Here is a 288,358-nt window from a genome sequence, read left to right on the forward strand (position 1 = left end):
GCTTTTGAAGCACAGGGAACAGATGAGACATGGTTTAATGGTTCTTACAGTGTCACACCTCTGGCAAAGGATGATAGTGGAATAACTCAAACCTATGCCACTCACACCACACCTGCCAGATTTTTGGTCAAATAATGTGCCAAATATTTGACAGAACAGTGATGAATGAACAAGAATGTTTAAAAAAACATTAAAAATGGTTTTACTGAGATTTGCTCAGCACAAAGGCAAACCATAACTCAGTAGATTTTTGCCACAGTTTACAAAATAGAAAATAACATAACTACTGTTTCTCAGGCAAATAGCAGTAGTGGAATGAATAGAAGTACAGGTACATTCAAAAAAAGAATGCATCTGTTCCATGCCTCCATGCTTCATGTCTTATTTTGTTGGTAATTCATTTTGTTCATTAGATTCAACAAAAAAAGTGAGATCATGGAACAGACTGATATACTTTGATGTGGGGTTGGGGGAATGAGAAGAGATAAACCAAAGAACTTATCTATAACAATGAAAGGGTGATATGCTAATTAGACCGAACGTCTTCCAGATGTCATTCTGGACGTCCATCCTGATGAAACCGGGGCCGAGGGAAGCCAGCCCGGGCCTGCCTGTGGGCGGCCCAAGTGAAGCCAGTCTGGGCCCCGAGTGCCTGCCGGCAGCCCGAGGAGGGAAGCAGCCCGAGTCCCAGGTGCTGAAGGGAGATCCGTGCTGGCAGCCAGGGGAAGGAAGGCCTACTCTTGCACGAATTTTCATGCACTGGGCCTCTAGTATACTTATATGCATAGCCCATGGACAAGGGTAATAGGGTAGTAAAGACCTGGGTGGAGGGGTAGGTACTGGAAGAAAGGGGCAACGGGGGGGGGGGGGAGGGAGGATATATCTGTAATACTTTCAACAATTATTTATATATATACTAGGGGCCTGGTGAATGAAATTCGTGCCTGCACCCTCTCCAATCTGGGACCCTTTGGGGAATATGTGACTGCCTCTCACAATCCAGGACTGCTGGCTCCTAACCGTTCGCCTGCCTGCTTGCCTGCCTGATCACCTCTAACCCCTCTGCCTGCTGGCCTGATTGCCCCTAACCACCTCTGCCTGCCTGATCACCCCTAACCACCTCTGCCTTCCTGCCTGATTGCCCCTAACTGCTCCCCTTCAGGCCTGATCACCCCTAACTGCTCTCCTGCTGGCCTGATCTCCCCTAACCACCTCTACCTCGCCCCGCAACCAGGACCCAGGATTCCTTCCTCTGGCCGGCCACTGGCACCCAGGCCCTGGTCTGGCTTCGCCCAGGCTGGCTGCAGCCACAGGGAACCGTGGTGGGCGGCTTTGTCTGGGCCACAGCCGCAGGTGCCCAGGACTGCAGGGCAGGCAGCTTGTCCCTCTCCTGGGCTGTAGGTGCAGCCACTGGCACCCGGGACCACAGGGACCATGGGGTGTGTGGATTGTCCCTCTCCCAGGCCGCAGGCACAGCCACTGGCACCCAGGACCCCAGGGCGGGCAGCTTGTCCCTCTCCCAGGCTGCAGACCTAACCGCTGGTGCACAGAGCCATGGGGTGGGAAGCTTGTCCCTCTCCCAGGCCGCAGCCGGGCTGGTCCCCATTCCTCTCTCGCAAGTTCATTTGTGCGTGGCTGGTCCCCATTCCCCATTCCTCTCTCCCCAGTGTTGAGTGTCTGAGCTATAACAGTGTGATGGTGTGATGACCATTTGCATATTACATCTTTATTATATAGGATATATATATGTATATATATATTATGTACCTATAAGATCTGGCTGGGCCTAGGCTGCACTTCTGGTCTGGCATGATGCTCAATTCTAGGTCTCTGGTCAGAACTGCAAGGAAACAATTGCTTCAAGGGACTGGATCCATATGAGTGCTCTTTGGAGCTAGCTCCATGGGAACTGGCCAAAATAAATTCTGTATTTCCTTCTTGCAACAAACATGTTTCTCAGGTTGCAATGGAATTAAAATGGACTTCTAGAAGGAATAGGAACCAGGAGCAGAGACAGTCAGTCATCTTAAGGACTTAAAATCAAATCCCAGATTTCCCCAAGGGCAAAACCAACATCTAAGGCTGGTGGGCAGAGCTGGGTAGAAGTGAAGCCTATCTTTCAACCTATGCCAAAGCAAGAGAAAAATATCGTTAATCAAAAATCCTTTCTACAAAATAGTTACAAATTTACTTTTCTATGCTGCATGGCTATTAAGCCCCAGGATGGCTGAACACTTATTAGCTGAATTCATTTATTTTGCCTTTCATTGTCATCATGTGGACAGTAACAGATAAGAGGGCATAGCACACCCTCTACCTGAAATCTAACATTCTTTCCACTCTATGTACCTCATCAATATGGAAAGGACCATGGTGTCAGGGAGAGGATAATGATCTGAAGGGGAGGAAAATATAAAGCTGCCCTCACTGCCCTAAAGCTTTAAAGTGCGTATAAATAATTCAAAACGTAGATTATTAACTTGTTCATAAAGTTAACTTTTGCTGGAAATCCAACATGCCAGTATAAATGAAAGAACTTTTTCTCAAAGAGAATGAGAAAACATGGAAAACACAGAGTTCTATTTTCAGATTGATTTTTTTCCAGCAAAGAATTTCTCTTTGTTGTTGTTTTTAATGCATATTCTCAATATATATGTAATAAAAAAAGAGACAATACAGAAGGAGATAGTGTAAAATATAGGACGCCCATCTCTCCCTGCTCTGCTCTCTTTCTCTGAATCTAATTCTCTAGGGATAAGAACGGTTAACAATCTGAAGTATAGGCTTATGCAAATGTCTCTGAATTTACAAAGATACATCTCATATCCAATTGAGTTACAGTAGATTATACAATAGAGAACATCTTATTACATTTTCATTTAGCAATCTACCATGAACCTCTTCCAAAACAGAATATGTAGATTTTGTTACTCTTAACCACTGTGTAATATTCTAATACTAGAGGCCCGATGCATGAAATTTGTGCAAGGGGCTTGGCCCTCGAAGCCCCGGCTTTGTCCGGAAGGTTGACCAGAAGGTCATTCAACTGTCCAGTCTAATTAGCATGTTATACTTTTATTATTATAGATAGGCATTATTAGAATATTATACAGATGAAAATGTATTTTTTACTAAATTTCTTCATGCATTTATAAACTTTGCTTTTATAGCACTTATTCCTAAAATTGGAATTTATAGTTAAAAGGTTATTAGCCATTAAATATTGACATATGCCAACAAATACTGAACTTATTTGCAATCCAAGTAGTACTGTATAAAACTGTCCAATTCCTTCACTCTCATTCAAGCGGCACTGTACCAGTCATTTTGTCTTTTGCTAAATGGATAGGTAAAGAGTTACATTTCTTGGCTGTTTTCATTTTTAATTTTTCAGTATAATTGAACACATTTTATTTGATGTTGGGTATTTGTAGCTCCTGTTTCATAAGTTGTCTGTGGATAGCTTTTGTCCACTTAATAAATGTTTTCTTCTTCTTCATCATATTAATATGTAAAAGCTCCTTTTATTTAAAGGATGCTAGTTTACTGTACATGCTATATGCTGTGAATATATTTTTATTAATATTTGGGAAGTTTGTTTATGTAGAAGTTTTAAATTAGTATGGAGTAAAAATGAATTAGTATGGAGTAAAAATGAATTAGTTCCTTTCTTTATGACTTCTAAATTGTGTCAGGCTTGAGAAATCCTTTCCTAATCCAAGAGTATCATTCAGTTATATCTCATTTCAATATTTCTATGTTGCATTAAAAAACAACAACATTTAAACTTTTAGGTCATCTGGAATTCATTCTGGTGTTGAATTTGAATTTAAAAAACTTCATTTTTTTAAAATGGCTATGTCACTGTTCAAAACATCAGTGATTGAATAATCATTATTTCCTCAGTGATCTGCAATGCCATCTCATATAGTGAATTCCAATAAAGGTTTTAATCTATTTATTGATTATTCTGCACCATTGATTATCTATTCTCTTATTGGTACCACTGTATTTAAATTATTATAACTTTATAAAAACAATTTAAAATCTAATATAAATATTTTCTTCTAATTATTTCCCCAGAATTTCCTATCCAAATCACAGATTTTATCTTTTGGATGAAATTCATGAAGTTTTAAAAAAGCTATGTTTTAATATACAGCAGTTCACTTATTTGATAGATTATTTTAAGAAAAATTTATATAATTACAGTATGTCTTCCTAATCAAGAATAAGCATTGTCTCCCTTTTAAAAGATATTACTTCTCACACTTGTCATCATTTCCTTTAAAGAAGTGTTATGTATTGTTTTCTTATATGCCTACCTATTTAATTTTATTTAACTGGAATATTTTTATTCAATTATCTTTGCTAACTTCTTATTGATGTTTGTATGTTAGTGTCCACTCCAGGCTTGCAGTCAAAATATAATCTGCAAATAATTTACCCCATTTGAATGCAAACTACAAGAGTGTAGCCAGTCAATGTTTATATGGCAGTATATCCTGAGAGCCTTATTATATGGCTGACATTTAATAGGCTGTCAATCAATATTTGTGTAATAAATGGATGAAATAATATTTCCCCTTTGGTACCAACATTTCACATTTGTTAGTCTTAAACACTACCAATAATATTGGGCATCACTTTTCTTTATGACTTAAATTGTAATATTTTAGTTGGCTAAAATATTTTTTTATGAGAAGGAAATTTTTCTCTATTTCTATTCCTCTAAGAGTTTTTCTTCTTGAAACAGGAATGGGTATTGAAATATTTCAAATGTCATATCAGCATATGTGAAAGCCACCACTTGTTTTTTTCTCCTTTGACTTATTAATACGCTGAATATTATTAATATAATATTATTAATGCATTTTAAAACACTGAATCAGTTTAGACTTGTGGACTGAATCCCAATTGGCCATGGTGACTTATTCTTTTAATGTATTGCTGGATTCTATTTGCTAATATTTTATTTAGGAATAGCGCCAGTATTTCTAAGTGAGATTTGTCTTTTGTTTTCTTTTTGTTGTTGTTGTTCATTTTTAAAATATCTGCATTATGGGCTTCAAATAGAAAAGTAAAAAGTTTACTTTCTTTGTGTTATAGAACATTTTAAGTAGTATACAATCATTTCTGACTTGCTGTCCTTCTCCAAATTCTGCTAGCCTAAAGTTAACCTTGATTCTTTTAGATCCTTTCAGGGGAAATCCTTCCTTTCCTAGTTTTGAGCTGTTGCTTTGGTATCTGGCCCTTTCAAGTCTGGCAGTGTTTTGAAGCTTTGCGCCCACCACCCCGCTACCCCCAAGAAAGCTGTTAGAATTACTATGTGTGTGTCTTAGCTACATATGTACTTGAGTACTTGAGAACCAATTCTGTCTTTGTTCACAGAAAATTTGAATTTCTTCATGTGATTGAAGAGTTTCTGTGGACTACATGTTTGTTTTTATAATCCTTGTTGGTATAAGCATGTGTTCCATACAATTAAAGAGTTTTATGGAACACTATGCTTTTGCTAAAATTAAGCATTTAAAGAAGAGATATCCGCTGGAGAAGATCGCTTATCATTCAACTTCAAAACATTTTTTGTGACAATTTTGAAACATTATTGGTTATCATTTGAGAGAGAGGTGAAAGGTAAAATCTGAGTGGGGTGACCAAAAAGTGCTGGCACCGTGATACTCAAAATTCTGACATTGTGCCAATTCTTAGAGATACTGTTAAATAGACCAGACCATTTAAATCTATGTTTTGGAACAAACTCTCCCAAAAGAGTTATAGGTGGGGCAATCCTGGCTTCTGCTACTTTATTATGCCAGAATACTAAGGTGTTACTAAGTATCAAAGTAACAGTATTTTGTTGCTATAATATTATTTACAAATCTGAAATTTAGATTACTTCTGCCTTAAAATGTCTCCATATAATTATTTGCTACATTAAACTTTCAACTGGAACAAAAGTATATTCCTTCAAAAACATATTTCAATGTTTAAAATCCTTCTAATGTATCTTACTATTTTTATTCCAAGTACTTGTGTTACAAATGAGGTTGAATAAATTATATTTACCTACTACTTCTTCTTCTTCTTCTTTTTTGCCAAACCAGTTGGAATTCCTCTATATTTGGAGGATCCCAAGAATGATGGAAGAAGCCCATGGAAAGAGAACTGAGTTGAATAGTGTAAATAGGGGATGATAGGGACTACCCAGGCCCCAGTTCAACCCTTTCTCTGTTGTTTGACCATCCATCACTCTCTCCCCCAGTCCCCCCCTCCCCCCCCCCCCCCCCCACAACTGGATGTTTTTCTGCAGCTCTCTTTTTATTTTCTTTGCCAGTGGTCTGTTGACTAATGAGTTTGCCGACCACTGTTCTTTACAACTGGGTTTAACATCTTGAGTTTCCCTTTACTATGGTAATTTTTTAATCAGGGACTTCTCTTTAGTCATCTGACTGAGTGAGACTCAGCCATGCAAGGCAGAGGAAATTCAGCCCTGGGCCTTGAGTTTTTCTTAGTGGGATTTGCTTCTGAGAACATATTGAAATCACTAAATACTTTGATGGACAAAGTATAATATTATCTTTGAATTTCTCTTTCTTGTATTCTCTAAACAGTATATATTAATAGGTAAAATCTTACAGTGTTACAGTGAGTCTGAGAGCACTTTAGGAGAATCTAAGATGTGCAGGCAAATGTAAGCACACACTAAAAAGCAAGCGCCCCCTCTAGTTATACCAGTCACATGAATTTAGCAAAAGTAACACAACTCTCCTGAAATTTTATGCATAAATGATGTGATATAAACGGATGATGTAACTGTTATGTGACTTCAATAAATTCTCAAATGTCAATAAAGAAAGTAAACCAGAAGAATAGGACATTTAAAATATAAGAAAGAGTGTTATCAGAACCAGGGACCATAATAAAAAAAGAGAGAAGTGAAGAAGGAGCGATTAAAATGATTGAATGAGAGACAGAGGGGTTGTTAATGGACTGGAAAGTTCACTAGTTTGATGACCAGTCCTGGTGGCATGTTGCAACCTCACAGGATTCTAGCTGAATTTTATTTGGAGAAGAATGTAATTGGTTGCCCATGTGGTCAAGGAATGAGGATGAGCTGACCTGAGTACAAAAGGTAAAAGTTAGTAGAAGAAAGAGCTCTATATAAATGTTAAATAGAGGGGTAACAGTTTGGAAGTGGCAGAGAGGAGCAGTAAGAAATGAAACCTTACCACTTGTAATCAAAGTATATGAAAATAAAGTGCTACCACTTGTGATACAACCTGTAGATGCAAGGTTCTTGGGGTTACGGTGGGTTTATTACCAAGGCATAAGGAGGAAGAAGCACATGGAGAAATGTTTCAGATTTGAAGAAAGGCTGGTACCTATGAAAGGATAGTTCCAGGGGGCACAGAAGAGGCCTTTGAGAGCTGGAGAGAATTGGATACATGAAAAATAAAGCCTTATGGGGAACAGAGGGTCGCATCACATGTGCCAACTGACAAAATCACACTTAGAAAACATGGTCAGCTTAGTCTCATTTTGAGGAGGGTAGAAACTGGGCCCAATGCCCAGAGACCTCAGTATTTAAAAATAGTCAAGTGTCTGCCATATACAAAACTCAGTATTCAATATTAGTGACTTAAAACTGGAAATCATATAGAAAGCTAAATGTAATTTTAATGAACTCCCTTTCACTTATAATTTACCTATTTGGTTTATAATAGGTACTGTGGCATCATAGAAAGATATGTGGTCTTTGTCCTCAGTTCCTTTGTTCCCAGCTCCTAAAATGTTTGGAATTTCCTGAGTGACAGGGCGATAGAATTGTCTTATGCCCTAATGAGGTACCCTTGGCAGGCTCTTAGATAGCTTCAGGATGGGGCTAGTTATCAGAAAGACCAATCCTTCTTTAGAATTTAGAACCTGATGCCAGACCCCCAACCTCTGGTAGGGGAGAGAAAGGGGAATGAGATTGATTTAATCAGCAATGGCCAATGATTTGATCACTCATGTCCACCTAATTAAACCTCCATAAAAATCCCTCCATGACAGGTTTTGTAGGGCTTTTGGGTTGGTGAACGAATCCATGTGCTGGAAGGGGGGTACACCCCAGTTTCATAGACCCTGTGCTCAAGACCTAGATGTTGTCCTCTGTAATTCTTCATCTGGTTCATTTGTATGCTTTATAATAAACTAGTGAATGTAAATGAAATTTCTTCCCAAGTTCTGTGAGTTTTTTGGCAAAGTATTGAACCTGAGGAGGGGCTCATGGGAACCCCTGATTTAGAGCCAATTGGTCAGAAGATCAGAAGTGCAGGTAGCCTAAGACTCCTGACTGACATCTGAAGTGGGGGCTGTCTCCTGGCATTGAGTCCTTCAGCTGTGAGGTCTGCACTGATTCCAGGTAGTCAGTGCCAGGACGGAACTGAATCGTTGGACATCTAGTTGGTGGCAGTGAACTAGAAAAGAGGTAGTGAGAAAATACATATATTTGGTGGCAGGAGGAAACAGCATCTCTCAGATACATTTATTATGATTAGTCTAAACTATAGAGAATTAAGTAAAACCAAATAGAACATGAATTGTACTGAGATAAACTCTGTAATTCCCAAGTCAAATGGCAATAATGGTGAGCAGACCTGAAACTTGATTGCATATGTACCGGGTATTTAATAAGAAGCTGCAACCTTCCTTTCTCTGCATCATCTATAGAGTTTGGTCCTATTCCCAAGATTGGAATTTAATTGTTGTATTTAGCTTATAAATTTCAGGATCATTCTGAGGTCAAGCTTGTTAGGATGTTTCTATTGAAATGGATAACATTCCTAGACTGAGCTGTAATACTCCAAAATATTATGTGAGGAAGGTGGTTCAGGGTGTGTGCCCAACATACAAGCCCCATATGAAATAAATGTGTTACTGATTTTTATAGCAATTATGGCGTGAACTTCAACCAATCAATGAGGATAGCTGAGATGAAATTTAAAGCAATGATTCATTCCCTCTGAGTCAAAATGTATGATGACAATACAGAAGTTGAAGTACTTTCTCCTACAAATTTCCTCTTTGTAAATTATACCAGAGGTTTTATTGAAGTAAAAAAAAATCTGAATATCTGCTCTTTCTCAAGTTAAATAAATATTCTGAAGCAAATATCATCCTCAGGTACTCTGTAGTAAAGAGTTCCTGAAATATTTATCAGATCTATCTTCTTTGAAAGTAAAGAGCATGTCAAGTTTAGTCTACACTGTTGGTGTGAGATAACATTTTCTTCAACAACTTCCCTATGGAGTAGGTATGGAATAAAGAGGACAATTTTTAACTTGGTATCTTCCAGTTGATAATAAATTATTAAGTATAACACATAAATGTCAAAGTGAATCTCTTACGTGTAACGGATGATTTTAGAGGACTCTTTAAAAATTAAAATTAAGTCTATTGCAGTCCTATTCAGTCAACATGCTAAGAAAAGGTTTCCATACAGCATGTTAATTATATATTTAAAGACTGAAACCTTTAGCATGCGTATCTTTAAATTACTAAGAATATTTCTACTCAAGTTATAAGCTAATAACATGTACTGAAATGTCTAAATTTTATTCAGATTTAGTGAATGTAAAGAAAAAAAAAGTATGCTCATTAGTTGTGGTTTTACTTTGAGGAAAAAAGAGGTGAGGTACTCATATAACTTTCGCCCTCCCTATTCAATACTGAATTTCAATCTGTAACATATGCACTTTAAATGGGTACCACCAGAGATATGTGAATATGTGAACAGGTGTTGCTGTTAAAATTAAAACAACAGACACCAGGGGGGGGTGAGGGCCTGAGTGAGGGTGGGGGGGGGGGCAGTGGGGGGATAAGGGCACATATGTAATACCTGAATCAATAAAAAAAACATTTTTTAAAAAGTGTTTAAAAGGGAAGGGTTTATCACTTGTCAATTCAAAGTAGCATAACAACACAATGAAATGTGTTTTTTGTTTGAAGTGGAAGGCATATGTAGATTTACCTATGACTACTCATGCCTATGTGCATTAGTAGAATTAAAAATTGTATGCATATCAGTGAACACATGTCACTTCCACTATTAAAAAAAAGACAAGGTACTGGTCTTTTGAAAGGCACATACAAAACAACAACAAAGCTAACACTGCAGCACTCTTTAAAACAGTGACTATCTCTCATTAGCAATTTGTATTGTACTATATCAAGAAGTGAATTACACTCTAAATAAGCTCTCAAAAAATTAACTTACCAAATTCAAGTTAGTCCACAAACCATTTGAATGTATACACATATGTGCTTTTGCATGGCAGTAGAATTCTGAATGTAAGAAATAACAATATAATCATGAAAATAGGACACTACAGGTGATAAAAATTTCAAATCAAATACAAATTTAAAATCAGCCCTGACCAGTGTGGCTCAGGTTGTTGAGTGTCACCTCATGTACCCAGAAGTCGCTGGTTTGATTCTGGTTGGGGCAACTGCCCAGGCTATAGATTCCATCCCCAGTAGGGGGCTTGCAGGAGGCAGCCATTGCCATTGATGTTTCTCTCCCTCTCCCTTCCTCTATCTCTAAAAACATTTTTTTTTAAAAAAATCAAGCTAGACCTTTCTTTACTTTTTTAGATCTTTAAAATGATTTTTAGACAGAGAGGAAGGGAGAAGGAGAGGGAGAGTGAGAAAGAGAAACATTGGTGTTAGAGAGAAACATCAATGGACTGTGTCCTGGACTCCCCCTACCAGGGGATGAAGCACACAACACAGGCATGTGCCCTGACTAGGGATCAAACCAGCAACCTTTCCTGCATGAGATGATGCCTAAACCAACTGAGCGACACTGGCCAGGGCAGGCTAAACTTTTCTTTAAAATTCTTTTAAAAACTTTCCATTAAAATTGTTGTTATCTCTATGTAGTATGTATGCTACTCTAAGCAAATAAGGAGAATCTCATTTAAAAAATACCCTACGCAAACCCTAGAAAAATTCTATACTTTAACTAGTTTTCACGAAGAAAATTAGTATGTTAATTTCAATACACAAAAATAAACTATTTTATTTTTCTCAGAGCATCCAATGCAATTATACAAAAATATCAAGGTAATAGGAATGGCCCAATCTCAACGAAAGATAGCTGGTTATGTTTTCTTTTAATATACAGTATTTCTACTGACAACCAGATCTGGCAGCTTTTCAGAAAGGTATGGAAAACTCAACAAATGTGAGTCAGGTTTTCATGAAGCTCTCCATCAAGTTTGGGCCATCTCCAGAATTCAGTCAAATGTTAATGAAAGAACTATACTGTATCTGATAGCAGGCACTCTTTCTTGGTCAAGCTTGCTCAAGTTTTTGCCTTTTTCAAAATGCAAAAAGCGCCCATTCCATTAAATGACTAGTTCAGGAGCATTCTCTCCTCTTACCCATTCCAATCACTCAATAACCAAGTCTTAGGACTTGATCAATCATGTTGAAATGTGTGTGTTCAGGACTATTTCAAAACTTTCCCAAAGAGTCCTTTGTTTTCTTTCTTGTGGGGAGAGAAAAACTGGGCTGACTACAGCATGGTGAAGAATATGTTAAAAAATTGTATTACCATATTCTTTTTCATCAAATTTTATGAATCTCTCCATGACAAGACACTGAATAATAGATACTTTTTAAAAGTGGCATTTCCCACCAGATAACCCCAATTTAAAACAGGATATCCTGGTCTCTCAATTGCCTGACAGGAACTCTTTTTGGATGAAATAGACCATATGTTTTCCAGGATGGGAAACAAAGATATGAAGGATTTGGTGGGAACTTATCAGACATTCCCTACCAGGATGAAGGAAAGCACCCGACGCATGGCTGAGCTGCACTCTCCAGGAGCATAACAGATTTAGGAAGTGATAATCTAAGCCACAGAGAAATATTTAGCTAGTGAACGGGAGAATTCATTTTCTAACCATGAAGCTATTTAACATTTAGTTCTGTGGAGTGAAAAGTTTATAGGGGAAATTCTTTGGCTTTCCTGCTAAGATAATTCCCCGAGGATGCCTCTTCAACTCTTATCTTAAAATACACCACTGAATCTTGGAATGGTAATGATTTCCATTGCTTTTATGGGGATTTGTCTTTTTTTCCCGCCAACTATGAGTATGTGAATTATTTATTTCCCCAAAATAACTAGGAAAATATTCACGGACATTATTTAACAAGTATTCCTTCATTCTGAGTTCACTTAGAAATAATATTTGCTTGGTACCACTGCATTTGTAATTATGAAAAGAATGACATTAATAAAATAAAATTGACTTATATACCCTGAGTACAAATATGATACCAGTGATGCACTTTCATCTAGTGTGGTAACATGCAGTGTGCTTGTTATTACTAATCAGTATCATAAGAATTTTATTTCTGAAGTTAACCACCATTTATCAAGTGCTTTCCACACGCTAAGCACTATACTAGACATGAAGAATCAGAGATGATCAAGAAAAATATCTATAAAATATGGTATGTTGTAACTACTAAGTTTTTTTTAAAGATCTAAAGGTAATAAATAATCTTCTTATAATTAGGCATTTATTAAGTACCTAGTATGCTCCAGAAACCATGGCTAATTGCTGAACATTGTAAAGTGAATACAAAAGACATGATTGCTGCCCCCACAGATCGTATGTGTAGCATAAGAGGAAGATTGTTAAAAACACTTGCAATGAAATACAATAAATTCTACAAGGAAGTTGAGATTACTGATAGGAGTACAGAACTAGCCAACCAAAGCATTCGAGGTAATCAAGGAGTAAAGCTGTAGAGGAGGAAATGTCTAAGTTGGGACCTAAAGAGTTATTAGCAGTTTTAAGGTCAAGGAGTGAGTGGAAAGGAGTATTCCAGGCAGAGAAAATATATGTGAAGATCCAGGAGAAGAGGAAGGACCGGAAAGAAACTTAGTATGCTGAGTAAGAGTAGAAGTGACAAGAATTGAGGATAGGTAGAAGCAGGGCCAGATCATAAAGGACTTTGATCACTGCCTTAATGGGATTGGTCTTCATTTTAAGATGAATGAGGAATCATTTCAAGTTCTAAGTACAGGAACAATTTATCAAACTTACCCTTGGAAATATTACAGTGGCTGCACTGTGGAGAATAGACTGAGTAGAAAGCAAGGAGATCAATTAGGTTTTTGTAACATTAATTCAGGTAAGAATAATGATGGTCTGCACTAGGGCAGTATGGGTGGAGAACAAAGATGAATTTAAAAGCTATTTAGAAGACACAATGGCAGTTCTAAGTGACTGGTAAATGTGAAAAAGAGAGAATGAAATATACAAGGTTAGAATAACCCTGCTAGTTTTTTGTTTGTTTGGCAACTAGTATGAAGTTGCCAATCTTATAAACAGGGAACTCCAAAGGAAGAACCATTTTAGAATGTGGGAGTTGAGTTTTGGATATGCTGAACTTAGATGCATGTGAGCTCTCCATATAATCCTATCTAATAAAAGAGTAATATGCAAATTAACCATCACTCTGCTACACCCACAAGCCACGCTAATCAGCCAATCAGGAGCGAGTATGCAAATTAAGCCAACCAAGATGGCTGCGGCCATGGAGCAAGCAGGAGGCTTGGGTTTCTCCTGCAATGGAGGAAGCCAAGCTTTCCGCACACCCTGGCAGGTCCAGGCCTCCACTTAAGACTACAAAGTTTCAATTATAGAAGATAAATAAATTCCAACAAAAATGGTGGCAGCCATGGAGCAGGAGAGAGCAGGAGGCTTGAATTGTCCCTGGCGATGGAGGAAGCCAAGTTTCTCCAGCCCTGGCCTGCCTTGGCCTCTGCTTAAGGCTATAAAGTTTCAATTATAGATGATAAATAAATCCCAACAAAAATGGCTGCAGCCACGGAGCAAGCAGGAGGTTTGGCTCCACTCAAGGCTACAAAGTTTCAATTATAGAAGATAAATAAATCCCAGATCCCAGGGCCTCCACTTGGGTCACCAGGGGGCGTGAACGGCCTGCAAACCACCACAGGCCCCTTGCCCAGGACACCCTATGCCCCAAGGGAACCCCCACCCTGATCCAGGACATCCTTCAGGGCAAAACAGCTGGCCCCCACCCATGCACCAGGCCTCTATCCTATCTAATAAAAGAGTAATATGCAAATTGACCATCACTCCAAGACACAAGATGGCTGCCTCCATGTGGTCAAAGAGCCTGCCCCCATGTAGACACAAGATGGCCACCACAAGATGGCCAGCAGGGGAGGGCATTTGGGAGGAACCAGGTCTGCAAGGGAGGGCAGTTGGGGGCAATCAAGCCTGCAGGGGAGGGCAGTTAGGGGTGACCAGGCTTGTAGTGGAGGGAAGTTGGGGGCAACTGGGCCTGCAAGGAAAGGCAGTTGGGGGGTACCCAGGCCTGCAGGAGAGAGCAGTTGGGGGGAGACCAGGCCTGCAGGGGAGGGCAGTTGGCGGGGACCAGGCCTGCAGAGGAGGGCAGTTAGGGGTGACCAGGCCTGCAGGGGAGGGCAGTTAGGGGCAATCAGGCTGGCAGGAGAGCAGTTAGGCATGAATCAGGCTGGCAGGGGAGTGGTTAGGGGGTGATCAGGCTGGCAGGCAGAAGTGGTTAGGGGCAATCAGGAAGGCAGGCAGGCAAGCAGTTGGGAGCCAGCAGTCCTGGATTGTGAGAGGGATGTCCGACTGCCCGTTTAGGCCCGATCCCAGTAGGATCGGGCCTAAACGGGCAGTCGGACATTCCTCAAGGGGTCCCATATTGGAGAGAGTGCAGGCTGGGCTGAGGGACACACACCCTCATGCATGAATTTCATGCACCGAGCCTCTAGTAATATATAACAGGCAGAAATTGTGTAAGGAGCATGAGAGAAGACTAAATTAGAAGAACAAAAGTTGGGAGTCAGTAGTCTCTCAAATCAGCAGTGTGTGCTATCATAGAAGAATTATTAGAGACCTGCAACTCACTACCTGAGAGTTTTATTTTTTTCCCTGGCTATGAGTTTGTACTGGGCCTATATTAAGGGCAATTCTAAAGTGTCAAAGAAGCAATGTCCACCCCCTAAAAGAATCCATCATCCAATGATATATGGCAAGCTAGTGGATAATTGCCTCAACTTGCTTGCACTTTTTTTGCAGGTGTTTTGCACAGTATCCTGGAGTTCCCAAGTTGAATGAAGACCCAGCTGTTGATGGTGTACATAAACTTGCCAACTTAACCTTTATTCCTGCCTTCTCTGCCTCACTTTATCACACTTACACTTCTGTTTTCTGAAGTCACCTTCAAAATTAACTACTTGCATGCAAAACCATATTTCAGGATATGCTTCTGAAGAAACTAAAACTAAGATAACTGGTATAAGAATTTGCTTTAGGAAAAAGTCTCTCAATACAGTATTCTGGAACTCAATCATTCATCAATCAGATGGCAGTTAAGGACACTATTGCTGGTCATGTGGTGGTTATAACTCCTGATATTGCTATAGAACCACAATTACTGAGGCTTTTGTGTGTGGTGAATTGGGATGGATACAGATAGAAGAGAATTCATTGTCTTGTGCAATAACTCTAATCTTAATGGCTATGGCGTCTATGGTAATTATAAGAATTGTGAAGTAGGTTGACAGTTGCAAACTGTGATAGGTTGAAACCCCAGCCCCAACAAGTTTCTACATTAAAGTAAGAATTGGAGTAGTTTTTTGAATGAGTTCTTGAAATCAGAACATTTGGGTGAATATGTTTGAGAAACAAAAACCAGTAGATTCTCGGGAAATCATTAGATTGGAAGAATGTCATCCTGACCCATTAGGTGATTAGGAAGCCTGGTAATATAAATATCAGGTAAAAGAAGGTTCTGCAGCAGATACAGACTTTAATACAAACTATCTTTCTGCTCAGTCACATGACCTGGAAGATTCCATGTTATTAGTGGGGGTATCCATAGTGGATAAGGATACCATATGGATTTGCTAGCAAACTCTGATACCAAAGTCACAATGTACTCCCCTAGATTTCTAGAGCAAAGCCATATTGCTTTTGAAAAACACTTTTCGAGCCTGGCCAATGTGTCTCAGCAGTTGAGTGTCGACCCAGGAACCAAAAGATCACCAGTTTGATTCCCAGGCTAGGTGCGTGCAGGAGGCAGCCAATCAATGATGTTCCTCTCTCATTGATATTTCTATCTCTCTATCCCTCTTGCTTCCTCTCTCTGAAAAAATCAATAAAAACATATATATTTAAAAAAAAACTATTCAATGTTCAAAAAGTAATCTTGGCCAGCTACTATGCCTACGTAGAGTAACCATATAATTGAAGCTTCTGATCATGAGCTGTATCCTGTCAGGTTGATGGGCATAGCATCAATTTAGCAAACAAAGCAAATGGCATATTTAAAATTGGATTAAAACATGGCAAGAAGGCCAAAGTCAGTTACATGAACAGGTGGCTGACACTGCCATGTCACCAACTTCTGTTGCACCTAGATTACTCACTCTCTCTTTGCTCACATATATGACTTTGGGGAGGACTCTCTATGAACAATTTATGGAAAGAAACAAAAGAAAATGTTTGGTTTTTTTTCCACAAGTGAGTTGGCTTAATCTGCCTGTGTTACTTCCTAAGAAAAAACCTGGATTAGCAGGAAAAAAGTTGGCCATGAACAAGATAATAAAATGGGTAGCAAAATAGACTAATGATAAATACTAATAACAGTCTCAGGACCAACTGTAGTGGGACAGAATGTAGCTTGTTCCACTAATCCTCCTGCTAGAAGCCCCTTTATTGGAAACTGTGACCAGCCAAAATTACTTACATTGCAGAATAATTTTATATTTTGAGAAAATTACTGACTATATTCATGATTTATCAGACTTAAATTTTCTCTTCCTAAAGATTTTTGGAGGCAATTTATAAGTAGGGTTACATTTATAGTCAAGGATATGGGCAAGTTGGCATTTTCAGTTGTCTTACAGCTTTCTAATGCAGATATGTGAGCACAGATTCTAATATATAAATACTTATCCCATATATGTAAAATTTTTAAGTTATTTGTTTTATAAAATTATATAAATATAAAAATCATTTCAATTTCCACATTGGTGAAAAATCATATTATATGTTCAGTTATTATTATAAAAGACACATTTTTAAAACTTTATATGGAACAGTTGAAAGATTATCTTGGCATGTAGATTCAAATCAGCTTTTATAGATAAACATAAGCTGATGAGATATTTTTATTATTTAGTGTAGTGACGCATACAATAAATAAAAAATTTAACCTGTTACTGTTAATACTGTAACAATTTGAAGACTTGAAAACTTTCTTTGAAATAAAATATCAAATCACTACACTATATATTTTTTTTAAATACATTTTATTGATTTTTTTACAGAGAGGAAGGGAGAGGGATAGAGAGTTAGAAACATCGATGAGAGAGAAACATCGATCAGCTGCCTCTTGCACACCCCACACTGGGTACGTGCCCGCAACCAAGGTACAACCTGGGACCCTTAGAGTCCACAGGCCGACGCTCTATCCACTGAGCCAAACCAGTTAGGGAACACTATATTTTTTATTTCATATGAAAATTTGAAATATCAGAAAGGTTTTCCTAAGCAATCATATATAATAAAAGGCTAATATGCAAATCGACCAAATGGTGGAATGACCAGTCGCTATGATGCACACTGACCACCAGGGGGCAGATGCTCAATGCAGGAACTTCCCCCTGGTGGTCAGTGCACTCCCACAGAGGGAGCGCTGCTCAGCCAGAAGCCCTGAGTCAGGCTCACGGCTGACGAGTGCAGCGCTGGTGTCAGGGAGCGAGCCTAAGCTGTCAGTCGGACATCCCCCGAGGGTTCCCGGATGGTGAGAGGGTGCAGGCTGGGTTGAGGGACCCCCTGAGTGCACAAATTTTGTGTGCCAGGCCTCTAGTATGACATATATTGTGCTAAATAGATACATATGCATAGACATACACATAAAAACACAACATATTTATATATATGCTCTTCAGTATAATAACTAATTTTAAGTTTTTCATGGTTTGAGGTATCTAAAACTCTTTGAAGTGATGTTGGGTCTCTAAGAATGTGGCTAGGACACACTCTATTAAATAACTGGTTAGGCTAAACATTTTTCATTGTGTGTCCAGTTGCAGGATCTCTAGAAATAAAGAGTCTGCAAATAGTCCCTCCATGATTCTGCCTCCATCTCCCAGCACAAATACCTCTGATCACATCACCTACCATTTGTTCCCTCACTCTGGGCCTGCAGGCCTCCTTCCCATATCCACCTATGCTAGCATGCTTCTGCTTCAGGCCTTTGAACTAGCTGTTCCCTCTATGTCTTCACTATGATGCCTTCTGATAATTAAGTTCTTCCATCAGGGAAAATAGTACATTAGAAGATATTTACTGAGTAAAAGCATGGCTTATGAAGCCTACAAATAGCTTTATGTCCTCCTAGAAAGAGTTAATTATAAAATATTTTCAAACATTTTCCTTTTTACAAAGAGAAAATTTGCTAATTGAAGCAGAGAATCTATTGAGCTTTTGCTATCTCCAGTGGAGAAGCTGAAAATGCACAAATTAATATACTGTGACTATGGAGCTTAGATACTATTAACAAGGGGTAAAATGAATATGATTCTAGGCCACCATCCATTTTTAGTAACTGTATTTCTAGCTATTGTTTGCCCTTTATAAAGGTACATTAGGATTTGATGTGCTTGGCATGGTGTACAGAATGCTAATACTTTCTCATTAGAAACTGTTTTCTGGAAATCAGGTAGATGTTGCAAACAGTGTCCAGTACACCTGCCCCTGCAGTGTGGCACTGTTAACATTGCAGGGAAGGCAAGTGGTCAGTGGAAATATCGCTCATCATGGCGATTTTATCGTAGTTATGATTTCCTTTTGTATATATTCCTCTGACTGAATCTTTTCAACTATTTTTCTCTCAGATTTCTTCAGATTCACATTTAAAGACCATTTGAAAATTTGAAGTATTATGATCTTAGACTATCTCTCCTTGAATATAAGAACCTCAATGGATACTCACAATAGCAAGAGGTAGGAAGTAAAATCAGATTAAATGAAGCTGTGGAAAGCAAATTATTATGGTGGGAGGCAATGAGCACTGTGGAAAAAAAAGCAGAGAGGCTTTTTGGAGCCAGCTCAACCTCAACCCAAATACTGCTTTGGGTACTTTAAGTTAAGCTACAATTGCCTCCTTTCTTGTAATGTGATAATAATAGCCTAACCCATGGGAATTTTGTGAGGAATACTAAGATATTGTAAAGCTTCCAGCACAATCTTTGCCCTGGGTGAGTTCTCATAAATAATATGAGAAGAATTATATGAATTATTTTCATTAAGCTTACTTACGTTTTTATTTTACTTATTATCCTAAAACTAATAATCCAGTGGGATAAAAACTTTAAAATTACACAAAGTAAACTTGTCATGATATTGATAAAAGTTTTTCCTGGTTAAATAAAACAAAACACTAAGGTTCCTGTTAAAATTTTCACTAAACAAAAAATTCAAGTGAGGTTTTTTGTTGTTGTTGTTTTGTTTTGTTTTTGCAACATATTGCAAGGACCTTACAGTTACAGTAGAAAAATAATTCTGAAATTTTAGCTTTCAGGTAAAGTTTGACTGGTATTGCCAAAGGAAAAGAGAGGTCCATTGTCTTACAAGAGGCTTCATGAGAGACATTCAATACCCCTGATTTCTCCATGATGCTCAGATGACCATTTAACTTTCATGCTCACATATATGCTTGTTAGGACTAAGGTACTTGAGAGTCACAATTACTGAGATGTAATTATGATGTCTATTTTGTTTTTTCTTTAAAACTTGTGTTTACACTACTAAGGTTTAACACAGTTCTGATAGAACTCTGTAAAATTAGACATACCTTTCTATTTGTCCCCAAATTGCTATGCGCATGGAAGAAACATGATTTTATCCATGTTTTAAGACAGAATCATATTAACTAGTTCATGTATAAAATTGGAATGCCAATTTCTTAATTTGTAGTGAATAATCTCCAATGAAAACAAAACATTAAAAATTCTTGCATGTAGACCTACACGCAAGCCAACTACATGTCAGAAGTTTTCTTGGAGAGCAGAAATCGCACCAAGAGCGGTTAGATGGGTGGCAATAGACTATATCAACCCAATCTTCCACAACATGCGTCCTTGACTACATATCTCCCTCTACCTATGGCCTCATAGCTCTGCTCTCTGTTCCTCACAAGCTCTTCTAAAGACTTTTCTATAATTGCTGTCTGCTGGGTCTCCCCCATCCTCCCATTCTTTCTTAAACACACTCCAATGAGACCTTCATGTTGCCAAATCCAATGGGGAATTCTGAGGCTACACTAACTAGATTTTTCAGCAGTATAAAACCTGGTTGATAACATCCTCCTCCTTCAAATATTTCTTCACTTGTTTTCCAGCCATAACACTCCTGGTATTTGAACGCCAAGCTGATTCTCAGAGACTTCTGAAACTTTTATTTTGAAGTAGTTTTATACTTATAGAAAAGTTGTAGGAATAATATAAAGAACTTTCATAGAACCTCCACCCAGGTTCACCAACTGCTAACATTTTGCCACACATTATCATTTCCTTTCTCATTCATTCTTATTCCCTTCCCTGAGTCATTTGAGAATAGATCCCTTGATTTTGTTTCTTCTTTGTGTAATTCCTCAGAATCAGCACATTATTTAACATAATCAAAATCAGGAAGTGCAACATTGGTACAGTATTATTATGTATAGTATTCTGCATTATTAAAATTAATCAAATTTCACCAATTGACCCAATATATTTTTCCTGGTCTGGAATCCAATCCAGGGTCATGACTATGTTTTCTTGTTATGCAGGTAAATATGCCTCCTTTAATCTGGAAAAGTCATTAAGACTATATTTGTCTTTCATGACATTGACATTTTAAAGAATACAGACCAGTTATTTTGCAGAAGGAGTTTTCCCGTGATTATAGTTAGGTTTGCATGTTTGATAGGAATACCACATATATGGCACTGTGTCCTCTTCAGTGCATGTCATCAGAAGGCACACAACATTGGCTTATGTCTTCATCAGTAACATGATTTCTGATCATGTAAAGTTACTACTTTTCCCTTTGCAGTTAATAAATAATTAATAAAGAGATTTGAGACTCTATATATTCTGCTTCTCATTAACTTTCAACTTCTAGCCTTACCATTGATTGATGATTCTTGCCTAAATCAATTATACTATTGTGGTTGCAAAATGCTGACTTTCTAGCTTCAACAATGTTAATTAGTTGGCATAAACTACTCTCCAAACCTAAACACAAGCCCTTTTCAATATATCTCATTCTCAATTCTTTGGAACCAGTGTTCAAGGCAAAATTCTTGGAGTCCTTCTTCCTTCTTTCCCTTATAATCCACATCTAATCTCTCAGTAAGTACTATAGCCTCCAACTTCAGAAAGCACCCACTATGTGACTGCTCTGAATCACTTTCATTGCTACCACACAAATCCAAGTGGCCATTCATCACCAGGATTATTGCAATAGGCTCCTGAATGTTCTCCACACTTCCACTTTTACTTCATTCACCTATCTATTCTCCTTTACCAGCCAGAGTGCTCTTTCAAAGCATATATTACAGCATTCCTACTCAAAACCTTCTAATGAATTCCCATTCACTCAAAATAAAATTCAAAACCTAATCATGGCCTGGAAAGTTCTGCATAATTTAGGGGGGGGGATTATCTGTCTGACTTCATCTCTACCACTCTCCTCTCTGCTCAGTATATTTCATCTGTTCTTGTCTCCTTGCTCTTCCTGTAGCCTTCCAAGTCTGCTCCTGCCTCAAGACCTTTGAGTATCTTTTTTTAAATCTTCTTTTGGCTATTTGCATGGTTTACTTTTTCCCATCCTTTGGGCCTCCTTTCAAAACTCACCTCCTCAAAAAGGCTATTGTTGAAAACTCATAAAAAAAAAATAGCACTTCTGCATCTATTCCTTTGCCTTGCTTTTTATAGCACATTTTGCCACATGATATACTTATTTGCTCATTTTTAATGTCTATGTTCTACACTAGAATGTAAATTATGAAAGCAAAGGTGTGTCTGTATTACTTAATCTTATATTTGCCTGTGTATTGAAGGTGAGTGTCTGATACATATTAGCAACCCAATAAGTATTCGTTAAATAAAAAAGAATACGTTGATGTAATTATACTAAGATGGTCTAGACAACACTCTCTAGAGATAGTCTTGCTAATACATACAAATTTCCTGATGTTTGCTGGTGACCAGTTTTCTTGCCTCCAGGACAGATGTGGGTGGCACTACCAAGACATTTTTCCTTCTTCTGTGCTTTTTGTGGCCTACACATTCCCACTCTGCTTCCTGAATGTGTGGCACATTGTTTCTCTAGACTTGGAGGTATATTTATTTAGTCAGGTTGTGTTTTATTTAGTCATGTTGCTCTGGGAGTTATTTGTCCATAAAATGATTTTTCCCAACTATGTTCTGATTTATTGTGATTTTACACGTCAACTCTCAAAAGCCAATCTTGATGCCTGGTTCCCAAGTTCTTGGTGACACCACATCATTGCTTCTTATTCTCAGTCACAGTGGTTTCTTGTGACCTTCACTTACTGAATCATTTGTCCCCTAGAAAAACTTGTCCATTTTTCCTTGTAACACAATAGTAACCTTGTTTTTTATTTTATTAGTTAGGTTTTTTTACTATCTGATGAGAATATCAGTCTTCATCTTTGGGGTTATGATATGCAGAAGCAGGCTTATATATGCTCTTGGTTATAAGTCAGTTTCTTTTAACATGGATGGAACAATTATTTACATATTATTTTTGTATAACTATGTCAATTGTTTTAATTTACTATACTCTATCATATACATACATGCTCCATAGAAACCTCTAAAAATGTTAAGAAAAGTAAAAATTTCCACTCTTATAAATGAAGAAATGGAAGCTTGGCAGGTATAGTTTTCCTCAAGACCATTAATATAACAAATAGAATTTCATATAAATAAAATACCTTCCTATATTCAAACTTAAGTTCATGAAACTACAAAGCCTGTTCTTTTTCTACTACATCATATTATTTTTCCAGTATAGAGCTCTGACTTTTTGTGACTGTGACCTATCTAACCATCCTAGAGGATATGCTTTGTCCAAAATTGCTTTCTTATGAGGTCCTATAGCTGGTGCTTGTGGATTCTCGTTAGGTATGATTGAAGCACTTTACATCCTAAGCCAAGAAAATAGTATAATTTATACATGCTTCAAACATGCCCATAATTCTTTGCAGGCTCATTTTTTCCCTACTACCAGTCTTTTTTTTTTGTAATGTATTCATATGGGACAGTGATTCTAATTGGGGCAGTTTAGCTCCCCAATGGATATTTGGCAATGTTTGGAGACATATTTGGTTGTCATAACTGTTGTAAGCACTACTGTCATCTATTAGGTAGAAAACAAAGATACTGCTAAACATCCTACTATGCACAGAACAACCTTCCATAACAAAGAATGATCTAGCCCAAAATGTCAGTAGTACTGAGGCAGAGAAACCTTAATCTAGGAGCATGAAATGCAAAAAGCTTGAATGTGAATGACAGGATTTAAAGTCCAGGCTCGTTCACTTCCTAGCGTTCCTAAACAACAAGTATATAAACCCACAAAATGGGAATGATAATATGTACCTGACATAGAATATTGTGATGTTTCAAGGTTGTAAAGTTATATAAACAGCTAGAGCACTGCTTAAGATATGGTGATCACTCATACATATTCACTATTGCTGTTACTAGTGTTATATTCCTTTTACCTCTATGCCAGACAACTGAGCGTTTCTGTTTTTCCTTAAAGAATACAACCTAGCCTTGCCTCCCCAAAAGCACTGCTTTGTTGGTTTAGGGAAAAACAAATTTTTAGGGTTAATATGAGTCCTTTTTCTTTTATACCACACCATGTCTGCTCTGAAAATTGAGCATCTGTGATCACTTTACACTTTTTCTGATCCTTTCTGTGAACTAGCAGATTGATTTTTAAGCTTATCCTGTTGACATTTTCAGTTCCTAGGAAGTAAGACATTTGTTTTGCTCGAAGCTTTGTCCCTGTGGATAACTCTATCCTGATGGCACCCATCTTTTAGGGATTTCAGCAATCCCCCAAATAAACCCAAGTCCATCTGCTAAAGAACCTAAAAAGAGTCAGAAGTGTGATTGAAGGAAATTGAGCCTTTTGGTCTCCATTCCCTCTGGATTTTCTTTTTGTTTGGTTTTCACAAAACTCTAAATTTGCCAAAGAACAAATACTGCTTCCCACAAGTTAATGCCCAAGTTCCCAGTAATATGAGAAATGGGGTGGGGGGGAGGTGTTGGATAGAGAAAGTTATGACTGGAGAATGTAGGTAGATTAGCTGCAATGAAGAGAGAAGATATTTCAGTCTAATGGATTTTAAAAACTTTCTCCCACTATTACATTTTAATGTGTGGAATTCACATTTTGCATAAAGGGAAGTGACTTGATAAAAATTTAGGCACAGATTAGGCTTGGATTTAGGCACTCCTAAATTTCTCCACTAATTCAGCCTGGACTCACTGCATGTTGTGAGCCTCAGTAAGTGTCTTCATCCATATCATGAAGTAAAAACATATTCTCGGGGTAATTTTGAGAATTAAGACTACTTGCCTATCTACAAGGACCAGGTGCATAGTACATATTCAACATTACTACTATTGAGTTTTCCGATACCTCGCATGTTCATTGTCTCTAACCCTCTTGGGGAAGAGGAAAACCTGGCATGCTCCAACACAGATTTTATCAAGAAGTTCTAATCACTTAAAATCTGATTTATCATATTCTTTTTTTTTTATTTGCTGGTTTTCTTTCTTTTTGTATTGTTCTCGGATACAGAGCTAGATAAAAAGATTTCTGTTATTTTTCAAACTAATGCTTCTTATATGCAAATATTTTAAAAAGGAAATTCACTACTTTTTGATCTATTCTAGAAACAAATCTTAAGCATGCATTAAGCATATTCATTTGTAATTTGGAGTCCAGCTAGCACCATCAATTCATACTGTAAACTACACTCTCTAGTTGGAACAAATAGAAATGGTAGAATGTGTGTGTGTACGTAATAATTAACAATACTAGTTATTCTTAGAAAAAAATGTTTCCATGACCAGACTGAACAGAAAATTCAGGGACTGAAGCTACACGTCTGCTGGGTTCCAAGTAGAGGTGACGAAGAGTTTGCTCTTGACGGGTAGCAGGCTGGACTGGAACTTCAAGCCTATACAGGTAGACTGAAAACCTTCAGGGGCCCTGAGGCTGTTGGTTATACAGAGCCGCACACTATATGAGGGTCAGGGTGGTACATAATCCAATAACTTGGACTACAGCCAAGCCTCCCTTTAGGTAAATGGCTGGGTCTATGATAAATCCAAGATCAGTTATTTTTGGCCACCACTATTATTCCAGATTCTACATGGATGAAATGTTAAGTCAGAGTAGGCAACCACAAAAGCACCAGTATGTATGCTAACATTTGCAAAGGTAATAAATCATTAGAGGAGAAAAGAGTAAACAAAACAAATCTATCAATCCAACAGGAGGGCAATAAGGAAAAAATAAGCAAAGGGAAAGCATAATAAACAGAAAACACACAATGTTAAAGATAGCTCTGAATTCAATAGTCTAAAATGTGAAGTGAGAAATTTTAAAAATTAAACCACTAATTATAACTAAAATGACCTAAAATGCATGAATTAAAGAGTAGGTAGAAATTATAAAATATTTACAATGAGTAATATTGTATTACATATTAAAATTAATAGGATGCCAGTAAAGCATTGGTTATATAGAACACCTATTTATGATGTAAAAGTTTCAAGAAAGTTTGCATAGATATAACATAATAAAGACCATATATGACAAACTCACAGCTTGTATCATGCTCAATATTGAAAGCTGAAAACTTTTTCTCTAAGATCAAGAATAAGACAATAATGCCAATTCTCACTACTTTTATTCAATATAGTTCTGGAACTCCTAGCCACAGCAATCATATAAGAAATAGAATAAAAGACATCCAAATTGGTAGGAAGTAAGTCACTATTTTCAGGCAACGTATACTATATGTAGAAAACCCAACAGATTCCACCAAAAACTATTGAAACTAATAATTAAATTCAGTAAAGTTGCAGTATACAAAATTAATATTCAAATATGTTTCATTTCTGTAAAATGGAGTTTCCTCAAAAAATTAAAAATAGAACTGGTATTTGACCCAGTAATCCCACTTTCTAGGACTATACCCTAAGAAAGCCAAAACACTAATCAGAAAGAATATATGCACCCCTATATTCATAGCAGCACAATTTACAATACTATGATCTGGAAACAGCCCAAGTGCCCATCAAATCTGTGGTACATTTACACCATGGAATACTATGCAGCTATAAAAAGAAAGGATCTCTTACCCTTTGAGACAGCAGAGAGGGACCTGGAGAGTATTATGCTATAAGCCAGTTAGAGAAAGATAAGTATTATATGATCCTACTCATATGTAGAATCTAATGAACAAAATAAACTGATGAACAAAATGGATCCAGAGACATAGAACCATAGAACAAACTGAAGAATCTCAGAGGGAAGGTGAGGGTGGGTAGGGAGAGATTAACCGATTAACCAGGGAATTTATATGCATATATTCAAGCCCATGGACACAGACAATAGTGTGGTGAAGGCCTGGGAGGGTTGGGTGTGGGGCAGAGAGGATCAATGGAGAAGAAAAAAAGAGACATTTGTAATACTTTCACAATAAAGATAAATTAAAATAAAGTTTAAAAAAAGAAGTCTATAATAAAAGTAATAAGATCCTGGACTAGCAGAATGAACGTGAGAGTAAACAAGAAAGGGACAAATAGAAGTATTTTAAAGAAGTGGGGATTGATAAACTCTCTCACATAAGAAACATAAGTTCAAAAAAATGTAATTCTTTGGTTGTTTAACTCAGACTTCGCATTGGCTAGCCTGGCAGTCAGGGTTTTAAACCACGCCTTTCACTATATCAAACCTGAAATAATATATACAAAATTTCTAGAAAGGGATGTCTTTGTGTTCCTGAGAAATTAGTGGTCAGGGGTGACCTGAATGTTACTGGGATGCTCTGAAACTGGTGTGCATACTGTCTAAAGCTTCTGGCAGAAAGTCACTCACGAAGACCTGACAGGCCTTGTTTAAATGCAAAGTAATGCAAGAACCCATCAGGATCCGTTAACACCTGGAACCAATTTAATTGATCAAATTAGTTAACCTATTCTAAAGCTTGTGGAAAGGTGGGGGCGGGGGGGGGGAGGGGAGCGTGCAAGCAAGGACTGCAGGGAAACTTTTCCTGTGTGAAGAGAGATTATGGGAGAAGTTATACGGGGTGTCTAGTTCCTTTGTGATGTGGTCCAGTTTGGGCCTACATTGTGGATCCTTCTTCTTTCTAGGTGTTCAATATCCACTCACTTTGTCTCCTGGGAGGTAATATAGAACAAGATAAAGAAGACTGGGGTGGGAATCAGAAGATCCTATGCCAATCCCAGTTCAGGCACTAAATTGTTGTAGGACCTCACTTAACTCTCCATTTCAGCTTTTATTTTTGTAAAACGAGGGCCTTAGATTATACAAGAAACACTGGCTCCAGCTACTCCATTTTATTAAAAAGTTACTCACATTTTTATTTTCATATGTTTTTTTGTTGTTGGTATTTTTCTCTTAGTATAAAGAAGTTTTATGAATAAACTCACACTTTTATCAAGAAAATCACCAATTTGAGATTCTGAAGCACCGATGATGTTTCAAAGATATATTTTCAGACTCTTTCACACATTAGGCAGGTATCTTGGTTTATGATGAAAAGCTATAGGACTTATATTTGCATAAGGCACTATCAGTTTTTCTTATAAGCATATTTCACGTATTATAAAATCTCAATATGTGTTCCATTAGTCATCTAACTACATGAGAGATTTTACTTCCAGACTAACCAATACATCATCATTGAAACTATACTAATTGTATACTTTAATCTTTAATATATATGTTGTCAAAATGCATAAAGATTAACTTGATAAATCTTTTCCTATTGCATCTTTTTCATTTTTGGGGATTATAAGCAACTGTCAAACCTCTGGGATTTCATCAAGTTATCATCCTATCAAAAATAAAGTTATTTTTCTGATATACTTGGCTTTTCTTCTATAGAGAATTACTTATAGGAATACTATTTAGGATATCAAATATGCTTTCAACTAAGATGAGGCTGCAGTGATATGAGGGAGAGAGTGGAACTGGGATTGCTTGGGACAGTGTGACATACCCAGAGATCTGACATCTGGCATGTACATGTACGGAGTGCATCAAAAGTCTTCAATTTGAAAAATGCATCTTAACTTTTAAATACCTTTATATTCCTTTACATTGGTAGAGACTTTGCTGACTAGCATTATTTAGCAAAAAGGGAAGGAAGGACAAAGACGGAAGGAGGGAAGGAAGGAAGGAAGGAAGGAAGGAAGGAAGGAAGGAAGGAAGGAAGGAAGGAAGGAAGGAAGGAAGGAAGGGAGGGAGGGAAGTAGAGTTAATATATGAGTCAGGATTCTGCCAAACACAACAGGGTACTAAACTGATGAACAAAAATAGATCTAGAGACAGAGAAACATCAATCAGAACGTCAAACTTCAGGGAAGGTAGGAGAGGGTGAGGGTAAGGGGGAGAGATCAACCAAAGGACTTATATGCATGCATGTAAGCCTAATCAATGGACACAGACAACAGGGGGGTGGGGGCATGAATGGGAGGTGGGGGGTAATGGGGGAATAAGGACACATATTTAATACCTTAATCAATAAAGAAATTAAAAAAAGAGAAGTCCAATATGGATATGTTTAATAACTCCAAAACATGAAAGTTTGAGCATTTATTCCAGATAGAGATAGCAGTCTTATAGAAAGCAGACTTAAACCAGCCTATTTGCTCAAAACATTCAACAAAATTATTTAGAATTTTGGTTAAGTTTTCTCTTTCTCTTACCCCTTAGTTATTTAAAAATACTTTTTAAATATGAGAAATTTTAATTCCTCAATATTCTGCCCATTGGAATAAAATGCAAAATTCTTCTGAGATGGCAATCCACTCTTGCCTAACACCGTTTTATCATACTTTCTTTTCTTGATTGCTTATATAGAAAAATTTGGAGGTGGTTCATTTCTAGTCTCCCAACATTGCTCTGTAAGTAATAATTTTTCATAGCCTACTTCCCCAAACTGGAAATAGGTGGTTTTTATAAAAAAAAGAATGGCTCTTATCAACATATTACTGAAATTATTTAATTGATGTGTTTTTTATTTGAATAACAAAACCAAAACAGAAATAGAAGCCGGGTTCTTTAATCTCAAAAAAGGAAAGCACGTATCTATGAAATAAAAGATAAAAAGTATTTCCCTTTAAATTGATGAAGGATTCTTGAATTAATTGTATAAGGGATTTAACATCAAAATATTAGAGAACTTAAAAAAGACTGAATTATTTGGATACTTTTGTGATTAAATTTTAAACTAGAATTATGACAATCCAAGTGAAGTTATCTGAAGTTTTTCTTGCTTCCTAAAATAATGAGTGATGAAATTTACCTCCTACAGCAGAAAGTAGAATATTCTCTTCTTTGATGTAAAATGAGACCCATATTTTCTAGTCCCCATGAATTTAGATGGAAGCAGGTGACAAGTTCTCCCCAATAGATTGTTAGTAGAAGAGATATGTCCCAAGTTCTGATTGAAGTAAAGAAGTGGGTATGCTTTTCTCTACATCCTCTTTTTTGTCTACAGCCTACATGTGAAGACTGGCCCTAAAGAATGGCAAAGCTATTAAGATGAATCTCTGAAAGACTGCATGGAGCAGAGTCCCTGCTGACTCACTCTGGATTTTGAAGTAAGCAAAAAAGAAACTGTTATCTTTGTAAGCCATAGGAATTTGGGGGATAATTTTTCAAAGTGGTTAACCTACCCTGACTAATGTACTTCTTTAAATATAGTGTGCTAAAGGAGCAGTTAAAAATTTGGTCTACCTATTATTATTATTTTTAAATATATTTTTATTGATTTCAGAGAGTGGAAGGGAGAGGGAGAGAGAGAGATAGAAACATCAATGATGAGATAGAATCACTGATTGGCTGCCTCCTGCATCCCCCACTCTGGGGACTGAGCTCACAACCCAGGCATGTGCCCTGACTGGAAATCGAACCGTAATCTCCTGGTTCATACATAGGTCGATGCTCAACAACTGAGCCATGCCAGCTGGGCTGGTCTACCTATTATGGATATAAATCTCTGGACTCAAGATGGAGTTGCTCTTTCCTCAGGTGCCATGTCAACAAACCAAAACTTACATAATTTTCACATCCCTGTAAATGCTGCACTGGATGAGAAACTCCATATATTCAGTCAGCCAATTCCTAAACACCAAGCCAATTCTGTGCTTTAAACTTACCTTTTTCTTCCTCCTCACCCCAAACAAGGTTGACTATGTGACCCCAGCCAATTACATATTTTCTATTTTTCTCTTCCTTATTCATTGTCCTATAAAAGCTTCCTGCCTTCCACCTCATTTTGCTTTCTCCAAATGAAAGTGTCCACTTCATGAAGTGTCAAATACCAAGTTTGTTTGTGTCACCTGAATTGTCTTTGTTAGTCATTTTTAACACTATTAAAGTTTCCCTAATTCATATTATGTGTAAGTACACTGCAAATTCTAAAGCATTTTGCAAAGTTAATGTTATTATTATTAACAACATTAATAAAATATTAATGGTTACACAGAATTCAATATGTCAATTGTATTTTGAAATGGAAGTCGGGAAAAGGAATGAATACAAGGAAAAATCCCCTTATATCTGAATTTTCTGAGAAATAATCTGTTGTAGGGTCATGAAAGTTTTAACTTTCCACCAATCTAACAGCTACATTTATTAAGAAAAATGTATATTTATAAGAAAATGGAAAACATTACTTTGAAAGATGTACCAGACCTAAGTCTTCATCTTTTATTGTTTTATTTTTTTCTTAATGCACTTTTATTTAATTTGGCTGAGCTATTTTGAAGATTGTATGACTAGTCAGAAGCAGTGTTTTAGAACTCAGCTGGGTCACAGGAACTTTCTCACCACTCCATTCTAATTTGCAGTTTTGCTATAATAAAAGCCCTAAATATATTGCTACTGTCTAGACGTTTTATCTGAAACAAGTGTCCTTTGTAGCCTCAGAGGACTTTTTTATTTCCAGTAAATCAAAGTCTGTGAAGAGCTGTGGTTCTTATTAAGACATACCCTTCACAGTCCAGTGATTGCCAACAGTGGCAAGCCAATGACAGTTCATTTACATATAAGTGATGACTTCCATCAGGTAGTTGGCTCAAAACCACAATGGACATTTAGAGCACATCCAATATTTCTTCTTCTTTGATGAGCACCAAGTGCCAATTTTTATATGGAAACTAACTATTGAAAAGTGAAGGCTTCTTTTCTCTGACCTTACACTGTCTTCTCCAGCTTGGGAGTGACTTATTGTCACTGAACTTAATGTAAAATCACACCTCTAAAAGACATTCAGTGGTCCTCCTAATTCAGTCAGCTAAAAATCAAGAATTATAGTCAAATGTAGGAAACATGAGACAAGAACAATTACATTTTATCAAAAGAAAAATAAACTTCTGCATTCTGCTCCTAGTTGTCACAACCATAACTTAATATTTTTTTCCTTGAAAAATATTACATTTTATTCAAATCATTTTTACAAGGAACAGAATTAGTGGGATGTAGAAACCTTTTACCCATGCATTCACAAGAAATATTTTTGAATATATAATAGAGGATACATATTGTTGAATGAATAAATAACTGAATGAGTGTTTTCTATAACTCCTTGTAACTTAATTTTTGTTTTATTTTTATAAGATAATTTTTATATTCTTTTCTCATAAGTATATTTGCCACTTGAAATAGTGGTAAGTGCTATCTAATGCTTATTAGGAAATTCTGTGTTGTAGTTTGTGTCTTTCATTATAACTCTATCCTTTTGCTCCCCCCCCTTTTTTTTTGAATAGCGGTGGCAGAAATCTAGCCAATTTTTATCTTAATAATGCTGTAAAAAGGAGCAGACTGATGGATCTGTTACCATTCTGTGACTCAATGCATGTTTGATATTTTTTATTCTTTTATTGTGCATTTTCCAGCTTTTTTTCAGTATTGAAATAAAGAAAAACTTCTTTTTAAAACGAAACTCTCTCGATTACTAATAGAAAGAATATGAATAATTGAATTTCATATAAGCTAACCTCTCCATTTTAGCTAGTATTTACTTGTTTTCTCCCTTTCAAATGTTTCACTGCTAACATTTTCTGGTTAGAGTATCAGCATGATGTTGAGTCCAGCTTGGTTTTGGTTTTGGTGAGGCCCCGACTAAACATGATTCTTGTAATTGGCTTTTCTAAAGATTTCATCCTAACGACTTCCATATGTATTCTACAGTAAACTCCACTGCATGAAGGAGCTTGAGAGAGATTTTTATTTTTAGAAACCAGTCATTTATAAAGTAATAGATTGGGGGTAAGAACTGTAAAAATGGAGCACCTGTCATGTAGTTGCTGCCTCTATTCATATCTAATTTCTATGCTATATTTACAGTCTGGTTCTTCAACTAGTGCCCCTTCACTTGTTTTCCAATCCATTCATAGAGGGAAGGAGAGGAAAAGGGAGGGAGGGAGGGAGGGAGAGAAGCAAAGAAGGAGGGAGGGAAGGAGGTACAGACGGTGGATGAATAATGATTAAATAAATAAAATTAAATTCAAGACTCTTAAGGAACTTGTGAACTTGTGCTTCAACCCTTTCTGAACAAGGCAAGTAATCAGGAATACTGTATATTAACAGTCAGTTTTTTTCACTTTAGAGTGATCATTGAGAATAAGGAAAATTACTACTATGACTACACTCATAAAACCGTATAGTTTAAAGCACATTTGGAGAAACCATTTCCAAAAAAGTTTGAGTTTTTAAAAATAAGAGTCTTGAAGTTTGTTTTTGTTGTTGTTAATCCTCATCCAAGGATATTTTTCCATTGATTTTTAGATAGTGGAAGGGAGAGGGAGAGACAGAGAGAAACATCCACGTGAGAGACACATTGATTGGTTGCCTCCTGCATGCACCCCGACCAGGGCCGGGGAACCTGCAACCAAGGTACATGCCCTTGACTGGAATCAAACCTGGGACCCTTCAGTCCACGGGCTGATGCTCTCTCTATCCACTGAGCCAAATTGGCTAGGGTTTGAAGTTTCTTTATGGAATTTATTGGTAATAGAACAAAACAACTCTAAGTCCAGTGAAAGGAGTATTTCACAGTGGTTTCAACAGATTTTTTTAATGAAGAATATCTAATGAATGGTTCATCCAAAGATATTTAGAAGTTATTGACTGACTTGTTGAAAACCTTTAAATATGCAAAGATGCTTGCCTTTTTGCCTGTTGATACTGAATTAATTCACGGCCAATGTTAACTTATTTCTTTGGGTAGATATGTTCAACTCTTAAGAGAACAAAATTGTATTGAAAACATTATTATACTTCTAAGATAAATACTGTTGTCTCATTTTCCTTTCTCTCATAGATGCGCACACTAACTTCCCAACAATCCGGATGTCAGCTCTTTTGAGTATTGGATGTCCACTCACTGTAAGATAAAATATTTGATTATATTAATAAGTGTTTAATTAATATGCCAGAATGTATTATCACCATAATTAACTAGTTATTATTAATATTAATAATAGAAGGAGAGCAAAGGAGAGACTGGACATTATAAGCATGGTTATCTGGGCAGCTTCTCCAAGAAGCTACTTCATGGTCCACAGGGAACCACCAGTCCATTCCCTGAAGATCACTGGGGGAAGGGATCGAACAAAGGGGGAGATAGACATATGCGCAGTGAAGTTGGGTGAGGTAGGGAAGGTGCTTCTTGTCAGTCTAGCCTAGGAAACAATGGATTGGCTAGGGGGGTGGACCCCAAAGCAAGCACTTGAAATGTTGGAAGGTTAAGATCCCCAAGGCAAAGAGTGCCCCTTCTCTTGTGCTCTTGCCTCATGCTTTGCTCTTGCCCACAGATGATAGCTATAACAGAAGATTACTCCAAATAGGTAAACTAGAAGGAAAAGTATAACATTCCAAGATCTTGTTCTTACACATTCTTGAGGAAATCCAGATTTAATATTCAATGTTACCTTATTTTCAATATGGGGATTGTATATATCTTGTCTCATTGTTGAAAGGATCCAAAAACACCTATCAGAGTATAGGTGTGTAAAATAATGTGTTAATATGGATTCATCAATTAAAACAAATATACCACACTAATGCAAATTGTTAATAATGGGGAACAGAAGGAGGGGGGTGCAAATAAGGGGTAGATGGTAACACTTTGTACTTTTCAGCGCAATATTTTTGTAAACCTAAAATGTCTCAAAAAAGTCTGTTAGTTAATAAAAAAAAGTATGTGTCTGACCCTCCATAAGTATTCAAAATATTGTTGCTATATTATTATATGTATCATGATGCTATAATATATATAGGCTTTATAAAGAAATCTTACTAACAATTGTGTGAAATAATTTTACATATATATATATGTATATATATATATATATACACACACACACACACACACACACACACACACACACACACACACATATATGTTGGTCTGCCTCCAGTTCCTGTCACAGAGCTTAGAAACCCTTGTAATTTCCTAAGAGACAAGAGCACTGGGAGCATCTTCCATTCAAATGAGATTGAGGCAACTGGTCCAAAGGTCAGGAGAAGGGCTTCTCCCTCTAGCAGAGTGGTTCTCAACCTTTCTAATGCCGCGACCCTTTAATACAGGTCCTCATGTTGTGGTGACCCCCAACCATAAAATTATTTTCGTTGCTACATCATAACTGTAATTTTGCTACTGTTATGAATCGTAAATATCTGTGTTTTTCGATGGTCTTAGGTGACCCTGCTAGTGGTTCTCAACCTGTGGGTCACGACCCACAGGTTGAGAACCACTGCTGTAGAGCCCAAGACCATCAGGAAACACAGATATTTACGATTCATTAACAGTAGCAAAATTACAGTTATGAAGTAGCAACGAAAATAATTTTATGGTTGGGGGTCACCACAACACCAGGAACTGTATTAAAGGGTCACGGCATTAGAAAGGTTGAGAACCACTGCACTAAATGCAAAGAGTGGGAACATAAAGTACAGCTGGGTCTCATAAGAACTAGAAACTGAGGCTGCCCTCTCAGTCTTTTGAGGACCACTTGTCTCTCATCCTGCTTCTCAGGGTGGCTCTGCTTTCCTCCCAGATAGGTGTCTTCTCCTCATCGTACACACAGACCAACATGGTCACCTCACCTTCTAAGTCATATTTCTGGCAGAGGAATATGATGTGCCTAGTAAAGTTTTGCTTCCCACTGCTCACTATTCCTAGCTCCTGCCTCTGCCATTCAGGCAATAGTAATGGCTTCCTTGAGGGTGACTAAAAATAAATCACCTAATTTCTGGTATTTGTCAATTTTGACACAAGAAAAAATTATAAATAGCTAATAAATATTCTATGCTCAAGTTTTTAAGTAATCAGCTCCCATTTGTAATCTGTGAAAAAAATGTAAAACATATAGCTATTTAATAAACATAACTACTTAAAATGAGGTGAATGATTGTGTGACATTCCATGAAGAAAAACCCTAGAATAAAGAAGACAGCTGCATTTCAAGAAGGAAGTTTTAAAATGCAAAGCAACAACAGTATTTTCTAAAGGAGGGCTTCCACTTGGGAGAGAGTATGACTTTCCCCACAATGCATAGCATGTTGCGGACCCAAGAAATCAGAATCTGAAGAACTTAGCCCATGGAGCCAGATGGTAGAAAGACTGTGTGATGACATGGGAATCCTTTCTAACTTACAGGGAATCAGAATTGGATGAGCAGATTGGTGGAAGAAGGAAAGAGGAGAGGCTGACGGGCTCTTGAGAAAGGGTCCATCACCGTATCTCCTTGTACCTTGCCCTGGGGGGAATTTTGTAAGAGAGAGCACGAAAAGTTTATGGAAAAAATCCAAAGTAAATGGGTTTTGTTGAATGGGGCTGCAAAGCCCTTAAAAAAGCCATGTGGCCAATATGGAACTGCAGCAATAGGTGTGGACAGTGTCTGGATGATGGCTCTGCAGCCTTACATCACAAAGTGCAGCCCAAGGTGGTGTGAGGAGACCAAGATGGTGTAGCTTCCAAGGGAGCATGGGGATTCTGAGAAAACTGGCTGACTAGAAGAGGCCCACGGTCTGTAAAGGGAGAGGACAGTGTATATGGACTTCACTACTGGGCTCTGGCAGATATGAAGACTGGATGGCGCCCTCGCTGGTTTTGCTCAGTGGATAGAGTGTCAGCCTGCAGACCGAAGGGTCCCAGGTTTGATTACGGTCAAGGGCACATTCCAGGGTTGTGGGCTCAGTACCCAGTGTGGGGCGTGCAGGAGGCAGGCGATCAATGATTCTCTCTCATCATTGATGTTTCTATCTCTCTCTCCCTCTCCCTTCCTGTCTGAAATCAATAAAAATTAAAAAAAAAAAAGACTGGATGGCAATGAATGGTTCACAAGGTTTAGGTGGCGTGATTAACACACAGGTGGCCATAAGGGAGATCACATTGAGGATGTATCTCACGAGATAAAAGGAAATGAGAGAGTAGGCCTGTTATGAGAGAGTAAGTAAGAATAAAGGACAAATTTAGATCGCATATGTACAATAACAGCAGCATAAAAATACAAAAGTTAGAAATATAGCTTATAGAATATTGAGATAAAAGAAGTCAATCCAATTATTCATAGGAAAATATTTTCTATATGAAAGACTCAACTTATCATACCATGCAACTTAGAAATACAAGTTTCGTAGAAAGTGATATCAACTCACTAAAAGGGGTGGGAAAATGGAGGTGACCTAAGTAACTGAGGAAAACAGTGTTTTGACTGGAAACTGGAGGCTAAAGACAAAATGCAGATGGATAGACACAGATGGATAGATACAGAAATAATTATAAATATGTGTACAAAGAGCTTAGTATTCATATATGTATTTTCCAGATCTGTCCACTGAGAGAGCCTGGAAACAGTGATACCTCAGTAGCATCGAGAACATCCAGTGCCCAGACTTTGGTTTCTAAAGACTATTCTCCAATAAAAGGAACCAAGACTCCTTAGAGAAATGGCTGGTGTTGGGGTGGGGATAATAATGCTAGACGAGTCTGCAGAATCTTGTAGTGCCAAAGTAGGGAAGCACTTCAACTCTGTAATATTCTTTAAAAAAGCATAACCTCAGCATTTTTAAAACAACAATAATAACAATAAGAATATTTGCTTTTAATGCAGATTTATTCTGTGCCAGGCACTGTACTGAGTGCTCTGCTTATATATTATCTCAATTTCTGATAGCCTGATGCTACCAAAATTATTATTATAAGAAATACAGATTCATATCAGTGGCATGTTTCTTTGGGCTATCGCAATTCTTGATTCATGTATGGATTGCAGAAACCATAGCATTATTTAAATCACTCATGTTTAAACCAGGTCTATGTTACATTACATTATTATTTGCCTTTTTATATTTTTGTCCTGTATCTTCAAAATGTCAGGAATCCACTTATTTGTGTCACTGCATTGATTTCTCAGAGAGCATCTTGTAGATGAACAAGTGTTCAATAAATAATTTTGATAATGCTTATTTTTGCTTTACAAAATTGATATCATATTATGCATATTTTGCTTTCTTCACTCAAGATTTCATGAAAATCCTTCCAAGCCAACTAGTATAACTCTAATTCATTATTTTAAGTAGTACATAGTATTCTGTGATATAAATAGATCATAATATTTTCTATTGGTTAATATTTACTATGTGTCTTATCCCCCCACCCACAAAATGATAAAATAAGCATTCTTGTTTATTTATAAACTAGAGGCCTGGTGCACGAAATTTGTGCACGAGGGGTGGGTCCCTCAGCCTGGCCTGCACCCTCTTGCAATCTGGGACCCCTTAGGGGATGTCCAACTGCCAGTTTAGGCCCAATCCCAATCCCTGCAGGATCAAGCCTAAACCAGCAGTCGGACATCCCTCTCGCAATCTGGGATCACTGGCTCCTAACTGCTCACCTGCCTGCATAATCGCCCCTAACTGTTCGCCTGTCTGCCTGCCTGATCGCCCCTAACCACCTCTGCCTGCCTGCCTGATTTCCCCTAACTGCTCTCCTGCCTGCCTGATCACCCCTAACCACTTCTGCCTCGGCCCCCGCCGTGGCAGCTTTGTCTGAAAGGACGTCCAGAATGACATCCGGAAGTTCGTTTGGCTGTCTGGTCTAATTAGCATATTACGCTTTTATTATAATAGATGCTTTTGTTTTCATATGATAGATTGCTAAGATGGAGTGCAGATTCAAAGAATACACATGTTTAATTTTAACTGATATTGCTGAACTATTTTTTAACACACTATGAAATCCATATATCTGCCAGCAATGTGTGACAGTGCTTTTGTGCTCATATTCCAACCAGCAATAGCAGATATTGTTTTGTTTTAATTGTGGCCAGTCTAAAAGCTGCTAATGCAACGAGTTTCCTTACCTACTACTGACTATAAGAATCTTTGCATATTTTTTATTAGCTGTTGGATTTCTGTTTTGTGATTTATTTCTCTGAATCTTTTGTCTATTTTTTTATACTGTCCTCTCATTCTCAATTTAAAATAGCTCATGGGATTAAACCTCTGTGTTCTACAGTGCAATTCCACTCCACATCAATTTTTAAAATAGATTTGTTTATGGTATCTTTTCATAGAAAAGTCTAAATATTTTTATAAAACAAAAGTCATGATTTTTCTCTTTTATATTCTTTATTTACTATCATTCCTGCTCCTAGTTAAATATGCAGTTATCTAGATTCTTTCAGAATTATAAATTAGAGGCCCGGTGCATGAATATTCATGCACTGGAGTGGGGGTCCCTCAGCCTGGCCTGCCCCCTCTCACAGTCCAGGAGCCCTCAGGGGCAGGAGGTGACCCAGTGATCAGGGGAAGGTGATGCTCCCATCACACCTCTGCTGCTGCCATTGCCAGCAGCGCAAGCCTCAGCTGGCCCTGGTTACCTGAGCCTCAGGAAGCCCTGGGCAGCTGGGGGGCTGAGGGCAGGTCCAGCCACACTGTGCACTTGCTGCCCCCACCCCCCTCTCTGGCTGGGCTGAAAAGACTGTGGGACTCCTGTGCCAGGTACAAGGAGTGCCCGGACCCGCCGCACAGCGCACCTGCCACCCCTCCCCACCATGGGGCTGAAAGGACTGGGGGACTCCAGTGGGGCTGAGAAGACTGGGTGCTGCCATCTTGTGGCTATGGGCGCCGCCATCTTTGTGATGGTGTGATGGTCAATTTGCATATTCCTTCTTTATTAGATAGGATTAGTTAATTGATTTATTTACTTACTTTATTTAAACTGGTTGTTGAATTTTCTCAATATATTCTTTTAATATCTGTTATTATCAATGATTTTTCTCCCTAAAAGTGTTGATGTAATAAATAATGAAAATAGAATTCTTAATTCATGAAGATGATATGGTATTACTAATGATTACTAAGAAATACTCACACAGTGTTTCATTATTCATTTTAGCCTACAGCGAACACAGTGAAGATACAAATTGCCAAATTGCCTCTGAGAAGAAACAATCACAAGACATTTAAAGTGCTCTGGTCCATGCACACAGTGGAAATAAGCAAAGAAGGTCCAAACCTTTTGTGTTATAACCTACTGAGCACTAACAAAAATGTAATTGATCTTAATGAGATTTAGATAAGGACACTTAATGAACATACTTTTCAAAGAATGGTCAATATCTCATCAGGAAGTAATAATAATTCTTGTGAAATTTTTATCTCAGAGCTAGGAGTATGAACTTTGGGATCAGAAAGACCAGAATTCAAATATTGACACTTCTAACTTAGCACCTTTGTGATCTTAGAAAAAATGAGCTGGCATTTCTTCATCTTTAAAATGAAGATAATAAAAGTTCCTACCTCAAATGAATACTAAAGGAATTTAATGAGAAAATACTAATAAAGCACTTAACTTAGATTTGAATGCATCATAATTTGTTAATAAATTTTAGCTGTTCTTATTCTCTTCTTTTGTTCCCCTTCACTGCAGTAGATATTAATTTATCACCATCTGCACTTGTATGTATATATTTATTTATTGTATATATTGTTTTCTTTAATAGTGTGTTTGCTATGTGAATGCAACTTCCAGACAAGCAAACAATGTTCTTCCAATGTTCCACCAGATTGTTTCCTCTAACCCTTTTCTACATAAATGTTATATATCTCCCACTGATATGCCACATTCTGATGTGAAGACTACTGACATATCATTTTCCCTCCATTCTGATTGGTTTTTAACTCACAATACTACCTCCCCCAACCACATACATATTCCATAAATTCTGAGAAATATAAATTCTTTATTTTGTTCATTCTCCTTAGAAAAATCAGATTGATAAATCCATCTCGTGTATCCAAGTACTCTATCAACACATAGTCCAACCTTCCTCTGCCCTCTCATCTATCCCTTCTTATATGAGCATAACTCTGGAAATATGTAAGACTCAGTTTGGAGGGCTCCCTCATATTTTTGTAAGCATATTTATTAAGGTGAGTATATAATCCATACACAGTCCACATCTGTTGAAAAGCTTAACACAGGTATGTTCATAGGGTAAATATGCTCACCATTACACTTCACCACTAGATGTCACTCTTTGTCACATCTAAGCAAAGGCGGGGCCCCTTTCTACCACCAAAATGCTCTGCTGACTAGGCACTTGTCCCATGCCTGAGAAACATCTAACAGTAACGCTGACTTTGCCACACTGTAAACAAATAATAAAGATTAATCTCCAATGTAAGCCCAAGGCTATCTCTGAGTATCCTTTGATCAGGATAGGAGAACCCACTTACCTCCACTAACCAGGACCTCATTTCATAGATACCCACCTCCAAAGGAACATCTGCAGTGTTACTGCCTAGAGAGTATCCACCTTTACAAGCTTTTGTGTACCAGAGGCAAATGGAATCACTTTCTTTATACCCTCAGGTTGTGTTAGTGTCACTAGCAAGAACTCAGATCTCTGGTTTTGTGATGAGAACCAAGGTTGTCAATATATCTTTACTATAAAAAGTTCATATGCAAATATGATCTCATTGTTCAGATTCTCCCAGATTCAATCTACTATTGCTGATAGATCATGGAAGTTAATTTTCAGGCTGAAAATCCAGCATTTTTCTCTTTTTCAAATATTCACTTTAATAAAATCAATCTATGATCATACTCTCAAATGCATCTGTTTTGTGTGTGTGTGTGTGTGTGTGTGTGTGTGTGTGTGTGTGTGTGTGTGTGATTTATTCTACTGTCATAGTTTCCTGATTTTGAGAGAGAAAATTAGTGGTGTTACATCTTTAGAATTCTTATCATTTGGCATCAACTGTATTGGTAGTGAAGATTTACATATGGTGTGGGCAAAAGTTGGTTTACAGTTGTGAGCATGTCAAACACAGACTTTATTCTTGTATTATTATTTATTAACTAATTATTGTATTATTTGTCTTCTTCAACTGTAAACCTACTTTTGTCAACCCCTGTATATTATTCAACTGGTCATATCTGGATATTACATGAATATTGTGTACCAGTCTAGACAGTTTCATGACTGAGACAATTTATAATGCAATCTGTGTCTGTAAGACATAATAAACAAGATAGGTTTATTCTGTTTCTTATCAACAAGACTGCAAAAACAAAGACCTTGTTTTAAATCTTCAGAAAGAAGATATTAAGTAGACTGATATTGTTAAAGCAAATTCAGTAACTAAATGTCAGGTGTTTTTAAAACTCGCTGGATCTTATTTTGTGTCAGACACTGCTCTAAGCACTGCATATATATCATTTCAATTATTTCTTATCACAACCTTATGTGATACAAACCAAGAAGTGTGGGTGAGATGCCTGACTCCAACACAACAACAGCAACCAATCAGACACCATATAAGCACTTTGCACATATTTTCTCATTTACTCTTGATCCCAACTCAATTAGATATTATTGTAAGTCTCATTTTACAGATGAGAAAAATCATGGTTCACAGAAGTTAAATAACTTCTAGAAGATCAAATATTTAATGAAAGACAACAGCAGGATTTGAACAAAGCCAGCCAATGGACTCCATACTTTCACCTTTTGTCTGAATATTAATTATCTACATATATTTAATTGAGAGGTATTTATATGTCATACAAATATTTTAATGCACATTATGATCTCAGCTACAGGCATTTAAATATAAATAGCTTTGCAAGCATCTATAAATGTTTTCTGTTCTTGGATATTGACTTTCCAGTCAATACTCTAAGACTCTGGATGTTAATTAGTTACACTTACATAGGGTTTGGGAGGCAAAAGTGATGTGAACATCTTTTTTCTACCCTTCACCCTCCCCTCCCCCCCCCCCTTTTTAAAAAAATTTTCTGTTAGCAGATAGAGTCGAGGAAAGATGAGTTTGTTCTACTGCTGTTCCAAAGATTGTTATCTAGGTTGTTGGGTGACTAGAAGCATTTGCAGTGGCAGCAGCAACAATAACATCTTGCTGATTTCACATTCTGATTTCTGGATCAGCTATTGAGGCATGCTCTTGAATTCACAGCTCCAAAGGCAGCCACCAAAATGCAAGCTCCCTGGTGGGACAGGCCTTCACGGCTCCGAGAGTCATTCTGGGAAGCTTAAACTAGAAACCACCCCTTAACCCCCAACAAGTTTTTAAGTACTTCATTTACTGTATTAAATCCATGTCTTGTTAGCATTCCTAGTGTGCTTTTCATTTCTTGCTCTGAGAGTTGACTGATATAGCTTGACTTGTATTAGTGCTATCTGGAGCTGATCCCTTTTACAGACTGCAGTGCAACGTTGTCTCTTCATGCATTCACCTCCATCCCCCTCATCCCATCCTCCTTTCCTTAGCAACCCTGTCAATTCACTACCTCAAAGCCATTTATGAAAACCATTTTGACAGTCAAGTCTAATGCACTTCCTTTGGTTTCCAATTTAGGAATGTTAATATCATTTTGAAATAAAAATAAAATTCAGGAAATAGAATGTTCCGATTTTGATTTAAGGCAATCAAAACAACGGTGTTCCTAATGGAAGGAAGTTGTAATTATTTATTTTTCTCTTCTCTAGTGTATTACACTGGGAATTATATCCTGGTACCTCGCTCACCCCTCCTGCCACTTTTCACCACCTTTGCTGCTGCTAATGTTACTGCTTCATCCTTGCCTTGAAAATTGTTTCAAAAAGGAACGTAGGTACTTTACTTGATACTTAGCAGCACTTGCCACAAAATATAAATAACTTTGAGATATGTGTATACAAATTAGAATTCAGGATCATGCCAAGCAAATCCTTTGCCTCTGCCACAGTTTTGCACAGTCCTTTGTGCAAAACCTAAGTTTTGAGACTCCCATAATTTTTTAATTTTTAGAATATTCTTTATTAGCAAAATTTAGCCTAAAAATAGCCATTAAGGACGTCCCAAATCCATTTAGTTAAAAAGCTCAATAACTTCATATCAAAGAATAAATATTGGTGCCAGAGCACCTTGCTGAATTTGTACTCAGATGCACACTGAAATAAATACCACACATATTTATATGTGATGGTTGTTCGGAAGACTATCAGAAAGGTAAACAACATTTGGAAAAACCAACAGCCATTTGTTTCTTTGTACCTGACCAAAAATATATTCAGCTGGTATTTGTGCTACTACATACATGGCGCCTACAACCCATCTGATACTTCTGCTCTCATCTTCTTTCCCAGTAGAAGAGAGGGGGGAGGCGGAGAGATAAAATACTATGCCCATGTCCCTAAATGCCACAGCCAAACCAGAGAAGTGGCCTAACAAAGGAGAGAGCCCATGTCACCAGGAGCTGGGTTCACTTCTACTTTGTAGTGCCTGGGTGGCAATTAAGAAGAGTTTTGTAGGGGAAAGAACAACAACATACAAAATAAAATTAAGTAAAATACAATTTCCACTCTCAAATCGTTTTAAACATTAGTTTGAAAGTTAATCAGTTTAATGCACTTCTGTAGAAATAACTAGGACTTTTTGCACTCTTCATTTCTTTCCGGGCCTTTTACAAAAATATCATTCCCATTGCTATTTCTTGTTGTTCCACTGTGTTTTTCCTACATGTTGTAATTTATTGATTCTCCTTCCCAGTTTATGTTTTCTTCATGTTTCAATTGGAAGTATGGAATTTCTTTAGCAAATAGTATTTGATGCTGCAAGATTCTTTAAATTTATTATAAATAATCATTTGATGAAACAAATGTCTATTCCATTTTCACTGAGAGGACCAACAGGGGAATGAATATTGGGGTATTTTGCTTTCAATGAATCATTATGAACATTTACCAACATACTAGAGCATTTACAAACATACTAAAAAGTGTGATAAAAATATACAATAAAAGCCACTTAAATTCTACAATGAATATTTTACTGGACTTTCTTTATCATGTATCTATCCCTCCATCTATCTGTCCTATTTTTCAGGACTCTGTAATAAGATAGTAAGAGGAATCAGCTGAAAAACATTAAAAAGGGCATGACTGAATAAAACTTCCCCAAAATGTTTTCAACACTTTGACTTTGCTTTTGCCTATGTAAAAATCAAGATAAACGTTTGCAGGGTGTTTGAAGTATATACTGGGATTATGACTCACATCTTAATGCTTTCTGCAGGTTTTCCCATGATTTTCAACAAAGTAGGTTTGTTGAGCAGTAGAGGAGAAAGGGTTATCACCGACTATCAAATTAATATATACAGCTCCTTACATGCCATCACTCTGCCCTCAATTTTTAAATAATGGATTTTATAAAAAGATTGAATAAAGGACTCAAAAGCCATAAACTACAGAGAGATACAAGATGCTATTGCCAAAAAACAGATAGCACTCAATTAGTTTTTTTAAAGGCATTCTTATCACATCTCCTCCTAATATTAGCTTTCTCAATAAACAATAGCCTGCTGCAATATTGCCAGGGTCGCCCAGCTGAGATGACAATGAGCAATGACAGATGATCGGGACCATCTGAAATTATTCACACATGGCACTCACTAGGCCGTTGGTTTTAAGACTTTTCTGTCTGTGACTGTAACATGAAACCAGATTAATATGTATATGGCAAGAGAGATAAGATACGCATTTTTAAAAATATAAATGGAACTAAGAATATTTTGGGATCCATTTTCAGCTACTAACATCTAATTGAGCCTGATGTGTACATAAAAAGTAACAAACAAATATTTCTGCTTTTTAAAAAGACTTTAAATCTTGTAATTCTATTCAAGAACTTAGGTAAGGTTTTCAGAACTAAAGTAATACATATCAAAATCTGACATTACCATATTCCCATTATCGGTGAGGCCTTAAAAGGTCTGACCCCTTCCTATTTTTATTTTTCTTTCTTTCTTTTTTGGTTAATCCTCACCCAAAGATGATATTATTATTATTATTATTATTATTATTATTATTATTATTAGAGAGAGAGAGTGGAAGACAAGGAGGAAGGGGGAGGGAGAGATAAACACTGATGTGATAGAGACACATTGATTGGTTGCCTCTTGCATGCATGGATAGAACCTGCAACCCAGATACATGCCCGTGATGGAATCAAACTCGTAACCCTTTGGTGCTCAGGCTGACACCAGCCAGGGCCCCTTCCTATTTTTCCAGTCTCATCTGGAATAATGTTCACAGGATTTCCAGATGAGTCAACTTTCTAGTTTTCTCCTATCTTAATGAGCTGCTATTTCCCAGTCTTTTAAAGATTTTTCTTCCTTCTCTCTGACTTGGTATCATAGTCTGTGCCTTGAACACTCCTCTGCTTCCCTCCCCCACCCTCTGTCCTAATCCAATCCCATGTCTTTAAACATTATAAATGTCTTAATGGCTATCAGATTTATATCTCCAACTTTGATAGCTCACCGAGCTCAAGATTTGGTGTGAAAAGGGGCCCTAAGATCCACTGCATACTATGGGGGAGGAGGGTGGCATGCCAATGAACACTTTCATTGATGTGCTAGATGTCCAAGAGCAGAGTTCACACATCTCTGCCAAATTCTACTTCAGTGGCACCATATTGGTAACTTGAAATGGCCATATTGGAAATATTTTGCCCATGAAAATCATCAAATGCTACAAATCTTCGCCCCTCTCCAGAGCTAGCTTAAGAGTACACATTGCCTGTAATATCCTGTAGAGTCCCAAGAAAAGCAGGCCAAAGGGATCCTAAGTAATTAAAATGTTCTTTGTGTGTGTGTGGGGGAGGGGGGATATTGTTATTTTAGCTATCCTTTGAAGATAATTTTCAAAATCTATTGCTTTCGTTCATTTAAAGTACCTCTATAGGCACAAAGTTCCAAATCCTGATCAGCAGTTAGATTTGGTGGCTTTGGGATATTTAACCTCTTCGTTCAGATGGAATAACAAGCTTAGGGAAAAATGTGAAGTCATGGGAATCAAATTTTATTACTTTAAGAAAAATTTTACTAAAAATTGCTAGTATGATTTAGATTAGGATCTTATGATAATGGTATATCTAACCCCTTCCCCATCCAGATATTGAGATCTGCGAGTAAATACTTAACACAAACTGACCAATCACATTTTTCCTTCTGGAATTTGTTCAGTTAGCTGTTGATAGCCAAGTTGGAAAGTCATATTTTTATATTCTGTCTGATATTGCTGCTCTGAAGAGCCATGTGTTATAGAGGAGAGGGAATCAGACAGCAATTGGAGAATGAAGGAAATATGCAAAGAGAAACAGTGCTAAGAGATTTTGTGGCCCAGGAAAGAGAGGGAGAGGGTGAGTTGTCATTCCATTACCACAATCTCTGGGGCTGGGCTGCCTGCAATTGGTTTCACATGCTTCCATTGTGTTCTGTAAATACATACTCCTTTTGTGCCTAAAACTAAACTCCTGAATTTCACCCAAAGCTGCTCCATTCATATTTTACCTTCTTCAGATCAGTAAATTTCTACATCATTTTTTTAGGTGTTTGGCAGACTCCCTTTCTCTCACATAACTACATCCAATTCCATAGCATGTCCTACTGGCTGTATCTTCTGAATATATCTAGAATCTGAATACTTCTAATCATTTCCACTGTCACCAACCTCTTCCAAGCCACCATTCAATCCTGCCTGGATCATTGCAATAGCTTTTTGTAGTCCCTGCTTCTGCCCCTGTCCATCTCCCTGGAAGCCTCCCCAAGTCTTTTCTATGCAGTGTAAATCCTGTCACCATTCAGATCAACACTCCAGGAAGCTTCCCATTTCTCTCAGGCTAAAAACCAAAAACCTTATAATGATTCTCTTCTTCAGCTATGAAACTTCATCTCCAACTGTTCATCTCCTTGTTTACTTTCTTATCTAATCCCATGTCTTTAAATATTATAAATGTATTAATGGCTATTAAATTTATATCTCCAGCTTCAATCACTCACTGAGCTCCACATTTGGTGTGAAAAAGGGCCCTGCTGTCTTGAAACACTCCAGACACTCCTTCCTTAGACTCTGCCTCTGCTGTTCCTATTACTTCTTAGAACTTCTCCTCCATTAGCCACTTGGCACAATGCCCCACCATCTTCAGGTGTTCAGATGTCTCCTTCTGAATCCAGACTTTTCCTGGCTGTTTGATTGAAAGCACCACCTCCCTCTAGGGAATCCTAGCTCCTTTCTGCCATATAATTTTACATGCATATAACACAGTATGTATTTTGTTTGTTGTTTTTCACTCCACTATAATAAAATTTTACTAGAAGAGATGTTGACGATTTAGATCTCAGCTGCACCCTCATGTGCCTAGAAGGGTGCCTATCATGTAATAAATGCTCAAAAAGCCCTGGAATAAAGGAAGGATTCAATCCGGATAATAAATAAAAATACTTGTGGGGATGAAGTTGCAGAAATGCCTGAATTGCACAAACTCTTAGCCTCCACTGTCCTAATTCAATGGAATATTGCCAACTCCTTGTTTTGTTCTATTTAGATTCTGCATCTGTGTAGATTTCATTTCCAAAATTTGGGGATGTATAGTAATTTAGTCAGGAAAAACGTTTCCATGGATGCCTGGTAAACTGATTACAATGAAGTTGGCACTGTGTCCTAGTTTTAATATGACACCATGGCATATTATCATTCTAATTTCCACTATAAAGTTTTTCCAGTGGCAGAATGGGTACTTTCCCAGTTGTTGTTGTTGTTGTTTTTTAATAGAACTTAGATAAAAAGCTCATGTTGTACTTGGCATCTGATCACTCAGAGCAATCTTCTCAGATAAAAACACCATGTCAGTAAAAGGAAAGAAAAAATATCCACTATAGGATGGAAGGGAATAATCCCTTACAAAACTGTCTCTGGATGCTAATGAACCAACAAAAATATAAAGGCCCGATTATGGAATTGTTTGAGTGATATGGCTCACATTAAATTTTAGTGAGGCCAAAGGCAGGATCACCCTGAGGCTTGGATACCTTAGTTAGGACAATGACACATACTAGTATTTAAGCTCATCACATTAAATAATGGTTGGTGCATCTAGTTTAAATCAGAATGTAAAAATGAAAACGTGAGCTTTATTTTAAGTCTTATTTTGACATTATTGAACATGATCTTGAGGAAAAAAAAAGATAATTATAGTGAGGTATCAATACCCTGAAATACACACAAAGATATAGCCTACTTAGTGTGGCGTTCCCTCGCTTTTCCCAGGGTATAATAGTAATGCATTGTGTTTGTCTTTAATTTCTTGTGTCCTCATATAAGTTTGAAATCTGGTTAATTGGTAATTGCTTCCAGTGCCATATGTAGACACTTTAAATAATGATGTAGGAGATATGAACTGGAGACAAAATGCATAGTCAATATATTTTGACTTGCTCATAAATCTAGGAAATTTAGATAATCTCTAGTCATTAAGTAATGCTTGAAATCATATGTGGATAATGAATACCTCTATGGTCCTCCAAGGATAATACAGATTCCAAATTAGACACTAGATCAGATGGTCAGCATTTGACATATTCAATAAACCACATTTGACATAATTCTGGTTTTTAATTGTATAATTAAAGTTATGTCACAAACTGAGTAGCTGATTCCATAAATTTTCTAATATTCAGCTATAAAATTGAGTGTTAAATTTGAACATCTGGATCTTCTTGGCCAACTGTCTACTGAATGGTAAGCTCCTCCAGGATTAATACTCACATTCTCTATAGAACATTCGGGAGCATTCCTATATTAGAAATTCTTACAATGTTACCATTTCTATGAATGTGAAGATCATGTCTGTCCTCTAGTGAATTTTGAGACCTCAGAGGAGCACTAGATAACACCTTAACTCATTTTTTTTTTCATTTTATAGATAATAAGTTGAGATCCAGTAAAGCAGAGTAATACGGATCCATATTAGTAGTTATAATTGCATTTAAGTGCAATTATATGCTGAAGGGGATCCAAATCTGCTATCCCAAAATATGTTACTTTGGCTAAAGGCTTATTTTGAGTTGAAGGCAATTGAGAAGCAGCAGATGCAGGAAGAACTCTGCTCTCCCACTTTCTGCCTGAAAGCAGGGGATAAATTTTCCTTTGTGAAGTTTTATCCTCCCCTCTCCTGTATCTGGTAGAGGAGGACTTTTTTCTCACTGAAGACGGAAGGTGACACTGACTTGAGTCTGTCTGCATAACAAACCTTACCAAACAACACTTATGCCCCATTAATTGTCCATATATTTTATTTACTGTCTCATAATTTACTACCCCTAGAAGTCCAAACTCCTTTTCCCTTGTCTAGTCACTTTTCCACAATCCATTGCCCTTTGTGTAAATAGAATATAAGCCCTGGGTTTTAACTGCCTCTTTAGGGTTTTTACTTCTGTCCTGTGAATCCCCCACAGATTGCAAGTAAATATATAAATATCAATAAATTACATGTGCCACCCTGGCTGGTGAGGCTCATTTGGTTGGAGCATCATCCCATACACCAAAAGGTGGCGGTCCAATTCCCTGTCAGAGCACATACTTAGGCTGCGGGTTTGATCCCTGGTCAGGGCTCATGAAGGAGGTGATCAAGTCATGTTTCTGTCTCACATCTCTTTCCTTCTCTTCCTCCTCTTCCTCCCCCCCCTCCCCCTCCCCTGTCCCTCCCCTTCCCCCTCCTCCTCTCTCTCCCTCTCTCCTCTTCTCTCTAAAAACCAATAAAAATAAAAATAAATAAATAAATTTTCTCCTGTTAGTCTGTCTTTTCTCTGTCTTTTGTCAGTTTAATTTGGCCTCATTCATAACCTAAGAGAGTAGAAGAAAAGTTTTCCCTCCTTTACATAATATACTTGATTATTTGCCACTTGGTTAAATAGCTAGCATTAAGCCTTTCCTCAGAAACAGCTATTTCCATTGTGTGTTTATAATTCAGATGTTGGTGATTCAACTTAATTATTTTGGAAAAAATATGTTATACATCCTTAACATTTTCTATACTATCCACTTCAGAACTCCATTCCTCAACCCTATGTGTGTTAGGGTGGTGGGGCAGGGTGTGAGGAAATAAGGTGTGAGGTTGCTATTGCCATTCATCCTAAAAGGCAGTTTTAGAAAGATATGAGAGGGAGAAGGACCTTGCTATTTTAATGTTGTGGCACTAGTTATATTGTTAAATGGTCTTAATCTGTCTCCTTATTAATACTTTTAACATAACATATGCCTACCAAGTCAGACACTTGTTAACAAAGGGCAAGTCATGATGCCTATCCTTAAAGTCTTATAATCAAACTAGGGCACAGACTCATGCACATTGAAGGGAAATTAATTAAAAGAAATATTTTAATATCACTATTTGCCCTTTATAATAGAAGTGTCAGAGATGAAAGAACATTAGTAAAATGTATATGAAAATAATATATAATTTGATTAATAAACAGTAACATGATATAACAACAAAGACATGATATAAAAACAACAAAAGCATGATATAAAAACATTGATAAAAACAATGACCGATAAATTGATTAAACTTATTCTAATATCTCCCTGTATACCACATTAAGAGTAAAAACACTTTCAGAGTGCTTGACTAATTTCCCTTGTGATGAAGTATTTACAACTTTAACATTACATGCTCTTTGAACTCGAGAGAAAGCAACATATAATTGACCATGTCCGAAAATGGGTTCAGGTAGAAATATTCCTACTCTGTCTAGAGTTTGTCCTTGTGATTTATTAATAGTCATTCCAAATGCGGGCATCACGGGAAAATGTCTTAGAATTAATTGAAGTGGAAGGCCAGTGTCAGACGGGGACAAATCAATTATTGGAATCAGAACAACCTCTCCTTCCCCAGATCCTGTTAATACTTCAGCTTCCAGAAACACATGCTTGCGATTGGCACCAGCGAGAGCTTTATATGTATCGTGCATGTGCTGGTCAACATTTATTTTTAAATTGTCAGTGCGCATCATATGTGCTGGCAGGTCAGTTGGTCGGACAGTCGTCGGACAGATATATGGTCGGCCACTTAGCCTTTTATATATATAGATATGAGGAAACAGCTGAAAAACAGCTGTGTACAATGAAGACTATAAGCATAATGATAGCAGCCTGTGCCAGAATAACAAAAGGACAAAGGCAAGAACAGAAAATTGTAATGCTATATGAGTTGACAAAAATTATTAGGGATGATGGTCCTTGAAATCATGAAAAGTTGCTTGTTAAGAGGAAGTTTTAAAAAAGGAAGGTGATAAGTAAGAGATACCACTTTTATATGAACGGATCAATCACAAATTTATCTCCAAGACTCCTAAAAGCCAAGACTTTTCACAGACCCAAATATTCTAGTGACTTGACAATTCCATCAATTTCAACATGTTCAACATACAATTTATGATCTTTCCTTATAAACCTGGTTTTCTTCACTGTACATATTCCATACTGTTTCTCAAGTGAGAAATCTGTCACACTTGACTCATTCTATTACCAAATTATTGTGGAGTTTTTTTTCCTGCTAATTTCACTCCCAAAATATCTTTTTTTAAAATAAATCTTTATTGTTCAGATTATTACAATTGTTCCTCTTTTGTCCCCCCATAGCTCCCCTCCACCCGGTTCCCACCCAACCCTCTGGCCTTACCCCCCCACACACACACTGTCCTCATCCATAGGTGTACGATTTTTGTCCAGTCTCTTCCCACATCCCCCACACCCCTTTCCCCCAGAGAATTGTCAGTCCACTCCCTTTCTATGCCCCTGATTCTATTATATACACCAGTTTATTCTGTTCATCAGATTTTTTATTCACTTGATTTTTAGATTCACTTGTTGATAGATATCTATTTGTTGTTCATAATTTTTATCTTTACCTTTTTCTTCTTCTTCCTCTTCTTAAAGAATACCTTTCAGCATTTCAAGGCCACTCATTTTTTTTTTTTTCTTTTAACTCCTTTAGCTTTTTCTTATCTGTGAAGCTCTTTATCTGTCCTTTAATTCTGAATGATAGCTTTGCTGGGTAGAGTAATCTTGGTTGTAGGTTCTTGCTATTCATCACTTGGAATATTTCTTGCCACTCCCATCTGGACTGCATAGTATCTGTTGAGAAATCAGCTGACAATCATATGGGTGCTCCCTTGTAGGTAACTGTTTTTCTCTTGCTGCTTTTAATATTCTCTCTTTGTCTCTTGCTCTTGGCATTTTAATTATGACGTGTCTTGGTGCGGTCCTCTTTGGATTCCTTTTGTTTGGGGTTCTCTCCACTTCCTGTACTTGTAAGTCTATTTCTTTCACCAGGTGGGCGAAGTTTTCTCTCATTATTTCTTCAAATAGGTTTTCAGAATCTTGCTCTCTCTCTTCTTCTGGCACCGCCATAATTCAGATGTTGGTATGCTTGAAGTTGTCCCAGAGGCTCCTTACACTATCTTCATATTTTTGGATTCTTTTTTTTTTTTCCAGTTGGGTGTTTTTTTGCTTCTTTATATTTCAAATCTTTGACTTGATTCTTGCAATCCCCTAGTCTGCTGTTGGATCTCTGTTATTAATATTATTTTTTATTTCAGTCAGTGTATGTTTAATTTTTAGTTGGTCCTTTTTCAAATCCTCAAGGGTCTCACTAAATTTATTGGCCTTTTCTAGAAAGTTCTTGAAAAACCTTATAACCATGGTTTTGAGCTCTATATCCAGTCATTTGCTTTCCTCCATTTCTTTCATTTGTGACCTGTTTCTTTGCCTCCTCATTTTGGCTGCTTCCCTGAGTTGATAGAGTGGCTTTGTGTGCTAGGTGTCCTATAGGGCCCAGTGGCTCGGCCTCCCCAGTTACCTGAGGTGAACACTCTTGGTGCACCCCTTTGTGGGCTGTGTGCACAGTCTTGTTGTATTTGAGCCTTGATTGTTGTTGGTATCACTGGGAGGATTTGAACTCCAGGCCATTTGGCTGTGAATATCAGCTGTGTCTACGATGGGAGAACTTCTGTGCTGGAGACACCCTTATGAGACAAGACTTGCTTCAGTGGGGCTTTGGTGCTGAGTCTGCCCCCTGAGTGTGTCCCTTATGGATCTGAGGAGTTGTAATCTGGATGGTCCCACTCTGACCCCTGGGTACACTGGCTCTTGGATCTCCAAGGAGGTGCTAATTTAGCCTCTGCCTGAAGCCACCCAGCAGGAGCTATGGAGAGATCTGCAGATTCCTTTTCTTTGTTTGGGTTTTGGAGGTGCCCAGATGAGGCCCAGCTGTGAAGCAAAGCAAGCTGCTGCGGGGCCTTGGGCAGTCTTTTGGATGTTCTGGGTCTCACTGACTCAGCTGCAGTTTGTTAGGTAAGTTTAGAATTCAAAAGACCAGGCCATTCATATGCAAAAGCCTCTGTGCTCAGCTTGGATGGGGCAGAGTCTCAGGGAGGAGCAATCAGCAATAGCTTCGTGAGGCGGGATCTCAGGGCGGAGCAGACAGCAATGGCTTCCCGTCAGCCCTGCCCTAAGAGGTCCCTGGTTCTCAGTGTCCCATGGTAATCGCTGCAAGCACCTCTGAGAGAACACCGTCCTCGAGTTTCATCCACTGCCAGACAGTCCAGTTTCTCCCCATATGAGTCTGGGTCCCCAGAGTCTCCCATGGAACTGGAGTTCAGAACAGTTGGGAGCTTTGTCTCCCTCTTGCTTGAAAAAGACAGCCACGTACTCAGTTGCCAGCCCTTTCCACTCATGCCTCCATACCTCTGCCTTCCGCAGCTCCTGTGAGTCTCAGTATGCTTTTCTCTTTCCTTCTAGTTGTAGAATTTCCACTCAGCCAGCTTTCCTGTGGTTCTGTATGATGTCTGTTTTGTCTTTTAGTTGTCGTTTTGAAATTGTTGTGCGAGGCAGCAGTTTAGGTGTTTACCTATGCCATCATCTTGGTTTCTCACCCCCAAAATATCTTTAAAATTAGTCTAAATCTTTGTTTTCCATGACTACTATAATTAAAACTACAATAAACCACTGCAATTATTGTCTAGCATATACTAAATGCCTAATAAATATATTTGAATGAATAAGAAATTCAAGAACTGAATTTCTTGAACTCTGTTTGCTTACCCTCAAATTCATTTTCCAAGGGACAGGGTAATCTTTTCAGTTATTTAATATTATCATGTCATTCACCTATTTAAGATCCACATTGGCTTTCTACCACTTTTAAAGAAAAAAATTAATAAGCCTTAAAAGGCCCTGCATGAAAGGACTGGTTAATGCTCTATCTTATACAAAACAAGATGTGAAATGTAAGTCTGCACTTGTAATTTATTACCACTGTATAGGATTTGCACTGTGACGTCAACCTCCACATTGAATAATTAGGAATTCTGAACATGTTATACTTCAGTAGATACAAGAGAAGACACAAAATTAGGGGAAAGGTGGTGATCCTAGATGGCACACATTTTTAAATTAAGTATTTTTTTCATTATAAGTATTTTCAAACACAAAGTAGATAGAATATATAACAAATTCCATATACTCTCCACATAGATTTAGCAAGTATAAATATTTTGCATTCTTTTTTGTAGTTGAAGTATGTTAAGGGAAATCCTAAACTTCATGTAACTTCATTTCAGCATGTTTTAATGACATCTTTAACAAGTTACACACTTTCTTGCAAAATATAAGATCATTATCAGACCTAACAAAAACAGTAAGAATTCCTTGTATTCAAAAGGCATATTCTAAATTTCTGATTTCTTTTAAAGAATTTCATTTTCACACATGAATCATTAGACTCAAGATTCAAACAAAGTCCTACATTGTTTAGTTATACCTCCTAAATCTCTTAATTTGAAGCAGTCCTCTTCCCTATCTTTTTAAAATTTCATCCAGTTTACTAGAAGTTGGGTTAGTTTCCTATAGAATGTCCTTGTTTCCAGTTGATTCCCTTGTGGTCTCTTATTTTACCAGGAAATTTCCTGTAAATTGGAAGTTAATTCAAAAGACTTGAATCAATTTAGGTTTAATGTCCTCCCATATCTCCTCCAACCAAGAACACGTAGGTGATGCTGGGTAGATACATAGCATCACAGAGAAGGCATCCTAATATATAAAAAGCCAGAGTCCATCACAACTGAAACAACTGGACAGGACGACCGAACAACAGGCTGTGTGGGGCAACCAGGCCGGCAGGGGGGTTAGTGAGGGACAACCAAACCACTGAACAGCAGGCTGCATGGGGCAACCAGGCCGGCGAGGGGTTAGTGAGGAATGACCAAATGACTGAACAGCGGGCTGTGTGGGGCGACCAGGCCAGCAGGGGAGGAAGTAAGGGATGACCAGGCCAGTTGGAGGGGAAGTTAGGGGCAACCAGGCCAGCAGAGGAGGGCAGTAAGGGGCAACCAGGCCAGTGGGGGGGCAGTTAGGGGCAACCAGGCTGGCAGAGGGTGGCAGTTGGGGGCAACTAGGCCAGCAGAAGGTGACCAGGCAGGCAGCGGGGGGAGTTAGGGGTGACCAGGCCAGCAGGGGGTGAAGTTGGGGGAAACCAGGCCAGTGGGGGGACAGTTAGGGGCAACCAGGCCAGCAGAGGGGGGCAGTTGGGGGCCACCAGGCTGGCAGTGGGGGCAGTAAGGGGTGACCAGGCAGGTGGGGGGAGTTAGCGGTGAACAGGTTGGCAGGGGGGCACTTAGGGGTGATCATGTCAGTAGGCAGAGGTGGTTAGGGGTGATCAGGCTGGCAGGTGGGGCAGTTAGGGGCAATCAGGCAGGCAGGCAGGTGAATTTCGTGCACCGGGCCTCTAGTAGAATATATAATTGTCTCCTTGGTGAAACTAAAATAGATGTGGTTTCAGTGGTGACAGACTGACCTACTCTATTATAGAATTACCAATCAGAGTTTTACTCAACAGCTTCATTATTTGATGATCTTTGAATTAGTTTGTTTAAGAATTACAAAATGTCTAGCTCTATCAATTCTTCCATATTTATTTGCTGGAATTTTTCTGTCAACCAAGGCTCTTTGTTTACTCTAATATATAGTTCATATAGTTAAATCAGAATTATTCCAAGTTGTTTTTCTTTAATGGACAATAGATTCCGGTCCAGGACCTAGTTGGTTTATGTGTATTGTTTTTGGTTTTTTTTACACTTTCATTAAGTTATTGCACATATCATAAATTTACCCATTTTTAGTATACAGTTCAGTGATTTTGGTATATTTACAGAGTTGTGCAATAATCATCACAATTAACTTTTAGAAAATTTGTAACACCCTCCAAAAAACTCATGTCCATTATCAGTGATTGCCCATTATCTGTACTCTTCAGTTTTAAATAATTACTAATCCAATTTCTGTATCTATAGATTTGCCTATTCTAGATATTTCATATAAATGGAATCATGCAATGTGTTAACTTTTGTGAATGGTTTTCTTCACTTAGTGTAACATTTCAAGGTATCAATACTGGAACATGTATCAGCAGTCCATTCATTTTAATTGCTAAATAATATTCCATTGTATCAATATATAATATTTGGTTTATCCATTCATCAGTTGAGGACATTTAGGTTACATTTTGGTGCTATCATAAATAATACTGCTATGAACTTTTGTATATGAGCTCTCATATAGATTTACGTTTCCTTTTCTCTTAGGCAGAAATCTGAGAGTGAAATTGCTGAGTCATATGGTAACTTTATGTTTAGCCTTTTTAATAACAATCAGATTGTTTTTCCAAAATGGCTGTATCAATTTACATTCCTATCAGTGATATGAGTGTTAAAATTTCTCTACCTTTTCAAACTTCTTATTGTCTGTCTTTTTTATTCTAGTCCCCCTAGTGAGTATGATGTAAATTTTAATTTTGATTTTCATTCCCCTAATGACTAAAATTGCTGAACATCTTTTCATATGCGTATTGACTATCCTATATAATAAAAGGCTAATATGCTAATTGTCCCCTTGGGAGTTCGACCAACTGGGAGTTCGACTGCTTGCTATGACGTGCGCTGACCACCAGGAGGCGGTGCGGAATGAAGAAAGGCCCCGGCCACCAGCTGGCAGCTGGGGGAAGGCAGGCCCCAATAGGCCCTGGTCACCGGGCAGGCCTAGGGACCCTACCCATGCACCAATTTCATGCACCGGGCTTCTAGTTTGTATATATTCTTTGAAGACTGGTTATTCCAATTCTCTGCCTATTTTTTTTTTTTTTTCATTTTACCACAGTCCCATGGGACTATGGCCCATGTTTTTACTTTATTTAACCTTAATTACTAACAAAGATCTATTTCCAGGTATAGTCAAATTGGGGGTTAGAGATTCAATATATGAATTTGGGAGAAGCACAATTTGATCCATAGCAATCATGCTGTCTGAATTACTGTTGCTTTGTAGCTATTTTAAAATCATTAATCCTCCAACACAAGTGAGATCTATACTGATTTTCTATTCTTTAGTTTATAATTTCCTCTTAAATCTTTTTTTCTCCATGGCCCTTCTATTTCTAGATTCTTAGGGTAGAAAGGCTGTTGATTTGAAGTTTTTAAAAAATATATAAGCATTTTCAGCTATAAATTTCCCTCTAACCACTGCTTTTGTTGTATTCCATAAATTTCAGTATATTGTGTTTTCATTATTATTCATATCAAAGCATTTTCTAAAATTTTAATTGTGGTTTTATTCTTTGATCCATTGGTTACTTGGAAGGGTGTTGTTTTTCTACACATTATGAATTTCCCAAATTTTTTATGTTGATTTATCATTTAAATACCTTGCAGTCAAAGAACATACTTTGTATGATTTTAAAACTTGTACATTTATTAAGTCTTGTTTTATGGCCTAGCAATAATCTCCATCCTGGGGAATGTTCTAAAAGCTCTTGAGAAGAATGTGGATTCTGTTGTGGTTGTGTTTTCTATGGAAGTCTATAAGTCTAACTGGTTTTTAATCTTGTTTAAGCTTTCTATTTCTTAGTTGAATTTCTGCCTGGTTGTTCTATCTATTATGCAATGCTATTTACAATAGCCAAAATCTGGAAATAGCCCAAGGGCCCATCAGCAGATGAGTGGATAGAAACACAGTGGTACATTTACACAATGGAATACTACTCAGGTGTAAAAAAGTAAAAACAATTTAAAAAGGAAATCTTATGTTTTATGACAACATAGATGGATCTAGAGATTATTATGCTAAGTGAAATAAGCCAGGCAGAGAAAGACAAACACCATATCATCTCACTTATATGTGGAATCTAATGAACAAAATAAATAGATGAACAAAATAGAAACAGAGGCATGGACACAGGGAATGAATTGACAGCTGTCAGAGGGAGAGGGTTAGGGCTAGGTAGAGATGGGCAAATGGACAAAATGGGGAAATAAAGAGACTTTGCTTGGGTTGATGAGCACACAACAGTGTGAAGATGATGTTTTATTGAGTTGCATACTTGAAGCAATGTCACCCCAATAAATTCAATTTTAAAAAGTGGGGAAGTGAAAGTTTCAACTACTATTATTGAACTTTCTCTTGCTGCCTTAAATTCTGTCAGTTTTCACTCTTGTACTTTGGGGCTCTGTTAGTAGCTGAATGTGTTTTGGAGATGTTGGGCAGTTTTTCTTGGCAATATCTTATTAGCTATTAGCATGTTTTACTACTTTAAAAGCAATGACTCTGAAATACCTATAGGAGATTTTATTATTTCTGTTGACCCTGACCACTTTCTTCCCCATTAATAAAAATTAATGAAGTTTTATTATACATTTAACATTTCTATACCCCAATAAAACAGTTTTCATTAGGTAATCTGTGAAGTAAGCTAATTCATGACAAATATAATACTATAGTTCAATTTAATCTTTCTCTTTCAAAACAGTTTCTAGATTTTTTAAAGGAAAGAAATGGGGAAAAAATAGATACAGAGGCAAAGAAGCATTGAATGGACTGTCAAACTACAGAGGGAAGGCAGAGGAGGTGTGGGGAGCTGTAAGAGATCAACCGAAGCACTTGTACGCATGCATATAAGCATAACCAATGGATAAAAGACACTGTGCGGGGGGCAGGTAAAGGCATGTACTGGGGGAAAGGGAAGGCCGGGGGGAGGTCAATGGGAAAAAAAAAGGAGACATATGTACTACTATTTGTAATACTTCAAACAATAAAAAAATAAAAAAATAAAAAAAATTAAGTTGACATGTAAATACAAAACACAACCATGATATACATATTTTCAAGATGAGGCAGTGGAATTAATAGTTAAAGCTAATCAAATATAAACATTAATCTGGGAAAAAATGTGCAAAAATTAAATGTAGTCAAGAAGTGATCATAAAATCACTACACATTATGAATTTAAAGTTTGGACTACCTTTAAAAGAAGTATACACCTCATAACTGATGTAAGCATAAGCTCTATGAATACAAGTTATGTTATTCAGGCTGGTACATTGATGTGTTATTTAATTTGCTCCTATCTTAAATATTTGGAAATTTTTCTTTATTTTATTTCTTTCATAATATTCTTCCTTCATCTTTTTCTTTACTTTTTTGAAATTCTTGTATTTCAGTTATACCTTATAGATTAATCCTGTAATGCTTTTACATTTTCCCCATTTTTTATTTTTATTTATTTATTCTTTATGACTAAGGTATTACATATGTATCCTTATCTCCCCATTGCCCCTCCACCCCCCTCACACATGCCCTCACACCCCTGTTGTCTGTGTCCATTTTTTATTTATTTATTTTTGTATTTGTTGTATACTTCATCATTTTCTATTGAGAGATTCCTTTATTTTTTCAAAGATTTTTTTAAAAGTTTTATTATATTATTGGTTTCTAAGCAATGTTTGGTTCTTTGTTTGTGGTTCTAGGCTTATTTTATGTACCTCCTCGAGTTTGTCCAGTCACATCTTCTGGGGCCTCATGACTTTATGGAAAGGTCTGGCCTTCATCTCACTTCCTTTCTTAGCCCCAGATGTCCTGGCCTCCCTTGGAGTGAGGTCAGTTTCTGTGCCCTTCAGAGTGCCTGCCAAGGTGGGAGTCCTGAAGGTTGGATGCCCAGGTCCCACTCAACTAAATCCAGTCCCACTACCTACTTCAAACTAACCTGATGATTATAGGATCCGGCTTCCACAGCAGCAAAAACTTACTGAAACGTTCATCTGAAAGATCTACTCTTAATAGTTTTGTATATCGAATCTCTTCATCTTGAGAAAAATCTAATTCGAATATTTTATGTGATTATTCATTCATGTATGTCAGAGAAAGGGACTTAAATCAAATACCTGTAAAGAATTTGATTGATTAAGCAATTACACTGCCTTGAGGTCTACATCACTGCCTTCACACAGACTTATTTTGTTGTTCTTTATTGCCCTATACTTTAACTGATACAGAAAACATCTTAAATGGAAAACCCACCAAAATAAAACCTCGCTAAGAGAATAAGGAGGACATATGTCCACAGATAGATATTTAAAGCTGCCCCAGTGAAATATAATAATTTAAAAGAGGCCAATTCAAATGGGAAAAATATCACAAAGCAAAACATATAAACAGCTATAGCTAACATTTGTTTTGATTACACATTCCTCTAGGAAACACATGGCAACTAGGAAGAAAATCGTATTTTCATTGCCAGCAGTTAAAGGGCTAACCTGCCTTGGAAAGTTATTAGGGGTGTTGAACGTGTTTTGAAACTCAGCATGTGCCATTTTACACAAATGGTAGAGATTCACTCTTATAGTAATAATAGCTCTCTATTATAGAAATATCTTTTGCTGAATATACCTTTCAGGCCAAAACCAGTATGTGAATTAATAGACTTCAGGTCTAATTAAGTGCTGCTCTTTGGAGAATGGTTTACATATGGATTCTTTGGAATTAATGTTTTATTTAAGCATAGTTTGTTTTGTACAACAAAGGATGGAAAATATAAAAGCATTAACTGATAGGGATCCCAAGGGGTTATATATTGCTTCTCTTTAATCACTGGAGATTTGTACCTGTCATGGAATTGTCTGTTTTTTTTGTGTGTGTGTGTGTGTTTTTTGGGTTTTTTTTTTTTTTTTTTTTTTTTTGTGTGTGTGTGTGTGTGTGTGTGTGTTTTGCCAAAAAAATGAGGGTGAATCTTAAATTATTGTAAGTAGCTCACTTCGATTTCCTAAAACCATTTCTATCAGGAGACAGAAGAGTATTTTGGAACAATAAAGTGCTTTGCAATGCAAGTTTTTATAATTAGTAGGAAAACTGACTAGGCATTTTGCATCTTATAAATATCCTTGCAACCCTGAAAACACTAATATATTATTCTTCAGCTTTCTCTAAACAAATAAAATTCACATTTTACTTTTTCCTAATTAGCCTTACTTCTCAGTCTCATTCCATTTTCTGTATTGGACATTTGCCAAATTTACCATTAGATGAATTTAAAACTAGCAAATTAGCAAAAACTGGGGTGACTATTATTAAATTTTTGACAGTTTTAACAGATAAGGGTCAACATCTAACTCAAGTCAACCAACTCTAATATTTACATTTTAATTTTTTATAATGCATAAGTAGAAATATTTTAAGTTATGAAAATTAAAAGAATACAATAAGGAATACATTCATCACCAGTTGATCAATTTGATTCAATAATTATTAGCTTGTTATAATAGTTGATTATCTATTACATATCTACATACACACATACACAATTTACCAAATTATTTGGAAGTTGCAGATGCTACATAGTAACACCATTGTCTCACACACAAAAGAATAACAATTTCCTAACCTCATGCAGTGTGCAGTTCATGATCAAATCTCCATAGTTGTCTCCCAAATATCTTACCCACATTATATAGGTCATTATTTTAGTAAGTTTCTGGGTTTGCTGTCCAATTTTGTATTGAAAAAAATGTGTGTGTGTATTCTTATGTAAAAGGAAGCATGTTGTTTGTAGGTCTATACTTCATTTTGTTCACTTAAAATTGTATCCTAGTTACCTCTGAATATCAATCAGTGTGTATTGGTCATCTTCATTTCTCTTCCCTCATATAGAGAGTGCTTAGCACAATGCCTATAAAATAGCAAACTCTCCCATAAATGATAATTGTTGTCCTTTAAGAGATAATATGTAAGAAGCTTGTTATTAATGGAGAAAAACACCCTATTGTTTTAAGGGAAAGGTATATATAAATATACACACATTTATATAAATTTACTCTAAGATATTTACTAATTTAATAGAATCTGAATGCTGACTCTGGATTGGTTATTGAAAAGTAGTAGCAACACTTTTGTTGCTTATCATCTTTAACTTTAGATCTAAAAATCTCTACTACTAACCAATGTTCTAAAATGCAGGCAGTATACATATAAGCCTTACCAATGGACACAGACACCAGGGGGGTGAGGGCATGAGTGTGGGGGGGGGGGTTGAATGGGAGGATAAGGACACATATGTAATACCTTAATCAATAAAGAAAAAAATTAAAATGCAGGCATCAAACATTATATTTTAATGGTTAGATAAGCATTGCTTGCAAAACAGGTTAATAGAGTATGATAATTTTATTGATGAAAATATTCCTAAATGATTACTTGCACTGCTGATGAAAATGACAACTTTTTAAAGTTGTTTTTTTTCATGAAAATTTACTATGATTTAAAGGACACTTTTACAAGGGTGGGTAGTTTCCAGGATACTCAGGGCATTTCATACATGTAATTTTAATTAAACATTAATTATATTTTAATGTAGAAGTATAAATGTTCAATTGGATCATGTGGAAATGGACTTAACAAAACACTTCCAGGGCAGGGGAAGGTTGCTGCATTGACATAATTTGTTGTTTTTAATGATGACTATATAGACAATTTAATGATAATCTGTTTTTGTTGTTTTGCTATTGCTGTTGACAGATACATACACCCATGTGCAGAAAGAAGATATCTTTGAAATTCAGGATTTACTTGATGAATGGTATTAATGCATACACCTACATTTAAGTTCTCTTCTGCCAACAACTTTCATTTTTCTATATTTCCTACCAGAAAAACATTCGTTCCTATTGTGGATTTCTAGGAAAAGTTATTCCTCATAATCTACTCATATCTTTGTAGAAGTTCAAGTTCAGAAGAAGCAGAGAAGGAGGTCTAAGGGTGCAGAATACGTGAGGAACTTATGCTCAGGTGTGTTCAACTTGAAATAAGTGCATCTGAGAAATTAGTACTTGCAGGTTTATAAATCATTTTGGTGGGCATCTATTGGTTCTAATTTTAAAAAATATATATATCCAGTATTAAACTCTAGACCATCACTAATTCCTTTGTTCCATTAAGGCAGAGTGAGGAGAGATTAGGTTTAAAGAAAATTGAAAGAGATCAACCGAAGGACTTGTATACATAGATATAAGCACAATCAATGGACAAAAGACACTGAGGGGGTAGGATGAGGGCATGTGACAGGGGGTAGGGGAGGCTGGGGGAAGGTCAATGGGGAAAAAAAGGAGATATATGTACTACTATGTGTAATACTTTAAACAATAAAAAAATAATAATAAAGAAGCCAAAAAAATAAAAAAAAAGAAAAGAAAACCACAGACAACCAAATGTTGGCAGAAACAGACACATGCAGGAAATTGTGGATTCTATAATTCTAGAGAGGCTGTAATTCTACAAATTCTGCTGCTGTTTCAAAACCCTCCCCCCCCCAAAAAAAATAAATAAATAAAGAGGATTGAAGCAGAGTAAGAGAGGAGAGAACCATGGACTCAATGGTGTTCAATAAGAAATGGTCCCTTTTCCATAAAATAACAGTACAGGGATCAAAATATCATAAATGAAAATTAGAAATTGGCTAACAATTCTTTAATCACATGTAAAACTATAGGGTTAAAATATTTATTATATACTTATTTGAATCTTTCTCTATTCAGAGTATCACATGTCCTACACTTTTTTTAGACATATATTTTTATTGATTTCAGAAAGAGGAAGGGAGAGGGAGAGAGAGATATATAAACATCAATGATGAGAGAGAATCATCAACCAGCTGCTTCCTGCACACCCACTACTGGCGATTGAGCCCATAACCCAGGGCATGTCCCCTGACCGGGAATCAAACCATGAGCTCCTGGTTCATGGATCGATGCTCAACCACTGAGCCACACTGGATGGGCCCAGACTTCTTTTAAATGTCCTACAATTCTTTTTCATGCCTTTATTTGTATGGTGTTTTCACAATTTACCAAGCATTTTGAAAACATGGTTTTATTTAAACCTCTTAACTTCTGAATAGTTCCCTCCATTTTAGAAATAAGGCAACCTAGGTTTTTCAATGATATATACATAATGAATGGCCAAACCAGGATATTAATGAAAGTCTTTCAACTCTATTTCATGTTATTTCTATTTTAGCACACTTACTAGTATTTTGTGATACATAAAATGTATTGGTTTTTACATTTTTCATTATTATATACTTTATCATAATCCTCAAGTGCCATTTTATTTGAAAATTCATTAAACAATATATCCAGTATAAGCATTTTTAAATGAATGGAATCATTTGATTATCTTAAGCATTTTATTTCTTGAGACTGAATTTAGTTGGTGTTCAATTCTCCTTAAGAGAGATATTTATAGATCAAAACTACCTTTCCAGACTGCTAGTTTCTTTCCAAACAAAATTTCTTTTTACTTTTTTCCCCTGGCACAAGTTTCTGCATGTAACAGCAGGAATACAAATTATGTCCAAAGCACTTACGTAGTTGGCAGAAGTATTTTCTCTTCTGCTATAAATTTATCAAACATTTTTCAAAACAGTAAATCCCTGAAAACAAGGGCTGAATTCCAAATGGGATCATCATAGTTATGCCATTTACAATGTTTTAGTTAAGAGAATCTTCAATTATCTATTGTAAAGATCTTAAGTTTGAGAGCAATAACAATTTGCTATGGGTCTGAATTGGCAGACTAATTTTCAGCTTCAGCAACTCTATTTTTTTCTTGAAACTTCAGGCCAATTTTTCACTATGGAAAATGCATTACTAATTAGTGATCAGTTCCTGCATGGGTCTTTTCACTCAGCCTAGAATATGCATGCCATTACAGACAGTAGCATCATCAAATCAGGAACATAATGGGACAGATGGAGGAGAAATAAAGAGCTTTTAGGAGTCAGAAGACAAAATTGAGTGCATCCGACATCATTTATAATGTCCTTATGTGTGCAAATTCAATTAGAAGTAAAATATTGATTAGGTAGTTGATGTCACAGATAATACATGGTGGAAAAGTAATTAAAAATTTTCAATTTTTCATTTTTAAATATTCACAACATTAGAGCAGAATTAAAGATGAGTAAGTTAGGAAGTAAATGGTGCTGATGAAGGAGAGAAATGAGTTGAGTAGGGACAAACAACCAAATGAGAATTTTTTAATCATCAAGTATTCAGAAAGCATTTATTAAGTGCCTAATATTTGTTAAGCATCTGACAAGCAAAATTGATACAAGGATGGACACAGAGTAAGACATCATTCCTTCCCTCAAAGCGTTCTCAACTCTTGAGAGCAGTGAACAGACACTCATCCTTTGAGACATCTTGAACCACTGTTCAAATTCACTCAGGTATGTATCTGGTATTATGGGCTTGTAACTGAGTATATTGAGACAACTCCATTTGCTACATCTCTAATTGACCAATGAACCAAAATAATTATCAGGATAATAATGGCCACCATCAAAGCATGAATTTATTAAGACCTTTCCAGACTTGGAATATTTGACCTTTGCCCTCTCAACTGTGCTAGGAAATAGTGATCATATGGAACCTCAGCAAAGAGTTTCTTAGCTCTTGACTGTTCCTCAAATAAAAGGTATTCTGAGAGCTCAAACACGTATTTAAATAATCATTACTTAAAACACTGAAATACACAGGAAGTGGAGATGTTATGAAAAGTTCCAATTTAAAATGTAGAGGTATAAGAGAATATAAGAAACGAACATGAAGAAGGTGGTGTTTAGCCCTAGCCAGTTTGGCTCAGTGGATAGAGTGTCAGCCTGCAGACCAAAGGGTCCTCGGTTCCGGCCAAGGGCACATACCTTGGTTGCAGGCTCCTCCCCAGCCTGGGCCCTGGGCCGGGCTCCTGCAGGAGGCAACCAATGTGTTTCTCTCACATGGACGTTTCTCTCTGTCTCTCCCTCTCTCTTTCACTCTCCCTAAAAATCAATGGAAAAGTACCCTCAGATGAGGATTAAAAACAACCCAAAAAAAAGGTGGTGTTTATTTCTTTGGGTACAAAATGAAGTCTAGCAGCTGGTGAGAGCTCAAGAAAATAAATCCAATTTGATATGGAATAAAAAGTCGATACAGTTAGCAACCATAATTGGGAAAATGTTTGGAGTATATAAAAGAAATTTTAAAAATACAGTCTGAAAGGAGAAAGAACAGCATAGAAAATATGTACACAAATATAGGGCTTTTCATAGATGCTTATGGAAACAATCAAATTTACCAGTTAACAGCAACATGTCCTTCTGTGGAGAAAGCTGAAAAATGTATTTAAGAGAGATACAGACATCACTCTATATTTTATGTAGAAGACAAACTTAAATGATCTAACAAATTGAAATGTTCTGCTAAAGCTGTCCATTGTGAAGAAGCAATAATTCAAGAAATACCTAAGTATAATCTATCTTGAGACAGAAAATGATGGTTTGACATAAAATGATACACCATTCATTTAGGGATCCCTATCTGGCATATCTGCATGTTCAGAAGACAGAGAACATTAGGTCATAAAGAAAAGGAGGAGGAGTCGGGTGGAGGAGATGGCTTCTAAGCAGCCAAAGGAGATTGCACAATTTCACAAAGTCATCACACACTCAACGCACAGCTTTTAGTACAGTGCTGAGACATCTGTCGGTCAGTGTATGAGTCCGCAAGGAACTTCCTGGGCCCTCATTCTGCAGCCATGTAGCCTTTATTTTAAACACTTTTCTGACTCTGCCATCTGTTGTCTTAGCCCACAAGAGCTTAGAGATGAAAATAAGTAACTTATTCTTATAAGTAAGAGCTGACCTCTGGACACAGAAGAAGGGGATAGAAAATAAATTTGAAAAAGCCTAGAGAAAATCTGATTCAGTCTCTTCAGATATTGGAATATACCCTTAAAACAACTCTGGAGAAATGGTGTGTAGGACAGAAATTATTACTTACAATCATGAATTTGTTTTAGTCATGCCTTCTTTCAATAAATATTTATTAGTACCTACTTTCAGTGTTTCTCAACACTTTTTTTAAATTTTTATCCCTTAAGGAGACTTTCTGGATGTTTATTTTTTTTCTGAAACAGCTCCTCTCCCCACATGTAACACCACAAATATACTATTTATTTTTTGTCTGTACTTGGGCCCTTTGGAGTGTCTTAAGTCATTGTAATATCTAAGATTTTTTTTCATCTTCCAAGAACCAAGTTTTGTTCCCTTGAAGGCAATATCACCCCCATTCATATACCAGGCACTGAAATATTTAATGGTGAGCAAAACAGACAAGGTCTTTGCCTCTGCGGAACTCACTATCTATAGAGGGAAATAATTAATATGGGCTCTATGTAGTGACAAAAGCTAGGGTATAGTTTTTGAGCCCATATTTTGACAGGGTGAAGAGATTAAAGAAAAAAGATTGTAGACACAGACAACAGTATGTGATTACCACAGGGAAAGGGGGTGAGGGAGGTAAAAGAAGTTATAGGGGGGATAAATGGTGATAGAAGGAGACTTGACTGGGTGTGGTGTACAGACAGTACAATATACAGGGGATGTAGTATATAACTTTATACTTGAAATCTATATAGTTGTATTAATTAATGTCACCCCAATAAACTCAATAACAAAAATAATAATAAAAGAAATTTCTTCTTTGAGAAAGTGACACTTGAATTGAGACTTGAAGGATGGGTAGTATTATCTAGTAAAGAATTAAGGAAAGGCATTCAAGGTAGAAAGAATAGCATGTACCAAGGTCCTGTGGTAGGAAGAAGTATGGTAAGAGCAAGAAATTTAAGACCACTAAGATGAATAAAGCAATGAGAACATCAGAGAACACAATGTACATTGAGGCTGGAGAAAGAGGCAAGGGGGTTAGTGTCCACAGTAACAATTTTGGTCTGTATTCTAAGAGCCATGTGAAAAAAAAAAAAAAGAATGACTTTAAGCCGACATAGAATCTGTGTTATGATTAAATTCACAATAATTGCACATACACAAACAAAATTATGTTCAAAGTATTCTGTTTATAAATGCCTGGAATTATGGAAGTTATGACTATGTTTTAAAAATTAATACTTCTGTGGCAGGATTTAGTTATCTAGAAAATTAGATTGCATGACATACTTAATTCTCAACAGAGCCTAGAAAAGTAGGCATTTTTCTATTTAAAATTGGACCAACTCATTGTGACATATGGAGTAAGAAGGAAAATGAATAATGTATGCATGCAACAGATGATTATTATGTTTAAAGTAGTCTGGATACAAAATAATTTATGAAGAATAAATGCAGATAAGAGGTATAAGATTTGCCATCCCCAAAGCTCTGGGAGGTATCTCCTAAATGGATATGCTAAGTCATCCATATTTAAATAAACAACAGAAATGGTTCTTTTACCTTTGAATGCATTTATTTCCTATCATATAAGAAATTCCTATTAGAAACCAGGAAACTATAAGAAATTATTTTAGTAGTCACTCAATTCCTATTCTTTGATACTTTTACAAAAATAAAATTTTATTGATTCCAGAGAGGAAGGGAGTGTGAGAGAGAGATAGAAACATCAATAATGAGAGAGAATCATTGATTGGCTGCCTCTTGCATGCTCCCTACTGGGGTTTGAGCCCTCAACCTGGACATGTGCCCTGACCAGGAACTGAACCATGACCTCGTGGTTCATAGGTTGAGGCTCAACCAATGAGCCACATCAATCAGGCCTATTCTTTGATACTTTAGCATAATAAGGTGAGTCTTAAAGAACTCAGAAATGTGTTTATGTTTAATGTCCCATTAACTTCCAAGTACATCTTCGATTATTATCCTCAGTATGTTTGTGTTTGTGCATGTCTACATGCATATAACATTGAATATTAGTTTACAAAAAGTTTTTAAGATCCTTTGAGGCTTTTCTATATTATAATTTTAGTTTTTCAGATAACTCTGCTCCCAATCGATGCGCTCAGGCTAACCAGGAAGAATATGAAAGAAAGGCAAGAACATCTGGAAGGTTATTTCCACACCATTCACGAAAAACCTCAACTTGCTCCAGCCTCGCTGTTTAACACTGTGGTCAGGTATGTGCACACAACACAACCTTTGACAAAATTACTTCTGCAGCTACTTTTATTTTCCAAATGAGGCAAAGTTATTTAAGTGATCAATAAACTTTCCTCAACCCTCCTGAAGATGGCCGAAATACTGTTCTCTGCAATTCTGGACTACAGGATGGGCTCCCATACCAACAGAGGCGCTGAGCCATTTCCAGGGCCCTCGGGAACTATCTAGTGGGTAAGAAGCCAGATCAGAAAATATTCACTGAGAGATTCACAAAAGGTCAGTGAAAGATGGGGCCTCTGAGGACATTACAAATGACTCTAGGATGAGTCCAAGGAGGCGCGTGTGATTGAAATATTGAAAGCCCTGGTAGGGGTCAGACTGTCAGCCCTGCCAGTCACTCCAAAGCCCAGAAATCCATGGCCCACACCAAAATGGTCTCCACTCAGACATTCTGGCATTCCCCACGGTGCACGCTGAGTCATAGGATGTGGCAAATAGTCCGGCAATTATCATTCTGGCATTGCACAAAGTAAAAATCATGGGGCTGCTTTTGTTCCATTTTGTGAGGGCCAAAGGGAAATAATAGAACAAAAGATGGCATAAAACTTTTTTTATATTTATTCACCAAATCCCTTTTTGAAGTCAATTAGAAATTTGTGTGGTGGCAGAGTGTAGCTGTTCTTTATAAAAAAAGAAAGAAAAAGAAAAAAGAATAATGTGTTAAAGGGCTTCTGAATAGCTCTGAATAGCTCTGAATGTTGCTTATTGATCTGGGAACCTGAAAATGTTCATGTTCTTCCCTCCTCCTGTTTATAAAAACCCTCCACCCTTTTTCTAAAAGAAGAACACACCTCCTTAGTAGAGAAGCAACACGCAGAGGGTAAGGAGGCAGTGCAATAGCGTTTCATGGGGCTGTGCCTCCCCTGCGAGCTGGCCCTACTCACACTGCACATCACAGTCCTCCAAAGGGCCCAGTTCTGCAGAGCTACAAGGCATGAAAATGCTTTTTTCACCCTAGCACTCCTTGAAATCATGGTATTAACTACCACCGTTTATAGTGCTACATTTATACAGCATGAAATATGGCCTTAAATTATTAAATAGGCTTTCCCTTTTGTAGGGAAGTTCTAAAGGTATATGATAGATAAATGGATGGATGGATAGATAGATACTAAGAATATTTTCAGATAGAATATTTCTATATTATATATCATAGTATATTATATACAGCATAATATTTAAAAGTCAAATTTACATACATACATACATATATATACATATATATACATATATATATATATATATATATATATATATAATTTTGTAATATAAACAACTAGTTGGTCATGGAAAGTTTGCGTTTTTATATCAAAACCAAGGATATTAACAGTAGCATTCACATTGTGATATATTTTTTAAGCAGTCAAATCGCTCCTATATCTTCACTGTAAAAGAGCTATTTTCAATGACATGTACCCTAAAATTAGAGAAGTCTGACTTCTATCTTTATCTAGGAAAATTTGATGAAGGGGAAACTTTTGGGCTTTAATTGACCATCTTAGGAAGCTATCTTACTGCTGGACAATAGTTCCTGTAGACTAAGGACCTAGCCTCAACCCTGCAACAGAGTGGACTTTATTGATTTAGTCACCCGTTTTAATTTTTTTTGTTGGAATTATGTAAAATATCCTGGTGAACAAATGAGCAAAACTCTTTTTTATTGGTGTTTTAAATTATGGGGAAAATGGGAAAAAAATAATTACTTAGTATGTTTTGAAAAGCTAAGTGGTATCCTCCCTGTTGCCATGGATATGGGTGTCTTGTTTATAATAATGATCTTTTCAAAGAAATTGAAGCTCATTAAAATTTGCAAAGTAGCACTTTTACTGCAATAGCCAATTAAATTTATAAAATTCATGTCTCCTCAATATTTCACTTTCAATGGAGCATTTAGTAGCAGTTTTTCCCCTACAATATGTTTTTCAAATGTCATTTTAAAATGATTAATATTTTCCTGTGTTTTTAAACAAAATACAGATTCTGTTCAGTACAGTTGTTTTGAAGAAAACATAATTGTTTAACAGTTCAAAATATGTTTGTATTTTAATACATATTGTGGTCATGGAAAATAGGTTAAAATCTGTCAGTAGAAAAGTCAATTATAGCTAACACTTTTTTGAGTGCTCACTATGTGTCAAGCCTTCTTTTAGGTGATTTGTATTTATGAACACTTGTATTTTGGGATGGAAATTTATGTGGCAGCTTCAACAGAGGCTGAAACAAGTAAAACATGTCTTAACCATAGAGAAAAATAAAATTTATTGAAAAAAGTAAAGGAATTTGTGAGATTATTTTCATTAGGTTAATATATTTTTAGATCACCTTAAGATCTGTTTTATTAGGTTAAAATAGTAGTTATGTTTATTAGTTAGTAGAATAAGAAGAGTAGCTAACAATTTGGTATTTTTATGAGCCTCTATGTAATGTTACTTAAATATCTTACATTTCAATTCACAAAATACTCTTTTCCAAATTTTTATTTTAGAGATAATAAAACTGATACAGAGGAAAGTAAATAAATTGTTCCAAGAAAACACAATTTATTTTAGTAGTGATGTAGGTGAGATTGAACCCAGATTGTCCTATTGTTCTCTACTTTAGATCCCAAGGACTCAACTAATTAAATCATATTTATTATTACTATTATATAATTAAACTATACAAACTTCTTTTATAGATAACTTCATATATTTTATATTTCTTCTTATATATCATATATACCTTAATAAATATAAAATTTACCTCATATATATAAATGTATACACAGATATACATTATTTCGCTAGTCAGTCTGCAACGCATCTTGGTGAATAGAATAGTAACGCAATGCAGGTGGCCACAGTAGATATTACAGTCTAAAAATTGTGTCTTTTAGTTCTATGACAAAAACAAAATGCAGGTGCAGGTCACCCTAGGCCTAAGACATTCCTCAAGACTTAAAAATAACAAGACTAGTGAGGTTTCCTCCTTCAGATTATTTAATTTACAATATGTATTTATTTTTTGACCATTAAAAGTTCAACTGTGGATACCTAGAGCCCTCCCAAATGGCACCTTCCTCTTACATTGCTTTCTAAATCTCCATTGAGTCATTGTACACTGACTAAATTTAAAGCCATATATTGATTTGCCTTAGTGTTGGTTTTAAGCAGCGGTAATCCAGGCCCACATTTCTATTCACTTATTCAGAAGTATTTATTGAATACCTTGATGTACCAAACAGTGAGTAGGTACTCGGATATTAAAATGAATAAGAAATGAATCCCCCTCATGTATTTCAAAATAGAATATGGAGAACAGCTATATGTACATCTAAATTATAATGTATTGTGCCACATGTTTTCAGAATGTCTTAACAAAGGGCTGTGGGAACTCAGGGATGAAGTGATTGAAGAAATAGTAATGTTTCATACCATGTGCCATTGGACTTATTTGATATATGTGAAGGGGTTTCCAATCAAGAGAATAGGGCTTTTCTGTAAGAGGGAACCTATGCTGAAGCAGGTCCAGAAAAATTAAAAAGTTCGGAGTTATTAGGAGTTAGGCAAACAGCAGCTTATGAGATGGAGAGAAAAGTGTTGGGGTCAGACTATGAAGGAGCTTGAATTTGTTCTCTAAGCCAGTGGTCTCTATAATCTCTCAGTGTGTATCTCTATTAGCAAGAATCCCCAGTATATGCATATGTATCTATGTATAGAGAAATGTATATGCACATTATAAAACACACATTAAAAGCACTGATTTCAAAAGTACAATATAAAAAAATAACATCTAGCTCCTGGGATTTATTCTCCCACCCCAATGTATCTTTCTTGGTCTATGTACCCGAGTTTAGAAATTACTTCCTTAGGCAATGAAAATTCAAGAGAGACTCATAAACAAGGGAATGAGGCTATCAGCTTTTTTTTTTTTTTTTTCAAGAGACTAACTCAGGGCTCCAGCTGGAGTGGCTCAGTTCGTTGAGCATCATCCCAGGTCACCATTTGATTTCTGGTCAGGGCACCTGCCAGGGTTGGGGGCTCGATTCCCAGTAGGGTGTGTGCAGGAGGCAGCCAATCAGTGTTTCTCTCTCTCTCTCCCTCTCCCTTCCTCTCTCTCTCAAATCAATGAAAACATACTTTAAAAAACAAACAAACAAACAAAAACGAGAGACTATCTCAGGGAGTAGTGAGGAGAATCTATTGAAAAAGGAAACCGTTGGTCAAGAAGATGAGATGAAGCCTCCATCGCTGGAGCTGAAGAGCTAAGAACCTGGGTTAAACCTGTAGCAAAGACCAAAGGCCATGCTGGACTAGATCCCCTGTGGGTGGGGAGTGGAAGTGCCAGGACAACGCTGAGGTTCTGTCTATCCACCTGCCAGGGCTACTCAGAACTGTGTACCATATATACACAGTTCCTCAGGGAACTCTACCTCCACAGGCTTTAAATTGAGACCTTGTTAAGGAAAGACAAAGACATGGAATAGGGAGAAAAAACAACAACAACAACAAACGAGAAGAAATAAAAATTTTAGTGAATAAGTGGCTCTTTATATCAGCCTCTGTATTTCTCTCTGTTTTTAAAATATTTTAAAATAGGAATATAGATTATTTACATGCTAACATTTTTAAATCAGCGTCATTAACAAAGAATTTCAATGCCTGTGACTACCAAACACTAAATTATCCTTATAGAAACTAAGCAGTTTTGTTAAATTCAGTGAAATGTTGACAAGTGAGATTTTCATACCTTAAAATGACTAAATAGTTCATACATCTGCAGATAGGTGCAAAATTGCTATCAACCCCCCTCTTCTGTTACAAAATTAATGAGTGTTCAGTGAAGCCATAACAAAGAATTTTCCTCCAGGCACATTATAAAAACATTTTCTAGCTCTAGTATGAATGCAAAGTCTTGCCTACAATCCAATGATTGAAAATATGCACATTTTTAAATGATGATGAATACCACACATAGTAATTCTTTTTATTTTTCTCATATTCAAAACTCCTGTCCTACCTTATCAACTTCTATCGTATAATGAATGTTTTCCTAAGGGAGGACTGAGGAGCAATTAATGATTAAATTCAAAACATTCTCATTTCATCCAACTACTTAAGGATATAGAGCTCCAATCAATTCTGAATATCACTAAAGTACTCAACCAATACTACTGTGTCTTCGTCACAAAAGATGATTTTGTCCAAAACTGATACCTCAAATTATCTCCAGAAAAAGGGATTTGTTTTCACTGTAATAGTTTTTCTGTGTTATATAATAATGCTGGGGTCTGAATTTCAGTCTCTAATTCATGGTCCATTCATTATAGTCTCAATATAAGGGAAACATAGTGCTGGCAAGGAAATACACAAGCTTGTGAAAATGCATACACAAAACCATAGATTCATGAAATAAATAATCATTCATTGAGGTACTCGAAGTGTGTCCACTATTCTTCTTATATACAAATTAATAATTTCATTTTATTTTTCCCCTTTCCCTTTTAAAATCCCCATTAGAATTTATTTTATAGGTACTTCTAAAATGTGTAATTAATATTTGCCATTAATCTTTATAAATAAAAAATAATCCAAAACTGGACTTCTCCCTCTAACATCAATAGTGCATTTTAAGAAATTTTTCTTATATTTATAGAATAATCAGAGGTTTCAATTATAAATTTTAATAAAATAGATAAAAATGTTCATGGACTCATAGGACAAGAAGCCACAGGGGAAAAATACAAATATCAGAATTATTGAAGCAAGGAAAAAAATGTTCTGTAGATTCTGTAGAAATAATTTGTATCAAATATCATAAGGTTATATTTTATATTGTGGACTTTATATATCTGCTTTTTTAATAATTCTATTTTTTTCCACTTAAATTTTGAAGTAATATTTGTAACTGGTTGAAAATTAATTCATTTCACATGACTTGTAAAAACGTCAATTATATTGGAAAAAGCAATGGATACTTCAAATTAAAATGCCATCATGCTACATTTTCATCAGACTTAAAAATGCATGCAGGGAATAGCCTTGAATGCTTGAAGTTTTGAGGTTACCTAGAAAAATTACATTGCAGTCATTGGATTGTAAAGAAAGCTCAATCACCATTTCTTGCTCATCATTCTTTATAATTGATGACACCACAATATGAAAGGGAATCTACCATAAACTGGAATCTTGGGTGGGACACGATTTCCTTAACCTCGGGTTTTCTATACAGCAGTATGAAAAATGTCTACTGATAGCTGTCTATCTATCTGTCTTTCAATATATCTCTTACTTACCTCAGTGTTATTGAAATAATCACAGTGGTCAGTGTGTTTTTCATGCTTTGTTTGCATCACATAATAAATGCAAATGATCACAAGGAGGACAGCAGGAGCAGGAGACCTGTCCTTGCTAGAAAAAGGGATGATGTTACTCTGCTTCCTGGCTTCTGATTTCTTAAAACAGCAAACGTGCTTTTCTAAATTTCCCAACTTAACAGCAATGTTAATCCTGTATCTATTCATATATTGCAACCACACCAGAGAAAAAGGTCAGGAAAGGGGCTAACATATTCCATTCCGAGTTGTGTAAGATTGTAGGCAAAACTGTAGGAAATTCTGCAAAGTTGTTCACAAACTCATGTGTTCAATGAATTAGAGAGTTGGGCAGTAAGATTACTGGACTGGGCAAAAGTCTGCTGATAAATTTAGTTTAGAAGCTTCCTAATCAGATAATTGAGTGAGCATAAAGATTCAGAGGAATAACAGATTCCTGACAAATTATCTATTGCTGCATTCAAAGTATATTTTTTAGAAAATTTGGCACATGGCATCTATAAAGTAGGAGCCAAGTCCTCCTTCATTTGTTCAAATAAAAAGGTCACTGAGTTCCTGAGTACCTTACAAGTGCCAGGCATTTTCATAAGGCAGTGATTCTCAATCCCTAGTATGCCTTAGAAGCGATTGGGAGGTCTGAAAAAAAATGAATGATGCCCATACCCCACGACAGACTGCATTCAGTACCACCCAGGTGTGCAAGCAGGGCTGAGAACCACTCAGCTAGAGGTGGAGGATGCAGCTGTGAACACATGGACATGATTTCAACTGTCACGGAGCCATAGTTCTTTTCTTTTTTTTTTATTGACTTTAGAGAGAGAAACATCCATTGGCTGCCTCCCACAAGTGCCTCAATAGGGGATCAAACCCATAACCTGGGCATGTGCCCTGACCAGGAATGGAACGTGCCATCTTTTGGTGTACTGGAGGATGCTCCAACCAACTGAGCTACACCAGCCAGGTCAAGAGCCATAGTTCTTGAAGTAAGAGTTGGATCATAAACAGAGAAATAATTTAGATGGCGATAGGATCCATGATGAAAGCAAAACAGCTGGTTATGCTTGGAGAAGGACTGGAAGGGTTGGGGCGAGCATTTTTGATTGGGGGGTTAGGAAAACTTTCTTAAAAAGGTGACATTTGAACTGAGACCTAGATATCAAGAAAAACAAGGCTTGCTATGACCTTGGAGCAGAGCTTCATATGAGGAGAAAACAGGTAGTGTAAAGGCTTGAGGTGATATAATCTTTATGGAGTTGAACAAACGAAAGGAGTCCAGTGAGCATGGGGTGAATGGTGTGTTGTGAAGAGAGAGGCAGGTCAATGGCAGATCAGAAAGGCCTGTTAGACCATGATAAGCATCTTGAATTTTTAAATTTAATAAGAAAGTATGGAGATTTTTGTATAGGAATGGCACGATCTGATTTACATGGTTATAGACCATTTTGACTCTGTGGAAAGCAGAACGTTAGGTAGGCAAGAGAAAGTCATTAAGAGACTTTAAATGGACCATGCTAGAAATAATGTGACTTGAATACGAATGGAGAAAATGGAGAGAGCAAGGAATGTTCTAAACACTGAAAAAAAATGCTGATAACAATGAAGCTGGGTAATGAGGCTCATTAGGCTATTCTGTTTTTGTGTATGTTGAAAATTTCTCAAATAAAAGTTGTCTAAATACAGGGTGGGCAAAAGTAGGTTTACAGTTGTGAGTACACAAAAGACAGAGTTTATTCTTGTATTATTATTCATTAATTATTATATCATTTTCCATATGAACTGTAAACCTACTTTTGTAAGATGACTTAGGAATTGTTACAGGCTTTTGAGGGAAAAGATTTTGACCCAAGAATCTCATATGCTTTCTAGTTTTATGAAGGGAACAGAAACACTTTTACAGGTATGTGAGGACTTCAGTAATTTTTGAATTATTTTATTTATTTACATTTAAAATATATTTTTATTAATTTCAGAGAAGAAGGGAGAGAGATAGAAACATCAATGATGAGAGAGAATCATTGATCATCTGTCTCCTGCTTGCCCTCTTCTGGGGATCCAGCCTGTAAGCCCAGCATGTGCCCTTGACGGGCATTGAACTTGGGACCCTTCAGTCTGCTCTATCCACTGAGAAAAACTAGTTAGAGCTTTTTTGAATTATTTTAGACAGACTTTAGCAGATAGAAAGAGTAATAAAAACTCAAGCATGGAAGAGTTGTGGTATAGTAGTTTTTTCCTTATTCAGTTTGGAACCCAAACTCAAGGATAATCAAGTTGGATTATGTGTTAGAACATTTATACAGCTTGATCTTTGTCTTTAGATTTTGATGCTTCCCCTCTATCAGGAAATGTCACATCCTTTAATCTACAATTTATTTTTAAATTAAATCTTTATTGTTGAAAGTATTATACACTGAGTGGCCAGATTATTATGATCTCTGAATGCATAATAATCTGGCCAATCAGTGTATATGTCCCTTTCTCTCCTCCCCCCCTCTCCCCCATTGATTTCTTCTAGCCAACCCCCATCTCTGCCCCAGGCCTTCATCACCCTATTGTCTGTATCCATAGTTATGCATATCTATACTAATAAAAGGGTAATAAGCTAATTAGACCGGGAGACCTTCTGGGAAACCTTCTGGACGTCCTTCCGGACAAAGCCATGGTGGTGGGGCCAAGGCAGAGGCAGTTAGTGGCGATCAGGCCAGCAAGGGAGGGCAGTTGGGGGTGAGCTGGCTGACGGGGGGGGGGGGGGGGGAGGGGAGGGGCAGTTGGGGGTGAGCAAGCCGGCAGTGTGGGCAGTTGGGGGCAAGCTGGCCAGCGGAGGATGGCAGTTGGGGGCAAGCAGGCCAGCAGGGGGGAGCAGTTAGGGGTGAGCAGGCCAGTGGAGGGGGCAATTGGGGGTGAGCAGGTTGGCAGTGGGGGGCAGTTGGGGGAGAGCAGGTTGGCGAGGGGGGCAGTTGGGGATGAGCTGGCCAGCCGGGGGGGGGGGCAGTTGGGGGCAAGCAGGCTGGCTGGGGGCAGTTGGGGTTGATAAGGCTGGCAGGCAGAGTGGTTAGGGGCGATCAGGCAAGCAGGCAGGTGAGCGGTTAGGAGCCTGCAGTCCATCCCGGATTGCGAGAGGGATGTCCGACTGCCGGTTTAAGCCCAATCCCACAGGAATCGGGTCTAAACTGGCAGGTGGACATCCCCCGAGGGGTCCCAGATTGGAGAGGGTGCAGGCTGGGCGGAGGGACACAACCAATGCCTGAATTTCGTGCACCAAGCCACTAGTATTCATATAAGTTCTTTGGTTGATCTTTTCCCTCCCAACCTCCCACCCCCGCCTTTCCTCTGAGATTCTACACTCTGTTCAATGCTTCTATGTCTCTGGATCTATTTTGTTTTAGATACAATTTCTTGCCAGATTAATAACTGCTAAGATCATTTAGTACTCTCCCTAAAACTTGGAGGATAGATTCCCAGGAAATCCATACCCTCAGTGCTCCTCTCCTTGCACATGGGTTTTTATCTCCTCATGTCATATCAGAACTGCAGTGAATTTACATTCCAGTGGGACAGGACACTGTGCAGCCTAGTTATTAGTATTCTGGGGCACTTCAGTTCTAAGGGAACTGGTCCTACCTGAAGGTATTTCTGGGTGTTGATTCACTCTGTTAGCTTAACTCCACTGACATTTAATTAGCAGCATAATTTATTGTACATCACAGTGAATACTTTTGATGGATGTGTTGCAGTTTGGCACATAAAACCTGTTAGAGCCAAAGTCTAAAGTTGTACAAGTGAGTCATCCCTTCTCTGCTTTGCATAAGAGAGATGCCTTACCTTCTCCTCTCTGGTGATTCGCCCTTTAGGTGAGCCAGTTCAAAGCTACTGGGTATATGTCCAGATGCCAAATGCTAAGAAAACATTGCCTATTTCCTTTCTACCCTTTTTTTATTATCATTATTGAAGGCACTTTGAAGTTACCCAGAATAGAAACTTGAGGATTGTGGAAGTACATGAATAGTAATTTGTGTTTGTGGGATAAGTGAGGGTCATTCCCCATATACACGAGAGCCTGCCAAAGCCAATAAAAAGTTTTGTTATCTTCCAGAATGTCATTAAATGTCTAAACTATGCACACAGTTGGATACGGTACTGGGAGTTTCATTATTTTTTTTCCCTTTAACATAAGCAGAAAAGCATAGAGAAACAAATTAGTCATATTCTTTATAGAGAATTGTTATTGATACTCATCTGCATCTGTTAGATTCATATTGAATGACCCAAATCACAGTTATTTAATCAAGAAATATTACTAAATTGTCCCATTGTTAATAGTATATTTCGGTCGTTTTTTAAAGTATCTTTTATTCAGACATGTAACTGTTCCTGGATTAACTATGATAAATATCAATATACACAGTTGTGTTTAACTTTACTAGCATATAGTTAGTAAAATGTCTTATAATTCATCATATAATTGATAAAATATACACAAAAATTAACATTATTTGTAGGAAGTGGATATTCTAAGGATTTTATAAAATTTACTTGCATTTTCTAAATTTTCCACAATGACATGCATTATTTTTATGATCAGAAAAACTGATTTTAAAATCTTGTGTGTATACTTTTAAAATACCCTAATATTATAATTATGTTAAAAATCAAAACATAAAAAATAGAGCAATGTGTTAATGGTAAGTTATATCTTAGTGGCATACTTTATAGTGATCTTACGAACTCTATTTATTGAACATATAAATAAATTTTCTTCTTTTCTAATTTTAAGTAGTTTTTGTTAATGAGCAAATATTGCATTCTTCTTAGGAAAAAAATCAATAAATTATAACATTGATATTAGCCCATAAAAACTAATAATGTCCCTCCCCAAAAAAAACACATTTTATTGATTACCACCATCTAAGTTGTCAATAAAAATATTGTATCTGTATACAATATACAAGCATTAATATCCAAATAATTGTGTATAAGTATTGTCCTTACTTTTCAAATATTGTTTGAATCCTTTATTCTGATCTACCTTTTATTTTTGTTGTTTTTAATCCTCACCTGAGGATATTTTTTCATTGATTTTCAGAGAGTGTGGAAGGGAGGGCAGGGGAGAGGGGGAGAGAGAGAGAGAAAGAAACATTAATAACATTGATGTGAGAGGAACACAGTGATCGGTTGGCTCCTGCATGTTCCAGGACTGGGCCTTGGATTGAACCTGCAGCCCAGGTATGTGCCTTTGACTGGGAATGGAATCTGTGACCCTTTGTTCGTGAGCTGACAACACTCTAGCCACTGGGCAATGCCAGCCAGTGCATGATCTACTATTTCTTTACAGGTTAATATGTTTAGTATCTTACATTACTTTAAATGTTTTGAAACATGGGCTGAAAAGTCAGAATGCCCCGGTTTCATGTCACAATTATACCATTTTCTAGCAATGCAATTTTAGGTATATTACCTCTCTATAATTCAGTGTTAAAGCCAGAAATTGAAATGACAAATACCAGGTAATTCTTAAACAGTGAGTATACATTGAAGAATGCATTCAGGTATTCTAGAGTGAAAAAAAGAACACAAAAACCAAAAAACTGTTTCTCTACTAATACACATAGGCTGTACATTATAAAAGCAATTTAAAAAAAAGGTAAAAATAGCTATCTTGACCTATGCCCATACCTATAACCATGTGTAGTAGTGTTTTGCAAATAATTAGGCCCAGCATCTTATCTAATAAAAGGGTAATATGCAAATTAACCATCACTCCATCACAAATATGGCAGTGCACATAGCCACAAGATGGTGGCACCCCGTCCCCTCAGCCTTGCCAGAGTCCCCCAGTCCTGGGGGGTGCTGCTGCTGAGAGTGGGAAGTGTGAGCAGCCTGGCAAATGCTTGCTTCGTCACCATGGCGACACCCCACAGCCTCCGCGGCCGAGTGCAGACCCGGAGAGGCGACAGTGGGCCTGCCTCCCATGGAAGTGGCACAGCTTCCTCCCAGTGCCCACGCTCGATTCTGCCTCCTGCAGAAGCTGCACAGCTCCCGTGGAAGCAGCATGGCTCCTGTGGAAGCGGCAGGCAGCCTAATGCATGCGATATCACACAATGGGCTACTAGTCTACGATAAAATTCTTCTCCCACCCATCTCTTCCATATTTTTCCCTCTTCTGCCTTTAAATTTTACTCTTATAATATCGAATATGTGCCCATTAGACAGATTTTCAGATGGAGGTTAACTTGCATAATCTTAAAAAGCACAAGTAATTGATATTGCCAAAACATATGCTTTGCATAGTTTTTTACTTTACCTATATATTGGCTAGAAAGAAATCAACTCAATGCTCAGCCTGCTCTATGCTTCTCTTATGTCTTTACATTGCTACAGGTTCTTGGTACATAGCACCTTAATATGCATTACAGAATATTCATTGAGTGAATGAATATATAAATAAATGAAGTTTTGAAAGTTTTCTTTAAATAAGGTGAGGTGGGATAATTAATTTTTGCACAGACATCTATCAAACTTACTCTGAAAAAGAAAGCAGACCATACCACCAAAAATGGAGAGTATGTAATTGTAATATGTGTGTTTAAAAACTTGTATGTGGGAGTCATGATCGCAGAGCCTTTCTTATGCATGAATTAGGGAAATACAGTTAATATTGTTGGAGGAGTTCTATTATTTGCAACATGCCACAAAGATCAATTTTTAAAATAAAAGTATAACTGTTTTTGGACAAGCAGCTCTCAATGTATTTATTAAATAAGTCCAATATCTAAGTATTTGCATACCAAATGAAACCTGGGAGCCTTTACAATTTTTTAAAATTCATCAGCCACTATTTTCTCATACTATACAAACAGTTAAAAGCTAATTAATCTTATTCATTAGTTGAATTTAAGTCTACAATATCTGTATTTATATGAAATTACATTTGTATTTATATGAAATTACCTATGTTCCATATTTTAAAGGCTTTAAGGAGAAAAGACAATTCCTGTTTCAGTAGTACATGATTTACATACTTGTAAGGCATTTAAAATGTTCTATGCCCTCTAGGGTGAGCTTACTTAACTGGTTAATTTATTCTAATATTATATAATCAAAACAGAATTCGGGCAAACTATATTTGAACTGAGATTAACATAATGAATACCTTTAATAGAAAGTCCTATCAGCTCCCTACAATTATCAAATGTTCTGACTTAAGTGACAGTCAAACAAAACAGAGGACAATTATAAAAATTCTAAAGTATTGTGAAAACATTATACTTCCATCTTGAGGGGGAAAAATCATCATTCCCCCCAGGGGTATGAAATGATTTTCAGCTTAAACACAATGTACATCTAATAAGGATCAGTTTTGGTTTTATGTGGTTTTATGATGAAGTATAATTTCCTACTATTTAATATGTGTCATTGGAAAAGAAAAGAAATTGAACTTAAAATAGTCCTGCAAAGCAGGGTTTGAGTGGTGAGCTTCCCAAAAAGGTTGGAAGCCACTGTGTCCACAGGCAGTGAGAACTTGTGCAGGACCAGGCAGCCCGAGCCTCAGGCCTTTGCCTCACCTCTACTCCCAGGGTAGAGCTAAAGGGGGAAGCAGTAGTGTTTCTTTAAGGTTTTTCTTCAGAAAATATTCAAAGGATATTTATAGCTTAAGGAAAACAAAAAGAAAAATAAAGCCTAGTAAAAGACAGGTGTAGTAGTACTTACTTTGCCAGGAAAATTTACATTTCATAAAAAAACTGGGATGATTTGGGAAGCATGTGTGTATGTATGGTGGTAGGAGTGTGTGTGTGTGGGGGGGGGTGGGAGCGGGAGAGAGGATTTGCCTGATAATACTCTGAACTTGAATCATCACCACAGTTATAATTAAGGCTGCAACCCTGAGCTAGGTAAGTGTGGCCTTGGTGCCTTCTGATCTTCATTTCAAATGGTCAGTTTCTAATACATCATAGCTGGCTCCCTGTACAAATAAAAAGGGGATTGAGCAAAATGATATATAAAGTTGCTTTCAGGGCTTAACTATTCTAGTTACATGTAGTTTTACAAAATACTAGAAAAAAATATGCCAAGATGGTAACTGACTGTCTTAAAGAAAGTAAACTCTCAGTAGTATTTTCCTTTTTTATAATTGTACAACTTTTCTGTAATACACCTTTACATTAAGTTTATTCATAAAATATCAATGTATAAGATACTGTCATTGATTACTATATAACAAAGTTGTGTTTACTATTTAGTAAACAAGTCACTATTTTTAATTATTATATTAGAAGGGCTAGTTGTGGTTGTGCATACTGCGAACGCTTTAGTTGAGGGGACTCTTTTCCTGCGAGCATGAAATAATTCAGAGGTGGCCTCCCAGTTCTGTGAAGACATCTAGAGTCTGCACCAGGGGTCATGATCTTTTCTCTGCAAAGCCCTTTCTATGCCCTGGCTCTCAAGACTGCTTAGCAGAGCAACTGAGAACTCAGTATGCACTGGTTTTACATCACTCATCACTTTATGTCTACTATTGTAGTTAATTATGCATATGCTTCATTTCCCCAGCCCAAATCATACACACAAGAGAGGAAAGCTGTTTTATTCACTTTTGAATCCTCCTCATGTCTACCACAGTGCACTGAACATAGGCACTCAATAATAAAAATTTGTACAGTGATTGAAAAAATGCTCTTATCCTGCTTCGAACTTTTGCCTCCATTATGGCTAAATTATATTTTATTTATTAAATTAAAAAATGTAAATATTAAAGAACTGTGCCATACTATATTATGGTCATATCGTATTTTAGAAATCTTTGAAGAAATCCAGAGAGAATAAACAAAAATAACGTTAATACATTAAAGATGAAATATTTATTTTTAATATAAAAAATGGCTTAAGGGCTATTGTAATACTTCATATATACATTCATGAAACAAATAGTTAGGAATAAGGATAATTAAATAGAATATGTTCTCAAAAGCTTATAGAACTACCAGAGAAAGAGATATTTTAAAAATATTATATTTTCACGTCTGAAATGTAGTTTTAAATGTAAAATCATTTTAGATAGTTTTGAAAAATAAAATTAAAAAATAGCGCATTGATTTCTATTTTGAAAAGCTATATTTTGATATGACAAATATTTTTTCACTCTAATTTATCACAGCAAAATTAAAGTAAATAATATAAAGGTAAACTTATATAAAGAACAATGTAAAATTAGATACAACTTTTTATTTTTAAATTAAAGAATATGGTAGACACATGGAATTCCAACATAATCAAGTCTCTTATCTTTTTATTATTATTAAACAAGAAATGTATAGTAAAATGTGTACAATGTATAGAAAATTAGAAAAATCAGCCACACTAAAATAGTTAAAGAAACTAGAGGCCCGGTGCACAGGATATGTGCACTGGTGGGGGCGTGGCCTGTGGGGATCAGCCCGCTGTGGAAGCGCAATGGTCAGCCAAGCAGCTGTGGACCCACCCTCTGAGCGCCTGCTTCCACTGTGGGAGCACTGCTTATCCCGGTCAGCTGAGTGGCACTCCCGCTGTGGGAGTGCACAGACCACCTGGGGAAGCTCCTGCATTGAGTGTCTGCCCCATGGTAGTCAGTGCGGATCATAGCGACTGGTCAACCTATCATTCTGGTCATTCCACCGTTTTATCGCTAGGTTTTTATTATATAGGATTACACAGATTCCCAAAATGTAGAGATTAAAATTTGTATATTCTTAGATTCATTTTTTGCAACTATGTGAATATAGTATACACATCATGATATTTATAACCTTTTTTCATTAAAATGTATTGTCCATATTTCTCTAAAAGTAAATACCCAAAATATAATTTTAATAGTCATATAGAACTCCATATTATTCATGAATCATAATTAATTAACCAGCCTCCTATTACTGGGAATTTACATTGTTTCGACATTTGAAGTAATTACAATGCTGTAATTGTACATAAATCTATAAGTGTTATTTCATTAAGATAAATTGTTATACACACTTCACTGAATTCTGAATGTTTATTATAATTTAATATTTTCTTGATGATTCTAAATAAATTACCATATTTATTGTAGTATAGAATAAGATGGTAAGTACTTGCTCTAATTGTAGAATATCTGAGCTGAAATCCTGGTAGCACCACTTCAATAGCTTGATGACCTCAAACAAGTTATTTAGCCTTTCCCAGACATATTGATTCCTTTCCAAAATGAGTTCTATAACAGCATATATCATATAGATTATGAAGATGAAACGAGAAAATCACATAAAATGTATAGCCTTTAGTCTTATAACAATGTCTTAACTTTATGTTAACTATGCCATTTTACCACCATAACAATAATAGTAGATACTAAGAACTGTTATATAATATGTAAAACTATATATATGAATTTTATAAAATTAGAAATTATATATCCTTTTATCCTATATCAGTGGTCGGCAAACTTATTAGTCAACAGAGCGGCAAACCGCGGCTCCTGAGCCACATGTGGCTTGCAAGCCGCAGTTTGTCCACCACTGTCCTATATAATAAAGAGGTGATATGCAAATTGACCATCACACCCTCGCACAAGATAGCTGTCCCCATGTGGTCACAAGATGGCCACCACAAGATGGCTGGCAGGTGAGAGCAGTTATGGGGGATCAGGCCAGGAGGGGAGAGCAGTGAGGGGTGGCCAGGCAGGCTGGGCAGGGCAGTTGGGGGCAATCGGGTAGGCAGGGGAGCAGTTAGGTTTTGATCAGGCTGGCAGGAGAGTGGTTAGGGATTGATCAGGCTAGCAGGCAGAAGTGGTTAGAGGCAATCATGCAGACAGGCAGTCAAGCGGTTGGGAGCCAGCAGTCCTGGATTGTGAGGGGGACATCCCCAGAGGGGTCCCAGATTGGAGAGGGTGCAGGCTGGGCTGAGGGACACCCCCATCCAGTGCACGAATTTCATGCACTGGGCCTCTAGTATATATATAAATGAGTGATGAAAATAACATGTTAAAATTATTTTATGTACTCATTCTATATACATATACAAGTGTATAATATTTTGTTATTCTTGTCATTGTATACTCTTTCACCAATTTATCACACTTTATAAAGCCATTGTCTTAAAAGGAGTCCCCCACATAAGACCCCATATAACCAAAGCAATATTGTGGAAAAACAAAGCTAAAGGCATCACACATCCTGATTTCAAACTATATTATAAAGCTATATAATCAAAACAGTATGATATTTCATAAAAACAGACTCATAGTTCAATGGAACAAAATAGATAAACTAGAAAATAACCTACACATGTATGATCAATTAATTTATAACAAAGGAGACAGGAATATTGCAATGGGAAATTATGTTGGGGAAGATGGAGAGACATATGCAAAATAATAAAACTGGACCACTCACAATACACAAATATTAACTCAAAATGAATTAAAGACTTGAATATAAGACTTGAAACACTAAAACTCCTAGAAGAAAACATAGGGAATAAACTCCTTGCCATAGATCTCAGCAATTATTTTTTTAATTTGACACCAAAAGCAATGGCAACAAAAGAAAAAGTAAACAAATGGGAGTACATCAGACTAAATAGCTTCTGCACAGCAAAGGAAACCATCAACAAAAGGAAAAGGAAACCTACCAAATAAGATAAAATAATTGCAAAACATATATTTGTTAAGGGTTAATATCTAAAGTTTATAAAGAATACATACAACTCAATAACAATTCAACTTAAAAATGGGTAGGTGGGTATAAATAGACATTTTTCCAAAGAAGATATATAGTTGGCCAACAGGTAGATGGAAGGTGCTCAAAATCACTAATCATCAGGGAGTTCAAATCAGAACCACAATAAGATATCAACTCATAACTGTCAAAATGCCAAGCATCAAAAAGTCAAGAAAAAAACAAGTGTTGGAATAAATGTTGAGCAAAGCAAAGCCTATGTACTATGTAAATTGGTTCATCTACTATGGAAAACAGTATGGAAGTTCCTCAAGAACATAAAAACAGAATTACAATATGTTCCAGCAATTCCACTTCTGGGTATTTATCCAAAGAAAATGAAAACGCTAACTCGGAAATATATATATGTACCCCCCATATTCATTGCAGCATTATTTACAATAGCTAAGAAATGGAAGTAACCTAAGTGTTCATCAACAAATGATTGGATAAAGATGTGTTATATATATCTATAATAATAAAAGCGTAATATGCAAATTAAAATGGATGTCCTTCTGGACAACCTTCCAGAGAAAGCCGGGGCTGCAAGGGAAGCCTGGGTCCCGGGTGCTAGAGGGAAGCTGGTGTAGGCAGCTGGGGGAAGGAAGGCCTACTCTTTTTTTTTTTTTTTTTTTTTTTAATATATTTTATTGATTTTTTACAGAGAGGAAGGAAGAGGGATAGAGAGTTAGAAACATCGATGGGAGAGAAACATTGATCAGCTGCCTCTTGCACACCTCTTATTGGGGATGTGCCCGCAACCAAGTTACGTGCCCTTGACCGGAATCGAACCTGGGACCTTTCAGTCCGCAGGCTGATGCTCTATCCACTGAGCCAAACCGGTTTTGGCAGGAAGGCCTACTCTTGCAAGAATTTCGTGCATCAGGCCTCTAGTCCTGTCTAATAAAAGAGTAATATGCAAACTGACAATCACTCTAACACACAAGATGGCCACCCCCATGTGGACACAAGATGGCCGCCACAAGATGGCTGGCAGGAGAGGGCAGTTGTGGGTGATCAGGCCAGCAGGGGAGGGCAGTTGGGAGGGACCAGGCCTTCAAGGGAGGGCAGTTAGGGGTGTAGGGGTGACCGAGCTGGCAGAGGAGGGTAGTTGGGGGCAACCAGGCCTGCAGGGGAAGACAGTTTTTTGGGGGGGGATGAGGCCTGCAGGGGAGGGCAGTTGGGGAGGACCAGGCCTTCATGGAAGGGCAGTTGGGGGAACCAAGCCTGCAGGGGAGGGCAGTTGGGGGGGACCAGGCCTTCATAGAAGGGCAGTAGAGGGGAACCAGGCCAGCAGGGGAGGGCAATTAGGGGTGACCAGGCCTGCAGGGGAGGGCAGTTGGGGGTGACCAGGCCTGCAGGGGAGGACAGTCAGGGGCTACCAGGCTTGGAGGGGATGGCAGTTGGGGGCAATCGGGCCAGCAGGGGAGCAGTTAGGCATCAATCAGGCTGGCAGGGGAGTGGTTAGGGGGTAATCAGGCTGGCAGACAGAAGTGGTTAGGGGCAATCAGGCAGGATTGGGCCTAAACGAGCAGTCGGACATCCCTTGAGGGGTCCCAGATTGCAGAGGGTGCAGGCTGGGCTGAGGGACACCTCCTCCCCTGTGCACGAATTTCATGCACCTGGCCTCTAGAGTGTATATAATAGGATATTATTCAGTATAAAAATAAAGAAATCTTGCCATTGTGACAACATGGATGGATCTTGAAGTCATTATGCTGAGTGAAATAAATCAGACAGAGACAGACAAATACCATAAGATCTCACATATGTGTGGACACTAAAAAGCAAACAAGCAAGCAAACAAACAAAAAGTACCCCAAAAGCTAAACTCATAGATGAAGAGAACAAATTGCTGGTTGCCAGAGACAAGGAATGAGGAATAGGTGAAATGGGTGAAGGTGATTAAAAGGTACAAACTTCCAGTTATAAACTAAAACATGGGAATGTATTGTATAGCATAGTGACTACAGTATATGTGTAAGTTGCTAGGAGATTATATCTTAATAGTTCTCATCACAAGAAAAAAAAAATGTAACTACAAACAGTGATGAATATTAATTAGACTTATTGTGGTGATCATTTTGCAATATATACAAATATGGAATCACTATGTAGTACACCTGAAATTAATATATTGCTATCTTTCAATTATACTATCTCATAAAGAGGGGATATGCAAATTGACCATCACGGCATAACAAGATGGCTGCACCCACAGCAGAGGCAAGAATCCCGTAACACAAGATGGCTGCACCCACAGCAGAGGCCGAGTTCCCATAACAAGCCTTAACAAGCAATCAGCAGGGACCTGAGGCTGCATGGTGCTGGGCCGGGGCAAGGGACCTGAGGCAGCGCCTCCCGCCCCAGCGCCAGGCCGGGGGACCTCAGGCCGTTCCCCCCCACCTGTGGGGATTGACGGGGGACCTCAAGGTGTGCCTCCTGCCCTGGCCCGAGGGACCTGAGGCTGCACCCCCCGCCCTGGTGCCAGGCAACCTGAGGGTCTGGATCTAGCCCAATGGGGGTGGAGCCGGCTGGGTCTGGGTCTTGCGTGATTTCGAGGTATACACGGGTGGGCGATTTTGAGGTACATGTGGGTAGTTCCCATGGCGCACCCCAGACTCTGACAGGAGGAAGATTTCATATACATTTTACTAATTTTCTTTCATCTCTGACACTTCTATTATAGAGAAAGGGCAAATAGCAACATTAAAATATTTCCTCTAATTAATTCCCTTTTAATGTGCACGAATTTCATGCACTGGGTCACTAGTATATTAATAAAAACCATTCTAGGTTATGCAGGAATATTAAAAAAATTCTTACAGCAAAGTTATTCCTCACATCTGGACTTTCCCCTGCTCTTCCCTTTGCTTACAACACTGTCTTCTATTCTTTGCTTAGCAACTTTTACCTATTCTGCAAGAACATACTCATATATCATTATCTTTATAAAACCATTTCTAATACTGCTAGATGTAATCATTCTCTTTTATACTTAACTAGAGGCCCAGTGCACAAAATTCGTGCATGGAAGGGGGAGTCCTTCAGCCCGGCCTGCACCCTCTTACAATCTGGGACCCCTCAGGAGATGTCCGACTACTGGCAGTTGGACAACCCTCTTGCAATCTGGAATCGCTGGCTTCTAACCACTCGCCTCCCTTCCTGCCTGCCTCATTACCCCTAACCACTCTGCCTGCCTGCCTTATCACCCCTTACCACTCGCCTGCCTGCCTGATCGCACCTAACCTCTCACCTGCCTGCCTGATCGCCCCTAACCACTCTGCCTAACTGCCTGATCACTCCTAACCACTCTGCCTGCGTGCCTGATCACCCCTAACCACTCGCTTGACTGCCTGATCACCCCTAACTGCTTCTACCTTGGTCTCTGCTGCTGTGGCTTCGTCCAGAATCACGTCTGGAAAGTCGTTCGGCTGTCTGGTCTAATTAGCATATTATGCTTTTATTATTATAGATTGCTTTTATTATATCAATGACCTTGTAATCACTGAATTTTTTCTATGACTATTCATTGAGAATAATATTACCCTTACATGCTTAAGAGAAACATAGTGGTTCTACAGCTACAGTAACAAGTTGGTACTAAAACTTGTTTTTAATCCTCTTTAATCAAACCATTATACTTTTATAGCCACAGTGACAAGGAACCCCTAGAACAAGTAGTAAAGCTGTTTTATCAACCAGTGACACATCACCTCATTAAGCACACTTCTGAAAGCCAACCAATCAGTAAGAGATCTGACTTCTGAAGTTAAACAATGAACAAAGCTTCATTCTAGTAACAGTTTTTAAGGCAGGTCCATCGGCAACTCAGTCTTTCCTGAGTCACTACACTCTGAATCTTGTCATTTCATTCTCACTGCTAAAAGCCACTAATCGTCCAGCCAGCATGGCTCAGTGGTTGAGGGTCGACCTGTGAACCAGGAGATCATGGTTTGATTCCTGGTCAGGTCACATGACTGGGCTGTGGGCTGGATCCCCAGTGTGGGGCATGCAGGAGGCAGCCAATCAGTGATTCTCTCTCATCACTGATGTTTCTATTATCTCTCCCCTTCCTTCCCCTCTGAAATCAATAAAAAATATATTGAAAAAAATAAAATAAAAGCCACTAATCAGTTACTTACATGCTTCATAACAAAGGACACCCAAACTAGAAGCCTAAACAAACAAACAAATAATTGTCTCATTGAGTTTCTGAGAGATAGGAATCTGGAGTGAATTTTCTGGGTTGGTCACATCAGGGTCTCTCATGGAGTTGCAATCAAGCTGTCACTGGAGCTATAGCGATAGGAAGGACTGATGGGATAGAGGCTCCACTTCCATGTTTCATTGTTCACATAGACCTCAGTTCCTCACTGGCTGTAGGCACATGCCCTCAGTTCATCAGCACATAGACCTCTAAGCACAGCTACCCAAGTATCTTCATGCCATGACAGCTAGCTTGCTGAGTAGCTTATCCAACAGAGAGCAAGGCAAAAGCCACACAATCTTTTACGTCCTACCCTCAGAACTGACATACTATTGTTACCACTGTGCTTTTTTTGGAAACGAAGACCAACCCTGATACAATGTGCATGATTTCTACAAAAGCATGAGTACCAAGATGCATAGAACATTGGGGCCATACTGTAGGCTGGCTATGTCTCTTCCCCAAAACCCTATATAATATCAACAGCTTACTTGGCTCACATAAACTGTTTAACCAGCATAAATCTTGCTAAATTCAGCTTTGAGTTTTTATTTTCACAAATTGAGTGTTGCTATCATCCCTTGTCATTTAGAGATGCTCTTCCTTTTAAAGATCCTCATTTGGGAGAATTCTATTTGACCCAGAGACCACTAGGAGTGTCCATTGGGATTGATTGAACCAAAACCATGATAGTGCTTTAGACCTGACAAAATATGAACATTTCTAAGGCAGAAATTAAGCTTTAGTTATTTCTCAAAAATTTTTTGACAAGCATATAGTAGACACTCAATGCTTGTTGAATAAACAGATGCAGAGGTTAAATAATAAAACATTATTTTTACACTTTTCATTTTACGAAGTTCAGCAGAAACATACTGAGTGGTAGATTATTGAAAATGTGCTACTCACATTTCCTGTAACTTATAGACTGGATGCTGCATCTTCTTCCTTAATGCTTCCGACCTGCTTGGTGAAACTGGGGCTGGTGAAATGGGAGACACACTGATTCTATCATTGAAGTCCAAGAAAACATGGACCTCTCATAGAACACATTCTCTTCATTAAGTGTGAAAGACTTACTTGATTAGAATTTTCAATAACTTGACCATAGTTGAAAACTTTATCCAGATACAATATACCATTCAATTTTATCTTTCTGATGATTCCTGTGAGTATACCGAATAGTAAAAAATTTAAACAACTAAACCATCTAAAAATCAAATGACCTTTTCCCACCAGCAATTGCACTTATAGGAACACAATCACATCATTTGGCCTTAACAAAGAAAATCACAGGGACATTACAGAACATGTAAGTGGAGGCTGCTGGCAGTTTATAGTTGCTAAAAAGGGAGAGCAACAGGTATATAGCCAAGCAACTTTACAAGTCCAGTTGAATTTAAAATATAGTTTTCAGTGACTACGTTATTTTCCTTAAGCAAGCAGATACTTCATCGGCAGAGCAAGGCATCGCATATTTCAATTTATACAAATTATAATAGACCATAAATAAATAAAAAGTAAAATACATGGAGCTTCTTTCAGATTAGGATAATCCTAAAAGAACGAATTCAAAACAACTTAGCTCTGACAAGAGTAAAAATGTTGATATTCTACGGAAAAATCAGGACAAGTCAGGATAAAATGATGAATAGAAATCTAAGTAACTGCTGAGATGAAAAGTTTTTAAAAGTACAAAACATAAGCAGAACATGTCGCAGCTGGGTTATATCCACAATAAATCCAACATATTTGATTATCATATCTTATTTTGAGTTCCATAGCTTAAAAGAAATGATAAATTTTCAGAAATACTTAGAGAGAAATTCCAAATACTTTAAGGATTAGAAAGAGGGCTTCTGAGGAATAATATTTTAAGTGATCAATTTTAGAGAAAAGACAGATTCTTACTAATCAATGCATACCCTTTATTTTGTGGATTGTAAAAAACTTACAACTATAATGAATGCTATATAAGAAAAGAAAGTCTTATATTGCAAAGTAGAAAATTCTAAGAGAGGAGATCATCAAATATCAGTCTTGACTGTCAAGGAGAATTGCACAATTGCCAATTTTTAAAGATGGGATTATCATTTGGCTAATGCACATCAGCTCTGGCCGAAAGCAGCAGAATAAAGCTAATGCCATAAAAAGACACCTTGTAGTTTTTTTAACGGGCAACAAAACAGTGATAGGCCAGGAAAGCAGGTCCAGTATTAATTACATAAATTAAATAACCATATGTTATAAAGGTAAATAAAATTTACTATATCAAGTAAATGATATATAAAAAATAAGTGCTAGAAAATTAGAGGTCTATGCTCATTATTCAGGATCTGGACAAATTAGAAAACCTTACAATAACATGGTTTCAGTTAAGAATGGACCATTAGTTTAAATAATTTAATGATTCATGTGTATTCCCTAAATTATTCCACTGAAAGATAATGGCTGACCTACCCCTTTCAAGGTATTCCCATTACAATTCCAGGAGTTCTTTAATATAATCTAAAGCTTCCAGGTTGAAAATCCACCAAAGTCACAAAAACTTTATGGAGGAGAGAAACAAGTTCAGTGTATTTTGGACAAGACAGAAAACCAGGGGAACTCAAGGAGAGACAACTGATAAGCAAGGATAACCAAAGACAAGTTAAAAGATGAGCTTCCCATGATAGCCTTTCCAAAAATAAGTTTGACAAGACCTATGTTCCTGGAAAAAATATTTAAAATATTTTTTTATATTGTGGGTGTTTAAGATGATATAATAACATTATGATTCAGAAGAAAAAAACTGTGCCTATTAACCAATTTTAAATGATGATTGCGACATTCCAGTTATATTCAAGCTACTGTTCTAGGGATTATGGAATTTACTGAATATTTTTACAGTATGCCTGGCCCTAAAACTATATAAGTTGTTAGTAAGTCATGCCATTTATAGAGCATTCAGTAACTCTATTAACTACTCCTCAGTTCTTGCTGATGATACATCTCTAAATCTACAGAGTGAAATCAATAAATAGGAGGCCCTACATTGTGGAGTACTAATGATGGAACACATAATAAATTCCCAGAGCTATCTTCACTAAAACGCTATAGTCAAGGAGTTATTGAGTTTCAGAAAGCACTCTGTGTAATAGACTGATGTTTCTCAAGGCAAATGCTGCAAACTCTCTTGTCAATCAATTTAATAACAACTGTAATTCAAAAAGGTGGTCACTTGCTAAAAAGGGAAAAGATAAGTTTAAACCCTCCAAAGATGGAGTCCTCAAGTCACAATGTAATGCCACTTGCATAGAGGCTTTATATTTATTTTATTCAAACCAAATGTTCACAAATAGGCTCTAAACAGTGAACACAATTTTTAAAAAATGATATGGTTTATGTTCTGGTAATTTTCAGGTAGAAAATTGCAAAGAGAAAATAATTGCAACCAGAGTATTGATTCATTTTACAGAACCTAAGGACTTTGACATTCATTTTCACAATTTTCTTGCTTTCTTTCCCCTCTCTTCTAGGCTATCTATTAGAACTGAGCACTTAAATATACTTTTATATTTACTGGCCCAATAAGAGTGCATTAAATTTGTGACTCTGTAGTAAGTTCTAAAATGCTAGTTTTAAAACTTAAGGAGAAATCACCTTGCAAAAATATTATCACAGTACAGATTTCCCAGAAGGGAGGACAGGGGTAGGAAGAGATCAACCAAAGAAGTTGTATGGACCCATGGACCAGGAGGTGGGAAGAGATCAACCAAAGAAGTTGTATGGACCCATGGACCCAGACAACAGTGTGGTGAAGGCCAGGGCAGGTGGTGGAGGCAGGCTAGAAAGCTAGAAGGAATCAGTGTGTGTGTGTGTGTGTGTGTGTGTGTGTGTGTGTGTGTGTGTGTGTGTGTGTGTGTGTGTGTGTGTGTGTGTGCGCGCGCGCGCGCGCGCTGGCGCGCGCGCGCGCGCGAGGGGGAGGGGGAGGGGGAGGGGGGGAGGAAGGAGACATACGTAATACTTTCAACAATAAAGATTTAATAAACAATAAATAAATACATAAAATGCTAGTTTTAAAACTCAAAGAGAGATCATCTTGAAAAAATATTTGCAGAGAGAGAAAGACATCGATGTGAGAGAAAAACATTGATCAGTTGTCTTCAGTACATACCCCGACCAAGAACTGAATCCACAATCTAGGTATGTGCCCTGATCAGATTTCAAAATACAGATTTCACTATCTTAGACCTTGGCTCAGTGGATAGAGCGTCGGCCTGCGGACTGAGGGGTCCCGGGTTCGAGTCCGGTCAAGGGCATGTACTTTGGTTGTGGGCACATCCCCAGTGGGAGGTGTGCAGGAGGCAGCTGATCGATGTTTCTCTCTCATCGATGTTTCTAGCTCTCTATCTCTCTCCCTTCCTCTCTGAAGAAAAAAATAAAAAATAAATTTATGTTTTCAGCTTTATTTTTATTATTATACTTAAGAACACATGGGAAGCATCGACCAGACTGTCAAACCTCAGAGGGAAGGTAGGGGAGGGTGGGGGTAAGGGGAGAGATCAACTAAAGGACTTGTATGCATGCATATAAGCCTAACCAGTGGTCACGGACAACAGGGGGGTGGGGGCATGTGTGGGGTGGGGTTTGGTATGGGAATGGGGGGATGCAAACAAGAAAAAAAACAAGGTCAGAGAGTCTGGGTGAGCCTGGATGTCTGGCTGCAGCACAAAGAAGCCATAATATTCATCTCTGATCAGGGGAAAAGTCACCATCACCATCACATCACCATTTTCACCAACCTTTATTAAATACCTACTGTGTGCTAAGGGGAAAAAAAAGTACACATGAAAACTGCACATATTTAAAGTAGATAATTTAATGAATTTTGACATATGTGTACATCCATGAAACCATCACCACAATCAAAATAATAAATATTTGTTACCTCCACATTTTAGAATTCATCATGTCTCACTTCTACTCCCAAACCCCATTCCCAGATATCTACAGATGTGTTTCTGTCAAATGGTTTAGTTTGTTTGCATTTTCTAGACTTTTATGTAAATAGAATCATACACTTGCACTTTTTTTTTTAAAAGCAAATTTGGCCTCTTTCACTCAGCATAATTCTTTTGAGATTCTGCCATGTTATACCTGCATCAATAGTGTCAATAGTTTGTTCTTTTATATTGCTGAGTAGTATTTTACATGGATATGTCACAATTTGTTTATCCTTTTACCTGTAGATGGGCATTTGAGTTGTTTTTACTTTGGGATTTTTACCAAAAATGTATCTACAAATACTCATGCATAAGTATTTGTATGGACACATACTTTCTTTTCTCTTGGGCAAATTTCTAGGAGTGCTAGGGCTGGGTCATATAAAAGGTATATGTTTAACTTCTTAAGAAAGTGTCAAACTAGTTTGCAAAGTGTTTTTTACCATTTTGCATTTGCAATGGCAAACATTAGAATTCTAATTGCTGCACATCCCTGTCAACACTTGGTGTGTTGTTGTTTTCTTCTTCATTTCAGCCATTACTATAGGTGTGTAGTGGTATCCCACTGTTTTAATTTACATTTCCCTATGACTAGTAAATAATGACTAATAAATAACAGGACAACTTTTTTTTTTACTTGTTTGCTATTCATATATATTCTTTTCTCTTTTTATTTTGTATTGATTTTTTAAATGTTATTCACAGTAATAGTCACTCTTTTTGGTACATAGTTTGTTTTGACTAATTTTTAGTCAAGAGTCATGTAATGCTGCCATGATCAAGATACAAAACAGTTCCACTAACCTAAGAACCCTCTCTGCTGTCTCTTTATAGTCAAACCCTCCCACTAGCCTAAGTCCTGGTAATCACAGGGTTGATCACTGTATATATATCCTCACCCAAGGATATGTTTACTGATTTCTGAGAGAGAGAGAGAGAGGGGAGATGAGAGGAAAACATTGATCAGTTGTCTCCCGTACATACCCTGACCAGGGATTAAATCCACAACCTAGGTATGTGCCTTGACCAGGAATTGAACCTGCCACCTTTTAGGTACACAAAACCAAGTTCCAATCAACTGAGCAACCCGGCCAGGGCCTTATATTTGTTTGTTTGTTTGTTTGTTTGTTTTTTATTGTTGATACGATTACAGATGTCCTCCATTTTCTCCACCTAGCCTTATAGTTTTACTTCTTCCAAAGTGTCACTGAAATGGAATCAATATGTAGCTTTTGAGCTAGGCTCCTTTCACATGATGTGATATATTTAAAATGCATCCATGTTTTTGTGTATATCAATAGTTCATTCCTTTTCATTGCTGAGAAGTATTTCATTGTATAGATGTAACAGCTTTGATTATCCATTCACTAGTTGAAGAATATCTGTGCTGTTTTCAGCCTTTGGCAATTATGATTAAAGGACTCTCAACACTTGATAAAAATTTGAACAGTCACTTCACTAAAGAAGATATATAAATGACAAATACATGGAGGGATGCTTAATATCAATGAGAGAAATGCAAATTAAATCACAATGGAACACCAATTCATAACTATTACAAGGACTAAATTAGAAAGACTGATTTATCCAAGTATTGATGGAGCTGAGGAGTTAATGCAACTCTCACAATTCTGCTGAGGAAGAATATTAAATGGTATAACCACTTTAGAAAACAGTTTAATGAAGAGGAAGGCAAAGGTATTTCTATACAAAGTTCAATATGTGAATGTTAATGGCAACTTTCCTTATAGAATCACTTTAAAACAACAATTCAAGTGTTCATCATCAGGTGAATACATGAACACAGTATGGTTCCATTATTCTATTGGAGGCATCAAAGTATAAAGCAACCACTTTTTAAAATGCAGGTATAATATTTAAGAACTAAAGAGAATATGTTATACAGAGTATGTATCACCTCACATTATCTAAGTGACAAATTAGAGTTGTATAGAGTGAAGAATCATTTTTTTTTCACTATAAAAGGAAATAATATGGTTCAGTATCTTACCTATATATTTGTAGCCTTCTTCCCCATCTACTGTGGGTCTTAGCCAAGTTGACTTAAGTCTCCTATTATCTTTCACATGGGCACCTTGGGGAGGATAAAGTGTAAATAACATTTCAACTGCATTGGACTTCTTGACGATTTCAGAATATTTTTCACGGTCATCTGTAAAAAAAAAGAGAGGTAATATTAATTTTTTAGACATTCCTACAAAATGCCTAAAGTGATTCTTTTAAGGGATACAAATTAAAACTATTTAATAATTTGAGTGCGAATGATTATGTTAACAACATGGGTTTTCCACAGTCAAAGATACTTCACCAAAAACCTTACCGTTCAGATCATTCCTAGCAAAAATTAAGAAGTAAGGGGTTTACTAAAAGGATCTTCAAACACTATCAGTTAAAGCAGTTTTATTAGTAGCTATAGAAAAAAGTAAGATACCAATGAACAGCATTTATATTCTGTGTACTATAGCATAACCATATATATTTTGTAATTGCCATTAAACAATGAAATCCAATTAACTATGAAAAAATATTGAGTGAATGTAGAGTTCTATAAACTGAAATTGCTAAAAGAATTAATATCCCTAGCCTGTGATCCAGTAATACATATACAAATATTTATATAGCACTTACTATATTCTAAGGAGTTTTCCAAATGCTTTAAAACATTATCACATTTAATTTTCAAAGTACATCTATAAGGTAGATCCTATTATAATTTCCATTTCACATGAAGAATTTGAGGCCCAGATAAATTAAATAACTTGCCTAAGTATTTTAGTCTGTAAATGATGCAATTAGGATTTGAATTATCAAAGGAAGCTCTTATTTGTAAACAAAAGCTTGTCAACCAAACATGACCTGAATTAACAAGTAGATGAGGAAACTAGAATTAAAAAATAATTTGAATAGACTGAAAAAAATCTTTGGTGTATGGCCCTTGGGCCTCCAGTTTATAATTTCAGTGTGTAGTTGATAAGCCACTGTCCTAAAATTCAACAAGGCAGGCTCATGAACAGTTCATTCAATGTGATTAACCTAGAAACATTTAAAGGAAAAGAAGGTGCTCTGCCTCTGTCCTTGAGATAGTGGCCACTCCCTATGTCAGCTCTTTTCAATTCATAGGATTCTTTTTATCCTTAGTAGCCAATCATAGTTACTCTAATCGCTATTATAATTAACAATTCTTAATATTAAACTTTACCTGCTCAAATTACTGTGTAGTTTTTCTATTTCCTATTTTGACTCTGACTAATACAGACAGATTCAGAGTCTATATTTTGAACCCCTATTAACATCCTGTGAAATATTAAACAAATCAATTTATTTCCAGGTGACAATACTGACCTCATATGGTAATTGTTAGAATTAAGTGATATAAGATATATAAAACATTTATACCACCATGTCCACAAATAGTAGAGAAATATGTTGCTAGTTTTCATCCAGTAAATTATCTATCCTATCTAATAAAAGAGTAATATTCAAATTGACCATCACTCCAACACACAAGATGGCTGCCCCCATGTGGTCAAAGATGGCTGCCCCCATGTGGACACAAGATGGCTGCCACAAGATGGCCAGCAGGGGAGGGAATCTGGGAGGGATCAGGCAAGCAGGGGAGAGCAGTTGTGAGCAATCAGGCCTGCAAGGGAGGGCAGTTGGGGGTGATCAAGCCTGCAGGGGAGGGCAGTTAGGGGTGACCAGGCTGGCAGAGGAGGGAAGTTGAGGGCAACCGGGCCTGCAGGGAAGGGCAGTTGGGGGGGACCCAGGCCTGCAGGAGAGAGCAATTGCGGAGGGGGGAGAGGACCAGGCCTGCAGGGAAGGGCAGTTAGGGGTGACCAGACCTGCAGGGGAGCAGTTAGGCATCAATCAGGCCGGCAGGGGAGTGGTTAGGGGGTGATCAGGCTGGCAGGCAGAAGCGGTTAGGGGCAATCAGGAAGGCAGGCAGGCAAGCAGTTGGGAGCCAACAGTCCTGGATTGTGAGAGGGATGTCCGACTGCCCGTTTAGGCCCGATCCTACTGGGACATCCCTGGAGGGGTCCCAGATTGGAGAGGGTACAAGCTGGGCTGAGGGACACACATCCCCATGCATGAATTTCATGCACCGGGCCTCTAGTATATACATAAAAGTCTAAGCGACAGGCTGACTGGCCAACCGGCCAACCAGTCAGTAGCTATGACATGCACTGACCACCAAAGGGCAGATGCTCAATGCAGGAGCAGAAACCATAGGCATGGAAACATGGAACAGACTGATGAATCTCAGAGGGAAGGTGAGAGGGGTGGGGAGGGCGGGAAGAGATTAACCAAAGATCTTATATGCATACTAGAGGCCTGGTGTACGTATTCGTGCACCGGTGTGGTCCCTTGGTCTGGCCCAGTGGTCAGCAAACTCATTAGTCAACAGAGCCAAATATCAACAGTACAACAATTGAAATTTCTTTTGAGCTCTAACTGATTTGGCTCAGTGGATAGAGCATTGGCCTGCAGACTGAAGGGTCCCAGGTTCGATTCCGGTCAAGGGCATGTACCTTGGTTGCAGGCACATTCCCAGTAGAGGGTGTTCAGGAGGCAGCTGATCGATGTTTCTCTCTCATCGATGTTTCTAGCTCTCTATCCCTCTCCCTTCCTCTCTGTAAAAAATCAATAAAATATATTTTTTAAAAAAAGAAGAAATTTCTTTTGAGAGCCAAATTTTTTAAACTTAAACTTCTTCTAACGCCACTTCTTCAAATTAGACTCGCCCAAGGCCATGGTATTTTGTGGAAGAGCCACACTCAAGGGGCCAAAGAGCCGCATGTGGCTCGCGAGCCACAGTTTGCCGACCATGGGTGTGGCCTGTGGGGATTGGGCTGAAACCAGCTCTCCAACATCCCCTGATGGGTCCTGGATTGCGAGAGGCCTCTAGTTTTAATAATAAAAAACAACAACTATGAGAGTTAGGAAATAAACTAGATTTATGTTCATTAGTTTTAAAGCACTGTATTTTCCATAAAGGCAAATATTCCCATTTCAGGCAAACTAAAATGACTACACTAAAATTTACGTAGTTGTAAATGTGGAACAGTCACTTTCTCTTAATGGCTAATCCTGACTGAAGACTAGACACACATGAAGTTGGTGGAGTGTTGAACTTCCTAGGATAACATAATATAGTGATAATGCTGGCATCAAACACACATGGAAGATTTCTAGGTCAGAGTTCTGCTAATGCTACCATCTGCCTTCAGGTAACACAAGCAGAGCCTTGGAACGTATATAAACAAGGCATTATGGCATTTTTGAATGATTGTACTTTTCATATAAGATCAAAGTTGATTACAAGTAAGCATTTTTCACTTTAGAAAACACAGCTTGCAAAACATGTTCTCTTCTTTTTATTTTATTGCATATGTCTTCCCAGGATAAAAACAGGAATTTAATTTTTGTTGCTCCTATTGATCATTTTTGTTATTTATGGAGTACATTCCTTTTAAGACACTGCTAAGTCAATATTGCCACACTGAATTTAGTTGTAATAATTCTGTTCTAAGAACTCAAAAAATTAAGAGCTCTTCCTTATCTCTTCTTCCCCAAGCCACATATGTAGTAAAAATCTGCAGATCTTAGATGTATGTGTGTGTCTAAGTGGTTCTGTGGCAAAAACTCACATGAAATATCCATTACTCTCTATCAGTCCCTGGTGGCCAAGTGGTTCATTCTCTTTACTGAGAGGTAGCAGCCGTGGTTGAGAGCAGAGGTCTTGGAGTTTCACTGCTTGGGTGTGAATCTGGATCTCCCCTTTACAAGCTGTGTGCCCTGAAACAAGTTAGCTAACCTTTCTTCAGCCCAGTATCACACACAACGCCCCCCGCCCCCACTCACAAACACACAAAATATCTCCACAATACAGTGTCATGAGGACTAAATGGGTTAATAGAAGTGAAGTTATTGGTTTGGAAGAACACGTCTATGGTCAGCATTACTTAAGTTAGTTATTACTATCATGATGATGCCCTTCACTTAACAGATGCTGCTATATACAGTCTCTATTCTACTTAGATAATAATAGCAGCTTCCTATCTCCTACCCCATTTTGCTTTTGCTTTAGACAGACAAGTGGAAAAGTGGGTGGGTGGTCGTCCTGAAGTCATTGCCCTTTCTATTCACTCCTACACTATTTTGGATGTTCTAAGGGTCAGTGGTTCCTGATGGATATTCATCAACATCCTTGGGAATTCTACCACTTTTGAAAGATTTTTGGTTAATCAGTTACTTATAGGCTCCTAGTGGGCATTCTGGTGGTCTTTCTTGTTATTATTATTAGCAATAAAAATAAAGAGAACATTTTGTTTCATCTAAGACATCACAGACGTTGATGGCCCCATCAGTTTACAGACCACTAAGAAATATAAAGGACTGCCAATTTAGCTATAGCATGCCATTAACGATAGAATGAAGCTCAATTTCAGACATTAAAACATGAAAATATATACCACAGGGTTAATAAAATAGGGTGAAATCTCAAGGGTTATTGCTCTCTTTACTTTTTCTCAATTATATTTATTGAAATTTGTGATTGTATTATGTATATTTTTTTATTTACTTAAGATCTGTTTCCCTCATAAACCTATTAGTTCCAGGCAGGTAATGTCCCTGGCTGTTTGCTAACCATTTGTATCTTCTAGCACCTAGCCCTATGTCTGATATTTAGAAATGGTCAATGAACGGCTTTTTAATAAACAACTAAACATAACCATAATTGGTAGTATTTATTGGGAGCTTAGTACATGACAGGCAGTGGGCTAAGCAGATTATATACATTAGCTAATTGAATCCTAAAATTTGTTGACAAATCCTATGAGTTAAATATTATCATAGTCATATGATAGCTCAAAATACTGAGGCGCAGAGAAGTTACAGAGGGTTTTTTTAGCTGATAACACCAGGATCAAATCTCAGTTCTTTCTAACTTCAGAGCCCGTTCTCTTAATGAGGGTGCCGCACTGCTTTACCAAGCATTTCCTGGTATCATGGGACTGCTAGCGGCTTCGTGGGCATGCTAGCCACCTGGCAGCTCTCCCTTGGAAGTCTTCTTCCCGTGTTCCTAAATCCTCCAGCTGCCCCTGTACCGTCTGCCAGGCAGCACTGTGTTTCCTCTCACAAAAGCAGCAGCTCAAACCTCTTCCCAGGCCGTTTTCTGATGCTTGTCTTCTCCACAAGAATTTACTTTGCAGAGGCTATTGAAGAGCCATCAGGTCAAAACTACTATTCATCAACTGATTATAACCTCTCAGTTTGCTAAGGACATAATCTAGTATAAAATCCAACAGCGTGACCTCTTTAGCCACCTCTAGTTTTCCTCTTCTTCTCAGATAAAGGAAGCTCATTATGTTTACTATTCAGAGAACCCAAAGATGGCCTTCCCTTCCACTCCCACACAGGGAGCCATACTGTTGTGTGAACCCATTGCTTTCCTCCTGCACAGCCTGAATTTGAATATTTGAGGCAGTGGTTCTCCTACTTGTACTTCAAAATTCAAAGTGATTTTTGAAAAAAATTATAAGTGGGGTCTTACTAATTGAGTTTATTTGTGTTTGGCAAGTGTTCAAGTTCCATGATTATTTTAACATTATTTAATGGTGTGTCTTTGACAGAAAATTTTGGAAGTACCAAAATAGCATAAGAAATCATTATTACTCTTAATATTTGTCAATCTTATATGCATGGTTTTTATTCAACTACATTCCCCAAGAAATCAATTAGAACGTGAGTACTTAAAAGGAAATTGGTAGCAGGTCATTCTAAGATAGGTAAAATATTTTCTATTAAAAATAATAGACTAGTACCTACTTTTTAAAAATGAAAAGATTATTAATAATCCTCTCCTATGTAATAAAAGCCTAATATGCAAATTGACCAAATAGCAGAACGACCGGTGGAACAACCAGTCACTATGATGTGCACTGACCACCCAGGGGCAGATGCTCAACGCAGGAGCTGCCCCCAGCCTGCAGGCCCCAGGCCAGCCAAGGCAGGTGTCAGCAGGGGGCCCCCTGATTGCCCAGCAGAGGGAGGCAACCTGTGGCAGTGAGGGGCAGGGCCAGTGAGCAGGTGGCACCAGGCTAGCCAAGGTGGGTGCCAGCAGGGACTCCCCGATCGCCCTGCTGGTCGCCCCACAGATGGGCCCTGATCTCTGGCCAGGCCTAGGAACCCTACCTGTGCACGAATTTCATGCACTAGGCCTCTAGTTAGGAAATAAACAAAATTGTCAATTTTCCATTCTAACATGATAAAAAGAAAGACCATCTGTTATTACAATTGTTTCTTTCTAAAATTATTTTTAAAGGATATTTTAACACTAAAAATGCATGAGTAACGCAATCTCAGATGGAAGGACAGTACTTTACAGTGAATGATGAGAACCTTGAGCTTACAGGATTTTTGAGTGTTAGTTTCTTCCTAATGGGCCTTCCCTCCACCACACAAACTCTAGCACAGACACAATAGTTCCAAAGGGCATGTTTAAAATTGTTGAGTTCAGCCAAAACCGGTTTGGCTCAGTGGATGGAGCGTCGGCCTGCGGACTGAGGGGTCCCGGGTTCGATTCCGGTCAGGGGCATGTAACTTGGTTGCGGGCACATCCCCAGTGGGAGGTGTGCAAGAGGCAGCTGGTCGATGTTTCTCTCTCATCGATGTTTCTAACTCTCTATCCCTCTTCCTTCCTCTCTGTAAAAGATCAATAAAATATATTTAAAAAAAAAAAAAATTGTTGAGTTCAGGGCCAGGCCTAAGTGTATCAGGAAGAGTTAGGTGGCTAACAAAGCTTTACTAGTGACCTTGAGTTAATTAAACAGAATGGCAGACCTTGTTATTGAAGTAAATTATTAACAAGTATTTACAAGTACAGGCAGAAATACCCTAATCCTTTACCTTAGCCTAATAACTTATTGTATTATTATGTAACTAAATTTATCACCAAGGAGAAAATATATTTTATAGTCTTCATACAAACACAAAGTTTAAAGCCTAAAAACAATGGTGACAGACAATGGAGGTTTTCTGCCATTGTGAATATTATGCATTCATTAAAATGCTCATTTCTCCCTCATGGGCCAAAGACCAGTCACATGAGGATTTCAGTATGGGGTTATAAAATGTGAGTTTGAACTGGTGGTCAAATAATCTATAACCTACTATAAAAACTAATTTCTAAACATTCTACTGTTAATATTTTTCCCTGTTTAGCTATAGTTTACACTGTATCCTTTTCTTTGATTTGAAAAAAAGTGAATGTCATACTTTTTTGTCATTCCATTTTTATCTGAGCTTTTTCTATTTATTAGTAAATTTCAAAGGATACCAATTTATCAGTATGAAAAATCATATATGTCTTGAACAAAGGAAAGTGAATCTAGAGCATTTCCATATCTACAAAATTTTCTTTTTAAAACATCATTGAAGAAGGAGGGAAACATTGAGATTCAAAACCAAAGGGCAAAATGATTAAGAAGTCAGTTAAACAATATGCCACTGGATGATATAACCAGTAAAAATAAATGCATGGGCCATTACTCCTTTATATTACAATTAAATGCTGACATTACTTAATACAAAGAGGAGCAAAAATGTTCATTAACATTTGAATGAGAGTAAATATTACATACTAAGGAAATGAATTTATTTAAAAATGTGTTAAAGTATAGCAAACTTTCCTACTTTTAAATCCTCTCAGGTCATGAAAACAGGTATACTGGTATATTGCTATTTTTTCTAGAATGTTCTTCACTATATAATTCAAAGGTTAAATGTGTGAAAATTGTGTCCTTCATACGTATCCTTATAAATCCAATCAACATTCTATTATAAAATAGAAAGTTAGGGGATTGTAGTCATTTGATTGTTCAATAATATAAGCACAATTATTTCTTTTTTTTAAATTTCAAATAAATCTTTATTCAGATTATTACAGGTGTTCCTTTTTTTTCCCCCATAGCTCCCCTCCACCTGATTCCCCACCCCACCCCATGCCCTTATCCCCCGCCACTGTCTTCATCCATAGGTGTAAGATTTTTGTCCAATCTCTTTCCACACCCCTCATACCCCCTTCCCCCTGAGAATTGTCAGTCCACTCCCTTTCTATGTCCCTGATTCTATTATATTCACCAGTCCATTCTGTTCTTCAGATTTTTTATTCACTTGATTTTTAGATTCACTTGTTGGTAGGCATGTATTTGATGTCATTTTGTTGTTCATAATTTTTATCTTTACTTTTTTCTTCTTCCTCTTCTTAAAGAATACCCTTCAGCATTTTATATAATCCTGGTTTGGTGGTGATGAACTCCTTTAGCTTTTTCTTGTCTGTGAAGCTCTTTATCTGACCTTCAACTCTTAAAGATAGCTTTGCTGGGTAGAGTAATCTTGGTTGTAGGTTCTTGCTGTTCATCACTTTGAATATTTCTTGCCACTCCCTTCTGGCCTGCATAGTTTCTGCCGAGAAATCAGCTGACAGTCGTATGGGTGCTCCCTTGTAGGTAACTAACCGTTTTTCTCTTGCTGCTTTCAAGATTCTCTCTTTGTCTTTTGCCCTTGGCATTTTAATTATGATGTGTCTTGGTGTGGTCCTCTTTGGATTCCTCTTGTACGGGGTTCTGTGCGCTTCCTGAACTTGTAAGTCTATTTCTTTCACCAGGTAGGAAAAGTTTTCTGTCATTATTTCTTCTAATAGGTTTTCAATATTTTGCTCTCTGTCTTCTTCTGGCACCCCAAAAATTCGGATGTTGGTACGCTTAAAGTTGTCCCAGAGGCTCCTTACACTATCTTCATATTTTTGGATTCTTTTTTCTTTTTGTTTTTCTGGTTGGGTGTTTTTTGTTTCCTCATATTTCAGATCTTTGGTTTGATTCTTGGGGTACGTTGATCTACAGTTGAGATTCTGTATATTCTTTATTTCAGACAGTGTATGCTTAATTTTTGACTGGTCCTTTTCCATATTTTTGGCATTCTCATTAAGATCCTTAAAGGTCTCACTAAGTTCCTCAGCAGTTTTTAGAAGATTCTTGAGTAACCTTATAAATGTGGTTCTGAACTCTATGTCATCCAGTAGTTTGCTTTCCTCCATTTCTTTCATTCGGGACATGTTTCTTTGTCTCCACATTTTGCTGCTTCCCTGTGTTGATGGAGTGGCTTTGTGTGGTAGGTGACCTATAGGGGCCAGTAGCTCAGCCTCCCCAATCACCTGAGGTGGACACTCTTGATACACCCCTTTGTCCGCTGAGTGCAAAGTCTTGGTGTAGTTAAGTCTTGATTGCTGTTGGTACACTGGGAGGAATTGACCTCCAGGCCAATTGGCTGTGAGGACCCGCTGTGTCTATAATGGAAGAACTGCTGCGCTGGAGACATGCTTATGGTGCAGGACTTGTTTCAGTGGGGCTTTGGTGCTCACTGAGTCTGCCTCTTGACTGTGTCACTTATGGATGTGAGGAGTTGAAATCTGGTGTCTCACACTGACCACTAGGTACACTGGCTTCTGGATCTCTAATGGGGTGCAGGTCAGCTACTGTCTGAGGCCACCCAGCAGGCGCTACAGCGAGAGCTACAGTTTTCTCCTCTTTGCTTGGGGTTTGGAGGTTTTGGAGCTGTCTGTCCTGGGCTGCAAGTTTGTTAGGTTAAGCTGCAATAGGGCAGACCATTCATATGCAAAAGCCGCTGCTTGGAGCTTGGGTGGGTTTGTAGATTGTGCGGGGTGGGGTCTCAGGGCGTGACTAGGCTAGGGCGTGGCAAACAGCGATGGCTGCCAGTTAGCCAGCTCTGCATCTCCGACTGTGTCCCTGCGTCCCGTGCCCCAGCACAGTAAACAATTATTCCTGCACGCAGCCCTGCAAGCAAGCCACCCTCACTTTCCAACCCCATGGCAGACAGTCCAGCTTCTCCCCGTAGGAGTTTGAGTCCCCCGCGTCTCCCAGAAACTGGAGTTTGGAGTAATTGGGAGCTTGTCTCCCTTAGGGTTGAAAAAAGCAGCACTCCCAGAAGCCCGTCGCCAGCCCGATTTGCGCGCCTCCGTACCTCAGGTTTTCAGCGCTTGTGCACCTCTCAATGCTGTTTGCTCTTTCCTTCTAGTTGTAGAACTTCCACTCAGCCAGCTTTCCCGTGGTTCTGGGTGATAGACGTTTTGTCTTTTAGTTGTAGTTTTGAAATTGTTGTGCGAGGCAGCAATTTAGGTGTTTACCTACGCTGCCATCTTGGATCCTCAAGCACAATTATTTCAAAAGGTTTACTTTCTCAGTGGAATAAACATGGAACATCAATAAAAAATATACAAATGTTTAATTTTATTTCCATGTTGTTTTTTTTTGCTTTTCAGCTTATTAGCAAATAAATATATTTTCAAGTGTTTGATAATGAAAGCTAAAAGACTTATTTTTTCTGTCTTCATGTAAGTTAAATAAATACAGATCATATTACTATTCATAAATCATATAACTACATAAAACACTAAAATAATTTTGGATAATAATTCAAATAAATTATTAGTATTCCTTGTGAGGAGCATTTTCTTTCTTTTGAAAGCCTATGCTTATTTTTGTGTGAGTGTGTCTGTGTACTGGAAGTAATGCAAACATTGTCTCATAAATTATTGGAGTATTATGATTAATAATAAGTATTCTAATTTAAAATATATGCCCTTCATGTTTCTCTGAAGGTCTGAGTCTTAGGATGGCCAGATTAAATCCATTAACATGATTTTACTCTGACAGATTCAAGATAAATGGTCCTTTCACCTTAGTTTAAATGGTCTCACTTTGAGAGAAATACAGTAGCACAGAAAATTCATAAAACGTAAGAGCACAGTGGCAGTTTTTATTGGGCTCACCATACATAATTCACAAGATATTTCTTTTCACTTTGTTTGAAAGAGTATTTTAATAAAAAATTTACCTCTTAGGTTGGATTATTAAATTAAATTTGAATTACCCAACCCTCTAGGTTTCTTTTGCTACAGATTGCCATTCTTTTAGCCATTTTCCTATATGTATACATATCCTTTAGGGGCCAGGGGGAATTAAACCAATCTTTAGGCTATTCATTAGTGATATAAGTTTTATAAAGTATATTGGGGATAAAGTTGGAATTACTAGTTCATTATTTTAAGTTCTATTGTCTCATGTTATCTCAATCCCTTAGCAAAATAATAAATAATAACAATAATAACAGGCAGTTGACTATAACAGGTCTAGCTACATAACTTTACTCAACAATTCTTTCAGCCTGCCATGCAAAAAAATTATTAAGAAAACTCCCCTAAGATTTATCTTTCATTTCCTATACTTAGTACTCTCTCTAGATTCAAGAGATAAAAATAATACCATGCTATTTCATAGAGTAAAAAATTAACTCCAAATAAGTGAGAATCTTTCTTTATAGATTTTCCAAGTGAATACCAAGTAAATGTTTTTAAGAATTATTTTATGTATTCATTTTTTAAACAATAAAGGCTGTGTTTTAGAACTTCTCTAGCTTTTGGGAGTTTGTCAGGCTAATGTAGATTTCCTAGTAACAGTAAAAAGGTCCATAATTCGAGGCCTGTATATTGACTATAGTAAAGCTAAGATTATCTAAATTCTTTCTAAAACAAAGTTGGGTACAAGCTAATTAATAAGATGAGTACAAGCTAATTAACAAGTGAAAAAATTCACTTATTTAACAATTGTCCAATTTCATGGCTTGATTTATTTATAGATAGCAACAAGTAATAATATCTCTGGTTAAAGATGGTATAGTAAAAGCAAGTTTTTTTCTCTTCTCTCCAGTGATATCTCCCACCAAATCACATTTTAATCTGTCAACAAAATACATATCTATATATATATAAAGCCAGCAATGGGAATGCCGGAACAACCTGAATGACCTGAATGACCAGTCGCTATGATGCCCACTGCAGTGGGCCAACCAGCCTGATTGGTGGTGGGGCTGGCCAGCCAACTGCCAAGGCCTCTCCCCCTGCACCCATCCTGGCCGGCCCAGGCCTGATAGGTCCCCCAAATCCGATCAGGGGCGGGGCCAGCCAGCCAACTTCCTGCATCCCCTCTGCCTGGCTGGACCCACCCCAATCGGCACCCTCTACCCCCATCGGGGGCAGGGCCAGCTGGCCAACCTTTTGCAGCCCCCTTCCCGGCCGGCCAGATGCCGATCGGGGCAGGGCCAGTAGCCAACCTCCCTTGGTCCCTCCCCCTGCCAGCCTGGCCCTGATCAGCCCCATTGGAGCGGGCCAGCCGGACCCCACCCATGCACAAATTCATGCACCAGGCCTCTAGTCCTATATAAAAGGCTAATATGCAAATTGTTTCCTCTGGAGTTCAACCGACCAGGAGTTTGACTGCTCACTATGATGTGTGCTGACCACCAGGGGGTGCCATGGGATGAAGGAAGGCCCCGGCTAGCAGCTTGAAGCCGGGAAGGAAGGCCCCAGCCAGCAGCTGGCAGCTGGGGGAAGGACGGCCCCAATCGGCCCTGATCTCTGGCGAGGCCTAGAGACCCTACCCGTGCACCAATTTGGTGCAGCAGGCCTCTAGTATTTACGTCTTAGTGAAACATGGAAATTCCCACAAACCCCAATAACCTTGAAGAATATTTGATAGAAACAATAAATTCAGTCCTAAATGAAAAGGAATGCCTAAAACTGATTCAAATTTCTTCAGATTTCAGACAAGATACAGATATGTCCAAAAGGAAGAATCACAGTTTTGAAAGACCCCTTCAGGGACCTTTTGGGGGAATAACAAGACCCTTGTGTGATAGAATATAGGAGAAACAAAAAATGTCACTGAGAAACCTAATCCATGCCACACCTCAGAATGACAGTTAAGTTGGAGCCAAAGGAGAAAAAAATTAATGTCTGTCCCACATGAAAAATACTCTCACCCCACCCAATGTCCCCTAAAGTTTCAAGCACTTACAGTGTCACCTCAAAATTCAAAAATCTCATCAGCTCCAAAGTCCTAAATGTAATCATTTAAATATTCCAAATTTGGTATGAGTGAAACTCCGAGTATAATCCACCTTGGATCCAATTCCTCTCTATGGACCTCTGAAACTTAGGAACCAATTGTCTGCCCCAAGAATACAACAATGAAACAAGCATATGATAAAAAGCTGAAACAGTTCCATTCAAAATAGAAAAGTAGAAAGAAAAAAAAAAAGGAATGTTTTTGAAATTCTAGCTGTGTAAGTTCCATTAGATTTCAAAGGTTGGAAATAAATTCTCTGTGGTTTTCAGCTCTGCCTTCTAAATCTCCTTCCTTCCTTCCTTCCTTCCTTCCTTCCTTCCTTCCTTCCTTCTTCCTTCCTTCCTTCAAAGGGTCTTTGTGAGCGCAGAGAGGAAGGGCGGCTGAGAGCCTGGCTGACTTTCTCTGGCAGAAGGGGGGAAGGAAGCCCCCGACCACACTGAACCCCAGTTCTGACTGCACTGAACCCCAGTCTCGGGCGAAACCCCGTGGACCCAGGCTCATACAGGGGGAGTCTGGACTGTAGAGAGAAAGGCACCCAGAGACTCGGAGACCCAGGGGAGACCCGGGGGAGCCTTGGCGCGTGACAGTGTGCACAAAGACTGCGGAGGTTGCCACAGGCTTTCCCTAGCAGAAGGGAGTGGGAAGCTCCTGACTGCACTGAACCCCAGTTCTGACCGCACTGAACCCCAGTTCCAGGCGAGCCCATGGGGACCCACGCTCTTGTGGGGGGAATCTGGACTCTTGGGCAGAGACTCGGGAGCCGGGGAAGGCAGAGGTCTGGAGGTGCCCACGTGCCAGTGTGCACAAAGGCTGCGGAGGTTGCCACAGGCTTTTCCTAGTGGAAGGGAGTCAGAAGCTCGTGACTGCACAGAGCCCCAGTTCTGACTACACTGAATCCCAGTTCCAGGCGAGCCCCTGGGGACCCACGCTCTTGTTGGGGGAATCTGGACTCTCGGGCAGAGACTCGGGAGCCGGGGAAGGCAGAGGTCTGAAAGCGCGCACGCAAGGTCAAGGCTGACTGGAAGCCAAGGCTGTCTGCTCCTCCCTCAGACTCCACCCCATCCAAGCTGAGCATAGAGGCTATTGCAATTTGGCAAGTCTAATCCTATAAGGCTGTCTCCAGCACCGAACTTCTCCCAGCATAGACACAGCTGATCCTTACAGCCAACTGGCCTGGAGGTCAATTCTTCCCAGTGATACCAACAACAATCAAGACTTAACTACAACAAGGCTGTACACACAGTCCACAAAGGGGTGCACCAAGAGTGTCCACCTCAGGTTAACTGGGGAGGCTGACCCACTGGGCCATATAGGAAACCTAGCACACAAATCTACCCTACCAACTCAGGGAATCAATGAAAATGCGGCGTCAAAGAAACAGATCACAAACGAAAGAAATGGAAGAAAACAAAGGACTGGATATAGAATTCAAAACCACGGTTATAAGGCTTTTCAAGAATATCCTAGAAAAGGCCGATAAATATAACGAGACCCTCGAAGATATGAAAAAGGACCAACTAGAAATTAAACATACACTGACTGAAATAAAAAATATTATACAGAGACCCAAAAACAGACTAGAGGAACACAAGAATCAAGTCAAAGAATTGAAATACAAAGAAGCAAAAAACACTCAACCGAAAAAGCAAAAAGAAAAAAAAAAATCCAAAAAGTAGAAGATAGTGTAAGAAGCCTCTGGGACAACTTCAAGTGTACCAACATCAGAATTATGGGGGTGCCAGAAGAAGAGAGAGAGCAAGATACTGAAAACCTATCTGAAGAAATGATGACTGAAAACTTCCCCACCTGGTGAAAGAAATAGACTTACAAGTCCAGGAAGCACACAGAACCCCAAACAAAAGGAATCCAAAGAGGACCACACCAAGACACATCCTAATTAAAATGCCAAGAGCAAAAGACAAAGAGAGAATATTAAAAGCAGCAAGAGAAAAACAGTTAATTACCTACAAGGAAGCACCCATACGACTGTCAGCTGATTTCTCAACAGAAACTATGCAGGCCAGACTGGAGTGGCAAGAAATTTTCAAAGTGATGAATAGCAAGAACCTACAACCAAGATTACTCTACCCAGCAAAGCTATCATTCAGAATTGAAGGTCAGATAAAGAGCTTCACAGATAAGAAAAAGCTAAGGGAGTTCATCACCACCAAACCAGTATTATATGAAATGCTGGAAGGTATTCTTAAAGAAGAGGAAGAAGAAAAAAGTAAAGATAAAAATTATGAACAACAAATACATATCTATCAACAAGTGAACCTAAAAATCAAGTGAATTAAAAACCTGAGGGACAGAATAATCTGGTGAATATAATAGAATCAGGGGCATAGAAAGGGAGTGGACTGATAATTCTCAGGGGGAAAGGGGTATGGGGGGGTTCAGGAAGAGACTGGACAAAAATCATACACCTATGGATGAAGACAGTGGGGGGGAGGTAAGGGCAGAAGGTGGGGTGGGAACTGGGTGGAAGGGAGCTATGGGGGGAAAAAGGAGAAACAATTGTAATAATCTGAATAAAGATTTATTAAAAAATAAATAAATAAATAAATAAATAAATAAATATATAGCACCACAAGGCCAAACAATTGTAGAACTTATAGAAAAAGTACATATGTAGAAACCTTGAAAATATATTTTTTAAATTATCAGATATATTTTTTAAATTGAGAAAAAAATTGCGAGAAGTTTAAATATAATTTTATCTTTTTTTGGTAGATTGTCGGTAAAGAATTTTGATAAATTAGGAAATAATTTAAGTTTTAAATTTCATAAAGTATTCTTTAAATTTTTTTCAGAATGATTCCTGATCAAGTTAAACTCCCAATGGGTAACATACACATTATTTTAGCTAGACATAATGCTACCTCTACTAATTTAGAAATCTGGTTACCAATGAAAAGAGGAAAGATTAAACATGCATATATTTATATTGATTCCCTCGTTCTCCATATGAATTAAAGGCATTTGGCAAGAAATTCTTATGGGATAATTTTTTTATAAATATATAAATAACATACTTTTCTATAATTACAAGTACTTTATTTTATGCTGTTTTCTAGATCTAAGCAAACATTTATCAATCAGGTAATCTAGTAATTGTCTTTAGAAGCAAAGTGATGTTTAGATTATATATTTCTGACATTTGAGATAGGCTAAACAGCAAAATTCCAATGTTTTGTGCATGTTGTTTCTTGAAATATAACTCAGGTTATTTCCCCTTGGGTTTTTCCCAAAAGAGCAAGATTAATTGCTTGACTAAAGACAGGCTTACATAATTTATAGATGCATATGTGGTCTATTGTGCTGTATTTAATATCTCTCATAGGATAGCAAGCTTAAAGGATAAAATAAATTAGAGACCTGCTATCTCTCTGTTTTAATTGGGCTTTAAAAAAGATTTTATTAAAAATTATATGGAAACTAAAGAAAAACAGATTAGCAAGCACTAAGATCAAATGGATTGGCAGAAATAATAAGCAGATTGTTTTTAGTGGTCCATGGCACATTGACAGAAGTTATTAAATTGATAACAAATACCAGTCTAACATACTGTATTGTATTGAGGAAAAGGAGGAAAGATTAATATAATGTAGTTCAGAAAATGCATTGAGATAATCTTCAGGAATAATACAAAGTAAAGAAGAAAAGACAGATGAATTTAACAATAGTACATTAAAATTAAGAGTTTTGGCTTATCAAGACCAAGTTTCCCCTTTCTTTTGGGTTGGAAATACCATTTACAAGCATTGAATGCTAATATGATATCTAATACACTGTGATTTGATCATAGCCACAATGTTCATTTTTTATCTTTAACCCAGAAGCAGTCAAGAGACACTGTGGTGACAACAGCTCCTCCTTGTGAACAATGTCACCTGTAGACAGGCCTGCAGCAGCACATTTTTTCTGCACTTTAATGCAATCTTCTTGATGGCTCAAAACTTAGCATTAGTTATGAGTGACTGAGAGAGGGGTAGCTAAAAGATCAGCATGACTGTCAAGGTAAGGTAAGTCCATATTCCTGCAAAAGCCCTGTGTTTAGATATGTGTATTTATATGAATGTCTGAGTTTCAAACTATTTAACAGAGAACAGAGGATATGTATAGTTATTTCTAATGTAAATTATCAAGCTTTTTAGTTTGTACACACTTGACACTCCAGAAATCTCATTTCAAAGTTAGGATTGAGTCCTGGCCAGTGTGGCTCAGTTGGTTGAGTGTTGCCCCATGCACCTAAAGATCCCAGGTCCAATTACTGGTCAGGGCACATACCAGGTTGTTTGGTCCCCAGTCTGAGTGCATGCAGGAGGCAACCAATCCATGTTTATTTATCTCTCTCTCTCTCTCCATCTTTCTTTCTCTCTCTCTAAAACAATAAAAAATATTTTTTAAAAAATTAGTATTGAAATCAGTATATTAAACCTAGTGATTACAAATATGGATCCTAATGAAAGCAAATGATGAGATAAAATATAGAGCCTCAGTTTGGGGTCAAAATGATAAGTTATAGGGACCAAATTTAATAACTAAATGGTGTCTGTGCCTAGAGTAATTGTTAATTGTTACAGTCGACTAACAACTCAAAAAGTTTCATGAGTTCAGCATTTTTATCTATATTGTTACTCTCTGCATCCCTTTCCTAAAATGGATTTTAGCAGTTTCTCTGATGGTTTATCCTAAAATCTCAGATTTCAATTCAGATTTTTTTAAAGGAAGCTTCATGTTTCAAACAACACATTTTACTTTACTTGGGATAGCAGTTAGGAATAGAAAGAATATATCCTTTTTTCTACCCATTTGTTTAGGTTTTCATATGATCTGCTAGTGATCTGGTTAAAAAAAAGTTTTGCCCCATGTACCCATGAGATTCATATCCTTGTTGCAAATTAAAGAACATTTCCTATTTATTCCTCATTAGTGTTGGCATATAAGCATTTTCAAAAAAGAACTTGTCACATTATTTTATTTAACTTTCTGAGAAATCACCAGACTTAAAAAATGTGAGAATTATTCTTACATATAATATTTTAAATAAAATTATCATGTTGCTGCCTAAATATGCTAAAAATATAGTTTAAAGTCTTTTCTCTTATAAGTTGTCATGAGGAATTTGGAATTCATGCTCTCTTACTGGATGACTCTTATGATCCTGAGATGTGTATATAAGAAAGCTATCTTCAAAAAGGAATTCATTCTTGTGTAGTGATACAGAATGGATGTGTTGTGTCAAGATAATTAGCCCATAAAATAAATTAATCCATGATGCTAGGTCTTTCTAATATGCTCCATTCAAAAGAGCTAACTGGCTCAGATATAAACTTATTATATTGAATAATAACATAAATATGTGTCAATGATACACTTTTAAAAATTAAGATGCAAAGTATCATTTTTCTGGACAGTAAATTGTACTGGTCTGGGGGAAAACTTGAGTAATTGTTAAAACAAACTCAAATGTAGAATTTTTTACATGACACTAAGACCTTAATTTTAATCATCACTGGAACTAGTTTAAGGAAATAATGGGTCTTACCTTTAGTATTATCAGCCTTGATTAGGAAGTACTGAAGAAAAAACAGGAATAAAATATATCAACTTTGATTTTATTTTCAATTTTGAAATTGGGGGAAAAAAAGGGAAAACATATTCTAGTGTGGTGAGTTTCTTGTCAATGGCAACATGAAGCCAATAAAATGGAAGGAATAACATATCTATCCTGAGGTAATACCTGGCATTGAGGATCACTTTCAAAAGAAAACATTTCCATTAGAAAAGCCTGAATTTTATCAACATTTGGATTAGTCCCAATAGGAATATCTTGTCTTGCATCATTTTATGAGGTTGCTTATTACACTGTCAAGGAAAAGAAGTGATAAATGACTAAAGATTAAAAAGAGATTTTGGAAAAGCCATATGCCCAGAATATAAATGGTCAAATGGCTGTGGAATGGATAGAAGATAAATGTGAATTCCCTTGGAACTACTTTAAAAGCCCAGATCTAAGCTAGTGGGAAGGTATGGAAGCCTGAGAACTGTTAAGAAGCAAACTTTTATTTGTCAAGAGACTTCTTTTTAAATAAAGTGTTAGAAAATGAAAAAGTAAAGATACTATACCATAAAAACATTTGCTTTGATAGACTTTATCTACTATTTAGATATTACTCACCTCTCTAGATATATTGTACCTAAAATGGCTCATACATAATATCACTGTCATCTATGAATTCTTTGGAGATCTTGTTAAGATTAAAATTCTATATCTGTGCTGCCCAGGACATCATGACTTGGTAGTTTTGGGCAAAGCTTGACATTCTGCATTGCTGACATAAGCTACGTGGACATCAATATTGCTGATACCAATGAACACTGAGTGGAAAGGTTCTCATGGCTGACTTGCAGATACAGAGGAAGGTCAGTGTCGGGGACAGACCAAATCAGAATGACACTTATTCAAAAAGAAAATGACTCAGTCAAAATAATGGCAGGTAACAGTACAGAATGGCATGGAAGCCTTGTTGCTTCATGGTCCACATGTTTTCTTGACTATTCTAAAGGCATGGGAAGGAGAAGAAGCCGTGTCAGAGAAAAAGAAAATTACTCATTTTTTCCCATTGCCACAACAGTACCTACCGTCTACATACAGTCCAGTGAAGTTACTTTCAATAAAGCAACAGAACTATTTCAAATTTCTGTCCTTGTTTATCTTCCATGCATTTTTTTTTTCTCCATTTCCACTCAGAGCCCATTAGTTATCATGGAAATAATGTCTGGTGTGCATGAAAAACAGACACTGAGGCAAAGTGCCGAACATTACATTCAATCCTCTGAGCTGGGTTTCTACCACAGTTGGACAGCAGCAAAATTAAATCAGAAATTAACTCCTGCATTATTCTGGGTTCAGCTCCAGAAGGCAGACTGCTGGTCTCTGCAGGAGAACATATGAATCTGAGCTGCAGAGGATGGTTAGGCAATGAACACCACACTGGGAGAAACGGATTTGTAGGAGGAAGGGATAAATAAAAGTTCTCTATCTCCTTTCTATGAGTTTCAAAATGCCCCTTTGGGGTGAGGTGATGGGATTACTGCATTAAAAAACTGTTAGTAAGAACTTAGGAAAATAGCATGGTTTTCATCCTTTAGGGAACAGTCTCTGGTTAGAAAACATAAAAGAGACATTCACATTATGTAAGATTTCTGTTTACATATATGCAGGCCAGATAAAGACTACTAAACTGGAGGTGTCCAGTGAAAATCTGAACCTGATTTGCTAAGGCATGAAGACAAATGATGATCAAACAGAGCACTTTACAATGAACTGCCATGAACACAGGAGTACAGTTTACTGCTGCTATTAGCAATAATTGGGTTTTGGAAGGAGACAGAAGCCGAATGCAATATAGGTAATTAAAGAACAAGCTTTTGTTAACACTAGCAATCAAGGGGTTGTGATTTTACAGACTTGGAACCTATTATGGTGCCCTGAAAGTAGTCTATTTTTAAACAGGTAGTGTATTTCTCTCCCTTACAACACTAAAGTGTAACCATGGCTAACAGACAGGTCATTTTCTATTCAAACTATTTACTATCAATTTAAGGCAAATATGAGCATGTTTAGAATCCAGAATTACCATGGAAACCATATTCTTAATCCCGGAGGACTGGGGAGCAATTGCTTATGAAATTGTGATGGCTAAATTACAAGTCCCTCAACACTGCATTTTTGTAACTACTATCTCAAAACTAAGCATATGGGTTTTTATTTTGTTTCCCTTTAAAATGAACTCATTGTTTTTTTTATAAGATGCCTATAACATTTTGATTAGGTAACTTAAAGCAAACATGGTATTTCAAAATACGATGGCTGAGAATCAAAATTAAAGTCATAATGAATATAAACAACAATTACAATTGTCATACCAGATGTTCAACATTTCTGGAGAAATAACATAGACTTAACATTTTAAAAAAGCTCAAAAATAAAACATGGAAATAATACCAGTACACTTGATAAGTAGGAACCTTTTGAGAAAGTTCCTAATATATGCTATTTGGAAAGAAAACTTTAATCTCAAGGAAAGCCAAAATAAGTAAGGTTTAAGGCTGGAGGCAGAATAGGTAGACTTAAGCAATTCCCAAGAAGAGAAAAGGCAATAGCAGACACTTTTTCTCAAAAGGTGTCATCAGTTGTTAATGAATGTGGAAACTTGAAATCTTGGGTGGCCTTTTCCTATAGGACAGTGAAAAGGTGGACCTTTAGATGGCATGAAGGGCTATGTAAAAACAGATCATTAATTGAAATATTCCTACTAAAACTAACAGATCAAAGTCTTAGCTCAAGATCTCATCCAGCTAAAATACTTCCATGATCTGGCCCCCTCCAGATACATTCGGAATGAAGATTTAATTGGATGTTCTATTTAGAGTATATGCCATTGAAGTAGGCTTTACCAAATGGGCATAGTAACGTAATTCAACAAGGAAGCAAATAATGAAATGGAATTAAACAAAGAAATACATACACCCACACAGGTGAATTTAGCATTGGGAGGGCTTCAGCTGCATTTTTTAAAAATTCTGAATTGAATACAAAATGTCCACAGCATAGTCTTCCCAGCAAGTACATTATTTGTTAGAAGCCAGAAAGCTGCTTCAATGAATTCTGATTCCTTATTTTGTTACATAATAATATGCTTAAAAAGCAACACATTGTGAGCTTGGGAGCTGTTAGGCATTTATTTACCATGGTGGGTTAATCTCATTCAGTGAGGTATAGAAACTCAATAATGAGTGCTACAGTATATAAGCTAATTGCTAGGATAAAACCAAATGAATAATTACTTAACTCTGGAATGAGGCCTGCGGGAATTTTTCTTTAATAAAGGTTTAATTCACCAGTGATAATGAATGCAATCTCACATACTACTGAATAACACCATTAACATAATGACTATGATACAAAAACTATAATTAGAACTAAACAGAAACGTTAATTACAACCACCAAGGTACTGAATGAAATACTGTTGTTTAAGAAATTGACCCGCTTTGCTGTCATGCTTTATGGGCTCAAGAATATCTCTGTAATTAAATATACATGTTTATAAATATATATAGAATATAGTTTATATCATCCTACTGGCATCCTCTGAAATGTAATAAATATCTTAATGAAAAATTGTGCAGAATTTAAAAGACAACTTAAACATTAAAATAATTATTTTTATCTTGGTTAAAAGCAAATATCAATAGTTGTGTTAAAAATGTTCAATAGCAGGTATCTTCAATTTTGCATTTTACTGGTGTTAACTCTATGAGCACTAGAAAAGTAGTTACGAAAAATGAGCAAATCAATGAAGTTTGAAACATTATTATAATAATTTGGAAAAATAAGTTGCATAATCAACAAAGAAAAGTCTAAGTACTAAACTAATGCTTCTAAAAAGACATAGCTGTGATTCTTAAAATTCTTTGAATTTCAGTTACCCAATATATAAATATGGATATATTTAACTGCACATATAATAGATTTATGTATCTAGATATATGTTGATAAGCATTTTGAAACCAAGTGTCACACTCTATCAAGCATCAAAAACAATGACAACAACTCTCTATTATACAAACACTTTCAATGCTTAGATATAAATATTAACTAAAAGATAAAGCCATTTGCCTCAAATATGTTTTATTGAGAACTTTATTGGCATTGAGCTTTTACAATAAAGGAATATTTATTTTTTTATTAAATTTATTGGGGTGACATTGGTTAATAAAATTATATATGTTTCAAGTGTACATTTTATAATACATTATCTGTATACTAGAGGCCCAGTGCACGAATTCATGCAGGGGTGTGGTCTACTTGGCCCACCATGATGGGGGCTCATCAGGCAGGGCCAGCTATGGGGTCTAATGCTGAAAGCTATAGCTTTCCCCCAGCTGGATCTAATTATACTTTAAGGATGGCCAAAAGAAAACCCACAACAGAACTGTTTTGCATTTCACGTGCCATGAGATGAAGTTGTTTATGTGTTGTTTGCAAACATATATCAAGATGTATATCAAGATGGATGATGGCCATTTAATGATTTTTGCATTCTTCCCAGGGCTCTGCCATCAGTTTCCCAATGTAATCCTCATGTCTGTTTGTTTAAAAGTTTTTCTGCTTTTGAATGCGCCTACCCTTCGCTGTTGGTTCTGGCAACCTGGGGCTCCTCTTCACTGCCCCTTTTAAAGAGAGATTGAAAGCTCACCTAATCTGCAAGGCACCACAATTTCACAAATTCCTACCCTCTACATTCCTCTCTACATTCCTCAGCAAAGGGATGCCATCCGTTAATGCTTAGGTCACCTTTTTGGCTAACTTGGAAGGTCTCCTGGGCTGCAGGACCGTAGAGGGAGAATTCCACACCTTGGCTGCAGCATTAGCAGAGACCTCTGGAGACTCTGGTTGGGGACAGGAGGGAGTGATAATTATTTTCTTGTGCTTTCACTAAATGTACATGTACCAGGGAGCCAGGCAGTGATTTTATGGGTGTTGGGGGCAGATCGGGGGCAGGGCTGGCCAGGGGAAGAGGCCGCTGACAGTTGGATCAGGCTGGTTGGCTGCCGCAGTGTGTGTCATAGCCACCATTCATTCTGGTCATTCCACCAAAACAGCCGCTGGGCTTCTATAAATGCAGATTACATTATGTGTCTACCACCCATTTTATGAGCCAAATCAGTAAGACGAAAAATATATCCCTAGCTACTCATTATCCTTTTACTTCATTATTCTGTTTTAATGAAATATATACACTGAGTGGCCAGATTATTATGATCTCTGAACATATAATAATCTGGCCACTTAGTGTATATCCTATCTACACTAATAAAAAAATATGCAAATTGACCGTACCTCTGTGACACCCACCAGCCATTCAGGAATGAGTATGCAAATTAACCCAACAAATTGACTGGTCTTAACAGTCGCTTAGGCTTTTATATATATAGATTGGAGAGTAACCTTTAAATACTTTTTTTTAATTTTTCTTGTCATTCTAAATAATTCTTTCATTTTTCTCATTGAGAAGGCAAGTGTATAGAATATAAAATTATTTTCTACAACAGAAACTTGAATGAGCTTTAATTTACCTTGAATTAAAAGAACTATTTTTATACCCATTAAAAGCTAACACTAGGATTTAAAAATAATGCATTAACCTGGACAGCATAATGTTAAGCATTTTTTGAAAATGTGTCACTAACTAACCATCATAAATGTGGATTAAATACTATTAGTCCACCAAGCAGGTATAGAAATCCCTGTTGTCATACATTAACTCCCCACAACACATATGATGAAATTACCTCTAACCATATGATTAGAGAGAGATCCCATATTTCTCACATTAAGCAACCCTATGACTTGCCTGACTTTGAAAGGAGAAGAAGGAGGGGTTTCCTAATGGCTCCCAGCAATCGGTACTTTTACCCTTGGGTGACCTCTGTAGTTAGAGAATGCATGCATAGTCTGAGAAAGATTCACCTTGCTATGGACCTTGAACCATTCTGCAAATACACGGAAAAATAAATTAAGTTAATTCAAGTGCTGTTGCTATTGCTGCTGCTAACACTGTCCTTCACTGAGGAGAAAAAGGTGGGTTCAAGCAGTGGGGAGGACTGTGGAGAAGGAAAACTTGGAAATGGCACAAAAATTTACATTCTTTGTATGCTTATTGGCATATAAAATATCTGAAGAGGAGAAAGAAGTAAAACATGTATTTTGTTGTATAAAATTAGTTACCATGATTTAAGCATGTGGCTCTATCCAGATACTAGGCTTTTCTTCTTCTTTTTTATTTTTTACAGTTTCTAGTTCATAATATATCAAAACTCCTGTCCAAACAGAGCCTGATACTACACCCACAGTAAAATTCTGCCTTCTCTGTATTTTTAATTAACTTGATCCCAGCAGTGGTTTTTAACAGCTAACATTTTGTGTGAGTTGCAGTATGCACACTGCTGAGACATAAATGCAAAGTAATCACCCTAATAAGTAGATATAAACATTTACAACAATTGCAACAAATCCCTGAAACAAATAAGGGGAGATAAAGAAAAATAACAAGCAGCAAGCCAGGAACTAAGTCTCAATACAGTTGCATGAGTATGAATGTCATTCAGAACTCTGGTCTTTTGTTGCCTTTAGTAATTTCAACACCCAAAGTCACTAAAGAACTTGTACTTTCAATGGAGAGGGAGAGGGGAAGGGAGAGGGAGAGGGAGAGGGAGAGGGAGAGGGAGAGGGAGGGGGAGGGAGAGAGGGAGAGTTGAGTGAGGGAGGGAGGGAGGGAAGGAGGGAGGGAGGGAGAGAGTGAAAGAGAGAGAGAGAGAGAGAGAGAGAGAGAGAGAGAGAGAGAGAGAGAGAGAACCCTGATTAAAAAACAAAAACCAATACTTCAATTGTCACATTTGTGCCAAAAACACTAGCAGAGAATTCTAAGCACTTGTGTGACTGTCATTTCCATAACAGAAAGAAATGATAATACCTCAGCCCAGAACCAAACAGGGCAAGCCTTTTGGCATTCTACCCTCAAAAAAACAACAGGCCCTAAGGTGGGAAGAAGCTGGATGAATGTGAAGAGCAGAGAGGATGAGAATGGAGCTGGAGCCCAGCGAGGCAGAACAAGATGAGGTTGGAGAAACAGGCAGCGACCAGGGATCAGGGCGTGAAAAGCTTGGTAGGTCAAGATAAGGGGAACAGACATTATTTTAGGCACAATGATGACATGAGAGGATTTTAAGCATGATAGTACTATAATCTTACTTATGTGTCTTAAAGGTTACTTTGGCTGTAGATTAGAGTGTGGGTTGTATGGGGCAAGAGTGAAACCAAGGAAAGCACCTATGGGCTATTATAGTAGGTGGTTTGGTATTCAGAGATGAGGCTATATATAGATAGAGGCAGAAAAAATAGATGAAGAACATGAATTATAGGAGAGGGTAAGGAAAAGGAAGAAAGAATGAATCCCAGATTGAAATGTGGGCCTATGGGAGAATAATGAAGAACGAAAGCTCATACAGAATTTAAGTCAATAATTTTCAGGTTTATGAGCTACACCAAGCACTCTCTCTTATATACCATGGATAATGTCACTGCCATTTAACAATGTATTATCTACTATGACACAGAGATGGATACATAAATAATGATTGGGGGAAAATAACACAGAATGTGTAAGTGTGAGCTGAACTCTGGTCTAGGAGCTTTCACCCATTTAAACCTCACAGAAACACATGTCACAGGCAAGAAAATTCAGGTCCACAGAAGTGACAAGTCGCAACATAACCCATAAGATGAATATTAGAGCCAGGATTCAAAACTAAGGCAGTGTGCGCCTCCAAGTCTTTTCCTTTAACCTTTTATATGATACAACTTTCAAAACATACGCATGTGCACATGTGAACGCACACAGGCACATACATTGAAAGTTCTATGGAAAAAGTTCAATAGAACAGAGATTGATGCCAACTCTAAGAATCTGGAAATGTGTGAGAAATAAACAAAAATTGATGTTCCCAACAAAGTTCAACATGTTCAATAACTGGTGTTTCCTGCATAGTTGGGTATTTAGAGAACAAATTTTTAAAGTGATTTCTGGCTAGAAATAAAGCTTGAGACATGATTTAGCTCCTTCAAATGAACAAAGAAAAACACACATCCAATTGTCCTAAATTCCTTAAAACACAGTTTCTGGATCCTGAGAAGCAGAATGAAGAGAGAGAGGATGTTATGCAGAGAATTGGAAATTTTAGGTGCCAATGCTTATATGATTAGCATATATTTGTCTGTAGGTTAAAAATATACACATGTGCATATACCTGCTAGTTTTTTAAGAAACAAAATAGAGCGTCAGCCTGCGGACTGAAGGGTCCCGGGTTTGATTCTGGTCAAGGACAAGTACCTTGGTTGCGGGCACATCCCCTGTAGGGGGTGTGCAAGAGGCAGCTGATCAATGTTTCTCTCTCATTTGATGTTTCTAACTCCCTATCCCTCTCCCTTCCTCTCTGTAAAATATCAATAAAATATTTTTTTTAAAAAAAATCTCAAAATATAATAAAGGATTTTTATGACACAGTTCAGGCAACTAGCCCTGAGCACTCATCAAACCACTTATGGGCAATTACTAACCCTGTATAGACTTCTCCTCGTCAATGCATGATTTTTAAGTATTTAAGTATGTGAATATGTTTAAAGATATACTTTTCCCAAAATAACTTACCATTGAAAACAAAAGTCAAATTTGTAAACATCAACTTTGTGCTCACACTAAAAGTCAAGAAAAATAATATATTCTGACATCTGTGATGAAAAACAAAATGATAAAACAATGGGCTTCGAAGAATTACAAAGAGCACAATGAGGTGAAGTAAATAAAAGAAATGCAATTGCAGAATTGATATATGCACCCAAAGCAAAGGATAGTAAAATTGGTGCTATAGAAAATTTGAATTCATTTTGGAAGGACAAAAGGGAGAAAATATCCAGCAAGCAGAAAAGCTAGAAAATCAGTATCTAGTAGACATCTATGTGTTCCTACAGAAGGTAGGACTAAAAATAAAAATCAATACCAGAAAAATTTCAATAACTATACCAATAAATAATCCAATTAAACTAAATTTCCTGATCTATAGGATTGTCTGAATTTGTATATCTAAAGGACTTACTAAAAAACAGGAAAATTAATATAGAAAAAAATACAAAGCTATATGGTAATAAAATTTTTAAATCTTAAATAAAGACTCTCCCAATTATCCAGGTTGAAGCAGTTTGAGGAGAAACTGGAATCAAGGAGGTTTCAGAATTCCACCCCCCTCCAATTATTAAATACTAAAATGAAATGATACCTACAGAGTTTGTGAAGAAAATAACTGTAACCCAAGATTTTGATGTGCAGCCAATTGTAGGTCATATGTAAATACAAAAGAAAGATTCTCTAAATGCTGGAGCTCAGAATCTAGAATATTAGGTATTTTTTCTATAAACATTATTTGAAGGTGTATACCAGCCAACCAAAAGGTGAACCACAAGAAAAAGTAAATAAAAAAACTGAAATGACCAACAAAACACCAAAATATTTTTAAAAATCTGTATCAGTAAGAAACATTGAAAAACTGCAAAATATATACACTGCAGGATACCAAGGACATACTCAATACAAATCATCTACACTTAAAAAAAATACTATCTAAATTTTAAAATAACCATCAAATTGGGAAGAAAATACATCAGGAATTTTGCCAGAAAATAAGCTGTTATTCTTAGTATATAAAGAACATTTCTAAATTATTAAAAAAGAAAACCTAACCAATTAAACAAATCAACAACCCAAATGGGCAATTAACAAATGAGAAATTTCAAGTGGCAAGAAAGCTATGAGAAAAAATTAGCTTTTTACTAGTGACCAAATAAGAAAATTTAAAACAATACTGTGAAATCATGTTTCATCGAATTAGAAATAATGAAAAAGTATGATACCACTCAAACATGGCCAGGGTGAAAAGAAATGGGTATTTCCATACATAACTTATGATAACATATAAATTGTTATAGTCTTTCTGGACAGACATTTGACAACATGAATCAATATCTTAAAAATTATTTACTCTGACTCAACAATTCCACATTAAAATTACTGAACAAAAAGCTTCTACACAGCAAAAGAAACCATCAAAAAAACAGCAAGACAGTCAGAGAAAGATAAATATCACATGATCTCACTCATTTATGGAATATAATGAACAACATAAACTGAGGAACAAAAACAGATCCAGAGACAGAGAAGCATCGATCAGACCATCAAACCTTAGAGGGAAGGTAGGGGAGGGTGGGAGTAAGGGGGAGAAATCAACCAAAGGACTTGTATGCATGTATATAAGTCTAATCAATGGGCACAGACACCAGGTGGGTGAGGGCATGAGCGGGGGGGGGGGGGGGGGGCTGTTAGGGGACAATGGGGGATAAGGACACATATGTAATACCTTAATCCAGTGGTTCTCAACCTTTCTAATGCCGTGACCCTTTAATATATTTCCTCATATTGTGGTGACCTTCAACCATAAAATTATTTTTGTTGCTACTTCATAACTGTAATTTTGCTACTGTTAATGAATCGTAATGTAAATATCTGTGTTTTCCAATGGTCTTAGGCTCTACAGCAGCCGTTTTCAACCTGTGGGTCACTTAATCAATAAAGAAAAACAAGTAAAATAATAAAATTACTGAAAATATATGCACAACAGAATGTAAGAATGATATAGAAAAATCACCCATTTATTGATTCAACAAACATTTGTTGATTACCTATATGTGCCAGATAATCTTCTAAAAGAGGACTTGTAGTAATAAACATGACAGCTAACATCCCTAATCTCATGGAGTTTACATTGTAATGGGGGAAAATAGGAGAATAGGCACATCATTGAAATTCCTGAATACATAGGAAAGCACATAGGGGAAAAACAACAACACAGAAATACCTGAAGTCATAGAATACCAATGACTTACATACAATTTTAAAATAATATTTATTTAACACACCTATTGAGGAAGTATTTCTTAAAGATGTGCCATAATAAGAAAGTAGAATTCTATAGTTACCTTGTAATGGCAAATACTTTTGGTGAATCCCAATATATGTTTACCAAACAGAAGGTTCTGAAATGTTCTGAAAGTAAGATATCTGTCTTATTTTTCTTTAACTTTTCTGAAACTATTATTTTTCAAATGTAGCTCTGTAGTTTTTACCAGATCTTATAAAAATGCATTTGAAATACTAACAGAAAGAAAAGTATAAAGGAGCAAATATAAATCATCTGAATCACACCATCCTGAGATAATCACCACAAACATTTATCTGCTGACCTTCCGTTCTTTCCTCTCAGTGTCTCTATGAACACACAGAAAAATGTATATTTGGAGATTGTTCTAAAATACTGTCACTATAGTAGTTGTACTTGTTTTCTTTTTTTTTCCCTTTTATCTCAGCTCTCCATCTTCCATCCTGAAAAATCAATATTAAGGATCTGGTTGTTACTTTTATGTGAATTTGTATAATCATATACCATTTCTTAAGGATGTGATGACATGGGATTGTCCCTGTAGTCAGAGTGGCCTGAAACCTTAAACAGAATATGCTCAGTGATAGGTATCAAAACATTCTACAGATTTTAAAGAGAGGTCCTGGACACATTTTACTAAGAGGGGAACAAAGCTGGGTCTGTGAATCTTAGTTACCTTCCAACTTGAGCCTACATATAAATATTTATTTATATGAAGAGGAGGTGTCCTAACAAAGAGTAAGCCAGCATTTTTCTTCCTAATAGAGGTGAGGGTGCTATCTTCCCACTTACCGAGCCAAGGCAAAGAGAGGGGGGTGAGGAGGGCAGCAACAAAAATCCTTGGAAAGATTAAAGGAGGCTTGCATAAGAAGACTCTATCTACCATGTTACTTTCTGATTGGACACTTGCTCACCTAAGGCAGTGGTCGGCAAACTCATTAGTCAATAGAGCCAAATATCAAGAGTACAACAATTTAAATTTCTTTTGAGAGCTGAAAACCGACTTCTGCGCATGGGCCACGAAGTTTCAATCACACTATACGTGCGCACCCACACATGGTATTTTGTGGAAGAGCCACACTCAAGGGGCCAAAGAGCCGCATGTGGTTTGCGAGCCGCAGTTTGCCGCCACAGACCTAAGGAAACTCATCAGCCCAATTAATACTACATCTACTTCTATTATAAAAGAATTATTGGAGAATATGATACAACCCTACAAGAGTTAAGGGATATACATCATAAAAACAGAGGCTGCTGGGATTTCCCTGACATCAGAATAAGGAGAGAAGACTACAATAATGTAAAGTACATTTCTATGGATGTGGGGCAACAAAGTCAGTTTTCTGTAGATTAAGTGATACCATAAATACCAAAGCTACTTTGAAAGGATCGCCTTTCAGGGTGCCTGACACAAGGAGAGGACCTACAATTTATATCTTTTGGAAAGGAGTTAAGAGAAAGTATAAAAATGATAGAACAGCAGCACATCACTTGAATTAGGAAAAGGTGGAAGATAAAAGGCCACAGCACCAGGGTACTTGGTGTAGGGCAGTGGTCGGCAAACTCATTAGTCAACAGAGCCAAATATCAATAGTACAATGACTGAAATTTCTTTTGAGAGCCAAAAACCTACTTCTGTGCTTGGGCCACGAAGTTTCAATCGCACTGTATGGGCGTGCCCGCACATGGTATTTTGTGGAAGAGCCACACTCAAGGGGCCAAAGAGCCGCATATGCCTCGCGAGCTGCAGTTTGCCAACCACTGGTGTAGGGTGTCACTGAAGAACCTACAAATACAGTCCTAATAAGAAGGAGCTAGCAGCAGTTAGACATCTGTCATAATAGACAGCTTATAGCAGCCAAGACGGAACAATCAGCATCAGTCTTTGCCTGGTTATCTCTCATCTCTCCTCTCTGCTCTGACTCTGGAAGAATCAGAAGCAGCAAGAAAGTGATGAAGGAAGGTGAGGCAACAAGATAGAAAAGCATTGAAGGAATAGATGATACTGTATCACCATTACCACTCACCCCCTCCTTCTGATCTTCCTCACTGCTGCTTTGCAGAAGCAAGAATCCAGCCTGAGCTAGAGGTGAGGTAGAAGGTTTGAATTGGTTGAGCAATTGAAGTTTGATATTAGGTTAGATTTTTTATTAACTGAAAAAATGACTGGAACAGCCAAGAGATTTGAGATCAAGATTATAATCCAGGGACAAAGAAGGGATATCTGAGAATCTGCTTGATTATCAATAGAGCAAAGTAAACGTTATTTTCTTGTTGCATTCCCCTGAGACTATCACTTTTAATAAATAAGAGATGGTAGATAGATAGATAGATATACACATATATACATGCATCCACATATATGTAATACCATATATATATATATATTAGTATATATATCTTTGTACACATATATCATGTATGCAATTATTAAATTTACAAAATGCAATCATATTTATAAATTTCTTCATATCTTTCTCTTCTTGTTCAATAATACACTCTGTAATGCTTCACAAACTATTTTCTAATTCATCCATAATGATTTCTTTTCAGTTCTTGGTATTGATACAACTTTCTTTCATCATTTTCATATTATAGACTTTCATTTCATTTCAATTCCTTTTTGCTATTAAAAATAATCCTGCAATATACATTCTTATTTTATGCTGACTTTTATTTTTATGGGATTATTTTCCAGGAGTCTGTTTGCAAGGAAAATGTATGCATATTATAGTCTAATATATTGCCAAAATGAATTCCACAAAGAATAAAAAAAAAATTCTACCAGCAATATATAAGCATGCTATGTTCTTGGAATCCCCACTAGCACCAGATATTACTACTCTTTTTAATTTTTAACAACCTAATAGGAGAAGAGATATCACGTTGTTATTTTAATTTGCAATTCCCTGACTACCAGTGAGATTAAGCATCTTTATTGGTCATGTGAATTTGCTTTCCTAGAAAATGTCTTATAATGTAATTTTCCTATTTTTCTACTCTTTGTCTTTTTCTTATCAATTTAAAGAACTTTGTATGGTATAGAATCTAAATATTTATGTCACTAATATTACAAGTATTATTTGCAAATCAATCACATCTTAGCCATAAATTATTTTTTACTCTTTTAAAATAAATCTTTTAAAAATGTTTTTGGAACAACTTTAGATTTATAGAAAAGTTACAAAGAAAGTACAGAGTTTCTGAATGCCCCTCACCCAGTTTCACTTTCTTTTGGTATTACTATTTTTCATCATCATAGTATATTTGTCAAATCTAAGAAACCAATATTAGTATATTACCAATAGATAAATTTTATTTTTTTCTTTAATATTTTTTTATTGGTTTCAGAGAGGAAGGGTGAGGGAGATAGAAACATCAATAATTAAAGAGAATCACTGATTGGCTGCCTCCTGCATGCTTCTGATTGGTTATCGAGCCCACAACCTGGGCATGTGCCCTGACCAGAATTGAACCGTGACCTTCTGGTTCATAGGTTGACGCTCAACCACTGAACCACACAGGAAGGGATCCAATAACTAAATTTTAGACTTCATTCTAATTTTATCAGTTTTTCCATTAATGCCCTCTTTCTGTTCCAGGATCCAATTCAGGATACTACATTGCATTTATTTGTTATGTCTCTTTTTCACAGCCTCTGATTTGTGGTAATTTCATATTCTTTTCTCATTTTTCATGATCTTGAAAGTTTGGAGAACTACTGGTCATGTAGTTTATAAAATGTTCCTCAATTTGTGTCTGTCTGATATTTTCCTCATGATTAGAATGGTTGATAGATCATAACCTTCATCACATGGGTACCACAATGTTTGCCAGGTTTCCTCCATAAATTCCAATTTTCCCTTTCCATTCCCTGTTCTTTGCAAGCAAGTTCTTAAAGCCATACATTTTTGATAAGCAAAAACATAATTTCATTTCCACTTCTGTGTTTCCTACCTAGAACATTTCCTCATGGATCATGGAATAAAGCCCAGTCTCCTCAACATGACCCATGAATCCATGGAGAATTTGACCCTCACTATCTTCCTTAACCTCATTTAGAGATTCCTGTTCTATTCTTCCTTTCTTCACAGAGTTAAACCCCATCCTTTCTTCAGTTATCAACTTAAATATCACTTTTTTCATGAATGCATTTCATAAGCTCTGCAGTTTGGGTGTGGTGACGCCTCTTGGAGACGCCATGGCACATTGTCCTCTCCTGTTATGGACCTTATTGTTGTGTTGCTATATCCTCTGCATCATCCTGCGTGGGTTACACATTACAGTAAGGCAGTGATAGTGTCTTTCCTTTTTCTTTAGTGTCTCCACAGGCTAGCATCGTGCCTGATACACAATGTCTACTCAATAAATATTTTATTAGTAAACGCTGTTTCAGAATGTTCCTTATTATAATAGTTCTCAAAGATATTTGTGTATTGCTCTTAATTGTCATTCATTCCTCCACACATTCATTCAACCAGCATTTATTACACACCTTTGTGCCAGCTACTTGCTAGGTGCTAGATGCCTAGTGAGTAAGACAGACACAGCGTCTGCTCATATTACTGTATGAACATGTGCTGCATGAAATCGTAAAACTTATTTTACATGTTAAGACCATTCCCAAAAGTCACTCATTCACATTCTGGTTGTCAACACTGACTGATCAACCCATTGGTCTTTGGGAACATGAGCTGAATTTAACAAAAAATGTAAATCAAAACCTCTGATTCCACTTGATTAACTTCCCTTACAAAGTACTACTAATAGTTTATAGGAATTGAGGTGGTGGGGTGGGACTGGGGTAAAAATGTGGATGAAAGGAGGGAAAATGATTTTAAAATTGAAGATTTCCTGTGTTTTGCAGCAATATAATGCAAAACCCAGATCTGCAAATTTTATTTCATAATGCTAAGCTAAGAAATGTGGCAATGGAAATGGCAATGGCACTTTTAAACACTTTATTATAGATATTTATTTAGTTTAACTTGAGAAAATTCGCAAATATAAATTTTAATGAAGAGCATTTGACCTTTCCTATTAGATTTAATTTATTTCTCTTTTAAATTGTTTTAATATTTTCATTTGATTCTGTGTTGTCAGTTGAATTATTCTACTAAGTCAGAGGTAGAGCTTACAATTATGAAATCCAAGCATACTTGTGACTTATGACCTACCCACCTCATATTATTACTGACTGGATGAACTCAGACCTCTTAAAATATTAATTGTGTAATTTCTGCTGTGGCCCTTGCTCTTTTTCATAAATATGAGTTTCAAAAAAAATGAAGTCACTACAGTCATACAGTGTTCTGAATAACTTTATCTCATAAAGCTGAACTAAAGTGTTTCCTTTAAGTATTTTATTGAATTTCACGGGGTGACACTGGATAACAAAATTATACAGGTTTCAGGTGCACAATTCCACAACACATCATCTGTACACTGTATTTGCATGCTCACCACCCAAGTCAGTACTCTTTCCATCATAATTTATCCCCCCCACCACACACTTCTCCATCTTCCCTCCCCCCTCCTTCCCCCTACTCCACCCCCCAAGCAATCACCACACTGTTGTTTGTGTCTATGAGTATTTCTCTTTTTTTCTTTTTTCTCCATCCCTCTATCCTGCCCACCCAGCCCACAACCGCCCCACCCTGAAAGCTTTCAGCTTCCTCTCTATAAGTCTGTCTTTATCTTGTTTGTTAGTCATTTTGTTCAACAGATTACACATAAGAGTGAAATCATATAGTACTTCTCTTTCTCATAATGGCTTATTTCACTTAGCATAATGCTCTCTAGGTCCATCCAAGCTGTTGCAAATGGTAAGATTTCCTTTTTTTATGGCGGAGTAGTATTCCACTGTATAAATGTTCCATATATTTTTAATCCACTCATATACTGACGGATACTTGGGCTGCTTCCAAAGATTGGCTATTCTAAATAATGCTGCAATGAATATATATTCTTTCGAATTAGTGGTTTGGATTTCTTTGAATAAATTCCCAGAGGTGACATTTCTGGGTCATAAGGTAGTTCCTTTTATAATTTTTGGAGGTAACTCCATACTGCTTTTCACTGTGGCTGCACCAATCTGCATTCCCACCAACAGTGCACAAGGTTTCCCTTTTCTCCATTTCCTCAGCAGCACTTGATTGTTGATGTATTAATGATAGCCATTCTGACAGGTGTGAGGTGAAGTGTTTTTACTAAAGATAGCCTGAGCTTCTTACAGCATGACTGCTTGGATTTCTATGTGAATATAATGTAAGTTTAATATACCTTAGGTTTCTATTTCCTAAACTATAAAATGTCTCCAGTTTTCTGTTATATAAATAATCCAGCCATGTCCCAATGCCACGTTCAACTACAGAGATAATTCAGACTAATTAACTCACTGCATCCCAAACCCATTCTAGCTAACCAGTGGACTATAAGTCTAACGTTAGTAGAGAAAGTATATCTGGTCTCTTTAAGAGATTCTCTTGCCCTAACTGTTTTGGCTCAGTGGATAGAGCGTCGGCCTGCGGACTCAAGGGTCCCAGGTTCGATTCCGGTCAAGGGCATGTACCTTGGTTGCGGGCACATCCCCAGTAGGGAGTGTGCAGGAGGCAGCTGATCGATGTTTCTCTCCCATCGATGTTTCTAGCTCTCTATTCCTCTCCCTTCCTCTCTGTAAAAAATCAATAAAATATATTAAAAAAAAAGAGATTCTCTTAAAGAATTACACTTTGCCATCTTATACTTTGCTTCTAAGGATATAGAATAACCTAAAACTTGGCCAACATACTCAGTGAGGGGAGGGAGTTCCATATTTCTTAGTAGAATGAGCCAGTCCCTGAAGGTGAATAAGGCTTCTGCAGTTAGTGTACTCATCCTATTTATAGTGCCCAAGTCATCCTTGTGTTCTTGTCAACACAGCTTTAAGAGCTATTATTCATTCTCTTAAAATGTAAATACACAACAAATGTCCTCTCCTAAAGAATAAGTGTGGAAAAAAAAAAGAAGGGCCACATTGATCTTTTAGTTGAAACAAATAATGCAAGCTTTCCAAATGGAAGTACTGGAATATTTAAACTAATTTTCCAAAATTATTCTAGTGTATTCAATTATGGCTTTTAATTATTTTAGAGAAGTAACTCTCAGTGCTAATGAAAGGAACAGTAGTAAAAATCATGGTGGAGTTAGGATTCATGCTTCTACATTCCATAAGCTCTATTAGACAGTGTTAATCAAATATTTGATGAATACTAAGAGCCTTTTGGGATAGTAAAATTAATATTACCATCATGACTCTGAGAACTAGGTTGAAGTGTAATCACAGTCAGTTAAGGTAAATGTATTTCGCTGCCAAAGGGAACATTGATTGTTGAAAAGAGGCCTCTGGAGAACTCTTGGATATTAGATAGAAAAAATACTAAAATAAAAATTAAAGCATATTGAATTTATAATGTAAACTACAGAAAACTAAAAATAATAGGTTAATGTTGTTTTTTAATCTTCAACTCATAATTAATAAAAATATTCAATAGTGTGTAAGATAATAGATTAGAATAGATCCCATATCATTTCTTTCTCTATATTATATTTGGTTTATGTGTCACCCAAATACATCTTACACTTTTCTCTCTATGGCATCTTTAAAAAGTAAAAGATAAAAAATGAATGAAAGAAAACAAAATAAATGAAACCAATGTGTCTTGGACTACCTGCATAACACCCACCTGGAGGTGATAGTTAAAAATACAGATTCCTGGTAGTCACCCCAAATCTAATGAGGGACTTGTCCTTTAAATAATTTACCCAAGTGAATCTTTATCACATTAAGATTTAAGATCCACTGAATTAGATGACTGAGTGAAAGGACTTGTTGAATATCTTACTAATAGTATTCCTCTCTTGCCTCCAACATTATCACAATAATCTTTATAAAGTATATGAATTCATTTACTTTTCTAAGTAAGTATCACATACTGGAATACTTTGCTTATTTGAAGTTTAATAGATCGTCTAGAAACTGTATTAGGGTACCATGGATATGAAACAAACAGCATAGAATATTAGGGGTATATGAGAATAAGCATTTATTTAGATCATATCTTTATCATTAGCAATGATGGTTAGCTCATGTGAGTTAGCTGGGAGTCAAATGAACTAGCCTAGACTTATCCAGGGAACTATAAGCTGCAGGTTGTTTTCCTTTTACTCCCTCTCATCCTCCTTGGACCAGAGGGATAGTTGATGCATGCCATTCTCCTGGAAATGACACAGGCACAAGAAGACTAGCCCAACCACACAAGCACATATCTAGTTTTTGCTGGTGTCACATCAACTAATTTCCAATTGGCCAAAGCAAGTCACATGGCTGTGCCCAAAGCCATGAAGCTAAAGCTAGTTAAGCAGCCCAGTCCAATACCATGAGTGTAGGGAAATATACTTCTAGCATGCAAGTAGTAGGGAGAAAATAAGTATTTAATAAGCCTGAAAATCATAATTTACTCTAATAAAATTAGAGTAGGTCTAACCTCGGGATAACTGGATATATGAGAGAGACATGGGAAGTGGTCTTCCACACACCACCAATTGCCTCAAATGTTACTATTAAGTCTATTCCTTTCAATTAAGTCTCTGTGATATGTAGGAATCCTCTGGTGTAACTCAAGCTTCCCAGAAAAGAGGCAATGGATTTTGAACAAAGCAATAAGTGTTCATCTTTCTTTTTCAAATAAGAAAGCATAATAGGAGACGTCTTAGTAGCACAATCCTAAGTTATATGGGTCAAATATAAAGCAGCAACCAAGAAAACAGAAAGGGAGGAAAGGAAGTCAGAGATACCATGAAAAAAGAATCCAGAGAACTTGACTACTGATTGATGATGTGAAACAAATCAAGTGGAAAGAAGTTTAGGTTCTAGAGGATATTGAAATGAAAATGACTCACAGAATATTGGAAGTGTGAGAAGAGAGCTCAGCCCAAAAGTAGTGTGTGTGTGTGTGTGTGTGTGTGTGTGTGTGTGTGTGTGTGTGTGTGTATGAGAGAGAGAGAGAGAGAGAGAGAGAGAGAGAGAGAGAGAGAGAGAGAGAGAGAGAGAGAGAGAGAGGTGGAAGTCTTGGATATAGAAATGATGATGCAAGTTGAGAAAGGAGATGAGGTCACCTAAGGAAAGTACTGAGGAAAAGTAAAGAAAGCAATTAAAGACAAGCTCTTGGAGAGTTCCTGCATTTAAGGAAGAGCTAGGAAGGGAAACAAAGAGAGAGAAAACCTGAATTAAGTTTCCTTGTCCAAGTTAACTAGACAATAAATAATAGATAACAGGTCCCCCATTTGATCTAGAGAAGGTAGCAGAGAGATGACACTATATCCCTATATTATGATTTTTTTTTGTCAAATCATTTACCAGTCCTTACTGTTCTTTTTCTACATAGAAAAGCACCTTCTTAAATCCAGTAAAAATAAATAACAGCAAATTGATGCCATATAAATATCAAAAAGTAAAATACTAGTACATACTGAGTGAAAGATTAATATATACAGTAGAATAAAAAGCAGATTAAAATAAAAAAGACAAAGAGAAATAACTTAAAATGGGCAAACATTATAAATAAAAAAATCATAGAAGAGCACACAAATATGAAGAGCAGTTATATGTCACATATAGAGAAATGTAAATTAAAGTAATTCTCAACCATTTCTCATTTACCAAATTGGCAAATACACCTGCCACTGGGAAATCAGATAAAAAGTATATACTCAAACTTTGCTGGTGAAAATTTGAATTGTTACAGTCTTTCTAGAACATTATTCTGTAAATATCAATCAAAATTTAAAATTTTTATGTCTTTTGATCCAACAATCTCATAGAAATAAAAAGGTATTTGTAATAGCCTCAAACTAGAAACTAAGTAAATTCTGAGAAACAGGGGAATGACTGGATAAACTGGAGTGTATCCATGTCATAGAATATGATGAAGACATTAAAAAGAGTTAAGAGGGTTTTCATAAGTGAAAAAAGATTTAGAAAAATGCATACAATATGATTTTGGTCAGTAAAATAAACTATAGCCTTAAATATGTACTTTCATATGCACAGATAAGCAAGAAGAAGGGCATAGAAGAATTTTAAAGGTTTTACAAGAATATAATATTTATATAATCAAAAATGGTTTTTTTCACTGTGAAAAGGTTTAATGTGGTATACAAATTTGAAAAATGCCTCTCCTCAGATACTTAAGAGTCTTCTTACATTACACAAGTGAAAATAGACGCTCCACAAATGAAAGCCACTTCTCTGTGAAATCAGGACAGACTAATCCAGCTTTCCTTTATAAATAATGAAATAATATTATAATGGCCAAATGGTCTAAATAAAACTTTAACCATTTGACATTGTTTTTGATGATAAAACACATTTGTAAACATTGGAACTAGGTAATTATATAAAAAGTATTTTATGACAATATTTTAAATATAGAAACTGTGACCATGAAGAATTAACATCCAGAACAAAAAAATAATCATCCTGGCATACTTTTTATTTTATTCCTTTTTGTTATTTTGTAACCATTTTGTTTATTGCTGAGTGTTATATTCCAATTTTAGGAAATCATTTATAAAAATTTGCAAGTAATCAGTTCTATTCTTTACTTTTATAACCTCTCAGAAAAAGGAATTACAAAGAAATGAGGTTATAGCAAGGAGAATTCTAGCACCTGCTAACGTACTTTCCTATCTGACTCCTGAAATGAGGCAGCCAGCAAGAACTGCATTATAATAGTGATACCAAACTGAGAAGGGAATCACCAGAACCAGTACTCTAAAAAGATCATTATTGTCACAACCATCAAACCAGAAGCACCAAACTAAGCATGGCTTCGCCATAACAACCAAAGCAGGTTTAATGGTTGAATTCTTTTTCCACAATTGGGAGAAAGGACGTAAAACGACTAACATTTAAAACCCGTAGATGTGTTGCTTTATACATAATACATATTTTCCTGTTATTATAAACTGAATGTATAACCCCAAAATTCTTATGTTGAAATTTTAATCCTCAGTGTTCTAATGTTAGGAAGTAGGGCCTTTTGGAAGTAACTATGTTTAGGTAAGGTCATGAGGTGGAACTACCATGATGAACTTAGTGCCCTTATAAAAAGTGAAAGGGCCCAGCTGGCATGGCTTAGTGGTTGAGCATCAACCTGTGAACCAGGAGGTCACAGTTTCATTCTCCGTCAGGGCACATGCCTGAGTTGTGGGTTCAATCCCCAGTGTGGGGCATGCAGGAGGCAGATGATCAATGATTTTCTCTCATCATTAATGTTTCTATATCTCTCTCCCTCTCCCTTCCTCTCTGAAAACAATAAAAATATTTAAAAAAAACAGAGAGAAAGGGATGCCAGAGATTCCTCTCACCAACCTGTGATGATACAAGGATAAGATGACCCCTTTCAAGCCAGAAAGGAAGCCCTCACTAAGAATGGAATCTGCCAGCACTTTGATCTTGAGTTTCCCAGCCCCTAGAATTGTGAGAAATACATGTCTGTTGTTTAAGCAAGCCACAGACATGTTATGGCAGTCCAAGCTGACTAAAACGCTAGAAGCATTGGTGAAATAAATCTGTATTTTTAATTTCAATGTGTTTTTCTTCAGAAACTGTTACCAATAAGTTCTTGGATGTAATCTGACAGCTACCAGTTTTTAAAATTCATTCTATGCAGCACTAACAGACCGGGCCCCACAAAGGAGCCTGCATACTCTGGTTATCATTCTATTTTATCTTTATTTCAACAATAAGAATAGTGCCCCTTTTTTAATATTTAAACATTTGCTCTGATTAAACAGTCTACTTCTGCTGACTCATAACAGACACTGGCCTGGTGTTATTTATTAACTTTTCCTATGAACATACTGTTTACAGCAGGTGTCTTATTAACATAACTGGTCACTGAAGGCTCACTGTTGACCACATAAGAGAGTTGCATTGCCTGGCAGAAGTTCCAGATTCTTTACAACCTCATGTATTTGAATCCTAATGAGGTTGAATCTCCTCCTAACTTTCCCTCTTGTTGGATGACTCATACTTGGCTGGCTACACAAGTGTGTCCTAAGTTCACCAGTTCCTTGTAGAAAACTATTTTAATATGCCTGAATATATATGGCCTCAGCTCTTTTCACCTTAAAAACCGTAGAAACAAAATGCAAATGAAATAAATATAAGAGCCACAAGATGTCCTTTGTGCAGCGTGGTAAAGATGATGCTGGTATGACACCAGGGGCCTGGCTATCCTCAATACCTGTAAAGTGACACATCTGCAATAAGTTCATAAGAAATGCCTCATGCTTGTAATCACATTCCCCCACAAACTGAACACAATACACATGAATAAGAAATCATTATCTGGGCAATACTAGAGAATCTCCACAGGCTCTCCTGGAGAAAAGCTTTTGGAAAGTTCTGAAAGGTAACTTTCTTGGCCCCAAGAGACAAGACAACTGAATAACCTGTTTTTTAATCATCTCTAGGATGACTATATGAGAATATGCTACCTTTTTCATTTTTCCATCCTCCATTAATTTTTTATTGAATTTTTGCATTTCTTTTTTTATTGTTTAAAGTATGACATATATTAGTACATATATCTATTTTCCCCCACTGACCTTCCCCCAGCCTCCCCTAACTCCTGCCGCATGCCCTCATCCCACCCCCTCAGTGTCTTGTATCCATTGGTGTGCTTATATGCATGTATACAAGTCCTTTGGTTGATCTCTTTTCCTCCCTCCCCAACACTCCCCAGCCTTCCCGCTGTAATTTGACAGTCTGTTCCGTGCTTTACTGCCTCTGTGTCTATCTTTTTGTTCACCAGGTTATAATGTTCTTTATTTTCCATAAATCAGTGAGATCATGTGGTATTTTTCTTTCATTGCCTTGCTTATTTCACTTAGCATAATGCTATCCAGGTCCATCCATGCTGCTGCAAATGGTAAGAATTCCTTCTTTTTTATAGCAGCATAGTATTCCATTGTGTAGATGTACCATAGTTTTCTAATCCACTCATCTGCTGATGGGCATTTAGGCTGTTTCCAAATCTTAGCTATGATGCATTGTACTGCTATGAACATAGGGGTGCATATATCCTTTCTGATTGGTGTTAGTTTCTTGGGATATATTCCTAGAAGTGGGATTACTGGGTCAAATGGGAGTTCCATTTTTAGTTTTTTGAGGAAACTCCATACTGATCTCTACAGTGACTGCACCAGGCTGCATTCCCACCAGCAGTGCACAAGGGTTCCTTTTTCTCCACATCCTCACCAGCACTTGTCGTTTGTTGATTTGTTGATGATTGCCATTCTGACAGGTGTGAGATGGTACTGCATTGCTGTTTTGTTTTGCATCTCTCGGATAATTAGTGACTTTGAGCATGTTTTCATATGTCTCTAGGCCTTCCTTCTGTCTTCTTTAAGAAGATTCTATTTAGGTCCGTTGCCCATTTTTTTATTGGTCATTTATCTTCCTTTTATTAAGTTGTGTAAGTTCCCTGTAGATGTTGGAGATTAAACCTTTATCAGTGATAACATTTGCAAAAATTTCCTCCCATACAGTGGGCTTTCTTGTTGTTTTATTGATGGTCTCCTTTGCTGTGCAAAAGCTTTTTATTTTGATGTAGTCCCATTTGTTTATTTTCTCTTTAGTTTCCATTGCCCTAGGAGCGGTATCGGTGAAGAAATTGCTTCGGCATATGTCTGAGATTTCTCTGCCTGTGGATTCCTCTAGTATTTTTATGGTTTCCTGTCTTATGTTTAAGTCCTTTATCCATTTTGAGTTTAGTTTTGTGTATGGTGTAAGTTGGTGGTCTAGTTTCATTTTTTTGCATGTATCTATCCAATTTTCCCACCACCATTTATTGAAGAGACTGTCTTGACTCCATTGCATGTTCATGCCTCCTTTGTCAAATATTAATTGAGCATAGTGGTTTGGGTTGATATCTGGGTTCTCTATTCTAGTCCATTGGTCTATATGTCTGTTCTTGTGCCAGTACCAGGCTGTTTTGAGAACAGTGGCCTTGTAATACAGCTTGAAATCTGGTATTGAGATCCCACCTACTTTGTTCTTCTTTCTCAGGATTGCTGTGGCTATCCGGGGTCTTTTTTTATTCCAGATGAATTTTTGGAGAGTTCTTTCTAGGTCTGTGAAATATGCTATTGGTATTTTAATGGGGAGTGCATTGAATCTATAGATTGCTTTGGGTAGTAGGGACATTTTAATGATGTTGATTCTCCCAATCCATAAACATGGTATGTTCTTCCATCTGTTTATGTCTTCCTCTATCTCTTTTTTCAGTGTTCTGTAGTTTTCCACATATAGGTCTTTTACCTCCTTAGTTAAGTTTATTCCTAGGTATCTTAATTTTTTTTAGTGCGATGGTAAATGGGATTGCTTTTTTAGTCTCTCTTTCTGTAAGTTCACTATTGGTGTATAGAAATGCCATAGATTTCGCCGAAACCGGTTTGGCTCAATGGATAGAGCGTCAGCCTGCAGACTGAAAGGTCCCAGGTTCGATTCCGGTCAAGGGCATGTACCTTGGTTGCGGGCACATCCCCAGTAGGGGGTGTGCAGGAGGCAGCTGATCGATGTTTCTCTCTCATCGATGTTTCTAACTCTCTATCTCTCTCCCTTCCTCTCTGTAAAAAATCAATAAAATATATTTTAAAAAAAAAGAAATGCCATAGATTTCTTGGCATTAATTTTGTATCCTGCTACATTGACGAATTCATTATTAAGTCTAATAGTTTTTTGATGGAGTCTTTCGGGTGTTTTATGTACAATATCATGTCATCTGCAAATAAGGACAGCTTTACTTCTTCTTTTCCAATTTGGATGCCTTTTATTTCTTCTTCTTGTCTAATTGCAATGGCTAATACTTCCAGTACTATGTTGAACAGGAGTGGTGAGAGTGGGCATCCTTGTCTTGTTCCTGTTCTTAGGGGAAATGGTTTTAGTTTTTGCCCATTGAGTATGAGGTTGGCTGTGGGTTTATCATAATATGGCTTTTATTATGTTGAGGTATGATCCTTCTATTCCCACCTTGCTGAGAGTTTTTATCAAGAAAGGGTGTTGGATTTTGTCAAATGCTTTTTCTGCATCAATTGATATGACTATGTGATTTTTATCTCTCAATTTGTTTATGTGATGTATCACGTTTATTGATTTGCGGATATTGTACCATCCTTGCATCCCTGGGATAAATCTTACTTGGTCATGGTGTATGATCTTTCTTATGTACTGCTGGATCTGATTTGCTAGAATTTTGTTGAGGATTCTGGCATCTATGTTCATGAGGGATATTGGCCTATAATTCTCTTTCATTGTGTTGTCTTTATCTGGTTTTGGTATTAGGGTGATGCTGGCTTCATAGAATGAGATTGGAAGTGTTCCTTCCTCTTGAATTTTTTGGAATAGTCTGAGGAGGATAGGTTTTAGTTCTTCCTTGAATGTTTGGTAAAACTCCCCTGTGAAGCCATCTGGCACTGGCCTTTTGTTTGCTGGAAGCTTTTTGATAACTGCTTCAATTTCATCCATAGTTACTGGCCTATTGAGATGTTTAGATTCTTCCTGATTGAGCTTTGGAAGGTTGTATTTTTCTAGGAATATGTCCATTTCCTCCAGGTTGTCCAGTTTGTTGGAATAGAGTTATTCATAGTATTTTTTAACAATCCTATGTATTTCAGTGGGGTCTGTTGTTATTTCTCCTCTTTCATTTCTGATTTTGTTTATTTGGGTCCTCTCTCTTTGCTTCTTGGTGAGCCTGGTTAGAGGTTCATCAATCTTGTTTATCCTTTCAAAGAACCAGCTCTTGGTTTTGTTGATCTTTTGTATTGTTTCTTTGGTCTCTATGTCGTTTATCTCTGCTCTGATCTTTATTATTTTCTTCCTTCTGCTTACACTGGGCTTTTCTTGTTGCTCTCTTTCTAACTCTTTGAGTTGTAGGGTTAGGTAATTTATTACCATTGTTTCTTGTTTTTTTGCAGTGCGCTTGTAGAGCTATGAACTTCCCTCTCAAGACTGCTTTTGCTGTGTCCCATAGATTTTGGATTGTTGTGTTTTTATTGTTGTTTGTTGCCATGATGTTTTTTATTTCTTGCCTGATCTCTCTGGTAACCCAGTCATTGTTTAATAGCATGCTGTTTAGTCTCCATGTGTTTGATTTTTTTTGGGATTGTTTTTATTGTAATTGATTTCCAGTTTTATGCCATTGTGATCTGAGAAGATGCTTGATATGATTTCTATCTTCTTGAATTTGAAGAGACTTTGCCTGTGTCCTAATATGTGGTCTATCTTTGATAATGTTCCATGTGCACTGGAGAAGAATGTATATTCTGTAGCTTTGGGGTGAAATGTTGTAAAGATATCAATTAAGTCCATCTGATCTAGTGTGTCATTTAGGATTGCTGTTTCTTTGCTGTTTTTTTGTTTAGTTGATTTGTCCAGTGGTGTCAGTGGGATATTAAAGTCCCCTACTATGACTGTATTGCTATCAATCTCTCCCTTCATATCTTTCAGAAGTTGTTTTATGTATGTGGGTGCTCCTGTATTGGGTGCATATATGTTTACCAGAGTTACATCTTGTTGAATTGCTCCCTTTAGTATTATGTACTGGCCTTCTTTATCTCTTGTTATGGCCTTTACTTTGAGGTCTATTTTATCAGATATAAGTATCACAACCCCAGCTTTTTTCTCATTTCCATTTGCCTGAAAAATGTTTTTCCATCCTCCATTAATTTTAGAGGAAAGTAGGGAAGATTTTCCTTTCATATCTCTGACGTGTGTTACAGTCACATGGCTGGTGACACCATCTTTCCTTGATCCTATACAAGATTATATTCTATGAACTGGATCATAGCAGTGAACAAGTAAGATGAGATCCCTGACCTATTGGAAATGAGCAGGGAAGGTAAGGAGATAGACAATAAGCATACAAATACATGTGTAATATAAAATCAGACAGACATGTGGAATGAAGGAAAATAAATATGGAAGACAGAGGAGTATAAAGGGCAGAGGACAGTGGGAGAGAGTGAGGTCTTTCAGAGAGAATGTCAGGAAAGGCCTTTCTGAGAAAATAGTATTTGATGTCGGTCGAACTCTTACAAAATGATCCATGAAAAAAAGAATACTCTAAATAGAAGAAATAGCAAATTCAAGGAATTTTATGGATTCAAAAAGTAAAGTCATTAGCCTAACTGAAGTAGCAGAAGCAAGGGGGAGAGGGGTCTAAAGTGAGGCAGGAAGGTAGAAATGTATCATTGTCAGTATTAAAGGTTACTCTGCATGTGATAGGAAGAAAGTGGAGATTTTTTAGATTTCATTTTTAAGCATTTCAGATATATATAAAAACGAAACAAGAAGAAAAATGAACATCTGTGTACCCAGTGCCCAAGTTAAGAAGCATTACAAGAGAATTAAATCTTCTTCACACCCCAATAGCAACAAAAGAAATAGACCCTTAGAAATATGTCTATTAAGCAAGATGAGTAAGTTCTAGTGATCCACTATACAACACTGTACCTACAGTAGACAACACTGTGCTGTACATGTAAACATTTGTTAATAGGTAGATTGCATGGTAAGTGTTCTAACCATAATGACATAAAATAAAATAAAGAAGAAATATGTTTAAGAAAAATGCATAAGATCTTTAGGGGGAAATTAAGAAAACATTAAAAATATAAAAGATATAAACATAAAGTGTATAATATAAAATATATAAAAACTTAGATAAGCCATGGATAAGTAGAAAGATTTAATATAAAAAGTCAATTCTCTACAAATTATTTTTATGTTAACTGCATTTTTAATGGAACTAGAACAACTAATACAGACATTTTTACAGAAATGAAAAAGTCCAAGAACATCCAGGGGGAAAAAAAAAGTGGTGGACCTTTACATGACAGGTGTAACCCATTGCAAAGATTTATACAAACTGGAGTATTGGTGAAGGGATATACTAAGATATTAAAAAATAGAAATGAGCCCAGCTGGTGTGGCTCAGTGATTGAGCATAGAGCTATGAATCAGGAGGTCACGGTTCTATTCCCAGTCAGGGCACATGCCCAGGTTGTGGGATCAATCTTCAGTATGAGGTGTGCAGTGGGGAGCCAATCAATGATTCTCTCTCATCATTGATGTTTCTCTCTCTCTTCCTCGTTGAAATCAAGAAAAATATATTTTAAAAATATATAAGCGAATATTCAGAAACAGAACCAGATTTAGAAGGAAATTTTATTCCTAAAAATACAGCATTTCAAATTCTGCATCTACTATTATTATCTCCTTTACCTTTTTCTCTACTTCCACTCCAGACCTAAAACCCTGTATGAAGCTCAGATTCAGCTATGATGGAGAGTTCTTCCTTTACACACACACACACACACACACACACACACACACAACCCTCATCATTTCACCAGGAGTTCCCACAAGTTTCACCTGGGCTACACACAGCAGCATTCCTGATGGTTAGGATGCTAACAATCTTTGAAGGTTTTAGTTTTGTACTTGTTTTTTAGAAATGCTAGCTTCTTCCCCTGCACCAATTTTAGCCTTTCCTCTGAGACTAACTGGGATTCCCTAAATGCATAAACTCCTAAAACAGCTGATTCTCCCTAGGTGGGGAAAATGATAATCATTATTCTGAATTGGCTGTTTTCTTTTACCACTATATGCCTTAATGCTTTTACTGCATATATATATGTATTCTTAAACAATATAAAGTATCATGGTCAATACCTAAAATTTTTACATAAATTATGTGTCCTTTTCAATCTTTTTTTTAGTGATTATTTTAAAAACAGTATGTATCCATGTTGATACACGTAGCATTAGCTCACAACCTGAGTAATCTTTATAATATAACTAGAGGCCCGGTGTACAAAATTCATGCACGAGAGGGGGGGTGTGTACCTCAGCCCAGCCTGCACCCTCTCCAATCTGGAACCCCTTGAGGGATGCCGGGATCGGGCCTAAACGGGCAGTTGGACATCCCTCTCACAATCCAGGACTGCTGGCTCCCAACTGCTCGCCTGCCTGCCTGCCTGCCTGCCTGATTGCCCCTAAATGCTTCTGCCTGCCAGCCTGATTACCCTCTAACCACTCCCCTGCCAGCCTGATCGATGCCTAACTGCTCCCCTGCTGGCCCAATTGCCCCTAACTGTCCTCCCCTGCTGGCCTGGTCACCCCTAACTGTCCTCACCTGCAGACCTGGTCACCCCTAACTTCCCTCCCTTACCAGCCTGGTCCCCCCCAACTGTCCTCCCCTGCAGGCCTAGTTCCCCCCAACTGCCCTCCCCTGCTAGCCTGGTCACCACCAACTGCCCTCTCCTGCAGTCCTGGTCACCCCTAACTGCCCTCCCCTGCTGGCCTGATTGCCCCCAACTGCCCTCCCCTGCTGGCCATCTTGTGGCAGCCATCTTGTGTCCACATGGGGGCGGCCATCTTGTGTGTTGGAGTGATGGTCAATTTGCATATTACCTCTTTATTATATAGGATTCCCTGATACTTTTTATAAGCCTGAAGTAATGCTTAATGTGTCTTTTAAAAGGATAAACATATGGGAGGTAAGGAAGTAGACATGGCAAATAACATTTTGAGGAGTTGCTTATAAAGGAAAACAAATAAATAAAATGTTAATGAAAGAAGGAAAAACTAAAAGATTACATAACATCTAGGGAGGTGTCTATAAGAAGGAAAATTTCACAGCATACTCATATGCTTTTAGGAAACAGACCAGTTAAGAAGAAATAAACAATAAAGGAGAGACAGGAAATAATCAAGAGTAAAGAAAATAAAGACAAGAGTAAAATTCTTATTGAGGTCAGAGAGAATGGGATACTGTGGTCAAGAAGGGATCACAGGGAAAGTTGACCCATTGCAAGAGGAAGGAAAGCAGGTTCTGAGTGTGTAGATGCTGGGAGGGTGATAGACTGAGAGATAGGAAGATAATGGAGTCTTTTCTAATTGTATCTGCTGCATCAATTTCATTAGAGATACAGTCATTAGAGAGAGGAGAAAGACAGGTGTTTAAAGTTTGAGGAAGGCCAAGACCGTGAGGAATATAATCTGAGAGAGGAGGGGTTTCAATTAACTCAAAAACTGGAATAAAATTGCCTGGCAGTTCTGAGGGTCCTGCTGATATTTGTGAGCAGAAAATGAAAGTAAAATAAGTGAGCGTGGTGTGTTTTTCTTCAGCCATGCCATGTTCCTGTGCTTGAACGAAACAGAAAGTTGGCTCTATCAGGTTCAGCCTCTTAGAAAATAAGTCTGAGGAGGCTAAGGAAGCTTAAAAAATGTATGCAGGAGTCCATGGAGTGACGGGTTATGAACACTGTGTAAAGTTAATGGATTGAATGTCCCCATGTGGTACAGATTTATCAAAGAAGGGGAACTAGAAAAAAATGAGCCAGGAAGAGATGATGAGGTGGTCAGAGATTAAGAGGCTTCAAAGAAAGCTGTTAGAAGCTTGCAGTTATCAGCAATGACAAAATCTAGTTACAACCAAGAAAGTCAGTAGCTATAAGAATATGATCATTAGAAATGAGGGCTGAAAATGACTTTAAGTCCTTTGGAAGTTTTCACTTCACTGTTGGAATTAACAGGACTCCAGATCAAGTGAAATGCCAGAAAACACACACACACACACACACACACACACACACACACACACACACACACACAGCTCTTTAATGCTATGTTTATGAGGTTGGAATAAATGTACTATAACCTAAAAGTTTGCATTTCCTAAGAATTTCTGATGAAATATTTTGTTTCTTTTATTTATTATAGACTTGAAAACCAAATTGTTCTTACCAGAGAGTTTATATTCCTGATATTATAATAATTTAATCATATAAAACAAAGATTTGCTGGTGGGGCTCTGAATATTAGGTATACTGGGTGTGTAAATTCAAGAAATAGCGATCTAACAAAAGGAGCCTAAAGCCTCGCTCTCTAACAAACTTATGAAAGTAATTATACCTTTATTGAAGTTACACCATTCTCAAACCCCTGCTGCTTCTTAAAGATGGTTATTTTCTACTTAAAGAAAACAGACAGGCTTTAGAAGAATAGCTGGTGTTAAGTAATATTACAAGATTTAATCAGGTTCTCTGTGCAGCTTATACAACAATGGTATAAATATTTTAACCCAAATAGTAAAAGACTCAAAGGTTTGAAGAACATCAACAATCCAGAATGGCTGTTTAGAGTAGCTCACTAATTGGAGTAACAACTCACAAGATTTTAGGAGGACAGGATAGAGGGGAAAAGGGAAAGTCTTTCACTGGCCACGATTATTCCCAGAACATATCATTAGCACAGGCCTTCCCAGGCTTTGCACAGCCATGGCTCGGGTGCAAGATAGCATTAATAGAGTTGCATAATGTAAGACGAGACAAAATGTCAAGAACCATCTTTTAAAAAGTGTTAGGGCAGAAAGCAGGCAGAATTGTAGGAGCAGCTGCTTGGATTAGGTGGCGGAAGCAAGTTGATGACAGACATATCTTTCAGGATTGCTCTTTGCCCTCGGGTTTGATCTCTAGTTTATTCAGGGGTATGAATGCTCTAGGGAAAGTGTTTAAATAGCTCCTCCTGACACAAACTGACTTATATCCAAAATCTAATTTGCATTGTGCATTTGGAAACATCCATTTCCAATAGGCAGATGACAGGCGATAAGGGACTCAAAACAAGAAGAGTCCCATAGGGAAAAACAACCACAGATCTCAATGAATGATCTGGCATCTTTTAGTCTGCAGTTTTAGTAACATCTTGCCCTCTCCAGTTACCCACAGAAGACACAGATTTTCCACTATACACTGTTAACAACAGGCCTGAACACTAATTTGCATTGCCCACAGTCTTTTCTGTATAAAACCATTGTCTTTCTTTTATTAGCTAGTTAACTCATCCTACAATGATTAATTCAAATCTTAGCCCTAACTTGTTTGGCTCAGTGGATAGAGCGTTGGCCTGCGGACTCAAGGCTCCCAGGTTCGATTCCGGTCAAGGGCATGTACCTTGGTTGCGGGCACATACCCGGTGGGGAGTGTGCAGGAGGCAGCTGATCGATGTTTCTTTTTCATCGATGTTTCTAACTATCTCTCTCCCTTCCTCTCTGTAAAAAATCAATAAAATATATTTAAAAAAATAAATAAATAAACAAATCTTAAACATTCTATATTACCTTTTCTAATTTCTAAACTTAAGACATAATTAATATTTGTATCATCTTAGCACTAGATACATGTGTGAATGTGTAAGCATTTACAACATTGTATGTTTCTAGTTATACATGTGTATGTCCCGCCAATTAAGGACTCTGAGGCTTTGAATCACCTTATACATCACAGCACGTGTTAAGTGCTCCAAAGATGTTGGTTGAATATATTTGCCACCACTATTTTATTAAAAAATATTCTGGATTGCCACAATCAAGAAAGGCATTCACTTAGTATGGCTAATGCATTTCCATTTGCTTTATAACTTATTCCTGAAATTATCAATTAGAGAAGAGAATATGCTTTTAAATCTCAAGTGGCTGAAAGCATTACAGAATATCTACTAAAATACTAGAAAAAAAGTGGCATTCTACTAAACAAGGGTTATAGATACAACTACCAAATTTTTTACATATTTGTAATGCCTAGAAAGAGTCTGTGGACTCATGGGACCTTAACAGTAGACCCATCAGAGCAGGTGGGCCAAACCTCAAAAGATTTCTAAAATGATCTAGTGGTATATAAAACAAATATCCTAAAGACTGCCAAAGACTTTATGGCAGTACAACTCAGAGACTCATTTCACTAGTGAGGTGGAGGTGATAGTAGGAAAAAAACCCACACTATTGGAATTGACAGTATTCATAACATATTTGATATGAAATAAATGGAAAAAGTTACAGCTCTGTTAGCTGGAGGTTCAGTCTGAGTTGGCACAACAACCAGCCAGCCAAAAATTTAATTGGCAGCTTTTGGAAGTGAGAAGGTCATAGAAGAGCTTATAACCTTTATGCACATCCCAAGTACACTGGGGAACAACGGGGAATGAACAGGAAAGACCCAAGAGTGCTGGTGGAACGTAAAATATGAGGCAGGCATAAAATTGAAGATTGAATGCGCTTCCCGACCCACACACATGTACATATGCAGAGGGGAGAAACCTTAAGGGCTCAAGGTGTTTTCCTAAATGCTATGTTTAGTCATAGGCTGACAACTATGTTATACAGATCAGAGATGACCTTTTGAGAAGCCATTGTCTAAAATGCCTAGTATTCAACAATTTAAAAAATGAATCATTCAAATAAACAGAAAAGTATGACTGATTCTCAGGGAAAAATAGCAGTCAATAAAAACTGACTCTGAAATGACTCAGATGTTAGATTTAGCAGGCAAAGACCTCAAAGATGCTATTATAAATAGGTTTAAATAATTTAAATAAAAATTAAAGAAAAACATGACAACTACTCAAAAATAGAATTATCAAGAGAAATATAACCTATTAAAATGTAACTAAATGGATTCTATAATTGAAAAATACAACAACAAAATGAAAAATTTACAAGATGGGCTCAGCAATCGATTTGAGAAGGCTGAAGGAAGAAACAGTGAAACCTGAAGACAGATCAAAAAGAGAGAACTCATGGACATGGACAACAGTGTGGTAATTGTGGGGGTGAGGGCATAGTGGAAGAAGGCATAGAGGAGATAAGTGGTGATGAAAAAAATAAAATTAAAAATAAAGCATAAAAATTATACAAGTAATGAAAAAAAATAGCCTGCTTTAAAAAAAGAAGAGAAAACATAGTAAACAGCCACTGAGACCTCTAGGATAACATTAACTGTATTAAAATAAGTTTAGCCCTAGCTGGGTTTTCTCAGTGGATAGAGCATCAGCCTGTGGACTGAAGGGTCCTTGGTTTAATTCTGGTCAAGGGCATGTACCTGGGTTGCAGGCTCCCGGCCCTGATCAGGGGCATGCGGGAGGCAACCAATCAATGTGTCTCTCTCTCACATTGGTGTTTCTCTCTGTCTCTCCCTCTCCCTTCTACTCTCTCTAAAAATCAATGGAAAAAATACCCTAGGGTGAGGATTAAAAATAAATAAATATAAGTTTAATAGGAATTCTAGAAGGAAAGAAGATAGAAAAAATGTGCAAAAATAACTGAAAATTTGCCAAATTTTATGAAAAACATTAATCTACAGATCCAAAATCTTCAATGACCCCAAAGTATGATAAATACGAAGTGACCCATGACCCACACCCACTTGTGTAAGCCAACCAGTCTGTGGTATTTGTTATGGCAGCCCAAGCAAGCATATACTAGGAAATAACTATGTTAACAGGTGATATTGCAGATGAAGTAGACACTTCACATGCTATGTCATTATATAAATTCCCCCATCCTTACTTAGCCACAATCATAAAAACAAGAGAATGAAAGCCAAATGGACTGAAATTAAATGTTGGAAGATGAAAGCTAGAAAAAAAAAAAAAAAGCTCCAGTGAATTTATGGACTGAGATTTGTAGCATCATCATAAATATAGAGGGTGACCACATTTTATTACATTTGCATAATTAAAAAAGTAAACAGATAGTCAGAGACTTCCTCCCAAATGTTAATGGTGGCACTAAGAGATCCTTAGAAGACCTGGCTACCTGTTCTGGTTGGCCCCTAATCAGTTGCCTCATGTCATTCTGGAACATCAAATTGCCAGTGTTTTTCATTTCTTCTTTTGTTTTTAGTGTGTATTTTCAAAATTTTTACAGTAAAAAGGTGTTAATTTTTTATTAGAAGTTATTTAAAATAAGGCTTTTGTAATAGGTTACCTCTAATACTTTATTCTTTACCATTAGAATTTGCCAGTGTCTCATATTTCTTATACCTTGGAATACTATCTTTTTAAAATCCTCTTTAATCCCTTACCTGCATAATTAAAATTTTATTGTTAAAGTACCTGTTCATATTTTTAAAATTAAGGGAAAATCATGATATGCTTCCCATTTAATAACATAAAGCTACATCATGAGAAAGCAGCAGAAAATGCAGTGTTGTCTGTGGTAAAAAAAGGTGTGCTCCCAAGAGCATAAGGCCCAAATACAGTAGGTCTGCCACTAACTAGTCAGGGAGTCTAAAATAATTCACATTCCATCTCAGGCCAGTTTCTTCATCCTATATAATAAAAGCCTAATATGCTACGTGTCCGGTCATCTGGTCATCTGTTCAACCAATCAAAGCATAATATGATAATGATATGCTAAGGCCGTTCAACCGCTCGCTATGATGTGCACTGACCACCAGGGGGCAGACAGTCAACCGGTGACCAGTTGCTATGATGTGCACTGACCACCAGGGGGCAGATGCTCTGACTGGTAGGTTAGCTTGCTGCTGGGGTTCAGCTGATCAGGACTGAGCAAGATAGGCTGGACATGCCCTGGAGTCCTCCTGCGGTCCCTCCCTAGCTGGCCAACTAACTATCCCTCCCTGGCCCCAATCATGCACCGGTGGGGTCCCTCGGCCTGGCCTGAGCCCTCTCACAATCTGGGACCCCTAGGGGGATGTAGGAGAAGCCAGTTCTAGCCCGATCTGCAGGCCAGGCCGAGGGATCCCACTGGTGCAGAAATTCATGCACCGGGCCTCTACTATATACACTGAGTGGCCAGATTATTATGATCTCTGAATGCATAATAATCTGGCTACTCAGTGTATATCCTATATAATAAAAGGCTAATATGCAAATTGTCCCCTTGACCAGGAGTTCAACCAGCAGGCAGGCCTGCCAACTGCCCATGTCCCCACCCCCTGGCCAGGCTGGCCGGACCCCACCCATGCAGGAATTCATGCACTGGGCCTCTAATATATATATGTTCATATATATGTATTTATACACACACACACACACACACACACACATATGTACTGAGTGGCCAGATTATTATATGTTCAGAGATCATAATAATCTGGTCACTCAGTGTATATAATATATCAGGTACTTTATGTGTTTTTTACGTTTTGTGGGGGTTTTCTGTTTGTTTTTGTCTAGGGTTGCATAGTCAAAACAGACTTCTCTTCATGATTGTTTTCTGTTCACTGTAACTCAGAAAATAAACTAGAAGTTCCATTTACATGTTGCAAAATTAGAACAACAATGTGTTATTTTCCATACTTTCAGATATGCTATTCTATTGTTATCAGTTTGATTCAATGAGTATCAAGTAAAAATGCTCACGTTTGCATAACCTCCAACTTTTAAGATCAGCCTTTACATGCAGCCTAAAGTTTCATTCTTCCACAAGAAGATTTTTCAGATGAAAATCATGTCCACAGTCACAAATTCTTTTTTGTTTACCATAGTGATAAGAATAAAGAATTTTAAAAAGGCTAAAAATGCCTGAACACATACATGCAGTTTTAGAAATTTAACCTACTTGGTGTCATACACTGAAGAAGTTAATCAATTGAATTAACTACATATGCATTAGATGAAATATTCTACTGAATGAAAAAATGTGTAGGTTGCACATCCGGAATTATTATCATAATCAAAGAAGTCATTCTGAATGAAGATGACTGACAACCTAAAATGCATAAAATCAGATTCTCTTAAAAATGGAATATATTCCAGAAGCAAGTAAAAAAAACACCATTAATTTAACTCCATTTTCCATAATTTTTTTCTTTCCATTATTTAGAATATTATCATTTTAAATGAAGTTTCCTATGCACCAAAATAATTTTTCTAACTGGTTGGAGCAACAAAATTGGACATATATTTAAAATTATGTTAGAATGGCTCCTTTCTATAAAGCAAAGCTTCCCAAATTTAGGCATTATAATAAAACAATATGATTTTAAACCAAGTTTTCTTTTGAAAATTTTAGTTTTTATGAGCTATTTAATTGACTCAATCATTCACAGAAAACCTACTATAGTTCAAAGCTTTAAGCTAGCTACAAAATATCTGGAGTACTTGCTGTCAAAAATGCTATAATCATTCATTTTTCATAACATTGACTTTTAAAGTATCTCCCATAGTGAAATGGAAAGAGCACTGAACTTCACTTGAAGAGACCAGGAAAAAGTTCCAGCTCTATTAATGAGCTTATAAAAGTCTCTTTCTAAGTCTCAGTTCTCTCATTTGTAAAAATGAGCATAAAAGAATGAGTGTATCTACTCCTCTAGAAGACAGGTCATTATGATAGTAAAAAGAGATGATATGGGTGTAAATCAATAAATGACATTTAATAAATAACCTCTATAAAAAGGAGTCATTATAGTCCAGCCTATGTGACTTAGTGGTTGAGCATCGACCCATGAACCAGAAAATTGTGGTTCGATTCCCGGTCAAGATACATGCCTGGGTGCAGGCTTTATACCCAGTAGGGGGTGTGCAGGAGGCAGCTGATCCATAATCTCTCTCATCACTGATGTTTCTATCTCTTTCTCCCTCTCCCTTCCTCTCTATGTAATCAATAAAAACATTTTTTTAAAAATGAGTCTTTATATAATTAGGTTCAATATTTTTAACACCTTCAAAATAATTACTAAAATTTATTTTTATAATTAAGTATAGTTAAAATTATTTAAGAATAACAGTAGCAAAGATTTACTGAGCACTTATAATAGAAAACACATTTCCCATGAATTATTTCATTTAAACCGCTCAACAGTCCAATGACTTAAATAGTATTACCTTCCTTTTATAGTTGAGCAAAATAAGGCTTATCAAAGATAAATTATCCAAAGACATACAACTAGTAAATGGTGGAGCCAGGAATTAAACCCAGGAAAGCTAATTCCAGAGCCATGCTCCAGATCTAAGCCTTTATGATATACTCCAAAATAACCAGTAGAGAAAATATCTCTATAAAACTTAATTTTTTTAAAAAAAGAAAAAGAAAAGCTTATATTTCAATTACTAACAATAATCAGTATGTTTCTGAAATGCCTAATTAATTCAATTTTGCTATATTTAATTTTTTCATTTTATTATTATTTATTATAAAATAGAAATAGTTTAAATATACAACAGTAAATACATTATAGATGATCCATATGACAGATTATTATAAGGCATTTATGGCTTGGAAACTTATGAGTATTTCTAAGCAAAAAGAACAGATTTTCAAACACATAGAAAATAATCTCAATTTTCATAAAACAATGTCTTATGCACAGAAAAAAAATGGATAGACTTCAAATGTCGCTATTTCTTAGCAATTTTATGTATTTCCGTATCACAAATTTTCTAACATAAACATGCAATGTCTTTATCACCAGGAAGAAAAAGTTACTTGAACAAACCACCTAATCATGACCACTGCAGCACGAAGTGATTTGGATGCTTCTGCTCGTCTGTGAACAAATGTTCATTAAGAGTCTAGAAAAGCATTCTACATACGAGAGATACAGCACTGCAAAGCCAAGTCCGTAGGTAAAGCATTAGGTAAATTTACACTGAGAACCAATGAAAGACGAGAACTTCAACCCCATAATGAGTCTTCAACCTTGTCACTCTGACCTGAATCACACCTTTCTAGGAGCATGTGAGCTCTATTCTTCCATTTAAAAAGATCCTGATACGTTTGTTTACCTTTTTTTCCCCCTCAATTAAATTGTGGATACATCCATGCATCCTCTCTAACTGTGGTAGCAAGCCATACCATTAGTATGAACATAGAAAGAAAAGTTGAGAAGTATCTCAAGGAGTTAAGGAAAATCCATAGATTTTTTCACATCTCAATGACAATTTTATACCCCATTACTAGTGTTTACTAGTAGAGAAGGGAGAAATGTCACTCCACTTAAATAGTCTCATACAACACTATCTGTTCATTTATTTATTTTCTAACTATAAAATTCTATTACATTGAACTATTATATTACTGTAAAAACTACTATATTGAAATAGTTTACAATGTTTAAACATTTATGTTCATTGGTACCAAATGTAACTATCTATGAGAAAGCTTATTAGCATCAGTATTTAAAATATGGTGGTTTAAAATACACTCAGATGTAGCTTATAGCAAAAAATACATTAAAAGCTTAAAGAGCGAAAATCACCTCCTCCATCCACCCAAGAAAGTTCATTGTATGAACTTATTTTAAACTTTAAATCTGTTTCTTCATATATATTAAAATCAGACAAAAAATAAGTTTGGGAAAAAGGACTTATAAGTTTAATAGAAGAGAGGAAAGGAAGGAAAGAACAAGGGAGGAAATAGACAAGAAGGAAAAAGAGAAAAGAAAAGGAAAAGAGGGGGCGGGGGGCGGGGGTGGAGAATGGAGAAACTACTTGCCTCTATGGACCAGGTCCCAAACCTGATCAATTTGCTGCAGTGTTGGGTAATGACCACAGTCATTGAAGTACTTAAGGAGCTCACTTCTTTCTAATCCTTGCCAATCTTGTCTCTTAGCAAACATTGTTTCGTAGACTAAAAAAGAGGTGGGGGGGAGACCAAAGAAAATACTTTCTTTAAAAATAATATATCAAGTACAAACCACCTAAAAGTTTCATCTGGATTTGAAGGAAATTTAACCCCAGTTTTATTTTTATGTTTAGTGTTCAGCCTCCATACTTAGAGTAGCACTGTGTCAACCTCCTACAGACGGTTAGAAGGAAGATAAATTTGGATTTGCTTCCCCAAAGAGAACACTGTTGTCCTTTGGCCTGCTTTACATGACAGTTGTCTACAGACCCTACATACATGAATCCTTAAACTATATCTTAAGACATAGCTTCTAGGTCAGGATTTCTGGGGGGCCTGACTTCTGCTGACTCACTTCAGTATTCATTGCTTATTAGTTGCCCTGATTTTTTTCACCTCTTTTTGACTTCTACACATTCTAACTACTTGAATTTCTGATTCTACTTTGAACTGATATTCTACTTCTGATTTGGCCCCTAAATGGAATGATGTACACTTTTTTGCTGACTTCCTGTATTCTTACTTCCTAGTTTAAGGTACTTGGCTATTGCTGGTTCAAGCCTACCACAGAAAACCACCCAGTTGGGCCTTCCCTCACCTATTTCCCATACATGGCATGATTCAGTGGTTAGAAAATGACCAAGAGAAATGACACATACATTTTGTAAGTGTAGTTTGCCATAAACATTTTATTTTTTCTTTTCGAAATGGTGATATTGAGACTCTATTCTTAGGTTTATGGATTAGCCCAAGAAGCTAATTGTTAACTAGCATTTACAGGATGGTGGGTTTCGACTCAGTGTAGGTTTAGCTCTGAAATATTCACTCTGGATGTCTGGATGACAAAGGTACCAGAGAGGTTTCTAACAAAAGTTAATGTGTCATCTTGGCACTCAACATATGGACTTCAACTTTCTGTTCATTCATTCATTCATTTGAGGTGGACAGTCATGAGACATTGACAAATTCAAGCAGTATTTAGTGATTGCCTAAATATGAGTAGCTATTGCAGATCTTGAAGCTCAGCAGCAAGTTCATATTCAGTATATCGATGACTTTTTCTCTCATTTCAAATAAGCAAACTAGACTAGTTGCTATTGGTGCCTCCATCCATATAGCCTTGTGCCTTACATTTCTGTGCATGCAGACCTGACTTTTCATTGCCAGCATCTGTACTTCATTGCCTAAGGGCTCCCTCTGGCTGCTGGACTCCACTCTGCCCACCTGAGGAGACGCCAGAAGTTCCAGGAAATTGAGGCCCGAACTGGAGCAGCCCTCAACCACTGACTGGGGGAGTTGATGGACAAAGACCCAGCAGGTGAGGCAAGTTGGCTGCACTGTTCTCTAGAGGAATTAAGCTCCAGTTGCCCACATGATAATCTGCTTGATAAAAGTCTTTTTTTTTTTTACTTCCATCCCTTCCCTGTCTCACTTCCCCATTCTACTAACAGTATTTCCTGGGATCAACTCACAAATAAGTTTGTTGTACTTGAATTATTGTCTCAGGGTCTGATTCTAGAGAAAACCAAACTAACACAAAGAACATTTTTATTTCTATGTTAAAGTAAATATATTTCTCCTTGAGGTACATATGCCTTTATTAGTTTTTCTTTGAATTAATCTATTTTATATGTCTCACACTAGATCAGACTGATGCACATATTAACATTATGGTTTTTAACTCTATTAATAGAGAATGATGTCTTTAACCTGGAATTAGGCCCCCAAAACAAACATTTGGCAACATACTAGCAGAATTAATATTCTACATAGGTGAAATTAGGGTCCATATAAAACTTAAATCATGACAATTAATGAAATTTTCTGGTCATTAAAAGATAAGGTGCATGGCCATCTGTCAGAGATCAAATATCAACCTAATTAGCAATCAAAATATAGAAAGAATGGAGAATTTTCTAAAGAACATGAAGACAAATAACAACTTGAAAATTCTATGGACTCTTGAGTTACTTTAGACCTCAATGCAAATAGATGCCTTAGTTGGTAATTCTTGAAATCATTCCTTCAGCTAACTTTCTTGTATTGTTCAAATCCTACGCTGGACAGAGCACCCTTGATCTCAACTTGACTAATTGACATCCTTGCCTCATGTCAACCTATCCTCAAAAAATCCTCCAGGGTGATGTGTTCAGATATAAATTGCACCACTGTCCTTGGTTCACAACTCTCTACAGGCTTCCCAACTCAGTCAAGGTAAAATCCAGTGGTCTATAAAGCCTGATGCAACCTGTGTCCCCACTCCCATCTCAATTTGCTCTGCTCTGGCTCACAAACTCTATCCAGTATATTAGTCTCCTGGCTTCCTCCCACAGTAACTGCATCCAACTTCCAGTCTTTATCCTTCTTCTCCCTCTGCCTGGAGCATTTTTTTCTCCCTCACTTTCTTTTAGACTTTTACCCAAATTCTCGGCTAGAAACTACCAGAGTCCAGACTGGAAAACATAACCACATTTGTTTTTTATGTGTAGTCTTTTTTTTTTTTCTCAAACTGAAAAGGTTATATTTAGATGCAAAAATAGTGTAATCTGCAGTTATAAGCCAAAGAGGAGAAATCATGGAAAGAAAGTAAAACGAAGAAAAATGAGCGAAACTATAAAATTAAAAATTAATTTAGTGACAAAGTTTGGGGGAATAAAGGTAAGACAGTAAAAATAGTGGGGGCATTTAGATAAGGAATATGTGATTCTGAAGTCAGTAGCTAAACATAAAGTGAGTGGAAAAGAAGTCAGTGTAATAACTGTAAAGTCCTAGTACATATTTTAATAAAGATTAATATATCTGTACATTCATACTAGACTATGGGATATAAAATTATTATCCATAAAAGAGTATTATTCAAAACATCTTCATTACTTACATTTTTTTCTATCCATCCATTCTTCTAGCTCTGAATAGTTTATAATTTGTCTTGTCCTCCAAAGACCAAGTCGATGTTTAACACGATGGATTAGTCTGTGATACATGTTTATAACTGCTCTCAAACTTGGCCCATGATTCAAAGCCTATAAAATAACAACAAAAACAGTAAAGATCCTTATATATTTTGCTACTTATATTTAACTAGTGACCTGGTGCATGAATTCGTGCACATTGAAAGGAAATTAATTAGAAGAAATATTTTAATATCGCTATTCGCCCTTTCTCTATAATAGAAGTGTCAACCAAATTCACAATCGACAATGACAGATGGAAACACACACATGCAATTGGCGCCAGCAAGAGCATTATATAGAGAGATAAACTTGCTTAATTAGACCTGCTTTCTGATTTAACTAAACTTTTTCCAGCCCAGTGAAGCACTCCATCTTCTCTTTCATGTAATTGTCAGCAACACAGCAATAAATATCAACACAGAGCAGATTATTATTGTAGATCACGTAGGGAGAACAAAGGGTAAAATATTTAACTGCAGCAGTGTTTGACTATATTCTGCACAGTGAGAAAACCTGAAGTCATTTTCAAGGTCCATCAGTTCTTACTTCTTTTCAGTCGGGTCAAGTTTCAAAGGTTTCTAAATATCTGTTTTCCAGCTAATGAAAAGAAAATAGGATTCCACTGAGTCTCCTGTCTACCTACTCCAGGACTTCTGTGAGGATCAAATGAGATGAGGCATGGGAAAACACTTCACAGACATTTGGTGAAATGTTTGCACCTGGCTATAAAGCAAGTCGTGTTCCTGGGCTGAAGAAACTGCAAGGAGGCTAGTCGTCGCTAGGGAGAGGAAGCTGGGCATTGCTACGTGACATCATTACCCAGCATCCACAGTGACCATTTCTGGGCTGGGCTGGGCTGTGGGCCTCATTTTGCACCAGGGGGTCTCGGCAGTGTCAGCTGCAATTTGGTGGGCTGTCGCTCTGGGGTGGTGGCGGGGCCTGCCTCCCACTTGAGGGAAGCTGAATGTTGCTTTGTGAGCGCCAGGTCCACTGTGCCATTTCTCTGTAAATGGCCAGTGCGCGTCACAGTAGCTCCTGCATTGAGCATTTGCCCACAGGTGGTCAGTGCGCATTATAGCGACCGGTCTGACAGACACTTAACATATTAGCATTTTATATATAGAGATTTGAGATTGTCCCTTTCATTTCACTCAATTTCTTAGCTTATGTACACATTTATTGTTTCTTGCCTATGTTGGTTAAATACATGTATTATACAGTGAGGTAATCTCTGAAGGTCAGAGAATTTCATTGAGTTTATTATCATATTCTTGTACTTCCCACAGAATAGAGATTTCAGTGATGGATACTTTCATAGTAGCTTCGTAGGTTGATGTCCAGGATTCTATATGTAGCCTACCGAGCCAGAAAAAGAAAACAAAGTTTTATTAAAGCATTATTCTGTAATGAACAATTTTTACCGAAGCTATACACTCTGGATTCTCAAATTCTTGTATTTTCTTCCTTTTGAAAATTGTATATTCATGTCTTTTACCTAGTTTTCACTGGACTTTTTTCAGGTTATTCATGCTGATTTCTAAAAACTCCATTTTAAAAAGTAACTCTTTTTAGCATATGTGCAAATTATCTTTAGTTTATCTTTCATCTGTGACTATATTTTTCTGCATATTAATTTTCTACACTAATACTTTAAAAAATAAAATATTCATCTATTTTAGGAATTTTTTCTTTCTAAGTAGCCAGTTCCATTTTTATTTATCAATGCAATTATTTTCACATTTTACACTTTCTAGCTCATTCATTTTTCTATGTATCTTGATTAATTCCCCTTTTAGCCTATTTTCTCTGTTCTCAACTTCAATTTTCACTATTTTGTAAGAATGTATTTAAAGGTCATGAATTTGCCTGAGTCAGCTTTCCTTTGATGTGCTTTGCATACCATTTTACAAGTGAATAAAACTGAAGTATAAAATCTTTAAATAACTTTCCTAAGGTCCCATAGCTGGTAAGTTGCAGAATTAGTTTTGAAATGAAACTAATTAAAAGAGCCCACACTTTTAATTATACACTATATTCCTCTTAATTTACTTACACTTAGTATGCCTTACCCATTCTGTGAACTTTTGTTCTGACTTCTTTCCTAGTATATTTCTTTTTATAACACTTATGATTGTTCTCGCTTTTGTCATTTATTTTGTTTCATGTGATTAAGTTTATTTTTATAATTTTATTTTTTTACCTTCACTTAATTTTGTGATTCTTCTCGGAAATTTTTAAATGTTATGCTCAACCGATATTTCTTAAGTTAGCAATAGTATCAATGAAATATGCTTAATTTGCTTGAATTAAAAAAATAATTAACACAATGTCACCACTTTCCTCTTCTCCTTTTCCCTTCTATCTGAATGTCATCAGAATCCAGGCAGATCCTTAATGTTTGCTTATGTCTTTCAACACTTAATAACATTTTCTATGTTTATTTTAATCTGCCTTTTGTTCAATAGGTTCATTAAAAAAATAATAATAATTTGTCAGACTTTTTTGGACTATTCCCCACCCTATGAATCTTAGTGGAAGGCAAAAACCTCCTACAGTTTGAAGCTACAAATCAAATGGTCATGACCCAAGCTCTCTCTGTTGCTAGGATGCAGACACATGATGAAACTTCATCCATTATCTACACCAAATCCACCTTTTGAATCAAAACGAATAATGCTTTTAAAAGTAAAATAGTGGGAAGTCTATTTGTATAGTAGAGCAACCATGGCAGCAATATCCATTTTCCAAGGGCAGTATTTGTGGAGGCCAGAATACCTCAGATTCAGTATCTATATCAGGCTCTTTCTATGCAGGATTTGGCTGGAGCCCTGGGAGCTACATGCATTATATCTTCTTATTTCTGAAATTAGTTCTCAGTCCTCTGCCCAATATTCTCCTCAGTATCTTCCTGCATAAAGCTGTCAGTAGGTTTCTTTTGCTTATAATTGAGAATCAAGCAATGTTTTAAATTAGAACAGGAGCCAAAAGGTCTCAGCTTGGCTTGTGCTGCTTAGACAGATGATGCCATTTACAGAGAGAGCAGGAGTTTTGGGCAAACACCAAAGCCAATTTTAGCATCTTTCCCTCTGAATTTAATAAATATTCTTTCGGGTACATAACTTATTTTATGAGGAAGACCTTCTCAGGTTTGGGGCATTCGGAAGATTAGTCAGGAGGTGTTTATGGTTCAGAAGCTGTGGTTCTTATTCCAGCATGCCTCTCTGTCAGGCTTCTGCATGGAAATATGCCTCAGCTATGATGTTGTGGACACCTCAGGATGTAAATATTTACATTTCCATGCATTTCCCAAGTCACAAATTATCTAAAAACTTGATATCTATAACAGCAATATTGAAATAGAAAAGTCTCATTGGAAATTACTGATTATAATTTTCCAATCCCTGTTAGTCTTAAAGGGTAAATGTATCATACTCATCACACCACAACATGAAAAATAAAAAAGAAAATGTTTTTCAGTGGGTATTTTCAGTCTGCCTTTTGTCTGTTTAAAAATATGTAAAGAATTACTTGCTCATTTGGAGGATTCCATTACCATATAATACTCAGTGGGATTTCATTTATTTGATTTTCTAGCAACAGTAGCCCCTTTTTATGTTTATTAGCCACTTATGTTTCTCCTGCTGTAAAGTACTGGGTCATGTGTTCTGCCTATTGTTTTCTATTATTATGATGGTTTTTATCAGTGTGTAAAAGATACATTTGCATATAACCCTTGTGCAATATTTCAGCAAATATTTCCCCACAGTTTAACTTTTTTTAAAATGTTATCCTATCTAATAAGAGTAATATGCAAATTAACCATCACTCCAACACACAAGATGGCTGCCCCCATGTGGTCAAAGATGGCTGCCCCCATGTGGACACAAGATGGCCACCACAAGATGGCCAGCAGAGAAGGGCAGTTAGGGGGGACCCAGGCCTGCAGGAAGGGCAGTTGGGAGGGACCAGGCCTGCAGGGGAGAGCAGTTGGGGGGGACCAGGCCAGCAGGGAAGGGCAGTTAGGGGCAAACAGGCTGGCAGGGGGGCCATTAGGCATCAATCAGACTGGCAGGGGGGTGGTTAGGGGGTGATCAGGCTGGCAGGCAGAAGCAGTTAGGGGCAATCAGGAAGGCAGGCAGGTGAGCAGTTGGGAGCCAGCAGTCCTGGATCGTGAGAGGGATGTCCGACTGCCCATTTAGGCTCGATCCTACCGGGATCGGGCCTAAACGGGCAGTCGGACATCCCTTGAGGGGTCCCAGATTGGAGAGGGTGCAGGCTGGGCTGAGGGACACACACCCCCTTGCACGAATTTTGTGCACCGGGCCTCTAGTTGACCTATAAGCAGATATCTTGACCATACTCATTGATTGAAGTCTACACTTATCTAAACAAACATGTAAGACAATATCCCAAAGGATCTTTATTCAAAACCTTATAAAAACAAAAAGGAAAAGGTTTTAAAGTGACTAAACCTGTATACAATGAAATAAAAATAAAATATTCTGAAAAGTAATCTTAAGTACATACACATAAACACACATTTAATACATATACAAAACACAAATAACATTACAGATTATTTTTTTATTTACTTCCCCACCCACAGAAGAATTAGTGAAGCCCTTAGCCACAATGTAGCTACAGGACATGTCTCTCTCCCAGGTTTTTTTTTCTTTTTTTCAGGCCTCTTCTCTGTGTCCCCTAACCGTGGTCAGACTGATGACTTTTATTACTTTCTGAAGCACATACTCAAACATTCCTTATCTAATTGATTAGTATAAAGACTAAGTACACATTTTTGATCACCTGTATCACTGAATCTTATTTTCTTCCAATGCACGCTGTAAAACCTTAGCAGTCACTCCTGATGGCCATAGAATTGGTGCCTCTACATGAATGCACCTGTGGATCTCCATGTCGGCTCCCTGATGTGAGCATACCCCAGTTAGATCTATAGGGTCAGAAGGGAGTTTAATCTAGCCTCAGCTTTTTTTAAAAAAATACATGTTTTTATTGTTTTTAGAGAGAAAGGAGGAGGGGTTGAGAGATAGAAACATCGATCGGCTGCCTCCTGCACAGCCCCTACTGGGGATGGAGCCTGAAACCCAGACATGTGTTCTGAATGAGATTCGATTGGTGACCTCTCAGTGCATGGGGCTACTCTGAACCAACTGAGCCACACTAGCCAGGACTTGCCTCAGCTTTTGACAGGACAATTCAATGCCCATGTTGAGCTTGATTTGAAAAAAGAATCCACCATTTTGCAATGATTATTGGCTACTATTGGTATGTCTAATATTTTTAAATTTCTGGAGCCATATAGACTTAGGTTTGTTTGATTCTCAAAATTTGAGTTTGCCACTAGCTAGATGTGTAACTTTAGACAAGACATACTCTCTGTGTCTTACTTTTCATAATTACTAAAGATAATTATACAAGCAGGAGGAATAGTACCACTTCAACTTCGGTCTGGGTTCTTAAAGTGGCCTGGAAATTCATCTGTGTTTTACTAGTCATCTCTCTGCCACTTTCCAAAGAAACTTAATCTCAACAAACACTCACACTCACCATCCATATGCTCACAGAGAATAAATAGATAGCAAGGGAGAAACAAAATTAGTGCAAATTGGTGGCTTTAAAGTAAAAGTAGTCCCAGAACTGCTTTTTGGTTAAGGATAAGCCAGGCCTTTTGTTCAGAGTCTCCAGCTTGACACAATCAGCAAAGTAGATTATTCATAACATTTTCTTAATCCAAAGAATGCAGATAGAACATTACTGAGAAAAATCATGGATTTATTGACCAGATGATGACTCAAATTTTTACTTACTTGAATCTACATTAGATATATTATAAACACCTCATAATATTTAACATATGGCCCTAACCGGTTTGGCTCAGTGGATAGAGCGTCGGCCTGTGGACTAAAGGGTCCCAGGTTCGATTCCGGTCAAGGGCATGTACCTTGGTTGCAGGCACATCTCCAGTAGAGGGTGTGCAGGAGGCAGCTGATCGATGTTTCTCTCTCATCGATGTTTCTCTCTATCCCTCTCCCTTCCTCTCTGTAAAAAAAATCAATAAAATATATTTAAAAATATATATATTTAACATATGCTTTACCTTGGTCAATATTCTGTGGTATCTTCTGCGTTCTAGCCACCCTCTGACATAAGCCTGCATGATAGTGATCATTCTAATTGTTTTTTTGGTGATTATAGATCTCGTCCTTTCCCGGAATACTTGGAAAATTTCTATGTGTGGCCCAATTCTTTTAACTTTGCTGTCAAGTTTACTGGTTTTACTTTGACTAGAAGGTAACCTAAAAATAAAATACAAAATGTTTTATTAGAGTTAATTAAAAAAACACTTTTAAAAAGTCTTAAATTCATTTCACTGATGAGTATATTGAAATAAGAAACATGTCATAATGTGTACACAGAATTTATATACATTGCTTAAACTTGTCAATGGGGTTCTTCAAAGAAGATTGAATGTACCACAATCAATATAGCCTGTATAAAATTAACCTTCTGGAAAAAGAAAACTCAAAATAAAGTGAGCTTCTCAAAGCTTATTCACAACTATACAAAAGAGAGAAATAGAATCCAAGGAAAATAGTATTTTCATACGACGAGACAAGTTAGTCAAAAAAATTATACTGTCCCAGAAGCTATTAAGAAAGACTACTTCATACTGATATGGTGGTGCTATTCTACTTAGCAACCTTCTGAAAATTAATTTCATTTTCCAAATACTATCAACTGAGTGGTATTGGTGGGGTCACGGACTACAGGATCGCAGAAGTGAGGGATCATACTGGAAACGAGGACAAGCCCTGCAATACTGATATTGACAGCCCCTGCAGTGACAAGAACATATGAAAAAAACTGCAGACTTTCTATCATGCACAGATGCTCGCTCTGTAACTTTAGTATTCTTGCACCTGCATTTTTCCTTTGTATATCTGTTGAATTTTTTTACATAGCAGTCAGTTTTTCAATGTCTTCCAAAGTCCAGTTTCATTGTAATGTAAATACAAAAGGTTTTTTATTCTTTTTAATTGCTTTTGATTCTGCAACTTGTCACAACTGATGTTCCAATGAGACGCCCAGGTGAACTTCACCAGGCTGAGGCTTGCCCTAAAGTGCACTGCCTAGAGACCTCTGAATCCCAGGCCCAACTTTCATAATCCCCACAGTGAAAGGCACTGACTCTGTTTCTGCTTTTTTCTCCCCCCTGAGTCTGTTTTGATGTCTTCATTAAGCTGGTTCTTAATGCGTCTTGTTGTGTTTTATACAAAGCCATTATTTTTCTTTACTTAGTGACAGAAATGTTGGGGGTCTGATTTTCATTGTTCGACCCATCTAGTCTCTTTTGGGCAATATATGACAGAGAATCCCACATCAGTCTTTTTCATTATCTTTTTACCTCTTTGCCTTGCAGCTTGTGGCATGTTGTGAAATACCCTGTATCATGTTGTCTGAATATCAGTATAGCTAAAATCATTCAAGAGATAATTTTGGGCTCACTATAACGGATGTCAGCTGCAAATCATGAGATGTTCATAATAAGCATTTCTTGGAGATCCTTTTTGTCTGCTTGACCTTCCTACTCCCAAGTAGCCACAACTGACCAGTGACATTGCTCAGGAACTAAAAATTATATTCCACATTATATTCGACCTATTGCTAAAGATGTAGTATTTAGACTGTTGGTTTCTTTGTGCTTGTATATATAAATGAAAAATGTCCTTGTTCTCGCCTTGTACAGTTTCTAGTAAATGTAACTCTTTTGTGCCTGTGGCTTCTTTGCATCATTCTCTCTCTTGAAAAAGCTTCTGTAGATTAATGAGTAAAAAATATATTTTGGCCCTAACTGGTTTGGCTCAGTGGATAGAGCGTCGGCCTGTGAACTAAAGAGTCCCAGGTTTGATTCCAGTCAAGGGCACGTACCTTGGTTGCAAGCACATACCCAGTAGGGAGTGTGCAGGAAGCAGCTGATTGATGTTTCTCTCTCATCGATGTTTCTAACTCTCTATTCCTCTCCCTTTCTCTCTGTAAAAAATCAATAAAAAATATATTATATTAAAATACATATAATTGTTCTCTGGAGACATATCTTATTTAAATAGACAAAACTATCAGAAAAAGGGGAAAATGAAGAAGAGTTTTCTGTCTATATTAAGACTAGAGGCCCAGTGCATGAAAATTCATGCACTGGGCAGGGGGGAGAAATCAGCCCAGCCTGTGCCCTCTTGCAGTATGGGAGCCCTTGGGTGATGTCCAACTGATGGCTTAGGCCCACTCCCCAGGGAGAGTCGGCCTAAGCTATCAGTCAGACAACCTTAGCACTACAGTGGAGGTGGGAGAGGCTCCCACCACTGCCGCTGCGCTTGCCAGCCATGAGCCTGGCTTCTGGCTGAGCAGCACTCCCCCTGTGGGAGCACACTGACCACCAGGGGACAATTCCTGCATTGAGCATCTGCCCCCTGGTGGTCAGTGCACATCATAGCGACCAGTTGTTCCGCCATTCAGTCAATTTGCATATTACCTTTTTATTATATAGGATTGATATTGAATAGCTTAGAAAAGAAGATGTTCTGATTTCTAAGAGGATTTTTGCTTGGTTAATATACCAATTTTTATGAGTGGACTTCGATGTATGAGATAAACAGAATGGAGATGAAGTGGAAATGATTATTTCTGGCTTGTCCAGAGTTTCAAGACCTGCTATAAAATCTAAAGTATTCTGAGTTCATGGCTTTTTCTTTTTTTCTCAGAGAATAAATAAGAGAAATGTTATTATAGAAATGCCCAAATGAGCCAAGTTAATACCCAAAGTTACATTCTCTAACAATGAAGTGTAAATAAATCTTAAAGTGATATGTGTGATTGATTCTAAGTTGATGTGTAATGTGTATTGTTGAATCTTCAGCAGTGGTCACAAGAGTTCTGGTCTACTAAGTGACTATGAATGGCACACAATTCTTAGTCATCTACGGAGAAGAGCGTGTGTGTGCGTAAAAGGGGGATGGGGGGGAGAGAGAATTGAAATTAGTTGTTTTGGTTAAAAGCTTTACTTAATATAAAAGAGTGAAACTATATTAAGTAAAAATGCTATAAATAAGTACAAACACATTTACTAAATGATGGATGTATTTTGTTTGTTTTTTTATCAATGAAAAAGAAAATAATTTTATCTTAGTCCTTAGACATATGGATTTTGATCAGTGGTACATTTCTAAATAATTTAAAGCTAAAAATAAAGAAAAGGGAAATTTGGGGTTGAAGAATCTATACTAATAAAAGGGTAATATGATAATTAGACCAGGTGGACCAGACATCCGACTTCCTTCTGGACAGTTAGGGGGCAGTTGGGTCGACCAGGTCGGCAGGGGACCAGTTAGGGGGAGACCAGGCTGGCAAGCAGAGGCCGTTAGGGGGCGACCAGGCAGGCAGGCAGGTGAGCGGTTAGGAGCCAGCAGTCCCAGATTGCGAGAGGGATGTCCCAGTTGGGTCCCGGATTGGAGAGGGTGCAGGCCGGGCTGAGGAACCCTCCCTCCCCCACCATGAACAAATTTCATGCACCAGGCCTCTAGTAATTTATAGAAGGCTTGATGGAAAGTGAACTATATTAACAAACAATGGGTTGAAAGAAGCTATAAAATATACCAAATTTTGACAGATCAGGTGTAATGAGCTTAGTCATAAAATAGAGAAGTGCTTATTAATCATTGTTTATACAATGTGACATAGGTGATATATAAAAAAATAAAATTAAAATTTGATTTACTTTCTCTTATATTGATAAACTGATTTTTGAATACACAGTCTGCTCTTAATTTGACAAAGAAAATATCAGCACCTTCAATATAGTTTTCTAGAATATAAAAGTTCCTTATATCACAAAATATTCCTTTTATCATGCTCATGAATCTTTTTTCTTCTTTGTGATCTACTTTTTACAAAAACTGGTATTACAAATATTTAGTTACTTGTGGCTGTTACTTTTTTATTTTTATTTACTCAAAAGGTACCTATGACTTTTGCTCATATTTTGCCTACTCTTACAATTCTTTCCTATATTGTTTTCTCTAAATTCAAGCCCCAGATTAAAAAACAAACTGTTATGTCTTTTTAACCTATCTTTTGGGTGTGCCATGTGGTTGCAGGACTGTACCATCTTCTTCACTATTAAAAGAAGGGATGCTAGAAATGGCAAGGCATATTTCTCACAGTTGTTATATAAATTAACCAAAGATAGCCCTTGTGTATTGGCCCCTTTGTTGTTTACTTCTTAAGTCAGGCTAGCACCATGAGCTCAGAAGCCTGCTGGCTCTAAACTCAAAATTGTTAGACATCCAATTATTTTAAACATGGCCCAAACAAGCATATTTAGAGACTGCCTGCTTTGCATATCCCACCAAACTACAAGTAACATCTGTTGTCATAGGTAAAGGTAACACAAATGCTGGGATTAAAAAGACTGCACACTATGGGTGTCCTTTGGGATTCTCTTAACCAGAGACTCCCCATCATGCTGCTGAATGACATCACCTAAATATGCAAGCCCATCTCTGACCCCACTCTCTCCTAATCTCTTCTCATTCTGGGTGGTGGCTCTATGCCATCATCTCTAGATCATTTGCTGTGAGGGACTTCCCATCTCATGAAAAGTTATCTATGTGATGCACAAATAAAGCTTGTTATGTGCTAGAGATACCTCCTAGCCATATCATTTCCTTGATTAGCCCAAAATCCTTGAACTTATTACAATGCCCCATGGTTTTATTTCATTCAGCATGATATTTATTAGCTGTCTTATTTATCAAAGTCCAAAATATGAAAGGAGGTGAGTGATCAAAGAAAAGTTCTGCATCCTTAACTTCAATATATAACAACTAAAACATCCTATATAATAAAAGGCGAATATGCAAATTGTCCCCTCAGGAGTTCAACCAGGAGTTTGATTGCTTGCTATGATGTGCGCTGACCACCAGGGGGCGGCGCGGAACATGGCGGGTGACCAGTGGTGGTGGCAGGGTGCTGAGGGAGCGAGAGAAGGAGGAGGTGGGGAGGCCAGGAGGTGGGGAACCTGATCAGCCCTGATTGCTGGCCAGGCCTAGGGACCCTACCCATGCACAGATTTCATGCACCAGGCCTCTAGTTATTAATATAAATGTACTGGAAGCATACTGGGGAAATTGTTGCAATGATGGCCAATTAATGACTCCTTATATCCCCATCTTTGCAATTTGATTTTATAGCTCCACCCATCAAGAGGTAGAGTCTATTTACCCACCTATATATCTGGGCTGGCTTTGTGAATTGGTTTGGCCAATAGAATCCTGTGGAAGTGACACTGTGACAATCCTTAGCATGTGCCAAGAGGCCTTACACAACACAGTTCCATCTCTTAGACCCCTACATCTACATGAGAACAAGCCAGCAACTTTCAAATGATAGGAGACCACATGGAAAAGAGACAAGTTGTTTGCAATTTAAGTGGGTTGTACCCAGTGAATGATATTAGCTGAGTCTGAACCAGATCATTAAAATTGTCACATGAGAATAATAATGGTTATTTTAAGCCACCAAATTTAGTAATGTTATTGGAGCAATGCATAACTGATACATGTACTTATGTTTATACCCAAAGACTAATAAACTGTCAAATTAATTTTTAGATTTTTTTATTTTAAAGGTAAATTATCTCTGTCAAGTAGTAACATTCATGACAAGTAGTTTATGAGATAAGTTTTTTTTGTTTTTTTAACTTGAGGTTTGTGAGTGTCCGCACTGTGGGTAATATGCTCTTATTTCAAGGTGCTCAATGACTAATACCTTGTGGATGGCTATGCATGTTCCCAGTAGAGGGCCCCATTCCTCTCTACTCTGATATTATTGGTTATAATATTAAATACACACTAAATGTATATTACACTATTCAGTCTTATCTTTAACAGGAAGTTTCTGCCTTTCTTACACTTGCTCAAAGCTCCTGATACAGGTTACAGTTCATAAATTATGTCTTCTATAATAGACAAAAACAATGGTAGCCTTTTTAAGAATGAACTTTTTTAACACCTTATAGTAGACGTAAAAGACATATGACCACAGGCTTCTTAATTTAAACTGATATTATAACCATGAACCTGCTGTAATTCTTTTTTTACAGAAATAGAAAACTTTATGTTTGCTTAATTCAAGGTCCAAGAAAAACATAATTAATTATCTAGAATTGCATAAACAGATTAAATTATGCTTAACATTAATTTTTAATTAATATGTGAGAAATATCTCCTTTTGTGAGAAACTATAAAGTTCATTTTTTTTTATTTTACTTGTATAAACTAAACTGAAACATCCTTTAAAGGGTATGAAAATGGTTTCAACTAACCACTCAGAACTTTAGGAAATAAATCCTAATAAAATTTTAATATCGATCAGAAGTTAATAAATTATCAAAAATAATTTTATAGAAATTAAAAGCATGTATTAATTTATGTTATCTACAAAACAATGTATCACAATAGTTAAGTGTATACAAAACACCTTATTGAATTTATTATATAAGTGTTTATTTACAAAGTTTTGATAAAAATTGATACTTTTTTTTCTAGCATATTATAATTGAAAAATCTAACCTATATTCATATTCCATACTAAAGATACTTTATTTAAAGACAAGTCATTTTACTAGATATGGTGGCTCCTATTAAGAAACAAAGACTCACTTATGTGAAAATGATGGCCACTAAGTTAACCAGCCTGGTTTCTCTTTTATTGATTAAGGGATTCTCACCTGATAGAATGTCAAACAAATAAGGAATATTAGAAAAGTTGAGGATGTTAAAAAGAGACAGAAGATGCTTACACTATAGGTAAAACTTGGAAGAGGAAAATAGAATGACTCCTAACTCCTAACCTCAATAGAAGAACTGACAAGGATAATAAAAATATTTCTGCTACATAAAATAATTTTAAATAAATATAACACTACAGAATTTGTCAATCTTCTAGACAGACGTTACTGATGCCTTCCCATCACATGATTCTCATTTTACTAGCCCTACAATGTGGACATTTTTATGTTTTAATCAATACCTCTTATTCCATTTTTGTTAACAAAACTGGTCCAATAAAACACCAAGTTAATGATATTGAGTCAAAAGTTGCTGAACCAACTTATTTAGTCAATATTGTGCCTTAGATTGTAACCTAGCCACAAGGTAGGGCTCAGAAAGCAAGCTCACAATCCATCTTCCCTCCCTCAAGAGTAAGTATGCACATACTACCTCAGAGTCAGGGGAAGAAAGGCATTTTTATTATGTGATAAACAAACACAGGAAACTAATTTTCAAAAGAATTAAACTTTCCAAAAAACCTGCATGTATAAAGAAATACTTTATAGTTTCATTTATAATGGGAGGAATATCTAAGTAAATAGTATTATATCCAATGAATAAATTAGTATGTGGTCATAAAAGTGACACTTACGTAGATTATGTAATAACTTGAGAAGTGCTTATGATTTTTAAATGATATTGAAAATGAAGATATCAAATTATATTCATTATGTGACTGCAGCATTATTTTTTAATGATACATATAAATAAGGCCAGAAAGAAACATGCCAAATATCATTAGTGACTATATTAATGCAGAACTTCTGAATCAAGGGTGGCATCAAAACCATCTGAGAAGATTTCCAAGGAACTCTTCCTCGGGACCTGCCCTCATAATATTCAAATTCTTTAAACCCACCAATGAAATAAATGCAAATCCCTAATTAAATACTAGGTCATAAAGAAAACTTCAGATGTTAAGAAAAAAATGATTATTTGTTTCTTATTTTCTAATTTGTTCAGATGTTCTGAAACAGACCAATATGCCACATCCTATGTAATAAAAGCCTAATATGCTGTATCCAACCATTTGTTTGACCGTTCAACCAGTCGCTATGACGTGCACTGACCACCAGGGGGCAGATGCTCTGACCAGTAGGTTATCTGGCTGCTGGGGTCCGGCTGATTGGGACTGGGTGAGACGGGCCAGACATGCCCTGGAGCCCTCCCACGGTCCCTCCCCAGCCCCGATTGTGCACCGGTGGGGTCCCTCAGCCTGGCCTGCGCCCTCTCGCAATCTGGGAACCCTTGGGGGATGTCGGAGAGCCAGTTTTGGCCCAATCCCTGCAGGCCAGGCCAAGGGACCCCACTGGTGCACAAATTCAAGTGCCCAGCCTCTAGTATAATGTAAAAGAAAAATGTAATAACTACATCCATTAGGAGCATGGATTAGTAGCAGTAGTTATAGCAATCTTTTATTAAGCCCTTCTGACACACTTTCTCCTTTAATTCTCAAAATAATATTTTGGATAAATGTTACTATGTGAATTTTTATAAACTGATGCTGCAATAAATTGTTCAAGACTTTGAAGGTATAATTAGCATACTAAGAATTCAGAGCCCTCCTTGTAATGTGTTATGTGAAAAAATCTAAAGGGGACAAAATTATGCCATGACTTCAGCAAGGCTGGCATGGTCAGTCCTCAATGGTCAGAATGAGTTAGCTGACTGGCTTTTTGTCCTTTTGTTGGCTTCATTGGTACTGAAAAGATACAGCCAGACTATATATCCTGATGATTACAGAAATGCTCAGCTTTATGCAGGCTACAAAAACAAGCTGTAAGTAGGTGAGATTTGGAAAACATATTGTGACTCTCAAAGACCAATGAGTAGAAATTATCTTCCAAATGTACTTTTTAAATTTATCTTTCTTCACAATGTCTTAAGATAATTCTGATATGGAGATAATTATTATTTTTACAGATTCTTAGTCACTAAAGAGTCTCTATAAAACTATTAGAAAATCTTTATGAAGATAAAAATGTGAGCCTAGCCAATTTTGCTCAATGGATAGAGCACTGGCCTGCAGACTGAACGGTCCCAGGTTTGATTCCGGTCAAGGGCACATGCCCGGGTTGCAGACTCAATCCCCAATGGGGGCCATGCAGGAGTCAACCGATCAATGGTTCTCTCTCATCACTGATGCTTCTCTCTCTCTCTCTCTCTCCTCTCTCTCTCTCTCTCTCTCTCTCTCTCTCTCTCTCTCTCTCTCTCTCTCCCTTCCCCTTTCTCTTTGAAACCAATAAAAACATGCATATAAAAAAAGGTAAACATGTGAGTCATTAGAGGTTAGATATAAAACCAGTTTTCACCATGGACAAGCCCACCCCCTGTGTCCTCAAGCAAAAGTCACCTCCTAGGAAAGTCACTCTAAGAAAGAATGAGAGAAAGGCCAGGGCTAAATAGCTGAATTTGACTTTTTCACTTGAAGTTTGACAAATCTAGGATCAAGGCATCAAATCAGATAGTTTTTAGTGAGAAAATAAATCATTAAGAAGGAAGATATAGGAGAGATGATGCAATAATTCGTAAGTAATCATGTCTGAACATCAGGCACCGAGCTTGGCAAACATTTGAACAGGGAATTTCCTTTTAACTGCTAATGCTTATATGATAATATATATTAAACACTAAATCAGTTTTAGAATTTGGTTCAGATATTTCTACTAATTAGTTTTGGCTGATATTGAAGTATTTTGTATGCTCCATTTATAAAAGCACTGTTTGCCCATCTGTTCATAGGTTGAAAGTGATTAAAGGATACTTATTTTGGCTGTTGTAAAAGCCAAATACTTTTTAAGCTGCAAATATGTGACAAAGCCAGTTTGGGTTGCCAAATTCAGAAATATATTAAAAGTGGTTTGTGATACCGCCTTCCCCCAAGTCCTCTTCCAACCTGCATTATCAAAAGCTTTCCTGATTAGACTAGCATGCCCTCTTTGTCCAAATGCTTTGCAATTTAGTTATAATTTACTCTGCTGTTGATCCTCTGCTACCAAGCTGGGTGGAGGCTTGGGTCTCCTGTTCGTGCAGCCTTGAAGTAGAATCATGTGATGCCCTCCTGCTCTGAATGCTGGATTAGAAAGTAACTTGGGTGGCGAGTGAAACAAGTTCGTGGCCTCCTTTAACCCCTGTATGAAGTCTGTTCAGTTTGAAAACAACGTATAATTCAGCATGTGTGACATAGATTTTTAAGAACAGGGACGTAATACATTTCCATGAGTAATATTGTCTCAATGTTGCTTAGTACTCTATTTCCAGATCTTGCCAAGGGTTTAAATTGTTATTTGTGCCAGCAAGACCTGTTCCCTTCAAAAACCAGAGCAGGATTCCTGGGACTTTTAAAAATAAGATACAGTCTTCCTGAGTGGAAGATAACCCTTAAATTCAGGCAAGAATTTTAAATCATTTACATATCTGAATGAGTTGTGTTCTCTTCTGTGCTTTCTGCTCCCCTTTGATATCCTGCTCATTCCTCACAAGGCTAGCCTGCCACAGCCCCCAGGAAACCCAGCTGGCCTCGATGTGGCTGCTCCCAGTTCCTCAGCCATCTCTTTAGCTTGCGATTTTGAAAGGGTGGAGGCTGATATGCTATTTAAAGCATCTAAGAGTATTAGTCTTAAACAGTTTACTGCCTGAAGTGCTCTACCTAGTACTTCTTGGGGCACCCTCTGCTCCCAACCCAAACTTTAGTCAGTCATAGAGGACAATGGGCTCTCCCCAACACCAACATTTCTCTCATCTTTGCTCAGACAGGCAGACAATGAAGATTGGTGCCTGTTCAGAGATGCCTTGTCCTTAGAACAGAGCTTCAGATAATGAAATAAATTCCCACAACAATTCAGGCAATTCTAAAAGCAATTTCTGCTATTATGCTGAATATTTTATTCCCAGTCACATATGTGTGTTAGGAACTGTCATTTCCAGGAACCAGGGAGACCATCAAGCAGGCACACACAGAGCGATGGTCAACAACCGCATGCAGGTTAAAGTCTACTAGTATTAGAAAAGCAGGAGATGTGGGCAGTCTTCAGAGCAATAAATGTACTCCATTCCATTATATCAAAAAAGAGAACATTTAGAATTGATAGTGCCATTTTGTCTTCTATTAACATATTAGTGATATGCTGTTACTACTATTTTTTTTTTTTTAGTTCACGGATACTACAAAATGGAAAATAGAAAATAATTATTATTCACCTACATGTTTACTAGTACATGAATATCAGGAGGCTTGGCATTCTAAATAATTTTTCAAAAATAAAAAATAAGGAACTTATGGGTTCCAAAAGGCTACAATTCATAGATGGTATATTTAAATGACAATATCTTTATCACCCAGAATTGAAACAAATTAGATATTTAAAAGGTTGAAGGCTGATGACCAGCCTCTGAATTTATTACCGTCACAAATTTAATATTATGAATCAACAATAGAATGTTTTTCCTCTATGAAGCCAAGATCCATCAATTGTTCTATTCTATACTTGGAAATCAGTCAGTCATTTAAAAAAATTATGTGCTCTAGAAATTCAACAGAAGAAAAATGTATCACTGAAGTCACATTAATCTGCAAAGGAATTAACAGCTACTGCAGAAACACATCTAAAAAGAATAAATGTTTTATTAAAAGAATGCAATAGATTATCTGAAAGAAAAAAGAGAGGTACCAAACAAATTCAAGGGGATCTCAGGAAGATGTTTATATATAAAAGGATATGTTTCTAGCCTGGCCAGTGTTGTTCAGTGGTTAAGCATTGACCTTTGAACCAGATCATAATTTGATTCCTGGTCAGGGCACATGCCTGGGTTGCAGGCTTGATCACCAGTAGGGAATGTGCAGGAGGCAGCCAATCAATGATTCTCTCTCATCATTGATGTTTCTATCTCTCTCTCCCTTTTCCTTCCTCTCCCTCTCAAAAACAAAAAACAACAAAAAACACACACAAAAAACAATATTTCTAACAGGAAGTAAAAGTGCAATGTCATCATAATAGTACAGTGGATCACAGTGAATACAGCTCCCAGCTCACAATTTTCCTTTAGATATTGAGAGTGAACTCTGTGTGCACTAATGCATTACTTCCCTTTACCTGATAATATAAACTGCTTTGGATTCTTTATATTGAACATACCAAATCAGAATAAGAGAAAAAATGGGTTAGACAAGTGGTTGGCAAACTCATTAGTCAACAGAGCGGCAAATCGCAGTTTGCTGACCACTGGATTAGACATAAAGAAGTTAATGAGATGATACTAGGAAAAGACAATATCTCACTTTACTGCAAAATATCATTCAATCTTTACCTTTATCAAGGTAAAAACATAAACATACATAATTTATGCACACATTACATTTAAAAAACTAAAATTTAAGAGTTATATTGTTTGGTTTTCATTCTTTCTGGTTTAGAAATTTTACATTACATATTTTATTTTAAAATGCATAAAACTCGGAAAAATGTTCCTTTGACAATTCTAATTGAACTGAGATTGCTTGGCTTTCTTTGAGATGCTTAACATAACCTTCCTTTTCCTACAAAAGGTTTTAGGTTTCCTCAACCGTATTTTAATCTTATAGATTTCTAACAATCTTCTGAAACTTATGGAGATCTTATAATTTTAAAAAAATTATCATTTAAGTTGAAATATTGAGGATGTAGAAACCTTCATTCAGAAATTAAATAATGTATAAATGTTCATCTATGAAAATTATATCCTATAAAATTTGGGCAAAGGTGTGCATGAAATGTTTATAGCAGAATTTAAAAAAATCAAGGCAATAAGATTATCTCTCTAATAAAAAACACAAATATACATATAAGAGCCCAAAAAATAAAATCAAGTAGGCACTGTGTGGAATTTATAACATAGCAAATTCATCGTAATTGTGCTAGAAGGCAGAAAAAAATCTAAAGATTTGAACATTTTAACTCGTTAATAATGCTGCTAATGGAAAGTCTTATGCACATCTGTACTCAGATTTGTGAAAACAAATGTACCTATGCAGTACTATATCAGCTTTTCTTCTAAATTTTGAGATCTTTACAGTTAAAAAACAAAACAAACAAACCAAAAAACAAAAAACAAAACAGGAAGATGAACCAAAAAAAAAAAAAAAAAAGAAAGAAAGAAAGAAATGTGGGAACTTGCCTCTTAGGCTTATGATCATTAAAGATTAGGTCAGAAATAATCATGACTGCCTTACCCACCACTATTGATCCATATAAAGTAACAGGTTCCACTCCCTACAAACAGTAGGACTGGGTGCTCAAATTTGCAGTAATTAATTACAAATCAAGTACAAGAGTAGCATTTTTTAGTTGGCTCAACCTAGCATCCCCACCTCTTAACAGCCAGTGGCTGCCTCCTTAAATAATACTGCTGAGTGGGTGCATAAACCAGTCCTATTTGCCAACTGTGTAGCGTTCCAGCCAAGCTTGTGGGTATGTGTAAATGAATTCCATCATCTTTTTTTTTTTCTGTAACTAATAACAGAGGGGAAAAAATAAAAACTCTCTTGTATTACTGTAGCCTGGCAATGGTAATCTATGTGAGACATATTTTTTTTCTTTAAAATGCAAAAGTACAAAAGTTACTTTAGAAATTGGCCAGTACCTTATTGAAGTTGACGGACAACTGATGGAAAATTATTCTCTGCCTCATGCAGACTTTAAGGAAACCTCTAGCTAAAAATACACGGTGTTCCCCAAAAATGTACACACACTTTGAATAATTATAAAGGAGTGTTTATTAAAATAGATTTCATGTTCAAAATGTAATAAAATCAGCTGTCAAAGTGTGTGTACATTTTTGGGCACACCCTGTATATGAGAAATTCCTCTCTAACAAAGAAAAATCCTTCAGGCCAAACTTTAAAGAGTCCCAACATTTGGATTCTAAAGTATCATGGAATTTCTATGATAGAAATGGTAAAGGATTTCAAATAAACAAGAAAAATCTTAATATTGTTTCATTTAAATGTTTTTCAGTTAAATGGGTCTGTCTTTGATACATATAGTTTTATATTACTTACTACACTTTGCTTTATTTTCACACTGCTTGGCCTTTTTTTAAACTCTCTCCAGGATTCTATTCTAGTAACACTTCTTTAATTATTTGAGCCACTCTAAGATATACTAATTCATTAAGTAACGTTTCAGTCAACTTCGCTTAAGTAATCATCAGAAAGGCTCTTAAAATTTAAGATATAAAGAGAATAAAAGCAGCATGGCTGAGTAAGAACTCAGTGAATTGAGGACCGGATTCCAGTAAAGTTGGCTTTTTACTTTTGTGAATTTGAAGAAGTCATCTTTCAAATCTCTATTTTGTCAAGGGGAATTTAAAAGGATTGTTTCAAGTGATGTCTAGACTTCCCTTCAGCCATAATTCTCTAAAATATTTAAGATCTCCCTGCAAAAATTAGCTAGATATCCCTGCAAACCTTGCCACAGCTCTTTATGCCTACAACAGATGGTAGACTCTATACAAAAATGTTTAGCATTCAGACTAGCTTGCTGGCTCTAGGAAAATAACTGTAATAAACATTCATTTTTCAAACTATACAATTTTTTATCATTAAAAGAACAGCACTGAATTTTAACTTAGTAACACCTACGAGGAAATAAATACTTCCTAATCAAATTAATCAAGTAAAGAATATTTACAGAAAAAGTATTAATAAGGTTATTAATATAATCAAATACTTTGGAAAATTACTTACATGTGACAGTTACTATTTTTTACTTTAAAGCAAGTCTTTTTGTGGGAAGGCTTTTGAAAACAAATTCAATTTCTTTAATAGACATGGGTTATTTTAGATTTTTCTGTATTAATTTTGGTATGTTGTCTGTTTTCCAAAGAATTTGTCCACTTCATCTTAGCTGTTGAATATAGTTGGCTTAAAGTTATTCATATAGAGTGATGGTACCTCTTTCATTTTCAATATTGGTAATTTGTGTTTTATCTCTTTTTTCTTATTTGGTTTTTGTTACGTTCTTAAAAATTTTATTAAATCTGTTCAAATAATTAGCTTTTGGCTTTGTTAATTTGCTTTATAATGAATGTCACAGGAACACTTAAAAAACATATTCTCCAGTTGTTGGATATAATCTATAAACGCCAATTTGGTCAAATTAGTTGATGGTTTGTTCAAATCTGCTGTATCGTTATTTATTCTTTTTACTAATTTTCCTATTAAGTACTAAAAGAGGCATGGAAAAAATTTCCAGCAACAATTATGGAGCTGTCCATTTTATTTAGTCATGTCACTTTTTGCTTTATTTAGGTCGAAGCTCTATTACTAAAGCATATTCTATACACATTCTATATATTTAATATGAAGTTGATGCAGTTCAGTTTAGTCTACCATTTTCATTTTTGTTTTTTATTCACTTCATATGATCCTCTTTCCCTGTCCTCTTTGGGTTAGCCAAATAGTTCCCGTTACCTTTTTATATTAATGATTGATCTAGGAATAACAATATACATTCTTAACTTATCATACACTGCTTAAAATTAACACCTCTACACATAAAATAAACTTGCAATAGTATAACTCAATTTCTTTTGATATTATTGTCATATGTATTTGCATCTCTCTAACGTAAAGGTACCATAAAAATGTTATAAATTTGCCTTAAATTGTCAATTTTAAAGAAATTTTTAAGTATATTATTTTATACTAGGAGCCCAGTGCGCAATTCGAAATCACGCGGCGCCGCCCACCCTCGAGTTGCTAGTCAGCCCTGCCTCCCTCCCCGGGCCCCGCAGCAGCCTTGGCTGCTGCCAGTCTGGCCCTGCCTCCCCCTCCAGCCCTTGAAGCAGCCGCAGCCGCTGCTGATCAGGCCTCCCCCAGCGCAGGCGCACAGAGGCCCTTGATGCCCCGCCCCTGATGCTGCCCGCACAACCTCCCCGTCAGGTCGACTGGTTATGGTGTCCTGGTTAATTAGCCTATTTCTCTATTATATATATAGATGGATTAACATATATTTTTTATTTTAAATGTTATTTCTTCTGTAGAGTCAACTTTCCATAAGATGTCATTTCTTTCCAGCATGAAGAGCTTCCTTTTACACTGTTAAGTAAAGATTAGCTGTCAATAAATTCTCTTTTCTTTTATTTAGCTGAAAATGTCTCTTTTCAATCTTAATGTTATAAGATAGTTTCATTAGATAAAGAATTATCATTTGGTATTTTTTTTTCTTTCAGCCCTTTAAAACATAATTTCATTGCCTCCTGGTTTTTCTCATCATTTCTGATTGGAAGACATCCATCATTCCTAGAAATGTAACCCTCTGTACAATGTATATTTTTCCCCTCTAGTTATTCCCAACTTTTTTTATTTGACTTCAGTTTTCAACTGTTTGACTGTGGTGTACTTAACTGTGGGTTTTTTGTTTTGTTTTGCTTTGCTTTTGTACTTATCTTGTTTAGAATGTGATGATCTTCTTGGGTATGCAAAGATGTTTTTCATTAAATTTGGAGAAAATTTAGCCACTATTTCTTCAACTACTTTTTCTGCCTCATTCTATTTTTCTCCTTCTAAGATGCCAGTTCACATGGTAGACCACTTGATATTAAAATCCTAGAGGCCCAGCGTGCGCGCCCCGCCTCCCGCCGTGCAAGGAGGCACCCTGCTGGGGGCCGGGACTCATGCCTGACCCGTGCAGCGCCAGCCGCACGTTGTGTTCGCTGGGGTGGGGGCAGGCGCTCCTGTGTGTTGTCTCTCTGCTCTGGCCCACCCCAGCACCAGCCTCTCCGTGTGTTGTGTCTCCACTCTGGCCACCCCTCCCCAAGCCTTCCCATGGCCGCTGGGGCAGGGGGCGCAGCACGCAGTCCCCTCCCGCCCATCTGCATGTGCATCTCCTCCTGAGTGGTCGTGACACCCAGCTAATTAGCATATTCCCTGTTTATATATATAGATATAGATAGGTCAATCAGGCTCTGTTCAATATTTTCTTAATTACTGCTTTCTTTTCTTCTGATTGGTCCTATTGATCTATTTAATTATTTTTTCTATTGTCTTCTCTAACATGCTGTTGATTGACCCATCCAATGAAATTTTCATATCAGATATTACAGTTCTCAGTTCTAGAATTTTCATTTGACTTTTTAAAATAGGTTCTATTTCTAGAATGGGATACTCAGCTATTATGAACATCATGTTTTTTTTAAGTTCTTGAACATTTATAATAGCTGCTTTAAAGACCTTGTCTGCTAATTCCAATAACTAGAGTATCTTTTTAAAAATATATATTTTTGCATTGATTTCAGAGGGGAAGGGAGAAGGAGAGAGAGACAGAAACATCAATGATGAGAGAGAATCATTGATCTGTTGCTTCCTGAACACCTGCTACTGGGGATTGAGCCTGTAAGTTGGGCATGTGCCCTTGACTGGAATTGAACCTGGTACCCTTCCATACACAGGCCCATGCTCTATCCACTGAGCCAAACCAGCTAGGGCATGACCTCCTGTTTTATAGATCCATGCTCAATGGCTGAGCAACACTGGTCAGGCAGGATATCTTTTTTGATATTAGATTTCCCTATTTCTTGACATGGCTAGCATTTTACTTATTATGTACTTAACATGGTACATTGTAGAGACTCTGCATTCTGTTATTGTCCTTGAAGGAATGTTGGCTTTTTCCTTTTATTCTAGGTGGTGGCTAAATTACTACTTTATCATCTTAGACTTGTTGAAGCTTGGTTTTATGCTTTTGTTAGAGTGAATCAGGTGGGGTTTCTTTTTGTCCTTAGTACTAAGGTGAATCCCTTAGACCTGGGACAGTTTCCACTCCTTGGTCTTCTAAGATTTCCATGGACAGACTGACATGTTTACTGAGTCCTGATTATAAAAACTGAACATTTGTTTATAGGATATTTAAATAACTGTATTGTACTATTTCATCATCATCTTCAGCCTAGATTCACCATGGAATGCAATACCACAGTACTTGAACCTTAGAGTTGAATAGATTTTGGAAATCATCTTTTTTCAAATATTAGGATATTAATATAGCGTATATACCATCTACACTAATAAAAGAGAAACATGCAAATTGACCGTACCTCTGCTATGCCCACAAGCCACGCCCACCAGCCAATCAGGAGCGAATATGCAAATTAACCCAACCAAGATGGTTGCAGCCACAGAGAGAGCAGGAGGCTTGGGTTTCCCCGGCGTGGAGGAAGCCAAGCTTCCCGCCCACTCTGGCCAGCCCTGGCCTCCGCTCAAGGCTACAAAGTTTCAATTATAGAAGATAAATAAATCCCAACAAAAATGGCGGCAGCCACGAAGCTGGAGAGAGCAGGAGGCTTGAGTTGCCCCGGCAATGGAGGAAGTCAAGCTTCCTGCAGCCCTGGCCTGCCCTGGCCTCCGCTCAAGGCTACAAAGTTTCAATTATAGAAGATAAATAAATCCCAGATACCAGGGCCTCCGCTTGGGTCGCCAGGTGGCGTGGCCGGCCTGCAAACCACCACAGGCCCCTTGCCCATGCCGCCCCATGCCCCAAGGGAACCCCCACCCTGATCTGGGACACCCTTCAGGGAAAACTAGCTGGCCCCCACCCATGCACTAGGCCTCTATCCTATCTAATAAGAGAGTAATATGCAGATTGACCATCACTCCAACACACAAGATGGCTGCCCCCATGTGGTCAAAGATGGCTGCCCCCATGTGGACACAAGATGGCAACCACAAGATGGCCAGCAGGGGAGGGCAGCTGGGGGGGACCCAGGCCTGCAAGGGAGGGCAGTTGTGGCTGATCAGGCCAGCAGGGGAGGGAAGTTGGGAGGGCAGTTGTGGCTAATCAGGCCAGCAGGGGAGGGCAGTTGGGAGGGACCAGGCCTGCAAGGGAGGGCAGTTGAGGGCGATCAAGCCTGCAGGGGAAGGCAGTTGGGGGGGACTCTGGCCTGCAGGGGAGGGCAGTTATGGGTGATCAGGCCTGCAGGGGAGGGCAGTTAGGGGAAATCAGGCTGGCAGGGAAGCAGTTAGGCATCCATCAGGCTGGCAGGGAAGTGGTTAGGGGTTGATCAGGCTGGCAGGCAGAAGCAGTTAGGGGCAATCAGAAAGGCAGGCAGGCGAGCAGTTGGGAGCAGCTGTTCTGGATTGTGAGAGGGATCCCAGATTGGAGAGGGTGCAGGCTGCTCTGAGGGACACCCCCCCATGCACGAATTTTGTGCACCAGGCCTCTAGTATATTATATAACACTCAAGCAGGGTGTGAAGCAGTGTTGTCCATTCAAACACATTAAGTTAATGTTATAATAGGCTATTATAATTAACATTAATATGTATGCAAAACATGAATACTCACATGAAGTGAGAAAAGTAAAAACTATGAGTAATCATAATTATGATGATTTTGACACTAGAGTTTTGGCACAACCTTCGTTGGCATCAGTTTTAGTTTTTGGAGCTTTCTGGATTTTAGAATTGTGGACCAGGAACTGGTATGGACCTTATATAGCCACACATTTTGAGTAATTGAAAGGGGGCATAAAAAAAAGATGTCAGGTAAGAAAAAGTAGCCTAAACAATATATTTAAATAAACCTATACTTACTGAAGAGTTAGAACTCCAAACAGGTTGTTTTTTGACAAACTTCAGTCTCCAAGGTTTACCTTTTTTCTATTTTCATCTATATGGCCTGGCACCTCATCAGTACTAAAATATGCTTTGCACCTCATCAGTACTAAAATATTTTTTAATGAATTAATGAATTATATTACCAGGGAACACAAAAATGTGTCCTCTTTAGAAACTTCACTGTTAACTTTCTACAATCCCTTCTTTTCATCTCACTCTCCAATCTGTCTCTCAAAGTCAGTAATTTTCACAAAAGTTAGTTGACAAATTTCCCACATAAAGTAGCAAAGCAATCTTAAGAATCCCTCATAGCCACTGAAAGATGCTCTACCACAGTGAATTGTAGTACACAGTTTCTAATAAACAAAACATCATGCAGTATTGTTCACACTGCTCTTCCTACCTGCCCATATAGTAACCTTCAGCCTGATCTATTGAGAGATCATTAATACAATTGAAAAAAATTGTTTTTTTTTCTCCTTGTCTTAGTTAAATGGAAGGGGAACATTGGAAAAGATATACTATAAATGTGTATTTCTTTAAAATTGGAGACTTAAGATAAAACCAAAAGCAAGCACATTCATTTATACTTGTCTGCTATGAAAATAAAAGGTATACCTGGGTGGTGACGCTGGTTCTGGCTTTAAAAATATGGGTTCTTTTTTCAAAAAGGATTTCTAGAATAGGAGCAAGAAGAACTGACATAAGTAGGAAAACAATGTCATAGTTGGCAAATTTTAATTTTATTGATATGCTGTTGTATTATCAAAGGAAGAAGAAACCATTCCATTACAGTATCTATTATACACCTAAACAATGATATGAATTTGTAAGTAAACACAGAGGACTATGATCATTGAGCTGCCTCCAGCATCTTTTCACATCCAACAAAACAGTTCCTACTGATCATTTCAGTGAGCAATATCCATACAAATCTAATACAGAAGAGAATTTATTTATTTATTTATTTACTTACTTATTTGTCTTATGTCTTATAAAAAAAAAAGATTTAAGATAGCTTATAAAATATACAGCAGGATGTAAGGTTGATCTGGCTGCAACATCTGTCATGCCATTGATCACCAGGGTTGATCCAGCTGATCTGGCCAGCTAGGCCGTGTCCCCCTCCTCCCTCAGCAATCTATGTGCGCCCTTTGGAAGCTGCGCACTTGGTCCAAGAGGATGAACGTTCCCCCATGAGGAGAGGACCTTCAGTCAAGGGTATACAAGTAGCTGCGCTCCCCTGCTAGAACCTCCAAACAAGCTCTCAAAACATACAGTACATATGGAAAAGAAAATAACAAAATCAAGGTAAGGGGATAATATGTATAAAACAACAATGGCAAATATTTTCTGATATTTCTTGATGTGTCACGCAGATTTGGCTCTCAAAATCCTATCTGTCCAAGTATTACAAACTGAATTGTGTTCCTCCAAAATCCGTATGTTGAAGCCCCAATCACTGTCATGGCTATGTTTAGAGACACAGTTTTACAGGAGGAAATTAAGGATAAATGAAGTCATAAGAGTGAGGCCCTGTCAAATAAGACTGGTGGCCTTGTGAAAAGAGGAAGAGATGCCAGGGGCACATAGGCACAGAGAAAAGGCCACAGAAAGAAGCAGCTACCCATCTAAGCCAAGGAGAGAGGTTTCAGGAGAAACCAACTTTGCCAGCATCTGATCTTGGAATTTCAGCCTCCAAAATTATGAGGAAATTAATTTTTGTTGTATATACCACACAGTCTGTGGTATTTCATTATGGCAAGCCTGGAAAATTGATACACAAAGCAATGAAGAAAACATACTAGTTCTAACATTTACAATGTCTATAACAGAAGCAAACAAGTTTTTCAAAAGAAGCCTGGTATAGGTAATGGTTAGCCTCAAGAGCATCTCTTCAACAATCACACCAGAGTGTTGAATGTGGATTTTTTTATACAACCCTTCAATATCAGCCAACAGCAGAAACAATTAAGGTCTCTAAAACCTCAGATTAACTGGGCCATTGTGTCTTTGGTCACTTGGTGTGATCCAAGGGTTAAACTGATGCCTAGAGGCATTGATGGATTGCATATCCACTTTGTAATCTGTCATGACAACTATTTTGTACAGAACAGCTTTTGAAAACATGGTCTCAAATGAGAGGAATTTTAGGTTATCTTGATAAATTAGTAAAAAGTTAATGGATTTTGGATTGTTGGTGCTGTCTTCTTCCTCAGAATCTATAAGAAATCAGTAACAGAACATGTCTTGCCTGTTGATATGTGGTGTGCTCATATGCCTCAAGAAAAATGCTTAGTTTTGCTTTTAAATTTTCAAATATATTTTTAATTGCTATTTGCAATTGGAGCCAAAGAAGTCTCTTATGTAAAAACCTAGGATATGTATCTAAAGGATTGATGTAAAGATGAAATGTGAAAGATTGTGTTTGTGTTGCAAACATACTCAGTATTGGGACACTGAGTGATTGTTTCAAATACTTTAAACAAATCATAAATCCTTCATTCTGTCTTAATACTGCTCTCTCAGATGCAATCTAACTTATTTATGTTCATTTGTACTTCATGCCATTTATTTTTTAAGATCAAAGAGTCACTCTTCTTCTATTGTTAAGTTAGAATGCAACAATAACCTTGAGAATTAGTTTACATCATCTCTCAAGTATTTGTTACTTTTAGAATTCTCTGATCATGTATTTTTAAGTAAATAATTATTCTAAGGAATAATGTGCTTTTTAAAAAATTTATTTGCAACATGTAGGTAATGAAAAAACATGGAGCAGGACCTATATTTTAAATATGGCTCTCAAGATGTTTCTGACACATGCTCATGGCTACAAAAATACTAATGGCTATGACAATTAATTTGTAACCTATATATCCCATCCTTTTGCACACAGCAATGTGCTTGGCTTAGAACATACTGTCCTTATGTGATACTACTATTTACATTTGCCAACTTAATTTTTTAACTGCTTCTTCTTGGCCAGACTAACTGCACTGGCATGCTGTCCATGAGGAAGGGTGTCAAGTGAAGTCTGCTAAGTAAAACAGACTCAGACAAACATTCTTGAGGATTTTTCTTACCAACACGTTCTCTGATTTTTCCCCCCAGTTACTCTCTTACAACTATTGCCTTCACAACCACCACTGTGTTTCTTCCTACCTGGTTTTAGAAACTTTTTTCTCTCAATTTTGCAAAGTCAATAGCAGTCATTTATTTAGGATTCCTGGGTGTGTTTTTTTTCCTCATTCTTTGCTTTCTATATACCTACTAGAGGCCTGGTGCACAAAATTCGTTTACTGGGGGTGGGGGGATGTCCCTCAGCCCAGCCTGCACCCTCTCCAATCTAGGACCCCTCTGGGGAACCCTCTCACAATCTGGGACTGCTGGCTCCCAACTGTTCGCCTGCCTGCCTGCCTGCCAGCCTGATCACCCCCTCACGACTCCCCTGCCAGCCTGATCGATGCCTAACTGCTCCCCAGACAGCTCAATTGCCAGCCCCCCCCCCCCCGCAACTGCCCTCTCCTGCCGGCCAGGTTGCCCCTAAATGCCCTCCCCTGCCTACTTGGTCGCCACCAACTACCCTCCCTTGCAGGCCTGGTCCTCCCCCAACTGCCCTCCCCTGCCGGCCTGGTCCCCCCCAACTGCTCTCCCCTGCAAACCTGGTCGTCCCCAACTGCCCTCCCCTGCAGGCCTGGTCGCCCCCAACTACCCTCCCTCTCCTGCAGGCCTGGTCACCCCAACTGCTCTCCCCTGCTGGCCTGATCCCCCCAACTGCCCTCCCCTACAGGCCCAGTCACCCCTAACTGCCCTCCCCTGCTGGCCTGATCACCCACAACTGCCCTCCCCTGCTGGCCATCTTGTGGTGGCCATCTTGTGACCACATGGGGGCAGCCATCTTTGACTACATGGGGCGGCCATCTTGTGTGAGGGCATGATGGTCAATTTGCATATTACCTCTTTATTATATAGGATATAGTCAAATCTCAAGTCCATTCTGCCTTAATGTTTTAATTCCATTCTCTCTCAAAAATCTTTCCTGTCAACTGCTACCTGCTTCTTCAATATCCCCGTCTTACCAGGACAATGCATTTGAAGTGACACATTCTAAATACTGGCTGAAGATGTAAGTCATTTATTAAACCCTGGTTTCAAAACCATCAAATTTTTAACAACACCCATTAAAACCGATTTTCAGACTCCTTTCCTCCACATCTTTTCTCAAATTCCACAATTTAACTGGCCCTAAACTTACTTCTGATCATCCATATAATATTGTTAAACCTCAAGTTTTGTTTTAGAAGCAGCTGTCTAATCCATCAATTCCACACTTCTTTCCAAATCTCATAGAATTACTTTGTCCCTTTTGATAATTCTGCTAATTTCCTTCATTGTCTAATGATTAATTTCTTACACTGATTAGCTATAGATGAACTATCCAAGGAAACCTTTGATTTTCTTCTTAATGCTAGGTATATTTCTATATTACTATTACTGTGAAATTCTGGGATATCCTATATAAAAGCCTAATATGCTAAGTGTCCAGTTGTCTGGTCTTCCATTCAACGAATCAAAGCGTAATATGCTAATGATATGCTAAGGCCGCTCAACCGCTCGCTACGATGTGCACTGACCACCGGGGGACAGTCAACTGGTTGACCAGTCACTAAATCATGCACTGACCACCAGGGGGCAGACACTCCAACCAGTAGATTAGCTTGCTGTTGGGTTCCAGCCAATCGGGACTGAGTGAGATGGGCCAGACATGCTCTGGAGCCCTCCCTCGGTCCGTCCCCAGCTGGCCAACTTCCCACATCCCTCCCTGGCTCTGATCGTGCACCAGTGGTCCCTAGGCTTGGCCTGTGCCCTCTCACAATCCAGGATCCCTCGGGGGAAGTTGGAGAGCTGATTTTGGCCCAATCCCGCAGGCCAGGCCGAGGGACCCCACTGGTGCATGAATTCGTGCACTGAGCCTCTAGTGTTTGTTATAAAAAAGTAATATATAATCGGCATATTACATCTCTTAGTTAAAGAGTATTTTCTAAGCAGCAAAGAATGTTCATAGTTTTTAACAGTGTTGTGACCCTACTGGAAGCATATATAAACATACCACTAAAGGTAAAATGAAAAGTTTATTTAAAAATAGGTAACTGTGAAGAAAAAACTACTAACATATACATATAAAACTACAAATTACACCTTAAAACATGTGCAATAAACTGAAATGCTCTTTCAGCCAATCTTGAATATTAACAATTGTGTTTCCCCAGTGGAAGTAAGTCTTGTCACTAGCACCTTCTATAAAACACCTGTGATCTGCATCCTTTGCACTGCTACTGTTTCTTCTATAATAAATGGTTTAAACAGAAAAATACCAATAACGGGCATACATGCAAAACCAGAAGGCACCAAACACACCATTCTGGGACTTCACAAGTCAGTATCTTTGCATTACCGAATTGTAGAACTTCCAAAAGCAAACACAAACTACAGGACAGTTTGCATGCAAGACATAAAACCACCTCTAGGGAGTTCTAGTAGACTCAGGAAACCAATAGTTTCCAAGGATCTCCTCATGGAGCCAGAGAAGCCTCCAATTTGAAAGTGTTGTCTATGTGATATTTCCTTTACATTTCTTAAGACATATGGAGGGATCCCAAAGCTAATGTTGGTCACCCTATAATGGCCATGGCCTCAAAAAGCCATTCAACCTTCAGATTAGGGGAGACTGAAGAAGGGGACCCAACAAAGCATAGGCTGTTCATTTACCAGTACTATACAAAGTTTCTTTAACCTCCAAGGGAAATCAAAATTGTAAGAATTTTACTCTTTTATATGTAGGGATTTAAGCATAGCATAGGAGACAATACAAAGACTGATGAGGAGAAGGGAGCTGGATAGGGGAGTTTACATCCCAATGTAAGTCCCTCAGAGGGTTCAAACCTATTTGTAAATTATATAAGAAGGCTGCTGTTTCCAGAAATATGTTCATAGTAACAAATCACTGCATAATCCCATAATAAATGCTAAAAACAAAAGGGAAGGATATCTTAAATGCATGGCTGAGCTGATGAGAAAGTAATAGAATTCATTTCAGGGCAAAAACAATAAGTTTTGAATTGACTATTGTATGAGTTTTAGATGCTATCTTTGCCTCAGGGATTTCATGGTAATTTCTGACAACCTAGAGCCTGAATTTTAATGAATTACTTATGCTGAAGTATAAAGACCAACACTGGAACCCAAAATATGGAATGTCAGAGCTGAGAGCACTCCCATAAAATGTACTTATTGGAAGTACATTATCCTTAGAGTATAAATCAGGATTTTAAATTTTTCCTGGAAAGAGAAAAAAAATAAATGAGGAGAATGAGAAAGAGACACCATGAAACCATATCTACCATGACATTGGCTTTGGGTGGAGAAGGAATAAAGAATCCCACCATCACCAGTAATTTATGGTGAAAATACCTCATTCACATGGATTTGGGGGCCTCAATTCATACTACCAGCAATGCTCCACAACCTTCTCTCCAAAAGAAAGGCAGAATTTAAAATAAAGTGGTTCCATAGAGAATCTGGTAAAAGCAACTATCAATCATTTTTAGAAGACGAATTCATAATAAAATATCAAGAAAAGTGAGATCACAATCAGAAAGGTCATTAAACATGAAAAATGTGCAGTGAAGGAGTCAAAAGAAATAACAAACTAAACAATCAGTACCTCAAAGGTGTAATCATTCAATGGGATGTTATGCATCAATGAAAATGAATGAACCACAGGAGGCCCACATAGATATTTATGAAGAGTGATGGATCTCAAAAATACATTGTTGAGGCAAAGAGAAAGAAGACATTATGATTCCATATACATAAAGTTAAAAACGAACAAAAGTAAACAAAATACTAATTAAGGATATGTGTCCTAAAATTAGAGAAAAGCAAAGAAACCAAATTAGGAAGATTGGTTTCCTCAGGAAAAGACACAACAGAATTCCACTTCTTAAGCTTTGTAAGTATTTGTTTCATTATTATTCTTTAAGATATAGGTATATTGATAGATGTGTATATGTATCATGTACTGTCTTGTGTAATCAATATATAAAAATAGAAATTTAAAAAATAATATGGTACAGATGCTGGAAGTATGATGTTTTAAAGTGTATGAACCTGTAAATACATGTGGCTCACCTTTTTTAATCAGCTAGAATTAAAAGCTCCAGAGACATAGAAGCATGGAACAGAATGACAAATCTCAGAGGAAAAGGGAGGAGGGATATGAAGAGATTAACCAAAGAATTTATATGCATATATGCAGAACCCATGGACACAGACAATAATGTGGCGAAGGCCTGGGGGTGTTTTGGGGGGGCTGTGGAGGGGACCAATGGGAACATCTACAATACTTACAACACTAAAGATAGCTTTTTTAAAAGTTCAAATTGAGAAGAGGAGTTTCTGTTTTAAAATTTGGGGGCATTTTAATATGCTTGTGTTCATTCTGATGTTGAAGTTGATGCTTAAACAGACAGGGGTATTTGATTTTGAAAAGGTTTCCCCCTTTGGATTTAACGTAGCCTCCCATGTACTAAATTTATGACTAAAAGATATATTTACATTTCTGTGTGTTAGTTTGGGATTCTTTTCTATGTAAATCCATTGTAAATAGTGAGTTTGATTATCATCATGAGATTTGTAGATCGAGAACTACATCACAGACCTAATTGTTATAACTAATTATTAGAACCTAGTTTGTGCTTTACGTACATTTTTTCTATCTTCATCAAGATTCTGCAAAACAGGTATTTAAATTACCACCTTTTCTAAGGAAGTTGAGAATTTTAGTAACTTTACCTTGATTTCACAAGTAGGAGATAGCTGGGATTCAGTCTCAATCTATAATTTTATCTAGAAGGTGAAATTGATGATATAGGCAGATTTTTAATCCATAAAAATAATCAGAATACAGTGAACAAAACAATATTGGAATCTATGTTAGATATTTAATTGATTGGCACTCAGCAATTTTGTTTCCCACTTGTATTTCTTTAGAAAAGATCCAATGATTTTGTAGAAAGCCAGTAGGACTTAAATCAAAATGGGATTTAGAACCTTCAATCAATGCACTGGCATGAAAGAGTGCCCCACCCCCTAACTTGACTGTCATTCCTTGTTTGGAGGACTATTATAAGGAATTAGATAAAACAGTGCATCTCAAACTTTAATGTGCTTGTCAATCTCTAAAATGTGATTTCTAGAGACTCAGGATATACCTGGATGGATATATGAGCTTATTGAAATTGTCCAGATTAATCTGTTTGGGTGGAGGTTTATCAAAATGTATGACATATTTTCCCAGGCCAATTTTAACATGCACTGTAGCTTTATTGCATTACTTGGAACTGTGTTTCTAATATCTTTGATAGGTTATTCTTTTACGCTTCAACTTTCACAAGAAAACATATTCCTATCTTACCACTTGACTCTAAACTCAACATGGAGTATCTGCACTTATCTAAAACAGTGTTCCTCTAACTTTAATATGTTTATAAATTATTATTGATATTGATCAAAAACAGATACTAATTCAGTAGATTTGGGGTGGGCCCTGAAATTCTACATTTCCCAGATGATAATAATGCTGTTGACTGATGGAGAGGGTGTTCCCTGATGCCTCAAGATGTCCTAAAATCTGCCTCTGATTAAAACTAAACCTGCAGAGAACTGAATAGGGGACCATATTGTTTCCACGTCACCTCCACCACAACTCACACTCTCCAAGTCCTCCATCCCCTGTAAAAGCACTTTCATCAAATTTTTCTTTGGTCTTATGCTTAACATGGGGTGTACAGCTGACCCTTTAACAATGCAGGTTAGAACTGCATGATCCACTTATAGGTAGATTTTTTTTAATAGCACTACAAATGTATTTTCTCTTCTTTATGGTTTTCTTAATGTTTTCTTTTCTCCATCTTCCTTTATTATAAGAATCCTATCTAATAAAAGAGTAATATGCAAATTAACCATCACTCCCCTACACCCACAAGCCACGCCCACAAGCCATGCCCACTAGCCAATCAGGAGCGAATATGCAAATAAACCCAACCAAGATGGCTACAGCCACAGAGAGCAGGAGGGAGGCTTGGGTTGCCCCTGGTGATGGAGGAAGCCAAGCTTTCCACCTGCCCTTGCTGGCCTAGGCCTCCACTCAAGGCTACAAAGTTTCAATGATAGAAGTTACATAAATCCAAATAGAAATGACTGCAGCCATGGAGCAAGCAGAAGGCTTGGCTCCACTCCAGGCTACAAAGTTTCAATTGTAGAAGATAAATAAACCCCAGATACAAGGGCCTCCGCTTGGGTCGCCAGGGGGTGTGGCCGGCCTGCAAACCACCATAGGCCCCTCACCCAGGCCGCCCCAATCCCCAAGGGAACCCCCACTCTGATCCGGGACACCCTTCAGGGCAAACCAGCTGGCCCCCACCCGTGCACCAGGCCTCTATCCTATCTAGTAAAAGAGTAATATGCAGATTGACCATCACTCCAACACACAAGATAGCTGCCCCCATGTGGTAAAACATCCTGCCCCCATGTGGATACAAGATGGCTACCACAAGATGGTCAGCAAGGGAGGGCAGTTGGGAGGGACCAGGCCTGCGAGGGAGGGCAGTTGTGGGCGATCAGGCCAGCAGGGGAGGGCAGTTGGGAGGGACCAGGCCAGCAGGGAAAGGCAGTTGGGAGGGACCCAGGCCTGCAGGGGAGAGCAGTTGGGGGGTACCAGGCCTGCAGGGGAGGGCAGTTGGGGGGATCAGGCCTGCAGGGGAGGGCAGTTAGGGGTGACCAGGCCTGCAGGGGAGGGCAGTTAGGGGGTGACCAGGCCTGAATGGGAGGGCAGTTAGGGGCAAAAAAGTTAGGTATCAATCAGGCTGGCAGGGGAGTGGTTAGGGGGTGATCAGGCTGGCAGGCAGAAGTGGTTAGGGGCAATCAGGAAGGCAGGCAGGCGAGCAGTTTCGAGCCAGCAGTCCTGGATTGTGAGAGGATGTCCGACTGCCCGTTTAAGCCCGATCCCACCAATTGGGTTTAAACGGGCAGTCAGACATCCCTCGAGGCATCCCAAATTGTAGAGGGTGCAGGCTGGGCTGAGGTACAACCCCCCCCTCCATGCACGAATTTCATGCACCGGGCCTCTAGTACAGTATATAATACATGTAACATACAGAATATGTGTTATCAATTGTTTATGATATCAGTAAAGCTTCTGGTCAACTGTAGGCTATTAGTAGTTAAGTTTTTGGGGAATCAAAACTTATACACAGATTTTCAACTGTGCAGGGGTTGGTGCATCTAATCAAAACATTGTTCAAGAGTCAACTATATTATATTACTGCATTTTCTGAAAGTATATTTTTGAGTACATAATATACAACATTTATTTTACAGTACCATCTTTTTTTTTTAATCCTCAAACCAGTATATTTTTCCATTAAATTTTAGAGAGAGTGGAAGCAGGGGCCAGGGGAGACAGAGAGAGAGAGAGAGAAACGTCCATGTGAGAGAGACTCATCAATTGGTTGACCAGGGCTGGTAATCGAGCCTGCAACTAAGGTACGTGCCCCTGATGGGGAGTCTAACCTGAGGCCCTTCAATCCATGGGCCAATATTTTATCCACTGAGCCAAACAGGCTAGGGCTATTTTATAGTACATCGTCAAAAGCGTCTGCTTGGTACATATTTCTGGTTTGCTTTTATTTTATTGAAATACCCTGAATCAAGTTACTATGAATTATATATTTTTTAATAACTGCTAAAACACACATAGCTGTTTGTGGCTTCCTTATTAATAACACAATATACAAAATTATATGTATGTAATTACAATAAAGTACCAAATTATGAATTTTGTATACCTACCTAAATCTTTTTAAAATATATATATATTTTATTGGTATCAGAGAGGAAGGGAGAGAGGGAGAGAAATAGAAACATCAATGATGGGAGAGTATCATTGATAGGCTGCCTCCTGCACGTCCCACACTAGGGATAGAGCCTACAACCCAAGCATGTGCCCTGACTAGGAATAGAACAGTGACTTCCTGGTTCTTAGGTCCACGCTCAACCACTGGGCAACAATGGGCAGGTACCTAAATCTTAACTTTATCTTTCCTATTCTCTTTTTCACAAACCCTATTTCTTTACATGTATAATATTTCATGTTGTAAATATTTTATAAGCTATCATAAATTCTTAATGAAAGGATTTTAATGAATTCTTTAACAATTTGATAAAGGTATTAATTATAGCTATAATTAATTATATGTATATAATTACAATAAAGCATTATTATCAGCTCTTACTGTAATCCAGTCATATTATGCTAAGCCCTTTTCATATATGATTATCTAATTTTAGTTGGTAATTTCTTTGTTTTTTCTTTGTGTACTTTTGGTTTTGAGTTAGAAGAAGCAGTGAAAATCTATGTAAAGCCAAAACCAGCAATTCTTTGGAGGACAATTTAACAGTATATAATAAAAGACAAAGCAAAAAAAGAGGGGAAGCACACTAAAAAGTCCACTGGAAGGAACTTATACTAAGGAAATTAAGAATATGCATAAACATTTAACTACAAACATAGTGCACCATATTCCATTAAAGCTTTGTTCAAAGGCCAAAATAACCAAAAATGAATTATATCCCCAAATAAAATATCACTGCCATCAATTTAATGGTAAAAATATATATATTAATAAGAAAAATGTTCAGAATATATTTTGTAAAGAAAAACTAAGGTTATAAAGCATTCATTGTTATAAGTATGGTTGATTTTCTCCTTATTTTTGGCTCATCCAAGCTTTTTTCAAAATATATGTATTGCAAGCATAATTTATTCTTTTTATTTTCTTTTTATTTTATCTTTATTGTTGAAAGTATTACAGATGCCCCCTTTGTTTCTTTTTTCCCATTGACCCCATCCACCCCCTACCTACCCCTCCCAGGCCTTCACATACTATTGTCTGTGTCCATGGGTTATGCACATGCATATAAGTTCCCCCAGTTAATCTCACTCCACCTACACTCTGAAATTTGTCAGTCTGTTCCATGTTCTATATCTCTAGATCTATTTTGTTCATCAGTTTATTTTGATCATTAGATTCCTCATATGAGTGAGATCATGTGATACTTATCTTTCTCTGACTGGCTTATTTCATTTAGCATAATACTCTTCAGGTCCATCCATGCTGTTGCAAATGGTATGAGTTCCTTTTTTTTATAGCCAGGTTGTATTCCATTGTATAAAAGAATCATAAATTTTTTATCCACTCATCTGCTAATGGGCACTTGAGCTGTTTCCAAATCTTAGCTATTGTAAATTGCATTGCTAAGAACATAGGGGTGTGTATATTCTTTCTGATTGCTGTTTTGGGTTTCTTAGGATATATTCCTAGAAGTGGAATCACTGGGTCAAATGGGAGTTCCATTTTTTAATTTTTTGAGGAAATTCCATACTGTTTTCCACAGTGGCTGCACCAGTCTGCACTCCCATCTCTCTCAAAGCAATATGTTTACCGATACATATTCTAGGGCAAAGTAAAATAAGGAGAAAATAAATAAATGGGACTATATCAAAATAAAAAGCTTCTGCACAGCAAAAGAAACCATCAACAAAATGAAAAGAGAGCCCACTGCATGGGAGAACATATTTCCCAATGAAACAACTGATAAGGGGTTACTATAAAAAAATATACAAGGAACTCATACAATTTAACAAAAGGAAGACAAGCAATCCAATTTAAAAATGGGCAAAGAACCTAAATAAACATTTCTCCAAAGTAGATAAACAGAAGGCCAAAAGACATATGAAAAAATACTCAAAGTAACTAATCATCAGAGAAATGCAAATTAAAAGAACAATGAGGTAGCACCTCACACCTGTCAGAATGGCTATCATCAACAAATGACAAGTGTTGGTGAGGATATAGAGAAAAGGGAACCCAAGTACACTGCTCATAGGAATATAAAAAAAATATTTTAACAAATGACAAATGCTAGTGGTAAAAGGCTTAACAGAATGGTCATAAACATGTGGTAACAGATATGGAAAGAAAGAAGAGAAGAAGAATACAAATAATTTGAGATGAAAAGTTTTCCTATGTGTTTGATTCAAGGATAAAACTAGAATCAGATTAGGAATCAATCACTGAAGACAGCATCCTGAAACGAACTTTTTTTTTTTTAATATATTTTATTGATTTTTTACAGAGAGGAAGGGAGAGGGACAGAGAGTTAGAAACATCGATGAGAGAGAAACATCGATCAGCTGCCTCCTGCACACCCCCCACTGGGGATGTGCCTGCAACCAAGGTACATGCCCTTGACCGGAATCAAACCTGGGACCCTTCAGTCCACAGGCTGAGGCTCTATCCACTGAGCCAAACCGGTTAGGGCCTGAAACGGACTTTTATCACTAATAGGATCTCTATTGCTTGATAACTTCTTAACACAATAACTGAATGGAAATGTGTGAAGCCTCCTGATTACTACCAACTAGGTTTCAGTATCTATGACCTAGTTGTCAATACCAGGATCTCTGATAACTCAAAGTTTTGGGTTTGTGTCCCTGGGACTGATTTGTTCCTTTCCAATCAGCTGATGAAAGAAAGCTACCTTGCCTGCAGCCTCTAAGGGGACTTCTAATGAGAGTTTTGGAAGAAGTTTAAAAACAGAAAAAGAAACCAATAAGATAACTGCCTGACTAAATGAGAGTGGCCACTGACTCCTCCAGAGAAGAGGAATGGGGGGAAAGCTCATTTCAGAATAAATAATTAAGAATTATGCAGCTCTTTTTGGCTAACATAGAAAAAAATTAATTACAGCAATATTTATGTAACAGCATTATTTTTTCCCCTTTTTCCTTTCCTAATAATATCATGGCTATGCTTATCACTGCTTTGGGAGCTTGGGTCTCTTTTGGATTCCTTTTATCCACTTATTCAGCAAATATTTTCTGAACCTTTGCTGTATGACAGAAACTATTCTAGGCACTGGGGCTGCATCAGGGCTCTAAACATCCTCAGCCTGGTGAAGCCAACACTTCAGTGAGGAAGGCCAACACTAACCCAATGAAGACATACATAATGTACTGTCAGGTTGGAATACATTGAAATAAAGGCAGTGGTTCTCTTTCAGGTGGGGGTCAGGGAAGAACTCCATAGAAGGTAGCATCTATCAGCGATATATTATCACATCAGCCTGGTTTTGCCACCGGGAATCACATATATACACACCTTCGCAATTAATTCCAGGATATCTTACACCAAAAATCAAGAACAATCATTGTATGATCATGATTTTTTTCTTACGCAACTAACAATATGTGTGTTCTTACCTCTTTCTCTTCCCCATCTATCTTAACCTACTACCACCACCATTGTTACTATTGTTATTACTACTACTATTACTATTATTGTTTTACTATTCAGGTCTATGATTCCTTATTTGAGACTTAGAAATCCAAAAAACTTTGAAAACCAATAATTTTTTCATAAGACACATGGAGGCAAAATTTAATTTACCTGATCTTTAGTGGCAAAATCTGACTTGAACCAACCAACAAAAGGTCAATAGAGTGACCTCTATCTCCTATTTAATGATAATATTCTTATGCTTGACTGAAAAATAATAACATATTTTGATTACAGTTTTAACTGAAGATCCACTTAGCATCTTACCTTTCTACAGTTTGAAATTTTCTGAATTCCGAAATACATCACACTACGAGGATTTCTAATAAAGGGTTATGGATCTATACAACCACTGCAAGCTACAACTATTACTACAGTTGTTGCTTGTACTACAAAATATTGCTTTGAGTAGCTGTAGATTTGTTATTCTGAATCATTCTAACATCTCATTAGCCTAAAGGTGTATAACTTAAGAGAAAACTTTGCATCTAATGCATCTGTCATTTAATGAATACACTAGACTTGTTAAACACTTTTTTTCTGATCATTTAAAATATCAAATTACAGCAAATCTACGTCAATATAATATTAACAGCGACAGCAATACCCAAAGCCTGTGACCAACATTCTCTATGTCCACTGGCACTTACTATGTCTACTTATTATTGCTACTAAAGTTTTCATTCATATTCAATATCCATGTCTGGTGCATTTTGTTTGATGAAAATAAGCTAATTAGTGCTGAACCTTTCCTACTTCATAAATTTATTCCTAAGAATATTAAAAGGAAGTCAAGTGAGACATGTTCAGCAACAGATGCTGGCCTCTTTCGCCTGCCATTTTACAGTTTGTTCTCTTTCATTACTTTTTAAGAAATTCAGTTACATGTTCCCTTTACTAGAGAACAAGCATACCTAGCTTCCCAGGAGGGTGAGGGAGGGGGAGTTCCCAGGGCAGGCACAGTCTGTTCACTCTCTTAAGCCAATATCTGCTCTAATGCTCTCCACATTCGAGTTTTCATTCTTTCATCCAGGTTTTGGAAACAATCACACGCCAGCTTATCTCAAAAAAAAAAATGCACATGTTGATGGTAACTGTAGAACTAGAACTATGGTGGGCTCTATTACTAATGCAGATGGGTCTAGTTACCCTCAAATATCTTACAATCTCAGAAAGAAGACTCAATATACTGAGAAAATTTGGTTGACTCTTTTGGCTTGCACAGTAAAGACAGACAGTGAAGTAACTCCCAAAAGCAAAATTTCAATTATCTTTTATAATAAAAGAAATGAGAAATGTAGATTAAGATTGTAAATTGATCCAAAAATATAAATTTAAAAATATCCTATTTATATACATAACCCTCCACTTTTGTATATGATTTAGTGTGGGTGGGATTGTGATGTGGTCAAGTGGTGGTACACTGGTAAATCTAAGTAACATTACATCCAAATACTTCATTCGTCAGAAGTGCTTTCTTTAAAACATCATGAGGATGTTGAATATGAGTCTTGACCAGTTTCTTCTGACTATACATCTTACCATATTTATTGCTAAAATTTTGCATGGAGTACCTCCTTAATTTTTCCCAATAAGTATCTTAACTAGGACAAGAGTAAAGAATTTTTATCTAGAATTCAAAATTTATAAAATACACTTTAGACCCAGAAAATACTGATGCAGGACAATATAAATATCGAGATATCGGCTTTTAACAGCAAATATGTACATTTTATAGATATATTAAATGTATATGTCAAAGTAAATACATCATTTTTCACAAAAATGCAAATTTAATATTTCATTGGAAAAAATAATATTGCTTCCCAATATTAGCTAGAAATTATTTTCCCAAACTTCTGTCAATATTTATTTTACCTTATTTTAAAAGCATATTTTAATGCATTGATAAATACATTAATTTTTGCATCTCTGATTTTGATAAATACTAAAGTTGTTTTTCATAACTACAGTCCTCCAGCTCATGGGCTTCAAGGTAGCTTCACACATTATCATGAAGTTAGCAAACCTTTTTAAAGAAGAGTTATAAAATGAAATTGCAAAAAAAAACAACTTGGAAATGGTGGTCTTTCCTACAGCATTGCAATGTAATGTTACATTTTTATGTTACATAAAGGATTATATTCACAGATGCTCACTTATCTTAGATAAATATTACCTTTCAAGATAATTAAGACTATAAATATCTCAGTACTTCAGAAACTATAAAAAGTAGCATTAGTAACTTTTTCTTCAGCATGCAGTTTCTTTAGCTTCATACAAAGAAGTTTTAGTGGTTATATGCCATTTCTTAAAATAACTGGAAATTCTAATACAATTCTAATACAATAAGCCTGCAGTGGCAGAAATAAAAAATTAAAACTAAAGACATATAACATTATTAAATTATTATTTAATTAGGACTAAAAATATATAAGCATAAAAATATATTAAAAAGAAAACAAAAACTTAGGGCTTAAAAGGGATAGTGTCTTTTTAGCCTACAGAAAGCATATCCACAGTAGCTTTCTTATTTCAGCAAATTAAAATGTTGATAAAAGCAGCTAAGCTGTAGAGAGGGGACTACATCAAAATAAAAAGCTTCTGCACAGCAAAAGAAATCACCAACAAAATGAAAAGGGAGTCCACTGTAAGGGAGATCATATTTGCCAATGATAAATCAAATAAGGAGTTAATTTCCAAAACATATAAGGAACTCATACAACTTAACAAAAGAAAGACAACAATCCAATTTAAAAAGAGCAAAGAATTTAAATAGACACTTCTTCAAAGTGGACATACAGATGGCCAAGAGTCATATGGAAAAATGCTCAAAGTCACTAATCTTCAAAATATTAAACATAGGAAATCAATAATGGTTCAGGTTTTTCACTTCTGGATATATATCCAAAAGAAACGAAAGCAGGGACTCGAATAATACTTGCACACCCATGTTCATAGTGACATTATTCTCAATATCCAAAAGGTAGAAGCAATTCAGGTGTCCATCGACAGGTGAACGGATAAGAGATGGTATATACATACATAGAATATTATTCAGCATTTTTAAAAAGAAGGGGAATTCTGACATATGCTACAACATGGATGAACCTTGAGAACATTATACTAAGTGAGATAAGTCAGTCACAAAAGGACAAATAAAAAGGATAGAGACAGAAAGTATAACGTTTGTTGCCCAAGAATGGGGGGAGGGAAGAACAGAAAATTAGTATTTAATAGGTACAGAGTCTCAGTTTGGAAAGATGACAAAGTTGTGGAGATGGATGGTGGTGACTGTTACACCACAGTGTGGGCGAACTTAATGCCACCACACTGTACATTTTTCAATGGTAAACTTTGTTATGTATATTTTACCACAATAAAATTATAAAAAAAGAATTTACTTGGAATTTGGTGTTTGATTCCTTCTAGGACTGTTCTTATTTTAAAGGATAAGCAAAAGGGGAATCCTTAGTAAAAAAGCCAGTTAGATAGCCAATGATGAAAATGAAAATGCAGAACCTATAGGAAAAACATTTAAAGGTTGGAATCTCATAATTCATTTCCCACCACTTCTATATAGTTGGTTTGCAAGGATAAGATATAAGCATCTAACTGCACTGATGCAAAATTCCTATTAATGCCCACCCAGTCTCCATTTCAGTTCACCCCAAAACCTCTAGACAGGTGCACATACCCAAAGCACCATCTATTGTGCCAAAGCCATGGTGAGTAGTATTTTGTTCTCCTAGCATTCCACTCAGCAGTGAATCAAGTCCCCAGTGTTGCATCCAGAACTCTCCACAATCAAGTCTATTCTGCCAGATGTATTCCCAAAAGAAGTATGTTTAATGTACTTATTTGTATAGCTAAAGGCAGTCTCTAAATTGTTAGCATAAAACGGGGTAGAGCTGGAAGGCTTAGAAGTAGCAGTTCATTATTTCACCTTTACTAGAAGCTAAGAAAACAACCTTCCATGAGTATTGCTTTTGTTAAGTACATATATACATTAGAAATACATATCCTGTTAACTGGAGGTGATGTGATTAACTGATCTGTTCTAAAAGTAGTAGAGTACAAAGACTGTTAGAATTTCAGGAAGCATAATATTCATATATTTTCCTTGTCAAAATTCTCATAATATTTCTTAATGATATTCATATAATGTCCTTGCCTAAAACAAGGTTACAATGATTTAGTTTTAGCAAATTTACTCACAAAGAATTTAGCAACATAAATTAAATGACGTAATTCAAAAGGTTTACTTTATAGGAAAAACATAAAACAGTATTTGTTTTTTAAAAAAGGTAGATGAACTATTCAATAGAGAGAAAAAAGCATTGTCAAATATATTTCAGTTATCTAATGGTATTGTGTACTGAGTTATGTCTCCCCAAAATTCATATTTTGAAGCCCTAAGCTCCAGTGTGACTGTATTTGGAGACAGAGACTTTAAAGGGTTAATTAGGCTCAATGAGGTCATAAGGGTAGGGTACTCACCCAATATGACTAGTGTCCTCATAAAAAGATAGATACAAAAACACACACAAGAAAACCCACATGAAGATACAGCAAGAAGGCAACTGTTTGCAAGCCAAGGAGAAAGAAGCCTCAGGAGAAATCAGGCATGCTAAGCTTTGGACTGACAGACTTTGGAACTTCAAGAAATAAATCTCTGACCTTTAAGCCAACCTTTCTGCGGTAATTTTTTTGTTGTTGCTAATCCTCACTCGAGGATATTTTCCCATTGATTTTAGAGAGAGTGGAAGGGAGAGGGAGAGACACAAGAGAGAAACATCAGTGTTAGAGTGACACATCCATTGGTTGCCTCCAGCATGTGCCCCGACCAGGGCCAGGATCGACCCTGCAACCGAGATACGTGCCCTTGACCAGAATCAAACCCAGGACCCTTCAGTCCGTATGCCCTATCCACTGAGCCAAATCAGCTAGGGCTGTCTGTGGTAATTTCTACAGCAGCCTATGCATACCAATGCAAATGACAAGTCAAAAAGAAAAAAATAATATAGTTATATGAAAAGAGAGAAAAAGACAGAAAGGATGAGATAGACACATTCATACCCACAAGAGAACACATAGGAGATGCAATAAACCCAGACATATATGCAGACACTGTGAGACACAATGTTATAAAATAGCATTTTGCAATCTTTTAAGAAATTGTTGCTAAAGATGTCAGAATCACAAGTTTCTTCTACTGTTTACATAGAGACATCTTAGAACTTGCCCTGATGAACAGATTAACTTAAAGTGAAGCCCTGATTCCATTTTCAAGACACAGATTCCCATGTCCCTGTTTAGCGGGTCCTCTTTCAGTAAACCGTCAATGTGTGGTCATGAAATTGCCCTTGGATTTTTTAGTCCTCAAATTCTCACACTCCTAATAAATGTCTTTATTCTCCATTGGCCAACATGATAGTATTTTCTTGATAGTCCATATACCATTACAAAAATAGTTTCTATTATATTTGGGCAAACCATTGTGATTATTGCTTTGGCTATTAGTGTTCTTCAACTAAAAATTAAGACACATATTTTTGAGTTAAGGTGATCAACAAGATGTACATAAGATATGATAACAGAAATAAAGCAGTGGTTCAAAAAAGATGAATTTTAATAAAGAGTCATTTTAGAAATGAAATAGGTCCATAGTAAAAATTTCACATGTTATATCAAAATTAAACCAATAATTTGTCAGGAAAATGGTAATTCAACTCTATGTCCAGTTTAACAAATACTTACAGTACTGTACTCGGAGTCACTGTGCAAACTGGAATCTGGAATCAGGCGGGAAGACTTTATCGACACAATTCCTCTCCAATCGCACAATGCTTTTTCTGTTAGAAATATCATTGCAGGTTAAAACAATATTTATCCAGGAAAAGTACACACTGATCATACTGCTTAATATTACTAAGAGGAAAGTAAATCATCTTTATGGCCCCATTATTCTGTATTAAAATCACATCTTGTCATCTAATCAAAGAAATGGAGTGATAGCATTGCAGAGAGAAAGACTTCAATTAATTGGCTTGCTCACACAGGAAAGCCCTCGTGTTTTTACTGCATACAGTGTGCCCATCAGAAAATTAATAGGCTCCTTCTTCTAACTCCCTTCTCTTCAAAAAAACATTGACTTCTGTTTTAAAATGAGGCTTAGAGCAAAAGCATATTTGTGAACAGCACTTAAAAAATAAAAGGAAAACTCTCCTGTTAATGTAAGTACTTAAAAAGAAAATTCAAAATTATTATGAAGGCACAAGTTTTGAAATTGCAAAATAAATGCCAGTATTAAAAGTATTTAAGGTAAATAGGTTGAGAGATCAAAAGGTATACCATGTATTTCTTCTCTCTTGTGTCAGTTGTTACGTGGGATTTATACGGAAAATGTGCCCATTTTTTTTAATGAGGAGTAGGTGACTTAAGATTTATTTCTCAGAAAAATAAATCATTTTAAAAAGAAAAAAATTCAATTCAATTCTGCCCTTCAAACGAGTCAAATTATTTTCATATTTCCACTTTTCTTTCTAATACATATTTATATACATACTAGAGGCCCAGTGCATGACATCCATGCACTGTGGGGGGTGGGGGATCCTTCAGCCTGGGCTGTGCCCTCTCACAGTCCGGGACCCTTCAGGGGATGTCTGACTGCCGGCTAAGACCCGCTCCCCACTGCTCAGAGGCGGAAGAGGCTCCAGACACCACCACTGCGTTCACCAGCCGTGAGCCCAGCTTGTGGATGAGCAGCACTCCCCCTGTGGGAGTGCACTGAGCACCAGGGGCAGCTCCTGCGTTGAGTGTCTGCCCCCTAGTGGTCAGTGCGCATCATAGCAACCAGTTGTTCCCCCATGTGGTCAATTTGCATATTAGCCTTTTATTATATAGGCTATTCTTTGCTGAACTTTCAGTTTACTACAGTCATCCATAGACTAGCTAATCTATATATATGAAAGGCTAAGCAACCGTCTGACCATCCGATGGTTTGACTGGCCAGTAGGTATGACACACAATGACCACCAGGGGGCAGACGCTCAACATAGGAGTAGCCAAGCTGTGGTGACTTGGCAGTGGCAGTTCTCAGGTGACGCACCCCGTAACCAGAGAGGAGGGAGCCCAATTCCTCCCGGGGCTGCATGATTCCACATTTGGCCGTGGGTTATGTTGTTGCTGGGGCCGACTGGTTTACTGCACACTTGTGTTTGCATTTCACACCCTGTATGACAGCAACTTTGCAGAGTGCCCTCTCACACTCCGGGACCCCTCGGGGGATGTCAGAGAGGCAGTTTTGGCCTGATCCCCATAGGCCAGGCCGAGGGACCCCACCTGCTTGAGGGACCCTGCTCACTCCACAGAGGCCTTTGAGCTGCGGCACCACCCCAGGTGCGGCTGGATGGGGAGGGACCACAGAAGGTTGGCTCCAGGCTGTGTACGGCCCGTCTCGCCCAGTCCCGCCCCGCTGGCCACCTTCTAATTAATTTCCTTTCAATGTGCATCAATCCGTGCACCAGGTCACTAGTTTTTATATAAATTTAGAGAAAACTCAAAATTAATAAATTCTTTCATTACATTGCTTTAATTTACTTACAAGATCATAAGTTAAGTGTCTCATATGGAGGCAGAGTAGTAACATAAAATAATATGTGATGTTATCTCAGAGACATCCTAAACAAATGATATATGCACAGCCTAGACCAGTGGTTGGCAAACTCATTAGTCAACAGAGCAGCAAACCGCGGCTTGCGAGCCGCATGTGGCTCGCGAGCCACAGTTTGCCAACCACTGGCCTAGACCATTTTAATTTTATAGGTATTTCTTTCATTTCAGTTAAAAAGACTCTTGACCTCAATTGAAAAGGCAAAATCTCTAGAAGAGGCATTTATATATATAAAAGCCTAATATGCAAAGTGTCCCTTCAGGAGTTCAACTGAACCAGGAGTTCAATTGTTTGCTATGATGTGCGCTGACCACCATGGGGAGGCATGGAAGAAAGGAAGGCCCCAGCAGGCAGCCGGGGCAGGGAGGCCCCAGCCGGCAGCCAGCAGCTGCTAGGGACCCTACAGGGCACAAATTTCATGCACTGGGCCTCTAGTCATAATATAATCAAATGAAAGGTTTTATCATATATAATTTTTTTTCCTTTTTATTGAATTTATTGAGGTGACACTGATTAACAAAATTATACAGGTTTTAGGTACACAATTCCACAACACATCATCTGTACACTGTAGTATATGTTCACCACCCAAGTCAAATTTCTTTCCATCACCATTTATCCCCCAGTATCTTCCTCCACCTCCTTCTTCCCCACCTCTCCCTGGCAATTCCCACACTGTCTACATCCATGAGGTTTTTGTTTTGTTTTTTTATCTTTTTTCCCCTTTTTTCCCCTCAATCTTTCTATCTCCCCCAACCCTTCACACACCCCTGATAAAAAGCTATCAGCTTATTCTTTATCTATGGATCTCTCTTTTTTGCTTGAGAGTTCATTTTGTTCATTAGATTCCACATATGAGGGGAATCATAGGGTACTTGTCTTTCTCTGGAAATATATGTCAATAATGGGAAGATTACAGAGAACCTGCAAATATAAGTATCTGAGAAGAGAAAGGCCATACATCTTATACTTTGAGGACTCTTATAGACTCAGGAGTATATAAAAGAAAAGCATAAGAGTTCTTAGAGATGTGTAAGCCCACAGATTTCTTAGGAAGCTTTTTGACTAATTTGGAGCATTCTGACTCACTAACACTATCCCGGGTCCACCCACTTCCCTTAATGAACTTCTACAATAAGTGTTCTCACATATTTTAGATAATTTGCCTCTCTGTCCATTTTTTTTAATGAATATCTTGCAGGGCAAGGACAATATCTTACTTGGAACTTCTCTGTACTTCTACTTCATTAGCAATGTGATTAAGGTAGCTATGTAAACCCTGGTGAACAAGAATTAGCCTCAGGATGGTAAATCTCACAGATAAAATCGTTCTGATCATTGAAGAGCCCAATCTAAAATGATGCTAAATGTTACACAACTTATTTCACCAAGGGAGTCCAGAGCATATCAAATATTTTATCTTGTTTACCCACGCATTATTCAGAAAGCCATGCATTATTTTCTTCTGTCTATAGGTATCAGATTAGAAAATGTAGCTATAACTTTTCCACTTAAGGAAGCAGTAAAGCCTCCACTAAAATCCTCAAGGTAATCATCCACACACTGATATTATGCTAATGACCCCTCCTCAAAAGCCAGGCACAGAAGGTGGCATGCCACAAATTCTGGTTTATTCATCAGTGTCTGTTGAAAGTTATAAGCTCACAGTTTAAAGAAGACCAAAGCCATACATCAAACTAAATCTTCACAAACCCTTCAGAGAACCAACAATCTAATGGATAATGCCATGAAGAAATAAAGATTCTGAATTCTAGGGGGTGGGGAGAGGGAGAGAGAGAGAAGATTTGGGGGTGAGGGGAAAAGAACAAGAGTAGGATGTATATTGATAGATGAAAAAAATAAGAAATGTTATCAGTAGTTCCAATTTATCAACTAGCAATAAGAATAAAATACTCTGAGATTAAACAAATGTAGGAAAATACAATATCAGGTTAACAAGGAGTTATTAGCTAAATAACTGCTAATTTGGAATGTATTTGTTAAATACTACCCATATTAATGGCTTTATGGCTTTCATTTCCTCAATACTTTTTGAGTCTTTTTGAAAAATTATACCATTAGTCATGTTATTTTGTTTTGTTCTGCATATCTTATTTCCCTATCTAGACTTAAAAGTCTTTCATTTGCTTTGTATTCCCCAAAAAATTGAATGTAAAGCTGTGCCCCAAGCATATGTTCAATGAATGTTCAGGGATGTAATTCCACGTGTATAGACTGATTTGTCATTGATTTGATACCATTGTACTTAACCTAGTTATTCATAACAGGAAAGGAGTAAATAAAGTTAAGGCCAAATGGTATAGGCATGCCATTTGAGCAGCTCTGCCAGGAAGCTGCAGTTTAACACTTCCCAGGTCTATTCCTTCCAGATTGCTGGGGGAAAGGACTAGACAGGGTGGAAAATACATGTATGCCCAGTAAAGTCTGGATAAAATCAGGAAGGTACTTTCCTGTCAGTCACAGATGGGAATAGGTCTTTGGTCAGAGTAGGCATGGCCACTGCAAGCACAGGAAGATTTGAGATACTTAAGCCCCTAACCCAGGGGCGGGCAAACTTTTTGACTCGAGGGCCACAGTGGGTTAGTAAACTGGACCGGAGGGCCGGAACAAAAGCATGGATGGAGTGTTTGTGTGAACTAATATAAATTCAAAGTAAACATCATTACATAAAAGGGTACGGTCTTTTTTTTTTATTTCAATAGTTTTATTCATTTCAAACATTTTAACAAGAAGAATGTAAACACTAATTGTTATAATTTGAAACTTCAAAAAATGGAGGAATCATAGCACAATAACGTACCTTATATTGAAGATGGCAAAGGCAAAATAAAATTGCCTAACAAAGGAAAGGTACAAAAGCCTTTCAAATTAAACTTAAATATAATAAAATAATTTAAAACTAAAACAAATAGAAAAGAACAAAATGTGTAAACAGTAAATTAAACATTTTCTTTAGTGCAACTTCCAAATTATGCCCGGGACGTAGATGTAGATGGCAATGTAGACTGGGTTGAAAGGTTTTTGGTCTTTAAAACATCAACTTCAGTGGGAACAGTGTTGTTGGTCTCCTTTTTTAGCTAATGCATCAAAGTCTGGAGTTAGTTTTGTTGTGGCTATTCTCAGGATAGATCTGAGGTGTTCGTCAGTTAAGCTGGATCTGTGAGGGGCTTTGTTGATGTTCATGACGCTAAATGTCTGCTCACAAACATAGGTTGACCCAAACAGCACCAGTATCTTCTGTGCCATCCTCCGGATGTTTGGAAAAGTGGCTTCATTAAGTGAAGCATAAAAGTCTCTTAGTTCAAGAGAGCTGAATTTCTCCTTTAGGACAAAGTCAGACTGAAGATTGATGAGTTCCAGTTGCACCTCTTCTGGTGCTGTTTCAGGATTTTGTGACAAAGGACAGGCCACCAGTTGAAGTGACTAAAAGCTGAAAGTCTTTGTTGTTTTATTAACAAGTCATTGTGATGTACAGAATGTGGGAACAGGAAAAAATTGTGTTTGAGTAGAGCTCTTAATCTTACCTCAGAAAGGCTCTGATACTGTGCTCTCCAGGGGCGTGTCTCCCTACATCACCACGATAACGTGTCTACGCATTCCCAGGGTGATGTCGGGGGGGACGCGTCCGCGGGCATTACAAGGAGCCTCTGGAAGATTGAGAGGTTGTTCCTTCTACTGAATGGACGGATATAAATCCGCCCACTCAGAAGAAGGAGCTGTGGCCCTGTTTCCCGACGTTGCCATGTTAACACTGCTGCTGGTGAAGAAGCAGAGGGGAGAGCAAGAGAACCCTCCGCTCTTTCGGCTCCGCGGGCCGGATAGAACAGCCGAACGGGCCGGATCCAGCCCACGGGCCGTAGTTTGCCCACGGCTGCCCTAAACAAAGGAGTTCCCTCTCTTGCACTCTTGGACCACTTGGCTGCACTGGATTGAGGGAAATGGTACTTTAGAAACCCAGGGATGTAATTCCATGTGAATAAAAATCACTCATCTCCCATGCGAGCCTCAGAAAAATTCTTTTTCTCAAGATATCATAGGGACATCAGCCCCATCACTCAGTGGGGAAACGGATCCCCACTTCTATCAGTAACAAATTGAAAGGACATCAGAAAAACGGGTAAGAATGAAAGGTCCCATACAGTGCAACTGACATTAATATCTGAAGAAATGGAAAAACCTTAAATTTCTTGTAATTCTACTTTTTTTTAGGACCAAATATTACTTTTCACCAGAATATCTTCCCTAAATTTCTAACATCATATTGATGTTTATAATAGTAATAGTTTATAAGCACATTACAGTTGGGTGTAGCTTTTTATTTTACTTCCTATTTTTAGTCAAATTTATGTAGTTAACAATGAGCCAATTATTTACACAGGAGGGAGATATTTCTTAAAATCTAATACGCATCATTATTTTGGAAACTTAGATTACTCAGATGCCAGACAGAAAACTGATAAGACTGTACACTACAGTGATATTGCCATGAGAATGAGGAAAAAAAGAAGAAAAGGAAGGAAGGAAGGAAGGGAGGGAGGGAGAGAGGGAGGGAGGAAGGGAGGGAGGGAGGGAGGGAAAGAAGGAAAGAAACATCCCTCACTAGTTAAAACATCCACTACTTCTATAATCTTTTAAGCTACAAATATTTCCTCCACTTTGCCAATGGATAGATTGATCCAAGTCACCTGAATATCAGTTAAAGAACCAAAAACAATGGAAGTCAAACTTTTTAAATATACTGTCTCAGAAACCAACTGTTCATAAGAAATAGTCTATGCAACGGCCTCCGACAGAGCTGAAGGCGTACAAATGAAAGGCGATGCCCTTAAGGAGGGCAGTGGTAGAGCCTAAGACACCACTGGCTTCAGTGGTGCTGTCCCTAGAGCCTCTTTTATGCCAAGCTTGTCGTTTCCCTTTTATCAATTCCCTTGTAACAATTAATTCTTTGAGTTAATTACACATGCTGTTTTAATCTGTAGGTAATTACAAACAATTAATAGTTAGGAGACAGAATTAGCAGTTCTTGGTCTGATTATCTGTATAATTAAGAGGGGTGGTAAACTAGAGTTGACAAATAGCATCTTAATCGCTTGAATAATCAAACCCCAGAAGCCTGCTTGGGCAGCTGAATTCCATGTGTTTTATTAGTTCATATTTTAGAACCAATGACTGAAATGTCCATTTACACCAATTCATATTGTTCATTTATAGTAAAAAATGAACAATATGTACTTTAAAATTATTTAAACTATGTACCTTCTTGCATTTGTTTATAATGAACGGTTTCCAAAAGAATTCAGTACAAATATAAAAGAGGCTAACTATGTGTATCTATTAAATACCAGTTAATAGTCATGGCTCCCAAATATTATTTTGTAAAAGTTCTAAGAAATGTGGGTAACTCCTTTTGTACTAGGTCTATTTAATACTTTTATTTAAGTGTGTGCTGAGTGACAGCCGGTGAGACATACCTTTAATGCTTTTCCTAGCTTATCTGTTGAGACCAGTTGTTTGTAGACAGAGCAAATACTAAGAAGCAGAACAAACTTAATGTAGAGTTTTAAAAAATCCATATGAGAACTTCATTCTGATCAGGATATAATACAGAACAGTGACATCATTACTGCATAATATCTTTCTAAATTGCCAAGTATTTAAACAACTTTGGCAGGTGCTTCTAAGTTAAAAGTGAATAAAAACCATGCAAAGAAAATCATGCTTTATGGCTCAATATGGCTTGTTACCTTTGGCTATAAGGCACTTCCTTTACAGTCCCACTAAAATGTTACAACTGTAAAGGAAAAGATGAAAATCTCAAGGTCACAAAACATTCATTAAGTCTGACCATTCACCAATATGCAGATAAGAAAAACAGTGTTCTTTAATTAGGACGCTGGAAATGAATTGAGGAAAGCATCAATGACCTTTACATAATAATAAAACCCCTACCCACCTGAAAGATGTTAGAATCTTAATACCTCCCAAGGAAAAAAATAAAGAAAAAAGAACAAAAACCATTTTTTCACAATGTTGGTGCTGCTTTTGAAGACTCACTTTCTTCTCCATACCCTCGTTTATTACAACCCACTTGGACAATACAACTCCAAAGAAACAACTAGGAAAGGAAGTAATCCTGACTGTAGTGCCAGGATTTAATATAGTTCTAATGTAAGGAAAGAGCTCTGTTCAGAGGGTGGGACTGGCAGGTCTTGATAACCATGCATAATGGGTGTTGTAACTTTTATGTGCTGAATAGCTAAATATAAGAAAGAATGAAGGGGCAGAATTGGAAAGTCCCCGCTCAGCAGAGCCAAACTATTCCAAATGGATGTTTGCAGGTTACTGGGAATTAGTTGGAGAAGTGGGCATTGACACCTACTCATCAAATACAGAACTAGAAAAAGTAATAGATGCACCCAAGTGAAAGTAGAGCCAACGAGAAAAACTCACCTGTTCTATTTGTAATCTTATTTTGTATAGATCAATTTCTCCTTATTCAGAGCAGAGTAAACACACTGGGGCCTACATTGATCCTGGCAATGACAGCTAACATTTATTGCTAAATACTTTACATACATTACCTGATCTAGTCTGCACAGTAGCCCCATGAGGTGGATGCTGAGTTTATCCCCAGTTTAAGAGAGGAGAAAACATCCCGAAGTTCAGACAGTGGGTAAGGGGTTGGGTGAACCCAGGTCATTCTGAATTGGAAGCCCACGTGACTGTCACACGAGGGGAAAGGTCCCTGTGTTAGATGGAACAAACAATGGCCCCGAAGATACTCATGTCCTAATCCCTGGCACCCATAACTGTTACCTTTAAGGCAAGAACAGCTTTGCAAACATGATTAAATTGAGAATCTTGACTATCTGCATTCAGTGGGCCCTACATGTACTCATAACTATCGGTACAAGAGATCAGACTACGGAAGGGGCTAAGGAACTCTGATGACTGAAGCAAGAGATTGCAGTGATTTGAGGAAGAGGTCATGAGCAGAGAAATGCTAGCAGTATTTGGAAGCTAGAAAAGACAAAAAGAAAGCAAAACAAAAACATAAAGCAGATCCTTCTGTAGTCTCAAGAAGAAATCAGTCCTACAGACATCTCGACTTAGTCCAGTGAAAGTGATTTGGACCTCTGGCCTCGAACTGTATTGCTTTAAGCTACCAAGTTTGTGATAAATTGTTAACCAGCCCTAGGAAACAAATATATTCTTCAATTATGAAAATATAGTAAAAGACTTTTAAGTATTAAAATAATTCTGGTTGCAACATTATACTGTACTTTTATAAGACCTGGGGAAAACAGGGTGAAGGACACATGGGGTCACTATGTAGCATTTCTTCTGACTGCATGGGAAGCTACAATTATCTCAAAATAAAAAGTTTAAAAAATTCTACTAGGCCCTCCCAAAAAATTTTTAGAAAAGTGTTGAGATTTTCGCTATATTATAACAAGCCAACTCATTAAAACAGAGAACAAAATCAATAAGGAGAAAATAAGTGAAAACTTAAGAAAATAATATTTATAAGGTGATTGAAATGAAAGTTTTTAAAAAGGCAAGAAACACAAGAAAACCAAATACATAATGGCAGAAGTAAAATGTACTTCAGAATTAGTAGAGATGTTAAAGACAGTGTAGAATATCAAACAATTGGATTTGGCAAGCACTCCTACGATGCAGAAAAAAAGTATCCAAAGATGAAAATTACAAGGGAGAAGATTATAGATTAAAGAGGAGAAAAAATAAATATCTATCAAAGGAATCATACACATTACTGAGGATGAAACCAGAACAATCAGAAATGAAGAAGACATATACTATTGAATATTAATTTCCAGAGCTGAAAAAAAATATGTGAGTCTTCTCAATATTGGGGCCAAGAGTGTTTTGGGAAAAAACTAAATTAAAAGACATTTGTATGCAAGTACATTCTGCAAAATTACAAGAATAAGAAAATGTAAAATATAAGAATACCAAAAAATTTATACATATTTAGAAAGATAAAAGCATCTTGCCCTGGCCAGTGTGGCTCAATTGGTTGGGTGTCATCCCAGGTACCAGGAGTTGTCAGTTTAATTCCCGGTCAAGGGCACATGCCCAGGTTGCAGGACCCTGGGTAGGGGGCATACAGGAGCAGCTGATCTATGTTGACCTTTCACATCAATGTTTCTTTCTCTCCCTCTCCCATCCTCTCTCTCTAAAACTCAATAAAATATTCTTTAAAAAACAACAACCAAAATCTCAAAAGTTTAAAGTAATGTTTGTCTCAAATTTCTTCTAAGAAACAACCAAAGAACCATGAATATTAGAACACCATCAACAGAATTTCCAGGAAAAAGAAAAGTTGTGAAACAGAAATTTTATAACCAAATTGTCTTCAATGTATAAAGGCCAGGAAGAAACTCATTCTCAAATATACCAGCACCCTGAAAAAATCTCAGAAAAATCTTGAGTTTTTGCTTAGACCAGTGGTCGGCAAACTGCGGCTCTGTTGAATAATGAGTTTGCCGACCACTGACCTAGACTCTCGATTCCAATAATTATAGGCTGTTGTTGTTCCTTGTCATTAAGCCCCTATCCAGTGGTTGGCAAACTCATTCGTCAACAGAGCAGCAAACTGCGGCTCATGAGCCGCATGTGGCTCGTGAGCCGAAGTTTGCCAACCACTGGCTTAGACAAATAAACATTTATCAAAAGACAAAGACATGGTATAAGAGTACTAATCATTCCTCCAGTAATCAGTGTACACAATTCTTGTAGGATCACATGTAGTCACCAGGATTCTATAGCTAGGACTTAAAACTTAGTCCTGCTAGGCTTCACCTCATCGTTGTTGGTTTTTTTCTGCTTATTCTACTTTCCCAGGAACCAAAGAAGTTGTTTTGTAGTGTATAAACTTGAACTTACTCATTCAAGTGCGATGATCTTTCAAATGGAATCTTGGTCTATGATGATCAAAAATTATAACCAATAACTAATGTCTGTCATGCACTTACAATGGCAAAATATTTGGGACATGTACCCAGAGATCAAGTAGACAAGACAAGAATAACAAAGAATAATGTAATGGTTACTTTATTTTCACAGACCCTAAATAATGACTTTTTCCTTTTTAAAAATTCAGATAGAATCACCTGAATCATGACATATTTTAAATAATAGGAATAACCTCTGAGTGTTTCTATGGCACTCTGTTGTTTAATATATATATGGAAAATATATTGTAGAATATACAACAGAATTTAGCAAAGAGCATCTCTAGGTGGTGGAATACTAAAGGATTGTCGTGTGTGTGTGTGTGTGTGTGTGTGTGTGTGTGTGTGTGTGTGTTCTGTATTTTCCAAATTGTCTGCAATTAATTATAACTAATATCATTTTACAGAAATCACATTTAAAATAAGGCTATATAACTTTTGTTAAAAAGAGGGCAAATTATGCAGAAAACTATGAACAAAAGCAAACTGGAAAAAGCATCACAGAACTTTAGGGATATTAACTTCTAGGGAGGCATGAGAATGAGACTAAATTTTATTTTTTTTTCTAACAAGGACGTTTTATTCTTATAAGAAGAAAATAGTATTTGTTTAAACTTCTTTTACCACAGATGTAAAATAAATGTTTTCTTTAAATTTGCCCTCAATGACCACAACGTTTTGGAGTGTAGGTGGGGAACTACAACATCTCTAAAGAGTCAAAACTCAAATTTCCCTCCCAGGAAGTAAGAGACAGTCTGCTGTATCATAGCTTTGGAAAACGTTGGTTCTCAGGCTTAGAAAGTAAAGACTGGATTGACTAAAGCAGGAGCCCAGGTACCAGAACTGTCATGGATTTCCTTCTGCAATGCAGAGGTGGCTGTGCGAATACATGACCTAAAAATGCCTCCTGGTGGCCACTCGCCTGCCATCCTTAACAAATACAGCTTATGCTGGCAGTGGACTGCAAACTCCAGGAGTGAAGGGACTGTGCCTGGTGCACTTTTTGTCCTCTGCACAACCACAACACCTGGGACAGAATATATGCTAATAATTTTGAACAAATGAATTTTAAAATGAGCTGCACTATGCATGTTTTAAGATAATGATGTCATTCATTTATAAGTAAAAACAAACAAACAAACAAAACCAGAGATCTGAGAGGAAAGTGGATACTGAGTGATAAGTCAGTGGAAATGTTCTTATGCTACTCCACCCACACACATGCACTCCTCCACAGAAGTTAGTAACCAGCCTTTAACTAGTCTTTTGTTTGTCTCATATAATTCCAATTTTTTAAATTAATTCTTTCAGGTTTATTATATTTGATGCATGAACCATTTAAATCTTACATATTTCAGTCAAGGTTTTAGTGCTCATATTCATACATGCTTGATAAAAATGAAATTTGAAAAGACTTCTGAGAAATCATTTTGTCAGTAAGAAAATTCTTTTAAATACTTGTATTTTTATATAACATCAATTTCTAAAAATTCCTTTCATAAGGAAATAATTTAAAATATGCCAAAAGGTTACTTAACAAAAATGTTTACTATAGAATTATTTGTAATAATTATGTAGAAGGGGGTTAACATTGTAAACTTGAGACTGATATTTGTAGAAAGACAGTCTTGAAAGGTTGACCCTTGACTGGCATCTGGGAACTTGGCAGGTAAGTAGTTTCCTACACTTTCCCTAAAAGATAAGGGTGTATCACTACACCTAGACTGTACAAACAATATACGGAACATGCTAAGCAGAAGACGCCTATGTGACCATTCCCCAATCAAAGCCTTGGGCACTGGGTCTCTGAAGAGTTTCTCCATTTACAACACTTCACACATGTCATGACTCATTGCTGGAGGAATGAAGTGCATCTGTGTGATTCCACTGGAAGGGGACTCTTGGAAGCTTGCTCCTGGTTTGCTCTGGACTTCACCCATGTGCCCTTTTCCTTTCTTGATTTTGCTTTGTATCCTTGCACTCTAATAAACCTTAGCTGTGAGTATCACTACATACTGAGTCCCATAAATCCTCCTAGCAAATCATTGAACCTGGAAGTGGTCTATGGACCCACAACACAACAATAACATTGGAAATAACAAATTTTCAGTAATAAAAGATTGTTTAGGTAAATTACAGTGTATACATGCATTGGATTACTTTATAAAAACAAAATGTTTGATTCTGAAGGTTTTTACAAGATAACTATAACATTGAAAATATTATATAGCTTATGCTTCTAATTATAAATAAAAATCCATAAACAAAAGGATTAAACAAAAACATACCAATATCCTGAAAGTGACAACTTCTGGTTCGGTCAGATTTTTGTCTATATTATATTCTTCTCTGACTTGGCTGAATGTGGGGTTCATAAATCCTAAGTACCTGACTCACATATGGCCACCTTTTCAGGAAAGTTATCCTAATTAGTTTTTTCCTCATGCCAGTTGCTGTAGGACTTAACCCATGTTTTGTTTGTGAAAACAGACTTGCAGCCTGAGCTTTAGAGGGCTCGATTAGGAAGCAGTTCATGAGCCTGAGACAAACACATCTGAGTTGGACATGAGAAGGTGAACACACTGAACATGTCTGGCTCAAATTCTGCCCAGTTTGGTCTCTACACCAAATGGAAACAATCTGACACAATCAAATCTTATATTTAACAGTTTAAATACTAAGTGAACGAACAGAGGCAGGTGGTTAGCTGAGAGGTTCAGCAACTTCTCTACTTCTCAAAGCAGGTTGATACTCCCAGTGTTGGGAAATCTGGATCATAGAATGGCTGTGGGGCCAAGGGGATGACTTTCCGCAATGCCTTCACACACATGCTCCATCACTAAAGGAAAACGCATATGCCACTCCCTTTCAGTTATAAGGAGACTGACATGAATATTTGGCCTTCCAGACGATCTATAATGGAGATACATTTGTTTTGTAATAAAAAAGATGTGAACAAAACCCATCTACAAAATGTTTTGTCACAAATCTTTGATATTTTATTTCAACACAAGTTATGCAGTAGAATTATTGTGCAAATTCTTGAATCAGCTGGCCTTTACCTACACTAATAAAAGAGTAACATGCTAACTGACAGTACCTTCACGACACTCACCAGCCAAACAGGAGTATGCAAATTAACCCAACAAAGATGGATGGTAAATTTGCATATGCCGGGGGTGGGGCGGGACGCTTGCAGAAAGGTGGAAAGGTGGCTCCGACCAGAGCGAAGGCAGTGCCAGCAGCCAAGGCAAGGAAGGCCCATTCTTGCATGAATCTTTGTGCATCAGGCCTCTAGTATGAAATAAAAACAAGAATCTAATTCTCTAAGAAAGATAGTTAATTTTTAGTTATTTCCATCTGTCTTTGATGATTGCTTCGTCAGAAGATTGAAGTTCATTAATGTATCATCTTTACTAAAAGCTTGTTAAAGTAATATATTCAGGGAAAGAAATAAGATTTTGGTGACAAATAAAAGGATAATTATGGAACAGCATTTTAGCCCTGCTTATGTCTGTGTATTTATTCCAAATCTTTCACCCCACTTTTTTTCTACTCTCCTAGTCATAGCTAGGAGAGAGCTAGCTTGTCACCTTACACAGTATATAGATCATATATGGTTGCTGGCAACTTAACAAAATTATAGGCAGAGTATTATAGAGAATTAATTGAAAATTCATGTAAGTACAGAGATTCACAAAGACTGAGTCTATAAAGCTACAACAAATATCACCCATAAATATAACAGACAAGATTAGTGAAATAAGCTGACAACATGAACTTTCCATTATCATGATTACCAGTTAACAATTACTAGGTTTAAAGATTAGCCAATTTCTACCTGTTCTTTTTAGTCCTTTCAATCATCATTAGAAAGGAAGCAAAGATAAAACATAAATGTTTCTCCATGTTAAAATATATGTAAATTCTACATTCTGAGTGAATAATGAAAATCCTGAATATTAATGTGTTAAATGTTCTCTATGAATCTCAGTAGCCATGTGGCCCTGTTTCCATTATTACCAATAAATGAAAATTGACTGTACTAATAAAATATTTCGCAGATGCTCTGTCTTCTTACTCCTACACATCAACAGATAAAATTCAATAAAATGTGGTTCTTTTCAGAAACATAATATGTATTATTTTGCAGAAACTAAGAAAAATTGAGTATAAAATTAAGTTTATTAATTCATCTTACTGATTTTTCTAATTACTATGTCCAAACCTGAATCTTTTTCCTAAAGTGCTCTACTTGCCTTAACCTAAAAGAGTATTAAGTCCATCCCACTCATTTGCCTATGCCATAGTCTCCACCTATGGTGATTAATTTATGTGCCACCTTTTCTAGGACACAGTGTCCAGATATTTGGTCAAACATATCTGGATGTTGCTATGAAGGTTTTGTGTGTTTTTTTAGATGAGATTAACATTTAAATCTGCTTTGAGTAAAGCAGATTGCCTTCCATAATGTAGGTGAGCTTCATCCAAACAGTTGAAGGCCTTAAAAAAAGCAAAAGATTGACCTTCCCTGAAAATTCTATGAGCAGACTGCCTTCAGTCTTGAGCTGCAACTTCCCAGATCTCCAATCTGACAGCCCTCACTGCAGATTTATTTGAAATATATTTTTCTAGAGGCCTAGTGCATGAAATTTGTGCACAGGTAGGGTCCCTAGGCCTGGCCGGCAATCAGAGCTGATCTGTGGGGCGACCGGCAAGGTGATGGGGGAAAGGGGGGGGAGCCCCCACTGGCACCCACCTTGGCTGGCCTGAGGCCTTTGGGATGGGGGCAGCTTCTGAACTGGGCCTGCCCCTGGTGGTCAGTGCACATCATAGCAACCAATAATTATACCAGTCATTCCACCATTTGGTCATTTGGCTTTTATTATATAGGATTGATTTCATAGAGGAAGGGAGAGAGAGAGAGAGAGAAACATCAATGATGAGAGAAAATCATTGATCAGCTGCCTCATGCACGCCCCACACTGGGGATCGAGCCCACAATCCAGGCATGTGCTCTGACCGGGAATCCAACAGTGACCTCCTGGGTCATAGGTCAATGCTCAACCACTGAGCTATGCGGCCAGGCCTCACTGCAGATTTGAACTTGCTCTACAATTGCATGAACTATGCCTTATATAAATCTCCCCATACATTGTGGGGTGAAGAAAGAGAGACAGAGAGAGACAGAAATTGATTAAGAAATCATATATGGAGAGAAACAAAAGATATAAATATATGTTTATCTATATAGATAGATATGAATCTATAGCTATACCTATCTCGAGAGAATGAGAAAGATCTCACTGGCTCTGTTTTTCTGGAGAACCCTGACTATTATAACCTCATAACACACCCTAACCAGTCTCCACCTTCCCAAGCACACCAAACCCTCAAGGCCAAGCCAAAACACCATCTTTTTCTCTTTACTCATAAATGCATTTTGGAATTAAAAGGAATATGACTGGCGTGATGACAACAATAACTCTGAATCTATTCTAATGATTTTAAAGAATTAATTTTCAGTTTTATGTTTTCAGTATTAAGAAAAGTATGTCTTGCAATCTCCTCACTAATAATATAAGCCACTATGAATGGTCGTGAATTCTGAGGACTACTTATCCACCAGTGGGACAGAATAAAGGTCAACACCAGTATTGTGGGTTACTTTTCCTAGTGTCTTAACTCAGTCACAACACTATAACTTATTTAGACATGACAGATGTCTACAATCTATTTGTATCTCTAAGCACCTCACAGAGCATTTTGCATGCTCTGCTTTCAAATCATAAAAAACAAACAAACAAAAAAAAAAAACCACAAAGCCTTATCCTTTTGCCTTAAAAATTCAAATGACATCTTCACTTTCATTATGGATACTTACAAAATTTGTCTTTAACCCCTATAAAAGATGAAACCAAAACAATATAATAACTCCTCTCTATAAAGCCTCTGTCAAAATGATGAAAAATTTGAACAATTACTGGATATTAAATGAGATAATATTTTGGTTGTGCTTTAAAAGGAGATTCCTGCTCAGCCAGCATGACTCAGTGGTTAAAAATTGACTTATAAACCAGAAGGTCATGGTTCAATTCCTGGTCAGGGCACATGCCCCGGTTGTGGGTTCAATTCCCAGTGTGGGGCGTGCAGGAGGAAGCCAATCAATTCTCTGTCATCATATGTTTCTACCTCCCTCTCCCTCTCCTTTCCTCTCTGAAATCAATAAAAAAATATTTTTAAAAAGGGATTCCTTATATTTTATAATAAAACTGAAAAAAATATTTATGGATGGATATCAAGGAATTTACTTCAAATAATCCAAGCTGACAAGGGAACTGAGAGGGTACATTAATGAAATGACCACGAGTCCATAGTTGTTGAAGCTGGATGATGGGTATGTGTGTATTTACTATCCTACTTTATTTTTGTATATATTTATGTTTTCTATAATAAAATGGTTTTACCTGTTTATTCCAAAATGCATAAACTTTTATAATACCAGGAAAATGTTGAATTAAAAAACTAATCATCAGGGGGATGGGGGTAGACTAGAAGAGGTCAATGAGGGAGAAACTGAGACATATATAATACTTTTAACAATAAATATTTTTTAAATGGGAAAATAAAAACTAATCATCAGGAAAAGAGAGCCAGGCCACAAAGCAAAACATGAATAACAATACCTTTCTATATGGCAAGATCTGGCTTTAAAAAGGAAGAATAGAATTAGACAATAAAGTCAAGAAAGCTCAGCTAAGCAAAATCCCCACCGAGTCCTCTCACAGTAGCTTTGTTGAAAACACTGTAAAATCCTAGGCCAGAATCTTCCTCAGGTAGAGCAGAGCATCAGATATTTGTTTACTGTCCATCTTTTCCACTAGAATATTAGCACTGCAAGATCAACAACATTCGTAATGTTTATCAGTTGTCTCTCCAGCATCATAGTACACAGAGTAGATGCTTATTTAATATTTCTCAATTATTCCTGCATATAAAATATGCTCTGAGTACCATACCAGCACAAGACCATAAACTATTATCAGTATTATAATATCAGGATGCAGGCTCGGTCCCAGTGTGAGGCATGCAGGAGGTAGCTGATCATTTATTTTCTTTCATCATTGATGTTTCTCTCTCTCTCTTTCTCTCTCTAAAAGCAATAAAAAATATTTTTTAAAAGAAAATTCATTTCAAATATTCAAGTATTAATTATGTATGCCCCCTTCTGAAAATTATTTATCAGTAGCCTACCTATTTAGCATGTTAAAAATAGCTCCTACATATACCATGTTATTTGAGCTTCATATCCAATGAGAAATAGATAAAATAGGGAATACCTCTCCCCTTTTATAAAATAAAATAAAAATGAACCTCACAATGTATCAGTCAGCTGAGATTCCAATCCTGGTTTTTAACTCATGATTCTTCACTCTTTCAAGTGGAGAACTATTTATATGTTCTTCTTAACTTAGGATAAGTACTAATTCTAGTAAGACATGAAACAGATTCTGAGAAGTTGAGCCCAGAGCAAAAAGAATGAGAGAAAATCAAATCCATTTTGGTACAATATTAAGGAATATCATTTTAAAATCTTAAGATATGTAGAGTTCACTTTATTTTTTATTTGTTTTTATTCTTTATTGTTTAAAGTATTACATAAGTCTCAATTTTTCTCCATTGACCTCTCCCCAGCTGTTCCCAGCCCCCAGCACATGCCCTCACCCCCCTAGTATCTGTGTCCATGAATTATGCTTATACACATGCATACAGGTCCTTTGGTTGATCTCTAACCCCTACCCCTGCTCTGCCTTCCCTCTTAGGTTGGATGATCTGTTCGATGCTTCTATGTCTCTGGATCTATTTTTGTTCATCAAATTATGTTGATCATTATATCCCACATATGAGTGAGATCATGTGATATTTATCTTTCTCCGACTGGCTTATTTCGCTTAACATAATGCTCTCCAGTTCCATCCATGCTGTTGCAAATGGTAAAAGTTCCTTCTTTTTTACAGCTGCATAGTGTTCCATTGTGTAGATGTACCACAATGTTTTAAGCCACTCATCCACTGATGGGCACTTAGACTATTTCCAAATCTTAGCTATTATAAATTGTGCTGCTAGGAAAATATGGGTGCATATATCCTTTCCAATTGGTATTTCTGATTTCTTGGGATATATTCCTAAAAGTGGGATTACTAGGTCAAATGGGAGTTCCGTTTTTAATTTTTTGAGGAAACTCCATACTGTTTTCCACAGTGGCTGCACCAGTCTGCATTCCCACCAGCAGTGAACAAGGGTTCCTTTTTCTCCACATCCTCGCCAGAACTTGTCATTTGTTGATTTGTTGATGATAGCCATTCTGATAGTTGTAAGATGGTACCTCATTGTTGTTTTGATTTGCATCTCTCGAATGATTAGTGACTTTGAGCATGTTTTCATATGTCTCTTGGCCTTCTGTATGTTCTCTTTTGAAAACTGTCTTTTTAGGCCCTTTGCCCATTTTTTGACTGGATTGTTTATCTTCCTTTTGTTGACTTGTATGAGTTCCCTATAAATTTTGGAAAGTAAACCCTTATCAGAGATAACATTGGCAAATATGTTCTTCCATGCAGTGGGTTCTCGTCTTGTTTTGTTGATTGTTTGAAGAAATAATGACAGAAAACTTCCCTGATGTTGGGAAGAAAAAAAGTCACACAAGTCCAAGAAGCAGAGTCCCAAACAAGATGAACCCCAAAAAACCAACATCAAGACACATCATAATTTAATTGGCAAACATCAACAACAAAGTAAGAATCTTAAAGGCTACTAGAGAGAGATAAGAAAGTTACCTTCAAGGGATCTCCCATTAGAGTATCAACTGATTTCTCAACAGAAACACTTCAGGCCAGAAGGGAATGGAATGAAATATACAAAGTGATGCAAAGTAAGGGAATGAATCCAAGAATACTATACCCAGCAAGGCTATCATTCAAAACTGAAGGTGAAATCAGGAGCTTCACAGACAAAAAGAAAAAGAAAAGAAAAAAGGCTAAGGGAATTTATTACTGAAAGGGTAAAAGAGAATAAAATGGGGCAGAGAAAACTTATTGTGCTTAGCAGATATCTTGCAGAAAGCTTGCAACCTTGAGCACTGCATAGCCTAGATAACCACTGGGAGGAACCGGACCCTTATGTCAGCAGGAACGGCTTTGCAGCCAGAAAAAGTTAATAAAAACCTTTCTCTCCCTTGACTCTCCGCTGACTCCTTTTTGTTGGACTCATCCCACCTGCACCCAGGTGCCTGGAATAAAAATATATTTTGATACATTATGGCCTCATGTCATGGGTGCCTGACCCTGGCCCACTCCAAACCTTTCAATTACCACCAAGCCAGCAATGCAAGAAATGCTAAAGGGACTGCTGTAAAAAGAAGAAATAGATGGGGAAGAAGGAACACAGGCATAAAGAATAAAAATGGCAACAAACAAATACCTATAAGTAATAACCTTTTTATTTTGTTTTTATTAAATTTATTGATGTGACATTTGCTAATAAGAACATATAGGTTTCAAATGTACATTTCTATGATACAAGATGTGTGTGTTGCATTGTGTGCCCAACCAACCAAAGTCAAATCATCTTTCACTTTAAATATAGAAAATCACACAAAAATATGTCCCACTCTAACAATGAGAACAAGCCAGTCTACAAAATCATAATTTTTTTGGAGTCAATCACAGAGCTGAGGTCACAGAGCAACTTGATGAACTACTATACAAGGTTGACAACCTCTTACAAAGAGAGACTGAAAACAATTAACCTTGGGCAAACTGTGGGAGCAGGCGATAACCACCACAGGAGCAGGCAAGGAGAAAAGAGCTGAAGTTCAATAAGTGTTTAAAGGCCAAATGTGGACTCACTTGGTAAGCAGAGAATCCGTGGAAGCTCAGACACCCAGGAGCATCCACACCGACTCTCCTATTCTTTCCTAAAGGCTTCCTTCAGATAATATTTGTCCTCATTTTAACTGAGGTTTAAAAATTCAACAAAACAAAACAATAGAGAAAGAGAAAAGAATGATAACTGAAAAGAGTAAAACTACTGTAATTTTATTGAAGCATGGTACTCACTATTTTCCTCCACATCAACTTATTAGTTCTAATGTAAATGTTTTTAAAAGACCTGTTGTAGTAGAATCTCACACAAAACGCTATATATTTTTATTTGTTGCTATTTCAGAAACATTGAAAATAGAAAAAAAGTAATAAATACCATTTTAAAAATTCATGTTCTAAAAATTATATGTGGATAAACATTTTCATTCACATATAATTAAATGAAAATGATTGAGGTCAATTAAGATCAAGAAAAACATAAGAATTCTTTTTAAAAAGCCTGTGTGTTTTCTTTTTTTATAAATGGGAAATAAATGGTCTCTTTTTTAACACAATAAGAGAAAATGCATCAGTATTTTATATTTCTTCAATATATTTCCAAACCAAATGTTGCCCAACGGAGAAATTTAAACCAAAAATTAGAAACTCAGAAAAAGAAAACTTTATAATATTCAATTATCCTTGTTTCTATGCTTTAGCCTTCTATTCCTTCGGTCAGATGAGCCTGCAAAATATTCTATGACATATGTGTAATTTTCTATGGTCATGAATTATTAATTCCAATTTTTAAAATGCCAAAGGAAGTACCTTGGGTGTAAAAGGAGGACTGCAAATCTGGTTGCAAAACTGCCTTTAAAAAAAGGCAAATTAAAAAATAAGATATTGCTTTTCTGTATTCTAAAAATTAGTTCCAGCCATAGCTGGTTTGGCTCAGTGGATCGAGCATTGGCCTGTGGACTGAAGGGTCCTGGGTTTGATTCTGGTCAAGGGCACATGCCTGGGTTATGGGCTTGATCCCCAGTGTGGGGCACACAGGAGGCAGCGAATCGATTCTCTCTCATTACTGGTGTTTCTATCTCTCTCTCTCCCTCTCCGTCTCTCTCTGAAATCAATAAAATATATTTTTAAATGAATAAATAAAATAAAAATTAGTTCAAAGTCACTGTAGTAAGTTAACCAACATTAAGAAATTTGGCTATCTGTAGACAAAGATAAACTCTCAGTGTGCACATCCAAGAGAAAATATTCCAAACAGGGAGTACAGAGAAAAATCACCTTCATAAAACGGCTTCACAGCGATTTGCTTTATAAGAATAAAGGTACAGTAATTAGTATGACATTTAATAAATTTCACTTTGAAGGACTGCTTAAGCCCAAAGAATCTTCAAGTCCAACCACCTCAGCTTTTATTTGTCTTTAAGCCATAGAATTGTAGTATATTTTGCCAGCATAAGTTTCAATACCTCATGTTTAAAAGATTCATATGTATGAAATGCTTGAAAGAAACATCCCATATATACACTATATTTCCCAGTGGACACAGCTTAGTACAAACTGATAAAAAATGAAGGGTCATAAAATAGGAAATCCATTTTCATGCCCATTGGTGTGTAATTGAATAGATTCTTTGAATGGTTGCTAAAAATTAATTCCAACTTAAGAGCAATGAAATATTTTACCTTTTGCAAAGCAGTCAGGAATGACAAAAGTATTCTTTTTCCCCTTTAGCAAAGAACTGAAATTCTGTGATCTCAACAGTTATTGCCTTCATCTATCTAAACTATAAACCCTGCTCATGCACTGCACAGGAAAATTTGGAGCTCCTTCAAAGCTCAATCATCCAAATACAACAGAGATTCTCATTGGTTTAAAGTATATTTTAGATCACCAGGATTGTTCCAGGATATTAATTTGAAGAATGACTGACTTTGGTTTCCCTATGAGTTAGGACACAGTAATGAATAGTTCTCCTTGATTTAGGATTGATTCAAAACTATATTTAGGGCACACAAACATGTCTACTGGTCCATAAAATTGTCTCACATATGCCATATGTTTTAGAGAGAGAGAACACATACCTTTAAATTAAGAATAATAAATGTGGTGGTTACCTAGCAGAATTCACATAAACGTAGTACCTGCCCTTGAGGGGTTTATGTTCTAAGACATTTATTCAATAAGAGTTATCTACAGATCAGTGCTTACTTTTTTTTCCTTTACTTTTTTAAACTTTCTTTACTTCGTAAAAAAATCAAAAGTGTTATTTACTATAGCTATACTCAATCAGGCAAACAATTCAAGGTGGGGGGGGGCAAAACAGGTTAACAGTTGTTTGTATGGAAAATTATATAATCATTAATGGAGAAAGCAAGATAGCAGCATAGGTAAACACCTAAACTGCTGCCTCACACAACAATTTCAAAACTACAACTAAAAGACAAAACGGACACCATCCAGAACCACAGGAAAGCTGGCTGAGTGGAAATTCTACAACTAGAAGGAAAGAGAAAAGCACATTGAGACTCAGAGGAACTGCATAAGGCTGAGGTACTGAGATGCGCAAGAGCAGAGAGGACTGACTGCTGAGTGCGCGGCTGGCTTTCTCAAGCGGGAGGGAGACCGAAGCTCCCGACTGTGCTGAACTCCAGTTCCGGACGAGACTCTGGGAACCCAAACTCATTTGGGGGGAATCTGGACTGTCAGGAAAAGAGAAAAGCAGACTGAGACTCAGGGGAGCTGCGGAAGGCAGAGGTCCAGAGGTGCACGTGCACAGAGAGGACTACTGCTGAGTGCGCGGCTGGCTTTCTCAAGTGGGAGGGAGACAGAAGCTCCCGACTGCACTGAACTCCAGTTCTGGGGGAGACTCTGGGAACCCAGACTCATTCGGAGAGAAACTGGTCTGTTTGGCAGCGGGCAGAACTCGAGGGCGGCTTTCTCTCAGAGGTGCTTGCAGCAATTATTGAGGGACACTGAGACCCAGGGGCCTCATAGGGCAGGGCTGACAGGAAGCCAAGGCTGTCTGCTCCACCCTGAGACTCCGGCCCATCCAAGCTGAGCACAGAGGCTTTTGCAATTTTGCAAGTCTTGTCTCATAAGAGTGTCTCCAGCAAAGAAGTTCTCCCAGCGTAGACACAGCTGATCCTCACAGCCAACTGGCCTGGAGGTCAATTCCTCCCAGTGATATCAACAATCAAGACTTAATTACAACAAGGCTGTGCACACAGTCCACAAAGGGGTGCACCAAGAGTGACCACCTCAGGTAACTGGGGAGGCTGAGCCACTGGGCCCTATAGGACACCTAGCACACAAAGCTACTCTACCAACTCAGGGAAGCCGCGAAAATGCGGAGACAAAGAAACAGATCACAAATGAAAGAAATGGAGGAAAGCAAACAACTGGATATAGAGTTCAAAACCACGGTTATAAGGTTTTTCAAGAATTTCCTAGAAAAGGCCGATAAATCTAACAAGACCCTCGAGGATATGAAAAAGGACCAATTAGAAATTAAGCATACACTGACTAAAATAAAAAATATTATACAGAGACCTAACAGCAGACTAGAGGACCACAAAAATCAAGTCAAAGATTTGAAATACAAAAAAGAAAAAAACACTTAACTGGAAAAGCAAAAAAAAAAAAAAAAAAAAGAATACAAAAATTTGAAGATAGTGTAAGGAGCCTCTGGGGCAACCTCAAGCATACCAACATCCGAATTATGGGGGTGCCAGAAGAAGAGAGAGAGCAAGATAATGAAAACCAATTTGAAGAAATAATGACTGAAAACTTCCCCCACCTGGTGAAAGAAATAGACTTACAAGTCCAGGAAGCACACAGAATCCCAAACAAAAGGAATCCAAAGAGGACCACACCAAGACCAGACGGGAGTGGCAAGAAATATTCAAAGAGATGAATAGCAAGAACCTAAAACAAAGATTACTCTACCCAGCAAAGCTATCGTTCAGAACTGAAGGTCAGATAAAGAGCTTCACAGTTAAGAAAAAGCTAAAGGAGTTCATCACCACCAAACCAGTATTATATGAAATGCTGAAAGGTATTCTTTAAGAAGAGGAAGAAGAAGAAAAAGGCAAAGATAAAAATTATGAACAACAAATACATATCTATCAACAAGTGAATCTAAAAATCAAGTGAATAAAAAATCTGATTAACAGAATCAACTGGTGAATATAATAGAATCAGGGGCATAGAAAGGGAGTGGACTGACAATTCTCAGGGGAAAAGGGGTGTGGGCGGTGCAGGAAGAGACTAGACAAAAATCGTACACCTATGGATGAGGACAGTGTGGGGGAGGTAAGGGCAGAGGGTGGGGTGGGAACCGGGTGGAGGGGAGCTATGGGGGGAAAAAAGAGGAACAATTGTAATAACCTGAACAATAAAGATTTATTAAATTAAAAAAGAGAAAATGATATAATCATTAACAAATAATAATACAAGAATTAACTCTGTTTTTTTCATTCTCACAACTATAAACCCAATTTCACACACACCCCCGACTTACTACACCATAGGCATATTAGTAATAACACAGTATGCTTTCCTTCAGTGCCAAAGGAATTACTATACCTAGCATTTCAGTTCAACACAGGGTTTTGGTTTTAAAAATCTACAAACCCAACAGGTATTTAGTTCACATTTACTTGGTGCAGTTAAATGCTGAATGCTTACTATGTACCAGGCATGTACTTAACGTTGAGAATACAAGATGAACAAGACACAGCCCCAGGCTTTGAGAAATTCACAGTCTAGGAGGGAAAAGTAAATAAACAGAGTTTACTACCACTTTGTGGTTAAGTTCTTAATACCTGTGGTGGAGGCTCTCTCAGAGATGAAGCAACTCTGCCATGGAGGTCCATGGATAGCCCACAGGCAATGGGCACTTGAGCTGACAATGAAGGATGATGAGTATGTCTAGCAAGGGGTGGAAGGATTTCTATTCCTCAGAAGCAGATAGTAATGATAAAAATGAGGAGTTTGGGCTTTGAGTTTCACATACTCAAACACTCTTTGGAAATCCCTGAGAGTTAGCACAAAGCACTGTTTAGACAGACAGGCGGATGAAAGGGGGAGAACACTGGTAAAATCCAGAAGTGGCCCCTGATATCCAGATAGGCTGGCCAGGCAAGACAAGAGTGGGTAGCCAGGAGTTTCACAAGAAATGCAACACATTTTTTTTTTTTTTTAACACTGTGGCCCTTCCCTAGTTGCTATAACTAGAGATGCCAAGTACTAGTAAAGCCCTCCAATGGGTTAGCCTTTATATTCTGAACCCTGAGTTTAAAGACTCTGTCTTTCTAGTGGTATATTTCCTAGCATAATTTTATGATAACTGATGAGATGTTCATATATATATATATATATATAGAGAGAGAGAGAGAGAGAGGTAATATGCAAATTGTCCGGGACGCTGTAACATCATAACTGCTCAGGAGGACGCTGTGCATGCAGGTGGACAGGAGGGGACTGCGTGGAGATGAGGCAAGCCATGGTGGCTTGAGCAGGACCAGAGCAGAGAGAGACAGGGGGGCCTGCCAGCACTTGCCGCAGCAGCTTAAGCAGGCCCGGAGCAGAGTCAGGGGGGCCTGCCAGCCGCCACACGCCAGCAGTCCCGCCTCTGCGCATGAGCTGCAAGAGGAAACAACTTTTTCTGACCGCTCATTGGCTAAGCTCCCGGTACACTACTCGCAGTATTCTTGGTAACCTGGGTAATAAGAACCCAAGAAGGTGATCTAGGGTTTTTCCACCTCACTCCTAGAGTATAAAACAAAGGTCCACTGCTGGAGGGCTAAGAAATGTCATATCCTGCCCTAGCCAGTTTGGCTCAGTGGATAGAGCCTCGGCCTGTGGACCGCAGGGTCCAGGTTCAATTCTGATCAAGGGCATGTACCTAGGTTGCTGGCTCCTCCCTGGCCGGGGCCCAGGTCAGGGCTCATGCAGGATGCATCCAATCAAAGTGTCCCTCTCACATTGATGTTTCTCTCTGCCTTTCCCTCTCTCTTCTACACTCTCTAAAAATCAATGGAAACATATCCTCAAGTGAGGATAAAAAAAAAAAAAAGAAAGAAATGTCATATCCTATGAAAGACACATCTTGAAAATGCCTAAAGAAAGTTGTCATTTTTTCGTGGTGAAGGGACTGGCGTCTGTTGATGAAAACACCTTGGCGGCTGTGGCAGCCAGTAGTGGCAGGTGATGGGGGTGGCATCTTCCCCTGATCAGCCCGGTCGCCTCCTGCAAAGGGAGGCCAGACTGCGGCTTAGGTCCGCTCCCAATGGGACATCAGTAGGACATCCCTTGAGGGCTCCCGGACTGTGAGGGGGGCAGGCTGGGCTGAGTCTTTTATATTTAACTAGAGGCCCAGTGCATGAATTTGTGCATGGGTGGGGTCTGGCCAGCCCAGCCCCAATCGAGGCAGATTGCGGCCAGGCCTTTCAGGAGGAGGAGATAGCTGGAGGTTGGCCAGCCGGTCCTCTCTAATCGGGCCCCATCAGGGCCAGGCTGGCTGTGGGGAAGGGCTGTGGGCAATTGGCAGGCAGGCCCCACCCCCAACTGGGGGGGGTAGTTGGGGTTGGGGCTGGCCGTGGGGACGGGCTGTGGGTGGTGGGCCAGCTGGCCCCACCCCCGAATGGGGTGGGGGGGTTGATCGGGGTCAGTGGCCAGGACAGGGGCCATAGGAGGTTGGCTGGCCAGCCCCAACCCAGCTGGCCCTGCCCCACCTAGCTGGCCCTGCCCCTGATCGCGTTGGGGGGGGGGCTGATCTGGGGTGGGGCCAGGTGGGGGGAGGGGCTGCAGGAAGTTGGCCGGCCAGCCCCACCCCCTATTGGGGTGTGAGGGTGATCAGGGGCAGGGCTGGCCAGGGGGAGGGCTGCGGGGTGTTCGCTGGCCACCCTGCCCTCAATTGGGGTGGAAGAGTCTGATCAGGGGTGGGGGTGGCTAGGGGAAAGGGGCCACAGGAGGTTGGCCAGCTGGCCCTACCCCCTGATCACCCTGATCAGGCTGGTTCACTGGCCGCAATGGGCATCATAGCCACCGGTCCTTGTGTTGGTTGGCTTTTTACATATATAGACTAGTGGCCCAGTGCATAGATTCATGCACCTTGAAAGGAAATGAATTAGAGGAAAGATTTGTGTGATAATTACGTTACTGCAAAAAATTACATCTCAAAATAGTATATATAATATAGTATTATAAAATTAAAATACAAAATATTTTAATATTGCTATTTGCCCTTTCTCTACAATAGAAGTGTCAGAGATGAAAGAAAATTAGTAAAATGTATATGAACATAATATATAAATTGGTTAATAAACAATAACAACATGATATAAAAACAACAAAGACATGATATAAAAACAACAAAAACATGATATAAAAACAAAAAGATGATATGAAAACACTGATAAAAACAATGACTGATAAATAAATGTTTATTTTTAAATTGCCAGTGCGCGTCATATGTACCAGCTGGTCGGTCAGACCGTCGGATGGACAGACAGTCGGTCACTTAGCCTTTTATATATACAGATGGGCTCTATGATGATAAAGTACTCTATAGTTGTATGTGGCCAACCATTCTAATTTGCCCATGATGGCCTCTGTTTTAGCACTAAAAGTGATAAATCCTGAAAATCTTCTCAGTCCAGGGCAAGCTGGGCCAGTGGTCACCTTAAGATTTCCTACTCCCAGGCTTCTAGCAGAATATATACACAGCATGGATTCCTAGTGAATTTCTCCTTTTAAAAATCTATAATGTGAAATGTAACATACATGAAGAAGAACACAGAAAATGTTATATGCACAGATTTAACAAACAGTGGACCACTCCGTACCAGAAACAATGTATATGCCACCACCCCAGGATCCCTCCTTCATAGGCAAAGTACTTTGCTCCCCTAAGAGCCAGCTACTTTCCCAATTTGTTTTTATAAAACTCTTTGTCTTTTACAAGTAAATTTACCAAGGTATTAAACTATAAAGTTTAGCTTTACCTTTTTATTTGAACTTGATCTACCAAAATACTTTTGTATTTTGCTTTTAGGGCTCAACATTATTTCAATAAAACCCACCCACGTTGCTGCATGTAGATGTAGCTACTTCCCTTTCTTCCTATATACTCTTCCCGTGGATGCATTTACCACAATTTATTCATCACTGTCCTGTTGATGATGTTTGAATTGTCTACAGTTTGGGTTATTACAGACAACACTGCTATGATCATTTTTACATGTGCCTCCTGGTGCATATGTCCCAGAGGTGCTCTAGGGTTGTACTAGTGAAGTGTGGTCCCTGGATTAGCAGAATCCTCATCACCTGGCAGCTTGATAGAAATGCAGGTGCCCAGGACCCGACCCAGATCTATTGAATCAGAATCTCCATTTTCATAAATTCATTTGCACGTTAAAGTCTGTGTGATAACATGCAGACTTTAATGCAGTACAGGGAAGCCCTGCCCTAGAGTATAAGCTAAGGAGTGGAATCACTCCCATTAAGCTTTATTTGGCAGCTGCAGAGCCTGAAAGCTCCTAACCTTTCACATCCTCACCAGCACTTGGTACAGTCAGTCTTTTACATCTGTAACCATCCAGTGGGTGAGGTCTGAAATCTCCTAGATTTTTCTCTGCATATACTTAATCACTAGTCAGGTTGAGCATCTTTTTGTAAATTCTTAAGGGATTTTGATTTCCTCATTTTAAACTTCCTTTTCCAGTCTTTTGTCTGGTTTTCTGTCAGGTTATTCTTCATTCGAAAAAAATATTTTTTTATATACTAGGTTTTACAGATTTGTTGGATATATGGATTGGAATTATTTCTCCCACCGTGTGATTTGTATTTTTACTCTTTATGGTGCATTTGATGACTGGAAGTTCTTAATTTTGATATAGGTTAGCCAATCATGGTTTCTTTTCATTTGGTGATTTTGTATCTTGTTTAAGAATTTTTTTCTTACTCCATGGTCCTGGATATATTTCCCTATACTGTTTGTGAAAGTTAGTAGATTCATATTTTTAACTCTTTTTTTATTGATTTTTTACAGAGAGGAAGGGAGAGAGAGTTAGAAGGATCGATGAGAGAGAAACACCAATCAGCTGCAGGAGTGCCCGCAACCAAGGTACATGCCCTTGACCGGAATCGAACCCGGGACCCTTCAGTCCGCAGGCCGAGACTCTATCCACTGAGCCAAGCCGGTCAGGGCTCATATTTTTAACTTTTTACTGAAATATAGATCATGCAGGAAATTGAACATAAGAATTCAGCTTAGTAACTATGATTAGATTTAAACCAGAGCATTTCTAGCAATCAGAAGGCCCTCCAATGGTGGTCCCCTTTAGTCACTACACCCCAAGAGTGAGGTGATATATGTCCAATTTTGCCTCTTTCTATGAGGATAAAGTATTTTTAAAAATTCCTCTTTTGCCACTTCTTTAGTATATCAAATATATATGTAAGGTGCAGAACCCTTGGCAAACTCACAGCCTGACCTGGTGACCACTTTCTCACAGCCCTTGCAATAGGGACCTCACACTCCAGACCGCTTGCTAGCATTGGTACTCCAACTCCCTCTGCTCCTCTCTCCTCTCCCAATGTGGACACCAGGCATTCCAGGTGTTTCCTGTGGACCAGCACTGGCCAAGGCACATAGTGAAGTCCTCTGCCTTAGTGGGCTTCACCTTCTCCAGAAAGGTATGACCCCAGCCTGCAGCAGGAAGGCCCCTTCTATGTTTCCATTCCTGGATGCCCTCTCTAAGCCTTAGGATACTCTGTAGAATTCTCTTATATCTCTTTTCTAATGGCATAATAACCATATTAAACTTCCCCTGTTTAAATTACTATGTAGTATATGTCTCCTGCCACAAACCAAGTAATGCCTGGAGCTATCAGAAGCTGGAACAGACAACAACGTACCCCCCTTAGAGACTTCAAAGAGAGCCTGGTTCTGTCAACACTTTGGTTTCAGACTTCTAGCCTCCAGAATGGTGAGACAATAAATTTCTGTTGTATTAAAAACCACTGAATTTGTGGTAATATGCTATGGCAGCCATAAAAAAACTAATACACCCCATTAAAAGGTTATTTTTAATTTTATATCTAAGCAGTAACTTCTGGAGAAGTTAGAAGACTATCCTTTAAGTTTAACATAAAAGAATAGATAGGTAATAATAACTGTGTTAAACATTAATGTATGAACTGTAATTCTTCCAGGGAAGCTTGCTTCTTGACATTTGCTTTAGTTCCTCAAAATATCATCATGCCTTCTCATTTGTAAATTCTGGAATTAAAATATAGTCTTTGCCCATTCTTCTCTTGTAATATTCTGAAACCAATAGTAAAAATGAAAAATCAGAAAAGCAAATTCTTTAGGTGGAATGAAGAGACTTGTCCTTATCGTCTGACCCTGCAGTCCTAGTAGCTAAGGGATGTGGGCTGCGGGGGGTGCAGCAAGTGCTCCCTAAACAAAGCTTGATACAGTTCAGAGAATGGCCCCAACAGGAAAGAGGCAGATTTGAAACTCGCAAGAACACTGTAGACATCTTGCCCTTGTTTTGCTTTGTGTGATCTGACTATGAAATAAAGTTTCGGCTTACAGGCTGTGTCACTGTTTCTTCATCCAGGCAGTGATCCACCTGGTCCCAACTGTATTCTCTTGTCTGTCTTCTTTAATCCTTCACCGCCCCTCCTCAGGTTCACCCCTGGCCTTGATGGACGTGGTTCAAGCTTCCATATATAAATGAGAGATAAATGGGAGTGGAAGAAGAGAAAGTTAAAGATGTCCACTGTTGCAGATCTCAGGCAATGTAGAGAATAGCTCTCTAAAATAAGCAGTCACAGCCTGGGGAGAAAATCCCCTTTGGGAAAATGGAACCAAGGTGCTTATTCTGACAGCAGATGCACCACATCTTCACAAGATCTCAAAGTGAAGCTGAATGAAAAACTCACATAGATTAGCCATATTTTCAGGACTCAACTTCCTTGAAGGAGAGGGAGTCAGGAATGTGAGCTGTCCTTCAGAGTATAGATGATATAGCTGGGGAGAAGCCAGGGCTAAAACAACTCATGCACACACACAGACCTGTGTCATTATAGGTGTTGCCATTAACCTGGACCACTGTTCCGGCCACGCCCATACTTACACCTCCTACAAGAGCCTGTCCAGGAAGAACTCACCTCATTCAAAGTGAATAATTAAAATTTTTAAATAACTAGCATAAAAAGTGTACAAAAATTCTACAGACACACACAAAAAAATAGGAAAGGTGATTTTAAAAATATGGACAGATGCACACCACGAGAAAAATATTTCCAGAAAAAAAGATGAAAATGATTGCCACAAACAATGTATGTTTTGACTAAACATATTGCCTAAGGTTTGGGGAAGAAAAGTGGTAATTGCTTCTATTAAAAGAATCCCCCAATAAGAGATTATAATAGTGAGACAATAGAAATAACTACTTGAGCTGATGGATAAGAAAATAAAATCATTCACAGAAATGAAGACAGACTATGAGCTATTGCAAACAGGATTGGCAGGTGTGGACAACATGAAACACAATAAAAATAGAGTTTAAAGGGACTGCAAAAAAAAAATGATAGATCCAGGACATAGGCAAAGGAAGAAAAGAAACCAAGTAACAGAACAAAAACATATTAAAGACACAGTTTAAGAAGTAATTACTAAAATAAAATAGGATTAGAATCTTCAAACTGAAGGACATACTTTATATCAGGAAAGAATTTGTCACAGTATGATGCTCACCAAAACACATCTCAGAAGTAGTATTAGGATTAGGATTCAAACATAAAGAATCCTCTGAACAATATAAGGATAAGCAAAAGAACAATATAAGGATAAGCAGCAAAGCCCAAAGCTAGAAGGCAGTGGAGAAATGTCTACAAAATACTCAATAAAAATGAGTGTGACATAAGATTTTTATCCTAGCCTGGATGACACAATCTATATATATATATAAAAGGTTAATATGCAAAGAGTCCCCTCGGGAGTTCAACCAGGAGACTGGGAGTTTGATCACTTGCTATGACATGTGCTGACCACCAGGGGGCGGTGCAGAATGAAGAGAGGCCCTAGCCAGCCCTGATTGCTGGCCAGGCCTAGGGACCCTACCTGTGAACTAATTTCGTGCACCAGGCCTCTAGCCAATAAATAACATACTAACAAACATTTTGAGACTGAAAAAAGTTTACAAATGATGTAAATAGCTGATTCCAACATCTTTTATTTATCAAGGGGAAAGGTATCATTTGGAATTACTAAATCATATAATTAAAAATGGATATAGTTAAAGTATAAAGGTATACACTAAGGTATATAACTTCAAATTGCTTCCATAGCTTGATTATTGTAAATAATGCTTAAATGAACCTAGTGGGGGGAGGGGGGACATATATTCTTTGGAATTAGTGTTTTGGATTTTTCAGATATATACGCAGAAGTGGAATTGCTGGGTCATAAGACAGTTCCATTTTTTACACTTTTTGAGGAACCTCCATACCACAGTGGCTGCATTAATCTGCATTCCCATCAATAGTGCACCAGGAGATATACCTTTCCTCCACATTCTTACCAACACTTGTTATTTGTTGACTTATTAATGACTAGAGGCTTATTAATGAAATTTGTGCACTCGGGGGGATCCCTCTGCCAGGCCTGCACCCTCTTGCAGTCCAGGAGCCCTTGGGCCTAAGCAGTCGGACATCCTTAGCACTGCTGTGGAGGCAGGAGAGGCTTCTGCCATGACCGCTGCACTCACCAGCCATGAGCCCAGCTTCTAGCTGAGCAGCGCTCCCCCTGTGGGAGCACACTGACCACCAGGGGCAGCTCCTGCATTAAGCGTCTGCCCCCTGGTAGTCAGTGCATGTCATAGTGACCGGTTGTTCCGCCATTGGGCCAAAATCGGCTCTCGGACATCCTCCGAGGGGTACTGGATTGCGAGAGGGTACAGTCCAGGCCGAGGGACCCCACCAGTGCACGATCAGGGCTGAGTAGGGCTCCAGGGCATGTCCAGCCTGTCTCTCTCAGTTCAGATCAGCCAGACCCCAGAAGCAAACAAAACTACCGGTCGGAGTGTCTGCCCCCTGGTGATCAGTGCACATCAGAGCAACTGGTCGACTGGTCAACTGTCTGCCTCCTGGTGGTCAGTGGACATTATAGCAAGTGGTTGAGTGGCTTTAGCATGTCATTAGCATATTACACTTTGATTGGTTGAACAGACAACCAGACACTTAGCATATTAGGCTTTTATTATATAGGCTAGCCCAGTGGTTGGCAAACTCATTAGTCAACAGAGCCAAATATCAACAGTACAATGATTGAAATTTCTTTTGAGAGCCAAATTTTTTAAACTTAAACTTCTTCTAACGACACTTCTTCAAAATAGACTCGCCCAGGCCATGGTATTTTGTGGAAGAGCCACACTTAAGGGGCCAAAGAGTAACATGTGGCTCACAAGCCGCAGTTTGCCGACCACTGGGATAGCCATTCTGACAGGTGTGAAGAGATATCTCACTGTGGTTTTAATTTCCATTTCTCTGATGATTAATGACATTGAGGATCTTTTCATATGTCTATTGGCCATTTGTATGTCCTCTTTGAAGAAGTATTTATTAAAAACTATAATAATTTAGAAGTATTTATTAAAAACTATAATAATTTAGAAGATAATTGTGGACATTAGTTCAATCTTCTCACTTCCCTTCTGCTCAGGGACTTCTTTAGGTAGCAAAGAAGTTCATATTTTACAAATAATATAAAAAAAAAATAGTCCTAAAGGAGACATTGATAAATTCAATTTCTACTTGTTAAAAGATACTATAAAAGTGTATATAAGCACAAACCACAGAGCTGGAAAAAACTTTTCAATACACGCTATTGATCAAGATGCAGTTTAGAAGAGAATTTTATAAAGAATTTTTATAATTCAATAAGAAAAAGACAACCCAAAATAAAATTGGGGGGTGGGGGGAAGTATTTGAACAAGATTTTTAAAAAGAGGAAATCCAACTGGCCAAGAAGTATGTTATAAAAGTGCTCAATCTCATTAATTGTCAGAAAAATGCAAATTAAAATATGTAAAAAAAAAAAAAGTAAAACAGTGACTCTCAACTTATTGGTACAAATGTATAATACGTTTAACTATTCCAAGAACTGGAAAGGATGAAAACAATGGGAATGTTAATTCTCTGAAAGTGCGAGTTGAGTTTGGCATTATTGAAAAGTTGAAGGTATACATAATCCATGAATCAGAAAATTCTCTCATTGGTATATATCCTAGAGAAATCCTTACATATGCACACCAGGACACACACATACACACCCACAGAGTACTGCTCATAACAGTCCTAAAGTGAAACAGCTCAAATTACCATCAAGAATAAAAACTTTATGACATATTTCTAAAAGGGTATGCTGTACAGCAGTGGAAATAAACATGTTAAAGTAGCATGTAGCAGCACAGACCAAACAATAAGCAATGTTGAACCAACGGGTAAGACACAAATATACATACATATGATTTAATTTATATAATTTTTTAAGAATAGGTACCAATAGGAGGAGGGAATAATGGCGGCGGAATAGACAGACGTGTTCCGAGCCTTGTCCCGGAGCAGAAAGAAAGAACAGCTGAGGGTCGCGCAAGGAGTGTTTGTTGGCTGGTTGGGAGACAGCTGAATTCCAGAAGGAGGTGGGGGACTGCTGAACGGGGTTCCCCTGACCTGGCAGCACGAACTGCGGCTGGGTCCCCTCCCGGAGCTGCGGGCTTGGACGCGGAGTCTGCGCCATCTTGATCTGGAAAGTGGAGCTTATCTGAAGCCTGAGAATCCACAACGGCAGCACCCCAGGAACAGCTGCGAGCCCCAGAACAACGCTCCCCAACTGGCGCAAGCACACGGGTTCAGAGAAGCTCTACACTCCACCACGGAAAGGTCAGATTTCGCCTGGGATAAGGTGAGGTCTCTGGTCCCGGCGGGAGAGAGGAACGCGCGTTTTGCGGGAGCTGGAGGACCAGGGAAGTCTGTGCCTAGAAAAATCCGTGGCTGTAGGGGCTGGCGTGATCTGTGACTGTGGAAAGGGGTCCTCAGAGCTGCTAAGAGAAGGGCACTCTAAAAAGCAACCCATTTTGATCTGAAGTGCAGGGACACCCTAAGAATTTCAGGCAGTCCAGACTTACGCGCAGCCCGTGCGCTACCTGGGTGCCTGGGCTTACTCGCAGTCCCGGAATTCGCACACTTGGGCTTTTTCCTCTTCAAATCCTTGCATCTGATTACTAAGCCCAATACATAGGATCACCCAGTTGGGGACACCCTGGGAGACTGCAGGGGAAGGTTGTTTTTCTGGAACCTGGGGATCGGAGCGGGGAGTGACCATCAGAGAGCCAGCTCTGAGGCAGCCCACTCCCACAGGCCCGTGGCGAGTGCCACAGGGAAAGAAGGCTCTAACACTGCCTAGAGAGGCCATAGATAGACCCGGAAGTCAATCCAGAAACACTGCCACCCAGGGGCTGAATCACAAATTGACTCTTGTGTAATCAAAAATAAAGGAATACGAGAAATTAAGACACACCGCCTGCTTAAAATCAGGACTGGCTTACAACACCGAAGAGCAGTGGATCGCAGGGAACTGCAATACTGTCTGGACTGAGAAACAGGCGTGCCAAACAGAAAAACAGAGGAAGTGAATGACCTTCACTACTGCACATTTTATTTTTACCTTTTATTTTTTTATTTTTTTATTTTTTTTTAAAATTTCATTTTTTGCATCTTTTAATCAAGAAACTTTTTTTTCTTTTTTCATCACTTGATTTTACCTTTTTAATGATTACATTTTTATTTTCAATCCGTATTATTACTACTGCTATTTTATCTTTTTTTTTTTTTTTTTAAGTGTCATTTTATATTGGGATTAGGGTTCTACATTCTATTTTTTATCTTTCCTTTAGCATCGTTTTACTCTATCTCAACTCTACCTTTAGGCCATCACTCTCTTCCTAACCTCCCCCTTTTCAGTGTCCTGTTTGTCTTACCCTTTTACTGCTTTAGATTTTCCCTATTCTTTCTGTTTACCCCTTGTTAAAATTTCACCCTACTTACATATCTAATCTCCAATCCCCTGCTCCAAGTCCACATACACCTTTCCCTTCGCTGTCTGAGTTATCCATAAACTTGTCCTTATCTCTGTCCTTTTGTTGTTGTTTGCTTGAATGTAGATTATATCCAATTTTTATGCTTTTTTTGTGAGATTGTTTTGCTTATTCTTCTTTTATTTAATTTTTTTGTTTGTTTTGTGTTTCAGCTTTCCCTTGCCTCACTCCATATTAGTTGGTGTTGTAGTTTGTACTAATCCCCAGGCACTTGTTGCTGGCATTTGCTGGGATTAGTGATTGTTCTATTGGAGTTTTATCCCCAATATATATAGTCTGTTCCCCTTTCTCTCTTAGTCAATTTCTTGTCTCTCTTACTTTTTTTTTTTTCTCTTTACTTTCCCTTTTCCCAATTTCATTTTCACACTCCTTTTTTCTTTTTTTTTTTTCTTTCTTTCTTTTTTCCTCTTCTTCTTTCTCTTCTATCACCTAATTTGCCTTTCTCTGGTGGTCACCTTTATTGGAGGTTATTAATATCGTGAATACATTCCTGTTCAGTGCCTTGTGAGTTGTACCTGGTAGTGCTGTATTTTGTGCCTTTAAATCAACCCAGGAGAGAGAGAACTACATAACCAGACACCCAGAGAAGAGAGACCATGGGGAGACAAAGAAGCAGCCCGCATATGAAAGAAAAGCAGGCATCACCAGAAAAGGAAGTAAACGAAATGGAGGCAAGCAACCTTCCAGAAAAAGAATTCAGAGAAATGGTCATAAGGTGGCTGAAAAGAATGGAAGACAAATTCGACAATATGAGCAAGAACCAAGAGGAAATGAAGAAGAACCAAGAAGAAATGAAAAATGACATCGCTGCTGTAAAGAACTCAATAGAAAGCATCAAGAGTAGACTAGAAGAAGCAGAGGACCGCATCAGTGAGCTAGAAGACAAGATGGAAAAAAATACCCAAGAAAAGCAACTTCTAGAAAAAAAAATTAAAAGGCAGGAGGAGAGTCTAAGGGAACTTTGGGACAACACGAAACAAAACAACATCCGCATAATAGGGGTTCCAGAAGGAAAGGAAGCTGAGCAAGGAATAGAAAACCTCTTTGAAGAAATAATGACAGAAAATTTCCCAGATATAGGGAAGAAAAAACCCACACAAATCCAAGAAGCTCACAGAGTCCCAAGCAAAATGAACCCCAAAAGACCGACGCCAAGGCACATTATAATTAAATTGGCAAACACCAACGACAAAGTAAGAATCTTAAAGGCAGCAAGAGAGAGACAGAAAGTTACATACAAAGGAACCCCCATCAGACTAGCAACTGATTTCTCAACAGAAACTCATCAGGCCAGAAGGGAATGGAATGAAATATACAAAGTCATGCAAAGGAAGGGGCTGAATCCAAGAATACTGTACCCAGCAAGGCTGTCAATCAAAATTGAAGGTGAAATCAGGAGCTTCACAGACAAAAAAGGACTAAGGGAATTTATTACCACCAAACCAGCAATGCAAGAAATGCTAAAGGGTCTACTGTAAAAAAAAAAAAAAGAAAGAAAGAAAGAAAGAAAGAAACAGGAAGCGAAAAAGTAACACAGGGGTAAAGAATAGGAATGGCGACAAATAAGTACCTATCAATAATAACTTTAAATGTAAATGGATTAAATGCCCCAATCAAAAGACATAGGGTAACAGATTGGATAAGAAAACACGACCCATATATCTGCTGTCTACAAGAAACCCACCTCAGAAAAAAAGACGCACACAGACTGAGGGTGAAGGGATGGAAAAAGGTTTTCCAGGCAAATGGAACTGAAAAAAAAGCTGGGGTAGCAATACTTATTTCTGACAAATTAGATCTCAAACTGAAGGACATAACAAGAGATAAGGAAGGCCATTTCATAATACTAAAGGGAGCAATCCAACAAGAAGAAATAACTCTGGTAAACATATATGCACCCAATACAGGAGCACCCAAATACATAAAAAAACTCCTGGAGGATATCAAGGGAGAGATTGACAGCAATACAATCATAGTAGGAGACTTTAATACCCCACTATCACCATTGGACAAATCCTCTAAACAAAACATCAGCAAAGAAACATCAATCCTAAATGACTCACTAGACCAGATGGAATTAATTGACATCTTCAGAACATTTCACCCCAAAGCCACAGAATATACATTCTTCTCAAGCGCACATGGGTCATTTTCAAAGATAGACCATATGTTGGGACATAGGCAAAGTCTCTTCAAATTCAAGAAGATAGAAATCATATCAAGCATCTTCTCAGACCACAGTGGCATAAAACTGGAAATCAACTACAATAAAAACAACCCAAAGAAATCAAACACATGGAGACTAAACAGCATGCTATTAAACCATGACTGGGTTACCAGAGAGATCAAAGAAGAAATAAAAAACATCATGACAACAAATGACAATGAAAACACTACAATCCAAAATCTATGGGACACAGCGAAAGCAGTCTTGAGAGGGAAGTTCATAGCTCTACAAGCCTACTGCAAAAAACAAGAAACAGGGGTAATAAATTACCTAACCCAACAACTCAAAGAGTTAGAAAAAGAGCAACAAGAAAAGCCCAGTGTAAGCAGAAGGAAGGAAATAATAAAGATCAGAGCACAGATAAACGACATAGAGACCAAAGAAACAATACAAAAGATCAACAAAACCAAGAGCTGGTTCTTTGAAAGGATAAACAAGATTGATGAACCTCTAGCCAGGCTCACCAAGAAGCAAAGGGAGAGGACCCAAATAAACAAGATCAGAAATGAAAGAGGTGAAATAACAACAGATCCCGCCGAAATACAAAGGATTGTTAAAAAATACTACGAACAACTCTATTCCAACAAACTGGACAACCTGGAGGAAATGGACATATTCCTAGAAAAATATAACCTTCCAAAACTCAATCAGGAAGAATCTAAACAGCTCAACATGCCAGTAACTATGGAAGAAATTGAAGCAGTCATCAAAGAGCTTCCGGCAAACAAAAGCCCGGGGCCAGACGGCTTCACAGGAGAGTTCTACCAAACATTCAAGGAAGAACTAAAACCTATCCTCCTCAGACTATTCCAAAAAATTCAAGAGGAAGGAACACTTCCAAGCTCCTTCTATGAAGCCAGCATCACCCTAATACCAAAACCAGATAAAGACAACACAATGAAAGAGAATTACAGGCCAATATCCCTCATGAATGTAGATGCCAAAATCCTCAACAAAATTCTAGCAAATAGGATCCAGCAGTACATCAGAAAGATCATACACCATGACCAAGTAGGGTTTATCCCAGGAATGCAAGGATGGTTCAATATCCGCAAATCAATAAATGTGATACATCACATAAACAAATTGAGAGATAAAAATCACATAGTCATATCAATTGATGCAGAAAAAGCATTTGACAAAATCCAACACCCTTTCTTGATAAAAACTCTCAACAAGGTGGGAATAGAAGGATCATACCTCAACATCATAAAAGCTATATATGATAAACCCACAGCTAACATCATACTCAATGGGCAAAAACTAAAACCATTTCCCCTAAGAACAGGAACAAGACAGGGATGCCCACTCTCACCACTCCTGTTTGACATAGTACTGGAAGTATTAGCCACTGCAATTAGACAAGAAGAAGAAATAAAAGGCATCCAAATTGGAAAAGAAGAAGTAAAGCTGTCCTTATTTGCAGATGACATGATATTGTACATAAAAAACCCGAAAGACTCCATCAAAAAACTAACAGACTTAATAAATGAATTCGGCAATGTAGCAGGATACAAAATTAACACCAAGAAATCTATGGCATTTCTATACACCAACAATGAACTTACAGAAAGAGAGACTAAAAAAGCAATCCCATTTTCCATCGCACCAAAAAAATTAAGATACTTAGGAATAAACCTAACCAAGGAGGTAAAAGACCTATATGCGGAAAACTACAGGACACTGAAAAAAGAGATAGAGGAAGATGTAAACAGATGGAAGAACATACCATGTTCATGGATTGGTAGAATCAACATCATTAAAATGTCCATACTACCCAAAGCAATCTATAGATTCAATGCACTCCCCATTAAAATACCAACGGCATATTTCACAGACCTAGAAAGAACTCTCCAAAAATTCATCTGGAATAAAAAAAGACCCCGAATAGCCACAGCAATCCTGAGAAAGAAGAATAAAGTAGGAGGGATCTCAATACCAGATTTCAAGCTGTATTACAAAGCCACTGTCATCAAAACAGCCTGGTACTGGCACAAGAACAGACATATAGATCAATGGAACAGAATAGAGAATCCAGATATCGACCCAAACCAATATGCGCATTTAATATTTGACAAAGGAGGCATGAGCATACAATGGAGTCAAGACAGTCTCTTTAATAAATGGTGTTGGGAAAATTGGACAGATACATGCAAAAAAATGAAACTAGATCACCAACTTACACCATACACAAAAATAAACTCAAAATGGGTACAGGACTTAAATATAAGACGGGAAACCATAAAAATACTAGAGGAATCCACAGGCAGCAAAATCTCAGACATATGCCAAAAGAACTTCTTCACTGATACTGCCCCTAGGGCAATGGAAGCCAAACAGAAAATAAACAAATGGGACTACATCAAAATAAAAAGCTTTTGCACAGCAAAAGAAACCATCAACAAAACAACAAGAAACCCCACTGTATGGGAGAACATATTTGCAAATGGTATCACGGATAAAGGTTTAATTTCCAACATCTACAGGCAGCTTATACAACTTAATAAAAGGAAGATAAATGATCCAATAAAAAAATGGGCAACGGACCTAAATAGAAGCTTTTCGAAAGAAGACAGAAGGAAGGCCAAGAGACACATGAAAACATGCTCAAAGTCACTAATTATCCGAGAGATGCAAATCAAAACAACAATGCGATACCATCTCACACCTGTCAGAATGGCTATCATCAACAAATCAACAAACGACAAGTGTTGGCGAGGATGCGGAGAAAAAGGAACCCTCGTGCACTGCTGGTGGGAATGCAGACTGGTGCAGCCACTGTGGAGAACAGTATGGAGTTTCCTCAAAAAACTGAAAATGGAACTCCCATTTGACCCAGTAATCCCACTCCTAGGAATATATCCTAAGAAACCAGAAACACCAATCAGAAAGGATATATGCACCCCTATGTTCATAGCAGCACAATTTACAATAGCTAAGATTTGGAAACAGCCTAGGTGCCCATCAGCAGATGACTGGATCAGAAAACTATGGTACATCTACACAATGGAATACTATGCTGCCGTAAAAAAGAAGGAATTACTACCATTTGTAGGCACTTGGATGGAATTAGAGAACATTATGCTAAGTGAAATAAGCCAGTCAATGAAAGAAAAATACCACATGATCCCACTCATTTGGGGATAATGAAAAACATTATAAACTGATGAACAAAAAGATAGTTACAGAGGCAGTAAAGCATCAAACAGACTGTCAAATTACAGTGGTAAGGTTAGGGAGAGGTGGGGGAAATAAGAGATCAACTGAAGGACTTATATGCATGTATATAAGAGTAACCAACGGATGCAAAACATTGGGGGGTGAGGGCATGTATGGGAGTGGGGTGGGGGTGGGGGGCAATGGTAAGATATGTACACATATAATACCTTAATAAAAATTTGAAAAAAAAAAAAAAAAAAAAAAAAAGAAAGAAGCAAAGTGAAAAAAAAAAAAAAAAAAAGAATAGGTACCAATAATTCACCATCATTTGGGTGATAAAAGTAGAGAGAAAAGCAAAGAAATTATTAACACACAACTAAATCTAGTGGACACCTCTGAGGAGTGAATAAGAGTGTTCTAATTGGAAAGAGCCCAGGTGGGGGTGGGGGTGATGACTGGGTGCTAAGAATATTCTATTTTATGACTGGGTAGTGCTTACACAGGGTTAACTTTATAATTATTCGTTACACCATGCCAGGTTTTCATATATTCAGTGGTCTCTCTGTCTGTCATGGTGTTTTTATTTGCTAGTCAGTGTTGAGCTTCCTTGAGCATGGAGTTGCTGGCTGAACAAGTGCAAACCCGCCTAGGTGTATGGGCCTCATGCACTCATCAGACTCCTTGCTCCTGCACCCAGGTGAGTGCATGGGGCAGAGGTCAGCTACAGTCATTCGCTGGATGGCTATGGGTGGTCAAGAACCCTGTACCTGAAGGTGGGGGAGGAGGGGAAAAGGTAAGACCAATTAGGAATCAAGCTCCAAGCTTACAGTGCATGTTAATTATCCTATCAGACTCATTTACAAACCACAAATTTAAAGGCAAATTTTTTAATAATTTCACATTGGTGACTACAGAGCATTAAAATCACAAGTGCTGGCTGGCCAGCGAGGCTCAGTGGTTTAACGTTGACCTATAAACCAGGAGGTCATAGTTCGATTCCACATCAGGGAACATGCCAGGTTGTGAGCTTGATCCCCAGTAAGGGGTGTGCAGGATGCAGCCAATCAATGATTCTCTGTCCGGAGCTCTCCCTCTCCCTTTCTCTCTGCTATCAATAAAAACATTTTTTTTAATCACAAGTGCTGAGCCCCTACTGAGAGTGTAGTCCTGTGTGACCACAGGGTCACACAACCATGAAGCCAGCCCCCACACCATACTATATGTTTTCTACACCTTTTAGCATACATATAATATTGTGTAAGTGTAGGTGTAAGTACAGAAGAGAACAAACAAATCATGCTTCTATTTCCTCCGCGAGTCCCTGAGCAGAAGGGAAGTGAGAAGATCTGAAGTGATTGTGCCATTCATATTTAAAGTTGGCCATCAGACAAAACTTATTTACCAAACTGTTCATATATATGAATGCAGATCTGTGTGTTTAAAGGCTGTTTTATAAATTAAGTATGTATAATTAAGGTCATGGGCAATTAATTCCACTTCCTGCTAAGCAATTTGACATAATCATCCTTGGCTAAATCTTGAACCACCTACTATCTGATAATAGTTCCTTCCTATCCATTAACTTGTAATTGGGAGGAAAAAGTACCGTGTTTAGTACATTTTTTTTTTAGATCTAATAAAAGTACATACAAATAGATTAAGTTGTCTAACATATGACTTCATTCAGATTTCAGAAAGAAAATGGTTAAAAAGACAACACACAAGTAGGTGCTATGTTGCCCTGATTTAATTCTCTCACAGTATTTCTGAAAAGCAGATACAAATATCACATTCCTACAAAAGGACACTGAGGTTAGGACGGATAAATATCCTAACCAAGGTCATACAGCTAAAAAGTGAATTATAGTACTATTTGATTACAAACTTCTTTTATGACCTTTCTTTGCTACCCGTTTTTCCTTCTTTTCTTTAAACATTTATTGTCCATTTACTATGTACCAAGCATTATCACAGAATGAGTGACCAAGGTCCCAGGAAGCGCAAAATCCAAGGCTGTGTTATCAGTATAGTAACACATGGCTAGGAGTACTAGAAATGTGGCTAGTATGAATGGAGATGTGCTGCAAGTTATATAACACACTAGATTTTCAAAGATTTATAAGAAAACGGATATAAAACGTTATTAGTAATTTTTCATTACTAATGAAATAATAAATGGTATATAAAATAGGTTAAATAAAAATGTGTTTAAAATGTATTTCTTTGCAATGGTAAGATATGTACACATATAATACTTTAATAAAAAATATGTTAAAAAATAAAAATAATAAAATGTATTTCTGTTTTTCTTTACTTATTTAATGTGGCTATTAGAAAATATTAATTTATAAATGTGTCTCACATTTTATTTCTGTTGTATATCACTAGTGTCCTTGCTCGCCATCTTGCTTCAGGACATATAAATGAATTACCTACCTGTAATTTAAAAATGTACATTCCAGAATTATTTTGAATAAGAAATACCTATAAACCAGTATGGAATGTATCTTCCTGCCACCATTAATATTTACTGACTAAATTCAATCTGTCCTGAAATTTTAGGAACCAGCTTAACTGAAATTAGCTAAACCCTATTGGTTTCCCTTTGGAAAATGAGTGCATAATGAACAGAGAACTGCCTGGATTTAAGATGCAGGTATTCTTGTAATAGATTGAAAACAGCTTTTTTACATCTTACAACTATCTCTTAGAGATTTGCTCAACACTTTAATATAGCAATCATTTCTCTCAGCACGATAAATTTTGATTGTTTAGAATTTGTTACATTAAATATAGTTTTCACATTTTTCTAAAGATGAGGCAGGATGTGTTTCAGACAATAAAATACTTGTGTTTTTATGAAATGTCTATTAACGTAAGCAGTGGGGAGCTTTACAAGAAATCTATCTTTTCTATTATATTGTTAAATACTGCAAAAGCAATATAAACTAAATTATAATTCAGTATAAAGGCTAACACTCTAAAATTGTAACAGGATGTAGTTATATTATGAATAAGCTTGTAAGATTAATTGAAAATGTAATTCTGAAAAATATGTACAGTAGTATCACCAAATTTAGATGGTAGAGAAATCAGATGGACCAAAACTCTCAAAAACAAATTTACACTACTCTTTAGTTCATTTTTTGGTACATCGTATGTATTTATGTACAAAAAAACCCACAAACTCATTCTGTAAGCTCATCCTTTATTGAATCATTATATTTTATCTTGAAATATAGCCTTAAAATATCTCAATTTTATAATTAAGAAGCAAAATATTTACAGATACATATAAGACAATATAAAGATAAGTAGTGCAATAAAATAGAACAAAAACTCAGAATGAGAAGCCTGATAATTATAACACTTGAGCTAGTTGCCAACTTTTGGATATTTAGTTTCTCCATTGTAGAGGGTATAGGTGACCATAAAACTAAAAGAGAAAATGGAGACAATCTAAATGTACACAAAGCAAGCAACATGTCCCGCCCCCCGCCCCCTTCTCCAGCAGTTGCGAAACAGTGGATTCCTGCATTAAGCTAAATATATTTAGAATTTTTTTTTATTTTAAAAATCTATTTTCCTTCCAAAATGAGTTGAGCATCCATCCCTCTCTCCCGTTTCTTCTTTCAGCTGTTTTCACATGGTGTCAGAAGGCAGGAACAAAGAACATGCCTTTTTTTCTTCTTTGATAATGAGTAGTATGGACTGAATTGTGTCCCCCCAAATGTATAGTATGTGAAAGCCTTATCCCCCATGGGATGGTATTTGGAGATGGGGCCTTTGGGCAATAATTAGGTTTAGATGAGGTCATAAGGAGGGGTCCTCATGATGGGATTAATGCACTTCCAAGACCAGATCCCCCCCCCCTCTTTCTCCCTCTCCCCCCCCCCTCTCTCTTTCTCTCTCTCTCTCTCTGTCCATGCTCTGATGAAAATCCATGTGACAAAAACAACTAGAAGGTGGCTAGCTGCCAGCCAAAAAGAGAGCTCTCATCAGAACCCATTCATGCTGACACCCTGATCTCAGATTTACAGCCTCCAGATTGCGAGAAAATATTTCTGACGTTTAAGCCACCCAGTGTCTATGGTATTGGTTTTTGGCAACCCAAGCTGACTAATTTACTGAATAACCCCTGACAGGATAGTGGATAGACAGGTGAAGAAGCTGAAGAGTTGCTACATTGGTACATGTGGGAGAATTCTCTGTCATTGGGAGAAAATGAAATGTACATTTATGGCCAATTAATGGGATGAACTTACTCTATTAGAGTTGAAATGAAAAAAAAATTTAATTTGTACAGCCACTAGATTTTTAAAAACATTTAAAATGTTTTTCAATTATAATTGACATTTCATATTACTTTGTATTAGTTTCAGGTGTACAGCATAGTGGTTAGATAATCATGCACTTTACAAAGTGTTCCCCCTGATATTTCCAGTATCCAACAAGCAGTATACATAGTTATTACAATACTAGAGGACTGGTGCACGAAAATTCGTGCACTGGAGGGGGGTCCCTCAGCCCGGCCTGACCCCCCTCACAGTCAGGAGCCCTCAGGGGATGTCCTACTGATGACTTAAGCCACAATCTGGCCTCCCTCTGAGGGAGGCAACCCACTGATCAGGGGAAGGTGCTGCCTCCATCTCCCCCTCGCTGCTGCTGCCACTGCCGCCCCTGCAGCTGTGAGGCCTGAGCCCCAGGCCTTGTAGCCGCTGCCATGGCTGCCTGCCCTCGGCCCTCACAGCCACTGGGGCTCATGGCTGCCTGAGTCCTGGGCCTTGCAGCCACTGCGGCTTTGTCCAGAAGGATAGCTGTGTCCAAAAGGACGTCCGGAAGATGTCTGCTCTAATTAGTATATTACCCTTTTATTAGTATAGAATGTAGACCATATTTCCTATGTGGTACTTTATATCTCCTTCACTATTTTATAACTATCAATCTGTACTTATCAATTCCTTCACCTTTTTCACCCAGTCCCCCAAACCCCCCACTCCTCTGGCAACCATTATTCTATTCTTCGTATCTATGAGTCTATTCTGTTCTGTTTGTTTGTATTGCTCTTAGATTTCATTTATAGTGAAATCATATGGTATTTGTCTTTCTCTAACTGAATTATTTCACTTAGAATAGTATCTTCTCTAGGTCAATTCATGCTATTGCAAATGGTAAGATTTCACTATTTTTTATAGCTAAGTAATGTTCCATTGTATATATATATGCTACCACATTTTTATCCAATTTTCTAATTATGGGCACTCAGATTATTTTCATAGCTTGACTAATGTAAATAATGTTGCAATGAACATACAGGTGCATATATTGCATGTATTCTTTCAAATTAGTGTTCGGGTTTCTTTAAATACATACCCAGATGTGGAATCACTGAGTCATAAGGCAATTCCATTTTTTATTTTTTAGAAACCTTTGAACTCTTTTCCATAGTGGCTGCACTAATCTGCATTCCCCCCAACAGTGCATGCGGGTTCCCTTTTCTCCACATCCTTGCCAACATTTGTCATTTGTGGATTTATTGATGATAGCCATTCTGACAGGTGTGAGGTGATATCTCACTACAGTTTTAATTTCCATTTTTCGAATGATTATTGATGTTGAGCATCTTTTCTTATGTCTATTGGCCACCTGTATGTACTCTTTGGAGGAGTGTCTATTCAGATCCTTTGCCCATTTTTTAATTTGATTGTTTGGCTTTTTTTGTGTTGGGTTATATGACTTCTTTATAAATTTTAGATATTAACCCTTTATCAGAAGTATCATTGGAAAATATGTTCTCCCATTCTCTGGTTGACTTTTCATTTTGTTGATGGTTTCCTTTACTGTGCATAAACTTTTTAATTTGATGTACTTCCATTGGTTTATTTTTCCTGTTGTTTCCCTTGCCTGAGGTGATATATCAACTATGAGAAATGTTTGAGATTTCACTGCCTATGATTTCTTCTCAGTTTTCTGGTTTCAAGTTTTAAAGTTAAGTCTTGTATCCATTTTGAGTTTATTCTGTTATATAGTGTAAGAAACTTGTCTAGTTTCTTTTTATGCATGTATCTGGGTGTGTTTTGTGGTGGTGGTGGTGATGGTGTGTGTGTGTGTGTTTTGTAACTATCCCAACACCACGTAAAGACTATCTTTACCCCACTGTATGTTCTTGCCTTCTTTGTCAAATATTGACCATGTAGATGTGGGTTTATTTCTGGGCTCTCTAATCTGTTCCATTGATCTATATGTCTGTTTTTATGCCTGTACCATGCTGTTTGGATTACTATAACCTTGTAGTGTACTTTGGTTACCAGGTAGTGTGATTCCTCCAGCTTTGTTCTCAAGATTGCTGAGGTTATTCAGAGTCTTTGGGGTTTCATATAAATTTTTGGATTATTTGTTCTAGTTCTGTGAAATACATCATTGGTATTTTCATAGTAATTGCATTTTCTTTGGTTAGTAGGTAGATGATAGGTAGGTAGATAGATAGATAGGTAGACAGATGATAAAAATGTTTTTCTATTTTTTTCTTACCTAGGAAAATTCTAGGCTACCAGGAATAGATATGAGCCCCCAAAAAACATTAAAAAGAGCATTAACCCCCTCTACAATCAGACTTTCTTAAATGTTCTGGTTTTATTATTTTTATGATTTCTTGCCAGTTCAGTCAAGTTTTTAAAGTTATCTTTTAATATTTAACTAGCTTTTTTAGGTGTTCTGCAACCCAGAATTCTTTCCTTACATAGTTGTTCACTATATTTTCAGAAACACACACATACACACACACACACACATCTGTATTTTTTCAGCTGTTGTTTTCACTCAAAATGAAAACAGTATATTTAAGTTCCATGGATGAAAATATGTATTTTAACAAATTAAATAACCTTTCTTATTGAACAGAAAAATAAATATGAAACCTGATACCACTCTTTGAGAAAATAAAATAGCAGAATGTTCATTCACCCAATGCTTGGCACTCCTTATGTGCCAAGAATGGGTCTGATAGCAAAAATAATCAAAACTATTAGAATTCATGGAAATTACATTCTAGCAGGAGGACGCTGACTAAACCAGAAAAGTAAAATAGACAATATGTCCTAATACCTTAAATGTTAGAGATCCAAATAAAACAGGTGAGGCACATGGGGCTAGGAGGTATGGTTGCTACTGTGACAGGCTGTTCAGGGATGTCCTCATTGATATGGAGGCATTTGGATAAAGCCTAGAAGTAGTGAAGTGATGCCTGTGACATCTCAGGGAAAGAGCTTTCCAGACAAAGAGAACAAGAAGTAAAAAGTTCCTGAATTGGACATATTAGTTTTGAAGTGCTTATTAAAAGTCCTTTCGGAAATGCTGATTAAGCAGTTGAATGTGAGCTGAAGTTCAAGAGAATAACCAACCGGGAGATATAAATTTGAAGTCATCAGAATATGAATGGTACTTAAAGCTGTGAATGAATACAATTACCAAGGGAATGAGTATAGCTAGAGAAGAAATTAAAAAATTGATTGCCATGCCTCCTATGAACATTAGGGGCCCCAAGACTCCCAATGAGAGTTGTTTTTTGTTGTTGTTGTCTGTTTGTTTTTTAATTATTGGTTTAGAGGTGAACTGGTTGAATGGTGGTGCTCTAAAAAGTGAAACTTTAAAAAATATTTCAAAAGTCTCTGGGCCACAACTATCAGAGAATAAATACAGTATGGTGGAAGGAAAAGAGATCAGGGAATTGAGAAGCCAATGAGTAAGAGAGCTTATTTATTTAGATATCAAAATCACAAAGTTATTATAAGACTAGTGCTAGAGAAAGTTGAAAAGATCTGAGAACCAAAATTTTTAAGATATAAGAGAATGGATACAAATCAATATATGACTATAAGAAGGAGAGGTAATGAAGGATATCATTTGATGACATGAGATTCAAAGCCGGGAGTTTTAAGGAAGAGAAAGGGAGAATGGTCTGAAAACAGCATGAGGAATAAAGAGGTAACACCCACCCCCATCCCCAATGCCAGAGCCGTAAGTCATAGGAGAGAAGACCATCACCACTCTGGAGAGCAGCAAAGGAAGAAATATCATCATAGTTGGGAGCAGAGCCCAGATTTCTATTAGACCATAAGGATGAAGGGACCCCTTAGAAGAGAGTAAAGACTTAGAATTTTGCTAGTTACTGGCTATGAGTTCAGGGAGAAGAGCCAATGGGATTCAGGAATGGGAAGGGTATGGGATGAGGTCAGTAAAAAAGACATACAGAATTATATCAAGAGTGAGGTTTTGGTGATAAGAGGTGACCTGACATCCCAGGTGTCTTGTGGAGATTGATGTGTGACAGAATTAAAGGACATACTTAAAGAGATTCATCCCAAGGGTCTCAAGGCTGTGAACTTGAAAAGTAAGAACAGGTAAAAAAAAAAATCTTGCCAAGATCAGAGTCTGTGGACCTATCTTCTTCTCTCTGATCCATAATTATGTAAGAGAGGTTTTAATAACTGAGAAGAAGCCATACAGGAAAAAGAAAATTTTCTAACCTTTACATCCCTTTTGTTGTGGGCAGTTTCATTCTTTTCTTGAGGTTTACAGATGATGAAAATAAAGTCCAGAAAATTAAAGGGACTTGCACCAGGCCACAAGGAGAGTTCATCCTTAGGTAGAGCAATGTGGGCTTGACACATCTGCCTTCACTCAGAGCTTACTTTTGAAAAAGTCTGTTAAAGCATTTATGCCATGCACCTATTCCCTTAGAACAGGAGTGGGGAACCTTTTTTCTGACAAGGGCCATTTGGATATTTATAACATCATTAGCAGGCCATACAAAATGATCAACTTAAAAATTAGCCTGCTGTATTTGGACAAACATTTAATTAACTCACCCCTAATGCCTTGGCAAGGCCAGAACAAATGACTGCTTGGGTCTTATATGGCCCATGGGCCAGACATTCCCCAACCCTACCTTAGAACCATAAAGATGGGGAGAAAGTTTTCAAATTACTGGTAAAAGGGGCACTTGAGTAATACATGTTAAAGAGTGAGCTACCAAATTTATTGAAATAGGAGGGTAAACAGGCAGATTCAAGGTCTGGAACACAATGCTTACCATAACAATGGCAAAAACAGCTGAAACCTGGGAAAGCCACAGTGATTGTGTTTATACAATAACAATAAACCTCACTTCCTGAGTTTAAGCTGTGATAGTGTAAGTCAGTGTTGTAATGACGTGTGACTTGTGCTGCTGGTAATGTTCCCTTTAGGATAGGTTCAAAAGTAGATTGCCAACACCAGGTTTTTTAAATTATTGTGCTTTATAGTTTGTATCTAGGGAATTATAGCTAATAATCATAACTCAACTTTATTCAACACCAGGATATACGTTACATACTTTATGAGCATTACCTAAAAACTTTGAGGTTGGTATTGTTATTATTCCCTACTGAACTAATAAATCAATGGGTGATTTAACTTGTATACATTATATGGAAACTGGCAGAAACTCTAACCTCATTTGAATAACTAGAATAATCCCAGTGCCTTCACTCTTAATCACTGTGTTATATTGCTTTAAAAGGCAAGGCTTCGAGGAGAAACCAAGATGGCGGCATAGGTAAGCACCTAAACTGCTGCCTCGCACAACAATTTCAAAACTACAACTAAAAGACACAACGGACACCATCCAGAACCACAGAAAAGCTGGCTGAGTGGAAATTCTACAACTAGAAGGAAAGAGAAAAGCTCACAGAGAATTGGAGATACGGCAAAGGGTCTTTGTGCGTGCAGAGAGGAAGGGCGGCTGAGAGCCTGGCTGACTTTCTCTGGCAAGGAGGGGGAAGGAAGCCCCCCGACTGCACTTAACCCCAGTTCCGACTGCACTGAACCCCAGTTCCGGGCAAAACCCCGTGGACCCAGGCTCATACAGGGGGAGTCTGGACTGTCAGGTAGAGAGAAAGGCACCCGGAGACTCAGATACCTGGGGGAGACCCGGGGGAGCCCTGGCAGGCAGGGTTCTGGAGGCGTGCACACCACAGTGCACAAAGGCTGCGGAGGTTGCCACAGGCTTTCCCTAGCAGAAGGGAGTCAGAAGCTCCTGACTGCACTGAACCCCAGTTCTGACTGCAGATTCGATTCCCGGTCAGGGCAGTTTCAATATCCAGTTCCAGGCAAGCCCCTGGGGACCCACGCTCTTATGGGGGGGAATCTGGACTCTCGGGCGGAGGCTCGGGAGCCGGGGAAGGCAGAGGTCTGGAGGCACACACGACAGTGTGCACAAAGATTGCGGAGGTTGCCACAGGCTTTCCCTAGTGGAAGGGATTTGGAAGCGCCTGACTGCACTGAGCCTCAGTTCTGACTGTACTGAACCCCAGTTCCGGGCAAGTCCCTGGGGACCCACGCTCTTGTGGGGGGAATCTGGACTCTCGGGCGGAGACTCGGGAGCCGGGGAAGGCAGAAGTCTGGAGGCACACACGTGCGCGTGTGACTGCGCAAGGGCAAGGCTGACAGGAAGCCAAGACTGTCTGCTCCGCCCTCGGACTCCACCCCATCCAAGCTGATCATAGAGGCTTTTGCAATTTAAAGGCTTTGGCAAGTCTAATCCTATAAGGTTGTCTCCAACACCGAAGTTCTCACAGCGTAGACACAGCTGATCCTCACAGCCAACTGGCCTGGAGGTCAATTCTTCCCAGTGATACCAACAACAATCAAGACTTAACTACAACAAGGCTGTACACACAGTCCACAAAGGGGTGCACCAAGAGTATCCACCTCAGGTTAACTGGGGAGGCTGACCCACTGGGCCATATAGGAAACCTAGCACACAAATCTACCCTACCAACTCAGGGAAGCAATGAAAATGCGGCGAGAAAGAAACAGATCACAAATGAAAGAAATGGAGGAAAACAAAGGACTGGATATAGAATTCAAAACCACGGTTATAAGGCTTTTCAAGAATATCCTAGAAAAGGCCCATAAATATAACGAGACTCTCGAAGGTATGAAAAAGGACCAACTAGAAATTAAACATACACTGACTGAAATAAAAAATATTATACAGAGACCCAACAACAGACTACAGGAACATAAGAATCAAGTCAAAGATTTGAAATACAAAGAAGCAAAAAACACTCAACTGAAAAAGCAAAAAGAAAAAAAATCCAAAAAGTAGAAGATAGTGTAAGAAGCCTCTGGGACAACTTCAAGCGTACCAACATCAGAATTATGGGGGTGCCAGAAGAAGAGAGAGAGCAAGATACTGAAAACCTATCTGAAGAAATAATGACTGAAAACTTCCCCCACCTGGTGAAAGTAATAGACTTACAAGTCCAGGAAGCGCACAGAACCCCAAACAAAAGGAATCCAAAGAAGACCACACCAAGACACATCATAATTAAAATGCCAAGAGCAAAAGACAAAGAGAGAATATTAAAAGCAGCAAGAGAAAAACAGTTTATTACCTACAAGGGAGCACCCATACGACTGTCAGCTGATTTCTCAACAGAAACTATGCAGGCCAGATGGGAGTGGCAAGAAATATTCAAAGTGATGAATAGCAAGAACCTACAACCAAGATTACTCTACCCAGCAAAGCTATCATTCAGAATTGAAGGGCAGATAAAGAGCTTCACAGATAAGAAAAAGCTAAAGGAGTTCATCACCACCAAACCAGTATTATATGAAATGCTGAAAGGTGTTCTTAAAGAAGAGGAAGAAGAAAAAAGTAAAGATAAAAATTATGAACAACAAATACATATCCATCAACAAGTGAACCTAAAAATCAAGTGAATTAAAAACCTGAGGAACAGAATAATCTGGTGAATATAATAGAATCAGGGGCATAGAAAGGGAGTGGACTGATAATTCTCAGGGGGAAAGGGGTATGGGGGGGTTTAGGAAGAGACTGGATGAAAATCATACACCTATGGATGAGGACAGTGGGGAGGTAAGGGCAGAAGGTAGGGTGGGAACTGGGTGGAGGGGAGCTATGGGGGGAAAAAGGAGAAACAATTGTAATAATCTGAATAAAGATTTAATTAAAAAAAAAGGCAAGGCTTCAAGCAGTGCAAGATATATACATTTATATATAATGTACAGATTACATATAATGATATATAATGTATGCAAATAGACCGAATGGCGGAACAACTGAACAAACGAACAACTGGTAACTATGACATGTGCTGACCACCAGCGGGCGCATGCAGAACATGGTGGACGTCGGCAGCAGGTGGCAGAGCTCGGAACATGGCGGGTGTCGGCCGCGGCGGGATGGTGGAGCAAGTGAGCAGGGGCACAAGACCAAGGCAGGGTGCTGTCACCAGGGCATGCCCCTGGTAGTTACTGAAAATCCTTTGCTCCCACGTGCTGCATTCCCACCTGGTGCTTGCATCTGCTGCCCATGCCAGAGTTACCACTCGCACCCACTGCCGACGCCCAGCGCCAGTTCCAATCGCTCGGAGCCAAAAGTGGGTGCGAGTGGCAGCTGCCATCCCCATCACACCTCAAGGCTTCTCCACCTCCCCCTGCTCCTGAGGGGCAATCAGGGCTGGCAGCTGCCGCTTGCACCCACTGCCCACACTGGCCCTGCTCGCACCTGCTGCTGGCACCAGCCCCAATCGCTCCATGCTGTCAGCGGGTGCAAGCGGGGCCAGTGCCATCAGCGCGTGGGAGCAGTGGCGGCAGGAATGGGGCTGCTGGTAAACAGGGGACTGGGGACTGCAGCAGGAAGTGCTGGGCATGGGCACGGAGGATGGGCCAAGACCCTCTCCTGTGCCCATCACAGCCTTGTGGCCCACAGTTCCTTTCAAGGTGCACGAATTCATGCACTGGGCCCCTAGTATTATATATAACTAGAGGCCTGGTGCACGGAATTTGCACATTCAGGGGGGGCGTCCCTCAGCCTGACCTGCGCCCTCTCACAGTCTGGGAGCGCTTGGGGGATGTCTCACTGATGGCTTAGGAACAAGTTCTGCAGGTGGGGAGCAGGCCTAAGCTGGCAGTAGGACATCCTTAGCCCTGCCATGAGGGTGGAGAGGCTCCCACCACCACCGCTGTGCTCACCAGCTATAAGCTCGGCTTCTGGCTGAGCAGCACTCTCCCTGTAGAAGCACACTGTCCACCAGGGGACAGCTCCTGCATTGAGCGGGATCGGGCCAAAACCAGTTCTCCGACATCCCCTGAGTAGTCCTGGATTGTGAGAGGGCGCAGGCCAGGCCATGAGACCCCACCAGTGCATGATTGGGGGCGGGGAGGGATGCGGGAGGTTGGCCAGCCAGGGACGGACCACAGGAGGGCTCCATGGCATATCCGGCCCGTCTCACTCAGTCCTGATTGGCTGGACCCCAGCAGCAAACTATCCTACAGATCAGAACGTCTGCCCCCTGGTGGTCAGTGCACATCATAGCAACTGGTCGACTGTCTGCCCTCTGGTGGTCAGTGCACCTCACAGCAACTGGTCGACCAGTCAAATGTCTGCCCCCTGGTGGTCAGTGCACATCATCGCAAGCGATTGAGCACCCTTAGCATATTATTAGCATATTACGCTTTTATTGGTTGAACAGCTGGCCAGACAACTGAACACTTAGCATATTAGGCTTTTATTATATAGGATGACATATAAGTCAAATGTAGAGAAATAATGACTTTGCCTTAATTTCTACATTATAATTTCCTTTTTCATTTAGTAAGAATTATTTATTCTAAAAAAGAATTGGGCAATTTTTATTTAAGAGCCAGTACATTACCAGACATCCCAGTGAAAACCACCAGGTCTACATTCCCTCAAAATTTCAGCTACATTCTATGACTAAGTATGCCTCAGTGACTGTCTCAGACATTCATTGAAGCTGTAACTTACTAGAGCTCCAATAATAATGTGAAGAAAAAGCCTTGTTGTGCAAATTTTTAGACAATGGCCTTAAAATGAATTAAAAAACTAATAAGCACATAAAAATTATTCCTTATTTTTCACCCAAGACACAAAGCCAGGACCACACCAAGGTTATTTAAAAAGAAAATCCACATATTTCACAATTTACTAATAACCTACATAAATAAATTGCTGGTCACAAGCCTTCAGATATTTCTGCCCTTATTTTAAAAATATGTTCCAATTATAAAAGAAGTGGTTTGGCTGAAAACAAGACAAAATAAAACAAAAACCTCACATACCACAAAGCAGTGATGAAATTCCCACTCTTATTTGATTAAAAATACATTTCATTTTAAGGGAAAAAAAGAACAGCTACCCTATAGCATATGGAAATAAAGACTTTTATTGCATTTTTTTTACACTTTCAGCATGTTCAACCTTCCAACTCCCCAGGAAGTTATATGAGTACTAAGAGACATATCATAAAACTAATAATCTGCCCAACAATTTGATTTTAAAGCACATAAACTAAGCTGCATAACATTTTTCATATTTTAATGGTATCTCTGCAGTCTACATAAAATCAGTAAACAAGAACTAAGTTAGTGACTTGTCCTATTGTTTTGTATGTTAATATTTATTACTGTTACTGGAGGCCTGGTGCACGAAATTCGTGCAAGGGGGGGGGGAGTCCCCTCAGCCCAGCCTGTACCCTCTCCAATCTGGAACCTCTTGGGGGATGTCCGACTGCCAGTTTAGGCCCAATCCCTGGTCGCCCCATGCAGCCTACTTGTTCAGTCATTTGGTCATCCCTCACTAACCCCCCTGCCGACCTGGTTGTAGGCAGCCATCTTGTGAGGGCGTGAGGGTCAATTTGCATACTATCTCTTTATTATATAGGATTATTGTATTTTACTTTCCCCTATTTTTTTTCTTTTAGCAGTTATCATATTTTGGCCTAATATGCAGAAACAGACACACAGATACATAAATATATTCCATTTAAGTGGATTTTCCTTTTAATTTACCTTCACTCATTCATTCATTCATTAAACAAATGTTTATTAATGCCTAATATGAGCCAGTTACTTATCACTGTGATAAGTAGGAGTCTTCAGTTTACATGAAGTTATGGTTCTATTAGTAAATATTTCATATATTTCAGCAGAAAATTTTTGCACAGATAGAATTGTTAGCAAATCTCAAAACATATCATGTATGTGACTGCCCATTCTTCCACCTTTCTACTCATAATTTAACTGGGATTAATTCTCAACACGTATTTTACAAAGGCCTTTATCTTTTCTTTAGCATTAAGCAAACAGTGGTCAAGCCCCTGCAGAGTAAGCTCTGAGTATATGGAAAAATAAGGCTTAAATCAATTTCTACATTCTGATTAAAACCATGAGAATTCCTGAGCACCTCAATAAGCTAAGAAATTTCTCCACAAAGGAAAGACACCTGTGATTTATCTGAGATGGATGGTTTTTGAAAACAGAGGCTCCCATCAACCCTTAGGATGTTCCTGGATAAATTATAAATGTCACAGAATTAGTAGGACTTTCACTTATGAGGTAGTTAAGGGCTGTAAGTCCCAGCTTTCAGGGTTGTCAGATTTCAAGGTTATTACCTATTAAAACAAATTCATCCATTACACCTATGCTTTGTGAGGAATTTTTTACAGCATTTACTTCTTCACATATGCATTCAATTCTTGACTCAACTGAGACCCATACATTATTCTACTACCTCAGGGCTTCAAATTATCTGATCAAGCCTTAAAATAATTTAAGCTATAGAGCAATATAATATCTATCCTATATAATCCTATATAATAAAAGCCTAATATTCTAAGTGTCCAGTCAACCAGTCGGCCATTCAACCAATCAAAGTGTAATATGCTAATGATATGCTAAGGCCACTCAACCGCTTGCTGTAATGTGTACTGATCACCAGGGGGCAGATGCTCCAACTGGTAGGTTAGCTTGCTGCTGGGGTCTGGCCAATTGGGGACTGAGTTAGATGGGCTGGACATGCCCTGGAGCCCTCCTGCAGTCCCTCCCTGGCTGGCCAACTTCCCGCATCCTTCCCCAGCCCTGATCATGCACCGGTGAAGTCCCTTGGCCTGGCCTGTGCCCTCTCACATCCAGGACCCCTCGGAGGATGTCGGAGAGTTGGTTTCAGCTCGATCCCACAGGCCGAGAGACCCCACTGGTGCACAAATTCATGCACCAGGCCTCTAGTAAAGGATAATATGCAAATCAATCAAACGGCGGAATGACCAGGCAGCGGGCCTAAGCCAGCAGTTGGACATCCCCCGAGGGCAAAGGCTGGGCTGAGGGACCACCCCCTGCTCCCAGTGCATGAATGTCGTGCACCGGGCCTCTAGTACTAGTATATATATAAAAGCCTAAGCAACCAAATGACCAAACAACCAAACAACTAATGACTGGTTGACCGGTTTACCGGTTGCTATGATGCGCACTGACGACCAGGGGGTAGACGCTCAATGCAGGAGCTGGCCCCTGGTAGTCAGTGTGCTCCCACAGCCAACCTCCCATGGTCCCTTCCCCTGGCCGGCTGGCCCTGATGGCCCTGATCAGGGCCAGGCACCTGCTGTGGCCCCTCCCCCCAGCCAATTTCCCATGGCCCCGATTGGCCCCGATCACCAGCCAGGCTGAGAGACCCCACCAATGGACAAATTTGTGCACTGGGCCTCTAGTAGAAAATATTAATTTGTTGTATCTATTTAATATTCTAATACTATATTCACAAATCTATTAATATATTAGGGGAAAATTGGTTAGATTAATGAAAATGTGTTTCATGAGCCTCCACTTGATGCTGGAATTCCTTCTATAATAATCCAAATAAATAAAGGCTGGTAAATTTGTAGTGAAGTGAGAAAATTTTATACATACAAAAGTGACTTGATAACCCAAGGAGAAACTTATTTGGAAAATTTTCAAAAATTTCTCTCAAAATTAATCAAAGTCCCACTCTACATGAAGAGTTTTTTCTTAATGACAGCCTGAAGCTTAAGTACATGAGTCATAAGTTTAAAAGAAGGAAAAGTACAAAACAGTTTCTTTGAATCAATAGCCCTAGGTCTTCAAGTAGCTCACCAAGTTCCAAAGAGTATTCTCAATCACATTTAAGGAATTTTAAAGAGTCATCTATATTTTCTTTTAAATAATTATGTAGTTTAAAACGTAATAATAACTTAACTATTGAGAAACTTTAAAATTTATAAAAATATATCCTTATAATTTCCTAACAGTTTCAAAATTCATACTCATCAAAAAGTCCAATTTCTGAAGTTGGAAAAAGGAGCTAATAAATTATTAGTAGCTATTTCTGAAATCTCTTTTTGACACAGTATTTGAAATGAAATATAAACGAAATGACTGTTCACTTTGCATTTTAAATGAATGCAAAATAATGAAAATCACTGCTATCAACACTTCTCCAATGAGACTCACCACCGCCTTTCGGAAACCCCGTGGAAGAGCGGGCCCTGAGTACTGAGGACAAGCCAAGTCTGACGATGGGGAAGGTGTGTGGGTCCAACATTCTGTTTTAAAAACATAAAGGTAGAGTTCTGAGTTATTTAATAGTCCCTGTTTAGAAATACAAACTTTCAAGAGGAATGTTTAATCTTGGAAAGAAAACTACTTGTCCCCTATCAACACAGACTGCAGCTATTGTACCCTCAGTGCCCTACAGTCAGGGGCACATTGTAGACCATCTCTAAATATTTATTACTGAGTGAATATAAAGTAATACCAAATTTTGATGGCTCTGAGCATGAATAACAAAGAGTAACATTTAGTTCTAAACAAAAATGTTTAATAAAAATTAGAAAAATGAGCATGTATCATTATCTATTTCTTCTCTATTTTACAAAAAAATTTTAAGTAATGTGTTTTTCTGTCATGACTTGGAGAGCTTCAACCAAGTCAGAAAAATTTAAAAACAGATATTATGAAAGAAACATTAGAAAATGTAAATGAGCAAAAGGAAGAAAATTAAAATTATCCTAATTTACCACTCTAATATCTATAACAACAAAAGCATAATATGCTAATTAGACCAGACAGCCAAACGAGCTTCCAGACATCCTTCTGGATGAAGCCGGGGCTGCGAGGGCCGACGCAAGCCGCTGAGGCTGCAAGGGCAGAGCTCCTTGCACACACTCCGTGCATCGGGCCTTTAGTTTTAGTAATAATTGCAAACACTTAAGTGCTTCCTACTGACCACACACTATACTAAGCACTTTATGTGTCTTATCATATTTAATCCTCATAAAAAGCCTTTGGGTGTTTACTATAATTATACCCATTTTAAAAGTGAACAAACTTAAGACATTTATCGGCTAAGTAGCATGCAGTTCATATTATCTCAGCTAGAAATGGGTGGAGCCAGTATATGAATTCAGGAAGTGTGTAGGACTTCAAGAACTAAGCTTCTTATTACTACTTTATACTCACAACTATTTGTTGTGATTAAAATGTGCAATATATACCATATCTTTTCTATGTTTATGTGTACATAACTTTTTAACTTATTTTTACACTTTTTATCATGAAATATCTTTCCTTGTAAATATGAAAAGATGCACATTGTTATTTTGGCCCATTATATAACACTAGAGGCCTGGTGCATGAAATTCGTGCATGGGGGGAGGGCCTCAACCCAGCCTGCATCCTCTCCAATGCAGGACACTGGCTCCTAACTGCTCACCTGCCTGCCTGCCTGATCACCCCTAACCACTCTGCTGCCTGCCTGATCACCCTAACCCCTCTGCCTGTCAGCCTGATTGCCCCTAACTGCTTCCCTGCTAGCCTGATAGCCCCTAACCACCTTTGCCTTGGCCCCCGCACCCAGGACCTGGGCTTCCCTCCCTCTGGCCGGCCGCAGGCACCCAGGATCTGGGCTTTCTTCCCTCTGGCCAACAGCAGGCATCCAGGACCCGAGCCAGCTCACCTGGGCTGGCCACAGGCACCCAGGACCCCCGGCAGCTCAGCCCCAGCCAGCCGCAGGCACCCAGGATCACTGGTGGCTTCTCCCAGGCTGGCCGCAGCTGCAGGCACACAGGATGGGGTGGCTTCACCCAGGCCCGGCTTTGTCAGGAAGGACGTTCTGAAAATGTCCGTTCTAATTAGCATATTACCCTTTTATTAGTATAGATTCCACTGTATGGATTTAACATATTGATTGTTTTATGAATCTTCTTTTGCTGGGCATTTGGGTTGTTTCAATTTTTGTTGTTGTTTGTAAACAAGGATAAAAGTCTTTGAGTATTCATATCTATGTACCTGTCCAATTATTTTGTTATTATAAATGCCTAGAAATGAAATGGCTAATTCACATGTCATATACATGTTAAAGAAAATGTTAGGATTTTAAAACATTTTTCCCATCAAAGAATAGGGCCTGTGAGGGAAGAGAGTGTAACTGTCCTGTTCAGAGTTTTACATTAGGCATATAGTTGGCATTCATTAAATAGTAAATAAATGACTGACTTATAAGACCCATTAGTCTAGTCATCACTCATGTGGTCACACTCACGCAGGTAAAGATCTGAAGTACCCCTAATATAACAAAGTCATATTGCCAAGGGAAAATATAAGAAGTCGAATAAGTAAGTATTCAGGCAATTTTGTACAACTCCAATTGAGATTCTAGAATTTATTTGTATGCCACCAAGAACTGGGCCAAGATAAACTGATTAGTCATAGTTTGCTTTGCTTTCTTCTATCTGATCCATGGTTAAAGGTTTTTTAAAACCCTGAGCCAAAGCTCCAAATTGGAACCACTAATTGCATGTTTAAAAAATTATTCCCTATTAATGAAAGATTCTAAAGGAGGACCATAATTCATCCTCTTAAGCAAAATATTTTACAAACATTAAAGTGAAATGACAGAGTTGTGGGCTCAATCCCCAGAGTGGGACTTGCAAGAGGCATCTGATCAATGATTCTCTCTCATCATTGATATTTCTATCTCTCTCTCCCTCTCTCTTCTTCTCTGAAATCAATAAAAATATATTTTAAAAATGTAGTTGTCATACTTCCAAATGCACCAAATATTATCAACTGAAAAATCCTCTTTAATAAATGAGTGAATAGCAAATGAATTTCCTTGGTGGAAAATCAATCTTTAGAATATACTCCCATTTATCATTATTGTCATAAAAAGAGTATGTTAATGTATTATATTAATCTTTGAAGTTAAAATTCAAAGGTACATTAAAGAATTTCACTTCCTTGAACTTAAATTTTAAAAATGCAGAAGTATTGCCCTAACCAGTTTGGCTCAGTGGATAGAGCGTCGGCCTACAGACTGAAGGGTTCCAGGTTCGATTCCAGTCAAGGGCATGTACCTTGGTTGCTGGCACATCCCCAGTAGGGGGTGTGCAGGAGGCAGTTGATCGATATTTCTCACTCATCAATGTTTCTGACTCTCTATCCCTCTCCCTTCCTCTCTGTAAAAAAATCAATAAAATATATTTTTTTAAAAAAGCAGAAGTATTTAATTTTGTTTTCCCTCTGCAAGTCAGACATAGATAATTTGGGGAAAAGGAAATAAATCATACATTTATAAGATTCTATCCTATTTCTTCATGTATTATCCAAAGAAATTTCTTTCATTGGACCAATATTTTTATGGCCTACCTAACATGTTAAAAAATAGTATTTTTCAAGGCATCTTCAGGGGAATTGTAAGTAGTTTACATACAACTGCTCTCACAGGGTCCATTTGTCTTGATTAGGAACTTTTTTTTTTTTTTTTTTTTTTACCCTCAACCCTGGGCACTAGGTTTTTGTTGTTGTTTTGTTTTCGTTTTAAATTTTTATTGTTGAAAGTATTACAGATGTCCCTCTTTTGTCCCCATTACCCTTTCTAGCCCACACCCATCCCAGGCCTTCACCACACTATTGTCTGTGTCCATGGGCTATGCCTATATGCATACAAGTTCTTTGGTTAATCTCTTCCCACCCACCCCCACCTTTCCTCTGAGTTTCAATGGTCTGGTCCATGCTTCTATGTCTCTGGATTTAGTTGGTTCATCATCTTATTTTGTTCTTTAGATTCCACATATGACTGAGATCAAGCCAAACTTGTCTTTCTCTGACTGGCTTATTTTACTTAGCATAATATTCTCCAGGTCTCTCCATGCTATCTCTAGGGTAAGAGATGCTTCTTTTTTACCACTGTATAGTATTCTCTGGTGTAAATGTACCACAGCTTTTGAGTGTCACCAACAGTTGGTCAATTGATGTTAATTAGTCCTAGAGCCTATCCCTGCACTGTTAACAATCCCACCTGACTTCCTGACTAATTCCATTTTCCTTTCTGTTGCTAAGTTTCCTTATCTTGACTATGTGGAAAACTATCTATAATAATAAAAGCATAATATGCTAATTAGACCGGACATCCTTCCGGACAATTTTTCAGATGAAGCCAGGGCTACAAGGGAAGCCCAAGTCCTGGGTGCCTGCCGGCAGCCAGAGGGAAGCCCGGGTCCTGGGTGCCAGAGGGAAGCTGGTGCCAGAAGCCGGGGAAAGGAAGGCCTACTCTTGCATGAATTTCATGCATCGGGCCTCTAGTATTTCAATAAAAATTTCAGTGTAATGACATTTTATCCGTCTGTTTAAGCAAAGGTTTTTTAAAACCCTGAGCTATAATGTCCCAAAACAATTATTTGACTTTCCTTCTGCATTTCCATCACACTTCTAATATTAATAAAATGATGCTAACTGCTAAGGTAGGAAACAAGCTACTGTCATAAAGTAGCTAGAAATCTGGCTGGATTTAAGTTCAGGCATATGTGCCCCAGGCTGTCATTGCAAGTACAGGTACTCGCTCTTAATTCCATAGGGGTTGATCTTCCTCATTAAGCAAGACATGTTTTCATTAAAAATAGGGCATTTGGGGTAGAGGGACCTTTATCTTCTACCAGTTACAGAAAAAAAATTATTATTTGGTAGATATTCAACTTTCTTAAGAAAGACATATTGGAAAAACATTATTAATGAACAGATTTGTTGTTAACAAGTGTCCACTTGTCCCTAAGTCATTATTCTTCTTCCTTGGATTACTGGCCCCAAATACTAGTAAATATACTGAAAATAGTAAGTTTTCAAAATAGTTAATGTTTCTAGTTATTAAAATCTTACTTGAAATTCTAAACTATATTTTTAATCCTCACCTGAGGTTATGTTTTTCATTGATTTTTAGGGAGAGAGAACATCAGTCAGTTGCCTACTGTATGCACCCTACCAGGGATTGAACCTCTTAGTGTATGAGATGACACTCCAACCAACTAAGCCACACCAGCTAGGCTGAAGTTCTAAACTATTTGGTTAAATTGCTATATTAACTCTCTTTTAACAGTTACCACTTGCTAGACCAACCTGGGCCTTGAGTTAAATTAAGTAAAGGCAGAAAGGAAATTTTTATAAACCAGTACATTTTCAGTAGAATCATTTCTGTTCCTTTGCAATTAATATCTTATCATAGATAAAACCAAACCCTCAGTTATAAAGCTCTACATATATTCCACTCTTCCAAACTTGAGTATCTTATTATGCATTAGCCAAGAGGACGGTTACTTCTCAGCAAGGATCTTCTAGGATTAAGCACAGTTTGGAGCAATAAATATTGGAAGATCAATGATATTCTATATTGCCATGGCAACATTTTCTCAAATTTCTCTTAGTTATAACTCTGCTATTTACTCCACATTTCTGATCATGTCATAATAATAATGTAAAACAAGGTTCTGAAAAAAATACATTTTAACAGAGCAGTATTTACATTCTACAAGTATAAATGTTCCTACAAAATGTGCCAAAAGGCCTTTAGAAGGTCTATCTGTAATTTTAGGGCCAATAATTATATACACGATTGTAAAATTATCTTGAAGAGGATGATGCTATTTAGTGGGATAATTTAGCAAAGTAACTGACCCATCTCCCTACTCCTTTGGAAAGCGAAAGCAATACTCAAAATGTCTGCCTTCTAACTGGGTTTTGTAGGATCAGATTAACCTTCTGTTAGAAAAAAAGAATAACTTGAAATTATTAAATTAAAAAAGAAAAAGTTATAACAACTCTGTTCCATAATTGTTGCAGATGAGCTATTAAAACCCCAAACTTCTTTAATATTATCATAAAATATGGCATTTTTCTCAAGAAAACCAAAAATTGGATTTGAGCTTATGCACTGTAAAACCCAGATGGTTTGCTTAGCTATTCACACATCCTTCAGTTCAAAAGTTAATTGAACTAAAAAATAAAATTTTAATAATTGATATGCTTTGAGGGACTCAAGCAGAAGGATAAATTAGCCTCATGCATGGGATGTTAATAAATTTGAGAAACCACAAGAACGGGCAGGAAATATTGGCAAAGTAGAATAAAATTATGTTTTCTATAGGTTAGCTCAGTGGTCGGCAAATTCATTAGTCAACAGAGCCAAATATCAACAGTACAACGACTGAAATTTCTTTTGAGAGCCAAATTTTTTTAAACTTAAACTTCTAATGCCACTTCTTCAAAATAGACTCGCCCAGGCCATGGTATTTTGTGGAAGAGCCACACTCAAGGGGCCAAAGAGCTGCATGTGGCTCGCGAGCTGCAGTTTGCCGACCACGGGGTTAGCTTATTGCACATTACCTGGGCTTTCCATGGTACTTCTGCTTTTCTTTCTCCATTTTCTTACCCACTGATTCAATATTAGTCACTATTTTGCCCAGTTGAACTTGCTCTGGAATTAAAAAAAAAAAAAAAAGCTTTATGGTAATTGTATACCATTTGTTTTCAAGTTGTAAGTGCATTTTTTCAAATTAAATTGCAAATCACAGATTTTTTTAATAACAAGTAGTACAATATTTTTCAAAAAAATTACTAACACAGAGATGCTCTAAAAACACATTTGAGTGGTTTTTTTCGGCCCATGCTCCTCAGATGTTTTGCAATTACTAAAATTTAGCACTGAGAGCATAGAGTAAATGAACTACATATATCAGGAAAGAGCAAGCTCCCCAAGAAATGTCTGCAACAGCACAGCAGATCCCAATATATACAAACAGCCTCATTTACACATATCAGCATATTATCATCCCAATCATCATAAGGCTTAGTTTTTATAGGCGAACCTGGTATTTTAAAATAATTTAGCAATCATTAGTTAATGTAAATAGGAACACTGAATGCTCCAGAAATCCCATCCATTTGATAGGAAGACTAAAATCCGGAAAAGGCAAAGATTCTGCTTTAAAAAAGAAAAATCTAGTCCTTACAGTCCAAAGAGAAAATTACATAAGCATTTCCAAAACACCTATTACTTTCCATTTTGTACAGGCAATGGGAATAACATATAGTTTGAAACATTACAACAAAATCTTGTCATATATCAAGCACCTTCTAGCTGACTAGCCCAGGTCTATTAAAGATAAAATATATGAGATGAAACCCTCTGGTTTAGAATTATTTACAAACTAGTGGTGTCTCAATGCTCACTGACAGAAAAGCACAGTCAACTACATTATGTAATTGAGATTGAAAACATAGAACATGGAATATAAAAATTTTGGAGAAATGAAGAACAGAAAGTTAATATTTGCTGACTCATAATTTACCAGGGGTGTTAGATAGTATTTCCTATGAATCATCTTATACTTAAGCCTTACAACTATTTCTGGTTTGTTTGTTTTGTTGTTGAAGTACTATGATTAATCCCTTTTATACATGAGGAAAGCAGATTACTTGTGACGTGGTAATTCAAAAGACGCAGAGCCAGGGAACAAACTTGCATCTCTTCATCACTTTGTTCTACTGCCCCCAGAGCTCATGGAGCCTTAGGTACCTAATGAGGGAAGGATCTTGTCTGCCTTGCTTACTTTTGAGGAAAGCTATAGAGCTCAAAAGACACCCTCTATTTCAAGATACATGGTAGGTTGAGAAATGTCATATTAAGGTGAAGTAGAGAAAGAATTTATAAGTTTGAGTCTTAAAAATAGAAATACTTAAAAATAGTTGTCTCATGCAAAGTGTGCTGATTGCTGCATCATACTTTATTCTCACAACCACCACCACCAACCCCTAAATTAGGTACTATTTTTACCTCTCTTTTATAGATGAGGAAACTGAAGCAAAAAACAGAGGTTGACTTTCCCGAGGTTATACATACAGCTAGCCAGTAGGTAGAGTCAATATCCAAACCCAGGCAGACCATTCTGGGAGACTGCATCCCTAATCATAATACTCAATACTCCCCGGGGCCATGGAATCCAGCTTACAACTGAAGTATGTGCCCTTGACCAGAATAGAACCTTTGACCCTTCAGTCCTTGGGCTGATGCTCTATTCACTGAGCCAAACAGGCTAGGGCTTGTACATTTTTATAGTCTCTAGTTCATTCATATATTTATACTTTTACTTTTTAAACATATTATGCATACTTATTTTCTATCCTATATCAGAAAATACTAATGTCTATGGTCTTTGTAAACCTAGTTTCATTTTGGGGGAGCTGAAAGGTTATGTCTCTCACTCACAGTGACTGATTTCTTTATTTTTTCAAATTGTAAACTCACTCCATAGGAATGGAAATTATTTGCAAGCTGGGATTAAGATCTATTTCTCAAGAAATTTTTCCTCCAGGCAGTTAAGAAAACTTTCAACTCATAACAACATTAAACTAATTTCTCACTTAGGGATTTTTGAGATACCAGCAATATGGATTCCGAGCTTGTTTGTGGTTATCCTAATATATAGAGCCAGGGTCCATAATGTCCAAAACAACTGAACTCACGACCGAACACCAGGCTGCATGCGCAGCAGGCTTGGGTGGAAGGGGACTGGCAAGCAGGCTGAATTGCTGACCTCTCGGTCCCTCCTGGGTCACGGGAGCCGCGGCGACCCAGCACTGACTGCCACCACCAAGGTGGGTGCGATGCAATTGGTCGGGTGGCCCCGCCATCGCCCCACAATTGTCCCGCAGAGAGAGGCCCAGGCCACTGGCTGGGGGGCTGTGCAATCGCCCCAAAGAGGCAGGCCCAAGCTACCTGGCCGGCGGCGGTGGGCAGGGTCTCCCTCTGAGGGACACTCAATCGCGGGGCTCCTGGACTGAGAGAGGGCACGGGCCGGACTGAAGGACCCCCCGCCACACACCGATTGCATGAATTTCGTGCACCGGGCCTCTAGTCTATATATATATAAAACCCTAAGCAATCAGTCAACTGTTGACCAGTCTCTATGATGTGCACTGACCACCAGGGGGCAAACGCACAACGCAGGAGCTGCCCCCTGGTGGTCAGTGCGCTCCCACAGCGGGAGCTCTGCTCAGCTGACTGATGGGCTCAAGAAACCAGGCTCACTGTTGGAGAGCGCAGCTGCGGTGGCACTAGCCTCTCCTGCCTTCGTGGCAGTGCTACCGAGAGGCGGTGGCGGCAGGCGCAGCAGGGATGAGCAGGAGTGGCGCGGCGTCCAGCCCAGGCTCGGCTCCTCATCGGCCGCCTGCTGCTTCACACACTACTACTTCCCTCAGGGGATGTCGAACATTTGCCAAAGGGTCCCAGATTGCGAGAGGGCACAGGCCAGGCCAAGGGACCCCACCAGTTCACGAATCCGTGCACTGGGCCTCTAGTACATTATAAGAGGAAACTTTTTTTCCTTCTCTCAGAGCCAAGACTAAGAAACTCAAGTTTCTTTGCCATTCCTTCTTACAAAGCAAGAGCTTTTATTTTCCTCCTTTAGTCTTTCATTGATGACATCATCTTTTGGGGAGACTCAAATCTGGTGTCTGTATTTCCATCTTGCACATGTCATAAGTATTTATTCTGTGCCTTGCTCATGCAATGAAAATGAAAGCTCAAGGCTACCAGATATATGCAGAAACTGTCAGCAACAGAAGCTGGGATCTTCCCTAAATCTTTACATTTGTTCGTTGTTGGTGTTTTTTATTCCATTTTGGATTTTTCAGGTGCTCTATAAAAATGTGTTGAATAAAAGGATGTCTTTCCCTTATTTTGCTACCCATCCACATTTTAATACTCGACTCAGGAAACACTACTGGTGGTCAAAAGAGTGAAATTATTTGCAATACTCATAATATCTAATACATTCATTAAACATTAGTTATATGAATCAATAAATAAAATACTTAACACTTCTTATTCAGTTACACAAAATTTTTAATATCACTACTTACTATATGTTTGCCATTCCTCCTTCAATTGACCCCCATTTTTGCCCCAACCATCACAATAAATACTTATATTTCCCCTTTTCAAAAATAAAAAAAATGAGCTCTAATACAGGTGGCTAAAAGCAACCAACCTTAAATAGTTAAACTGGACCAATTTAAGTTACTTGAAGCTAATTTTGTAGAATTTAGAGTGTTTTTTTTTTTTAATATACGTGGTATACATTATTATATTAGTTTCAGATGTATAATATAGGGATTTAACATTTACCTAGCTTATAATGTGATTATCTAAGTCTAATAATCATCTGTCACTGTGCAAACCTGTCACAATATTATTGATTACATTCCCCTTCACCTTTCACCCATCCCTTAACCCCCTCTTCTCTGGAAACTACCAATTTGATCTTTGTTTCTATCAGTCTGTTTTTGTTTTATTTTATTTGTTTGTTTTGCTTTTTTAGATTCCACATGTAAATGAAACCATATAATATTAGTCTTTCTCTGTGTAACTTATTTTACTTAGTACCTAGGGGTGGGCAAACTTTTTGACTCGAGGGCCACAATGGGTTCTTAAACTGGACGGGAGGGCTGGAACAAAAGCATGGATGGAGTGTTTGTGTGAACTAATATAAATTCAAAGTAAAGGAGCGGAGGGGAAAGCAAGAGAACCGGATAGAACAGCCGGATCCGGCCCGTGGGCTGTAGTTTGCCCACGGCTGATAGAGGGTATTATGCTAAGGAGAATTTAGAGTTTTAATAATTCAGAAATTAGATACCATAAAAGGGAGCATGTTCCCTATCACAGGTGTCTCCTAGCATTGATTTGATCAGAACTTTCTGGAGAACATTATAGAGAACATTATTTTATAGCATACAAATAGTTGGGCTAGAAGAGCTATAGCTCTCTTGTACATGGACACTTGATGATACTATAAAAGACCCTCACATAGGCTAAATCCAGATCTTTTACCTTCAAAATATGAGAATTTAGATTTATATGTTGAAGTTATTATAAAATACTTTCTTTTTATGATCCACTATTTAAATTATATTCTATTTCTTATGAAGTAATTATAACAAAATTTAAAACTTAATATTTCAAATTTATAGACAGATTCATTAGTCAAGAATGACAGATGGCAATTTACTGACATTTCACATTCTAGTGTGTGGGCTGGGTGGATGTCATATGATTTTCTACTCTTAAAATTTCCAACACATGTGTGTTATATAGAATGCCAACTCCTCACTAGATTGTGAACTCTTTTGTGGTCTCTTAAGGACAAGGATTGTGTTTTTATCCATCATCCACTTATCCATTCAACAAATATTTACCAAATACCTATAAGGTGATGAATAGTCTGCTAGGCCGCAGATATGAGAAATCACCTGGGGATGTGAAGGTTCTATTCTGGGGAATTAAATTAACTAAATAATGAAATAATTACAAAAATAATTGAATAATTCTAATTACAGTGCCATGAAAATTTATTCTCATTATCTTATAAATCTAAGATGAGGAATGAGAGGTATCCTTTAGCTTTGGTAATTGGGAGATTATTGCTAGAAATTTTAACAGAAAGATAGAGGCAGAAGCAAGATTTCACTGGTTTGAAGGAATAAAGTGTTTGCAGATAAAAAATGTAGACTCTTTTCAAGAGGTGTAGTTTAAAGAGAAGAAGAGAGTTGAAATGATCACAGGGACATAAGTTGTAGAAAAAAATGTTTTGGTATCAATATATTTTAACATGGGAGAGCCTTTAGAATTCTTATATACTATAAAAAGGTGGAAGCTCAAAACAGAAAAAAGTAAATAACACGTAATAAATTAGATAGGTTCTTGGCAGAGAAAGGAAGGAATAAAATAGAACTTAGCCATGATTTAGGGAAAAGGCATTTTGTTCTAAAAGAAGAAATTAGATCAGCTGCCTATTGATAAGTTTCCAGTAAGTTCATCAAGAACACCTTTATTTTCTCTATGAGGTAGGAGGTGAAGTCATTTGCTGAGACAAGGGGATAGAAGTTGAATAAGGGTTTCCAAGAGAGTGGTGAAGATTTGAAATACATATCAAGGGGCTGGGTAAAGAATTGACCAAGGTAAAATAAAGGGATTTAATTTTTATGACCTCTTAATGCAGTCATCATTATAGCTAACACTTAGTAACAAAATGAGATGAAAATATATCTTGTTATTACTCCATTTCTCTTCACTTTATAGCAAAATGTTCAAAATGGCTGTCTACACATACTGTTTGCACCCACTTCCTTGCCCCATTATCTTCCATTCACTCCCAATTCAGCTTGTACAGTCATTGCTCTTACCAAGGGTACATTTACTTCCATGGGGTCATATCAACTGGACAAACCTCTGCTTTTTATTGTGCCTTCAGCAATGTTCAAAGACAATGGTGACTCTCTTGTAAAGGTGTCATGTGACAACACTTTCTCCTGGTTTTCCTCCTATAAAAACCAGGCTGCCCAATCTCCTTTGCTAACTCTCCCCTCTTCTATGTGACTTCTAAAAATTGGCATGCCTTGGGTCTCTATCATAAGCTCTTTTGTTTATGTCAAATTACTTGCTCTTTAGGAGATTTCATTCAGTTTCTTAGATAAATTATGTCCATACTAAAATTTTATTTTGTAGCCCACATCTGTCCTCAAAATTTCAGACGCATGTACACAATTGTCTTACATGTAAATGTTCATGTCAGTAAGTATCTCAAATATATTTAATGGAACTCCTAATTTTTCTCTTCCAAAAACTGTTCTTTCTTGTTTTTCTCATGTCAGTAAATGACATTATCATATAGCCACCCATTCAAACCAGAAACTCACTAGATATCACTAAAATATATCTTGTCAATTTCTCTCTAATTTCACTAATATCACAATTGCCATAATAATGCTGCATAACAAACCAAACCAAAACTCAAAAGATGTGGCTACATTTCAATGACTCTCTCAAACCTGAGCCTTTGTGCAGGTTTACTGGGCCCTGGTCCACCTGAGGAAAAAATACTGGTGTATATCCCTAGTCAGCCAATCTTAATCTTTCCTTTAAACAAAGTTAAAAACAGGTTTTAGGAAATAATTCTCCATGAATACTTTCACATTCCTCCACTGTCAGAGCTTTCTAAGCAAGGAATCCTGGCACAGCAGTGAAGGATGCTTGAATGACAAAAAAGCCATAGAGCCTCATGAGAGATTCAGAGGCACCTTCCTGGAGACATTAATTTGCATTCCAAAGAGTAATAGACATAGGACCTTCATTTCACCTCCTCTTTCCAGAGTGAATTTGTTTATATTTCTAAAGCACTTGTTCTTTCTCCCCCTCATTCTCTTCTTCCTCTCTCTCTCTCTCTCTCTCTCTCTCTCTCTCTCTCTCTCTCTCTCTCTCCCCCCCCCTCCCCAGAGGAGGATAGGAAAATGTGTTAAATTTCCTAAATAAGCTCGAAGATTCATAATTTCAGAATTCCTCTTCTGTTGCACTATCTCCACTATACATGTGAGTAACCTCTGTCCTCATCAGGAGGACTTGAAACTCGGGGGAAACCGAGGTAAGATGCTGAGTAATTGAAGGTCTGTCTCTGATCCAGAAACCTCATGTTTCTTTCAGAAAAGACAGATGTGGGTGGGTGGGTGGATGGATGGATGGATGGATGGATGGATGTACAGATAGTAGATTCATAAATAAAGAAATAAAAGTTAACATAGCAGGGCTTACATACTCCTCTTCCTTCATAGATGGCCCACATGGAGGTGAGTAAAGAACTGACTTCCAGATATTTGAGTTTTACTTAGTCCATCAGCTAATTTGGCTTCTCACAGCTGCTTTCCAAACGTAAGCATTTTTTAGTTCTCACCCTCTTCTCTGTGCAGCTCCTGGTGTCTCAAATTCCTTGCTTGGCAGCAGTTCCTTCAGTCTAGCTCTGTCCTCTCTCCCACACCTGCTCCCCATGCTCCCTTGTCACTTGGAAGGAAGACCTTCTTCTGGCTATGACCTCAGTTAACACCTCTGCACTATTCTTCTTTGGCTTACAGCTGGACATCTACTAAATCCTCTAGAACTAACCATTCTGTTGAAATATCTCTTGAGACTAAGGGTTTCAAAAACAGCTCACTAAAAACTCATTCCTTCAGGAAATGAATCATACTAGACAGTGTGATATACTTAAGGTGAGCAGCAAGGGTATTAGGTCAACACACTAATTGCTGCTCCACTTCTGGCCTTCGGTAAACCACTTAGCTTCTCTGAGCGTCAGATGCCTCATTCTTAAAATGGGGGAATGAGACTTGTGAGCCTTGTAAATTAGATTGCAATGTGTTCAATAAGTCAATTAACTGTATATAAAGCACTGTTTATAAGCACTCAGGAAATAGGGAATTGTTGCTGTTGTCATTAATATTTTTATTGTCACTTGCTTTTCACTGAGTCAAAACAAATTCATCAACACTCACATGACCTAGCAGGTCTCCCATATCCACCTGAGGGACCCCAGAGGAACTCATCTCTCCTTCCCATTCTGTATTTTCTAGAGAATCGAAGAGATTTGGTAATAATTCCTGATCCACCCTGGCTGGCTTGGCTCAGTGATTAAGTGTTGACCTATGAACCTGGAGGTCATGGTTCGATTCCCAGTCATGTCACATGCCTGGGTTTCGGGCTCGATCCCCAGTGTGGGGCGTGCAGGAGGCAGCTGATCAATGATTCTCTCTAATCATAAATGTTTCTATCTCTCTCTCTCCCTCTCCCTTCCTCTCTGAAATCAATTAAAACATATTTTAAAAAATAAATTAAAAAAAATAATAATCCCTAATCCCTAATCCCTCTGAACATGCTTCTCAAAAGTGAGATATACGAATTTCCTGAGTCCCAGAAGCAAGTAAATACATAAGGACACACTAACACAGGCCCTAAATCAGATCTGGGGAACTGAAAGAACTCATCTGACCCTAGCTGGAATACTATCCAAAGAAACCCAGGAAGGGAGCAAATCATCAGAAGTGGGGGATGGATATAAATACAAACCAATGTCAAACTGATTCTATTCATGTATTGGAGGGAGGGTAATAGAGCATTCATGGAGAAGCCTGAAATGCCACAGCCCTTTTCCATAACCACTCAGTAACCTTGACATAGCAAGAAGAATATTCATTTATACTGTTATTTCTCACAGCAGATGACAAGGGTGCAGTTACCAGCCAGGGCTGCTAAACATAGAAGGTAGTAACATTTAGGCATTAGAGAGTGCTTGCAAATGAAGACTGCTTTTATTTATTAATTTGTATAGCACCCATCATACCACATCTTGCAGTGGCGTTGTTGTTTCTCAGTAATTCAGACATGCACTGAATTACTGAGCAGAGCTGTGCGATGTGCCTCACAGGCTCTGGCACTCCATTTCATACTTCACAGTTTTAGTGTCACTTTGAGGTTTGAAATGTTTCACAGTTATTTGCTATATGTGGGTGCCAAAAAAAAAGTCAGCCTATATCACTGAAAAAGTTATTGCAAGAACAAAAAAATGGTTAAAGTCAGATGGGAATTTTTGTCCCATTACCATTCAAAATTTTATCAAAAATCAATTTACTTTTTATCAAAATCCAATTTATGTTTTGCAGATGCATGGATTCATACTGTTATTTTGCTCACCCGCATGCAGTTCTTATTAAGTGAAATATAAAATTTCATTGATGTAGATAAGAGTCTATAATTAGAATGAAATGGAAACCACCATATGTCTTTTCTAGCCTACAACTTGCCTTATAGGCTCTAACATAACAAACCCAAAAGCCTCAATCCAGTCTCCTGATCTAATCCAGTATAAATATCCAGTGAAAGTCTATGTGAATATCTTGTTACATGTTTCCATTTAATGTGTTAAAGTCAATCTATTTAAACAAAGATAGAATGACATATATCAGCTACAAATATAAATGCATTGAGATTGATCAGACACCACAATATATTGACCAGCATCTGCAAATAAGGACAGGAATCCCACCATCAATTTTTGTCAAGAAGTGACCCAAGATGATGTTCTATTTCTGATGCTATACTCTTCCTGATGACTGCCTTACTTTACACTTTAATATTTTACTTTAATATTTTATTGTCTTTTTTGCTTTTCACTGAGATAAAACATAAATTTATTCACACTTGCTTTACCTACTGGGATGCCTGTATCCACCAAGGACATCACCTGAGGTGCCCTACACTAGAGGAACTCGTCTTTCCTTCCCCTGTGTCTTTTCTAGGGAAGTTGAGCACTTTGACATTTGACCATTCAAATACTATATGTATTTTTCCTTAACACAAACTGTAGTGAGCCAACAAATTAAATAATCAATTAAATAATAATAAACACGTTAAGATGCAAAAAAAAAAAAAGGATGTTTTCACACAAGAGAATAAACACTTGGCACAAACTAAGCATTAAGTAAAGATTTCTCTTTTTCCTTTCCTTGTCTTTCCAACTGCACAAGATGCCTCCTCAAGTTTAAATGTCTGGTTTGTTTCATTACAAATAGAAACTGAGAGCCATTGGTAAGCATGAAAAGAAAACAAAATAAGCAAATACAGATGGAAACTCAAGTGGTGATATGTTTAGGCATGCTCTGAATAAGTTTTCAATATCTAAAATTATTCTCCACTAGCACTTTAAAATAATTTTTCCCTGGTGGGAAGAGGGAATTTATGTTTACAATGTGGCTATCTGGAAGATTACAATTAACTGTTAGAAAGTAAGAGACATGTTGTGTGCGCTAATACAAGGTCAAGAGCCTACTTTAATATTAAATATTTGGACAGCATCCAGGGTAATCCTGCAGTAGGTATGCAAAGAGAGACAGGACCAACTCCCACAAAAATGGGCAACTGGCACAAGAAAAGCTGAACAAGACCGACTGCTAACATAGTCTGCTTCATGCTCCCGCCTTAATCTAAACTCTAGCTTGACAAGGCCACACTAAAAATGCAAACTATATCTATTTATTATGTTTCATTTTACATTAGCAACTTGCTCTTGCACCTACAATTACATGCTTAGCACAACCAAAAATAAAACCACAAACAAACCTCAAAATATACAACTTCTTTACTGTAAGGATAAAAGTTGGCTACTAGGAAGCAATAATGTTACATTATTAAAAAGGTTTTGACTTAGTTTGATTACTTATAGTAGCCACCTGTATGGAACTTCTGACTCTGGATTTACCATAGCCCCAAAGAACTGAAATTGTATCAGACAGCCTCATGACATTAACAAAAAGTGTCTCAAAATAAATTAATTGTAATTCATGTTAAAGCTAAAATTAACACTTGCCCAGGGGCATGTTTAGAAGTACATAGGGGGAGGGGGTGGAAGAACTGGATTAAAAAAGTACTTACAAAACTTCATAACTATCACAACCACCCCCCATAGCAGGCATTGGTTTTAGACAGTAGGCCAAGGCCCTAGCTAGTCTCTAAAAAGATGATTGGGCCTCAGTCAATTGTGTTCTGTCTACATTTTATCTAGTTATGACCATGTTGCTCTTTGTATATGAAAATTCCTTTCAGATGCTGTGGGGTTAACAAAAGCTATAGAATATATGGTCTAGGCCATTAATAGAATTAGGGAATAATGCTTTATGCTGAATAAGTTATTTTCATAATATTTAGAAAGTAATAATTCATAATATTCTTTTGAATGCCAAAGGGAAAATTATTACTGTTAAAGGGAAAGTTGGACTAATTAATGGTCAACTGTTGAGTAGCTGAGGCAGTTCCAATTAAAATGTTGAAATATGACAGAGAGAATTCATAAGATCCTAACTACCCTTGTCTACTAACCTTTCCATATTTCACAACTCCACACTCACTGTTCCCTATAATAAGAATGTCTTTTTTCATGTGTAAGTAAGCACAAGAGAGGTATATTTTCAAATGCATGGTCTTTGTGAAAAGTTATAGTAGGAGTCTATAACTTTCCAATCTCTTTTTGCACACTACTATCAGTGTAATAATTGGGGGCAGGTGTTCCAATATATGTATAGTTGTTTATAAGTTATATTTACATTCTACTTTATTAACATGTATAGTTCATTGTAAAGTAAATAAAAATATAGCTATCCTATATAATAAAAGCCTAAGCAACTGTTCGACTGGTAGCTATGACAAGCACTGACCACCGGGGGCAGACGCTCAATGCACAGGCATGGAAACATGGAACAGACTGATGAATCTCAGAGGGAAGGGGGGAAGAGATTAGCCAAAGATCTTATATGCATACTAGAGGCCCGGTGCATGGATTTTTGCACTGGCAGGGTCTCGGCCTGGCCTGCGGGATCGGGTCAAAACTGGCTGGGTGCACCTGTGGGATCCCTCAGCCTGGCCTGTGGGGATCAGGCTGAAACCTGAGGGGTCCTGGACTGCAAGAGGGCACAGGACAGGCTGAGGGACCCCACCAGTGCACAAATCCATGCACCGGGCCTCTAGCAGAAAATATAGAAAAATGTGAACAGGGGCTTCTTCCAATATAACTGATATCATCTTGCTCAACTTTTGGAGTAAGCATTTCCTATTATGATACTAACAGTTTAGTGCAGGGCTGGCAAACCACCAGGGCCAGGGCGAAGGCAGTCCATCCATTACCTGTTTTCTGTAAATAAATTATTATTGGAACACAGCCATGTCCACATGTTTACCTATTGTTCCTGGTTACTTCCATCCCTATAAAAGCAGAGATGTGACAGAGACCATATGGCCCACAAAGCCAAAGTTGTTTACCTAATCCTTTGCAGGAAAAGTATGCAAACCCTTAGATTGGGATTAATTCCAAAGTACCTAAGAAGGGAGAGTTCTGAAGACAGAGCACATCTGAGATGGACAGGAAGAAAAAGACAGACATGACAAATCTGCTAGGCATGCCAACCAAGTTGCAGAACTGTCACAGGAGAGGAATTCCTAAGGAAAATGAAACTATTAGAATAAGGTGACTAGAGCATCATGGAGTCTAAGAATAGAACTTGAATACTGGTGTAAACAAAAGAGAAAGCAAAAGGCATAGAGTACCATAGTTTGTGGGGGTTTTTAACTGATCTTTCTTATAACACCTCAATTAGTGGACAGAAATCTCTCTCCTCAACACATCTTTAGTTGGCATATCTTGTATCTATTTCAGTATTTGCCATGAAATTTAAAATAGAGGCTGAGAAGATATTTAAGATATCAATGGGCAAAAATATTTAACATGAAGAATGAAAGGAACAGATTCCAATTCTATGTATTTCGCACACACACATACAATTTTGGTATTGGTATCCTAAAGTGTTATAATACTCTTTGACTATGACAGAGGGGTCACTTAAATATGCCACTAAAGATAATTGTTGGAATATGAAAGTTAAAATGTTCAAGTCCCTAATAATCTCTCATTTTCTGAAATTTTATTACACTTCAGTCAATACTGAGGATCCTAGCATCTAGTTATTCCTCAATATTAGTTTTAACTTTCCCAACGAAAGAGGACAGAAATGAACAAAGATGTCTAATACATTTTTGTATGTCTCATGTCAATTAACATGGGCATGTGATAATATACTCGATAAAAAAAATATTGATTGATGCCTGAGAGGTTATCTGCAAAATGTGATGTTACATGTCAAAGCTGACTTTCCTCATTGCTTTCTACTTACAAAATTGAATATTCTTTTTTTCTAAAAATAAATGTTTGAAGATGAAGTAGAAAGAACACAGCACTAGGAGTTGGTAAATCTGGTTCCAGTCACAGCTGGTTTGACAAACTAGCTTTCCTGACTTGAGCAAGTCACTGAATCCTCTTTGTTTCTCTTTCGGCAAAATAATGGGTTAGAACAGCTGACAACTATTTAGCTTTCTCTAAAAGCATGTATGACAAAATCACATTAAAGGATATAGAAAATCTTTAAAACCATGTTATTGTGAAATGGCAGCTGGAGGGCCAAATGCAGAGGCAGACATAGATTTGGGGGGGCGTACAGTCTTCAAGAAATGTTAAATCAAAGTGTGTCTGGATGGGTGGTTTTCTCTAGTTTTCCACAGACTTCATGCTTCCCACTGACCACACCAGCTACTCCACAGTCACCCGCTGATTTTAGAAAGGCATTTATGTTTCTAACCCATGATTTAAAGGATCATAGTTCTGTTGTCATTTCAATACCTAAATTGATCATCCTGAAGTACTATTATTACTAAACAGAACTTTAGAATACATAATGGGGAGGTACTAGGCTTCTGTCAACATTTTTGAATTCTTTTTCTTTTAGAATACAATGTAGTGTAATGAAAAAAACTGAATTTTAGATTAAAAAACAAAACTAAACACAAAACTTGGGTTCTAATCTTCTCTTTAACACTACTAAGACTTTTGACCTTGGGTGGCAATTGACCCAGACCCTCTGGACCTCTATGTTCTTATTCATTAAATGGAGGTGGGGCGGTTACACTAAATTGTGGCTGATGTATATTTTATCTCTGAAATTCTATGATAGCAGGCAATATTGCCATCTTATGCTTATTTCCTAGAACTCTGAAAGCTGAAGGTTTTTAGAAATAAAACAGATTTATCTAAGCTAAAGGGAGGAAAAGATGTAGGAACACAATAGACCCACTGAATCAAAACAGCAATAGATGAGCAAAAGGAGTGCTCATTTCCTGAAATGTACAAAGCACTAAATAAAATAATGGAAAAGCCCCCACTAAAACAGAGCCAACATGGCCTGAAAATCCTTTAGCAGTGATGCAAAACCATCCAATGCTAAGAACATTAAACTATGAGTCAAAAAACACTGTGTTGTGGTGCCTGCTGTACCTTTTATTTGTGATTTTAGTTTCTTATTTAAACACATTGAGCCTCAAAGAGAGGGAGTGATAATGCTTGGAAACTACCGATACATGTGCATAGAGTTTATGCATATTATACTTATTTACGCATAGACACTTATGGTTTGGGAGATAACTGTCATGAGTGCCTTAGTGTTGGAAGAGGCAATTCACCATGGGTCCTGAGCACCCCTCACAACTGTATTGGGTGTCGAGAATGTCAGGCTCTGTCTGCTGTTTGCTCTTTACTCAGTCTGCTTCTGAGGGTTGTATGCCCAGCAAGCAGCCTTGAGGAGTGAGGTAAAGGGGACAAAGAACAGGCTTGCTTACTCTCAAAGCCATAGGTTCCCCAAGCTCACATCTCTCAGCAGTCACACAAACCCACCACAAGTACAGCATCTACTAGGACCTCTCCACATGGCCCCATGGGACTTGCGCAAGGGGAACTGACAGGGACATACAGCTCAGCCTGCATGCTGTGCCGTGAGTAACGAAGTCCTTGTCTCTAACAGGTCCTGATTCTGTGTATTCTGCCTGCACCCATGAAGGTGTGGCAGAGTGACTTTTTAGCTTGTAAATAGGGAGACATTCCAAACCCTTTATAGACCCCATGAAGATGCTTAGTAAACGTATGATTGTTGCATGAATGCCAATTAGGATGTCTCATATACATTTAATTACTTTTTCTTAGTAGAAATCTAAGGTAAGTTCAATACCTATTCTTAGCAGAATAGAGTCCTGTATTTTAATCTGAAACCAGGAAAAGAATTTGTGGCAAGTTTGTGATTTTTCTTATTTGTGGTTCTCACAAATTGTCTTCTGTTAGGCAATTCACTGCACGCACGTCCATCAACAGCCAATCCTGCCAACCACCCAACATGACCGATGACAAATGCCAGCACCTCATTTTCTTTCTTCTTTGCTCACACGGTCAGAATTTTTCTCACATTGAAGCT

General features: G+C 37.7%; 1 protein-coding gene across 1 annotated transcript; it reads right to left on the reverse strand.

Annotated features, from left to right (window-relative positions):
• Positions 1-33,706: 33,706 nt before the first annotated feature.
• On the reverse strand, positions 33,707-168,898 carry IQCM (IQ motif containing M; the record flags this gene model as incomplete). Its single annotated transcript, XM_080675392.1, has 6 exons — positions 33,707-33,810; positions 99,382-99,543; positions 158,343-158,477; positions 161,350-161,494; positions 167,544-167,742; positions 168,852-168,898. 6 exons carry the CDS (start codon positions 168,896-168,898, stop codon positions 33,707-33,709), a joined length of 792 nt encoding a protein of 263 aa, XP_080531518.1.
• Positions 168,899-288,358: the final 119,460 nt, after the last annotated feature.

The sequence above is a fragment of the Plecotus auritus genome (assembly GCF_963455305.1).
Source record: "Plecotus auritus genome assembly, chromosome: 6".
NCBI lineage: Eukaryota > Metazoa > Chordata > Mammalia > Chiroptera > Vespertilionidae > Plecotus > Plecotus auritus.